Source organism: Anolis sagrei, chromosome 9 (genome assembly GCF_037176765.1).
Source record: "Anolis sagrei isolate rAnoSag1 chromosome 9, rAnoSag1.mat, whole genome shotgun sequence".
Classification (NCBI taxonomy): Eukaryota; Metazoa; Chordata; class Lepidosauria; order Squamata; family Dactyloidae; genus Anolis; species Anolis sagrei.
In genome coordinates this window covers 1,894,363-2,182,720 of record NC_090029.1, presented here as the reverse complement: position 1 = coordinate 2,182,720, position 288,358 = coordinate 1,894,363, and the positions used below count along the sequence as shown (strand labels likewise).

Sequence of the window (288,358 nt, the reverse complement as noted above, 5' to 3'; positions counted from 1 at the left end):
CAACTCCCAAATGACAAAATCAAATTTTTTGAGTGAAGTACATACACTGGGTTGTTAAGTGTCTTGTGTCCAAATTTGGTGTCAATTCTCCTGATTGAGTGTTGTCCCTAAGATACCTCATTAGGACATTGTGTATATGCAGGTATTCCAAAATCTGGGAGAAAAAAATCCCAATAGTGCAGGATTTCCAGTGTTGGTTGGGTTCAGTGCTGTCTGGATGCAGGTGAACTACAACTCCCAAGTTTCCAGGGCAATGACCCCCAAACTCCGCCTGTATTCACGTTTGGGTACCTTGGGTCTGTGTGCCAAGTTTGGTCCAGATTCGTCATTGGTGGGATTCAGAGTACTCTGAATGCAGGTTGAACTACAACTCCCACGCAAGTAGGTCGGTCTCCCCACAATACCTCCAGTATGCTCTGTTGGTCACCAGGATTCTGTGTGTCATGTTTGGTCCAGATCTGTCATTAGTGGGGTTCAGAGTACTCTGAATGCAGGGTGAACTACAACTCCCACGCAAGTAGGTCGGTCTCCCTACAAACACCTCCAGTATGCTCTGTTGGTCATGAAGGTTCTGTGTCCATGTTTGGTCCAGATCTGTATTTGGTGGGGTTCAGTGCTCTCTGGATGCAGGTGAACTACAATTCCCAGAGCAGACACCCCCAAACTCCGCCTGTATTCACGTTTGGGTATGTTGGGTCTGTGTGCCAAGTTTGGTCCAGATCCGTCATTGGTGGGTTTCTGAGTACTCTGAATGCAGGGTGAACTACAACTCCCACGCAAGTAGGTCGATCTCCCCACAAACACCTCCAGTATGTTCTGTTGATCCTCAGGGATCTGAGTGTCATGTTTGGTCCAGATCCATCACTAGTGGGGTTGAGAGTGCTCTGAATGCAGGGTGAACTACAACTCCCACGCAAGTAGGTCGGTGCCCCCACAAACACCTCCAGTATGTTGTGTTGATCCTCAGGGTTCTGTGTGTCATGTTTGGTCCAGATCTGTCATTGGTGGGTTTCTGAGTACTCCGAATGCAGGGTGAACTATAACTCCCACACATCATCATCATTATTATTATTATTATTATTATTATTATTATTAGATAATTTAGATATTGATTGTCGCCATTGGTTGTGCATCGCATCCCCTTTTGAATTTATGTCAGTATTCTGGTCCATTATTATTATTATTATTATTATTATTATTATTATTATTATTATTAGATAATGCAGATATTGATCATCGCCATTGATTGTGCATCCACTCCATTATTATTATTATTAATATTATTAGATTATGCAGATATTGATCGTCCCCATTGGTTGTGCATTGCATCCCATTTTGCTTATTATTAGATAATGTAGATATTGATCGTTTCCATTGGTTGTGCATCCGCTCCATTATTATTATTAATATTATTATTAGATAATGTAGATATTGATCGTCGGTATTGGTTGTGCATTGCATCCCATTTTGCTTATTATTAGATAATGTAGATATTGATCGTCGCCATTGGTTGTGCATCCGTTCCATTATTATTAGTATTATTATTAATATTATTATTAGATAATGCAGATATTGATCATTGCCATTGGTTGTGCATTGCATCCCATTTTGCTTATTATTAGATAATGTAGATATTGATCATCGCCATTGGTTGTGCATTGCATCCCATTTTGCTTATTATTAGATAATGTAGATATTGATCATCGCCATTGGTTGTGCATTGCATCCCATTTTGCTTATTATTAGATAATGTAGATATTGATCGTCGCCATTGGTTGTGCATCCGCTCCATTATTATTATTCTTAATATTATTATTAGATAACGCAGATATTGATCGTCGCCATTGGTTGTGCATCGCATCCCATTTTGCTTATCATTAGATAATGTAGATATTGATCGTCGCCATTGGTTGTGCATCGCATCCCATTTTGCTTATTATTAGATAATGTAGATATTGATCGTCGCCATTGGTTGTGCATTGCATCCCATTTTGCTTATTATTAGATAATGTAGATATTGATCGTCGCCATTGGTTGTGCATCGCATCCCATTTTGCTTATTATTAGATAATGTAGATATTGATTGTCGTCATTGGTTGCGCATCGCATCCCATTTTGCTTTGATGTCAGTATTCTACTCAATTATTATTATTATTAATATTATTATTAGATAATATAGATATTGATCGTCGCCATTGGTTGTGCATCCCATTTTGCTTTATGACCATGCTGTGGTGGCGCATGGTTATTGTTAGATGATGTTGTTCTTGGGTGGCGCACGTCTTTCTCGCTTCCCTTACCTGCGGGGTGACCTGGGCTGTCTTACCTGTGGGGCCTTCCTTTCTGCTTCCCAGGTGAGCCTTTCTCTCTGTGCCTGACCTTCTCTCCTCTGCCTCTCTTCTGCTTCCTCTGATGCGCTCCCGTGGCGTCCGTCCGCACGCAGACCAAGTCTATCAGCAACTGGAGCAAAAGCAGCGCCTGACTCACGAGCTCAAGCTGGCCCTTAATGAGGACTGAGTAGGAAGAACCCCTTTGCCATGCTTGCATCTCTCCGTCATGCATAAGACATGCGTGGTCCATGCGCAAGTGTGCTTCATACGAACACCATCACTATCATTCACTCCATCTATACAGCAGACTTAATGCGGTTCGATCCCACTTTAAACTATGGGAGCTGTAGCTTGCACACTTTGGCAGAAAGAGGAGGGCCCAGGATCCCTCTCAAACTGGATCCGGTGAAAGTGGTATCAAACTGGGCTAAGTCCACAATGCAGATACACCTTACATCCCTTGGGGAAGAGGCTTCCGTATCAGTTAAAAGTGGTATCAAACTGGGTTAAGTCCACATTGTAAACGCACCCCAAGTCCGTTAGGAAATATGCTTCCGAATCAGTTAAAAGTGGTATCAAACTGTGTTAAGTCCACAGTGTAGATGCACCCAAGTCCCTTGAGGAAGATGCTTCTGAATCACTTAAAAGTGGTATCAAACCGGATTAAGTCCACAATGTAAATGCACCCCAAGTCACTTAGAAAATATGCTTCCGTATCAATTAAAAGTGGTATCAAACTGGATTAAGTCCACAGTGTAGAGGCACCCCAAGTCCCTTGAGGAAGATGCTTCCGAATCACTTAAAAGTGGTATCAAACTGGATTAATTCCACATTGTAAACACACCCCAAGTCTCTTAGGAAAGATGCTTCTGTATCAGTTCAAAGTGGTATCAAACTGGGTTAAGTCCACAGTGTAGATGCACCCCAAGTCCCTTGGGGAAGATGCTCCTGAATCACTTAAAAGTGGTATCAAACCGGATTAAGTCCACAATGTAAACACACCCCAAGTGCCTTAGGAAATATGCTTCCGAATCAGTTAAAAGTGGTATCAAACTGGATTAATTCCACAATGTAAACGCACCCCAAGTCTCTTAGGAAAGATGCTTCTGTATCAGTTAAAAGTGGTATCAAACTGGGTTAAGTCCACAGTGTAGAGGCACCCCAAGTCCCTTGGGGAAGATGCTTCTAAAGTGGTATCAAACTAGGTTAAGTCTCTAATGTAGATGCACCCCAAGACCTTTGGGAAAGAGGCTTCCATAAGCAGTTAAAAGTGGTATCAACTGGATTAAGTCCACAGTGTAGATGCACCCATTGGGGGGCATTTGTAAAGGATTTCTTGCTGATTCCTGTTCGGAATCTGGCTTGCAATCTCTCTCCAATATCTCATAGAAATCTGATTTCAATCAACTTTGCGAAATAAAGGGACTTATTTATTGATAACTCCTGGATCCTATCAAAGGCATGTTTGTATGTTGCGTGGTTTCCGTGTCACGTGTTCATTGTGTGCATGTGGCGTTCTGGTTGATTGCAATGTTTGAAAACATAACATTGACATTTTTACATCATAATTCATGTTATTACATCATAACGTTAGATATTTATAATAATGGATTAATAATGGCAGGATTTGTTCGGGATTGTTATATTTTTTTATTATTATCATAAGCCTCAATGAGCAAAGTAATGGGTTGTTGTAGGTTTTTTTCAGACTATATGGCCATGTTCTAGAGGCATTCTCTCCTGACGTTTCGCCTGCATCTATGGCAAGCATCCTCAGAGGTAGTGAGGTCTGTTGGAAGTAGGAAAAAGGGTTTATATATCACACCATCTGCAAAGAACTCGACATCTAATCACCTCTCAACAAAAGATTGCCCCAGGCAATGCTAATCAAGGTGGTCAGTTGAAACCTTCACATCTAGCTCCAGCAGACAAGAGTCCTTTCTCCCACCCTGGTCATTCCACAGATATATATATATATTCACACCATCCGCCAAGAACTCGACATCTAATCACCTCTCAACAAAAGTTTGCTCCAGGCACTGTCAGGCCATTATATGCTAATCAAGGTGGTCAGTTGAAACCTTCACCCCTAGCTCCAGCAGACAAGAGTCCTTTGTCCCACCCTGGTCATTCCACAGATATATATATATATTCACACCATCCGCCAAGAACTCGACATCTAATCACCTCTCAACAAAAGTTTGCTCCAGGCACTGTCAGGCCATTATATGCTAATCAAGGTGGTCAGTTGAAACCTTCACCCCTAGCTCCAGCAGACAAGAGTCCTTTGTCCCACCCTGGTCATTCCACAGATATATATATATATTCACACCATCCGCCAAGAACTCGACATCTAATCACCTCTCAACAAAAGTTTGCTCCAGGCACTGTCAGGCCATTATATGCTAATCAAGGTGGTCAGTTGAAACCTTCACCCCTAGCTCCAGCAGACAAGAGTCCTTTGTCCCACCCTGGTCATTCCACAGATATATATATATATTCACACCATCCGCCAAGAACTCGACATCTAATCACCTCTCAACAAAAGTTTGCTCCAGGCACTGTCAGGCCATTATATGCTAATCAAGGTGGTCAGTTGAAACCTTCACACCTAGCTCCAGCAGACAAGAGTCCTTTGTCCCACCCTGGTCATTCCACAGATATATATATATATTCACACCATCCGCAAAGAACTCGACATCTAATCACCTCTCAACAAAAGATTGCCCCAGGTAATGCTAATCAAGATAGTCAGTTGAAACCTTCACACCTAGCTCCAGCAGACAAGAGTCCTTTGTCCCACCCTGGTCCTTCCACAGATATATAAACCCTTTTTCCTAGTTCCAACAGACCTCACTACCTCTGAGGATGCTTGCCATAGATGCAGGCGAAACGTCAGGAGAGAATGCCTCCAGACCATGGCCATATTAAAAAACTCAAAAATTACAACAGCACAACAACAGAGAGGAAACAAACAAGGACATCTAATCACCTCTCAACAAAAGATTGCTCCAGGCACTGCCAGGCAATCAAATGCTAATCAAGGTGGTCAGTTGAAACATTCCCACCTAGCTCCAGCAGACAAGAGTCCTTTGTCCCACCCTGGTCCTTCCACAGATATATAAACCCCTTTTCCCTAGTTCCAACAGACCTCACTACCTCTGAGGATGCTTGCCATAGATGCAGGCGAAACGTCAGGAGAGAATGCTAGAGGCACTGCCAGGCAATCAAATGCTAATCCAGGTGGTCAGTTGAGACATTCACACCTAGCTCCAGAAGACAAGACTCCTTTGCCCCACCCCGGTCATTCCACAGATATATAAACCCATTGTCCTAATTCCAACAGACCTCACTACCTCTGAGGATGCGTGCCATGGATGCAGGCGAAATGTCAGGAGAGAATGCCTCTAGAACATGGCCATATAGCCCGAAAAAACCTACAACAACCCAGTGATTCCGGCCATGAAAGCCTTCGACAATACATTAAAGGGACTTATTTAATGATAACTCCTAGATCCTATCAAAGGCATGTTTGTATGTTGCGTAGTTTCCGTGTAACGTGTTAATTGTGTGCATGTGGCGTTCTGGTCGATTGCAATTTTTTTTATCATAACATTGACATTTTTACATCATATTATTACATCATATTAATGTTACATATTTGTAATAACTGATTAATAACGGCAGGATTTGTTCGGGATTGTTATATTTTTTATTATCATCATCATCATCATAAGCCTCAATTAGCAAAATAGTGTTTGCTAGGCTTGGTTGATCAAGAAAAAAATTGTTTCTAAACTCGTTTCGTATCTCGGGGGCGCCCGCGTTTCTAATCTGAGAGGATTTCCAAAATTTCAAATTTCAAAATTTCGATATTTACAAAATTTCGTAAATATACGAATCGATTCGTTAATGGCGGATGCGATTGCGCAATACGCGAAAAAATCCTCCCAACGGGACGGGGGAACTTCTGAAGCTTCCCTCTCCCTCTGTGGTTGACGGTTGGCGTGATACAACTCACAAGTATATATATTATATTATATTATGTTATATATATATATATATATATATGGAGGTAAATTTCAGGCAAAAATTGGTATGATAAGAAACAAAGATGGCAGGGACCTAACAGAAGCTGAAGAGATCAAGAGAAGGTGGCGAGACTATACAGAAGATCTGTATAAGAAGGATAACAATATCGAGGATAGCTTTGACGGTGTGGTGAATGAATTAGAACCAGACATCCTGAGGAGTGAGGTTGAATGGGCCTTAAGAAGCATTGCTAACAAGGCAGCAGGAGATGATGGGATCATCAGACTTGCAACAAAGATCCGCCTAGTCAAAGCCATGGTATTCCCTGTAGTCACCTACGGATGTGAGAGCTGGACCTTCAAGAAGGCTGAGTGAAGGAAGAGAGATGCTTTTGAGCTGTGGTGTTGGAGGAAAGTTCTGAGAGTGCCTTGGACTGCGAGAAGATCCAACCAGTCCATCCTCCAGGAAATAAAGCCCGACTGCTCATTGGAGGGAAGGAGACGAGAGGGAAAGTGGAAGTCCTTTGAAGGCCACATCATGAGGAGACAGCAAAGCCTAGAGAAGGGAATGATGCTGGGGAAAGTGGAAGGGAAAAGGAAGAGGGGCCGACCAAGGGCAAGATGGATGGATGGCATCCTTGAAGTGACTGGACTGACCTTGAGGGAGCTGGGGGTGGTAACGGCCGACAGGGAGCTCTGGCGTAGGCTGGTCCATGAGGTCACGAAGAGTCGGAGACGACTAAACGAATGAACAACAACAACAATATTATGTTATATTATATTATATTATATTATTTTATCAAAAGACTGTCCCAAGCCCATAGCACGTCCAAAAGCAGAAGATTAAGTCAGAATGAGATGTCCACCCAAAAACAATCCCAAGTCAGAACGGAGTCCGCACTTACAGGAATCCAGTCTTTAAAACGCTTTAGAACGGCTTGTCTTAACCCAGCTAAACGTCTTCCTATTATTATTATTATTATTATTATTCTATATTATATTATATTATGTTATATTATATTATATTATATTATATTATATTATATTATATTTTTAAGAATGGATGGCCATCTGTCAGGGGTGCTTTAATATACAATTATATGAATATAATATAATAACATACAATTATAACAGATAATATAATATAATAATATACAATTATAATAATATAATATACAATAATAATCTATATATATAAAAATGGAAAGGGCGTTCAACGGGACAGCAAAACGTGAAAACCCCCTGACGAAAACTCGCCAAATTTGCCGTGCACATACCTCAACCCACAAGGTATGCACAACGCGAATCAAAATTCCAAACAACGTTTCAACAAACTCACAATTACAAAAACCAACTGAGCATGCGCAGTGCCCAGGGGAGGAAGTACACACGCAATGCACTCTGGGAACTGTAGTTCTAGAACGTTGCCTGCTCGCTGGGGGCCAAACGGAGAAAGGAAGGAAGGAAAGAAAGGAAGGAAGGGAAGGTGGGAAGTTGAGAAGGTATATGAAAGAAGAAAGGTAGGAAAGAAAGAATAAAGAGAGAGAAGGAGGATGGAAAAGAAGGGAGAAAGGAAGGAAATAGGAAAGGAAAGAAAGATAGAAAAAAGAAGAAGGGGAAGGGAAGGTGTCAAAAGGAAGGAAGGAAGGGGAATTTGGGAAGAGGAAGAGAGGAAAAAAAGCAAAGGAAGAAGAGAAAGGGAGGGAAGAAAAGAAAGAAAGAAAGAAAAGGAAGTCTGGAAGTCAAGAACGAAGGAAAGAAGGAAAGAGATAGAGAGGGAAGAAAGGAGAGAAAGAGGAAGGAAAATAAAAAGGGAGGAGGAAGGAAAGAGGAAGAGAAGGAAGGAGGAGAGAAGGAAGGAGGAGAGAAAGAGGAAGGAAAATAAAAAGGGAGGAGGAAGGAAAGAGGAAGAGAAGGAAGGAGGAGAGAAGGAAGGAGGAGAGAAAGAGGAAGGAAAATAAAAAGGGAGGAGGAAGGAAAGAGGAAGAGAAGGAAGGAGGAGAGAAGGAAGGAGGAGAGAAAGAGGAAGGAAAATAAAAAGGGAGGAGGAAGGAAAGAGGAAGAGAAGGAAGGAGGAGAGAAGGAAGGAGGAGAGAAAGAGGAAGGAAAATAAAAAGGGAGGAGGAAGGAAAGAGGAAGAGAAGGAAAGAGGAAGAGAAGGAAGGAGGAGAGAAAGAGGAAGGAAAATAAAAAGGGAGGAGGAAGGAAAGAGGAAGAGAAGGAAAGAGGAAGAGAAGGAAGGAGGAGAGAAAGAGGAAGGAAAATAAAAAGGGAGGAGGAAGGAAAGAGGAAGAGAAGGAAAGAGGAAGAGAAGGAAGGAGGAGAGAAAGAGGAAGGAAAATAAAAAGGGAGGAGGAAGGAAAGAGGAAGAGAAGGAAAGAGGAAGAGAAGGAAAGAGATAGAGAGGGAAGAAAGGAGAGAAAGAGGAAGGAAAATAAAAAGGGAGGAGGAAGGAAAGAGGAAGAGAAGGAAGGAGGAGAGAAGGAAGGAGGAGAGAAAGAGGAAGGAAAATAAAAAGGGAGGAGGAAGGAAAGAGGAAGAGAAGGAAGGAGGAGAGAAGGAAGGAGGAGAGAAAGAGGAAGGAAAATAAAAAGGGAGGAGGAAGGAAAGAGGAAGAGAAGGAAGGAGGAGAGAAGGAAGGAGGAGAGAAAGAGGAAGGAAAATAAAAAGGGAGGAGGAAGGAAAGAGGAAGAGAAGGAAGGAGGAGAGAAGGAAGGAGGAGAGAAAGAGGAAGGAAAATAAAAAGGGAGGAGGAAGGAAAGAGGAAGAGAAGGAAAGAGGAAGAGAAGGAAGGAGGAGAGAAAGAGGAAGGAAAATAAAAAGGGAGGAGGAAGGAAAGAGGAAGAGAAGGAAAGAGGAAGAGAAGGAAGGAGGAGAGAAAGAGGAAGGAAAATAAAAAGGGAGGAGGAAGGAAAGAGGAAGAGAAGGAAAGAGGAAGAGAAGGAAGGAGGAGAGAAAGAGGAAGGAAAATAAAAAGGGAGGAGGAAGGAAAGAGGAAGAGAAGGAAAGAGGAAGAGAAGGAAGGAGGAGAGAAAGAGGAAGGAAAATAAAAAGGGAGGAGGAAGGAAAGAGGAAGAGAAGGAAAGAGGAAGAGAAGGAAAGAGATAGAGAGGGAAGAAAGGAGAGAAAGAGGAAGGAAAATAAAAAGGGAGGAGGAAGGAAAGAGGAAGAGAAGGAAAGGAAGAGAAGGAAAGAGGAAGAGAAGGAAGGAGGAGAGAGGAAGGAAAATAAAAAGGGAGGAGGAAGGAAAGAGGAAGAGAAGGAAAGAGATAGAGAGGGAAGAAAGGAGATAAAGAGGAAGGAAAATAAAAAGGGAGGAGGAAGGAAAGAGGAAGAGAAGGAAGGAGGAGAGAAGGAAAGAAAAAGGGAAGGGAGGAAAGACGGAGAAAAGGAAGAAGAGTAAGAAGGAGAGAAAGAGGGAGGGAAGGAAAGAAAGAAAGAGAAGGAAGGATGGAAGCAAAAAGCTAAGGAAGGAAGTAAACAGGTAGAGAAGGAAGAAAGGAAAGAAGAAAACGGAATGAAGGAAGGAGTGAAAGAAGGAGAGAAAGAGGGAGAGAAGGTTGGCCACAGCAACCCGTGGCGGGTAAAGCTAGTTAATTATAATAATACATACGAAAATAATTACGAAAATTGGAAAAATTGTTTCGATTCTTAATTACTCCTCACAGTATTCCTGCATGGCTCGATATTGGATCGAAAGCTAATTTAAATACGAATTCATAACGAGTTTAGAAACGAACGAACACGATCGACCAAGCCTAGTGTTTGCTGTTTCCGTTTTGCTGTTTTGCTTGCCTTTTGCGCATCGATACACGGCTTTAAATGACCATATTTTGCATTTCTTTCTTGGTTCGCAAACGCAGAGAAAGTGGCGCACGCCAAAGAAGAGAACCTCAACATGCACCAGATGCTGGACCAAACTTTACTGGAGTTGAACAACATGTGAAAAGGAAACGAAACAACACAAAAACAAATTTGCATCCCGACTTCGCTCTCTCACTTTGCCACGGATCGGTTTGTTTTGACACCCGCTTGCCATGGGATATTTCCCCCTGAAAACAAGAAAAGTGTCGCATATTTTAAAATATTATTATTATTATTATTCTCTCCACTTTTGGCACAAAACGGGACACAAAAACGGGGCAAATATGGGAAAGTATAACATCTAGGTTGCGGGTTTTGTGCCGAATTTCCCAAATGCAAATGGATCTATCCCTGCAAATCTTGCACGACAGCAAAGATCAATTATTGGAAAGACAGGGAGGCATTGATTATTGATCACCTAAACTTTTTAAAAATTTGCATTAATTCAGTTGCGGATAGAAAAGGTCTTTAGGCACTGCACCCAGTGTGCCGATCACCACTGGGACCACCTTGACTGGTTTGTGCCAGAGTCTTTGCATCTGTATATGCAGAAATGATCAATCATTGGAATTGGTTATTGATTGGCAAAAAGAGATATTTGCATAGTCTATTAATTCAAATCCTTGTTGCAAATGGAGAGGACCTTTCATTTATATATGAAGCAAATATTGATCATTATTGGAAATTGGATATTCTTGTGTATGGAGCAAGGATCAATTATTGGAATTGGTTATTGATCGGTATTTGCACAGTCTATTAATTCAAATCCTTGTTGCAAATGGAGAGGACCGTTCATTTATATATGAAGCAAATATTGATCATTATTGGAAATTGGATATTCTTGGGTATAGAGCAAGGATCAATTATTGGAATTGGTTATTGATCGGCAAAAAGAGATATTTGCATAGTCTATTAATTCAAATCCTTGTTGCAAATGGAAAGGACCTTTCATTTATATATGAAGCAAATATTGATCATTATTGGAAATTGGATATTTTTGTGTTTGGAGCAAGGATCAATTATTGGAATTGGTTATTGATCGGTATTTGCACAGTCTATTAATTCAAATCCTTGTTGCAAATGGAGAGGACCTTTCATTTATATATGAAGCAAATATTGATCATTATTGGAAATTGGATATTCTTGTGTTTGGAGCAAGGATCAATTATTGGAATTGGTTATTGATCGGCAAAAAGAGATATTTGCATAGTCTATTAATTCAAATCCTTGTTGCAAATGGAGAGGACCTTTCATTTATATATGAAGCAAATATTGATCATTATTGGAAATTGGATATTCTTGTGTTTGGAGCAAGGATCAATTATTGGAATTGGTTATTGATCGGTATTTGCACAGTCTATTAATTCAAATCCTTGTTGCAAATGGAGAGGACCTTTCATTTATATATGAAGCAAATATTGATCATTATTGGAAATTGGATATTCTTGTGTTTGGAGCAAGGATCAATTATTGGAATTGGTTATTGATCAGCCAAAAAAGAGATACTTGCATGGTCTATTATGTTGCTGATAGAGAGGACTTTTCACCAAGATATGAAGCAAAGATCAATAATTATTGGAATTAGATAGCCTTTTCACTTGGATATAGGAAGCAAGGCTCAAATATTGGAAAACCAGGGAGGAATTGGTTATTGATCGGCAAAAAAGACATATTTAAATCCATGTTGAGGATGGAGATGACTTCACTGATATATATGAAGCAAAGATCAATAATTATTGGAATTGGGTAGCTTTTTCACTTGTATAGGAAGCAAAGATCAATTATTAGAAAGCCAGGGAGGAATTGAGTATTGATCAGTATGCCTTGTGAATATGGAAGATCTATTAATTGAAATCCATGTTGCAGATGGAGAGGACTTTTCACCTATCTATGAAGCAATGATCAATTATTGGAATTGGTTATTGATCGGCTCCCCAAAATATATATTTTTTGCAAATAAGGAAGATAATTATATGGTCTGTTAATTCAAATCCATGTTACAAATGGAAAGGACTTTTCACCTATCTATGAAGCAATGATCAATTATTGGAATTGGTTATTGATCGGCTCCCCAAAAAAATATATATTTTGCAAATAAGGAAGATAATTATATGGTCTATTAATTCAAATCCATGTTACAAATGGAAAAGACTTTTCACCTATCTATAAAGCAATGATCAATTATTGGAATTGGTTATTGATCGGCTCCCAAAAATATATATATTTTGCAAATAAGGAAGATAATTATATGGTCTATTAATTCAAATCCATGTTTCAAATGGGAAGGACTTTTCACCTATCTATGAAGCAATGATCAATAATTATTGGAATTGGCTATAGATCATCAATATATAATATTTGCATGGTCTATTACATCAAATGCAGATGGAGATGATCATTTGCTCATATATGAAGCAGAGATCAATAATTATTGGAATTGCATATACCTTTCACTTGTATATGAAGCAATGAACAATTATTGCAAGTGTATTGATTGGTTCTATATATGTTGCATGGTCTATTAATTGAAATCCATGTTGAGGATAGAGAGGACTTTTCACCTATATATGAAACAAAGATCAATAAGTATTGGAATTATTGTAAACGAAGCAGAGATCAATACTTGGAAAACCAGGGAGGAATTGATCATTATTGATTGCCAAAACAACACCAAAAAAGATATTTGCATTGGTTATTAATGTTGCAAATGGAGAGGACTTTTCACTTGTACATGAAGCAAAGATTGATGATTGGAATTGGTTATTGATCGCAAAAAAGAAGAGATATTTGCATGGTGTGTTAACGAATTCTCATTGCAGACATAGAGGATGAAGCTAAGATCGGTTATTGAAAATCCAAGAATTATTGATCGGCATATACTGCAAATAATAAAATGTATGTGTATGTGTGTTCACTCCCACGATTCAATCCGTTGGTCCTGTTCAATATTTTGAATTTTTGGGATTATTATTTCTCCCCAATACAACGAGCCACAATGCACCCCACGTTTTAAATATATATATTTCCTGAATATTCTGATTCCACGGATGGATCCCTTCTGTTTTGCCCGAAGCGGAAAGGGAACCCCCTTCGATTTGGAGATTTGACACTTGTTTTGTTCGCCACACTTTTATTATTATTGTTGTTGATGTTGTTGTTTTTGCTCTTGTCGTCTGGAGAATCGTTCTCTGTATGTAAACGTTGTATACTTGATAACGGAATTAAAAAAAACACGCACTCAAGGACATTTTTATATAAAAAAACAAGTTGCGGTGTCTTTTATTTGGATCGTTTTCCGGATCTGATCCTTCTGGTCATCCTGCTCCTAAATAAAAGTAATACTAATAACAGAGTAAAATAGTAAATAACATTGACTCAAGTATAAGCCGAGGGGAGATTTTTCAGCCTAAAAACGGGCTGAAAAACTAGGCTTATACTCGAGTATATACGGTGAGAGTATATACAGTGAGAGACGGTCTGGATGAGGGCGAACAAATTGAAATTGAATCCAGACAAGACAGAGGTCCTCCTGGTCAGTCGCAAGGCCGAACAGGGCATAGGGTTACAGACTGTGTTGGACGGGATTACACTCCCCCTGAAGACGGCCCTAGGTAATTTTCAATGGTAAGCAAACAGTATTTTGCCCCCCCCCCCCCCCAAATCATTGATATATATATTTCTGTTTGTCGTGGGAGTTCTGTGCGCCATATTTGGTTCAATTCCATCATTGGTGGAGTTCAGAATGCTCTTTGATTGTAGGTGAACTATACATCCCAGTAACCACACTTGTCGCATTTGCACCCTTGCCTGGCCCGCTTTGGGTCCGGAGGCATGCCTGAAGACCCCGGCATGTGCACCAAAAGTCACCTCTTCTCCTGACTTTCTCCTCAGCCATTGGGACCGAGAGAGAGAGAGAGAGAGAGAGAGGTGGAGATGCCCATCTTTCCTGAAGGTAGGCGCAAAAACAAAGGAGGGAGCGGAGGTGGGAGATACCTCCAGCCGGAGGGGCTCTCTCTCTCTCTCTCTCTCCTCCTGACTTTCTCCTCAGCCATTGGGAACAAGAGTGAGAGAGAGAGAGGTGGAGATGCCCACCTTTCCTGAAGGTAGGTGCAAAAACAAAAGAGGGAGCAGAGGTGGGAGACACCTCCAGCTGGAGGGGCTCTCTCTCTCTCTCTCTTCTCCTGACTTTCTCCTCAGCCATTGGGACCGAGAGAGAGAGAGAGAGAGAGAGAGGTGGAGAGGCCCACCTTTCCTGAAGGTAGGCGCAAAAACAAAGGAGGGAGCGGAGGTGGGAGATACCTCCAGCCGGAGGGGCTCTCTCTCTCTCTCTCTCTCCTCCTGACTTTCTCCTCAGCCATTGGGAACAAGAGTGAGAGAGAGAGAGGTGGAGATGCCCACCTTTCCTGAAGGTAGGTGCAAAAACAAAAGAGGGAGCAGAGGTGGGAGATACTTCCGGCTGGAGGCTCTCTCTCTCTCTCTCTCTTGGTCCCAATGGCTGAAGAGAAAGTCAGGAGAAAAGGCGACTTTTGGTGCGCACGCCGGGGTCTTCAGACATGCCTCCGGACCCGAAGCAGGCCAGGCGTGGCCGTTCCGCCCCTCGGCCCACCCGCAGATTGGGGAGAGGAGAGGAGGCGGGTGGAGCGCCGGGGGATCGGGAAAGGGAGCCGGTCATGGGGAAGGGATCAAACGCGGAGAACGATTGAGTGCCGGCTCTGCTCGTGCACCCAGTGGCCGGGTGGAGCAGGAACGAGAGGGGCGAGGCGAGGCTCAAGGGCCCGGCCCCTTTGGGAAGAGGATCGCCCGGCAGCGAGGCAAGAAAGCCGAGGCTCCCCCCGGACTGCTAGGGCTGTTGTGAGCCGAGGGGGCGCTCCTCAAGTGGCGGCCGAGGGGCATTTACAGAGACGCCTCTGCGCCCCTGGCAAAGAAAAGTGTTCTGCGACTGCTTACTTCGCGTAATGGATGAGCCGCCCCTGCGTACGGCTGTACCAGGAGCTCCAACATTATTTTCTTTCTGTTATCTGTTTGCAGTCATAGGGCAGGCCACCTGCCTATCATAATTAAGCTTTGGTTCCGCCCCTTGTTCAGGGCTCTGGGAGGGAAAGGAGCCATTTTTGGGCAGTCTCACATAAGGAAGCTAAAGTATAGGACGTAGATCAGCTCGTCCCCTAGAAAAGCTTCTTTTCTCAAGAGCATCCGGGGAAACAGAAATTCCGGGGGAAAGGTCCCAAGGCTCTGGCTGAGAGCTCACAGCCTCTCAGCCTTACAGCAATCAGAGGGAAAACAGCCCTGAAGTTTTCAAAGAGTTCTCTGAGGGAAAACAGCATTACAGATCCACTGAACTCCAGCTGAAATATCTACAAGCCTCGGTTGGTAGGTCTACTCGATGCCCAGACGCATTTGGAATCGGTAGTAGGACCCACACCGATGAGGCCTAGATAGTAAACAGCCTGGGAGAGGTTAAAAAGGGTTTTTTCCTACAGAGAAAGTACAGTTAATCAAAGTCAGGTACCAGTTCCTTGAGGACTAGACTAAGAAAGCCTTGAAGTGTTGTTTGAACCACTGAAGATTGGTTGTTTGTTCCATAATCTCTCTCCTGCTGATGTGTTCCATACTGGGCATGCATACTCAGCAGCAGAGTAGCACAGCGCAAGGGCAGATGTCTTCACTGTGTCTGGTTGTGCTCCCCAGGTTGTGCCAGTCAGCTTTTGTATGATATTGTTTCTAGCACCCACTTTTTGCTTGATGTTCAGGCAGTGCTTCTTGTAGGTCAGAGCACGGTCCAGAGTGACTCCTCCCAGGTATTTGGGTGCGCTGCAATGCTCCAGTGGGATTCCTTCCTTCCCAGGTAATAATCCTCACAGCTTGGGATACTTGTTTGTTCTTGAGGTGAAAGGCGCATGTCTGTGTTTTAGATGGGTTGGGGATCAGCTGGTTTTCCCTGTAGTAGGCAGTAAGAGCACCTAGAGCTTCGGAGAGCTTCTGTTCAACCATCTCAAAGCTCCCTGCTTGAGCGGTGATGGCACGATCATCAGCATAGATGAAGCTCTGTGTCCCTTCTGGCAGTGGCTGGTCATTTGTGTAGATGTTGAACATGGATGGAGCAAGGATGCTCCCCTGAGGCAGGCCGTTCTTCTGTTTCCGCCATCTGCTTCTCTGGCCCTGGAACTCAACAAAGAAGCTCCTGTTTTGTAGCAGGTTTCCTATGAGGCGGGTGAGGTGGTCGTCCTTTGTGATACTATACATTTTTCTCAGGAGGTGGGGGTGGTGGTTCACAGTCTCATAGGCTGCTGACAGGTCTATGAAGACAGCTCCTGTGATCTGCTGCCTTTCAAAGCCATCTTCTATGGGCTGAGTCAGGTTCAGCACTTGCAATGTGCAGCTTCTGACTTTCCTGAAGGAATCAGACAGGGGTCTATTTTTTCCCCATAATTCTATGCAAAATAAGTCTCTCCAGAACTTTGTAGAGGTGGCACAACATGGAGATTATTGGTCTATAGCTTTTTGGGTCATGACGGTCTTTGCCTGGCTTCAAGATGGCGATGACTCTTGCTTTCCTCCAGATTTTGGGGATCTGACAGGATGCAGTGCAGTTGTTCATCAGCTCCAGCAGCCAGTGCCTTGCTTTTGGGCCAAAGTTCTTGATTTGTTCCATCCGTAGATCATCCAGGCCAGCTGCTTTGCCATTCTTACATGTATTGAGAGCCACGTCCAATTCAGGCCTAATTCGAAAGGTCAGTGACCTTGGGTTCCTTTTCTCATTCATTAACTCCATTCAGTTCGATGCGATCGGCTCTCGATTGCTTTTGCCGAACCCGGAAGAAGCGCGGCTCGCTGAGCTCGACGTTCTCTCGCAGCGGGACGTCTCCTAGCAACGCGGGGCCTAGTCGTAGGTCCGGAGCCTTGGCCTAGAGTAGCGGCGCGATGCTGCGGCGCCTGGCCTCGGCGGGGCTACGCAATGGAGCCTCCTTCGGTCGGAGAGGAAGGGGAAAAGGCTTCCCGCGGTGGGGGCTGGGCCTAGGCTTGGGATTGGCGGCTGCGGTGGTTTCCTCCGCAGCCGGGAAGGACGAGATGGAGGCGGACGGGGAGGCGCAGGAAAGGCCGAGGCGGGGAGCGGCCTACATCCGAGCCCAGGCCACCAGCAGGGACCTCCTGCAACGAGTGAAGGTAAGGGAAAAGCAGGGCAACTGAGCATGCGCAGAGCAGCTTCTCTAGTCTCTCCCCAGCAGGATTGTATGTCAATAGAGAGAGTCACATCTACACAAATATATACACACACAAAATGCATATAGACAGACTGGGCCACAGCAACACGTGGCAGGGGATGGCTAGTCTGTAGAAATACATTGCAATGCATGTGCAAAACCACACACACATATATATACATGTAGACACACATATGTACACATATACACAAATATATACACACACAAAATGCATATAGACAGACTGGGCCACAGCAACACGTGGCAGGGGATGGCTAGTCTGTAGAAATACATTGCAATGCATGTGCAAAACACACACACACACATATATACATGTAGACACACATATGTACACATATACACAAATATATACACACACAAAATACATATAGACAGACTGGGCCACAGCAACACGTGGCAGGGGATGGCTAGTCTGTAGAAATACATTGTAATGCATGTGCAAAACCACACACACACACACATACATGTAGACACACATATGTACACATATACCCAAATATATACACACACAAAATGCATATAGACAGACTGGGCCACAGCAACACGTGGCAGGGGATGGCTAGTCTGTAGAAATACATTGCAATGCATGTGCAAAACCACACACACATACACACATATATACATGTAGACACACATATGTACACATATACACAAATATATACACACACAAAATGCATATAGACAGACTGGGCCACAGCAACACGTGGCAGGGGATGGCTAGTCTGTATAAATACATTACAATGCATATGCAAAACCACACACACATATATACATGTAGACACATATGTACACATATACACAGACTGGGCCACAGCAACACGTGGCAGGGGATGGCTCGTCTATATAAATACATTACAATGCATGTGCAAAACGACATATATACACACTAACACATATATGTACACATATACACACACAAAATACATATACACAGACTGGGCCACAGCAACACGTGGCAGGGGATGGCTCGTCTATATAAATACATTACAATGCATGTGCAAAACGACATATATACACACTAACACATATATGTACACATATACACACACAAAATACATATACACAGACTGGGCCACAGCAACACGTGGCAGGGGATGGCTCGTCTATATAATTACATTACAATGCATGTGCAAAACGACATATATACACACTAACACATATATGTACACATATACACACACAAAATACATATAGACAGACTGGGCCACAGCAACACGTGGCAGGGGATGGCTCGGCTATATAAATACATTGCAATGCATGTGCAAAACCACATATATACACGCAAACACACATATGTACACATATACACACACAAAATACATATACACAGACTGGGCCACAGCAACACGTGGCAGGGGATGGCTCGTCTATATAAATACATTGCAATGCATGTGCAAAACCACATATATACACGCAAACACACATATGTACACATATACACACACAAAATACATATAGACAGACTGGGCCACAGCAACAAGTGGCAGGGGATGGCTCGTCTATATAAATACATTGCAATGCATGTGCAAAACCACATATATACACGCAAACACACATATGTACACATATACACACACAAAATACATATACACAGACTGGGCCACAGCAACGTGTGGCAGGGAATGGCTCGTCTATATAAATACATTATAATGCATGTGTAAAACCACATATATACACGCAAACACACATATGTACACATATACACACACAAAATACATATACACAGACTGGGCCACAGCAACACGTGGCAGGGGATGGCTTGTCTATATAAATACAATGCATGTTGAAAACCACATATATACATGCGTGCACATATATGTACACATATACACACACAAAATACATATACACAGACTGGGCCACAGCAACACGTGGCAGGGGGTGGTTCGTCTATATAAATACATTACACTGCATGTGCAAAATGACATATATACACGCTAACACATATATGTACACATATACACACACAAAATACATATACACAGGCTGGGCCACAGCAACACGTGGCAGGGGATGGCTAGTCTATATAAATACATTACAATGCATGTGCAAAACCACATATATACACACACACACATATATGTACACCTATACACACACAAAACACAAATACAGAGATTGGACCACAGCAACGCATGACAGGGGACAGCTAATAATAATAATAATAATAATAATAATAGACTTCTAGAGTTCCAAGAGACCCACAAGGGTCATCTAGTTCAACACCTTGGACTCCTGTGGAGGTGAGTTCCACTGCTGAACAGCTCTCCTTGCGGTCAGGAAGTTCTTCCGAATGTTCAAGTGAGATCTCTTTTCCTGTATTTTGACTTTTTCTCTCCACAGGACGAAGTGGGGGCCCCTGGCATCGTGGTGGGAGTCTCTGTCGATGGGAAGGAAGTCTGGTCCGAAGGTGAGCGAGTGGCGTGTTCCTGCCCATGATTATTATTTGAAACATGAGACGATTACACAGCAAACAAGATCACTCGGCTGGCTTTTGTATTTCATCACACGTCGGGCGCAGATCCAAGCAAAGTGGTCTTTTGCCGCTGTCGGGGTGATTTTGTCAGCGCCGATTGTTTTTAAGTGCAGGCCAAGGTCTTTAGGCACTGCACCCAGTGTGCCGATCACCACTGGGACCCCCTTGACTGGTTTGTGCAGCTCAATCTTGAAATCCTTGTATTGTGTTGGATTTTCCAGTTGTTTCTCTTCAATCTTGCTGTCGCCTGGGATTGCAACATGGACGATCCATACCTGGATTGTTGTAGGTTATTTTGGGCTATATGGCCATGTTCTAGAGGCATTCTCTTCTGACGTTTCGCCTGCATCTATGGCAAGCATCCTCAGAGGGAGTGAGGTCTGTTGGAACTAGGAAAAGGGGTTTATATATCTGTGGAAGGACCAGGGTGGGACAAAGAACTCTTGTCTGCTGGAGCTAGGTGTGAATGTTTCAACTGACCACCTTGATTAGCATTGGATGGCCTGGCAGTGCCTGGGGCAATCTTTTGTTGAGAGGTGATGAGATGTCCTTGTTTGTTTCCTCTCTGTTGTCATGCTGTTGAAATTTTAGAGTTTTTTAATACTGAGTCCCCTTCGCCGTAAGAAGGGAGGAATATAAATGTTTTAAATAAATGAATAATAAATACACATAATAATAATAATAATAATACATTCTAATACTAATAATAGATACATTGTGCCCGCTTTGTGCTGGTCAGTGACCATAATAAAGTATTGTATTGCCCCTTTGAGTCTCGCAGAGAGAAAAAGCAGGGTATAAATAAACATAATAATAATAATAATAATAATAATAATAATAATAGTAATAATAATACATTCTAATACCAATAATAGATACTTTGTGCCCGTTTTGTGCTGGTCAGTGACCATAATAAAGTATTGTATTGCCTCTTTGAGTCTCGCAGAGAGAAAAAGCGGGGTATAAATAAACATAATAATAATAATAATAATACAGTCTAATACTAATAATAGATACATTGTGCCCGCTTTGTGCTGGTCAATGACCATAATAAAATATTGTATTGCCTCTTTGAGACTCGCAGAGAGAAAAAGCAGGGTATAAATAAACATAATAGTAATAATAATAATAATAATAATAATAATAATACATTATAATACTAATAATAGATACTTTGAGCCCGCTTTGTGTTGGTCAGTGACCATAATAAAGTATCGTATTGCCTCTTTGAGTCTCGAAGAGAGAAAAAGCGGGGTATAAATAAACATAATAATAATAGTAATAATAATAGTAATAATAATAATAATAATACATTCTAATACTAATAATAGATACATTGTGCCCGCTTTGTGCTGGTCAGTGACCATAATAAAGTATTGTATTGTCTCTTTGAGTCTCGCAGAGAGAAAAAGCAGGGTATAAATAAACATAATAATAATAATAATAATAATAATAATAATAATACATTCTAATACTAATAATAGACACATTGTGCCCATTTTATGCTGGTCAGTGACCATAATAAAGTATTGTATTGTCTCTTTGAGTCTCGCAGAGAGAAAAAGCGGGGTATAAATAAACATAATAATAATAATAATAATAATAATAATACCTTCTAATACTAATAATAGATACATTGTGCCCCTTTGTGCTGGTCAGTGACCATAATAAAGTATTGTATTGCCCCTTTGAGTTTTGCAGAGAGAAAAAGCAGGGTATAAATAAACATAATAGTAATAATAATAATAATAATACATTCTAATACTAATAATAGATACATTGTGCCCGCTTTGTGCTGGTCAGTGACCATAATAAAGTATTGTATTGCCTCTTTGAGTCTCGCAGAGAGAAAAAGCGGGGTATAAATAAACATAATAGTAATAATAATAATAATAATATATTCTAATACTGATAATAGATACTTTGAGCCCGCTTTGTGCTGGTCAGTGACCATAATAAAGTATTGTATTGCCTCTTTGAGTCTCGCAGAGAGAAAAAGCGGGGTATAAATAAACATAATAATAATAATAATAATATATTCTAATACTGATAATAGATACTTTGAGCCCGCTTTGTGCTGGTCACTGACCATAATAAAGTATTGTATTGCCTCTTTGAGTTTTGCAGAGAGAAAAAGCGGGGTATAAATAAACATAATAATAAACATAATAATAATAATAATAATAAACATAATAATAATAATAATAATAATAATAATAATAATATATTCTAATACTAATAATAGATACATTGAGCCCGCTTTGTGCTGGTCAGTGACCATAATAAAGTATTGTATTGCCTCTTTGAGTCTCGCAGAGAGAAAAAGCGGGATATAAATAAACATAATAGTAATAATAATAATAATACATTCTAATACTAATAATAGATACATTGTGCCCGCTTTGTGCTGGTCAGTGACCATAATAAAGTATTGTATTGTCTCTTTGAGTCTCGCAGAGAGAAAAAGCGGGGTATAAATAAACATAATAGTAATAATAATAATAATAATAATAATAATAATACATTCTAATACTAATAATAGATACTTTGAGCCCGCTTTGTGCTGGTCAATGACCATAATAAAGTATTGTATTGCCTCTTTGAGTTTTGCAGAGAGAAAAAGCGGGGTATAAATAAACATAATAGTAATAATAATAATAAGAATAATAATACATTCTAATACTAATAATAAATACATTGTGCCCGCGTTGTGCTGGTCAGTGACCATAATAAAGTATTGTATTGCCTCTTTGAGTCTCGCAGAGAGAAAAAGCAGGGTATAAATAAACATAATAATAATAATAATAATAATAATAATAATAATACATTCTAATACTAATAATAGATACTTTGAGCCCGCTTTGTGCTGGTCAGTGACCATTATAAAGTATTGTATTGCCTCACCTCGTGGTGCCCGAGCGCAGTCTGTTCAGTGCCTTCCAAGTCGCCCCGTCTTCTGTGTGCCCAGGGGGGAGTCTCTCATCTGGTATCACCCACGGATTGAGGTGCTGGGTTTGAGCCTGCCACTTTTGAACTCTCGCTTGCTGAGATCTTAGAAAACTATTTCTGTACATCTTAGAAAACTATTTCTAGATTTAAGTCGCGGATGTGCTGGCTGATACCCAAACAGGGGGTGAGCTGGAGATGTCTCTGCCTTGGTCCTTTCGCTATTGGCTACCACTTCCCAGCGGATGTCAGGTGGTGCAATACCAGCTAAGCAGTGTCATTTCTCCCGTGGTGTAGGGCGCAGACACCCGTGATAATGCGGCATGTCTCATTAAGAGCCACATCCACTGTTTTAGCGTGGTGAGATGTGTTCCACACTGGGCATGCATACTCAGCAGCAGAGTAGCATAGCGCAAGGGCAGATGTCTTCACTGTGTCTGGTTGTGATCCCCAGGTTGTGCCAGTCTGCTTTCATATGATATTGTTTCTAGCACCCACTTTTTGCTTGATGTTCAGGCAGTGCTTCTTGTAGGTCAGGGCACGGTCCAGAGTGACTCCTCCCAGGTATTTGGGTGCGCTGCAATGCTCCAGTGGGATCCCTTCCCAGGTCATCATCCTCAGAGCTCGGGATGCTTGTCTGTTCTTAAGGTGAAAGGCACATGTCTGTGTTTTAGATGGATTAGGGATCAGCTGGTTTTCCCTGTAATAGGCAGTAAGAGCACCTAGAGCTTCGGAGAGCTTCTGTTCAACCATCTCAAAGCTCCCTGCTTGATCGGTGATGGCACGATCATCAGCATAGATGACACTCTCTGTCCCTTCTGGCAGTGGCTGGTCATTTGTGTAGATGTTGAACATGGATGGAGCAAGCACGCTCCCCTGAGGCAGGCCGTTCTTCTGTTTCCGCCATCTGCTTCTCTGGCCCTGGAACTCAACTAAAAAGCTCCTGTTTTGTAGCAGGTTTCCTATGAGGCGGGTGAGGTGGTCGTCCTGTGTGATATTATACATATGATATATGATTAGGGATCAGCTGGTTTTCCCTGTAATAGGCAGTAAGAGCACCTAGAGCTTCGGAGAGCTTCTGTTCTACCATCTCAAAGCTCCCTGCTTGAGCGGTGATGGCACGATCATCAGCATAGATGAAACTCTCTGTCCCTTCTGGCAGTGGCTGGTCATTTGTGTAGATGTTGAGCATGGATGGAGCAAGCACACTCCCCTGAGGCAGGCCGTTCTTCTGCTTCCGCCATCTGCTTCTCTGGCCCTGGAACTCAACAAAGAAGCTCCTGTTTTGTAGCAGGTTTCCTATGAGGCGGGTGAGGTGGTCGTCCTGTGTGATATTATATATATGATATATGGTTAGGGATCAGCTGCTTTTCCCTGTAGTAGGCGGTAAGAGCACCTAGAATTTCGGAGAGCTTCTGTTCAACCATCTCAAAGCTCCCTGCTTGAGCGGTGATGGCACGATCATCAGCATAGATGAATCTCTGTCCCTTCTGGCAGTGGCTGGTCATTATCTTTCCTTGATGAGGACTATAGACTTGGGTGTGATGTGCTTTCGGTCCAACCAGTTGTATATCTGCCTGCCCTGAAAGCCAATGAAAGCCACCCCTTTGCTCCCCTTCAAGGCATGGGTTTTGCCGACGTAGAGAACCGGGTGCCCTGCCGGCCAGAGACCGTCCTGCGCATTGCGAGCATCAGTAAACCCTTGGCGATGGTGGCTGCCGCGAAGCTGTGGGAGGAAGGGAAGCTGGACTTGGACGCCCCCGTGCAGAAGTACGTCCCGGAATTCCCGGAAAAGGAGTACGAAGGAGAGAAGGTATTATTTTCTCAGCGAGGGCCCATTCTCGAGCATCAGGTATAGCAGTCATGGGCCAACGTCGGCCCCCCAGGTGATTTATTTATTTATTTGCCGTATATACTCGAGTATAAGCCGACCCAAATATAAGCCGAGGCACCTAATTTTACCACAAATAACTGGGAAAACATATTGACTCTGGTATAAGCCGAAGGTGGGAAATGCAGCAGCTACTGGTAAAACTCAAAATAAAAATAGATCCCAATAGAATTACATTAATTGAGGCATCAGCGGGTTAAATGTTTTTGAATATTTACATAAAACTGTAATTTAAGATTTATTTATCGTGTCAGGCAACCGAACAGATGTATTACATTTTTTAACAGAAGAAACAAACATACAAAAACACAGAGTTTGCAAGCTTGGTAGTGGATTAAATGTCCTTTGACCAGTCTCTGTCCCCTTGGAGTGCCTCTGGTGTTGCCGCAAGGAGGTCCTCCCTTGTGCATCATGTGGCAGGGCTCAGGGTGCATTGCAGCAGGTGGTCAGTGGTTTGCTCTTCTCCACACTCACATGTGGTGGACTCCACTTGGAGGCCCCATTTCTTGAGGTTGGCTCTGCATCTCGTGGTGCCAGAGTGCAGTCTGTTCAGCGCTTCCAAGTCTTCTGTGTGCCCAGGAGGGGGTCTCTCATTGGGTATCAGCCATTGATTGAGGCTCTGGGTTTGAGCCTGCCACTTTTGGACTCTCGCTTGCTGAGGTGTTCCAGCGAGTGTCTCTGTAGATCACGGGTCCTCAAACTTTTTAAACCGGGGGCCAGTTCACTGTCCCTCAGACCGTTGGAGGGCCGGACTATATATATATATATATATATATATATATATATATATATATATATTTAAAAATCAATTAAAAAAATTCCTATGCACATTGCAGATACCTTATTTTGCTGTGTGGAAGGGCCCTCAGAGGGGGTTCTTTCTAGCCCTCTTGAGGCAGTAATTCCAAGAGCAGAGAATGGGAAATCTTCCTATTTCTAGTCTGAACAAAATCTGGCTACCAGTATTAAAAAAAACTCTAAAATTATAACTGTAAATAAAGAACAAGACTCAAACACAGGGGAACTCCAGACAAGAAACAATCAGGGCCAGCTAATCACCTCTCAACAAAGGATTCTCCCTAAAAACTGTCAGGCTATGAAATGGTCATCAAGGTGGCCAATTGAAACATTCATACATACCTCCAACAGACAAGAGTCCTTTCTCCCACCCTGGATCTTCCACAATTTTCCTAGTTAAAGGTTTTCCTCTGACATGAAGTCCAGTCGTGTCTGACTCTCGGGTGTGGTGCTCATCTGCATTTCTAAGTCGAAGAGCCGGCATTGTCCATAGACACCTCCAAAGTCATGTGGCCACCATGACTGCATATAGCGCCGGGACAGCCTCCTTGGTTGGCTCACGCTGCCCATCGGGCCCAATGGGCAGCGTGAGCCTGCCAAGGGAGGAGCAGCTACCAGGGAGGAGCAGCTCTGCTTTACGCACGAGTAGGCCACGCAAAGCACCTGCCCTTGGCTGGCTCACGCTGCCCATAGGGCCTGACGGATAGCGTGAGCCAGCCAAGAGAGGGGCACTGTGTGGAGGGGAGCGCTCCTCCTCCACGGACCGGATAAGTGCTCTTGGTGGGCCGGAAGTGGCCCGCGGGCCATAGTTTGGGGACCCCTGCTGTAGATCTTAGAAAACTATGTCTTGATTTAAGTCGTGGACGTGCTGGCTGATACCCAAACAGGGGATGAGCTGGAGATGTCTCTGCCTTGGTCCTTTCACTATTGGCTGCTCCTTCCCAGCAAATGTCAGGTGGTGCAATACCGGCTAAGCAGTGTAATTTCTCCGGTGGTGTGGGGCGCAGACACCCCGTGATAATGCGGCATGTCTCATTCAGAGCCACATCCACTGTTTTAGCGTGGTGAGATGTGTTCCACACTAGGCATGCATACTCAGTAGCAGAGTAGCATAACGCAAGGGCAGATGTCTTCACTGTGTCTGGTTGTGATCCCCAGGTTGTGCCAGTCAGCTTTCGTATGATATTGTTTCTAGCACCCACTTTTTGCTTGATGTTCAGGCAGTGCTTCTTGTAGGTCAGAGCACGGTCCAGAGGGGCAACTCCCAGGTATTTGGGTGCGCTGCAATGCTCCTGTGGGATTCCTTCCCAGGTTATCCTCAGAGCTTCTGATGCTTGTCTGTTCTTGAGGTGAAAGGCGCATGTCTGTGTTTTAGATGGATTAGGGATCAGCTGGTTTCCTCTGTAATAGGCAGTAAGAGCACCTAGAGCTTCGGAGAGCTTCTGTTCTACCATCTCAAAGCTCCCTGCTTGAGCGGTGATGGCACGATCATCAGCATAGATGAATCTCTGTCCCTTCTGTCAGTGGCTGGTCATTTGTGTAGATGTTGAACATGGATGGAGCAACCACTCTCTCCTGAGGCAGGCCGTTCTTCTGTTTCCGCCATCTGCTTCTCTGGCCCTGGATCTCAACAAAAAAGCTCCTGTTTTGTAGCAGGTTTCCTCTGAGGCGGGTGAGGTGGTCGTCCTTTGTGATATTGTATATATGATATATGATTAGGGATCAGTTGGTTTTCCCTGTAATAGGCAGTAAGAGCACTTAGAGCTTTCGAGAGCTTCTGTTCTTCCATCTCAACGCTCCCTGCTTGAGCAGTGATGGCACGATCATCAGCATAGATGAAGCTCTCTGTCCCTTCTGGCAGTGGCTGGTCATTTGTGTAGATGTTGAACACGGATGGAGCGAGCACGCTCCCCTGAGGCAGGCCGTTCTTCTGTTTCCGCCATCTGCTTCTCTGGCCCTGGAACTCAACAAAAAAGCTCCTGTTTTGTAGCAGGTTTCCTCTGAGGCGGGTGAGGTGGTCGTCCTTTGTGATATTGTATATATGATATATGATTAGGGATCAGTTGGTTTTCCCTGTAATAGGCAGTAAGAGCACTTAGAGCTTTCGAGAGCTTCTGTTCTTCCATCTCATCGCTCCCTGCTTGAGCAGTGATGGCACGATCATCAGCATAGATGAAGCTCTCTGTCCCTTCTGGCAGTGGCTGGTCATTTGTGTAGATGTTGAACACGGATGGAGCGAGCACGCTCCCCTGAGGCAGGCCGTTCTTCTGTTTCCGCCATCTGCTTCTCTGGCCCTGGAACTCAACAAAAAAGCTCCTGTTTTGTAGCAGGTTTCCTCTGAGGCGGGTGAGGTGGTCGTCCTTTGTGATATTGTATATATGATATATGATTAGGGATCAGTTGGTTTTCCCTGTAATAGGCAGTAAGAGCACTTAGAGCTTTCGAGAGCTTCTGTTCTTCCATCTCAACGCTCCCTGCTTGAGCAGTGATGGCACGATCATCAGCATAGATGAAGCTCTCTGTCCCTTCTGGCAGTGGCTGGTCATTTGTGTAGATGTTGAACACGGATGGAGCGAGCACGCTCCCCTGAGGCAGGCCGTTCTTCTGTTTCCGCCATCTGCTTCTCTGGCCCTGGAACTCAACAAAAAAGCTCCTGTTTGGTAGCAGGTTTCCTATGAGGACATGAGAGAAGCCTCCTCGCAGGATTGCAAGACATCCGGGTGTCCCCTAGGCAACGTCTTCGTAGACGGCTGATTCTCTCGCCGCATAAGCGACCAGCATATATATAGATAATGTAATGCATTGTAATACTAATAGTAATATATTATAATATATTTATATTACATGTAATATTGCTAATAATATTACAATATAATAGTATAGTACAGGGGTCCCCAAACCTTTTGAACAGAGGACCGGGTCACAGTCCCGCAAACTGTTGGGGGCCCGGATTATAATTTGAAAAAAAACATGAATGAATTCCTATGCACACTGCACATATATTATTTGCAGTGCAAAAAACCCCCCAAAAAATCAAAAAACAAAGACCCACACTTCTATATAAATAAAAATGTAATGTTCGTTTGTGGGATAAACAGAACTCACAAACCACTGGACGAATTGACACCAATTTTAGACACAAGACACCTAACAACCCAATGTATGTCCTTCACTAAAAAAAAAAAATGATTTTGTCATTTGGGAGTTGTAGTTGCTGGGATTTATAGTTCACCTACAATCAAAGAGTATTCTGAACCCCACCAACGATGGAATTAAACCAAACTTGGCACACATTTTTCCCATGACCAACTGAAAATAGTAGAAGGGTTCGGTGGGCAGTGTCCTTTGATTTTGGAGTTGTAGTTCACCTACATTCAGAGATCATTGTGGACTCAAGCAATGATGGATCGGGATCAAACTTGGCACAAATACTCAATATGCCCAAATGTGAACACTGGTGGAGTTTGAGGGAAAATAGAATCTTGACATTTGGGAGTTTTAGTTGCTGGGATTTATAGTTCACCTACAATCAAAGAGCATTCTGAACCCCATCAACGGTGGAATTGAACCAAACTTGGCACACAGTTCTCCCATGACCAACTGAAAATACTGGAAGGGTTTAGTGGGCAGTGTCCTTTGGTTTTGGAGTTGTAGTTCACCTGCCTTCATCAATCACTGTGGACTCAATGATAGATCTGGACCAAACTTGGCACTGATATTCCATATGCCGAAATGTGAACACTTGTGGAGTAAGGGGGAAACAGAATCTTGACGTTTGAGAGTTGTAGTTGCTGGGATTTATAGTTCACCTACAATCAAAGAGCATTCTGAACCCCATCAACGGTGGAATTGAACCAAACTTGGCACACAGTTCTCCCATGACCAACGGAAAATACTGGAAGGGTTTGGTGGGCAGTGTCCTTTGGTTTTGGAGTTGTAGTTTACCTGCCTCCTTGGAGACCAGAGCAGCCGGAGCAGAGATTTCCAGCGTCCCCTGGCCACGCCCACCCGGCACCGCTGGCCACGCCCACCCGGTGCAGCTCCGGCCTTCGCAGGAACCATCTGCTCTGGCCGCTCTGGTCTCCAAGGAGGCAGGTAAACTACAAAAGGCTTTGGAGTTGTAGTTTACCTGCCTCCTTGGAGACCAGAGTGGCCGGAGCAGAGGGTTCCCGCGATGGGTGGAGCGGCGCCGGGTGGGCGTGGCCAGGCCACGCGGGCCGGAGAAATGCCCTCGGCGGGCCGCATACAACCCGCGGGCTGTAGTTTGGGGACCCCTGGTATAGTACAATATAGTAATATTTAATGCCAATATTGTACTATGCTAAGGGCGGCATAAAAATGTCGCTAATAAATATATAAATAGTTCTCTGAACCGTTGCCTTCTTTTTCAAACATCTAGGTCACTGTTACGACTCGGCTGCTGGCTTCCCATTTGAGCGGGATCCGCCACTACGAGAAGGACATTTCCAAAGTCAAGGAAGAGAAGGAAAAGGCCAACCGAGCGCTGAAGGCGGCGAAAGGCCCCACGAAGCCGGTCCAGAAGGAGAAAGAGGACAAAGCCGCCGAAAAGAAGGAAGGCAGTGACACCAAGAGCGGGAAGAAGAAAGGGGAGTTCGAACACGAGGAGTATTACCTGAAAGAGAGAATTGAGCACGTGATGGACTCCCTGAATATATTTAAGAACGACCCTTTGTTCTTCAAACCAGGTGAGTTGCCAGCCGTCTTGGCCCTGGCCCCTTAACGGCAGGCGGGTTGTCATAGAATCCTAGAATCCAAGAGTTGGAAGAGCCCTCCTGGGCTATCATCCAGTCCAACCCCATTCTGCCAAGAAGCAGGAACGTTGCATTCAAATCACCCCTGACAGATGGCCACCCAGCCTCTGTTTAAAAGCTTCCAAAGAAGGAGCCTCCACCACACTCCGGGGCAGAGAGTTCCACTGCTGAACGGCTCTCACAGTCAGGAAGTTCTTCCTCGTGTTCAGATGGAATCTCCTCTCTTGTAGTTTAAAGCCATTGTTCCATTGCGTCCTAGTCTCCAGGGAAGCAGAAAACAAGCTTGCTCCCTCCTCCTCCCTGTGGCTTCCTCTCACGTATTTACACATGGCCCTCATCATATCTCCTCTCAGCCTTCTCTTCTTCAGGCTAAACATGCCCAGCTCCTTAAGCCGCTCCTCATAGGGCTTGTTCTCCAGACCCCTGATCTGCTCCCTCCTCCCTGTGGCTTCCTCTCACATATCGATACATGGCTATCATATCCCTTCTCAGCCTTCTCTTCTTCAGGCTAAACATGCCCAGCTCCTTAAGCCGTTCCTCATAGGATCTTGTTCTCCAGACCCCTGATCTGCTCCCTCCTCCCTGTGGCTTCCTCTCACATATTTATCCATGGCCCTCATCATATCTCCTCTCAGCCTTCTCTTCTTCAGGCTAAACATGCCCAACTCCTTAAATCGCTCCTCATAAGGCTTGTTCTCCAGACCCCTGATCTGCTCCCTCCTCCTCCCTGTGGCTTCCTCTCACATATTTATACATGACCCTCATCATATCTCCTCTCAGCTTTCTCTTCTTCAGGCTAAACATGCCCAACTCCTTAAGCCGCTCTTCATAGGGCTTGTTCCCCAGACCCTTGATCTGCTCCCTCCTCCCTGTGGCTTCCTCTCACATATTTATACATGGCTCTCATCATATCTCCTCTCAGCCTTCTCTTCTTCAGGCTAAACATGTCCAACTCCTTAAGCTGCTCCTCATAGGGCTTGTTCTCCAGACCCTTGATCTGCTCCCTCCTCCCTGTGGCTTCCTCTCACATATTTATCCATGGCCCTCATCATATCTCCTCTCAGCCTTCTCATCTTCAGGCTAAACATGCCCAGCTCCTTAAGCCGCTCCTCATGGGGCTTGTTCTCCAGACCCTTGATCATTTGAGTCGCCCTCCTCTGGACACATTCCAGCTTAGAGTCAATATCTCTCTTGAATTGTGGTGCTCAGGAAATCACTGCATTGTGGCCAGGAAATGTCTAAAGTGAATGTCACAAAGATATAATGGGTTAACGAGAAAAGTTCAGAGAGAGTGGAAAGTGTTATTCTCCCAAAACAGCAGAGCATCCAAAAAATACAAACAGGATACTTAGCTGATCAGTTAGCTCACAGAAAGGTGTGTTGTGTGGCTGCAAAGGAATTTTGAGCTCAGCAGGCAAAAAGCAGTCCTCTCTGAATCGTTGTGAGTTCTCTGGGCTGTCTGGCCAAGTTCCAGAACCATTCAAGAGAGATCTTGACAAGCTGGAATGTGTCCAGAGGAGGGCGACTCAAATGATCAAGGGTCTGGAGAACAAGCCCTATGAGGAGCGGCTTAAGGAGCTGGGCATGTTTAGCCTGAAGAAGAGAAGGCTGAGAGGAGATATGATAGCCATGTATAAATGTGAGAAGGGAATATGTCATAGGGAGGGTGACTAAATGATCAAGGGTCTGGAGAACAAGCCCTATGAGGAGCGGCTTAAGGAGCTGGGCATGTTTAGCCTGAAGAAGAGAAGGCTGAGACATGATAGCCATGTATAAATGTGAGAAGGGAATATGTCATAGGGAGGGTGACTAAATGATCAAGGGTCTGGAGAACAAGCCCTATGAGGAGCGGCTTAAGGAGCTGGGCATGTTTAGCCTGAAGAAGAGAAGGCTGAGAGGAGACATGATAGCCATGTATAAATGTGAGAAGGGAATATGTCATAGGGAGGGTGACTAAATGATCAAGGGTCTGGAGAACAAGCCCTATGAGGAGCGGCTTAAGGAGCTGGGCATGTTTAGCCTAAAGAAGAGAAGGCTGAGAGGAGACATGATAGCCATGTATAAATGTGAGAAGGGAATATGTCATAGGGAGGGTGACTAAATGATCAAGGGTCTGGAGAACAAGCCCTATGAGGAGCGGCTTAAGGAGCTGGGCATGTTTAGCCTGAAGAAGAGAAGGCTGAGAGGAGATATGGTAGCCATGTATAAATATGTGAGAGGAAGCCACAGGGAGGAGGGAGCAGATCAAGGATCTGGAGAACAAGCCCTATGAGGAGTGGCTTGGGGAGCTGGGCACGTTTAGCCTGAAGAAGAGAAGGCTGAGAGGAGATATGGTAGCCATGTATAAATATGTGAGAGGAAGCCACAGGGAGGAGGGAGCAGATCAAGGATCTGGAGAACAAGCCCTATGAGGAGTGGCTTGGGGAGCTGGGCACGTTTAGCCTGAAGAAGAGAAGGCTGAGAGGAGATATGAGAGCCATGTATAAATATGTGAGAGGAAGCCACAGGGAGGAGGGAGCAAGCTTGTTTTCTGCTTCCCTGGAGACTAGGACGCAATGAATCACAGAATCAAAGAGTTGGGAGAGACCTCATTGGCCATCCAGTCCAACCCCATTCTGCCAAGAAGCAGGAATATTGCATTCAAATCACCCCTGACAGCTGGAATGTGTCCAGAGGAGGGCGACTCAAATGATCAAGGGTCTGGAGAACAAGCCCTATGAGGAGCGGCTTAAGGAGCTGGGCAAGTTTAGCCTGAAGAAGAGAAGGATGAGAGGAGTGATGAGGAGGGCCATATATAAATATGTGAGGAAGCCACAGGGAGGAGGGAGCAAGCTTCCTTTCTGCTTCCCTGGAGACTAGGACGCAAAGGAACAATGGCTTCAAACTACAAGAAAGGAGATTCCATCTGAACCTGAGGAAGAACTTCCTGACTGTGAGAGCTGTTCAGCAGTGGAACTCTCTGCCCCGGAGTGTGGTGGAGGCTCCTTCTTTGGAAGCTTTTAAGCATAGGCTGGATGGCCATCTGTCAGGGGTGATTTGAATGCAATATTCCTGCTTCTTGGCAGAATGGGGTTGGACTGTGTGAAGGAGACCGTTTTAATGCCACCGAATGCCACCAAATGTGAAGGTGCAAGTGGTAAAACACCCACTGCCACCTAATCTGTGAGGGAAGCCGGGCAACGATCAATATCCACCTAGGAGCTATTTTATAAAGGGACTGTTAATTACAGAAGGCTTTATTTATTTGATAGCGTAGCGTTTACTTTCCTGACTATTTCCTGACTATTTCCTGACTATTGCAGGCTGTTGAACTTAGGAGAAACTGTATCAGGCAAGGCTTGAGGAGAATAGTAACAAGTTTATTTTAACAGGAGTATAACATGTTTAACTGTTTCTTCAAAAGAGGCACAAATCTTGATGGTTACATTGGAAAGGTTTCATGAGTAATCTCAGGCACAGACTTCAAAACGTTTCACAGCAGGCACAGCAGGCTTAAACCCAGCCAAACCTTGATTCTTAATTCAGAATCAACAACCCCCTGTAGCTCTCTCACTACCGGGTCCTTCTCTGCAACAACTTTGGTCACCGATTGATTCCCTGAATCCCCACCCTGAGATTCAGTCTTTCCTGTAGCACACCGGCTACAGACACATTCCCTGAATCTCCACCCAGAGACTCAGTCCTCTCAGTAGCTCACCGGCTTACTGACTGACTTTTTAAAACAGCTGCCTCCTGAAGAGGCAGTTGGCTCCGCCCCTGTTGCTATGGCAACTCAGCTAACGCCAAGCCACCATCTCCCACAAAACATAATCTCCCATACTTACCATCCCTAAACCACTGTCCAAACTACACATAACCAAAGAAATAAAACTTACACATCGTCACAGACTGGATGGCCCAGGAGGTCTCTTCCAACTCTTTGATTCTATGATTCTATCTCTGAGGTTTCAGTCGCAGCGTGTCAGACTCTGTCCGCCTTCTTTCTCCCTTCCTTCAAGGCAGCCAGTTCTTGTATTCAACGCACGGATTCACCCTCCTGAGCGCCGTGGTGGAGCGTGCCTCGGGACAGAGGTTCACGGACTACATGCTGCAAATCTTCCGAGACCTGGACATGTCGGCAACGGGGCTGGACGAGAACGAGCCGCTCATCTACAACAGAGGGAGGTAAAGATACTCTCGCCTTGACTCCTGTCCCATTTATTTTTATTTATTTATTTCGGTTGCTTCTACCCCGCCCTTCTCACCCCGAAGGGGACTCAGGGCAGCTTACAAAGCAAGGCACAATTTGATGCCCGCATCACATAACAACAATAAGACAAAATAACATCAATTAACAGAAAACAGGAATTCTAGCAATACATCAGTTAACAGAAACAACAATTCTTGCAAGGCGAAAACAACCATAAAACCAGTAAAAGCAATAAAACCAATACAAACCATTTCTCCTCATTGACGGTCAGCGTTTCGCAATCTCATAGTCCAAATTCCAATTCCACAATTGTCCGTCCTGTCAGTCCTATCCATATAGTTGTCCATATCTAGTTGCCAGATTACCCGAAGGCCTGGTCCCACAACCATGTCTTCACCTTTCTCCTGAAGGAGAGGAGGGATGTTGATGCCCTAATTTCCCCCGGGGAGTGAGTTCCACAGGCGAGGGGCCACCACTGAGAAGGCCCTGCTCTTCGTCCCCACCAACCTCACTTGTGATAGCGGTGGGATCGAGAGCAGGGCCCCTCCAGATGATCTCAAATTCCGGGGTGGGATGTAGAGGGAGATACATTCGGACAGGTACGCTGGACCGGAACCGTAAAGGGTTTTGTAGGTCAAAACCAGCACCTTGAATTGTGCTTGGAACTGAACCAGCAGCCAGTGGAGCTGACGCAGCAGGGGGGTAGTGTGCTCCCTGTATATCGCTCCGGTGAGCAATCTGGCTGCCGCTCGCTGGACCAGTTGAAGTTTCCGAACAGTCTTCAAGGGCAACCCCACGTAGAGTGTGTTGCAGTAGTCTATTCGGGATGTAACAAGAGCGTGGACCACTGTGGCCAGATCAGACTTCCCAAGGTACGGGCGCAACTGGTGCACAAGTTTTAATTGTGCAAAAGCTCTCCCGGCCACCGCCGAGACCTGGGGTTCCAGGCTCAGCAATGAGTCCAGGATCACTCCCAAGCTGCGAACCTGCGTCTTCAGGGGGAGTGTGAGCCCGTCCAGCACAGGCTGTCACCCTATGCCCTGTTCGGCCTTACGACTGACCAGTAGGACCTCTGTCTTGTCTTGATTCAGTTTCAGTTTGTTAGCTCTTATCCAGTCCAACACAGCACCTAGACACCGATTCAGATCTAAGGCGCAACTTCATTTTCAAAACCCGGAAACAAAAAAAAAAAAGGATTTGCTGCCGAATGTCATGCGCAGCAACAAAAAGTGCGCTCTTTGTCATTTGGCCAAAAAAAAAGTGTGCATTATAGTTGCTACATGCTTAGGATTCCTTCTTTAAAAACAAAAGTGTTAATGTGCTGGTACGGCTGTACCAGGAGCTCCAACTTTATTTGTTTGTATTAAATGTTTGCTTGCAGTCCTAGGTCTCAGGGATTCCTTTGGTTGCAGTCATAGGGCAAGTCACCTGTCTATCATCGTTAAGTTTTGGTTCCGCCCCTTGCTCAGGGCAATTGGGAAGGGAAGGGAGCCATTTTTAGTTCGTCTTTAGTAAGGAAAGCTAATTTAGAGGACTTGTACAAGCTTCTCCTGTACAAAAGCTTCACCCCTTAAGACTTTCCGGGGGAGAACAGTCTTAAGAGCATCCAAAGATTTCCAGGGAAACAGCCCTAAAACTTTGAGGAATTTCAGAGGGTAAACAGTTTGGAAGGCCAAAGAACTCCAGCTGGAGAGTCTACTGGCCTTACTGGTAGGTCCACTCAGTGCTCAAGACGCAGTTCGACCCAGTAGCGGAGCCCAGTAAGGCTTTTAGGGTGTTTCTGAATAGTAAGGGTTGTGCTAAAGCAGAAATTCCATTATTATTCTTATTATTGTTGTTGTTGTTGTTGTTGTTCAGGCACGAGCCAACTTGGGCCCTCCCTCCAGGTGTTTTGTACTTCAACTCCCACAATTCCTAACAGCTTAGCCCAAGTTGGCTCAGGCCTATTCTTGTTGGACTTTTACAAAGTGGCTGAATTCTAGTTGTGTCTCCCTTGCAGGTACTACACCCACAACAAGAAGGGCCGCCTGGTCAACGCGCCCTTTGTGGACAACTCCTACAAGTGGGCCGGGGGCGGCTTCGTGTCCACAGTGGGCGACCTCCTCAAGTTTGGCAACGCCATGCTGTACAGCTACCAGCTCGGCTCCATCCCGAAGAGCCTCCCCGCGGGACAGCTGCCCGGCTACCTGAAGCCTGACACGGTGGCCATGCTGTGGTCGAGCCCCTGCACGGAGTCCGCCTGCCCCAAGGACGGCCGCTACGGCCTGGCCTGGTTCGTGTCCGAGGGGCGGCAGGAGTGCGGGTTCTGCCGACGCTCGCGGCACCACGCCTTCCACACCGGGGGAGCCGTGGGCGCCAGTAGCATCCTGCTCATTCTTCCTGAGGAAGAGCTCCCCGAGGCGAAGGAGGGTCTCCCGCTGAAGCCGCCCCGCGGTGTGGTGGTCTCCATCCTTTGCAACATGCAGTCGGTCTCCCTCGGGGGCATCGCTTTGAAGATCGCGACCGAGTTCGAAACGGACAAGCTGGCCCGGCTGACCGGACAAAGTGGCTCCCCGGACTAAGCAGGAGCAGCCCCCTGATCCCGCGGGAAAGAACAACATCCTACTCAGGGAAAGCCATGCCTCAAACAAGGAAGGGCTGTTTAAAAAATCTGAATTTGCCAAAAGCACTAGCGGTTAGGCTTGGTGGATCAAGAAAAAAATTGGTTCTAAACTCGTTTTGTATCTCGGGGGCGCCCACGTTTCTAATCTGAGAGGATTTCCGAAATTTCAAAATTTCGATATTTACGAAATTTGGTAAATATACGAATCAATTCGTTAATGGCGGACACGATTGCGCAATACGCAAAAAACACTTCCAAACGGGACGGGGGGAACTTCTGAAGCTTCCCTCTCCCTCTGTGGTTGACGGTTGGTGTGATACAACTCACAACCTTATATAATATAATATAATATAATATAATATAATATAATATAATATAATATAATATAATATAATATAATATATTGTATTGTATTGTATTGTATTGTATTGTATATATTATATTATATATTATATTATATTATATTATATTATATTATATTATATTATATTATCAAAAAACTGTCCCAAGCCCAGAGCACGTCCAAAAGCAGAAGATGAAGTCAGAATGAGATGTCCATCCAAAAACAATCCCAAGTCAGAATGGAGTCCGCACTTGCAGGAATCCAGTCTTTAAAACGCTTCAAAACGGCTTGTCTTAACCCAGCTAAACGTCTTCCTATTATTATTATTCTATATTATATTATATTATTATCATTAAGAATAGATGGCCATCTGTCAGGGGTGCTTTAATATACAATTAATATAATATAATAACATACAATTATAACATATACAATAATAATAATATAATATATAATAAGAATAGTTTTAATATTATATTATATTATTATTATTAAGAATAGATGGCCATCTGTCAGGGGTGCTTTAATATACAATTATATTAATATAATATAATAACATACAATTATAACATATAATATAATCATAATATAATATAATATAATATAATATAATAATATACTATTATAATAATATAATATACAATAATAGTATAATAATATAATACATACGAAGATAATTACGAAAATTTGGAAAAAAAAATCGATTCTTAATTACTCCTCACACTATTCCTGCATGGCTCGATATTGCATCGAAAGCTAATTTAAATACGAATTCATAACGAGTTTAGAAACTAACGAACACTATCAACCAAGCCTACTAGCGGTCATTACTCTGCCGCTTGAGCTGGTCTTAGATGCAAACCCAAATGCTTCCCTTCGTTTTCTCACTGGTGAGTTGAGCTAAAGATGAGCTCTTGCCTTCCTCGGAGGCCTGGCAAGGATATCTGGCACAATGCAAAACCTCTTCAGCTTGCAGCCCTCCAACTCCCAGAAAGCCTCTTTCTAGCTTATTCAGCAGCTAAGAATTTTTGGAGCCAAAGTCCAAAACACCAGCAGCAATGTTTTTGCAGTAAAGAGGGTTCCCTGAGCACAATTCAGTAGGGAAAAAAAATCCAAATTTGCCAAAAGCACCAGCGGTCGTTACTCTGCCACTTGAGCCGGTCCTAGACACAAGCCCAAATGCTTCCCTTTGTTTACTTTCTGGTGAGTTGAGCTATAGACAAAGAATTACCTTCCTTGGAGGTGTGGCGAGAGGATCCGGCACCATGCAAAACCTTTTCAGCCTGCAGCCTTTCAACTCCCAGACAACCCTTAACCTTATTCTTACCCATATTCTTCACATTCCCCTCTTCCCTGAATTCCACGGCTGACCCTTACTCTCAATAATATTCTTAACCTTATTCTTACCCATATTCTTAGCGTTTCCTTCTTATCCAAATTCTATGGCTGACCCTTACTCTCAATTATATTCTTAACCTTATCTTACCCATATTCTTGGTATTCCCCTCTGAGGCGAGGGAGAGAGACTATTTCCACTTTAATTCAGTTTCTTCTTTTATATTGGCAGGGACTTTCTGTGTGCTGTTAAACCTTTGTACGTTATATCGCAGGCAATGAAACACTCTTGTGTATAACAAAGTAACACAGTTTATTTATAACTTCTGGCTCCAACACTTGTGGTTACATTTGTGTTTTGTTGCAATCTTGAGGCTTACAGTCAGTATCATTTACTTGGTTAACTTTTCTGAATAAATTATCAATGTTTCACATTCACAAACATGTTACTTCCTTTCACACTCTTGGCTGAATTATAGTCTGAACTAAGGCAACACTAGCCTTATTTATGTTCCTTAAAACTCGAGCTCTATTTAACTAACTGCTTCTCTATATCAGAAGTCTTTAACACATCTTCATAACTGCTTATTTCTATCAGGCACTCGAAAACCAACTCTCCTCTTCACACACAGATTCCTAACTGTCATTTTCAAACTCCCTCACTCTAACTGCCTCTTTCAGAACCTTTGCGCCACCCTTTGGAATGTTCAGCTCTGCTCTCCCCAACTGTCATTTTGGCCTAGCAGCCTTTTCAAATCCTGGGCCTAAACTAATCTGCATATGACCAATCGGCTTCACATATGCAAATGAATCCTATCTCTGCTGTTGCTACCCTGTCTGTACTTATTTTTCCCTTATCTGCCATATGTAAACATAGAGCTATACACCAAAACTTTAACATAGAGTAGCAATTTCACTACAGCCTCTTACCCATATTCCACGTCTTGCCCTTACTCTCAGTGATATTCTTAACCTTATCTTACCCATATGGCACTGCTGACCCTTACTCTTAATGATATTCTTAACCTTATTCTTACCCATATTCTTAGTAGCTATGCCAGTAAGTCAGAGGGGCCGGGGCCAAAGAAGGCAGCGTCACGACCCCTCTGGGGGTTGCGACCCCCAGGTTGAGAACTGCTGTTTTACACAAATTTCATAGCTTACCCTAACTCTCAATTATATTCCTAACCTTATTCTTACCCATATTCTTAGCATTTCCCTCTTATCCAAATTCCACGACTGACCCTTACTCTCAATGATATTCTTAACCTTATTCGTACCCATATTCTTAGCGTTTCCCTCTTATCCAAATTCCACGGCTGACCCTTACTCTCAATTATATTCTTAACCTTATCTTACCCATATTCTTGGTATTCCCCTCTTACCCATATTCCACGTCTTGCCCTTACTCTCAGTGATATTCTTAACCTTATCTTACCTGTCAAGGTCAGACGCCAGCCAATTAAAGAAGTATAATTTATTTCTCAGACAAACACAAAACAGCCCAAAACAAAACCACAGGGCAAAAAACACTTAAGTCTTCAGTGTGAAATAGTTCAAAAAAGGCAAAAGAACCCACAAAACCCCAACCGAAATATAACCTGAATTATCCAGAGATATAATCCGGGTTAAACACAAAATGCTTAATTCAGCTCTAACTTGCTCAGACAAATAACAGAGGCGAAACAAACTGTAGAATGATGTTCACAGCCACTCTAATGAGAAGCAGTCTTTCAAGGGTTGCAAAATGTAACCTGAGCCTCAAACACTGTAGGAAACGCCACGCTGAACTCCGAGGCTGGAATGCAGGGAGGATGATAACGCCAACTCCAGAAACACAGCCGCAGACATGGAAGGGAGAGTAACGCCGATAGTTGAAGTCCAGTCCAGTCCAGACCGAAGGGAAACGAATAGCTGCAAGGTCAGATCCCGATCCAATGGAAGTCACAAGGAGCCAAAGCAATGGGGGCAATAAGGCAGCTAATGCAAATATCAAAACAGTGCAGTCCAGCAGAAACCCACACAGTTCCAGCCCCGTTTGCTGCTTAAACCCAGTCGCCCTCCTCTGGACACATTCCAGCTTGTCAATATCTCTTTTGAATTGTGGTGCCCAGAATTGGACACAATATTCCAGGTGTGGTCTAACCAAAGTGGAATAGAGCATGGGGAGCAGGACTTCCCTGGATCTAGACACTATGCTCCTCTTGATGCAGGCCAACATCCCATTGGCTTTTTTTGCTGCCACATCACATTGTTGGCTCATGCTTAACTTGTCCACGAGGACTCAAAGATCTTTTCCACACGTCCTGCTCTCGAGCGAGGCCTCATCGCCCCCATTCTGTCTCTTCGCATTTAGTTTTTCCTGCCTAAGTGGAGTCTCTTGCATTTGTCCCTCTTGAACTTCCTTTTGTTAGTTTTGGCCCATCATCCCTCTAATCTGTCAAGGTCATTTTGAATCCTGCTCCTGTCCTCTGGAGTCTTGGCTCTCCCTCCCAATTTGGTGTCGTCTGCAAACTTGATGATCCTGCCTTCTAGCCCTTCATCTAAGTCATTGATGAAGATCCTGATCAGGACCGGGCCCAGGATGGAACCTTGCTGATGGCCCTCCGCTCGTCCCTTCTTTCCAGGATGAAGAGGAAGAAGCCTTGGGGAGAATCACCCTCTGGGTTCGTCTGCTTAACCAATTCCAGATCCACCTCACCGTAGTTTTGCCTCGCCCACATTGGACTAGTTTCCTTGCCAGAAGGTCATGGGGGACCTTGTCCAAGAAGGCCTTCCTGAAATCCAGGTACGCTACATCCACGGCATTCCCCGCATCTACCCAGCTTGGAACTCTATCGAAAAAAGAGATCAGATGAGTCTGGCATGACTTGTTTTTGATAAATCCATGTTGACTATTAGCAATGATGACCGCATTGGTTTCTAAGTGTTTGCAGACCACTTCCTTAACCATCTTTTCCAGAATCTTGCCAGGTATCGAGGTGAGGCTGACCGGATATTGGTCATTGTTTTGGGTCCTACTTTTTTCCCTTCTTGAAGATTGGGACCACATTGGCCCTCCTCCAGTCTGCTGGAACTTCTCCCGTTCTCCAAGAACTCTCAAAGATGGTTGCCAGTGGTTCCGAGATGACTTCCGCTAGTTCCTTCTATACTCTTGGTGTAGTTGATCTGGCCCTGAAAGGGGACTTGAATTCATTTAGAGCAGCCAGGGATTCCTGGAAGACTTGTTTCCCAATTTGGGGTTGTGTGTCCTCTAATCCCTCATCCACTCCATCTTGCTGAGGTTGAAGATGACTTTCTTTTTGTGAGAAGACCGAGGCAAAGAAGGCATTAAGTAGTTCTGCCTTTTCCCTATCATCCCCTGTCAGCATTGCCTCATCTTCTCCTCGAAGAGGCCCTATCGCCTCCTTGTTTTTCCTTTTTCTACTGACATAAGAAAAGAAGCCCTTTTTATTGTTTTTAATGTCCCTGGCAAGCCTGAGCTCGTTTTGTGCTTTAGCCTCGCAGACCTTTACCCTACAGGTGTTGGCTATTTGTTTGAATTCTTCTTTGGTGACTTCTCCCTTTTTCCACTTCTTGTGCATGTCTCTTTTGTGTCTTAGCACAGTTAGAAGTTCTTTGGACATCCATTCTGGCTTCTTTGTACTTGTCCTATTTTTTCTCTTTGTTGGCACGGTTTGCAATTGTGCCTTGAGTATTTCACTCTTGAGAAACTCCTATCCATCTGTAACTCCCTTGTCTTTTATAAAAATGTATATATATATTCTCCTGAAAATGTCCTATGCTCGACATCAAGAGCATCCTGCTTTGGCCAAATAGAGATGGTTATTCCTGAATTTCTTTTTGTAATTAATTGGCCTTTTTGTATGCCTTAACTGATACCTAATAAATGACTGACGGATTGTTCAACTGTTCACTGTTGAGTTGCCTTTTAGTGGGATTGAATTTCTGTCGCACCTCAGAGTAGAACCACCTTGCTCACGACAACAAAGAACGCACCAGCAGTAGTCTTTATAGTTTTATTAAAAGAAAAGCTAAAAGGTTCAAAAAGCAAAAGTATATTTCAAAAGATCAATCCAAGGTGACACGGGCAAACAAGATCCATGAAAACATAGGCAAGGCAAGGTCCCATGAGAACATGACAAAGTCCTGAAACATGAGCATGAAAAGCTGCAAGATAAATCCAGAGTCTCTTGGTTGAAGCGGGAAGTTGCTCTGACACCGAGGTACATTCGAACAGTCTGTTTTGCACATCGCAAGTGCTGAACCTGACTCAGCACATGGAAGATGGCTTTGAAAGGCAGCAGATCACTGGCACTGTCTTCATAGACCTCTCAGCAGCCTATGAGACTGTGAACCACCACCTCTGCCTGAGAAAAATGTATAAGTTTCGGAGTTTCGGACTGAGGTGTTATCTCTACGCAGATGATGTCCAGATCTGTCACTCCTACTCACCTGTCACCAAGGAGGCTGTCCAGACCTTGAACCGGTGCTTGGCCGCTGTGTCAGACTGGATGAGAGCTAACAAATTGAAATTGAATCCAGACAAGACAGAGGTACTCCTGGTCAGTCGCAAGGCCGTATAGGGCATAGGGTTACAGCCTGTGTTAGACGGGGTCCCACTCCCCCTGAAGACGCAGGTTCGCAGCTTGGGAGTGATCCTGGACTCACCGTTGAGCCTGGAACCCCAGGTCTCAGCGGTGGCCGGGAGAGCTTTTGCACAATTAAAACTTGTGCACCAGTTGTGCCCATACCTTGGGAAGTCAGATCTGGCCACGGTGGTCCACGCTTTTGTTACATCCCGATTAGATTACTGCAACGCACTCTACGTGGGGTTGCCCTTGAAGACTGTTCGGAAACTTCAACTGGTCCAGCGAGTGGCAGCCAGGCTGCTCACTGGAGCGACATACAGGGAGCACACCACCCCCCTGCTGTGTCAGCTCCACTGGCTGCCAGTTCAGTTCCGAGCCCAATTCAAGGTGCTGGTTTTGACCTACAAAACCCTGTACGGTTCCGGTCCAGTGTATCTGTCCAAACGTATCTCCCTCTATGTCCCACCCTGGAGTCTGAGATCATCTGGGGAGACCCTGCTCTCAACTCCACCGCTTTCCCAAGTGAGGCTGGTGGGGACGAGGAGCAGGGCCTTCTCAGTGGTGGCCCCTCACCTGTGGAACTCACTCCCGGCGGATATCAGGACATCGACATCACTCCTGTCCTTCAGGAGGAGGATAAAGACATGGTTGTGGGACCAGGCCTTCGGGCAATCTGCCAACTAAGTAAGGACAGCCAGACAAATAGGACCGGCAGGACTGATAACTGTGGAATGAACTCTGAACTATGAGACAGAGAATATTGACCGGCAATAAGGAGTAATTGGTTTGTATCGGTTTGTATGAAATATTTTATGGGTTTTATTGGTTTTATTGGGTATGGATATGATGTACTGTTGTTGTTTGCTATTTTGCGCTATTGTGTTTTTATCATTGTTGTATGTTACAGGCATCGAATTGTGCCTTGGATATGTAAGCCGCCCTGAGTCCCCTTCGGAGTGAGAAGGGCGGGGTAAAAGTAAACCAAATAAATAAATAAATAAATAAATATAATATCACCAAGGACGACCACCTCACCCGCCTCATAGGAAACCTGCTACAAAACAGGAGCTTTTTTGTTGAGTTTCAGGGCCAGAGAAGCAGATGGCGGAAACAGAAGAACGGCCTGTCTCAGGGGAGCGTGCTTGCTCCATCCATGTTCAACATCTACACAAATGACCAGCCACTGCCAGAAGGGACAGAGAGCTTCATCTATGCCGATGATCGTGCCATCACCGCTCAAGCAGGGAGCTTTCAGATGGTAGAACAGAAGCTCTCCAAAGCTCTAGGTGCTCTTACTGCCTATTACAGGGAAAACCAGCCGATCCCTAACCATATATCATATATATAATATCACCAAGGACGACCACCTCACCCGCCTCATAGGAAAATTGCTACAAAACAGGAGCTTCTTTGTTGAGTTCCAGGGCCAGAGAAGCAGGTGGCGGAAACAGAAGAACGGCCTGCCTCCGGGGAGCGTGCTCGCTCCATCCATGTTCAACATTAATATATAATAATATAATGTATAATATTAAATAGAAAATAATAATATAATAACAATATAACGTACAATGTGTAATAGAAAATAATATAATAATATATAATAATATATAATATTGAGTAGAAAATAATAAATAATAGTAATATAAAATAATATATATGGTATGGTATCTGGACTGACCTTGAAGGAGCTGGGGGTGGTGACGGCCGACAGGGAGCTCTGGCGTGGGCTGGTCCATGAGGTCACAAAGAGTCGGAGACGACTGAACGAATGAACAACAAATGGTATCTAATAGAAAATAATAATATATAATAATATGTATAATATCAAATAGAACATAATAATATAATAACAATATAACGTACAATGTAATAGAAAATAATAATATAATAATATATAATGATATAATATATAATATTGAATAGAAAATACTATAATATAATGTATGATATTGAATAGAAAATAATAGTAATATAAAATAATATATAAGGTATGGTATCTAATAGAAAATAACATAATTATATATAATAATTATAATATCAAATAGAATATAATAATATAATAACAATATAACGTATAATGTGTAATAGATAATAATATAATGATATATAATGATATGTAATATTGAATAGAAAATAATATAATATATTATAATATAATATAATGAATAGAAAACAATAAATAATAGTAATATGAAATAATATATAAGGTATGGTATCTAAAAATAACATAATATATAATAATATGTATAATATCGAATAGAAAATAATATAATAACAATATAACATACAATGTATAATAGAAAATAATATAATATATAGTAATATATAATGATGTATAATATTGAATAGAAAATAATAATAGTAATATAAAATAATATATAAGGTATGATATCAAATAGAAAATAATATAAAAATATATAAGAGAATGTATACTATTGAATAGAAAATAATAATAACGATATATCATGCAATGTGTAATAGATAATATAATATATAATGATATAATGTATAATGTTGAATAGAAAATAATAATAGTAATATAAAATAATATATAGTATGATATCAAATAGAAAATAATATAAAATATATAATATAATGTATAACATCGAATAGAAAATAATAATATAATAACGATATATCATACAATGTGTAATAGAAAATAATATAATATATAATGATATAATGTATAATACTGAATAGAAAATAATAAGTAATAGTAATATAAAATAATATATGAGGTATGATATCAAATAGAAAATAATATAGTAATATAAATTAATATAATGTCATCAGCATACTGGAGTTCTATAACAAGGTTGTAAGTCTTCTGAATGCACACAGACGACGTTGTCATCAGTATACTGGAGTCCTATAATAAGGTTGTAAGTCTTCTGAATGTCATTAGCATACTGGAGTTGTATAACAAGGTTGTAAGTCTTCTGAATGTCATCAGCATACTGGAGTTGTGTAACAAGGTTGTAAGTCTTCTTCTGAATGCGCACAGACAACGTCATCAGCATACTGGAGTTCTATAACAAGGTTGTAAGTCTTCTGAATGTCATTAGCATACTGGAGTCCTATAACAAGGTTGTAAGTCTTCTGAATGCGCACAGATGACGTTGTCATCAGCACACTGGAGTTCTATAACAAGGTTGTAAGTCTTCTGAATGCGCACAGATGATGTTGTCATCAGCATACTGGAGTTCTATAACAAGGTTGTAAGTCTTCTGAATGCGCACAGATGACGTTGTCATCAGCATACTGGAGTTCTATAACAAGGTTGTAAGTCTTCTGAATGCGCACAGACAACGTTGTCATCAGCATACTAGAGTCCTATAACAAGGTTGTAAGTCTTCTTCACAATGTGCACAGATGATGTTGTGGAGTTCTATAACAAGGTTGTAAGTCTTCTGAATGTCATTAGCATACTGGAGTCCTATAACAAGGTTGTAAGTCTTCTGAATGCGCACAGATGACGTTGTCATCAGGACACTGGAGTCCTAAAACAAGGTTGTAAGTCTTCTGAATGCGCATAGATGACATTGTCATCAGCATACTGGAGTTCTATAACAAGGTTGTAAGTCTTCTTCTGAATGCGCACAGATGACGTTGTCATCAGCATACTGGAGTTCTATAACATGTTGTCCTAACCTTGGTTTTGGCTTTCAGCCTGCTGAGGTTAAACAGCTTGCCAGCTTCCCATCCACAAGGTGAGAAATCATAGCTGTGAAGATGGAGAATAGAGTTGGGGCAAGAACAATAATAATAAGAAGAATAGGTTCCCAATTCAGGGCACACTTCCGGTCTCTAGCTCAGGGGCAGAGCATTAGGGAGGTACAAGACTACAATTCCCAGGAGGCGTTGCGCGCGGGCGGAAGCGAGAGGGCGGGGATTGGCCCCTCCTGCTCCTCCTCTGATTGGCCCCTCCTCCTGCTCCTCGCCTTGGGCCTGTCTTCCGGTGCGGGCCTGCTCATTGGGGAGGAAGATGGCGAAGACGTACGACTACCTGTTCAAGCTGCTGCTGATCGGGGACTCGGGCGTGGGCAAGACCTGCCTCCTCTTCCGCTTCAGCGAGGACGCCTTCAACACCACCTTCATCTCCACCATCGGTGAGACAGACCAGGGAGAAGGGAGAAGGCAGGCCGGGAGGGAAGCCATCCGCCCGCTGAGGGGCCACACGCCCCGGGCAGGGAAATCACGCCAGGCAGGCCTCAGGGGGGAAGCTAGGCCGCGCCTTGGCACTCCTCACAGCATCCTCATCCTAATAATAGTAATAATAATATAGCAATAATCAATGTCTACTTGGGGAGAAGGAAAGCCAGGTGGGAGGAATAACACAGAGAAAAAATAATAATAAGTATAATAATAGTAATAATAATAATAAGGATAATAATAATAATAATATAGTAATAATCAATGTCTACTTGGGGGAGAATATAATAATTATAAATGGTGTGGAAATAATAATAATAAATGGGGTAGAAATAATGATAATAATAATTATAAATGAGGTGGAAATAATAATAATAATAATAGTAATAGTAATAATAATAATATAGTAATAATCAATGTCTACTTGGGATGAGAATATAATAATTATAAATGGGATGGAAATAATAATAATAATAAATGGGGTGGAAATAATAATAATTATAATAATTATAAATGAGGTAGAAATAATGATAATAAGGATAATAATAATATAGTAATAATCAATGTCTACTTGGGGTGAGAATATAATAATTATAAATGAGGTGGAAATAAACAATAATTTCATAATTATAAATGAGGTGGAAATGATAATAATAATAATGATAATAAATGGGGTAGAAATAATAATGATAATGATGATAATAGTAATAATAATAATAAAAGTAAATGTGGAAATAAATAATAATGATAATGAAGATAATAGTAATAACAATAATATTGTAATAATCAATGTCTACTTGGGGTGAGAATATAATAATTATAAATGAGGTGGAAATAAACAATAATAACATAATTATAAATGGAGTGGAAATAATAATAATGGGTTGGAAATAAATAATGATGATAATAGTAATAATAATATAATAATAATCAATGTCTACGTGGGGAGAAGAAAAGCCGGGTGAGAATATAATAATTATAAATGGGGTGGAAATAATAATAATAATAATAATAATGATAATGATAGTGATGATAATAGTAATAATAATATAGTAATAATCAATGTCTACTTGAGGTGACAATATAATAATTATAAATGAGGTGGAAATAAACAATAGTAACATAATTATAAATGGGGTGGAAATTAATGATAATGATGATAATAGTAATTAATAATAATAATAATAAAAGTAAACGTGGTGGAAATAAATAATAATGATAATGATGATGATAATAATAATAAAAATAAATGTGGTGGAAATAAATAATAATGACAATGATGATAATAGTAATAATAATAATATAGTAATAATCAATGTCTACTTGGGGTGAGAATATAATAATTATAAATGAGGTGGAAATCAACAATCATAACAATTATAAATGGGGTGGAAATGATAATAATAATAAAAGTAAATGTGGTGGAAATAAATAATAATGATAATGATGATAATAATAATAAAAATAAATGGGGTGGAAATAAATAATAATGGTAATGATGATAATAATAATATAGTAATAATAAATGTCTACTTGGGGGAGAATATAATAATTATAAATGGGGTGGAAATAAACAATAATAACATAATTATAAATGGGGTGGAAATGATAATAATAATAATAAAAGTAAATGTGGTGGAAATAAATAATAATGATAATGATGATAATAGTAATAATAATAATAATAATAATAATAATTGGGGTGGAAATAAATAATAATGGTAATGATGATAATAATAATATAGTAATAATAAATGTCTACTTGGGGGAGAATATAATAATTATAAATGAGGTGGAAATAAACAATAATAACATAATTATAAATGGGGTGGAAATGATAATAATAATAAAAGTAAATGTGGTGGAAATAAATAATAATGGGTTGGAAATAAATAATGATGATAATAGTAATAATAATATAATAATAATCAATGTCTACGTGGGGAGAAGAAAAGCCGGGTGAGAATATAATAATTATAAATGAGGTGGAAATAATCAATAATAACATAATTATAAATGGAGTGGAAATAATAATAATGGGTTGGAAATAAATAATAATGATAATGACGATAATAGTAATAATAATAATAATATAGTAATAATCAATGTCTACTTGGGGAGAAGAAAAGCCGGGTGAGAATATAATAATTATAAATGAGGGGAAATAAACAATAATAACATAATTATAAATGGGGTGGAAACAATAATGACAATGATAATAAATGGGGTGGAAATAAACAACAATAATAATGATGAATGGGCTGGAAATAAATCATAATAATGATAATAAATGGGGTGGAAATAAACAACAATAGTAATAATGAATGGGGTGGAAATAATAATAAATATCCTTGTGGAGGGAAAAAGTGGGGTAGACATAAAATATAATGATAATGGGATGGAAATAAACATAATAATAAATTGGGAGGGAATAAACAAACATAATAATGGCCATCTGTTGGGGATGCTTTAAACGCATTGTCCTGCTTCTTGGCAAGGGGGTTGGACTAGATGGCACACGAGGTCTCTTCCAACTCTAGGATTCTATGATAATAATAAAAATGGGGTGGAAATAATAATAATAATAGTGGTAGTAAAAATGTCTCCTTGTGGAGGGAAAAAGCAGGGAATAAATAAATAAATAATAATAATGCTAATAATAACAAATGGAGTGGAAATAAACATAATAATATTAATAATAATAAAAAGGGATGGAGATAAACATAATAATAATAATAGGGTGGGAATTAATACTAATAATGTCTCCTTAAGCGGGGTGGAAATAAATAAATAAATAATAATAATAATAATAATAGTGTAGAAATAAACATAACAACAACAAATTGCTCCTTGTGGAGGGGAAAAGCTTGGTGGAAGTAAACGTAATAATAATGATAATAATAAATGAGGAGGAAATAAACATAATGATGTTAATAACGTAATAGTAATAACCGTCACTGGGTCCTTGTGGAGAGGAAAAGCGGGGTAAAAATAAGCATAATAATAATAGGGTGGAAAATAAAGAATAACAACAATAATAAATATCTCCTTTTGGAGAGGAAAAGCAGGGTAGAAATAATAATAATAATAATAATAATAATAATACCTATTTCCCCCTCAGATTATATATAATATATATTGATATTATATATGTGTGTATGTGTTTATATTATCTCATAATTAACTATATTTATACACATACATTTACAAATATAATATGTAAATAATGTATATTGTATATCTGTTAGTATATATTATGCTATAATTAATACTATATATACGTACATACACTAATAATTATAATAATAATGCCTACTTCCCCCTCAGATTATATATAATATATATTAATACTATATATGTGTGTGTGTGTTTATATTATGTCATAGTTAACTATATTTATACACATACATTTACAAATATAATATGTAAATAATGTATATTGTATATCTGTTAGTATATATTATGCTATAATTAATACTATATATACGTACATACACTAATAATTATAATAATAATGCCTACTTCCCCCTCAGATTATATATAATATATATTAATACTATATATGTGTGTGTGTGTTTATATTATGTCATAGTTAACTATATTTATACACATACATTTACAAATATAATATGTAAATAATGTATATTGTATATCTATGTTAGTATATATTATGCTATAATTAATTCTATATATACGTACATACACAAATATATATTTCTCTCGTTCTATATATACATACATAAACAAATGTTTGACATTCTTACTGTTATTATTTGAATATATATATATATATAGAGAGAGAGAGAGAGAGAGAGAGCATCTTGAATAGGAAGGGCACTGAGATTGTGTTACTCTGAACACTTGTTTATTTGCTTATTAGAATGTATATATTCAGCCCTATTCACACCAGAACTCAGGATGTCTGTGTATTTGTTTGTATGCCTGACAGTTTTGTTTGCATTTTGAGGTAGACCCATTGAATCAATTCAGTATGTAAGAAAAAAAAAAGGGCCGATTTGCTGGCACAAATTAGGTTGAATTGGTTGAGAATCTGTGAGATATTCATTGGAAAACTATTGCAAAAAGTACTTTTATTTCTTTATTGTGTCATCAGCAACCATATCATTGTATTACATTTCTAACAGAACAACACAAACACACAGATTTTTTTTTTTAAAAAAAAGCCACAGATTTTGCAAACTTGGTAGTGGATTAAATGTCCTTTGACCAGTCTCTGTCCCCTTGGAGTGCCTCTGGTGTTGCCGCAAGAAGGTCCTCCATTGTGCATGTGGCAGGGCTCAGGTTGCATTGCAGCAGGTGGTCAGTGGTTTGCTCTTCTCCACACTCGCATGTCGTGGATTCCACTTTGTGACCCCATTTCTTGAGGTTGGCTCTGCATCTCGTGGTGCCATAGCACAGTCTGTTCAGCGCCTTCCAAGTCACCCAGTCTTCTGTGTGCGCGGGGGGGGGGGGGGGGGTCTCTCATTTGATATCAGCCATGGATTGAGGTGCTGGGTTTGGGCCTGCCACTTTTGGACTCCCGCTTGCTGAGGTGTTCCAGCAAGTGTCTCTGTAGATCTAAGAAAACTATGTCTTGATTTAAGTCGTTGACGTGCTGGCTGATACCCAAACAAGGGATGAGCTGGAGATGTCTCTGCCTTGGTCCTTTCACTATTGACTGCTACTTCTCGGTGGATGTCAGGTGGTGTGATACCGGCTAAGCAGTGTAATTTCTCCAGTGGTGTAGGGCGCAGACACCCCGTGATAATGCGGTATGTCTCATTAAGAGCCACATCCACTGTTTTAGCGTGGTGAGATGTGTTCCACACTGGGCATGTGTACTCAGCAGCAGAGTAGCATAGCGCAAGGGCAGATGTCTTCAATGTGCGTGGTTGTGATCCCCAGGTTGTGCCAGTCAGCTTTCGTATGATATTGTTTCTAGCGCCCACTTTTTGCTTGATGTTCAGGCAGTGCTTCTTGAAGGTCAGAGCACGGTCCAGAGTGACTCCCAGGTATTTGGGTGCGCACAAGGGCGGATGCCGTCACTGTGTCTGGTTGTGATCCCCAGGTTGTGCCAGTCATCTTTCGTATGATATTGTTTCTAGCACCCACTTTTTGCTTGATGTTCAGGCAGTGCTTCTTGTAGGTCAGAGCACGGTCCAGAGTGACTCCCAGGTATGTGGGTGTGCTGCAATGCTCTAGTGGGATTCCTTCCTTCCCAGGTAATAATCCTCAGAGCTCGGGATGCTTGTCTGTTCTTGAGACGAAAAGCACATGTCTATGTTTTAGATGGATTAAGGATCAGCTGGTTTTCCCTGTAGTAGGCAGTAAGAGCACCTAGAGCTTCGGAGAGCTTCTGTTCAACCATCTCAAAGCTCTCTGCTTGAGCGGTGATGGCACGATCATCAGCATAGATGAAGCTCTCTGTCCCTTCTGGCAGTGGCTGGTCATTTGTGTAGATGTTGAACATGGATGGGGCAAGCACGCTCCCCTGAGGCAGGCCGTTCTTCTGTTTCCGCCATCTGCTTCTCTGGCCCTGGAACTCAACAAAAAAGCTCCTGTTTTGTAGCAGATTTTCTATGAGGCGGGTGAGGTGGTCGTCCTTTGTGATATTCCTCAGAAGCAACCAGAAGCAAAAAGTGCTATAGGTGGACGTTTCCCAAACTAGGTTGAATTGGTTGAGATTCAATGATGAGAAACTAGTTGAATTTGTATGTAAGTCGGAACGCAGCCTGTTCAGTGCCTTCCAAGTCGCATAGTCTTCTGTGTGCCCAGGAGGGAGTCTCTCATTTGGTATCAGTCATGGGTTGAGGTTCTGGGTTTGAGCCTGCCACTTTTGGACTCTTGCTTGCTGAGGTGTTCTTGTGGGTGTCTCTGTAGAGCAGTGGTTCTCAACCTTATTTTTATTTATTTATTTCGAGGTTTTATATACCGACCCTCTCACCTTCAAAGAGGGATTCGGACCGGTTCACAACATGTGTTAACATACAAAGAATATACAATAACAACACAATGCCACTTCATTACACGATTAAAATATCAGCACCATACACATTAAAACATTATCATCACAGTTAAAAGAGCCATATCGTCCAACACCATCACAATCCCATTCATCATCCTCCTTTCATGTGGGCAAAGAATTAAATCAGTTGTCAAATGCCGCGTTCCACAACCAGGTCTTTGTTAGTTTCCTGAACGTCATGAGGGAGGGGGCAGTTCTGATCTCTAATGGCAGGGAGTTCCAAAGTCCAGGGGCCACCATCGAGAAGGCCCTGTCCCTCGTCCCCACCAGCCGTGCTTGTGCAGGCGGAGGGACCGAGAGCAGGGCCCCTCCAGACGATCTTAGTGGTCTTGATGGTTCGTAGGGGAGAATACGTTCGGAGAGGTAAACAGGGCCGGAGTCATAATGCCGCGACCCCTTAATACAGTGCCTCACGTTGTGGTGACCCCCAACCATAAAATTATTATTATTGCTACTTCCTAATTGTAATTGTGTTACTGTTATGAATCATAATGTAAATATCTGGTATGCAGGATGTGTTTTCATTCGCTGGACCAAATTTGGCACAAATACCCAACAACAGCGCTCCATGCCGTCATGTCAGCCACATGACCTTGGAGGTGTCTATGGACAACACCGGCTCTTTGGCCTAGAAATTGAGCACCAACTCCCAGAGTTCGACACAACTGGACTTAGTGTCAGGGGAAAATTTTTACCTTATGTTACCCAATATGCCCAAATTTGAATACTGGTGGGGTTGGAGGGAAAATTGATTGTGTCATTTGGGAGTTGTAGTTGCTGGGATTTATCGTTCACCTACAATTAAAGAGCATTTTGAACTCCACCAGTGATGGAATTGGACCAAACTTGGCACATAGAACTCCCACAACCAACGAAAAATACTGGAAGGGTTTGGTGAGCACTGACCATGAGTTTGGGAGTTGTAGTTCACTTGCATCTAGAGAGCATTGCAGACTCAAACAATGATGGATCTGGACCAAAATTGGCACGGATACTCAATATGCCCCAATGTGAACACTGGTGGAGTTTGGGGAAAATAGACCTTGACATTTGGAAGTTGTAGTTGCTGGGATTTATAGTTCACCTGCAACAAAGAGCCCTTGCCTGCTCCGCACCCCTGCCTGTCGGCGAGAGAGCGACGCAGGCGAGGGGCACCCAAGGAGCCACTCGCCCATCCCTCACCTCCTTCTGCCATCAGAAGGAGATGAGGGACAGGCGGATGGCTTTGCGCGCGGGAGTGCCAGCGGCTCAGGGGGTTGGCCGCCATTTTGGAGGGGGCGTGGCCAGCCAATGTGGCTTCGCGACCTCCAGAAAATGGCCAAACAACCCCCCGAGGGGTCGCAACCCCCAGGTTGAGAACCGCTGCTGTAAATCTCAGGAAGCTATTTCCTGATTTAAGGTGTTGGCGTGCTAGCTGATATCTGAACAGGGGATGGGCATTATTGGGTGCTACTTCCCAGCAGATTTTAGGTGGTGTAGCGCATCAACATTATTATTATTATTATTATTATTATTATTATTTCCAGCATTTTAACCCTGTCCTTCTCAACCCCTGAAGGGGGACTCAGGATGGCTTATACTTGGCATCAATTCGATGCTGCAGCATATAACAAACTAGCTGTCCCCTGCCACGCGTTGCTGTGGCCCGTTCTGTTGATCTGGAAAATAAAGTAATGAGAAAGTGTTAGTTTCTAATATATGTAATTTCTTTATACTTGTGAGTAAACAGTATTTCTTGCTGTTTCTTTGTCAGCGTTGATGAGGAGAGTGTCTGATTTGCCTACTCTGGAACATGCAACATATAATTGTCTATCTTCAGGGGTCCCTTTCAAATCTATACCTGTGTGCGTGTGAATCATATCTATCTATATCTATGGCAGGATGGCTCTTTGTCAGGATGGCTTTGGTTAGGTTTTCTTGCCCTGGTGAAGGGAATTGGACTGCATGGCCTTGAGTATTTTCCGTTGGTCATGGGGGTTCTGTGTGGGAAGTTTGGCCCCATTCTGTCGATGGTGGGGTTCAGAACACTCTGATTATAGGTGAACTATAAATCTCAGTAACTACAACTCCCAAATGACAAGGTCTATTTCTCCCAAACTCCATCTATGTTCATATTTGGGCATATGGAATATTTGTGCCAAGTTTGGTCCAGATCCATCATTGTTTGAGTCCATGGTAGTCTCTGGATGCAGGTGAACTACAACTCCCAAACTCAAGGTCAATGCTCACCAAACCCTTCTAGTGTTTTCTGTTGATCATGGACGTCTTGTATGCCCCAGTTGGTTCAATTCTATCATGCTATTTGATTGTAGGTGAACTATAAATCCCAGCAACTGCAACTCTCTCTCTCTCTCTCTCTCTCTCTCTCTCTCTCTCTCTCTCTTTATCTATCTATCTATCTATCTATGGCTGGATGGCTCTTTGTCAGGAGGACTCTGATTACGTTTTCTTGCCCTGATGAAGAGAGTTGGATTGGATGGCCTTAAGTATTTTCTGTTGGTCATGGGGGTTCTGTGTGGGAAGTCTGCCCCGATTCTGTTGTTCGTGGGGTTCAGAATGCTCTTTGATTGTAGGTGAACTGTGAATTCCAGTGACTACAACCCCCAAATGTCAAGGTCTATTTCCGGCCCCCTCCTCACCCTCGGAGGAGAAGCCGCTGCTGCGATCACCCTTGGACCCTAAAGAGGAGGAAGAGGAAGAGGAGGAAACATGCACAAGAAGTGGAAAAAGGGAGAAATCACCAAAGAAGAATTCAAAGAAATAGCCAACACCTGTGGGGAAAAGGTCCGCAAGGCTAAAGCACAAAATGATTAGGACAAGGAACAATGGCTTCAAACTACAAGAAAGGAGATTCCGTCTGAACATGAGGAAGAACTTCCTGACTGTGAGAGCCGTTCTGCAGTGGAACTCTCTGCCCCGGAGTGTGGTGGAGCCTCCTTCTTTGGAAGCTTTGAAACAGAGGCTGGATGGCCATCTGCCAGGGGTGATTTGAATGCAATATTCCTGCTTCTTGGCAGAATGGGGTTGGACTGGATGGCCCATGAGGTCTCTTCCAACTCTTTTATTTATTTATTTATTTATTTATTTCAGTTACTTCTACCCCGCCCTTCTCACCCCCGAGGGGGTACTCAAGGCGGCTTACAAACGAAGGCACAATTCGATGCCTATGTCAATTATACAAACATACATAAAACAATTTTAACAAATTAACAGATTAAAAACATCAATACATAATGTACTAGTAAACAATCTCATGCTCAGTGTTCAGAGTTCCGAATGTCCATTCCGTTCCATCAATTCCTGCTCATCATCGGGTCTTTCCTTTAGCTGCCAGAATGTCCAAAAGCTTGGTCCCATATCCAGGTCTTCAGTTTTTTTTCTGAATGACAAAAGGGAGGTCGCTGATCTAATCTCCACAGGTGAGGGGCCACCACCGAGAAGGCCCTGCTCCTCGTCCCCGCCAGTCTCACTTGAGATAGAGGCGGGGTTGAGAGCAGGGCCTCCCCAGAAGATCTTAAACTCCGAGATGGGACGTAGAGGGAGATCCGTTCGGACAAATACATTTGATTGTAGGATTCTGTGATTCTAGTGTCAAGTGTCATTGACTCAGTGTGCTTGTCTTGAAAACAAGAAATCTACTGGTGTGTTTTAGGGTCTGCTTGAGAAGCTTTAAGAAAGTTTTCAAGCAATGGGGCCAGATGTGGAAGTGACATTAGTCCTTTTCAGTTGTGCTGAATTAGAGCCGGCCCGTCCTGCGTAATATTCGTCTCCTGGATTCCGTGCGGGGATCTTTCCCAAGCCCTCTTTGGAAAGTCCTGGGTTGAATCAGGGCTCTTTTGCAGCCAAGACGCCCTTCTCTTGCAGCACTCACAACCAGGGCGAACAATTGATCAAGGAAAGGGTGTTCCTTGCTTTCACTCCAGAGCTGTCATCAGAACTGCTTACCAGCTGCATTTTTTTTTGAATGCTGAGTGTACAGAAATGGTCAGGAAATGAAAGAACCCACAAGAAAAACTGCTCAAGCTGGAGGCAACATTGTGCTCGACACACTCGTAAGCGGCAGCAACCCGGCTTGAGCAAGAGCCGAGTCTCATGTGCTCGGAAGCCCTGCTGTGGCTTCTTTCTGGTTTCCATTGCACTCCTTTCAACCCAAGGGTATAAATAGAGAGCTCAAGGTGCAGAGATCCTGCACAAGTTTGTGCACAATAATGTTTTCGGAACTTCGTTATTATAAGCCGTTCCCAGGTGCTGAACAAGAGAGGTTCTGTAGGTTTGTTCTTCAGTTGAATTTGTATGTCAGTCAGTGGCGCAGTGGGTTAAAGCACTGAGCTGCTGAGCTTGTTGATCGAAAGGCCGCAGGTTCGATTCCGGGGAGCGGCGTGAGCTTCCGCTGTCAGCCCTAGCTTCTGCCAACCTAGCAGTTCGAAAACATGCAAATGTGAGTAGATCAATAGGTACCGCTCCGGCAGGAAGGTAACTCTGCTCCATGCAGTCATGCCGGCCACATGACCTTGGAGGTGTCTACGGACAACGCTGGCTCTTCGGCTTAGAAATGGAGATGAGCACCACACCCCAGAGTCGGACATGACTGGACTTAATGTCAGGGGACTACCTTTACCAGAACAAGGACATTTTCTAAGTGTCACTCAAGATCAGGGGTCCTCAAACTAATTATTTATAATTAGTCTGTAGGTGACTGTGGAGCCCTATTCTTGATCTTCTCCCGCACTGAGGGTGTTGGTTTCCAGGTGGCTTTGACTTAGGCGATCCCGTGTTGGACGAGTAAGATGGTCTTCCATGATGGGTTTCCTTGTGGATTCGTAGGTGGCTGTGGAGCCCCATTCTTGACCCGCATCTTCTCGCACAGTGACGGCATTGGTTTCCAGGTGGAAGGCGGTCCCAGTCGGGGTTGGCTTGATGCGCCTTCCTCCTGGCACGTTTCTCTCTTTCACCCTCCACTCGTGCCTCCTCAAATTCTGCAGCACTGCTGGTCACAGCTGACCTCCAGCTAGAGCGCTCAAGAGCCAGGGCTTCGCAGTTCTCAGTGTCTATGTCAGAGATTTTAAGGTTGGCTTTGAGCTCATCTTTAAATCGCTTTTTCTGCCCACCAACATTCCGTTTTCCGTTCTTGAGTTCGGAGTAGAGTAACTGCTTTGAGAGACGGTGGTCGGGCATCCGGACAACGTGGCCGTTCCACGATGGCGAAGGACCATCGCTTCAGTGCTGGTGGTCTTTGCTTCTTCCAGCACGCTGACATTTGTGGTGAAATGTGTTTCACACTGGGCATGCGTACTCAGCAGCAGAGTAGCATAGCGCAAGGGCAGATGTCTTCACTGTGTCTGGTTGTGATCCCCAGGTTGTGCCAATCAGCTTTCGTATGATATTGTTTCTAACGCCCACTTTTTGCTTGATATTCAGGCAGGGCTTCTTGTAGGTCAGAGCACAGTCCAGGGTGACTCCCAGGTATTTGGGTGCGCTGCAATGCTCCAGTGGGATTCCTTCCCAGGTGATCCTCCGAGCTCGGGATGCTTGTCTGTTCTTGAGATGAAAAGCACATGTCTGTGTTTTAGATGGGTTGGGGATCAACTGGTTTTCCCTGTAATAGGCAGTAAGAGCACCTAGAGTGTCGGAGAGCTTCTGTTCAAACATCTCAAAACTCCCTGCTTGAGCGGTGATGGCACGATCATCAGCATAGATGAAACTCTCTGTCCCTTCTGGCAGTGGCTGGTCATTTGTGTAGATGTTGAACATGGATGGAGCAAGCACGCTCCCCTGAGGCAGGCCGTTCTTCTGTTTCCGCCATCTGCTTCTCTGGCCCTGGAACTCAACAAAAAAGCTCCTGTTTTGTAGCAGGTTTCCTATGAGAGCACCTAGAGCTTCGGAGAGCTTCTGTTCAACCATCTCAAAGCTCCCTGCTTGAGCGGTGATGGCACGATCATCAGCATGGATGAAGCTCTCTGTCCCTTCTGGCCGTGGCTGGTCATTTGTGTAGATGTTGAACATGGATGGAGCAAGCACGCTCCCCTGAGGCAGGCCGTTCTTCTGTTTCCGCCATCTGCTTCTCTGGCCCTGGAACTCAACAAAAAAGCTCCTGTTTTGTAGCAGGTTTCCTATGAGGTGGGTGCCTATAATAATATCTATACATCTATAATAATATAATAATAATAATAACAATGTAATATTTTTGAACTGGCTTATATGGCAGTGTGGTCTCAGGTAACCCACACATCCATACAACCTTTTGGCCTCGAGGAGACTGAGATGGGTCTATATTAGTTTGACACTTTGCCACTTCAGTTGTGTATTGATAGTATAGAAACCAGCTCTTCCTCTTTTCTTTCTTTGCCATTTCTCCACAATGGGCCACAGCAACGCGTGGCAGGGGGCAGCTAGTCTATATAAATAAAAATGTAATGTTCGTTTGTGGGATTAACATTTCAAAAACCACTGGATGAATTGCCGCCAAATTTGGCCACAAGACACATATTACCCCAAGGAGTGACCATCACTCAAACAAATGGATTTTGTCATTTGGGAGTTGTAGTTGCTGGGATTTATAGTTTCCTTGCCATCAAAGAGCATTTTGAACTCCACCAATGATGGAATTGAACTAAACATGGCACACAGGACTCCCATGAGCAACGGAAAACACTAGAAGAGTGTGGTGGGCATTGACCTTGAGTTTGGGAGTTGTAGTTCACCTACATCCAAAGATCACTGTGGACTCAAACAATGATGGATCTGGACCAAACTTGGCACGAATACTCAATAAGCCCAAATATGAACACAGATGGAGTTTGGGGGAAATAGACCTTGACATTTGGGAGTTGTAGTTGCTGGGATTTATAGTTTACATACAATCAAAGAGCATTCTAAACCACATCAATGATGGAATTGAACCAAACGTGGCACACAGGACTCCCATGACCAACAGAAAACACTAGAAGGGTGTGCTGGGCATTGACCCTTGAGTTTGGAAGTTGTAGTTCACCTATATCCAGAGAGCCCTGTGGACTCAAACAATTACCAAACTTGGCAGGTATATTCCATATGCCCAAATATGCACACAGATGGAGTTTGGGGGAAATAGACCTTGACATTTGGGAGTTGTAGTTGCTGGGATTTATAGTTCACCTGCAATCAAAGAGCATTCTGAACCCCACCAGCGATAACATTGAGCCAAACTTCCCACACAGAACACCCATGACCAACAGAAGATACTGTGTTTTTGGTGGTCTTTGGCAACCCCTCTAACACCACCTCCTGACCGCCCCCCAGGGGTCCTGACCCCCAGGTTGAGAAACGCTGCTCTAGGAGTATTATTTCTTCAATTTCTTGGCTGTGGGGTGTCTTTCTTTCAAAGTGAGCGACTCCTTGCATCTGTGAAGTGTGGGTTCAATTGCGTTTCTGGCTCCGGCGTGCTGCCGTCAGGGCTTTGCAGTTTCCTTGGGTGGAAATTATCAGCTAAACAGGAAGTGAAACTTGACCAGATTCCGCTCAGAATCAGCTCAAGCAACTTCTCTTGTGATTGCGTTACACTTCGGGAAGTTGGTCAAAGGTTAGTGCGAATTGTGCATGATGCGCCTCCTTGCCTCCCCACCCACAGGCCTAGAAAGGCACACTTTTTCCAACTGCGTCGTTGTATAGACTACTGCAACGCTCTCTACGTGGGGTTATAGAATCATAGAATCAAAGAGTTGGAAGAGACCTCATGGGCCATCTAGTCCAACCCCATTCTGCCAAGAAGCAGGAATATTGCATTCAAATCACACTACTCCTCTGTTGCGTCAACTCCACTGGCTGCCAGTTAGCTTCCGAGCACAATTCAAAGTGCTAATGTTGACCTATAAATCCCTAAACAGCTCCGGCCCAGTTTACCTGTCCGAACGGATTCTCCCCTACGAACCATCAAGATTGTTAAGATCTTCTGGAGGGGCTCTGCTGTTAGTCCCACCACCTTCGCAATCGCGTCTGGTGGGGATGAGGGCCTTCTCGGTGGTGGCCCCTCGGCTGTGGAACTCTCTACCGATGGAGATTAGATCTGCCCCTTTCCTCCTAACTTTCAGAAAGCTATTGAAATCCTGGCTCTGGGACATAGCATTCTCAGAATGATTGGCGAGTCAACAATAACCTAACAACTACTGACCACACTGGCGGATTGTGATGAATGTTATTGTTTATTGCTTATTGTGTATTTTCTGTTTTTGAGTTTATTTGAACTGTTTCGTATTGACTATTTGTTATCGCCTTTGTTTATTGATGTGCTGTGGGCTTGGCCTCATGTAAGCCACACCGAGTCCCTTGGGGAGATGGTAGCGGGGTACAAATAAAGTTTTATTATTATTCATATTATTATTAATAATAATAATGTGATTTTATCTTGATGATTTGACTTTATGCATTTATTCTGTTTGCATTTCAATGTATGTATGAATGACCACTGGCACTCACTAAAGAGGGCCTGAACAACTACTAAAAGGCACCAAATGGGCAGAGTGGACCCTGGTACACACTAAGGAGACCCTAAACAACTACTAAAAGGCACCAAATGGGCAAAATGACCACTGGCACTCACTAAAGAGGGCCTGAACAACTTCTAAAAGGCACCAAATGGGCAGAGTGGACCCTGGTACACACTAAGGAGACCCTAAACAACTACTAAAAGGCACCAAATGGGCAAAATGACCACTGGCACTCACTAAAGAGGGCCTGAACAACTTCTAAAAGGCACCAAATGGGCAAAATGACCACTGGCACTCACTAAAGAGGGCCTGAACAACTTCTAAAAGGCACCAAATGGGCAAAATGACCACTGGCACTCACTAAAGAGGGCCTGAACAACTACTAAAAGGCACCAAATGGGCAGAGTGGACCCTGGCACACACTAAGGAGATCCTAAACAACTTCAAAAAGGCACCAAATGGGCAAAGTGACCACTGGCACACATTAAAGAGGGCCTGAACAACTTCAGAAAGGCGCCAAATGGGAACAGTGGCCCCTGGCACACACTAAACAGGGGCTAAATAACATCAAAAAGGCACAAAATAGGAAATGTGACCCCTGGCGCACACTAAGAGGGCCTAAACAACTTCAAAAAGGCAAGAAATGAGCACAGCAGCCCCTGGCACACACTAAGGAGACCCTAAACGACTTCTAAAAGGCACCAAATGGGCAAAATGACCACTTTTGCACATTAAGGAGGGCATGAACAACTACTAAAAGGCACCAAATGGGCACAGTGGCCCCTGGCACACATTAAAGAGGGCCCGAACAACTTCTAAAAGGCACCAAATTGGGAAAATGACCACTTTTGCACACCAAAGAGGGCCTGAACAACTACTAAAAGGCACCAAATGGGCAGAGTGGACCCTGGTACACACTAAGGAGACCCTAAACAACTACTAAAAGGCACCAAATGGGCAAAATGACCACTGGCACTCACTAAAGAGGGCCTGAACAACTTCTAAAAGGCACCAAATGGGCACAGTGTCCCCTGGCACACACTAAGGAGACCCTAATCAACTTCAAAAAGGCTCCAAATGGGCAAAACGACCACTTTTGCACACTAAAGAGGGCATGAACAACTACTAAAAGGCACCAAATGGGCACAGTGGCCCCTGGCACACATTAAAGAGGGCCCGAACAACTTCTAAAAGGCACCAAATTGGGAAAATGACCACTTTTGCACACCAAAGAGGGCCTGAACAACTACTAAAAGGCACCAAATGGGCAGAGTGGACCCTGGTACACACTAAGGAGACCCTAAACAACTACTAAAAGGCACCAAATGGGCAAAATGACCACTGGCACTCACTAAAGAGGGCCTGAACAACTTCTAAAAGGCACCAAATGGGCACAGTGTCCCCTGGCACACACTAAGGAGACCCTAATCAACTTCAAAAAGGCTCCAAATGGGCAAAACGACCACTTTTGCACACTAAAGAGGGCATGAACAACTACTAAAAGGCACCAAATGGGCACAGTGGCCCCTGGCACACATTAAAGAGGGCCCGAACAACTTCTAAAAGGCACCAAATTGGGAAAATGACCACTTTTGCACACCAAAGAGGGCCTGAACAACTACTAAAAGGCACCAAATGGGCAGAGTGGACCTTGGCACACACTAAGGAGACCCTAAACAACTACTAAAAGGCACCAAATGGGCAAAATGACCACTGGCGTTTTGTGTATGGATTTTCTGTTGTTAGCCGACCTGAGTCCCTCTGCGGAGGTTGAGAAGACCGGGATATAAAAGTTCCAAATAAATAAATAAATGTGGCCTTCCCCATCAATGGCTACGTGACACATTTTTCTAGTGAAATGTGTTCAGCGTAACCAGAGAGAGTCTTTCTCTCTCCAGAGACTCCTCGCTTTCTTCTGCTGTGTGTATCGTGACCAGAGTTGTGTTGTGCGGCGCTCCCTTCTGGGCGGGGAGGAGCCCGAATCCGAGGCAGAAACTTGCTGACTCTGAAGCCAACTTTGTCATATTTACATTCTTCTCCAAGATGATATCAGCATCTGGCAGCCTGTCCACAAAGGCCGCTTGTGTGTCAAACGGCTGGAACAGATGGACTTCTTGCACGAGGCCCCTTCCACCGGATTACATTTTATGTGTGGCTCCATCTTGGTTGCACGAAATGTATTTGGAACGCTGACTTTTATAGCTGCTAGTTGTGAACAAGTTGCATAAACACATTTTTGCAAAACCTTAACTTGTTGCCTGATCAGCTCCTGTAATGGAACCGTATTCATTTTTCTTTTTAATGGCAAAGGTCGAAGGACATTTATTTATTTATTTATTTATTTATTTATTTATTTATTTATTTATTTATTCACGGCATTTATATGCTACCCTTCTCTCCCCAAAGGGGACTCGGAGCAGCTTACAAGTAAAAAGTAAATACAATATATTATATTATTACCATAGCACAGTCTATATGTATAAAAATGCTCTGTGCGTGTGTATGAAGACAGCTCCTGTGATCTGTTGCCTTTCAAAGCCATCTTCTATGTGCTGAGTCAGGTTCAGCACTTGCAATGTGCAGCTTTTGCCTTTCCTGAAGCCAGCTTGCTGTGGAATCAGACATGGGTCTATTTTTCAGTAATTCTATGCAAAATAAGTCTCTCCAGGACTTTGTAGAGGTGGCACAGCAGGGAGATTGGGCTGTAGCTTTTTGGGTCATTACAGCCTTTGCCTGGCTTCAAGACGGCAATGACTCTTGCTTTCCTCCAGATTTTGGGGATCTGACAGGATGCAGTGCAGTTGTTCATCAGCTCCAGCAGCCAGCGCCTTGCTTTTGGGCCAAAGTTCTTGATTTGTTCCATCCGTAGATCATCCAGGCCAGCTGCTTTGCCATTTTTACCTTTATTGAGAGCCACGTCCAATTCACCCTGATGTCCTGATACGACAAAATACTATAAAAAGTGTAAGCGTTGAAGCCGCTTTGCTTTTGTTTTGAATGGGTCGGTCCGTTGCCGAAGCGGCTTGGCTTCCTTGGGACCCGCTTTGACACCTTTTGTCTCTCCTCCTGACAGATGTCTCGTGGCTTCACCCCCTCTTTAATTGGCAGATGGAGCCCTCCTGAATTGTGTCAGTCCCCTTTGACCGACACCAAGACAACGGACTTGTTTCAACAGCAATTAACCCTCAACGGCTTCAGGCAGGAGGCAAAGTCTGGTCCGATAACAGGCTTTGAGGATGTTGTTTGGAGGGCAAGGAACGCAGCTGCCACACCTTGGTCTGCCCCCCCCCCCCCTTTTTTTGTTAGGGATAGGATCCCATAAGCAGGTCACAAGGGGGTTTCAGAGGGATTTCAAAGACCATCAGAAAGCATATATTTCTGATGGTCTTAGAAACCTCTTTGGCAGACAAAACACAAAAATTGGAAGTTTGGTAATTGATTAAATGTCTTTTGACCAGTATCTGACCCCTTGGAGTGCTTCTGGTGTTGCTGCAAGAAGGTCCTCCCTTGTGCATCATGTGGCAGGGCTCAGGGTGCATTGCAGCAGGTGGTCAGTGGTTTGCTCTTCTCCGCACTCGCATGTCGTGGATTCCACTTTGTGGCCCCATTTCTTGAGGTTGGCTCTGCATCTCGTGGTGCCCGAGCGCAGTCTGCTCAGCGCCTTCCAAGTCGCCCCGTCTTCTGTGTGCCCAGGGGGGAGTCTCTCATTTGGTATCAGTTCTGGGTTTGGGTCTGCCACTTTTGGACTCTCGCTTGCTGAGGCGTTCTAGCGAGTGTCTCTGTAGATCGTAGAAAACTATTTCTAGATTTAAGTCGTTGACGTGCTGACTGATACCCAAACAGGGGATGGGCTGGAGGTGTCTCTGCCTTGGTCCTTTCACTATTGGCTGCTACTTCCCGGCGGATGTCAGGTGGTGCAATACCGGCTAAGCAGTGTAATTTCTCCAGTGGTGTAGGGTGCAGGCACCCCGTGATAATGCGGCATGTCTCATTAAGAGCCACATCCACTGTTTGAGCGTGGTGAGATGTGTTCCACACTGGGCATGCATACTCAGCAGCAGAGTAGCATAGCGCAAGGGCAGATGTCTTCACTGTGTCTGGTTGTGAGCCCCAGGTTGTGCCAGTCAGCTTTCGTATGATATTGTTCCTAACGGATGTCAGGTGGTGCGATACCAGCTAAGCAGTGTAATTTCTCCAGTGGTGTAGGGCGTAGACACCCCGTGATAATGTGGCATGTCTCATTCAGAGCCACATCCACTGTTTTAGCGTGGTGAGATGTGTTCCACACTGTGCATGCATACTCAGCAGCAGAGTAGCACAGAGAGCAGTCTGTTCAGTGCTTGTAGATCTTCTTCTGAATGCGCACAGACGACGTTGTCATCAGCATACTGGAGTTCTATAACATGTTGTAACCTTGGTTTTGGCGCACATTGGTTTTCTCTATGTTCAATGACAGGCCGAGCTTCTCGTATGCTTCCGCAAAGGTGTTTAGAGTGGCTTATAGATCTTCTTCTGAATGCGCACAGACGACGTTGTCATCAGCATACTAGAGTTCTATGACAGATGTTGTAACCTTGGATTTGGTGCACTTTGGTTTTCTCGATGTTCAATGACAGGCCGAGCTTCTCGTATGCTTCTGCAAAGGTGTTTAGAGTGGCTTGTAGATCTTCTTCTGAATGCGCACAGACGACGTTGTCATCAGCATACTGGAGTTCTATAACAGATGTTGTTGTAACCTTGGTTTTGGCACACTTCGGTTTTCTCGATGTTCAATGACAGGCCGAGCTTCTCGTTTGCTTCTGCAAAGGTGTTTAGAGTGGCTTGTAGATCTTCTTCTGAATGCGCACAGACGACGTTGTCATCAGCATACTGGAGTTCTATAACAGATGTTGTTGTAACCTTGGTTTTGGCACACTTTGGTTTTCTCGATGTTCAATGACAGGCCGAGCTTCTCGCATGCTTCTGCAAATGTGTTTAGAGTGGCTTGTAGATCTTCTTCTGAATGCGCACAGATGACGTTGTCATCAGTATACTGGAGTTCTATAACATGTTGTTGTAACCTTGGTTTTGGCGCACTTTGGTTTTCTCGATGTTCAATGACAGGCCGAGCTTCTCGTATGCTTCTGCGAAGGTGTTTAGAGTGGCTTGTAGGTCTTCTTCTGAATGAGCGCAGACAATGTTGTCATCAGCATACTGGAGTTCTATAACATATGTTGTTGTAACCTTGGTTTTGGCACACTTTGGTTTTCTCAATGTTTTTTTGAGGGGGGGAGGGAAGGATGCCAGGCACAAAGCCCCCTCCCCATTGTGTCTGTTTTCTCGATGTTCAATGACAGGCCGAGCGTCTCGTATGCTTCTGCGAAGATGTTTAGAGTGGCTTGTAGATCTGCTTCTGAATGCGCACAGACGACGTTGTCATCAGCATACTGGAGTTCTATAACATGTTGTTGTAACCTTGGTTTTGGCGCATGTTGGTTTACTTGATGTTCAATGACAGGCCGGGCTTCTCGTATGCTTCTGCGAAGGTGTTTAGAGTGGCTTGTAGATCTGTTTCTGAATGTGCACAGACGACGTTGTCAACAGCATACTGGAGTTCTATTACAGATGTTCTTGTAACCTTGGTTTTGGCGCACTATGGTTTTCTCGATGTTCAATGACAGGCCGAGCGTCTCGTATGCTTCTGCGAAGATGTTTAGAGTGGCTTGTAGATCTTCTTCTGAATGCGCACTGACGACGTTGTCATCAGCATACTGGAGTTCTATAACATGTTGTTGTAACCTTGGTTTTGTCGCATGTTGGTTTACTTGATGTTCAATGACAGGCCGGGCTTCTTGTATGCTTCTGCGAAGATGTTTAGAGTGGCTTGTAGTGTGTGGTTCTGCCAGGCCCTCCTCCTTTGGGCTCCGAACCTTCTCCGCTGGGATGGAATTATTGGTTCGCCGTGTGAACTTCATCCGCTTGCATTCCACGCTGCTTATGCAATGGTCTCCTCTCAGTGGAATCCTTACACTTCATGGTCGTCGCATTGAGAAGTTATTTGCATGCATGAATTTCCCGGAACAATGCTCTGACTGTCGGGCACCCCTCGCTGTTGGCTGGTGACAATCGGATGATTGATAATAGCTCGAAGAAGAGCTGCAGGTTCGGCAAAGTCGCCGGGTTGGCAGTTCCCTTCTTCAAAGGGGTCCCTGTAGGACCAAAATAACTCCGGGGTTAATGTGGCCTTGTCGTTGTACATTAAGTATGCCAGTGCATAGGATACAGATCAGTCCACGCTCTCATTACATCCCGGATAGATTACTGCAACGCACTCTACATGGGGTTGCCTTTGAAGACTGTTCGAAAACGTCAATTAGTCCAGTGGGCGGCAGCCAGATTACTCACTGGAGCGTCATACAGGGAGCATACCACCCCTCTGTTATGTCAGCTCCACTGGCTTCCGATCCAATTCCAAGCACAATTCAAACTGCTGGTTTTGACCTACAAAACCCTGTACGGTTCTGTCCGAACGCATCTCCTTCTACGTCCTGCCTCGGAGTTTAAGATCTTCTGGGGAGTCCCTGCTCTCGGCCCCACCTCCATCACAAGTGAGATTGGTGGGGATGAGGAGCAGGGCCTTCTCGGTGGTGGCCCCTCACCTGTGGAACTCACTCCCTGGGGAAATCAGGTCATTGACATCCCTCCTCTCCTTTAGAAGGAAATTAAAAACCTGGATTTGGGACCAGGCCTTCGGGTAATCTGGCGGATAGATAAGGCACAAGCGACGACCAGAATTGTTGGATTGGACAATGTGGAACTTGAATTTACGGACTCTGAGATGATATACGTTGAGCACTCTTTGCTTCCATCCTTCTTTCTCCCTTTCCTTCTTTTTCTCCCTCTCTTTCTCTCCTTCCTTCCTTCCCCCATTCTGTGCATGTGTTTTGTGTGTGCATATATGTGTGTGTATATTTCAGTATATATGTGTTTGTGTACATATGGGGTTTTGCGCATGCGTTGTATTGTGTTTTGTTTTTGTTTTTTGGCTTTTTAAGCCTCTTCTGCTGTATTTTTCAGTTTTTTTTATGAGTGATGGTCACTTGTTGGCCTGGTAGGTGTATTGTATCCAAATTTCGTGTCAATTTGTCCAGTGGTTACTGAATTATGTTAATGCCACAAACGAACATTACATTTTTATTTATATAGATTATAATGTAAATATCTGATATGCAGGTTTCATTTCCATCCATTAGGCCACTTGGGGCTGCCCTTGAAAACGGCTCGGAAATTCCAACTGGTCCAACGAGCAGCAGCCAGGATGTTAACTGGGGCTCCTTACAGAGAGAGGTCAACCCTTCTGTTCAAGGAGCTCCACTGGCTGCCGTTTAACATGTAAACAAAGAGCATTCTGAACCCCACCAACAATGGAATTGAACCAAAGTTGGCACAGAGAACTACTCCCATGATCAACAGAAAATACTGGAAGGGTTTGGTGGGCATTGACCTTGAGTTTGGGAGTTGTAGTTCGCCAAACAATGATGGATCTGGACCAAACTTGGCACCAATACTCAGTATGCCCAAATGTGAACACTGATGGGGTTTGGGGTAAATCTGTGTAGTCTCTGTGTAGTCTGACATGGTGGTTGTTGGTGTGGTCCAGCATTTCAGTGTTCTCAAATAATATGCTGTGTCCAGGCTGGTTCATCACGTTCTCTGCTATTTAAGAACACAGAAATGCTGGACCACTCTCACAACCACCATGTCAGACTACGCAGAGAAGCCATTGAAATCCACAAGAAGCATGTGGACAATTTCAACAGAAAGGAGGAAACCATGAAAATGAACAAAATCTGGCTACCAGTATTAAAAAACTCAAAAATTACAACAGCAAAACAGCAGAGAGGAAACAACCAGGCACATCTTAACACCTCTCAACAAAAGATTTTCCCAGGCTCAGTCAGGCAATCAAACGCTAATTAAGGTGGTCAGTTGAAACATTCACACCTAGCTCCAGCAGACAAGAGTCCTTTGTCCCACCCTGGTCGTTCCACAGCTATATAAACCCTTTTTCTTAGTTCCAACAGACCTTACTACCTCTGAGGATGCTTGCCATAGATGCAGGCGAAACGTCAGGAGAGAATGCCTCTAGAACATGGCCATATAGCCTGAAAAAAACCCACAAGAACCTAATAATAATAATAATAATAATAATAATAATAATAGATGTAGTTATTGCTTTCAGAGGACCGGGTTGGAGAGAGATGGGCTGCAAAAGAAAGCCGCCTAGGTTCAGACCTCATTGATGCGCCCGTCTGCGCACAGGAATAGAGAACGTGCTGATGCTCCCATGTCCTGATCCATGGTAGGCTTCATGGCAACTGAGCCGGGTCTCATCCTTTGCCTGCAGCCAGGCTAATCCCACCCACGAACTACGCTGCAGATTGCATTGTGTGGGGTTTGAGGAATGTGCGGCCGGGAAACGCTCCGGCTGGATTCCTGGCCTGTGACACACTGTCGATGAAATGTCACCGGCAATGAAAGAGGCTGAGGAGATACAGCTGCACATCATGGTTTTTCCCCAAATTGTGAAAGCGCTCTTACAGAGCTCATTGCACCATCAGTCTGTGCATGGGTATAGTCTAAGCTCAGGAAAAATTTGGCCCGCCATGTCTTATGGACTTCAACTCCCGGCTGCTAGGAATCATTGAATCCTAGAATCCAAGAGTTGGGAGAGACCTCCTGGGTCATCCAGTCCAACCCCATTCTGCCAAGAAGAAGGAATATTGCATTCAAATCACCCCTGACAGATGGCCATCCAGCCTCTGCTTAATAATGATGATGATGATGATGATGATGATGATGATGATAATAGAATCCTAGAGTTGGAAGAGACCTCCTGGGCCATCATCCAGTCCAACCCCATTCGGCCAAGAAGCAGGAATATTGCATTCAAAGCACCCCTGACAGATGGCCACCCAGCCTCATAGAATCCAAGAGTTGGAAGAGACCTCCTGGGCCATCATCCAGTCCAACCCCATTCGGCCAAGAAGCAGGAATATTGCATTCAAAGCACCCCTGACAGATGGCCATCCAGCGTCTGCTTAATAATAATGATGATAATAATAATAATAATAATAATAACAATAGAATCCTAGAGTTCGAAGAGCCATCATCCAGTCCAACCCCATTCTGCCAAGAAGCAGGAATATTGCATTCAAATCACCCCCGACAGATGGCCATCCAGCCTCTGTTGAAAAGCTTCCAAGGAAGGAGCCTCCACCACACTCCCTCCAGGGCAGAGAGTTCCACTGCTGAACAGCTCTCGCAGTCAGGAAGTTATAGAATCATAGAATCCTAGAGTTGGAAGAGACCTCCTGGGCCATCATCCAGTCCAACCCCATTCTGCCAAGAAGCAGGAATATTGCATTCAAATCACTCCTGACAGATGGCCATCCAGCGTCTACTTAATAATGATAATGATAATGATAATAATAATAATAATAGAATCCAAGAGTTGGAAGAGACCTCCTGGGCCATCATCCAGTCCAACCCCATTCTGCCAAGAAGCAGGAATATTGCATTCAAATCACCCCTGACAGATGGCCATCCAGCTTCTGTTTAATAATGATAATAATAATAATAATAATAATAATAAAATCCTAGAGTGGGAAGAGACCTCCTGGGCCATCATCCATTCCAACTCCATTCTGCCAAGAAGCAGGAATATTGCATTCCAAGCACCCTTGACAGATGGCCATCCAGCCTCTGCTTAATAATAATAATAATAATAATAATAATAATAATAATAACAATAATAGAATCCTAGAGCTGGAAAAGACCTCCTGGGCCATCATCCAGTCCAACCCCATTCTGCCAAGAAGCAGGAATATTGCATTCAAATCACCCCTGACAGATGGCCATCCAGCCTCTGCTTAATAATAATAATAATAATAATAATAGTAATAATAATAATAATAATAATAATAACAATAATAGAATCCTAGAGCTGGAAGAGACCTCCTGGGCCATCATCCATTCCAACTCCATTCTGCCAAGAAGCAGGAATATTGCATTCAAAGCACCCTTGACAGATGGCCATCCAGCCTCTGCTTAATAATAATAATAATAATAATAGTAATAATAATAATAATAATAATAGAATCCTAGAGCTGGAAGAGACCTCCTGGGCTGGGCCATCATCCAGTCCAACCCCATTCTGCCAAGAAGCAGGAATATTGCATTCAAAGCACCCCTGACAGATGGCCATCCAGCCTCTGCTTAATAACAATAATGATAATAATAATAATAACAATAATAATAATAATAATAATAGAATGGGGTTGGACTGGATGGCCCACGAGGTCTCTTCCAACTCTTTCATTCTATGATTCTAGGTGGACAACTGGAACAGGTCCAGAGGCCGGCATTATGGTGCAAGAACCCATATGGACGCCAAGCTCACCCCAAATCTCAAAAAATGGGATTGCAACCTACTTGAAAGGCACTTCATTGCACCAGGGGTGTCCAGAGTCAGCAGACCAACAGTCTGGGGATTTTGGAGGTGCCAAGGGGCCACCAAACGATTTTTTAAAGTTATATAACAGTCCTGGGCCAACTTCGGCCTTCCCTCCAGGCATTTTGGACTGCAACTCTTACAATTCCTAACAGTCTGAGTTGAAATCCAAAACACCTGGAGGGCCCAAGTTTGCCCATGCCCGAGTTGAGTGGAACGAGAACCCTGTAGAAAGCACCTCTTTGTTCATGTTGCAAAGTCCGCTGGAGAATTTTTTTTTTTTTGAGCCATGTTTCTTTCTGATTCTGGTTCTTTTGTGGACATTAACCTTGAGTCGTATTCCAGGGAGTGGATCCAGCAGAAAAAAAATGATAAGAGCCTCATTAAGAGATGACATTGCAAAGGAAGGAGTGTGGCAGTGGCTATATTATTTATTTAGTTGTTTGATACACAACAAAGTCACTCTGTTGGCTTTTGTATTCGATCCCACGTCGGACTCTTCCCAAGTGTCTAGGACTGTGTGATGTATCGGTGAATAATGCATGCAGATCCAAGTAGGGTGGCATTTTGCAGCTGACAGGTGGTGATTTTGTCAGCGCCAATTTCTTTTTAAGTGCAGGCCAAGGTCTTTAGGCACTGCATCCGGTGTGCCGACCTATACTAGGACTATCTTTCCTGGCTTGCGCCAGAGTCTTTGCAGTTCGATCTTTAAATCTTCATATTGTGGAAGCTCTATTATTATTATTATTATTATTATTATTATTATTTTGTTGTGTCAGGAGCGACTTGAGAAACTGCAAGTCGCTTCTGGTGTGAGAGAATTGGCTGTCTGCAAGGATGTTGACCAGGGGACGCCCGGATGTTTTGATGTTTTATCATCCTTGTGGGAGGCTTCTCTTATGTCCCCACATGAGGAGCTGGAGCTGATAGAGGGAGCTCATCCACGCTGTCCCCGGATTCGAACCTGCGACCTGTCAGTTTTTCCCGCGATCTGGCCACCAAAAGCCAGTAGTCTTAAGTACGGATAAACGGTCACATCCCTAGTACGGAGATGGGTGACTACCACCGCCATACTCATGGGGAGCAGTCATGAGGCCAAACGGGAGGACATTGAAACAATAACCCTGGCTGCGAATTAAAAAGGAAAGGAACCTGCGGTGCTGGGCCGCAATCAACAAGTGAAAGTATGCATCCTTTAAATCAATGGTCACAAACCAAAGGTCTTTCTTCAACAAAGGCAGAATAGATGACAGAGACACTCAAAGAAATCTTAATTATAATTATGATGATGTTTATTGATACCCCATTTTATCTCTCCACAAGATTCAAAGAGACATTATTATTATTATTATTATTATTATTATTATTATTATTATTATTATTATTAGCCATCCCCTGCCACGCGTTGCTGTGGTCCAGTCTGTGTATATGTGTTTTCTATGTGTATATCTGTATATATTTAGTTATGCACATGCATTGTAATGCTTTTTTTATTTTATTTTTGTCTAAGTCCCTTCCTCTGTGTTTTTCTGTGTTTTTACAAGTGATGGTCACTCATTGGCCTCATATGTGTCTTGTGTCCAAATGTGGTGTTGATTCGTCCAGTGGTTTTGAGTTCTGTTAATCCCACAAACTAACATTACATTTTATTTATATAGATTATTATTATTATGTTTATTTATACCCCAATGATAATAATCAGAATAATGATGATATTCAACTGCAAAAACTGGTCCCAGTGGTGATTGGCACGCCGGGTGCAATGCCTAAAGACCTTGGCCTGCACTTAAAAACAAATTCACCACCTGTCAGCTGCAAAAGGCCACACTGCTCGGATCTGCACGCATTATTTGCGGATACAGCACACAGTCCTAGACACTTGGGGAGGGTCCCATGTGTGATCATTGGCCTGATGTGTATATTGTGTCCAAATTTGGTTTCGAGTCATCCATTGGTTTTTGAGTTATGTTAATCCCACAAACGAACATTACATTTTTATTTATATAGATTATTATTATTCTGTTTATTTATACCCCAGTGATAATAATCATAATAATGATGAATATCGAACTGCAAAGACTCGTCCCAGTGGTGATCGGCACACTGGGTGCAGTGCCTAAAGACCTTGGCCTGCACTTAAAAACAAATTCACCACCTGTCAGCTGCAAAAGGCCACACTGCTCGGATCTGCACGCATTATTTGCGGATACAGCACACAGTCCTAGACACTTGGGGAGGGTCCCATGTGTGATCATTGGCCTGATGTGTATATTGTGTCCAAATTTGGTTTCGAGTCATCCATTGGTTTTTGAGATATGTTAATCCCACAAACGAACATTACATTTTTATTTATATAGATTATTATTATTCTGTTTATTTATACCCCAGTGATAATAATCATAATAATGATGAATATCGAACTGCAAAGACTCGTCCCAGTGGTGATCGGCACACTGGGTGCAGTGCCTAAAGACCTTGGCCTGCACTTAAAAACAAATTCACCACCTGTCAGCTGCAAAAGGCCACACTGCTCTGATCTGCACGCATTATTTGCTGATACATCACACAATCCTAGATAATTAGGGAAGGTCCGACCTGTGATCAAATACAAAAGCCAGCGTAGTGATCTTGTCTGCTGTGTACCAATCTCGTATCAAATAATAATAATAATAATAATAATAATAATAATAATAACTGTATTATGTAAATCTAATGCGGACCCCAATTTTGGGAAGGCATTAGAGCAGTGGTAGTGGTTCTCAACCTTCCTAATGCCGCGACCCTTAGTACATGTTGTGGTGACCCCCAACCATAATATTATTTTCGTTGCTACTTCACAACTGTAATTTTGCTACTGTTAGGAATCATAATATTAATATCTGATATGCAGGATATATTTTCAGTCACTGGACCAAATTTGGCACAAATACCCAATACTCCGAAATTTGAATACTGGTGAGATTGGGGGCGATTGATTTTGTCATTTGGTAATGCTGGAGTTTCTGGGATTTATAGTTCACCTAAAATCAAAGAGCCTTCTGAACTCCACCAACGATGGAATTGAATCAGACATGGCACACAGAATTCCCATGATCAAGAGAAAATACTGGGAAGGTCTGGTGGACATTGACCTTGATTTTTTTGTAGTTGTAGTTCACCTACATCCAGAGAACACTGTGGACTCAAGCAATGATGGATCTGGATCAAACTTGTCACAAATACTCAATATGCCCAAATGTGAACACTGGTCGAGTTTGGAGAAAATAGACCTTGCCATTTGGGAGTTGTAATTGTTGGGATTTATAGTTCACCCACAATAAAATAGCATTCTGAACCCCACCGATAGAATTGGACCAAACTTTCCACACAGAACTATGTTTTCTGGTGGTCTTTGGCGACCCCTCTGACACCCCCTCGCGACCCCCATGGGGGTCCCGACCCCCAGGTTGAGAAACACTGCATTAGAGCATTAGATTGGGGTCAATATCGCATATTTGAAGGTCAAATGACCCTTCTTTCTGTGCCTGTCTGCAAGGGGAATCATAGAATCCAAGAGTTGGAAGAGACCTCCTGAGCCATCATCCAGTCCAACCCCATTCTGCCAAGAAGCAGGAATATTGCATTCAAAGCACCCCTGCCAGATGGCCATCCAGCCTCTGTTTCAAAGCTTCCAAAGAAAAAGCCTCCACCACACTCCGGGGCAGAGAGTTCCACTGCTGAACGGCTCTCACAGTCAGGAAGTTCTTCCTCATGTTCAGATGGAATCTCCTCTCTTGTAGTTTGAAGCCATGGTTCCGCGTCCTAGTCTCCAAGGAAGCAGAAAAAAAGCTTGCTCCCTCCTCCTCCCTGTGGCTTCCTCTCACAAATTTATACATGGCTATCATATCACCTCTCAGCCTTCATTTCTTCAGGCTAAACATGCTCAGCTCCTTAAGCCGCTCCTCATAGGGCTTGTTCTCCAGACCCTTGATCATTTTCGTCGCCCTCCTCTGGACACATTCCAGCTTGTCAATATCTCTCTTGAATTGTGCCCAGAATTGGACACAATATTCCAGATGTGGACCCCTATGACACCCCCTCATGACCTCCATGGGGGTCCCGACCCCCAGGTTGAGAAACACTGCATTAGAGCATTAGATTGGGGTCAATATCGCATTTTTGAAGGTCAAGGGACCCTTCTTTCTGTGCCTGTCTGCAAGGGGAGTATGGGTTCTGCTTGGGAGGAAGGTTTGGGGTTATTCATGCTCATGGCTTGCAGTGCATCAGCAGCATTTCTTTCTGCTTGGCTTCTTGGCCAAACTCCGGCTTTGGAGGCGCTTGCTTTGGTGTCTCCTGCAACCTGCTCGTCAGGAAGTGGAGGCTGGTGGGCGCAGCAGCAGCAGCAGCGCAACCACTTCCTGTTGCCGAAGTGAGGAAACAAAGGAAACATCAGAGGATGGCTCACTCACTCACGAGTGCTTGCAAGACTTTCCATTGTTCCCGGGGAAGGGAGGGAAACAAGAAACACCCAGCAACAACAACACAGCACATTCCCCAACTTTGGGCAGGAATGCAGCCCTGCATTGTTTGCCTTTTGTAGTACGTCTTACTCTGGTGCCTGAAAAACCTTCTTTTTTTAAAAAAAAAATGTGAAATGCAAATCTAAATAACGATAAGAATGTATTGTTGAAACTCTTTCATGGCTGAAATCACTGGGTTTTTGGGGGGGGGGGGGGTTTGTTGTGTCAGGAGCGACTTGAGAAACTGCAAGTCACTTCTGGTGTGAGAGAATTGGCCGTCTGCAGGAACGTTGCCCAGGGGACACCTGGATGTTTTGATGTTTTTATCATCCTTGTGGGAGGCTTCTCTCATGTCCCCTTTGCATGAGGAGCTGGAGCTGATAGAGGGAGCTCATCCGCCTCTCCCCGGATTCGAACCTGCGACCTGTTGGTCTTCAGTCCTGCCAGCACACTGCGCCACCGGGGGCTCCAGTATAATGTTATAGTACAATGTAATATATAATATTAATATTGTGCTATGGTAATCTATATAAATATTATATAGATTACCATATGTTATACCTATCTGACCGCAAGATACCTATCTGACCGCATCTCGGCCTATGAACCCACCCGGACTTTGAGATCGTCCGGGGAGGCCCTGCTCTCGATCCCGCCAGCCTCTCAAGCACGGTTGGCGGGGACGAGAGATAGGGCCTTCTCGGTGGTGGCTCCTCGGCTGTGGAACGCCCTTCCTGTAGGCGTTAGGCTCACACCATCTCTCATGACATTCCGTAGAAAGTTGAAGACCTGGATGTTTGTGCAGGCGTTTGAGTAACTCAGTGCAATTTTGGTAATTTGAACATAGGAACGGAACAATGGACGACGAATTTGGATCACGTTTGGATGATGAGGCGATCGGGGGATGGGATTTGTGATAACTGTGTATTGATGATTGTTTATTAGCTATTAATGGCACTGTGTAATTTAACTGTTTTGTATATTGACTATGGCTGTTTTATTGTCTTTGATGTTTGGAAACCGCTGTGAGTCGCCCTCGGGCTTGAGATACAGCGGTATACAAGAATAGTAAATAAATAAATAAATAAATAATCTAAATAAATATTGACTGGTTGCCCTGACACGACAAATAAATAAATCTATATAAATAAAAATGCAATGTCGGTTTGTGGGAGTAACCTAACTCTAAAACCACTGGATAAATTAACACCAAATTTTGGTGTTAATTTGGTGTTAACAGAATACACCTCTCAAGCCAATGAGTGACCATCACTCATAAAAACACCGAAAAACACAGCGGAAGAGACTATAAAAGCAAAAAAAATGCATTACAACGCATGCGCAAAACCACATATATACACAAACAAAACACATATACCCAGAAAGGAGGAAGAGAAGGAGGAAGAGAAAGAGGAAAAGAAAGGTAGAGAAGAAAGGAAGAAGAGAAGGAAATAAAAAAGTGAAAGAAGAAAGGAATAATGAATTCTCAGTATTGTGCCCTCCAAATGCACTTTACACTGATTTACGATTGTCGTACACTTCCACCAACGCCCCATCTCTCCTACCTTATTTATGCCTAGCATTATTTTTAACTTTAATTACATTTGGCCCAGCCATAGATTTTAATTGTTTGTTGTATTACTGTCATTGTATATTGCCTTTTTTGTTTATGAGTTTTATTTAATTGTTTTACTGTTGTTGTTATTCCTTGTATTGATGTATTTGGGCTCGGCCTCATGTAAGCCGCACCGAGTCCCTTGGGGAGATGGTAGCAGGGTACAAATAAAGTTATTATTATTATTAAAGAGAAGGGGAAGAAAGGAGAGAAGGAACAAAAGAGAGAAAGGAGGGAGGGAGGGAGAGGAGATTCCATCTGAACATTAGGAAGAACTTCCTGACTGTGAGAGCCGTTCAGCAGTGGAACTCTCTGCCCCGGAGTGTGGTGGAGGCTCCTTCTTTGGAAGCTTTGAAGCAGAGGCTGGATGGCCATCTGTCAGGGGTGATTTGAATGCAATATTCCTGCTTCTTAGCAGAATGGGGTTGGACTGGATGGCTCACGAGGTCTCTTCCAACTCTTTGATTCTATGATTCGAAGGAAGGAAGGAAGGAAGGAAGGAAGGAAGGAAGGAAGGAAGGAAGGAAGGCAGACAAGGAAGGATGGAACCAAAGAGCAAAGGAAGCGAGGAAAGTAATAGGGAGGGAGGGAAGGAAGGTGAGAAGAAGATAAAGAGGGAAGTAGAGAAGGAAGGAAGGAGAGAAAGAAAGAAAGAAAGGTAGAGAAGGAAGGAAGGAGAGTGACAGGCAAGGAAGGATGGAACCAAAGAGCAAAGGAAGCGAGGAAAGTAATAGGTAGGGAAGGAAGGATGGTGAGAAGAAGAGAAAAAGGGAAGGAGAGAAGGAAGGAAAGAAGGATAGAGAAGGAAGGAAGGAGGGAAGGAGAGAAGGAAAGAACGAAAGGTAGGGAAGGAAGGAGAGAAGGAGGGAGAGAAAGAGGGAAAGAAGGAAGGAAGGAGAAAAAGAAGAAAAGAAAGAAGGGTAGAGAAGGAAGGAAGGAGAGAATGAGGGAGAGAATGAAATAAAAAAGTGAAAGAGGGAAGGAAGGAGAGAAGGAACAAAAGAGAGAAAGGAGGGAGGGAGGGAGAGGAGATTCCATCTGAACATTAGGAAGAACTTCCTGACTGTGAGAGCCGTTCAGCAGTGGAACTCTCTGCCCTGGAGTGTGGTGGAGGCTCCTTCTTTGGAAGCTTTGAAGCAGAGGCTGGATGGCCATTTGTCAGGGGTGATTTGAATGCAATATTCCTGCTTCTTGGCAGAATGGGGTTGGACTGGATGGCTCACGAGGTCTCTTCCAACTCTTTGATTCTATGATTCGAAGGAAGGAAGGAAGGAAGGAAGGAAGGAAGGAAGGAAGGAAGGAAGGCAGACAAGGAAGGATGGAACCAAAGAGCAAAGGAAGCGAGGAAAGTAATAGGGAGGGAGGGAAGGAAGGTGAGAAGAAGATAAAGAGGGAAGTAGAGAAGGAAGGAAGGAGAGAAAGAAAGAAAGAAAGGTAGAGAAGGAAGGAAGGAGAGTGACAGGCAAGGAAGGATGGAACCAAAGAGCAAAGGAAGCGAGGAAAGTAATAGGTAGGGAAGGAAGGATGGTGAGAAGAAGAGAAAAAGGGAAGGAGAGAAGGAAGGAAAGAAGGATAGAGAAGGAAGGAAGGAGGGAAGGAGAGAAGGAAAGAACGAAAGGTAGGGAAGGAAGGAGAGAAGGAGGGAGAGAAAGAGGGAAAGAAGGAAGGAAGGAGAAAAAGAAGAAAAGAAAGAAGGGTAGAGAAGGAAGGAAGGAGAGAATGAGGGAGAGAATGAAATAAAAAAGTGAAAGAGGGAAGGAAGGAGAGAAGGAACAAAAGAGAGAAAGACGGAGGGAAGAAAGGAAGGAAAGAGACAAGGAAGGATGGAACCAAACAGCAAAGGAACCAAAAAGAGAAACGGGCAGAGAAGGGAGGAAGAAGAAGGGAAAGAAAGAAAGAAGGAGAGAAAGAGGGAGGGAAAGTTGGCCACAGCAATGCGTGGCGGGTACAGCTAGTAATATAATATATTGAGTCTATGAAGGAAGGAAGGAAGGAAGGAAGGAAGGAAGGAAGGAAGGAAGGAAGGAAGGAGAGAAGGGTGAGAAGGGTGGCCTATAAATGCTGCAAATAAATAAAAAAAATAAAAAAATTAAAATGTATAAAATATATAAAATAAAAAATATGAAATATAAAATATAATATAAAATAAAATATAATATAATATAAAATACAAAATAAAATATAATATAAAAAATAAAATAAATAAATAAATGGGTTCATATCCATAGAAGCCAATGAGTCTTGTTCCTGGTGTGACTCTTAAACTGGTGTGAATCCAAACCACTGTGTACTCCATCTCTTCCAGTGCGCCGAAGCATGCTGAATGCCATTGGGGACCCTTGCGGAGCGCTCGGCACCCCTGTCACCGAGCACCGAATCCTAACGAACGTTTCTCCTTGTTTCCTCCACAGGAATCGATTTCAAAATCCGAACAATAGAGCTAGACGGGAAGAAGATCAAGCTACAGATATGGTAAGTTCCTTGGAGGAGAATGTGCCACGCTCCGCAAAGACAGTGTCCTTGGCCGTGGCTTACGGCATCTCTCTCTTGGGATCTCTGCAACATTCTCTGGGAAGAATTAGCAACTGTTTGCAGGGCTATGCATTGCTTACAGATATTAGAAAAACAGTGGTTGCCGAGGCTGTACGAAAGGGACGGGAATGGGGTATTCATGCTTGAGAATGGCTTTGAAAGGCAGCAGATCACAGGAGCTGTCTTCATAGACCTCTCAGCGGCTTAGGATACTGTGAACCACCCCCTCCTCCTGAGAAAAATGTATAATCTCACAAAGGACGACCACCTCACCCGCCTCATAGGAAACCTGCTACAAAACAGGAGCTTTTTTGTTGAGTTCCAGGGCCAGAGAAGCAGATGGCGGAAACAGAAGAAGGGCCTGCCTCAGGGAAGCGTGCTCGCTCTATCCATGTTCAACATCGACACAAATGACCAGCCACTGCCAGAAGGGACAGAGAGTTTCATCTATGCTGATGATCGTGCCATCACCGCTCAAGCAGGGAGCTTTGAGATGGCAGTACAGAAGCTTTCCGAAGCTCTAGGTGCTTTTACTACCTATTACAGGGAAAAACAGCTGATCCCTAATCCATCTAAAACACAGACATGTGCCTTTCATCTCAAGAACAGAGAAGCATCCCGAGCTCTGAGGATCACCTGGGAAGGAATCCCACTGGAGCATTGCAATGCACCCAAATACCTGGGAGGAGTCACTCTGGACCGTGCTCTGACCTACAAGAAGCACTGCCTGGACATCAAGCAAAAAGTGGGTGCTAGAAATAATATCATACGAAAGCTGACTGGCACAACCTGGGGATCACAACCAGACACGTGAAGACATCTGCCCTTGCGCTGTGCTACTCTGCTGCTGAGGATGCATGCCCAGTGTGGAACACATCTCACCACACTAAAACAGTGGATGTGGCTCTGAATGAGACATGCCGCATTATCAGGGGGTGTCTGCGCCCTACACCACTGGAGCAATTACACTGCTTAGCCGGTATTGCGCCACCTGGCATCCGCCGGGAAGTGGCAGCCAATAGTGAAAGGACCAAGGCAGAGACATCTCCAGCTCATCCCCTGTTTGGGTCTCAGCCAGCATGTCAACGACTTAAATGAAGAAATAGTTTTCTAAGATCTACAGAGACACTCACTGGAACAACTCAGCAAGCGAGAGTCCAAAAGTGGCAGGCTTAAACCTAGGACCTCAACCAATGGCTGATACCAAAGGAGAGACTCCCCCCTGGGCACACAGAAGACTGGGCGACTTGGAAGCCGCTGAACAGACTGCGCTCTGGCACCATGAGATCCAGAGCCAACCTTCAGAAATGGGGCCACAAAGTGGAATCCACGACATGCGAGTGCGGAGAAGAGCAAACCACTGACCACCTGCTGCAATGCACCCTGAGCCCTGCCACATGCACCATGGAGGACCTTCTTGCAGCAACACCAGAGGCACTCCAAGGGGACAGAGACTGGTCAAAGGACATTTAATCCACTACCAAACTCACACATTTTGCATTTTCTCTGTTTGTTTGCTTTGTTCTGTTAGAAATGTAATATAATTGACTGGCTCCCCTGACACAAGAAATAATGCTTGAGAAGCGAAGCTCACCCTTTGAATTGTAAAGTTTTCTGTAGAGGCCTCTTGAGGGGCGGTGTGTCTAGATAAGGAGACGCCTTTCCCCGTCCAGAGAGCAGATGGGGCTTAGGCCTAAGGCTTATCAACTCTCAAAAGCCCTTTCCCTCCCCTTCTCGCCTTGTTTTGTGTCCAAAGGAGTCCACAATACGAAAGTCTTCTATTTGATGCTTACCCTGGCCAGAGGAGGCCCTAGGTAATTTTCAACTGTAAGCAAACAGTATTTTGCACAGACATCCCGTGATAATGCGGCATGTCTCATTAAGAGCCACATCCACTGTTTGAGCGTGGTGAGATGTGTTCCACACTGGGCATGCGTACTCAGCAGCAGAGTAGCATAGCGCAAGGGCAGATGTCTTCACTGTGTCTGGTTGTGATCCCCAGGTTGTGCCAGTCAGCTTTCGTATGATATTGTTTCTAGCACCCACTTTTTGCTTGATGTTCAGGCAGTGCTTCTTGTAGGCCAGAGCATGGTCCAGAGTGACTCCTCCCAGGGATTTGGGTGCGCTGCAATGCTCCAGTGGGATTCCTTCCCAGGTAATCCTCAGAGCTCGGGATGCTTGTCCGTTCTTAAGGTGAAAAGCACATGTCTGTGTTTTAGATGGATTAGGGATCAGCTGGTTTTCCCTGTAATAGGCAGTAAGAGCACCTAGAGCTTCGGAGAGCTTCTGTTCTACCATCTCGAAGCTCCCTGCTTGAGCGGTGATGGCACGATCATCAGCATAGATGAAGCTCTCTATCCCTTCTGGCAGTGGCTGGTCATTTGTGTAGATGTTGAACATGGATGGAGCAAGCACGCTCCCCTGAGGCAGGCCGTTCTTCTCTTTCCGCCATCTGCTTCTCTGGCCCTGGAACTCAACAAAGAAGCTCCTGTTTTGTAGCAGGTTTCCTATGAGGCGGGTGAGGTGGTCGTCCTTTGTGATATTATACATTTTTCTCAGGAGGAGGCGGGGGTGGTTCACAGTCTCATAGGCTGCTGACAGATCTATGAAGACAGCTCCCCCGTGTCTGTGTTTTAGGTGGGTTAGGGATCAGCTGGTTTTCCCTGTAGTAATAGGCAGGAAGGGCACCTAGAGCTTCGGAGAGCTTCTGTTCAACCATCTCAAAGCTCCCTGCTTGAGCGGTGATGGCACGATCATCAGCATAGATGAAGCTCTCTGTCCCTTCTGGCAGTGGCTGGTCATTTGTGTAGATGTTAAACATGGATAGAGCAAGCACGCTCCCCTGAGGCAGGCCATTCTTCTCTTTCTTCCATCTGCTTCTCTGGCCCTGGAACTCAACAAAGAAGCTCCTGTTTTGTAGCAGGTTTCCTATGAGGCGGGTGAGGTGGTCGTCCTTCTTGATATTATATATATGATATATGATTAGAGATCAGCTAATTTTCCCTGTAATAGGCAGTAAGAGCACCTAGAGCTTCGGAGAGCTTCTGTTCAACCATCTCAAAGCTCCCTGCTTGAGCGGTGATGGCACGATCATCAGCATAGATGAAGCTCTCTGTCCCGTCTGGCAGTGGCTGGTCATTTGTGTGGATGTTGAACATGGATGGAGCAAGCACGCTCCCCTGAGGCAGGCCGTTCTTCTGTTTCCGCCATCTGCTTCTCTGGCCCTGAAACTCAACAAAAAAGCTCCTGTTTTGTACCAGGTTTCCTATGAGGCGGGTGAGGTGGTCGTCCTGTGTGAGATTATACATTTTTCTCAGGAGGAGGCAATGGTGGTTCACAGGATCATAGTCTGCTGACAGGTCTATGAAGACAGCTCCTCTGATCTGCTGCCTTTCAAAGCCATCTTCTATGTGCTGAGTCAGGTTCAGCACTTGCCATGTGCAGCTTCTGCCTTTCCTGAAGCCAACTTGCTGTGGGATCAGACAGCGGTCTATTATTTCCGTAATTCTTTGCAAAATAAGTCTCTCCAGAACTTTGTAGAGGTGGTACAACAGGGAGATTGGTCTGTAGCTTTTTGGGTCATGACGGTCTTTGCCTGACTTCAAGACGGCGATGACTCTTGCTTTCCTCCAGATTTTGGGGATCTGACAGGATGCAGTGCCGTTGTTCATCAGCTCCAGCAGCCAGCGCCTTGCTTTTGGACCAAAGTTCTTGATTTGTTCCATTCTTCTGTTTCCACCATCTGCTTCTCTGGCCCTGGAACTCAACAAAAAAGCTCCTGTTTTGTAGCAGGTTTCCTATGAGACGGGTGAGGTGGTCGTCCTTTGTGATATTATACATTTTTCTCAGGAGGAGACAGCAGTGGTTCACAGTCTCATAGTCTGCTGACAGGTCTATGAAGACAGCTCCTGTGATCTGCTGCCTTTCAAAGCCATCTTCTCTGTGCTGAGTCAGGTTCAACACTTGTGATGTATGCCTATGAAACTCACGTATCTCCCCTTGTCTTCCAGGGACACTGCAGGCCAGGAAAGGTTTCGCACCATCACGACCGCCTACTACAGAGGAGCCATGGTAAGGGCTTGCGTTTCGGCTTGGCTTGGTTCCTGTCCTCAAGAAAGCATCCCATTTCAGAGTAGCAAGGATTGCCCCGTCCCACCAGTCAACCTTTGGTGGCAGGGCCATCTTTAATATGGCTGTTATTTATTTCTTTATAACCCTCTGGTGGCGCAGGGGGTTCAACCGCTGAGCTGTGGAACTTGCTGACCAAAGGGTTGGCGGTTTGAATCCGGACAGAAGGTTGAGCTCCTGCTGAAATGAGAAATGTGGTAGAGACAACAGGGATGGAAAGGAATGCCAAAGTACGAGAAATGAGGAGGAAAATATTGCCCAAATGGTATCTTACACCCTGCCAATATGCTGTTGGGCTTGGCCTCATGTAAGCTGTCCCGAGTCCCCATTGGGGAGATGGTGGCGGGGTAGAAATAAAAAATATTATTATTATTATTATTATTATTATTATTATTATTATTATTATGTATTTTACTGTGTTGTTATTGTGTTTTGGTTTTACTTTATTGTAATATATGCTGTTGGGCTTGGCCTCATGTAAGCTGCCCCGAGTCCCCATTGGGGAGATGGTGGTGGGGTAGAAATAAAAATTATTATTATTATTATTATTATTATTATTATTATTATTATTATGTATTTTACTGTGTTGTTATTGTGTTTTGGTTTTACTTTATTGTAATATATGCTGTTGGGCTTGGCCTCATGTAAGCTGCCCCGAGTCCCCATTGGGGAGATGGTGGTGGGGTAGAAATAAAAATTATTATTATTATTATTATTATTATTATTATGTATTTTACTGTGTTGTTATTGGGTTTTGGTTTTACTTTATTGTAATATGCTGTTGGGCTTGGCCTCATGTAAGCTGCCCCGAGTTCCCATTGGAGAGATGGTGGCGGGGTATTAAATATTAAATTAAATTATTATTATTATTATTATTATTATTATTATTATTATTAGGATACCATAAAGCTTTCCATGTGGAAACAGTTAGCAAACTTTGGGACTGTATTGTCGAAGGCTTTCATGGCTGGAATCCCTGGGTTGTATGTTTTTTGGGCTGTATGGCCATGTTCTAGAAGCATTCTCTCCTGACATTTCACCTGCATCTGTGTCAGGCATCCTCAGAGGTTTGTTGCAGGCGAAACGTCAGGAGAGATGCCTACCAGCATCTGTGGCAGGCATCCTTGCAGGCGAAACGTCAGGAGAGAATGCTTCTAAAACATGGCCATACAGCCCAAAAAACCTACAACAACCCAAACTTTGGGACTGTTTGCAGGGAAGGCATCACTCAATCCTTGCACTTGTCATTTCTCCTCCAGGGAATAATGCTGGTCTACGACATCACCAACGAAAAGTCTTTCGACAACATTAAGAACTGGATACGGAACATCGAAGAGGTAGGCCAGTGGTTCTCAACCTGGGGGTCTGAAGGTCTAATGCAGGCATGGGCAAACTTTGGCCCTCCCTCCAGGTGTTATGGACTTCATCGCATAATAGTCACACCCCACATTTTCTGAGATGGCAACGGTGGTATTTTTGTGTTCCTCGCATAAGAGTCGCAGAGCCACAGTTGATCATAAAATACTTCAACTCCCACAATACCTAACAGTTGGTCACAAAGCAAGTTAACTGAAGGGTTAGCTTTATTTCATCGCATAATAGTCGCACCCCACATTTTCTGAGATGGCAACGGTGGTATTTTTGTGTTCCTCGCATAAGAGTCGCAGAGCCACAGTTGATCACAAAGTACTTCAACTTTATTTATTTATTTATTTATTTTATTTATTTAATACGCTTGTATACCGCCGATATCTCAGCCAAAGCGGCGACTCATCGCGGTTTACAACAACAATAAAACAACAATATTCAATTAAAATATAAAACACAACATAAACATTTCACAGTATTGGGCCACCAATACAGACCAATTCATCTCTTAGTTTAGCCATGATCCTGATTCGTTGTCAGTAATTGCCGGTCCTAGGTCGGGAATTCCTTGCATCGAGTTAATCGAAAGCTTGCTCGAACATCCAAGTTTTCAGTTTTTTACGAAATACCATCAGTGAAGAGGCTGTTCTTATCTCTATAGGGAGGGCATTCCAAAGCCGAGGGGCCACCACAGAAAAGGCCCTATCTCTCGTTCCCGCCAACCTCACCTGTGAAGCAGGCGGGACTGAGAGAAGGGCCTCTCCTGAAGATCTTAGGGTCCTGGTGGGCTGATAGGTCGAGATACGTTCGGATAGATATGTTGGGCCAGAACCGTTTAGGGCTTTAAAGGCCAAAGCCAGCACTTTGAATTGGGTCCGGTAGCTAATCGGCAGCCAGTGGAGCTGGTACAGCAGAGGAGTTGTATGCTCCCTGCGCCCTGCTCCTGTTAGTACCATGGCTGCCGCCCGTTGGACTAGTTGGAGCTTCCGGGCCGTCTTCAAAGGCAACCCCACGTAGAGAGCGTTGCAGTAGTCGAGGCGGGATGTAACCAGAGCGTGGACTACCGTGGCCAAGTCAGACTTCCCAAGGTACGGTCGCAGTTGGCGCACGAGTCTTAACTGTGCGAATGCTCCCCTGGTCACCGCCGAAACCTGGGGATCCAGGCTCAGCGATGAATCCAGGATCACACCCAAACTGCGAACCTGTGTCTTCAGGGGGAGTGCGACCCCGTCTAACACAGGCTGTAACCCTATACCCTGTTCGGCCCTGCGACTAACCAGGAGTACCTCTGTCTTGTCTGGATTCAGTTTCAATTTGTTCGCCCCCATCCAGACCGTCACAGCGGCCAAGCACCGGTTCAGGACTTCGACAGCCTCCTTAGTAGCAGGTGGGAAGGAGTGACAGAGTTGGACATCATCTGCGTACAGATGACACCGCACCCCGAAACTCCGGATGATCTCGCCCAGCGGCTTCATGTAGATGTTAAACAACATGGGGGACAGTATTGAGCCCTGAGGAACCCCACAAGACAAAGGCTGTGGGGTAGAACAGGAGTCCCCCAGTAACACCATCTGAGACCGGCCCTCGAGGAATGACCGGAGCCACTGCAAAGCAGTACCTCCGAGTCCCATTCCCACGAGGCGTCCCAGAAGGATACCGTGGTCGACGGTATCGAAGGCCGCTGAGAGGTCGAGTAGCACCAACAAGGACACACTCCCCCTGTCGAGCTCCCGACGGAGATCATCCACTAAGGCGACCAAGGCTGTCTCAGTACCATGCCCCGGCCTAAAGCCAGACTGTGCCGGATCCAGATAATCCGTGTCTACCAAGAATGCCTGGAGTTGTGAGGCCACCACACGTTCCATGACTTTGCCCAAAAAGGGGAGATTGGAAACAGGCCGATAGTTAACCAATTGAGTGGGGTCCAGTGATGGTTTCTTCAACAGCGGTTTTATCACAGCTTGCTTTAAGCTGGCTGGAAATATGCCTTCCCGAAGGGAGGCATTAACCACCACCTTAACCCACTCGGCCAATCCCCCTCTGGCCTCCTTTAGAAGCCAGGATGGGCAGGGGTCTAGGATGCATGTGGTAGCTCTCATTCCTCCAAGCACCTTGTCCACATCCTCGGTTTGAACCAATTGAAATGAATCCATCAAAATTGGACAAGCAGATGCTCGTGTTACATCCTCAGAGACTGCCGTTAATATGGTATCCAGGCCAGAGCGGATCAAAGCGACTTTGTCTGCAAAGAACTGAGCAAAGGCTTCACAGCGAGCCGCCGAGTCATCAGGGCACCCATCCTGAATGGTGGGTTTTAACAGGCCTCTGACAACTCGGAACAGTTCAGCCGGACGGTTCTTTGCAGACGCAATAGTGGCCGCAAAGAAAGTTTTCTTTGCGGCTCTTATTGCCGCGGCGTATGACCTTAAAAAGGCCACAAACCGTGTTCGATTTGGCTCGCTCGGATCCGAACGCCACACGCCCTCTAGTTCCCTCTTCTTTCGCTTCAACGCTGCCAGCTCCTCAGTAAACCAAGGAGCTGGTTTAGTTCGGCTACTTGAGAGGGGACGTTCTGGAGCGATCGTGTCTATTGCTCTGGTCATCTCCCCATTCCAGAGAGCGACCAGGGCATCAACAGGATCGCCAACCGAGGTGGCGGGAAATTCCCCAAGAGCCATCAGGAATCCCTCCGGATCCATAAGCCTCCTGGGGCGGACCATTTTAATAGGTCCTCCACCTCTGCGGAGGTTAAGGGGTGCAGTAAGTCTAAAGCTGACCAGATGGTGGTCGGTCCATGGCAACGGAGTGATGGATAACTCCTCAACACCGCCGCCTTCCTCCCATCCCTGACAGAAAACTAGGTCCAATGTATGTCCAGCACAGTGGGTGGGGCCAGATATTTGTTGGGACAGCCCCATGGTTGCCATGGTAGACATGAAGTCCTGAGCCGCTCCCGTTAGGGCAGCCTCGGCATGGACATTGAAGTCCCCCAGCACAAGTAGCCGTTGGGACTCCAATGCCAGGTCCGAGACTACCCCTGCTAGCTCAGGTAGGGAGACTGTAGTGCAGCGAGGTGGACGGTACACTAGCAGAATCCCTAATCTGTCCCGGTCACCCACCCTCAGGTGGACGCATTCAAAATTTGTTGACTGCGGGATGGGGGTCCTGGTCAGAAGAATGGAATCTCTATAGACTACTGCCACCCCGCCTCCCCGCCCTCCGGATCTCGGTTGGTGCTGCACAGAGAACCCGGGTGGACAGAGCTGGGTCAAATTTACACCTCCCGCTTCATCCAGCCAGGTCTCTGTGATGCACGCCAGATCTGCCCGTTCATCCAGGATTAAATCCTGGATAAAAGTTGTTTTACCGTTGACAGATCTGGCGTTCAACAGCACCACCTTCAATCCGGAGGGACCGCCAACCTGGTTACACCAACTTACCGTATCAGGAGACCGATTTGGGATTACTAATGTTGTTCCACGTTCCCTAGGCCGAATTAAAGGTCTCCCTTTCCCGTATCTCCCCTTCCCCACCACGACTTCTATGGGGGCTCCTCGACTAACGGAAGCCTCTCCCTCCTCCATGACGCGTTCAACATCCATAATAGTAAGCCAAGAATCATTATAGACTGTTTGATAAAGTACAATTCCAGTTTGCCAAGGCTTTACCCTCCAATCGTCTCCTGCTCCTATTATGTTGTAATCAGGTCCCCCGGAGCTATTCCATTTTCTTTGTCCCACACGTGCAATTAGTAACCAAGTTAACAATTGCAAGAAGTTAAATAATAGCATGGATAACAGTTGATTATACAGTCAGGGGGTTTGGTTAAAGCTCTTAAAGTGCAATTGGGAATTATGTCAACAGTTAAAATGCATTGACTAACAATTAATCTCAAGGTGCCTAATGAGATGCGTCATGGAGGCCTGATTCGACGCTGATGTATCGAGTCAATTAAAGTGCTAGGTTGAGTAAAGTGTCCCCGAGATAGAAAGTTTAAAGTGCTAATAAGATAAGATAAAGTGCTAAGCTTATAAAGTTGCTAAAGTGCTCTGTGCAACCGTACTGAATTTAGTCCGTACAATTGAAAGGTGGTTGAGCAACCAAGTTAATTAGCAGCATCAAAGAGGTCAATACAATAACAATATTAGCACCACAATACCTAACAGTTGGTCACAAAGCAAGTTAACTGAATTGTTAGCTTTATTTCATCACATAATAGTCGCACCCCACATTTTCTGGGATGGCAACGGTGGTATTTTTGTGTTTCTCGCATAAGAGTCGCAGAGCCACAGTTGATCACAAAGTACTTCAACTCCCATAATACCTAACAGTTGGTCACAAAGCAATTTAACTGAAGGGTTAGCTTTATTTCATCGCATAATAGTCGCACCCCACATTTTCTGAGATGGCAACGGTGGTATTTTTGTGTTCCTCGCATAAGAGTCGCAGAGCCACAGTTGATCATAAAGTACTTCAACTCCCACAATACCTAACAGTTGGTCACAAAGCAATTTAACTGAAGGGTTAGCTTTATTTCATCGCATAATAGTCGCACCCCACATTTTCTGAGATGGCAACGGTGGTATTTTTGTGTTCCTCGCATAAGAGTCGCAGAGCCACAGTTGATCACAAAGTACTTCAACTCCCACAATACCTAACAGTTGGTCAGAAAGCAAGTTAACTGAAGGGTTAGCTTTATTTCATCGCATAATAGTCACACCCCACATTTTCTGGGATGGCAACGGTGGTATTTTTGTGTTCCTCGCATAAGAGTCGCAGAGCCATTTGGGACTTCTTCCCCCTTCCTTCCTTGGATCCTGTCCCTCCGTGTGTCCTTCCTTCCTTCCTCCTTGCGCTCTGGACCGAAGCCTCGTCCATTTCCTCCCCTCCTTGTTTCCCACCCGTTTGCTCGTTTCCTGTCCAGCACAGCCTGGGGTCAAAGGTCAGCTTGGAATCGGAGAAAGTTGGACGTCTTTTGGGGGAGATCTATTTGGTGATACGGTTCTCCTTCTTCACCTGGTGCGTCTGTCTTTCCTTCCAGCACGCGTCTTCGGACGTAGAAAGGATGATCCTCGGCAACAAATGCGACATGAACGAGAAGAGGCAAGTTTCGAAAGAAAAAGGGGAGAAGGTAAGCCTTGCCAGATAAAGAACGGATCACACGATGTGACACGGTGTTTGTTCCTGGGTCCTCCGTGTCGTTTCCTAATGGATTCCGTAATAAAAATATGGGAAGTTTGGCTCAGTTTTATCGCTGGTGAAGTTCAGAATGCTCTTTGATTGCAGGTGAACTATAAATCCCAGCAACTACAACTCCACCAGTGTTCACATTTGGGCATATTGAGGATTTGTGCCAAGTTTGATCCAGATCCATCATTGTTTTGTTGATGTTGTGCCCTTCCTCGAGCTGCACGGAAATAATTGTATATTTATATATATTTACATAACCAATTTCTTCTTGTTCTTGTTCCTTTTCCATTCTCTTCTTCTTTCTTCCTCGTCTACTTTTTTTTCTTCTTCCTCCTCCACCTGTCTTCTTCTTCCTCAACGTCTTTCTCTTCTTCCTTGGCTTGTTCCTCCTCCTTCCTTTTCCTTTTCTTCTCTTCTTCTTTCTCTTCCTTCTTCCTTTTCTTCTTCCTTCTTCCACCTTTTTCCTCCTCCTCTTCTTCCCCATCTTTTTTTCTTCTTCTTCCTCCTCCCTTCCTTCCTCTTCCTCAATTTCTTTCTTTCCTTTCTTGTCTTCTTTCTCCATCCTTTTCTTCTCTTCTTCCTCCTCTGCCCTTCCTTCTTCCTTCTTCCCCTTCTTCTTTTTCCTCCTCCTCTTCTTCCCTTTCCTCCTCTTCCTCTTCCTCTTCTTCTTTCTCCCTTCCTTGGTCTTCCTTCCTCTTCCTCAACTTCTTTCTTTTCTTCCTTGTCTTCTTCCTCCTCCTTCCTTTTCTTCTCTTCTCTTCTTCTTCTTCTTCTTCCTCTTTCTTCTTCCTTTTCTCCTTCCTTCTTCCCCTTCTTCTTTTCCTCCTCCTCTTCCTTCTTCTTCCCCTTTTTCTTCCTTTTCTTCTTCTTCCTCCTCCTCCCTCCCTCCCTTCCTCAACTTTTTTCTCTTGTCTTCTTCTTCTTCCTCCTTCCTTTTCCTTTTCTTCTCTTCTTCTTTCTCGTCCTTTTCTTCTTTTTCTACCTCTTCTTCTGCCCCCTCTTCCTCCTTACTTCCTTTCTTCCTCTTCCTCAACTTCTTTCTCTCCTTTCTTGTCTTCTTAGTCCATCCTTTTCCTTTTCTCCTCTTCCTTTTCTTCTTTCTCCATCCTTTTCCTTTTCTTCTTCTTCATAAAACACTTCTCAACCTAGCAGTGGGCAAGAGGATGAGCACTTCTTGTGTGATGATGATATGCAAACACTTCCCCAGAGACGAAAACAAGGTTGTTGTCCACCATACATCTTCTCGATTTTCGATTTCCACAGAAGTGGATTGTTCGTGACCGCATTTCCGTATACGAACCCACATGATCCCTTCGTTCATCTGGAGAGGCCCTGCTCACGCTCCCACCACCATCGCAAGCGCAACTGGTGGGGACGAGGGACAGGGCCTTCTTGGTGGTGGCCCCTCGACTCTGGAACTCCCTCCCCAAGGACATCAGGCATGCCCCAACGTTGGCAGTCTTTAGAAGGAACTTGAAAACGTGGATGTTCCAGTGTGCCTTTCCAGAATAAGGAATCCCAAGCAATAGGTCCCAAATGCACTTTACGAGAGATGTAGAATTGTCGGCACGCCCACCTATCCCTAAAATATCCATCCTATTTCTCTTGGACATGCCCAGCATTTTAAATTTTTAATCATTACATTTGGCCCTGCCACAGGTTTGAAATGTGTCGTGATATTATTGTTATTGTTTTGCCTTGTTATGAGTTATTTATTGTTGTGTTGTTGTTGTTGTGTTGTTGTTGTTGTGTTTTATTGATGAAGCCAGCCAAAGACCGTAATGACCCAAAAAGCTACATAGAATCCTAGAATCCAAGAGTTGGAAGAGACCTCCTGGGCCATCATCCAGTCCAACCCCATTCTGCCAAGAAGCAGGAATGTTGCATTCAAATCACCCCTGACAGATGGCCATCCAGCCTCTGACCAATCTCCCTGTTGTGCCAACTCTACAAAGTTCTGGAGAGACTTATTTTGCATAGAATTATGGAAAATATAGACCCTTGTCTGATTCCACAGCAAGCTGGCTTCAGGAAAGGCAAAAGCTGCACATCGCAATTGCTGAACCTGACTCAACACATAGAAGGTGGCTTTGAAGGCAGCAGATCACAGGAGCTGTCTTCATATTTATTTATTTACTTTACTTTACTTTACTTTACTTGTATACCGCAGTTTCTCAGCCCAACAGGCGACTCAACGCGGTTTACAACAAGGATAAGAATCAATCAATGATATACAATTTAAAACCACAAAAGCATAATATACAATATTGACACAACAATAGACAACACAATGCATCTCATAACTAGAGTCGTGAACCAATCCGTCGTCCAAATTTCCATTCCTGTAATCATCACATTCATTGCACTGTATAACCGAATGCCCGTTCAAACATCCAAGTTTTTAATCTTTTTCGGAACACCGTTAGCGAGGGGGCTGATCTTACCTCCATAGGAAGGGCGTTCCACAGCCGGGGGGCCACCACAGAAAAGGCCCTGTCTCTCGTCCCCGCCAGCCGCACCTGTGAAGCAGGCGGGATCGAGAGCAGGGCCTCCCCAGAAGATCTTAGGGACCTGGTGGGCTGATAGGCCGAGATACGTTCGGATAGGTAACTTCATAGACCTGTCAGCAGCCTATGAGACTGTGAACCACCACGGCCTCCTCCTGAGAAAAATGTATAATCTCACAAAGGACGACCACCTCACTCGCCTCATAGGAAACCTGCTACAAAACAGGAGCTTCTTTGTTGAGTCCCAGGGCCAGAGAAGCAGATGGCGGAAGCAGAAGAACGGCCTGCCTCAGGGGAGCGTGCTTGCTCCATCCATGTTCAACATCTACACAAATGACCAGCCACTGCCAGAAGGGACAGAGTTTCATCTATGCTGATAATCGTGCCATCACCGCTCAAGCAGGGAGCTTTGAGATGGTAGAACAGAAGCTCTCTGAAGCTCTAGGTGCCCTTACTGCCTATTACAGGGGAAACCAGCTGATCCCTAATCCATCTAAAACACAGACATGTGCCTTTAATCTCAAGAACAGAGAAGCATCCCGAGCTCTGAGGATGATTACCTGGGAAGGAATCCCAGGGGGGCATTGCAGCGCACCCAAATACCTGGGAGGAGTCACTCTGGACCGTGCTCTGACCTACAAGAAGCACTGCCTGAACATCAAGCAAAACGTGGGTGCTAGAAACAATATCATACGAAAGCTGACTGGCACAACCTGGGGATCACAACCAGACACAGTGAAGACATCTGCCCTTGCGCTGTGCTACTCTGCTGCTGAGTACGCATGCCCAGTGTGGAACACATCTCACCACGCTAAAACAGTGGATGTGGCTCTTAATGAGACATGCCGCATTATCACGGGGTGTCTGCGCCCTACACCACTGGAGAAATTACACTGCTTAGCCGGTATTGCACCTGACATCCGCCGGGAAGTAGCAGTCAATAGCGAAAGGACCAAGGCAGAGACATCTCCAGCTCATCCCTTGTTTGGGTATCAGCCAGCATGCCAACGACTTAAATCAAGACATAGTTTTCTTAGATCTATAGAAACACTCGCTGGAACACCTCAGCAAGCGAGAGTCCAAAAGTGGCAGGCTCAAACCCAGTACCTCAACCAATGGCTGATACCAAAGGAGAGACTCCCCCCTGGAGTCTCTCCTTTGGTATCAAGTCTTTCAAGTCGCCCCCCTGGAGTCTCTCCTTTGGTATCAAGCCTTCCAAGTCGCACCCAAGAAGACGGGGCGACTTGGAAGGCGCTGAACAGACTGCTCTCGGGCACCACGAGATGCAGAGCCAACCTTCAGAAATGGGGCCACAAAGTGGAATCCACAACATGCGAGTGCGGAGAAGAGCCAACCACTGACCACCTGCTGCAATGCACCCTGAGTCCTGCCACATGCACAAGGGAGAACCTTCTTGCGGCAACACCAGAGGCACTCCAAGGGGACAGAGACTGCTCAAAGGACATTTAATCAACTACCAAACTCACAAATTTTGCATTATGTCTGTTTGTTTGCTTTGTTCTGTTAGAAATGTAATATAATCGAGTGGTTGCACTGACACAACAAATAAAATAAATAAATATATGGATGTATTTGGGCTCGGCCTCTTGTAAGCCGCACCGAGTCCTGCAGGAGATGGTAGCGGGGTATAAATAAAGGTTTATTATTATTATTATTATTATTATTATTATTATTATTATTGTGTCCCTTTCTTGTGCTGAAGCCGATATCCAGAGAGATGGATGAATCCTCTTTGTGCTTTTTTAACCCCCAAACTCTTTGCCCTCTTGCAGTTAGCAATCGACTACGGCATCAAGTTCCTGGAGACCAGCGCAAAGTCGAGCATCAATGTGGAAGAGGTAGGCGCACCTGAGATCGTCAGTGGACTCTTTGCCGGAATGTAACGTGATAGTGACGGATGGCGTGCCTTCATCAATATGTTATAAGCGACATTCTCCTCGTATTCAAGTGTTGAATGGGTTCGGGAGTTCAGAGCTTGCCTTGGCTTAGCTCAGTGTTTCTCAACCTGGGGGTCGGGACCCCTGGGGAGGTCGCGAGAGGGTCTCCGAGGGGTCGCCAAAGACCATCCGAAAACACAGTATTTCCTCTTGGTCATCTGGGTAACGTGTGGAAACTTAGGTCCAATTCTATTGTTGGTGGGGTTCTGAATGCTCTTTGATTGTAGGTGAACTATAAATCCCAGCAACTACAACTCCCAAATGTCAAGGTCTATTTTCCCCAAATTCCACCAGTATTCACATTTGGGCATATTGAGTATTTTTTCCAAGTTTGGGCATATTGAGTATTCGTGTAAAGTTTGGTCCAGATCCATCATTGTTTGAGTCCACAGTGCTCTCTGGATGTAGGTGAACTACAACTCCAAAACTCAAGGTCAATGCCCGCCAAACCCTTCCAGTATTTTCTGTTAGTCATGGGAGTTCTGTGTGCCAAGTTTGTCGTAGGTGGAATTCACAATGCTCTTTGATTGTAGGTGAACTATAAATCCCAGTAACTACAACTCCCAAATGTGAAGGTCTATTTCCCCCAAACTCCATCTGTGTGCATATTTGGGCATATGGAATATTTGTGCCAAGTTTGGTCTAGATCCATCATTGTTTGAGTCCAGTGCTCTCTGGATGTAGGTGAACTACAACTCCCAAAGTCAAGGTCAATGCCCACCAAACCCTTCTAGTGTTTTTTGTGGGTCATGGGAGTTCTGTATGCCAAGATTGGTTCAATTCCATCGTTGGTGGAGTTCAAAATGCTCTTTGATTGCAGGTGAATTATAAATCCCAGCAACTACAACTCCCAAATGACAAAATCAATGTTTTTGAGTGAAGGACATACATTGGGTTGTTAGGTGTCTTGCGTCCAAATTTGGTGTCAATTTGTCCAGTGGTTTTTGAGTTCTGTTAATCCTACAAACGAACATTACATTTTTATTTATATAGACTAGCTGTACCCGCCACGCGTTGCTGTGGCCAACTTTCCCTCTTTCTCTCCTTTTTTTCCTCCTTCCTTCACTCCCTCTTTCCTTCCTTCCGCTCTTTCCTCCTCTTCTTCTTTCCTTCTCTATCTCTTTCCTTCCTTCATTTTCTTTCTCTTCTGCTGTCAATTTTCTTCCTTCTCTCTTTCCTACTTTCCTTCCCTCCCTCTTTCTCTACATGTTTTCCCCTTCCTTCGCTCCCTCTTTTCTTCCTTCTTTCCCTTTTTTCTTTCCTTCTCTAACTTTCCTTCCTTTCCCCTTTTTCTTTCCCTCCCTCTTTCTCTCCTTCCTTCCTTCCTTCCTTCCTTCCTTCCTTCCTTCTCTTCCTTCCATGCTGCCTTCTCCCTTTCCTTCTTTCTTTCCCTCCCTCCCTCTTTCTTTTCTTTCTTTCTTTTTTCCTCCCCTTCCCTCTCTCTTTCTTCCCTTTTTTCTGTATTGTCATTTAGCTTTTGGGGGCTTTTTAAGTCCCTTCTGCTGCGTTTTTCAGTATTTTTATGAGTGAAGGACATACCTTGGGTTGTTAAGTGTCTTGTGTCCAAATTTGGTGTCAATTCGTCCAATGGTTTTTGAGTTCTGTCAAACCCACAAACGAACATTACATTTTTATGTATATAGATAGGGTTTTTAGTGTTTACTTTCTTTAGCATTTCACAAGTTTATTTTCACGATTTTTTTTTTTGGCTTTTGTTGCTTGGATATAAATCAAATGAATACATAAAAGTGACCATTGTGCTCTCTCACCCGGTTGCCATTGTCTGATCCCTCTTTTCTCTTCTTTCAGGCGTTCTTCACTCTCGCACGGGACATTATGACAAAACTCAACAGAAAAATGGTTTGTCCTTCTCCTTCTTTGCAAACTTGCTCTGTTTGGCTTTTGGGCCGAGCCTTTGCCGCAGGACAAAATCCTGGGAGGTGGTGGTGGTGGGGTTTCTGTCTGTTATAATGAGCTTTCTCATAAGAATATCCCACTGGACACATTTAGTGCCCAAAGAGGTGCGTTTTGCATTTGTGGGTCACCTTGGAGGCATCCAAACACATAATAATATAATAATAATCATCATCATCATTATAATAACAACAGCAGCAACAGCAACAACACTTTATTTATACCCCGCTACCATCTCCCCAAGGGACTCAGTGCGGCTTACATGAGGTTTTTGGGTGCACCAGCAGGCTAGGTCTGGGGGGCGGGGAGGAGGGGTCGCAGTAGTCTTTCGGCAGTCCATCGCCGTGGTCAGATGTGCCGTTCCGCAATCTTCTGAGTTTGAGTGTGTTCACTTGAGAGTGGGAAACCGTGGTAGCTTGGGGATTCTGCTGGTGTACCGCCCACCCCGCGACTCAGCAGTTTCCCTGCCTGAGCTAGCAGATGTGGTCTCCAATTCGGCCCTGGTCTCCCAGCACTCAATTGTGCTGGGAGACTTTAACATTCATGCAGAGACCTCTTTAACAGTGGTAGCTTGGGGATTCTGCTTGTGTACTGCCCACCCCGCGACTCAGCAGTTTCCCTGCCTGAGCTACCAGATGTAGTCTCCAATTCGGCCCTGGTCTCCCAGCACTTGATTGTGCTGGGAGACCTTAACATCCATGCAGAGACCTCTTTAACCGTGATAGCTTGGGGATTCTGCTGGTGTAGCGCCCGCCCCGCAACTCGGCAGTTTCCCTGCCTGAGCTACCAGATGTGGTCTCCAATTCGGCCCTGGTCTCCCAGCACTTGATTGTGCTGGGAGACTTTAACATCCATGCAGAGACCTCTTTAACCGTGATAGCTTGGGGATTCTGCTGGTGTAGCGCCCGCCCCGCAACTCGGCAGTTTCCCTGCCTGAGCTACCAGATGTGGTCTCCAATTCGGCCCTGGTCTCCCAGCACTTGATTGTGCTGGGAGACTTTAACATCCATGCAGAGACCTCTTTAACCGTGATAGCTTGGGGATTCTGCTGGTGTAGCGCCCGCCCCGCAACTCGGCAGTTTCCCTGCCTGAGCTACCAGATGTGGTCTCCAATTCGGCCCTGGTCTCCCAGCACTTGATTGTGCTGGGAGACTTCAACATTCATGCAGAGACCTCTTTAACCGTGGTAGCTTGGGGATTCTGCTGGTGTACTGCCCACCCCGCGACTCAGCAGTTTCCCTGCCTGAGCTAGCAGATGTGGTCTCCAATTCGGCCCTGGTCTCCCAGCACTCAATTGTGCTGGGAGACTTTAACATCCATGCAGAGACCTCTTTAACCGTGGTAGCTTGGGGATTCTGCTGGTGTACCGCCCACCCCGCAACTCAGCAGTTTCCCTGCCTGAGCTACCAGATGTGGTCTCCAATTCGGCCCTGGTCTCCCAGCAAGCACTTGATTGTGCTGGGAGACTTTAACATCCATGCAGAGACCTCTTTAACCATGGTAGCTTGGGGATTCTGCTGGTGTACCGCCCACCCCGTAACTCAGCAGTTTCCCTGCCTGAGCTACCAGATGTGGTCTCCAATTCGGCCCTGGTCTCCCAGCACTTGATTGTGCTGAGAGACTTTAACATCCATGCAGAGACCTCTTTAACAGGATTTCATGGTCGCCATCAGGCTGGACATACACTCGACCTAGTTTTTGTTGCAGACAGTGGAACGGTCAGAGTGGAAGAGCAAAACATTCTTCCATTGTCATGGTCTAACAACACAGCTTCACGTGTTCTTGTTTGCAGTGGCATGTTGCTTTGGTTCTCTCTCTCTGACAAATGGCACCAAGATGGTTATGTGTAAAAGTCACACGTTGCATGGAAACACCACAAAAAGGCCACATCTCTTTTGCATGGATTTTGCCTTTGAGTAGGGTCAAGGTACGCAAAGTGTCAGGATCCCATGGGTTCAAAAAATAGTGTATTTCCTCAAGTTTGGTGCATCGTCAAAACTCATGCATACTTCCATTTTAAAAGCCCTAAAAACAAAAGAAAAAAAAGGATTTGCTGTCGAATGGAATGCACAAAAGCTGCGAAAAGAGCACTCTTTGTAATTTGGCCCCAAAAAGGTGCACATTGGGTTAGAATTCCTTTTTTGAAACACAAAAGTGTTAGAGCACCAATGGAAACGAAAAGCTTGGGGTGCATTGATGGTGTAGAATGAATCCACTTTCATTGCCTTGGTTCAATGCTATGGCGTCATGGGGGTTGTTGTTTGGGTGCCTCACATCCAGAGACGGCCCTAGATAATTTTCAACGGTAAGCAAACAATATTCCCCCCCCCCCCCCAAATCCCTTTTTTTTCGGATATAGTTTTGTTGCTAAATGTCCCACTTCCTTGTCTTAAATGAGACTCAGAAGCCACTCAGATAAGCCAGTTTGTGACCAGACAGGATCTTTGGCCCATTCTCCACCAAACTCTGCTGTTTTGGGCTTCTCCCCAAAGCCTTTGCTCCTTCATATCCATCTTTTCCTTCTCCTTTCTCGCTCTTTTTCTCCTTGTCTCCCCTTTTAGAACGACAACAGTCCGGCGGGCGCCAGCGGTCCGGTGAAAATCACAGAAAACAGATCAAAGAAGAGCAGCTTCTTTCGGTGCACGCTGCTTTGATGAACTCCTAATCCTATCATAGACTGCCGCATACCTAGAACGAAGGAACGAAAGAACGAACAAACAGAAAACCCACCCCACCCACCCTTTTCTGCTTCCCAGCGGCTGCTGCTGAGAGCTCTGTGGGAGACGTAGAGCGCGCTAAGGCCCAGGCCATGGATTTTAGTCGGGACGCGGCCGTGAAGCCTTCCTTCCTCTCGAAGCTGCGCAGTCGAGGGAGAGAAAGAGAGCGACGCACACCTTCTTCCTTCTTGTCCTCTTCCTTCACCATCCCCACTTGGTTTCACTGCCTGCTTCCAAAGCTGCTCAGTTGTCTTGTTTTGTCTCCTTTGCACACCTTCTGTTGCCTCCACAGTCTTAACACTGGGGTGTGTGTGTGTGTGTTGCACAGCTTTTTTTTCTCCTTGGGAGTTTGGTAACCGATCCACGGTTTGTGTTCTTTTTCAGCCGTAAAAGGATCAGGACGGATCTCTCTTTCTTGGGTCTCCTCGATGCTCCCGCCATTGTTGTTGTTGTTGTTGCCGCCACCACAACGGGGCCCAGAGGGATTCCAGCTGATGCGCACTTCCTATATTATTACAGCCACACCGTTCTCTTCTTACACACCGTTTAAGTTAGCCAGAACTTGAATGACCGAACGGGGCGCATTCTATACAACTGGGCTCAGTCTATAGTATATTTCAGTGAGATTGATATAGATCTGGGCTCATTCTATAGGTGAGGGTTATATAGAATTAGGCTCATTGTATAGGTGATATTTAAATGAGGTTTATATAGAACCGGGCTCAATCTGTAAGTGAGGTTTGTATAGAACTGGGCTCAGTCTGTAAGATATTTCAGTGAGATTGATATAGATCTGGGCTCATTCTATAGGTGAGGGTTATATAGAATTGGGCTCATTGTATAGGCGAGATTTAAGTGAGGTTTATATAGAACCAGGCTCAATCTGTGAGGTTTGTATAGAACTGGGCTCAGTCTGTGAGATATTTCAGTGGGATTGATATAGAACTGGGCTCATTCTATAGGTGAGGTTTATATAGAATTGGGCTCATTCTATAGGTGATATTTAAGTGAGGTTTATATAGAACCGGACTCAATCTGTAAGCAAAGTTGGTATAGAACTGGGCTCAGACTATAACATATTTCAGTGAGATTGATATAGAACTGGGCTCATTCTATAGGTGAGGGTTATATAGAATTGGGCTCATTCTATAGGTGAGGGTTATATAGAACTGGGCTCAGACTATAACATATTTCAGTGAGATTGATATAGAACTGGGCTCATTCTATAGGTGAGGGTTATATAGAATTGGGCTCATTCTATAGGTGAGGTTTATATAGAATTGGGCTCATTCTATAGGTGAGGTTTGAATAGAACTGGGCTCAGTCTAGAACATATTTCACTGAGATTGGTGCTCATTCTATAGGTGAGGTTTATATAGGCCTGGGCTCAGTCTATAACATATTTCAGTGAGATTGATATAGAACTGGGCTCATTCTATAGGTGAGGGTTATATAGAATTGTGCTCATTCTATAGGTGAGGGTTATATAGAACTGGGCTCAGTCTATAACATATTTCACTGAGATTGGTGCTAATTCTATAGGTGAGGTTTATATAGACCTGGGCTCAGTCTAACATATTTCAGTGAGATTGATATAGAACCGGGCTCATTCTATAGGTGAGGGTTATATAGAACTGGGCTCAGTCTATAACATATTTCAGTGAGATTGATATAGAACTGGGCTCATTCCATAGGTGAGGTTTATATAGAACTGGGCTCAGTCTATATTTCAGTGAAATTGAGTTCAAACTGGGCTCATTCTATAGGTGAGATTTAGGCGATGTTTATATTGAACTGGGCTCAGTCTATAGCATATTTCAGTGAAATTTCTATAGAACTGGGCTCATTCTATAGGTGAGGTTTATATAGAACTGGGCTCAGTCTATAACATATTTTAGTGGGATTGAGTTCAAACTAGGCTCATTCTATAGGTGAGATTTAAATGAGGTTAATATTGAACTGGGCTCAGTCTATAGCATATTTCAGTGAGATTTCTATAGAACTAGGCTTAACTTGGAAGTGAGATTTCTATAGAAGGTTGCTCATTCTATAAGTGGGGTCTATATAGGACCAGGCTCAATCTGTAGGTGAGATTGTTCGAGAATTGTGCTCAGTCTATAACTAAGATTTCAGTGAGATTGACCTAGAACTGGCCCCAGTCTATAAGTGAGGTTTATATAGAACTGGGTTCAACCTGTAAGTGAGGCTGATATAGAACTAGGCTCATCCTATATGCGAATTGTGCTCAGTCTGTGAGATTGATATCGAACTGGGTTCCTTCTATAAGCGAGGTTATCCATAGCGCAGCATAGGCCTCCTGTGTCAGCAAGTCGTATACGGAGCGGCCCAGTCTTGGGGGCTCGGTGTCGGCGACCTCCACGCTTCCCGTTAGTTTTGGTCAGGCTCAAAACGCTCTCCTCCATTGGCATCGAAACAACATTTTTCTTCCTGAAAGTGGAGCGTCGCTTTCCCCTTCCTTCCATCCCTGTCTCACCTATGACTTTTCCCTTTAATTCCTACCAAACCCTGAGTTGTTTGCTCGGAGTCTCAAATAACGGCCTCCTTGTCCGGGTGAATATCGATAGAGGAGGCTCGCTTTGGTCCCTGCAGATATGTGTGAGCTCGTTCTGCAGGCGAGGCCTTAGAGGGAGTGAATTCAGATCCGATCAGACTTGCGGAGAGAGAGCTGCCTTTCTTGCTCGTCTCCGATTCTCCATAAAAGGAGGGGTATTAAAACGGGTGCTTTAACTTGACTGATGTGCCAAACAACGGACTCTCTGCAAAAAAAAAAAAAACGTAAACCTTTAGGGACCACTTTATATCCACAACTAAGGGTCACTTAATGGGTGAAATATTGGTCTTGGCTGTGTCTCTCACATTGGAAATCAAAACAAAGTCGTTTGGGTCTCTTTTGGGTTGTTTCCCTCCAAGCTAGAGAAGGAAAAAAAGAGTATTGGAGAGCATTAAAGCGGCAAAATTCTTGACCCTAGGTTGAACTTCAATGTCCGAACACAAGTGCTTTCTTCTTCCGCCGATGAATGTCCCTCCTTCCGCTTTAATCACCTCCGACTTGGGATTGTATTCTTATGTTGTGCTTTCTCTCTTTGGTCCCTTCTACGCCTCTTTGGGGTTTTTTTTCTTTCTGTTTTTTTGTTTTGCTCTGTTTTTCTTCCATTTCCTGTGTGCGGAGGCTTCGTCTCTATGAACTTCTTCCCTCCCTTTGAGAGAGAAAGAGAGAAAAGCTCTGGCCGGAACGGGTCTCACAAAGCGCTTCGTGAAGCAGCAGCGGGAAATCGGGGCGGGATATTTACTCGTGGTTTTATTCAAAAGAGAGAAGAAACTTTGCTATTTTCTTACTTCTACCTGTGCTATAAAAAATAAATAAATAAAATTGTACATACTTTTTTTTTTTTTGAGTTAGGACCACAGGGGGGAAAAATCACTTTTTAAGGTTGCTGAAAGGATGCCACTCGCACACAACTAAGAGTTCATTTCATGTTTGTTAATGGGGTTTTTTCCACCCCGCGATTGTCTGTTCCTTGCTGAAATTTCATAAATATCTGTTTCCAAAAAGACGTGTTTGTTTTTAGCCCGCGGGATTAGCAGGATCCAACGTCAGATGTTTGGAGATTTGTTGGTTTTAGACCAGGCGCAGGCAAACTTGAGCCTTTCCGGGTGTTTTGGACTCCAATTCCCACAATTCCTAACAGCTTCAGGCCACTTCCTTTTCCTTTAATTTATATATTTTTTTCAATTCAATTTCTATTTTAAATGTTTCTTATGGAACGATAAATCTTTTTGGTGGTACACCTTTATTAGCCCTTTCTGACTTTCTAACTATTTCACTTCCACCAACTCTTAAAATAAAATAAAATAAAATTTTCATTGTTTTTATTAGTTTCTTTTGTTTTTACACTTGAACGTGGAATTTCTAGTTTTCCTTCTTTTGTCTGTACTATTTCTATTTCCGTATCAATTTCTTCATTCGAGATCTTACACTTTTAGTTTTTCTTGAGGCTCAACACGTAGAAATGGTAGAAATACTTTGTTTTGATGTGTATTTTCCCAATTCGGAGTACTATTTCTATTTCTGTATCAATTTCTTCATTTCTAGATCTTTCGCTTTTAGTTTCCCTTTCCTGAGGCTCAACACGTAGAAATGACAACAATTATACAGTAAAATAATAAGTGTATAATAATAGAGTAAAATGATAAATATAATAATAACAAATAGAATAAAATAATAAATGAAATAATAATAATAATAACAATAACAACATAGTAAAATAATAAATAACCTTGGTTTGTTGTAGGTTTTTTTGGGCTATATGGCCATGGTCTAGAGGCATTCTCTCCTGACGTTTCGCCTGCATCAATGGCAAGCATCCTCAGAGGGAGTGAGGTCTCTTGGAAGTAGGACAATGGGTTTATATATCTGTGGAATAATGACCAGGGTGGGACAAAGGAAAATGGGTTTATATATCTGTGGAAGGAGCAGGGTGGGACAAAGAACTCTTGTCTGCTGGAGCTAGGGGTGAATGTTTCAACTGACCACCTTGATTAGCATTTGATGGCCTGGCAGTTTTTTGGTGTGGTCGTTGTACTGTTGAAGGCTTTCATGGCCGGAATCACTGGGTTGTTGTACGTTTTTTCGGGCTACATGGCCATGTTCTAGAGGCATTCTCTCCTGACGTTTCGCCTGCATCTATGGCAAGCATCCTCAGAGGGAGTGAGGTCTGTTGGAACTAGGAAAATGGGTTTATATATCTGTGGAATAATGACCAGGGTGGGACAAAGGACTCTTCCCTGCTGGAGCTAGGGGTGAATGTTTCAACTGACCACCTAGATTAGCATATAATGGCCTGACAGTGCCTGGAGCAAACTTTTGTTGAGAGGTGATTAGATGTCGGGTTGTTGTAGGTTTTCCGGTCTATATGGCCATGGTCTAGAGGCATTCTCTCCTGACGTTTTGCCTGCATCTGTGGCAAGCATCTTCAGAGGTAGTGAGGTCTATTGGAACTAGGAAAATGGGTTTATATATCTGTGGAATGACCAGGGTGAGACAAAGGACTCTTGTCTGCTGGAGCTAGGGGTGAATGTTTCAACTGACCAACTTGATTAGCATTTGATGGCCTGGCAGTTTTTTGGTGTGGTCGTTGTATTGTCAAAGGCTTTCATGGCCGGAATCACTGGGTTGTTGTAGGTTTTTTCAGGCTATATGGCCATGTTCTAGAGGCATTCTCTCCTGACGTTTCGCCTGCATCTATGGCAAGCATCCTCAGAGGTAGTGAGGTCTGCTGGAAAGGTTTATATATATCTGTGGAATGACCAGGGTGGGACAAAGGACTCTTGCCTGCTGGAGCTAGGTGTGAATGTTTCAACTGACCACCTTAATTAGTGGGCTGTTGTAGGTTTTTTCGGGCTATATGGCCATGTTCTAGAGGCATTTTCTCCTGACGTTTCGCCTGCATCTATGGCAAGCATCTTCAGAGGTAGTGAGGTCTGTTGGAACTAGGAAAATATATATATTTATATATCTGTAGAAGGAGCAGGGTGGGACAAAGAACTCTTGTCTGCTGGAGCTAGGGGGTGAATGTTTCAACTGACCACCTTGATTAGCATTTGATGGCCTGGCAGTTTTTTGGTGTGGTCGTTGTACTGTTGAAGGCTTTCATGGCCGGAATCACTGGGTTGTTGTACGTTTTTTTGGGCTACATGGCCATGTTCTAGAGAAACTAGGAAAATGGGTTTATATATTTGTGGAATGAGCAGGGTGGGACAAAGGACTCTTGTCTGCTGGAGCTAGAGGTGAATGTTTCAACTGACCACCTTGATTAGCATTTGATAGCCTGGAAGTGCCTGTATTTTTCCAATTCCAATTCTGCTTTATTGTTTAGTTTAGCTTTATTGGTAATAACAATTCATCCTCATCCTAATCAAAATGGTATCGTTTCTGATACCCAACGAAACAAAATCTTCTCCAAGTTTACTCCCCAGGAATTACGACATTGGCATATCGTTTTGAGATTCTTACGCTTTGGTTTCTTGCCAGGCATTTTGTAAAATGGGAGGTTCATTTTCACCGGAGGCCCATACTCTGTTAATAACGTGGTTTGCAGTTACTACTGCCTCTTCTCCTCAACTAAATTGTGATTTAGGCTATATGGTAGGCATGTGCAATCCATGGTTCTAAAGTACTTACAAAATTAAAGTTCTGGTGGTGAAAACTAGGGAGCGCTGGTGCTTTAGCTTCTACTATATTGCTAAAGTTCTGGTGGTGAAAATTTCAGAACTCTAACAAAACGTTGAAAATTTCATTATAAACTAGCCGTCCCCTGCCATGCGCTGCTGTGGCCCACTTTGGTGGTCATGAGGGTTCTGTGTGGGAGGTTTGGCCCAATTCTATCGTTGGTGGGGTTCAGAATGTTCTGTGATTCTAGGTGAACTATAAATCCCAGGAACTGCAACTCCCAAATGTCAAGATTCTATTTTCCCCAAACTCCGCCAGTGTTCACATTTGGGCATATTGAGTATTCGTGTAGAGTTTGGTCCAGATCCATCATTGTTTGTCTCCACAGTGTTCTCTGGATGTAGGTGAACTACAACTCCCAAACTCAACATCAATGCCCACCAAACCCTTCTAGTGTTTTCTGTTGGTCATGGGAGTCCTGTGTGCCACATTTGGTTCAATTCCATCACTGGTTGAGTTCAGAATGCTCTTCGATTGTAGGTGAACTATAAATCCCAGCAACTACAACTCCCAAATGTCAAGATTCTATTTTCCCCAAACTCCGCCAGTGTTCAAATTTGGGCATATTGAGTATTTGTGTAGAGTTTGGTCCAGATCCATCATTGTTTGAGTCCACAGTGTTCTCTGGATGTAGGTGAACTACAACTCCCAAACTCAACATCAATGCCCACCAAACCCTTCTAGTGTTTTCTTTTGGTCATGGGAGTCCTGTGTGCCACATTTGGTTCAATTCCATCACTGGTTGAGTTCAGAATGCTCTTCGATTGTAGGTGAACTATAAATCCCAGCAACTACAACTCCCAAATGTCAAGATTCTATTTTCCCCAAACTCCGCCAGTGTTCAAATTTGGGCATATGGAATATTCATGTAGAGTTTAGTCCAGATCCATCATTGTTTGAGTCCACAGTGTTCTCTGGATGTAGGTGAACTACAACTCCCAAACTCAACCTCAATGCCCACCAAACCCTTCTAGTGTTTTCTTTTGGTCATGGGAGTCCTGTGTGCCACATTTGGTTCAATTCCATCAGTGGTTGAGTTCAGAATGCTCTTCGATTGTAGGTGAACTATAAATCCCAGCAACTACAACTCCCAAATGTCAAGATTCTATTTTCCCCAAACTCCGCCAGTGTTCAAATTTGGGCATATTGAGTATTTGTGTAGAGTTTGGTCCAGATCCATCATTGTTTGAGTCCACAGTGTTCTCTGGATGTAGGTGAACTACAACTCCCAAACTCAACATCAATGCCCACCAAACCCTTCTAGTGTTTTCTGTTGGTCATGGGAGTCCTGTGTGCCACATTTGGTTCAATTCCATCAGTGGTTGAGTTCAGAATGCTCTTCGATTGGAGGTGAACTATAAATCCCAGCAACTACAACTCCCAAATGTCAAGATTCTATTTTCCCCAATCTCCGCCAGTGTTCAAATTTGGGCATATGGAATATTCATGTAGAGTTTAGTCCAGATCCATCATTGTTTTGAGTCCACAGTGTTCTCTGGATGTAGGTGAACTACAACTCCCAAACTCAACCTCAATGCCCACCAAACCCTTCTAGTGTTTTCTGTTGGTCATGGGAGTCCTGTGTGCCACATTTGGTTCAATTCCATCACTGGTTGAGTTCAGAATGCTCTTCGATTGTAGGTGAACTATAAATCCCAGCAACTACAACTCCCAAATGTCAAGATTCTATTTTCCCCAAACTCCGCCAGTGTTCAAATTTGGGCATATGGAATATTCATGTAGAGTTTAGTCCAGATCCATCATTGTTTGAGTCCACAGTGTTCTCTGGATGTAGGTGAACTACAACTCCCAAACTCAACATCATTGCCCACCAAACCCTTCTAGTGTTTTCTGTTGGTCATGGGAGTCCTGTGTGCCACATTTGGTTCAATTCCATCACTGGTTGAGTTCAGAATGCTCTTCGATTGTAGGTGAACTATAAATCCCAGCAACTACAACTCCCAAATGTCAAGATTCTATTTTCCCCAAACTCCGCCAGTGTTCAAATTTGGGCATATGGAATATTCATGTAGAGTTTAGTCCAGATCCATCATTGTTTGAGTCCACAGTGTTCTCTGGATGTAGGTGAACTACAACTCCCAAACTCAACATCATTGCCCACCAAACCCTTCTAGTGTTTTATGTTGGTCATGGGAGTCCTGTGTGCCACATTTGGTTCAATTCCATCACTGGTTGAGTTCAGAATGCTCTTCGATTGTAGGTGAACTATAAATCCCAGCAACTACAACTCCCAAATGACACAATCATTTTTTTGAGTGAAGAACATACATTGAGTTGTTAGGTGTCTTGTGTCCAAATTTGGTGTCATTTCATCCAGTGGTTTTAGAGTACTGTTAATCCCACAAACGAACATGACATTTTTATTTATATAGATGACAGTTCCTAATAGGTTCTGTCATAAAAAATCACCAATAGTGCAATAATAATGAAATTTTGAAAGTTTTGTTAAAGAGTTCTGAAATTTTCACCGCCAGAACTTTAGCAACACTGTAGACGCAAAGCAACAGCACCCCCTAGTGTTCACAACCAGAACTTTAGTTTTGTAAGTTCTTTAGAACCATGGATTGAACATACTATATGGCCATGTTCTAGAGCAGTGGTTCTCAACCTGGGGTCCCCAGATATTTTTGGCCTTCAACTCCCAGAAAGCCTAACAGCTGGTTATTTATTTCTCGTGTCAGTGCAACCAGTCGATTGTATTACATTTCTAACAGAACAAAGCAAACAAACAGACAAAACACAAAATTTGTGCGTTTGGAAGTTGACTAAATGTCCTTTGACCAGTCTCTGTCCCCTTGGAGTGCCTCTGGTGTTGCTGCAAGAAGGTCCTCCATTGTGCATCATGTGGTAGGGCTCAGGTTGCATTGCAGCAGGTGGTCAGTGGTTTGCTCTTCTCCGCACTCACATGTCAAGGATTCCACTTTGGGGCCCCATTTCTTGAGGTTGCCTCTGCATCTCGTGGTGTCAGAGCGCAGTCTGTTCCGCGCCTTCCAAGTCGCCCCGTCTTCTGTGTGCCCAGGGGGGAGTCCCTCATTTGGTATCAGTTCTGGGTTTGGGCCTGCCACTTTTGGACTCTCGCTTGCTGAGGTGTTCCAGCGAGTGTCTCTGTAGATCTTAGAAAACTATTTCTTGATTTAAGTCGTTGACGTGCTGGCTGATACCCAAACAAGGGATGAGCTGGAGATGTCTCTGCCTTGGTCCTTTCACTATTGGCTGCCACCCCCTGCCAATTTTGGACTCTCGCTTGCTGATGTCTCTGTAGATCTTAGAAAACTATTTTTAGATTTCAGTCATTGACGTGCTGGCTGATACCCAAACAGGGGATGAGCTGGAGATGCCTCTGCCTTGGTCCTTTCACTATTGGCTGCTCCTTCCCGGCGGATGTCAGGTGGTGCGATACCGGCTAAGCAGAGTCATTTCTCCAGTGGTGTAGGGCGCAGGCACCCCGTGATAATGTGACATGTCTCTATTAAAGAGCCACATCCACTGTTTTAGCGTGGTGAGATGTGTTCCACACTGGGCATGCGTACTCAGCAGCAGAGTAGCAGAGCGCAAGGGCAGATGTCTTCACTGTGTCTGGTTGTGATCCCCAGGTTGTGCCAGTCAGCTTTCGCATGATATTGTTCCTAGCGGATGTCAGGTGGTGCCATACTGGCTAAGCAGTGTAATTTCTCCAGTGGTGTAGGGTGCAGACACCCCGTGATGATGCGGCATGTCTCATTCAGAGCCACATCCACTGTTTGAGCGTGGTGAGATGTGTTCCACACTGGGCATGTGTACTCAGCAGCAGAGTAGCACAGCACAAGGGCAGATGTCTTCACTGTGTCTGGTTGTGATCCCCAGGTTGTGCCAGTCAGCTTTCGTATGATATTGTTTCTAGCGCCCACTTTTTGCTTGATGTTCAGGCAGTGCTTCTTGTAGGTCAGAGCACGGTCCAGAGTGACTCCTCCCAGGTATTTGGGTGCGCTGCAATGCTTCCGTGGGATTCCTTCCTTCCCAGGTAATAATCCTCAGAGCTCGGGATGCTTGGCTGTTCTTGAGGTGAAAGGCGCATGTCTGTGTTTTAGATGGGTTAGGGATCAGCTGGTCTTCCCTGTAATAGGCAGTAAGGGCACCTAGAGCTTCGGAGGGCTTCTGTTCTGCCATCTCAAAGCTCCCTGCTTGAGCGGTGATGGCGCAATCATCAGCATAGATGAAGCTCTCTGTCCCTTCAGTTCCACTGCTGAACGGCTCTCACAGTCAGGAAGTTCTTCCTCATGTTCAGATGGAATCTCCTCTCTTGTAGTTTGAAGCCATTGTGTCAAACTCTTGATGTATGGCAAGAACACTTTTCCTCTGGGTGGATCTTTGTCTTGACTCTCGTGGCTTTTTCTCAGTCTTGCAGCTCTTCTGATGTCTAACTTCTGGCTACCAGTATTAAAAAAAACTCTAAAATTACAACAGGACAGCAACAGAGAGGAAACAAACAAGGACATCTAATCGCCTCTCAACAAAAGATTGCTCCAGGCACTACTAGGCCATTATATGCTAATCAAGGTGCTCAGTTGAAACAATCACACCTCGCTCCAACAGACAAGAGTCCTTTGTCTCACCCTGGTCATTCCACAGATATATAAACCCTTTTTTCCTACTTCCAACAGACCTCACTACCTCTGAGGATGCTAGCCATAGATGCAGGCGGAACATCAGGAGAGAATGCTTCGTGGCTTGTTCTCAGTCTTGGAGCTCTTATGTCTGACTTCTGGCTGCCAGTATTAAAAAACTCTCTTCTCAGCCTTCTCTTCTTCAGGCTAAACATGCCCAGCTCCTTAAGCCGCTCCTCATAGGGCTTGTTCTCCAGACCCTTGATCTGCTCCCCCCTCCCTGTGGCTTCCTCTCACATATTTATACATGGCCCTCCCTCATCATGTCTCACCTCAGCCTTCTCTTCTTCAGGCTAAACATGCCCAGCTCCTTAAGCCGTTCCTCATAGGGCTTGTTCTCCAGACCCTTGATCAGCTTCCTCCTCCCTGCGGCTTCCTCTCACATATTTATACATGGCTATCATGTCTCATCTCAGCCTTCTCTTGTTCAGGCTAAACATGCCCAACTCCTTAAGCCGCTCCTCATAGGGCTTGTTCTCCAGACCCTTGATCATTTGAGTCGCCCTCCTCTGGACACATTCCAGCTTGTCAACATCTCTCTTGAATTGTGGTGCCCAGAATTGCTAGAATTAATAATAATAATTAATAATTAATAATAATTAATAATAATACTTTATTTATATCCCGCCACCATGTCCCCAAGGGACTCGGAGCGGCCTACATGAGGCCAAGCTCAACAACACATCAATACAACAACAACAACAATAAAAACAACAAGCAATAAGCAAAATAACAATGCAATTAGTATAACACATTTTAATGTATTGTTGAAGGCTTTCATGGCCGGAATCACTGGGTTTTTGTAGGTTTTTTCGGGCTATATGGCTATGTTCTAGAGGCATTCTCTCCTGACGTTTCGCCTGCATCTATGGCAAGCATCCTCAGAGGTAGTGAGGTCTGTTGGAACTAGGAAAATGGGTTTATATATCTGTGGAATGACCAGGGTGGGACAAAGGACTCTTGTCTGCTGGAGCTAGGTGGGAATGTTTCAACTGACCTCCTTGTATTGTCAAAGGCATTCATGGCCGGAATCACTGGGTTGTTGTAGGTCTTTCGGGCTATATGGCCATGTTCTGGAGGCATTGTCTCCTGATGTTTCGCCTGCATCTATGGCAAGCATCCTCAGAGGTCGTGAGGTCTGTTGGAACTAGGAAAAGGGGTTTAGATATCTGTGGAATGACATCTAATTACCTCTCAACAAAAGATTGCTCCAGGCACTGTCAGGCCATCAAATGCTACCACCTGGTCAGTTGAAACATTCACACCTGGCTCCAACAGACAAGAGTCCTTTGTCCCACCCTGTTCATTCCACAGATATATAAACCCTTTTTCCTAGTTCCAACAGACCTCACTCCCTCTGAGGATGCTTGCCACAGATGCAGGCGAAACATCAGGAGAGAATGCCTCTAGAACATGGCCATATAGGAAACAAACAAGGGCATCTATTGACAAGCTGGAATGTGTCCAGAGGAGGGCAACTAAAATGATCAAGGGTCTGGAGAACAAGCTCTATGAGGAGCGGCTTAAGGAGGTGGGCATGTTTAGCCTGAAGAAGAGAAGGCTGAGAGGAGACATGATAGCCATGTATAAATATGTGAGAGGAAGCCACAGGGAGGAGGAGGGAGCAAGCTTGTTTTCTGCTTCCCTGGAGACTAGGACGCAATGGGACAACGGCTTCAAACTACAAGAGAGGAGATTCCATCTGAACATGAGGAAGAACTTCCTGGCTGTGAGAGCCGTTCAGCAGTGGAACTCTCTGCCCACAATGTGTGGTGGAGACTCCTTCCCACAATTCCTAGAAGCCAGTCAGGAAGCACATTTAACAGACAGGTTAACTGTATTTTAATCACATAATAGTCGCACCCCCATTTTTGGGGGGTGGTAACATTAGTATTGTTGTGTTCCTCGCATAAGAGTCACCCAGACATTTAGGCCTCATTCTTTCCAAATTAAAATTAGATTTGAAGGTCTAACACAGGTATGGGCCAACTTGGGCCCTCCAGGTGTTTTGGACTCCAACTCCCACAATTCCTAGAAGCCGGTCAGGAATCACATTTAACAGACAGGTTAACTGTATTTCATCACATAATAGTCGCAACCCCCATTTTTTGTGGTGGCCACATTGGTATTTTTGTGTTCCTCGCATAAGAGTCGCACAGCCATTTATTTTTTATTAACTGTATTTCCTCACATAATAGTCGCAACCCCGATTTTTTTGAGGTGGCAACATTGGTATTTTTGTGTTCCTTACATACGAGTCACACAGCCATTTAGGACTCTTTCTTTCCAATTTAAAATTAGATTTGAAGGTCTAACACAGGTATGGGCCAACTTGAGCCCTCCAGGTGTTTTGGTTTCCAATTCCCACTATTCCTAGCAGCAGGTCAGGAAGCACATTTTAATAGACAGGTTAACTGTATTTCATCACATAATAGTCACACCCCCCATTTTTGGGGTATTTTTGTGTTCCTCGCATAAGAGTCGCACAGCCATTTAGGACTCTTTCCTTCCAATTAAAAATTAAATTTGAAGGTCTAACACAGGTATGGGCCAACTTGGGCCCTCCAGGTGTTTTGGAGTCCAACTCCCACAATTCCTAGAAGCCGGTCAGGAAGCACATTTAACAGACAGGTTAATTGTATTTTATCACATAATAGTCGCACCCCCATTTTTTGGGTGGTAACATTGGTATTTTTTTGTTCCTCGCATAAGAGTCGCACAGCCATTTAGGACTCTTTCTTTCCAATTTAAAATTAGATTTGAAGGTCTAACACAGGTATGGGCCAACTTGAGCCCTCCAGGTGTTTTGGACTCCAACTCCCACAATTCCTAGAAGCCAGTTAGAAAGCACATTTAACAGACAGGTTAACTTTATTTCATCACATAATAGTCGCACCCCCGATTTTTGTGGTATTTTTGTGGAAGCACATTTAACTGGCAGGTTAACTGTATTTCATCACATAATAGTCGCACCCCGATTTTTTTGAGGTGGCAACATTGGTGTTTTTGTGTTCCTCGCATAAAAGTCGCACAGCCATTTAGGACTCTTTCCTTCCAATTTAAAATTAGATTTGAAGGTCTAACACAAATATGGGCCAACTTGAGCCCTCCAGGTGTTTTGGACTCCAACTCCCAAAATTCCTAGAAGCCGGTCAGGAAGCACATTTAACAGACAGGTTAAGTGTATTTCATCACATAATAGTCGCAGCCCCATTTTTTGTGGTGGCCACATTGGTATTTTTGTGTTCCTCGCATAAGAGTCGCACAGCCATTTATTTTTTATTAACTGTATTTCCTCACATAATAGTCGCAACCCCGATTTTTTTGAGGTGGCAACATTGGTATTTTTGTGTTCCTTACATACGAGTCACACAGCCATTTAGGACTCTTTCTTTCCAATTTAAAATTAGATTTGAAGGTCTAACACAGGTATGGGCCAACTTGAGCCCTCCAGGTGTTTTGGTTTCCAATTCCCACTATTCCTAGCAGCAGGTCAGGAAGCACATTTTAATAGACAGGTTAACTGTATTTCATCACATAATAGTCACACCCCCCATTTTTGGGGTATTTTTGTGTTCCTCGCATAAGAGTCGCACAGCCATTTAGGACTCTTTCCTTCCAATTAAAAATTAAATTTGAAGGTCTAACACAGGTATGGGCCAACTTGGGCCCTCCAGGTGTTTTGGAGTCCAACTCCCACAATTCCTAGAAGCCGGTCAGGAAGCACATTTAACAGACAGGTTAATTGTATTTTATCACATAATAGTCGCACCCCCATTTTTTGGGTGGTAACATTGGTATTTTTTTGTTCCTCGCATAAGAGTCGCACAGCCATTTAGGACTCTTTCTTTCCAATTTAAAATTAGATTTGAAGGTCTAACACAGGTATGGGCCAACTTGAGCCCTCCAGGTGTTTTGGACTCCAACTCCCACAATTCCTAGAAGCCAGTTAGAAAGCACATTTAACAGACAGGTTAACTTTATTTCATCACATAATAGTCGCACCCCCGATTTTTGTGGTATTTTTGTGGAAGCACATTTAACTGGCAGGTTAACTGTATTTCATCACATAATAGTCGCACCCCGATTTTTTTGAGGTGGCAACATTGGTGTTTTTGTGTTCCTCGCATAAAAGTCGCACAGCCATTTAGGACTCTTTCCTTCCAATTTAAAATTAGATTTGAAGGTCTAACACAAATATGGGCCAACTTGAGCCCTCCAGGTGTTTTGGACTCCAACTCCCAAAATTCCTAGAAGCCGGTCAGGAAGCACATTTAACAGACAGGTTAAGTGTATTTCATCACATAATAGTCGCAGCCCCATTTTTTTGGGTGGTAACATTGGTATTGCTGTGTTCTTCAAATAAGAGTCAAACAGCCATTTAGGACTCTTTCCTTCCAATTTAGCACACTTTGCAGGAGCAGACCTTGGCCATCCAAGGCAACGGCTTCTTCTCATCTGCCGGAGAAAAAGAAAGAGAATAGCGTTACAAGCTTGGTAGATGCAGGGAATGCTGTGGATGGAGGGAAAACCAGCTGATCCCTAACCATATACCATATATATAATTTCACACAGGACAACCACCTCACCCGCCTCATAGGAAACCTGCTACAGAACAGGAGCTTCTTTGTTGAGTTCCAGGGCCAGAGAAGCAGATGGCGGAAACAGAAGAACGGCCTGCCTCAGGGGAGCGTGCTTGCTCCATCCATGTTCAACATCTACACAAATGACCAGCCACGGCCAGAAGGGACAGAGAGCTTCATCTATGCTGATGATCGTGCCATCACCGCTCAAGCAGGGAGCTTTGAGATGGTAGAACAGAAGCTCTCCGAAGCTCAAGGTGCTCTTACTGCCTATTACAGGGAAAACCAGCTGATCCCTAATCATATATCATATATATAATATCACCAAAATCTGGAGGAAAGCAAGAGTCATCAACATCTTGAAGCCAGGCAAAGACTGTAATGACCCAAAAAGCTACAGACCAATCTCCGTGTTGTGCCACCTCTACAAAATCCTGGAGAGACTTATTTTGCATAGAATTACGGAAAAAAATAGACCCCCTGTCTGATTCCTTCAGGAAAGGCAAAAGCTGCACATCGCAAGTGCTGAACCTGACTCAGCACATAGAAGATGGCTTTGGAAGGCAGCAGATCACAGGAGCTGTCTTCATAGACCTGTCAGCAGCCTATGGGACTGTGAACCACCATTGCCTCCTCCTGAGAAAAATGTATAGTATCACAAAGGATGACCAGCTCACCTGCCTCATAGAATCATAGAATCATAGAGTTGGAAGAGACCTCATGGGCCATCCAGTCCAACCCCATTCTGCCAAGAAGCAGGAACATCGCATTCAAATAACCCCCGACAGATGGCCATCCAGCCTCTATTTAAAAGCTTCCAAAGAAGGAGCCTCCACCACACTCTGGGGCAGAGAGTTCCACTGCTGAACGGCTCTCACAGTCAGAAAGTTCTTCCTCATGTTCAGATGGAATCTCCTGTCTTGGAGTTTGAAGCCATTGCTCCATTGCGTCCTAGTCTCCAGGGAAGCAGAAAACAAGCTTGCTCCCTCCTCCTCCCTGTGGCTTCCTCTCACATATTTATACATGGCTATCATCATGCCTCCTCTCGGCCTTCTCTTCTTCAGCCTCATAGGAAACCTGCTACAAAACAGGAGCTTTTTTGTTGAGTTCCAGGGCCAGAGAAGCAGATGGCGGAAACAGAAGAACGGCCTGCCTCAGGGGAGCGTGCTTGCTCCATCCATGTTCAACATCTACACACATGACCAGCCACGGCCAGAAGGGACAGAGAGCTTCATCTATGCTGATGATCGTGCCATCACCGCTCAAGCAGGGAGCTTTGAGATGGTTGAACAGAAGCTTTGTGAAGCTCTAGGTGCTCTTACTGCCTATTACAGGGAAAACCAGCTGATCCCTAATCCATCTAAAACACAGACATGTGCCTTTCATCTCAAGAACAGACAAGCATCCCGAGCTCTGAGGATTATTACCTGGGAAGGAATCCCACGGGAGCATTGCAGCGCACCCAAATACCTGGGAGTCACTCTGGACCGTGCTCTGACCTACAAGAAGCACTGTCTGAACATCAAGCAAAAAGTGGGCGCTAGAAACAATATCATACGAAAGCTGACTGGCACAACCTGGGGATCACAACCAGACACAGCGAAGACATCCGCCCTTGCGCTTTGCTACTCCGCTGCTGAGTATGCATGCCCAGTGTGGAACACATCTCACCACGCTAAAACAGTGGATGTGGCTCTGAATGAGACATGCCGCATTATACTTAGATGAAGGGCTAGAAGGCATGATCATCAAGTTTGCAGACGACACCAAATGGGGAGGAAGAGCCAATAATCCAGAGGACAGGAATAGGACTCAAAGGGATCTTGACAGATTAGAGAGATGAAGGGCCAAAACTATCAAAATGAAGTTCAACAGGGACAAACATAAGATACTCCACTTAGGCAGGGAAAATGCAAAGAGACAGAATGGGGGACGATGAGGCCTGGCTCGAGAGCAGTACGTGTGAAAAAGATCTTGGAGTCCTCGTGGGGAGGAAGTTGAACATGAGCCAGGAATGTGATGTGGTGGCAAAAAAAAGCCAATGGGATTTTGGCCTGCATCAATAGGAGCCTACAGTCCAGGGTCCAGATTGAGGGAAGTCCTGATGCCACTCTCTTCTCCCTTGGTCAGACCTCTTCACCTGGAATCTCACTGTGTCCAATTCTGGGCAACACAGTTCAAAAGAGAGATTGACTCTAAGTTGGAAGAGGTTCAGAAGAAGAGGGCAACTCAAAGGATCAAACGTCTGGAGACCATGAATCATCCCTCTGAGGAGCGTCTTAGAGAAGAGAAGTTTGAGAGGAGACACGAGAGCCTTGTACACATATGCGAAAGGGTGTCATAACAAAGAGGGAGCAGGCTTCTTTCCTGCTGCCCTGAAAACTAGGACTCAATGGAGCCATGGGTTCAAATGACAGGAAAAGAGATTCCATTGAACATGAGGAAGAACTTCCTGATCATGAGAAGGGCTGTTCAGCAACGGAACTCTCTGCCTCGGCATCTGGTGGAAGTTTCTTTCTAAGAAGCTTTTAAATAGAGGCTGGATAGCCATCTGCCAGGGTAGCTTTCCTGGTGCTTTCCTACATGAAGTCAGAAGGGGGTTGGACTAGATGTCCCATGTGATCGCTTCCAACACTATGATTCTTTGACTCACCTTTGCAGTCCGGCTCATCCAGCTTCCTTCGTGGATTGGTCCCGGCTGCGGATGAGGCCCCCTCCTCACCCTCGGAGGAGAAGCCGCTGCTGGGATCACGCTTGGACCCTAAAGAGGAGGAAGACATGCACAAGAAGTGGAAAAAGGGAGAAATCACCAAAGAAGAATTCAGACAAATAGCCAACACCTGTAGGGAAAAGGTCCGCAAGGCTAAAGCACAAAACGATTAGGACAAGGAAGAATGGCTTCATACTACAAGAACGGAGACCCTATGCTGCTGCACCCAAGGCTGTGCTCATCCTTCTCACACAGGGCCGTCCCCAAGTTACAAACATGCAACGTGATGTTATAGCTGAGTGGTATTGTTTATGTTTTAAATGCTTTTAACCTCATTTAGATTTTTAACTACCATAAATGTTATTTAATTGTTGAATTGTTCAAGGCATTGAATTTTGCCTCTGCGGTAAGCCATCTTGAGTGCCCTTCGGGATGAAGCAGGGCGGGATATCAATATAGTAAACAAGTAAATAAACAAACTTGTAGAACAGGGCTGGACTGGATGGCCTTTGGGGATCCCTTCCAAATCTATGATGCCGTATCACAGTCTCCCACCTCCACAAAGAGCTTTAACCTACAGTGCTGAGGAGTCACCAAAAGCCCTCCCTCCAAGGACATTTTCCCCTTCCTTCCTCCCTTCCTTCTTTCCTTCCTCTCTCCCCCTCTCCGTCCCTTCTCTCACTTCCTTCTTTCCTCAACCTTATTTCTTTTTTTCCTCCCTTCCTTCCTCCCTTCTGTTTTTCCTCCTTCCCTCCTTTCCTTTTCTCCTTCCTGCCTTCCTTCCTTTCTTCCTCTCTTCTTCTCTCCCTTCCCCTCCTCCTCTCTCCCTCTCTTTCGTCCTTCCTTCTCCCTTTCCTTCCTTCTCCCCTTCCTTTCTCTTTCCCTTCCTTCCTTCGTTCCTTCCTTCGTTCCTTCCTTCCTCCCCCCCTTCCTTTCTTCTCTCCCTCCCATCCTTTTTCCCTTCTTTCTCTCCTTCCTTCCTCCCTTCTCCCCGTCCTTCCTCCTTCCCTTCCTCTCTTCCTCTCTCCCTTCCTCTCTTTCTTTCTTACTTCTCCCCTTCCTTCCTTCCTTCCTTCCTTCCTTCCTTCCTTCCTTCCTTCCTTCTTCTCTTCCTCCCTCCCTCCCTTCTCCCCTTCCTTTCTCCTTCCCTTCCTTCCTTCTTTCCTCCCTCCCTTCTTTCCTTCCCTCCCTCCCTTCCTTTTCCCCTTCCTTTTCCAATTCCTTCTTTCCTTCCTTCCTTCGGTCTTTTTTTCCTCCCTCCTTTCTGTCTTCCCTCCCTTCCTTTTCCCCTTCCTTCCTCCCTTCTGTCTTTCCTTCCCCCTCCTTTCTGACTTTCCTCCTTCCCTCCCTTCCTTTTCCCCTGCTTTCTCTCCTTCCTCTCTTGTCCCCTTCCTTCTTTCCTTCCTCTTTCCTTCCTCTCTTCCTCTCTCCCTTCCTCTTTCTTCCTTCCTTCTCCCCTTCCTTCCTTCCATCCTTCCTTCCTTCTTCTCTTCCTCCCTGCCTCCCTTTTTCCCTTCCTTTCCCCTTCCTTCCTTCCTTCCTTCCTTCCTCCCTCCCTCCCTCCCTTCTGTCTTTCCTTCCCCCCTTCCTTCCTGTCTTTCCTCCTTCCTTCCCTCCCTTTCTTTTCTCCTTCCTTCCCTCCTCTCTTCCTCTCACCCTTCCTCTGTTTCTTCCTTCCTCCTTCCCTCCCTTCTTTCCTTTGTGCTTCTCCCCTTCCCTCCGCCAATCACTTCCCCACCAAGATGAGCAGAGGAATTCCCTGAACCAAAGGGAATAACATGTCATGGCCAATTGGAAATTTCAGCACGGTCTGCATCGCTCGGAGCCAACATCTCATTTAAATGGTGTACATTGGTTCAGCGGGACTAATTCTGATCTGCGCCAAATCGACTCCGCATGCAAAGTACCCAAAAGCTTGGGAATTAAATCTAAAACAAGACCCTCAGACATTTCACAGAGGGAAAGACAAGACACGGAAGCGGATAGGGCGACAATTGATGCCACTAAAGTGCAAAGAGGCTGGATGGCCATCTGCTGGAAGTTGTGCTCCCACAGAAGTTGAGGAAGCAAGAAGCCATCTTGTTCCCTTCTGCTTCAGGATAGGCCTTGTCTTAGAGGGCACTAGAAATCTGAGTAAGTGTTTAAAATTAGCTGCTTTGAGTGTTGCTTTTTTTGAGAGGCAGGGCGAGGCTACATTTTTTTAGCCAGCAGTGCAGGCCAGCAAGTAGTGGCCCATTGCTCTTCTTCTTGTTTACCCTATATAAGCCAGGGTCTGAAATCAAAGGTCAGTTGTGCTCCCACAGAAGTTGAGGAAGCTAGAAGCCATCTTGTTCCCTTCTGCTTCAGGATAAGCCTTGTCTTAGAGGGCACTAGAAATCTGAGTAAGTGTTTAAAATTAGCTGCTTTGAGTGTTGCTTTGTTTGCTGCTTTGAGTTTTAGCTGGAATGTGTCCAGAGGAGGGCGACTAAAATGATCAAGGGTCTGGAGAACAAGCCCTATGAGGAGCGGCTTAAGGAGCTGGGCATGTTTAGCCTGAAGAAGAGAGGGCTGAGAGGAGATATGATTGCCATGTATAAATATGTGAGAGGAAGCCACAGGGAGGAGGAGGGAGCAAGTTTGTTTTCTGCTTCCTTGGAGACTAGGACGCAATGGAGCAATGGACTAGATTTCCCATGTGGTCGCTTCCAATAATATGATTCTTTGACTCACCTGCGCAGTCCGGCTCATCCAGCTTCCTTCGTGGATTGGTCCTGGCTGTGGATGAGGCCCCCTCCTCACCCTTGGAGGAGAAGCCGCTGCTGCGATCACCCTTGGACCCTAAATAGGAGGAAGGGGAAGAGGTGGAGACATGCACAAGAAGTGGAAAAAGGGAGAAATCACCAAAGAAGAATTCAAACAAATAGCCAACACCTGTAGGGAAAAGGTCCACAAGGCTAAAGCACATAACAATTAGGACAAGGAACAATGGCTCCAAACTACAAGAAAGGAGATTCCACCTGAACATGAGGAAGAACTTCCTGACTGTGAGAGCCTTTCAGCAGTGGAACTCTCTGCCCCGGAGTGTGGTGGAGGCTCCTTCTTTGGAAGCTTTTAAACAGAGGCTGGATGGCCATCTGTTGGGGGTGCTTTGAATGCATTTTTCCTGCTTCTTGGCAGAAAGGGTTTGGACTGCATAGCCCATCAGGTCTCTTCCAACTCTTTGATTCTGGGATTCTATGATTCTACTATAATTTTAAAGAGCCAGTATACAGAACATGCTTATTGTGCACAGTATCCTGTACTTAGATGATTGGCTCTTCAGTGCTGCCCTCTTTGTTAGGGAATTCTCCCAATGGGTTGTATATTTATGTCATGGCCTATGGCTAGTACAATAAACAATCCATTCACCAATATTGTATTATATATTATATTGTATTATTATTAGTATTATATTGTATTACACTATAATATTATTTTAAATGTTATATGTAAATACAATATATTATATTATTAGCATAGCACCTAGAAAGGCGGTATATATATACTGTAAACAATAAATAAATTATATATTACTACTGCACTATACCACTGTCTTCTTAGGCAATCCCTCGTAGTCCGAGGATGATGGTCCTCCAAGTTTGGCCTTCTGTTGGGGGTGCTTTGAATGGAATTTTCCTGCTTCTTGGCAGAAAGGATTTGGACTGGATGGCCCTTGAGGTCTCTTCTATCAGGTTTTACAATGTATTGTAATGTAATATAGCGGAGTCATGCACTGCTAATGGGCTTCTATTGGAAATGCTGAGTCATGCATTAATCGTATATAGGGAATCATTTGGGGAATGTGTTCTGGCCTAGTCCAGGTGATTGTGAATGATGAGTTGTTGGATCCTCTGTTCCATGTGAGTGATCTTGTCAGGTTTTACAATGTATTGTAATGTAATATAGCTGAGTCATGCACTGCTAATAGGCTTCTATTGGAAATGCTGAGTTTTGCATTAACTGTATATAGGGAATCATTTGGGGAATGTGTTCTGACCTAGTCCAGGTGATTGTGAATGATGAGTTGTTGGATCCTCTGTTCCATGTGAGTGATCTTGTCAGGTTTTACAATGTATTGTAATGTAATATAGCTGAGTCATGTACTGCTAATAGACTTCTATTGGAAATGCTGAGTTTTGCATTAACTGTATATAGGGAATCATTTGGGGAATGTGTTCTGGCCTAGTCCAGGTGATTGTGAATGATGAGTTGTTGGATCCTCTGTTCCGTGTGAGTGATCTTGTCAGGTTTTACAATGTATTGTAATGTAATATAGCTGAGTCATGCACTTCTAATAGGTTTCTATTGGAAATGCTGACTCATGCATTAACTGTATATAGGGCATCATTTGGGGAATGTGTTCTGGCCTAGTCCAGGTGATTGTGAATGATGTAATCCTGGGTCTGAGTTAAGTTAATGGGTTGGGAGCCAATCAGGGATTGCTATGTGTAATTGTATAGAATTGTATATAAGGAAGTCATGTAGAGTGTATTCTTTCTCTTCTTGTGCTGTGATGCTCTTTGCCAAAGGCTCTGTGTAATTGATTAAAAGAACCTGTCTGCTAAGACAAGATATCACTGTGTGCTGTGATAAGTTTGTAGTGTCATCTAGATGGGGGGGGGGGGGGGGGAATGGTAAAACTGACAATAACCGGGCATGTGCTCAAGTGTCTGTAAAAGAGTTCCAGAATGACTGCAGTCTGTGGGAGCAGTTGACTGAAAATACTGTGCAGGAAGAAGCTACTGGAAAGCGCTGAAGTTGTGCAACTGATCTGCTGCAGAATTGTGAGATAAAACACGACAACTTCCAACTCTATGATTCTGTGAACGGTCGGATGGTGCTTTCCTGCACAGAGATTTTGGACATTTCTGTGGCTTTGATTCAATCCAATTAAACGGGAGTTAACGAGAGTCTGTTCAGCATAGGGTTTAAAAAGCGAAAAGCGGTGTGATGACAGATTACGGCTTAATCGGACTTAAGGCTCTCAAACGTGGCCGGCAAAGCAGCCTTCAGGTCACCATCGTCCTCACCACCACCCTCCGCAGCAGCAAGAGATTTGCAAATCAGCTCTTGCAGCAACGAAACCGGAGGGAAACATTGGGTCGCTTAACTGTAAGCAAAGCAATGCAAATGGGCGAAGGGAAATTGGGCACCTAACCAAGGGCGGCTCGTCCATTATGCGAAGTAAGCGGTCGCAGAACACTTTTTTTTTTGCCAGGGGCGCAGAGGTGCCTCTGTAAATGCCCCTCGACCACCACTTGAGGAGCGCCCCCTCAGCTCACAACAGCCCTCGCAGTCCGGGGGGAGCCTCGGCTTTCTTGCCTCGCTGCCGGGCGATCCTCTTCCCAAAGGGGCCGGGCCCTTGAGCCTCGCCTCGCCCCTCTCGTTCCTGCTCCACTCGGCCACCGGTGCGCAAGCAGAGCCGGCGCTCAATCGTTCTAAGCGTTCGATCCCTTCCCCATGACCGGCTCCCTTTCCTGATCCCCCGGCGCTCCACCCGCCTCTTCTCCTCTCCCCAATCCGCGGGTGGGCCAAGGGGCGGAGCCACCGCGTCTGGCCCGCTTCGGGTCCGGAGGCGTGTCTGAAGACCCCAGCGTGCGCACCAAAAGTCGCCTCTTCTCTTGACTTTTTCTTCAGCCATTGGGACCGAGAGAGAGAGAGAGAGAGAGAGAGCCCCTCCAGCTGGAGGTATCTCCCACCTCCGCTCCCTCCTTTGCTTTTTCGCCTACCTTCAGGAAAGGTGGGCATCTCCACTTCTCTCCTTCTCTCTCTCTGGAGGCGTGTCTGAAGACCCCAGTGTGCGGACCAAAAGTCACCTCTTCTCCTGACTTTCTCTTCAGCCATTGGGACCGAGAGAGAGAGAGAGAGAGAGAGCCCCTCCGGCTGGAGGTATCTCCCACCTCCGCTCCCTCCTTTGTTTTTGCGCCTACCTTCAGGAAAGGCGGGCATCTCCACCTCTCTCTCTCTCTCTCTCTCTCTCGGTCCCAATGGCTGACGAGAAAGTCAGGAGAAGAGGCGACTTTTGGAGGGAGAGAGAGAGAGAGAGAGAGAGCCCCTCTGGCTGGAGGTATCTCCCACCTCCGCTCCCTCCTTTGTTTTTGTGCCTACCTTCAGGAAAGGTGGGCATCTCCACCTCTCTCTCTCTCTCTCTCTCTCTTGGTCCCAATGGCTGGGGAGAAAGTCAGGAGAAGAGGCGACTTTTGGAGGGAGAGAGAGAGAGAGAGAGAGAGCCCCTCTGGCTGGAGGTATCTCCCACCTCCGCTCCCTCCTTTGTTTTTGCGCCTACCTTCAGGAAAGGTGGGCATCTCCACCTCTTTCTCTCTCTCTCTCTCTTGGTCCCAATGGCTGAGGAGAAAGTCAGGAGAAGAGGCGACTTTTGGTGCACACGCCGGGGTCTTCAGACACGCCTCCGGACCCAAAGCAGGCCAGGCAAGGGAGCAAGTGCGGCAAGTGGAGTTACTGGGATGTATAGTTCACCTACAATCAAAGAGCATTCTGAACTCCACCAATGATGGAACTGAGCCAAATATGGCACACAGAACTCCCACGACGACCAGAAAATATATATCAATGATTAACCAATCATTGATATATATTTTCTGTTCGTCATGGGAGTTCTGTGTGCCATAAGGGATCAGGAAAGGGGGGGGGGGGCGCCAAAATACTGTTTGCTTACCGTTGAAAATTACCTAGAGCCGCCTCTGCCCGGATGTTCTTGAGAAAAGAAGCTTTTCTATGGGACGAGCTGGTCTACGTCCTATAGTTTAGCTTCCTTATGCGAGACTGCCCAAAAAAATGGCTCCTTTCCCTCCCAGAGCCCTGAACAAGGGGCGGAACCAAAACTTAATTATGATGGACAGGAGGCCTGCCCTATGACTGCAAACCGATAACAGAAAGAAAATAAAGTTGGAGCTCCTGGTACCAGCACACACAACACACACACAAATACTTGGCTGAAGTTACACTTAGAAAATGTCCCTGTACACAAACGTATATACGAATTCATCTTGAGAACAAAGCTACAGAACCTCTCTTGTTGGTATACCAGGAATGCCAAGTATACCAGGCACTCACTTGGCATTGCAGGGCTCTTCCTTTCCTCGTCCCGGCTGCTGTTGTGTCCCTCTCCGGCGGGGACCTGTGCCGGGCCATGGCCATTGGCTAGAGGCTTCCTCCGGCCCCAATGAACCTCCGCCATGAGAGCCGCCTGCATAGCCTCCGCCGCCTGACACAGAAGGAGACGGGAGTGAATGCACCATAATAATAATAGTAATAATAATTATTATTATTATTATTATTATTTATTTATTTATTTGTCGTGTCAGAACAACCAGTCTAACAGAACAAAGCAAACAAACAGAAAAATACACAACTTGTGAGTTTGGTAGCTGGTTAAATTATTATTATTATTATTACATTATTATTATTACATTATTATTATTATTATTAAATTATTATTATTATTATTACATTATTATTATTAAATTATTATTATTATTATATTATAATAATAATAATGCAATAATAATAATAATAATAATGTAATAATAATAATAATGTAATAATAATAATAATAATGTAATAATAATAATGTAATTATTATTATTATTATTATTATTATTATTACATTATTATTATTATTATTACTACATTATTATTATTATTATTATTACATTATTATTATTATTATTACATTATTATTATTATTATTATTACATTATTATTATTATTATTATTATTGCATTATTATTATTATTATTATTATATAATAATAATAATTTAATAATAATAATGTAATAATAATAATGTAATAATTTAATAATAATAATGTAATAATAATAATGTAATAATAATAATAATAATTTAATAATAATAATAATTTAATAATTTAATAATAATAATTTAATAATAATAATTTAATAATAATAATGTAATAATAATGTAATTATTATTATTTAATAATTTAATAATAATAATGTAATAATAATTTAATAATGTAATAATAATTTAATAATTTAATAATTTAATAATAATAATAACAATAATTTAATAATAATAATAATAATAATAATAATAATAATAATAATAATAATTGCAGAGAAACAACTGGAAAAGCTGAAATCGAACTGCAAAGACTCTGGCACAAACCAGTCAAGATGGTCCTAGTGGTGATTGGCACACTGGGTGCAGCGCCTAAAGACCTTGGCCTGCACTTAAACACAATCAGCGCTGACAAAATTACCACCTGCCAGCTGCAAAAGCATGTATTATCTGCCTAGACACAATTTAATAATAATAATAATAATAATAATAATATAATGATAATTTAATAATTTAATAATAATAATAATTTAATAATAATAATAATTGCAGAGAAACAACTGGAAAAGCTGACACGATATGAGGATTTAAAAATCGAACTGCAAAGACTCTGTCACAAGCCAGTCAAGGTGGTCCCAGTGGTGATCGGCACACTGGGTGCAGTGCCTAAAGACCTTGGCCTGCACTTAAACACAATCGGCGCTGACAAAATTACCATTTGCCATCTGCAGAAGGCCACTCTTTTTTGAAAGTTCAGGAGGGAGGGCGCTGATCTAATATCCCTAGGCAGGGGCCGCCACAGAGAAGGCCCTCTCTCTCCTCCTCGCCCAACGTGCTTGCGAAGCAGGTGGGATCGAGAGCAGGGCCTCCTCCAACGATCTCAAGTAAATAGTAAAGGTGGTCCCAATGGTGATCGGCACACTGGGTGCAGTGCCTCAAGACCTTGGCCTGCACTTAAACACAATTGGCGCTGACAAAATCACCATCTGCCAGCTGCAGAAGGCCACCTTACTGGGATCTGCACGCATTATTCGCCGATACGTCACACAGTCCTAGAGACTTGGGAAGTGTCCGACGTGTGATCCAATTCTACAGCCAGCAGAGTGTCAGCTGTGGACTCATCTTGTGTTTCCAATAATAACAACAACAACAACAACAACAACAACAACAACAACAATACATCACACAGTCCTAGACACTTGGGAAATGTCTGACGTGTGATCCAATTCAACAGCCAGCAGAGTGTCTGCTGTGGACTCATCTCGTTGTGTTTCCAATAATAATAGTAATAATAATAATAATAATAATAATAATAATAATAATAATAATTTAATAATAATAATTGCAGAGAAACAACTGGCAAAGCTGACACGATATGAGAATTTAAAAATCGAATTGCAAAGACTCTGGCAAAACCAGTCAAGGTGGTCCCAGTGGTGATCGGCACACTGGGTGCGGTGCCTCAAGACCTTGGCCTGCCAGCTGCAGAAGGCCACTCTTTTTCGAAAGGTCAGAAGGGAGGGGGCTGAGCTAGGACGTTAAGATCGTCTGGGGAGGCCCTGCTCTCGGTCCCGCCTGCATCACAAGTACGGTTGGTGGGGACAAGAGACAGGGCCTTCTCAGTGGTGGCCCCTAGGCTGTGGAACACCCTCCCTACAGAAATTAGATCGGCCCCCTCCCTATTCGAAATGCTGGACCACTCTCACAACCACCATGTCAGACTACACGGAGAAGCCATTGAAATCCACAACCATGTGGACAATTTCAACAGAAAGGAGGAAATCATGAAAATGAACAAGATCTGGCTACCAGTATTTAAAAAATCTAAAATTGCAACAGCAAAACAACAGAGAGGGGAAAAAATCAGGCACATCTAATCACCTCTCAACAAAAGATTCCCCCAGGCACTGCCAAGCCATCGAATGCTAATCAAGGTGGTCAGTTGAAACATTCACTCCTAGCTCCAGCAGACAAGAGTGCTCCTCTCACATATTTATACATGGCTCTCATCATATCTCCTCTCAGCCTTTTCTTCTTCAGGCTAAACACACCCAGCTCCTTAAGCCGCTCCTCATAGGGCTTGTTCTCCAGACTCATAATAATAATAATAATAATAATAATCCTTTATTTATACCCCGCTAACATCTCCCGAAGGACTCGTTGCAACTTACAAGAGGCTGAGGCCCAACACATCAATAAAACAACAGCATAACAAATACAACAATAAATAAACTCATAAAACAAGCAATAAGCATTAAAACAATAGTAGTAAACATTAGACAATAACACCCTGGTCATTCCACGGATATATAAACCCTTTTTCCTATTTCCAACAGACCTCACTACCACTGAGGATGCTTGCCATAGATGCAGGCAAAACGTCAGGAGAGAATGCCTCTAGAACATGGCCGTATAGCCCGAAAAAACCTACAACAACCCAGTGATTAAGGTGGTCAGTTGAAACATTCACACCTTGCTCCAGCAGACAAGAGTCCTTTGTCCCACCCTGGTCATTCCACAGATATATAAACCCTTTTTCCTACTTCCAACAGACCTCACTACCTCTGAGGATGCTTGCCATAGATGCAGGCAAAACGTCAGGAGAGAATGCCTCTAGAACATGGCCGTATAGCCCGAAAAAACCTACAACAACCCAGTGATTAAGGTGGTCAGTTGAAACATTCACACCTTGCTCCAGCAGACAAGAGTCCTTTGTCCCACCCTGGTCATTATTCCACAGATATATAAACCCTTTTTCCTAGTTTCCAACAGACCTCACTCCCTCTGAGAATGCCTGCCATAGATGCAGGCGAAACATCAGGAGAGAATGCCTCTAGAACATGGCCGTATAGCCCGAAAAAACCTACAACAACCCAGTGATTCCGGCCATGAAAGCCTTCGACAATACATCTAATCACCTCTCAACAAAAGTTTGCTCCAGGCACTGTCAGGCCTTCAAATGCTAATGAAGGTGGTCAGTTGAAACATTCACACTTAGCTCCAGCAGACAAGAGTCCTTTGTCCCACCCTGGTCATTATTCCACAGATATATAAACCCATTTTCCTACTTCCAACAGACCTCACTCCCTCTGAGGATGCTTGCCATAGATGCAGGCGAAACGTCAGGAGAAAATGCCTCTAGAACATGGCCATATAGCCCGGAAAAACCAACAACAAGGACATCTAATCACCTCTCAAGAAAAGTTTCCTCCAGGCACTGTCAGGCCATTATATGCTAATCAAGGTGGTCAGTTGAAACATTCACCCCTAGCTCCAGCAGACAAGAGTCCTTTGTCCCACCCTGGTCATTCCACAGATATATAAACCCTTTTTCCTAGTTCCAACAGACCTCACTACCTCTGAGGATGCTTGCCATAGATGCAGGCGAAACGTCAGGAGAGAATGCCTCTAGAACAATGGCTGTATAGCCCCAAAAACCTACAACAACCCAGTGATTCCGGCCATGAAAGCCTTCGACAATACATCTAATCACCTCTCAAGAAAAGTTTGCTCCAGGCACTGCCAGGCCATTATATGCTAATCAAGGTGGTCAGTTGAAACATTCACACCTAGCTCCAGCAGACAAGAGTCCTTTGTCCCACCCTGGTCATTCCACAGATGTATAAACCCATTTTCCTAACTTCCAACAGACCTCACTACCTCTGAGGATGCTTGCCATAGATGCAGGCGAAACGTCAGGAGAAAATGCCTCTAGAACATGGCCATACAGCCCGAAAAAACCTACAACAACCCAAATAAATAAAACCCTGATTGAGGTAGGAATAGAAAAAGTGTAATTGAGAGAAGCCCAAAAATTAATAAACACATACATATGTGGATCTATGATTTACCTCTATGGACTGGTCCCTCCAGCAGGAAATGAGCTTCAAGAGGGAAGGGTCTTCCAGGCGGTTGTCCAAGACCGGGAACACACCTGGAAGCAACAACAGGATCTTCATCAGCTCTGCTCATTCAAATGGCATTCAAAACAATAACAACAACAGTAATAATGAATATGTCTACCACTCTGGAGACTCACCTTCAGCAAGACCTTGGCAAGGGCTGGGGGGTCCGGGCGGGGGTCCGGGGCGGCCTTTGGAGCGCGACGAGGAGGGTCCCATTTTCTTCGGACTGCATTGACGAGATTTCAAAAGCGTGAATTGTACAAGAAGAAAGTTTTGAGGACGGGTTTGAAGTCGAACATGACACCCCCCCCCCCTATAAAAGATAGTAACTTATAGTTTTGCTAAGGACAAGGACACCAGTGGGTATATTTTCTGTATATATTTCTATATTTTCATACTAAGGAGGCTGTCCAGACCTTGAACCGGTGCTTGGCCGCTGTGACCGTCTGGATGAGAGCTAACAAATTGATGTTGAATCCAGACAAGACAGAGGTCCTCCTGGTCAGTCGTAAGGCCGAACAGGGCAGAGGGTTACAGCCTGTGTTGGACGGGGTCCCACTCCCCCTGAAGACTTGGAGGTGATCCTGGACTCATCGCTGAGTCTGGAACCTCAGGTCTCAGCGGTGGCCGGGAGAGCTTTCGCACAATTAAAACTTGTGCACCAGTTGCGCCCATACCTCGGGAAGTCTGATCTGGCCCACGCTCTTGTTACATCCCGGATAGACTACTGCAATGCACTCTACGTGGGGTTGCCCTTGAAGGCTGGGCCGAACAGGGTATTTTATTTATTTATTTATTTATTTATTTGCTGCATTTGTTGACCGCCGTTCTCAGCCCTAGGGCGACTCACGGCGGTGTACAACATATAAAAACACATTTACAATAAGCAATAATCCACTAATACACAATAATACACAATAAATTACACTAAATAATCCGCTCCGACTTATCACAGAATCATAACCAAGCTCGTAAACCATATTCCGTTCCAGTTGTCATTACCAGTAGATGTAGCACTCAGTTAAATGCCTTCTCAAATAGCCACGTCTTTAGGCCCTTACGGAAAGACATAAGGGAGGGCGCCTGTCGGATGTCAACAGGGAGGGTGTTCCACAGCCGGGGGGCCACCACCGAGAAGGCCCTCTCTCTCGTCCCCGCCAGGCGTGCCTGTGAGGCAGGCGGGATCGAGAGAAGGGCCTCCCCAGATGATCTCAAGGTCCTCGTGGGCTCATAGGCCAAGATGCGGTCCGAAAGGTATTTTGGGCCGGAACCGTTTAGGGCTTTGTAGGATAACACCAGCACCTTGAATTGGGCCCGGTAGCAGATCGGCAGCCAGTGGAGCTGGGACAACAAGGGCGTTGTATGCTCCTTGCGTCCCGCTCCTGTTAGTAACATGGCTGCCGCGCGCTGGACTAGCTGGAGCTTCCGGGCCGTCTTCAAGGGCAGCCCCACGTAGAGAGCGTTGCAGTAGTCAAGGCGGGATGTGACCAGAGCGTGTACCACTGTGGCCAAGTCAGACTTCCCAAGGTATGGGCGCAGCTGGCGCACGAGCCTGAGCTGTGCAAATGCTCCCCTGGTCACCGCTGAAACCTGGGGATCCAGGCTCAACGATGAATCCAGGGTCACACCCAAGCTGCGAACCTGCGCCTTCAAGGGGAGTGCGACCCCGTCCAGCACAGGCTGTAACCCTATACCCTGTTCGGCCTTGCGACTGACCAGGAGGACCTCTGTCTTGTCTGGATTTAATTTCAGTTTGTTCGCCATAGGGTTACAGCCTGTGTTGGATGGGGTCGCACTCCCCCTGAAGACGCAGGTTCGCAGCTTGGGTGTGATCCTGGACTCATCGCTGAGCCTGGAACCCCAGGTTTCGGCGGTGACCAGGGGAGCATTCGCACAGTTAAAACCCGTGCGCCAACTGCGCCCGTACCTTGGGAAGTCTGACTTGGCCACGGTAGTCCACGCTCTGGTTACATCCCGTTTAGACTACTGCAACGCTCTCTACGTGGGGTTGCCTTTGAAGACGGCCCGGAAGCTCCAATTAGTCCAACGCTCGGCAGCCATGATACTAACAGGAGCGGAGCGCAGGGAGCATACAACTCCTCTGCTGCACCAGCTCCACTGGCTGCCGATTTGCTACCGGGCTCAATTCAAAGTGCTGGCGTTGGCCTTTAAAGCCCTAAACGGTTCTGGCCCAACTTACCTATCCGAACGTATCTCGGCCTATCAGCCCGCCAGGACCCTAAGATCTTCTGGGGAGGCCTTGCTCTCTATCCCGCCTGCTTCACAGGTGCGGCTGGCGGGGACGAGAGACAGGGCCTTTTCTGTGGTGGCCCCGCGGCTATGGAACGCCCTCCCCATGGAGGTAAGATCAGCCGCCTCGCTGATGGTTTTCCGGAAAAGACTAAAAACCTGGATGTTCAAGCAGGCGTTCAGTTAACTCAGCGCAATAAGTGTAATGATTGAAGGACTGGCAATTTGGACGACGAAACTGGATCGCGATTTTAGTCAAGAGATGAATTGGATTGTTTATGGATATATGTATTGTGGATCGTGTTTTTATGCTTTAAAACTGTATGCTGTTGTTTGTTATAAGTTGTTGTAAACCGCGTTGAGTCGCCGGCTAGGCTGAGAAACGGCAGTATACCAAGTATAGCAAATAAATAAATAAGACTGTTCGGAAACTTCAATTGGTCCAGCGAGCGGCAGCCAGATTGCTCACTGGAGCGACATACAGGGAGCACACCACCCCTCTGTTATGTCAGCTCCGCTGGCTGCCGGTTCAGTTCCAAGCTCAATTCAAAGTGCTGGTTTTGACCTACAAAACCCTGTATGGTTCCGGTCCAGTGTACCTGTCCGAACGCATCTCCCTCTACGTCCCACCCTGGAGTTTGAGATCATCTGGGGAGGCCCTGCTCTCAACTCCACCGCTATCCCAAGTGAGGTTGGTGGGGACGAGGAGCAGGGCCTTCTCAGTGGTGGCCCCTCACCTGTGGAACTCGCTCCCAGTGGATATCAGGGCGTCGACATCACTCCTGTCCTTCAGGAGGAAGGTAAAGACGTGGTTGTGGGACCAATCTGCTAACTAGGTAAGGACAACCAGACAAATAGGACCGGCAGGACTGATAAATGTGGAAGGAAACTCTGAACTATGAGATAGCGAACATTGACCAGCAATAAGGAGTAATTGGTTTGAATTGGTTTGTATGAAATTTTTATTGGTTTTATTGGTTTTAGCGAGTATAGGTGTAATGCAGGCATGGGGAACCTTCGGCCCTCCAGGTGTGGTGGACTTCAACTCCCACAATTCCTTGAGGCCAAGGTAAGCCTTTGGGGCGAATGCCGAACCTCAAGGAATTGTGGGAGTTGAAGTCCACCACACCTGGAGGGCCGAAGGTTCCTGACCCCTGGTGTAATGTATTGCTGCTGATTGTTAATTTGCGTTATTTTGTTTTACTGCTGTTGTAGGCCATTTAGGACTCGCCAAGCCACATGGACATTTCCTGAGGTCCATAATCCATTCAAGAGTGCATTGTATTCCCTTGTCCCGCCTCCCTCCCTCCTGATTCGCTGGAGCACCTAGGCGTCAGAATGTTATGGGCATCGAATTGTGCCTTGGTTGTGTAAGCCGCCCCGAGTCCCCTTTGGGGTGAGAAGGGCAGGGTAAAAGTAAACCAAATAATAAATAAATAAATAAATAAATAAGCAATTGAAGAAACCCTTATACAAAAACATTCCTTGCATGGACTGTAACAAAGGATCGTGCCTCTGGCCTCGGAGGAATTTGACCACCAGGGAAATGATCGCTTGGCAAATCTTGATTATATTACAATAGGGCAAGGAGAAGCCTTCGGAAAGCTTCCCCCTCCTCACCTGTCACCCATTCAACTCTCTCACTGAAGACATCCACTTAAGTTTCCCCCCATTGTTCCTCTGTTTTGGTGTAAAAAGGAAAACCTGGATTATGTTGGTATCGCCAACATCAATGTTTATTTTAATCAATCACCAGACAATAGAAAGGCTTAGTTTGAAGGCCATTTAGGACTCGCCAAGCCGCATGGACATTTCCTGAGTTCCATAATCCATTCAAGAGTTCATTGTATTCCCTTGTCCCGCCTCCCTCCGTCCTAATTCACTGGAGCGCCAAGGCAGCAGAATAATAATAATAATAATAATAATAATAATAATAACACTTTATTTGTACCCTGCTACCATCTCCCCAAGGGACTCGGTGCGGCTTACATGAGGCCAATAATAATAATAATAATAATAATAATAATAATATAATAAAACTTTATTTGTACCCCGCTATCATCTCCCCACGTCTTCAATCTCCTCCTAAAGACTGCCAGAGTTGGGGCATGCCTGATGTCCTTAGGAAGTGAGTTCCAGAGTCGAGGGGCCACCACCGAAAAGGCCCTCTCTCTCGTCCCCACCAATCGCGCCTGTGATGCAGGTGGGATCGTGAGCAAGGCCACTCCAGATGATCGAAGGGATCGTGTGGGTTCGTATACAGAGATGCGGTCACGCAGGTAGGCGGGTCCCAAACCGTTCAGGGCTTTGTAGGTTAACAACCTGGCCGCCGCCCGTTGGACCCTCTGGAATTTCCGAGCCATTTTCAAGGGCAGCCCCACGTAGAGTGCATTACAGTAATCCAGTCTAGAGGTGACTAAGGCATGGTGTGATTCTTATGCAAGGAACACAAAAATACCAATCTTGCCTCTCAAAAAAATGGGGGTGGGGTTGCGACTATTACGTGATGAAATACAATTAACCTGTCCATTAATGTTCTTCCTGACTGGCTGTTAGGAATTCTGGAAGTTGATATCCAAATACCTGGAGAGCCAAAGTTGGCTCATGCCTGCATTAGACCTTCAAATCTAATTTTAAATTGAAAGGAATGAAGGAAGAAGAGAGGGAATCTGTCTCATATGGTTCTATGGCTCTTATGTGACGAACTCAAAAATACCAACTTTGCTACCCAAAAAATGGGGGTGCGACTATTATATGGTTCTATGGCTCTTATGTGACGAATACAAAAATACCAGCTTTGCTACCTAAAAAATGGGGGGTGCGGCTATTATATGGTTCTATGGCTCTTATGTGACGAACTCAAAAATACCAACTTTGCTACCCAAAAAATGGGGGTGCGACTATTATATGGTTCTATGGCTCTTATGTGACGAACACAAAAATACCAATTTTGCTACCCAAAAAATGGAGGCGCGACTATTATATGGTTCTATGGCTCTTATGTGACGAATACAAAAATAAGAATTTTGCTATCCAAAAAATGGGGGTGCGACTATTATATGGTTCTATGGCTCTTATGTGACGAATACAAAAATAAGAATTTTGCTACCCAAAAAATGGGGGTGCGACTATTATATGGTTCTATGGCTCTTATGTGATGAACACAAAAATACCAATTTTGCTACCCAAAAAATGGGGGGTGCGGCTATTATATGGTTCCATGGCTCTTATGTGACGAACACAAAAATACCAATTTTGCTACCCAAAAAATGGGGGGTGCGGCTATTATATGGTTCTATGGCTCTTATGTGACGAACACAAAAATACCAATTTTGCTACCTAAAAAATGGGGGGTGCGGCTATTATATGGTTCCATGGCTCTTATGTGACGAACACAAAAATACCAATTTTGCTACCCAAAAAATGGGGGGTGCGGCTATTATATGGTTCCATGGCTCTTATGTGACGAACACAAAAATACCAATTTTGCTACCCAAAAAATGGGAGTGCGACTATTATATGGTTCCATGGCTCTTATGTGACGAACACAAAAATACCAATTTTGCTACCCAAAAAATGGGAGTGCGACTATTATATGGTTCCATGGCTCTTATGTGACAAATACAAAAATACCAGCTTTGCTACCCAAAAAATGGGGGGTGCGGCTATTATATGGTTCCATGGCTCTTATGTGACGAACACAAAAATACCAGCTTTGCTACCCAAAAAATGGGGGGTGCGGCTATTATATGGTTCCATGGCTCTTATGTGACGAACACAAAAATACCAATTTTGCTACCCAAAAAATGGGGGGTGCGGCTATTATATGGTTCCATGGCTCTTATGTGACGAACACAAAAATACCAATTTTGCTACCCAAAAAATGGGGGGTGCGGCTATTATATGGTTCCATGGCTCTTATGTGACGAACACAAAAATACCAGCTTTGCTACCTAAAAAATGGGGGGTGCGGCTATTATATGGTTCTATGGCTCTTATGTGACGAACACAAAAATACCAATTTTGCTACCCAAAAAATGGGGGGTGCGGCTATTATATGGTTCTATGGCTCTTATGTGACGAATACAAAAATACCAATTTTGCTACCTAAAAAATGGGGGGTGCGGCTATTATATGGTTCTATGGCTCTTATGTGACGAACACAAAAATACCAATTTTGCTACCCAAAAAATGGGGGGTGCGGCTATTATATGGTTCCATGGCTCTTATGTGACGAATACAAAAATACCAATTTTGCTACCTAAAAAATGGGGGGTGCGGCTATTATATGGTTCTATGGCTCTTATGTGACGAACACAAAAATACCAATTTTGCTACCTAAAAAATGGGGGGTGCGGCTATTATATGGTTCCATGGCTCTTATGTGACGAACACAAAAATACCAATTTTGCTACCCAAAAAATGGGAGTGCGACTATTATATGGTTCCATGGCTCTTATGTGACGAACACAAAAATACCAATTTTGCTACCCAAAAAATGGGAGTGCGACTATTATATGGTTCTATGGCTCTTATGTGACGAACACAAAAATACCAGCTTTGCTACCCAAAAAATGGGGGGTGCGGCTATTATATGGTTCCATGGCTCTTATGTGACGAACACAAAAATACCAATTTTGCTACCCAAAAAATGGGGGGTGCGGCTATTATATGGTTCCATGGCTCTTATGTGACGAACACAAAAATACCAATTTTGCTACCCAAAAAATGGGGGGTGCGGCTATTATATGGTTCCATGGCTCTTATGTGACGAACACAAAAATACCAGCTTTGCTACCTAAAAAATGGGGGGTGCGGCTATTATATGGTTCTATGGCTCTTATGTGACGAACACAAAAATACCAATTTTGCTACCCAAAAAATGGGGGGTGCGGCTATTATATGGTTCTATGGCTCTTATGTGACGAATACAAAAATACCAATTTTGCTACCTAAAAAATGGGGGGTGCGGCTATTATATGGTTCTATGGCTCTTATGTGACGAACACAAAAATACCAATTTTGCTACCCAAAAAATGGGGGGTGCGGCTATTATATGGTTCCATGGCTCTTATGTGACGAATACAAAAATACCAATTTTGCTACCCAAAAAATGGGGGGTGCGGCTATTATATGGTTCTATGGCTCTTATGTGACGAACACAAAAATACCAATTTTGCTACCCAAAAAATGGGGGGTGCGGCTATTATATGGTTCCATGGCTCTTATGTGACGAATACAAAAATACCAATTTTGCTACCTAAAAAATGGGGGGTGCGGCTATTATATGGTTCTATGGCTCTTATGTGACGAACACAAAAATACCAATTTTGCTACCTAAAAAATGGGGGGTGCGACTATTATATGGTTCCATGGCTCTTATGTGACGAATACAAAAATACCAATTTTGCTACCTAAAAAATGGGGGGTGCGGCTATTATATGGTTCTATGGCTCTTATGTGACGAACACAAAAATACCAATTTTGCTACCTAAAAAATGGGGGGTGCGACTATTATATGGTTCCATGGCTCTTATGTGACGAATACAAAAATACCAATTTTGCTACCTAAAAAATGGGGGGTGCGGCTATTATATGGTTCCATGGCTCTTATGTGACGAACACAAAAATACCAATTTTGCTACCTAAAAAATGGGGGGTGCGGCTATTATATGGTTCCATGGCTCTTATGTGACGAACACAAAAATACCAATTTTGCTACCCAAAAAATGGGGGGTGCGGCTATTATATGGTTCTATGGCTCTTATGTGACGAACACAAAAATACCAATTTTGCTACCCAAAAAATGGGGGGTGCGGCTATTATATGGTTCCATGGCTCTTATGTGACGAACACAAAAATACCAATTTTGCTACCTAAAAAATGGGGGGTGCGGCTATTATATGGTTCTATGGCTCTTATGTGACGAATACAAAAATACCAATTTTGCTATTCAAAAAATGGGGGGTGCGGCTATTATATGGTTCTATGGCTCTTATGTGACGAACACAAAAATACCAGTTTTGCTACTCAAAAAATGGGGGGTGCGGCTATTATATGGTTCCATGGCTCTTATGTGACGAACACAAAAATACCAATTTTGCTACCCAAAAAATGGGGGGTGCGGCTATTATATGGTTCCATGGCTCTTATGTGACGAACACAAAAATACCAATTTTGCTACTCAAAAAATGGGGGGTGCGGCTATTATATGGTTCCATGGCTCTTATGTGACGAACACAAAAATACCAATTTTGCTACCCAAAAAATGGGGGGTGCGGCTATTATATGGTTCCATGGCTCTTATGTGACGAACACAAAAATACCAGTTTTGCTACTCAAAAAATGGGGGGTGCGGCTATTATATGGTTCTATGGCTCTTATGTGACGAACACAAAAATACCAATTTTGCTACCCAAAAAATGGGGGGTGCGGCTATTATATGGTTCCATGGCTCTTATGTGACGAACACAAAAATACCAATTTTGCTACCTAAAAAATGGGGGGTGCGACTATTATATGGTTCCATGGCTCTTATGTGACGAACACAAAAATACCAATTTTGCTAGCCAAAAAATGGGGGGTGCGGCTATTATATGGTTCTATGGCTCTTATGTGACGAACACAAAAATACCAATTTTGCTACCTAAAAAATGGGGGGTGCGGCTATTATATGGTTCCATGGCTCTTATGTGACGAACACAAAAATACCAATTTTGCTACCTAAAAAATGGGGGGTGCGGCTATTATATGGTTCTATGGCTCTTATGTGACGAACACAAAAATACCAATTTTGCTACCTAAAAAATGGGGGGTGCGGCTATTATATGGTTCTATGGCTCTTATGTGACGAACACAAAAATACCAATTTTGCTAGCCAAAAAATGGGGGGTGCGGCTATTATATGGTTCTATGGCTCTTATGTGACGAACACAAAAATACCAATTTTGCTACCCAAAAAATGGGGGGTGCGGCTATTATATGGTTCCATGGCTCTTATGTGACGAACACAAAAATACCAGCTTTGCTACCTAAAAAATGGGGGGTGCGGCTATTATATGGTTCCATGGCTCTTATGTGACGAACACAAAAATACCAATTTTGCTACCTAAAAAATGGGGGTGCGGCTATTATATGGTTCTATGGCTCTTATGTGACGAACACAAAAATACCAATTTTGCTACCTAAAAAATGGGGGGTGCGGCTATTATATGGTTCCATGGCTCTTATGTGACGAACACAAAAATACCAGCTTTGCTACCTAAAAAATGGGGGGTGCGGCTATTATATGGTTCCATGGCTCTTATGTGACGAACACAAAAATACTAATTTTGCTACCCAAAAAATGGGGGGTGCGGCTATTATATGGTTCCATGGCTCTTATGTGACGAACACAAAAATACCAGCTTTGCTACCTAAAAAATGGGGGGTGCGACTATTATATGGTTCTATGGCTCTTATGTGACGAACACAAAAATACTAATTTTGCTACCCAAAAAATGGGGGGTGCGGCTATTATATGGTTCCATGGCTCTTATGTGACGAACACAAAAATACTAATTTTGCTACCCAAAAAATGGGGGGTGCGGCTATTATATGGTTCCATGGCTCTTATGTGACGAACACAAAAATACCAGCTTTGCTACCTAAAAAATGGGGGGTGCGGCTATTATATGGTTCCATGGCTCTTATGTGACGAATACAAAAATACCAATTTTGCTACCTAAAAAATGGGGGGTGCGGCTATTATATGGTTCCATGGCTCTTATGTGACGAACACAAAAATACCAATTTTGCTACCCAAAAAATGGGGGGTGCGGCTATTATATGGTTCCATGGCTCTTATGTGACGAACACAAAAATACCAGCTTTGCTACCCAAAAAATGGGGGGTGCGGCTATTATATGGTTCCATGGCTCTTATGTGACGAACACAAAAATACCAGCTTTGCTACCTAAAAAATGGGGGGTGCGACTATTATATGGTTCTATGGCTCTTATGTGACGAACACAAAAATACCAGCTTTGCTACCTAAAAAATGGGGGGTGCAACTATTATATGGTTCCATGGCTCTTATGTGACGAACACAAAAATACCAGCTTTGCTACCCAAAAAATGGGGGGTGCGGCTATTATATGGTTCCATGGCTCTTATGTGACGAACACAAAAATACCAATTTTGCTACCCAAAAAATGGGGGGTGCGGCTATTATATGGTTCTATGGCTCTTATGTGACGAATACAAAAATACCAATTTTGCTACCTAAAAAATGGGGGGTGCGGCTATTATATGGTTCTATGGCTCTTATGTGACGAACACAAAAATACCAATTTTGCTACCCAAAAAATGGGGGGTGCGGCTATTATATGGTTCCATGGCTCTTATGTGACGAATACAAAAATACCAATTTTGCTACCCAAAAAATGGGGGGTGCGGCTATTATATGGTTCTATGGCTCTTATGTGACGAACACAAAAATACCAATTTTGCTACCCAAAAAATGGGGGGTGCGGCTATTATATGGTTCTATGGCTCTTATGTGACGAACACAAAAATACCAATTTTGCTACCCAAAAAATGGGGGGTGCGGCTATTATATGGTTCTATGGCTCTTATGTGACGAACACAAAAATACCAATTTTGCTACCCAAAAAATGGGGGGTGCGGCTATTATATGGTTCCATGGCTCTTATGTGACGAATACAAAAATACCAATTTTGCTACCTAAAAAATGGGGGGTGCGGCTATTATATGGTTCTATGGCTCTTATGTGACGAACACAAAAATACCAATTTTGCTACCTAAAAAATGGGGGGTGCGACTATTATATGGTTCTATGGCTCTTATGTGACGAATACAAAAATACCAATTTTGCTACCTAAAAAATGGGGGGTGCGGCTATTATATGGTTCCATGGCTCTTATGTGACGAATACAAAAATACCAATTTTGCTACCTAAAAAATGGGGGGTGCGGCTATTATATGGTTCCATGGCTCTTATGTGACGAACACAAAAATACCAATTTTGCTACCTAAAAAATGGGGGGTGCGGCTATTATATGGTTCCATGGCTCTTATGTGACGAATACAAAAATACCAATTTTGCTACCTAAAAAATGGGGGGTGCGGCTATTATATGGTTCTATGGCTCTTATGTGACGAACACAAAAATACCAATTTTGCTACCTAAAAAATGGGGGGTGCGACTATTATATGGTTCCATGGCTCTTATGTGACGAATACAAAAATACCAATTTTGCTACCTAAAAAATGGGGGGTGCGGCTATTATATGGTTCCATGGCTCTTATGTGACGAACACAAAAATACCAATTTTGCTACCTAAAAAATGGGGGGTGCGGCTATTATATGGTTCCATGGCTCTTATGTGACGAACACAAAAATACCAATTTTGCTACCCAAAAAATGGGGGGTGCGGCTATTATATGGTTCTATGGCTCTTATGTGACGAACACAAAAATACCAATTTTGCTACCCAAAAAATGGGGGGTGCGGCTATTATATGGTTCCATGGCTCTTATGTGACGAATACAAAAATACCAATTTTGCTATTCAAAAAATGGGGGGTGCGGCTATTATATGGTTCTATGGCTCTTATGTGACGAACACAAAAATACCAATTTTGCTACCCAAAAAATGGGGGGTGCGGCTATTATATGGTTCTATGGCTCTTATGTGACGAACACAAAAATACCAATTTTGCTATTCAAAAAATGGGGGGTGCGGCTATTATATGGTTCCATGGCTCTTATGTGACGAATACAAAAATACCAATTTTGCTACCCAAAAAATGGGGGGTGCGGCTATTATATGGTTCTATGGCTCTTATGTGACGAACACAAAAATACCAATTTTGCTACCCAAAAAATGGGGGGTGCGGCTATTATATGGTTCCATGGCTCTTATGTGACGAATACAAAAATACCAATTTTGCTATTCAAAAAATGGGGGGTGCGGCTATTATATGGTTCTATGGCTCTTATGTGACGAATACAAAAATACCAATTTTGCTACCCAAAAAATGGGGGGTGCGGCTATTATATGGTTCTATGGCTCTTATGTGACGAACACAAAAATACCAATTTTGCTACCTAAAAAATGGGGGGTGCGGCTATTATATGGTTCTATGGCTCTTATGTGACGAATACAAAAATACCAATTTTGCTATTCAAAAAATGGGGGGTGCGGCTATTATATGGTTCTATGGCTCTTATGTGACGAACACAAAAATACCAGTTTTGCTACTCAAAAAATGGGGGGTGCGGCTATTATATGGTTCCATGGCTCTTATGTGACGAACACAAAAATACCAATTTTGCTACCCAAAAAATGGGGGGTGCGGCTATTATATGGTTCCATGGCTCTTATGTGACGAATACAAAAATACCAGCTTTGCTACCTAAAAAATGGGGGGTGCGGCTATTATATGGTTCTATGGCTCTTATGTGACGAACACAAAAATACCAATTTTGCTACTCAAAAAATGGGGGGTGCGGCTATTATATGGTTCCATGGCTCTTATGTGACGAACACAAAAATACCAATTTTGCTACCCAAAAAATGGGGGGTGCGGCTATTATATGGTTCCATGGCTCTTATGTGACGAACACAAAAATACCAGTTTTGCTACTCAAAAAATGGGGGGTGCGGCTATTATATGGTTCTATGGCTCTTATGTGACGAACACAAAAATACCAATTTTGCTACCCAAAAAATGGGGGGTGCGGCTATTATATGGTTCCATGGCTCTTATGTGACGAACACAAAAATACCAATTTTGCTACCTAAAAAATGGGGGGTGCGACTATTATATGGTTCCATGGCTCTTATGTGACGAACACAAAAATACCAATTTTGCTAGCCAAAAAATGGGGGGTGCGGCTATTATATGGTTCTATGGCTCTTATGTGACGAACACAAAAATACCAATTTTGCTACCTAAAAAATGGGGGGTGCGGCTATTATATGGTTCCATGGCTCTTATGTGACGAACACAAAAATACCAATTTTGCTACCTAAAAAATGGGGGGTGCGGCTATTATATGGTTCTATGGCTCTTATGTGACGAACACAAAAATACCAATTTTGCTACCTAAAAAATGGGGGGTGCGGCTATTATATGGTTCTATGGCTCTTATGTGACGAACACAAAAATACCAGCTTTGCTACCTAAAAAATGGGGGGTGCGGCTATTATATGGTTCCATGGCTCTTATGTGACGAACACAAAAATACCAATTTTGCTACCTAAAAAATGGGGGTGCGGCTATTATATGGTTCTATGGCTCTTATGTGACGAACACAAAAATACCAATTTTGCTACCTAAAAAATGGGGGGTGCGGCTATTATATGGTTCCATGGCTCTTATGTGACGAACACAAAAATACCAGCTTTGCTACCTAAAAAATGGGGGGTGCGGCTATTATATGGTTCCATGGCTCTTATGTGACGAACACAAAAATACTAATTTTGCTACCCAAAAAATGGGGGGTGCGGCTATTATATGGTTCCATGGCTCTTATGTGACGAACACAAAAATACCAGCTTTGCTACCTAAAAAATGGGGGGTGCGACTATTATATGGTTCTATGGCTCTTATGTGACGAACACAAAAATACTAATTTTGCTACCCAAAAAATGGGGGGTGCGGCTATTATATGGTTCCATGGCTCTTATGTGACGAACACAAAAATACTAATTTTGCTACCCAAAAAATGGGGGGTGCGGCTATTATATGGTTCCATGGCTCTTATGTGACGAACACAAAAATACCAGCTTTGCTACCTAAAAAATGGGGGGTGCGACTATTATATGGTTCTATGGCTCTTATGTGACGAACACAAAAATACTAATTTTGCTACCCAAAAAATGGGGGGTGCGGCTATTATATGGTTCCATGGCTCTTATGTGACGAACACAAAAATACCAATTTTGCTACCCAAAAAATGGGGGGTGCGGCTATTATATGGTTCCATGGCTCTTATGTGACGAACACAAAAATACCAGCTTTGCTACCCAAAAAATGGGGGGTGCGGCTATTATATGGTTCCATGGCTCTTATGTGACGAACACAAAAATACCAGCTTTGCTACCTAAAAAATGGGGGGTGCGACTATTATATGGTTCTATGGCTCTTATGTGACGAACACAAAAATACCAGCTTTGCTACCTAAAAAATGGGGGGTGCGGCTATTATATGGTTCCATGGCTCTTATGTGACGAACACAAAAATACCAATTTTGCTACCTAAAAAATGGGGGGTGCGGCTATTATATGGTTCCATGGCTCTTATGTGACGAACACAAAAATACCAATTTTGCTACCTAAAAAATGGGGGGTGCGACTATTATATGGTTCCATGGCTCTTATGTGACGAACACAAAAATACCAGCTTTGCTACCTAAAAAATGGGGGGTGCGACTATTATATGGTTCCATGGCTCTTATGTGACGAACACAAAAATACCAGCTTTGCTACCCAAAAAATGGGGGGTGCGGCTATTATATGGTTCCATGGCTCTTATGTGACGAACACAAAAATACCAATTTTGCTACCTAAAAAATGGGGGGTGCGGCTATTATATGGTTCCATGGCTCTTATGTGACGAATACAAAAATACCAGCTTTGCTACCTAAAAAATGGGGGGTGCGACTATTATATGGTTCCATGGCTCTTATGTGACGAACACAAAAATACCAGCTTTGCTACCTAAAAAATGGGGGGTGCGGCTATTATATGGTTCCATGGCTCTTATGTGACGAACACAAAAATACCAATTTTGCTACCCAAAAAATGGGGGGTGCGGCTATTATATGGTTCTATGGCTCTTATGTGACGAATACAAAAATACCAATTTTGCTACCCAAAAAATGGGGGGTGCGGCTATTATATGGTTCTATGGCTCTTATGTGACGAACACAAAAATACCAGCTTTGCTACCTAAAAAATGGGGGGTGCGGCTATTATATGGTTCTATGGCTCTTATGTGACGAACACAAAAATACCAATTTTGCTACCCAAAAAATGGGGGGTGCGGCTATTATATGGTTCCATGGCTCTTATGTGACGAATACAAAAATACCAGCTTTGCTACCCAAAAAATGGGGGGTGCGGCTATTATATGGTTCCATGGCTCTTATGTGACGAATACAAAAATACCAATTTTGCTACCCAAAAAATGGGGGGTGCGGCTATTATATGGTTCCATGGCTCTTATGTGACGAATACAAAAATACCAGCTTTGCTACCCAAAAAATGGGGGGTGCGGCTATTATATGGTTCCATGGCTCTTATGTGACGAATACAAAAATACCAGCTTTGCTACCCAAAAAATGGGGGGTGCGGCTATTATATGGTTCCATGGCTCTTATGTGACGAACACAAAAATACCAATTTTGCTACCTAAAAAATGGGGGGTGCGGCTATTATATGGTTCCATGGCTCTTATGTGACGAATACAAAAATACCAATTTTGCTACCTAAAAAATGGGGGGTGCGGCTATTATATAGTTCTATGGCTCTTATGTGACGAACACAAAAATACCAATTTTGCTACCCAAAAAATGGGGGGTGCGGCTATTATATGGTTCCATGGCTCTTATGTGACGAACACAAAAATACCAATTTTGCTACCTAAAAAATGGGGGGTGCGGCTATTATATGGTTCTATGGCTCTTATGTGACGAACACAAAAATACCAATTTTGCTACCCAAAAAATGGGGGGTGCGGCTATTATATGGTTCCATGGCTCTTATGTGACGAATACAAAAATACCAATTTTGCTACCTAAAAAATGGGGGGTGCGGCTATTATATGGTTCTATGGCTCTTATGTGACGAACACAAAAATACCAATTTTGCTACCCAAAAAATGGGGGGTGCGGCTATTATATGGTTCCATGGCTCTTATGTGACGAACACAAAAATACCAATTTTGCTACCCAAAAAATGGGGGGTGCGGCTATTATATGGTTCCATGGCTCTTATGTGACGAATACAAAAATACCAGCTTTGCTACCCAAAAAATGGGGGGTGCGGCTATTATATGGTTCCATGGCTCTTATGTGACGAACACAAAAATACCAATTTTGCTACCCAAAAAATGGGGGGTGCGGCTATTATATGGTTCTATGGCTCTTATGTGACGAACACAAAAATACCAATTTTGCTACCTAAAAAATGGGGGGTGCGGCTATTATATAGTTCTATGGCTCTTATGTGACGAACACAAAAATACCAATTTTGCTACCTAAAAAATGGGGGGTGCGGCTATTATATGGTTCCATGGCTCTTATGTGACGAACACAAAAATACCAATTTTGCTACCTAAAAAATGGGGGGTGCGGCTATTATATAGTTCTATGGCTCTTATGTGACGAACACAAAAATACCAATTTTGCTACCCAAAAAATGGGGGGTGCGGCTATTATATGGTTCCATGGCTCTTATGTGACGAACACAAAAATACCAATTTTGCTACCTAAAAAATGGGGGGTGCGGCTATTATATGGTTCCATGGCTCTTATGTGACGAATACAAAAATACCAATTTTGCTACCTAAAAAATGGGGGGTGCGGCTATTATATGGTTCCATGGCTCTTATGTGACGAATACAAAAATACCAATTTTGCTACCCAAAAAATGGGGGGTGCGGCTATTATATGGTTCCATGGCTCTTATGTGACGAACACAAAAATACCAGCTTTGCTACCTAAAAAATGGGGGGTGCGGCTATTATATGGTTCCATGGCTCTTATGTGACGAACACAAAAATACCAGCTTTGCTACCCAAAAAATGGGGGGTGCGGCTATTATATGGTTCCATGGCTCTTATGTGACGAATACAAAAATACCAATTTTGCTACCTAAAAAATGGGGGGTGCGGCTATTATATGGTTCCATGGCTCTTATGTGACGAACACAAAAATACCAATTTTGCTACCCAAAAAATGGGGGGTGCGGCTATTATATGGTTCCATGGCTCTTATGTGACGAACACAAAAATACCAATTTTGCTACCCAAAAAATGGGGGGTGCGGCTATTATATGGTTCCATGGCTCTTATGTGACGAATACAAAAATACCAATTTTGCTACCCAAAAAATGGGGGGTGCGGCTATTATATGGTTCCATGGCTCTTATGTGACGAATACAAAAATACCAGCTTTGCTACCCAAAAAATGGGGGGTGCGGCTATTATATGGTTCTATGGCTCTTATGTGACGAACACAAAAATACCAATTTTGCTACCTAAAAAATGGGGGGTGCGGCTATTATATAGTTCTATGGCTCTTATGTGACGAACACAAAAATACCAATTTTGCTACCCAAAAAATGGGGGGTGCGGCTATTATATGGTTCTATGGCTCTTATGTGACGAACACAAAAATACCAATTTTGCTACCTAAAAAATGGGGGGTGCGGCTATTATATAGTTCTATGGCTCTTATGTGACGAACACAAAAATACCAATTTTGCTACCTAAAAAATGGGGGGTGCGGCTATTATATGGTTCCATGGCTCTTATGTGACGAACACAAAAATACCAATTTTGCTACCTAAAAAATGGGGGGTGCGGCTATTATATAGTTCTATGGCTCTTATGTGACGAACACAAAAATACCAATTTTGCTACCCAAAAAATGGGGGGTGCGGCTATTATATGGTTCCATGGCTCTTATGTGACGAACACAAAAATACCAGCTTTGCTACCCAAAAAATGGGGGGTGCGGCTATTATATGGTTCCATGGCTCTTATGTGACGAATACAAAAATACCAATTTTGCTACCCAAAAAATGGGGGGTGCGGCTATTATATGGTTCCATGGCTCTTATGTGACGAACACAAAAATACCAATTTTGCTACCTAAAAAATGGGGGGTGCGGCTATTATATGGTTCCATGGCTCTTATGTGACGAACACAAAAATACCAGCTTTGCTACCCAAAAAATGGGGGGTGCGGCTATTATATGGTTCCATGGCTCTTATGTGACGAACACAAAAATACCAATTTTGCTACCCAAAAAATGGGGGGTGCGGCTATTATATGGTTCCATGGCTCTTATGTGACGAATACAAAAATACCAATTTTGCTACCCAAAAAATGGGGGGTGCGGCTATTATATGGTTCCATGGCTCTTATGTGACGAATACAAAAATACCAGCTTTGCTACCCAAAAAATGGGGGGTGCGGCTATTATATGGTTCCATGGCTCTTATGTGACGAATACAAAAATACCAGCTTTGCTACCCAAAAAATGGGGGGTGCGGCTATTATATGGTTCCATGGCTCTTATGTGACGAACACAAAAATACCAATTTTGCTACCTAAAAAATGGGGGGTGCGGCTATTATATAGTTCTATGGCTCTTATGTGACGAACACAAAAATACCAATTTTGCTACCCAAAAAATGGGGGGTGCGGCTATTATATGGTTCTATGGCTCTTATGTGACGAACACAAAAATACCAATTTTGCTACCTAAAAAATGGGGGGTGCGGCTATTATATAGTTCTATGGCTCTTATGTGACGAACACAAAAATACCAATTTTGCTACCTAAAAAATGGGGGGTGCGGCTATTATATGGTTCCATGGCTCTTATGTGACGAACACAAAAATACCAATTTTGCTACCTAAAAAATGGGGGGTGCGGCTATTATATAGTTCTATGGCTCTTATGTGACGAACACAAAAATACCAATTTTGCTACCCAAAAAATGGGGGGTGCGGCTATTATATGGTTCCATGGCTCTTATGTGACGAACACAAAAATACCAATTTTGCTACCTAAAAAATGGGGGGTGCGGCTATTATATGGTTCCATGGCTCTTATGTGACGAATACAAAAATACCAATTTTGCTACCTAAAAAATGGGGGGTGCGGCTATTATATGGTTCCATGGCTCTTATGTGACGAATACAAAAATACCAATTTTGCTACCCAAAAAATGGGGGGTGCGGCTATTATATGGTTCTATGGCTCTTATGTGACGAACACAAAAATACCAGCTTTGCTACCTAAAAAATGGGGGGTGCGGCTATTATATGGTTCCATGGCTCTTATGTGACGAACACAAAAATACCAATTTTGCTACCTAAAAAATGGGGGTGCGGCTATTATATGGTTCTATGGCTCTTATGTGACGAACACAAAAATACCAATTTTGCTACCTAAAAAATGGGGGGTGCGGCTATTATATGGTTCCATGGCTCTTATGTGACGAACACAAAAATACCAGCTTTGCTACCTAAAAAATGGGGGGTGCGGCTATTATATGGTTCCATGGCTCTTATGTGACGAACACAAAAATACTAATTTTGCTACCCAAAAAATGGGGGGTGCGGCTATTATATGGTTCCATGGCTCTTATGTGACGAACACAAAAATACCAATTTTGCTACCCAAAAAATGGGGGGTGCGGCTATTATATGGTTCCATGGCTCTTATGTGACGAACACAAAAATACCAATTTTGCTACCTAAAAAATGGGGGGTGCGGCTATTATATGGTTCCATGGCTCTTATGTGACGAATACAAAAATACCAATTTTGCTACCCAAAAAATGGGGGGTGCGGCTATTATATGGTTCCATGGCTCTTATGTGACGAACACAAAAATACCAATTTTGCTACCCAAAAAATGGGGGGTGCGGCTATTATATGGTTCCATGGCTCTTATGTGACGAACACAAAAATACCAATTTTGCTACCTAAAAAATGGGGGGTGCGGCTATTATATGGTTCCATGGCTCTTATGTGACGAATACAAAAATACCAGCTTTGCTACCCAAAAAATGGGGGGTGCGGCTATTATATGGTTCCATGGCTCTTATGTGACGAACACAAAAATACCAATTTTGCTACCTAAAAAATGGGGGGTGCGGCTATTATATGGTTCCATGGCTCTTATGTGACGAACACAAAAATACTAATTTTGCTACCCAAAAAATGGGGGGTGCGGCTATTATATGGTTCCATGGCTCTTATGTGACGAACACAAAAATACCAATTTTGCTACCCAAAAAATGGGGGGTGCGGCTATTATATGGTTCCATGGCTCTTATGTGACGAACACAAAAATACCAATTTTGCTACCCAAAAAATGGGGGGTGCGGCTATTATATAGTTCTATGGCTCTTATGTGACGAACACAAAAATACCAATTTTGCTACCCAAAAAATGGGGGGTGCGGCTATTATATGGTTCCATGGCTCTTATGTGACGAACACAAAAATACCAATTTTGCTACCCAAAAAATGGGGGGTGCGGCTATTATATGGTTCCATGGCTCTTATGTGACGAACACAAAAATACCAATTTTGCTACCTAAAAAATGGGGGGTGCGGCTATTATATGGTTCCATGGCTCTTATGTGACGAATACAAAAATACCAGCTTTGCTACCCAAAAAATGGGGGGTGCGGCTATTATATGGTTCCATGGCTCTTATGTGACGAACACAAAAATACCAATTTTGCTACCCAAAAAATGGGGGGTGCGGCTATTATATGGTTCCATGGCTCTTATGTGACGAACACAAAAATACCAATTTTGCTACCTAAAAAATGGGGGGTGCGGCTATTATATGGTTCCATGGCTCTTATGTGACGAATACAAAAATACCAGCTTTGCTACCCAAAAAATGGGGGGTGCGGCTATTATATGGTTCCATGGCTCTTATGTGACGAACACAAAAATACCAATTTTGCTACCCAAAAAATGGGGGGTGCGGCTATTATATGGTTCCATGGCTCTTATGTGACGAATACAAAAATACCAATTTTGCTACCCAAAAAATGGGGGGTGCGGCTATTATATGGTTCCATGGCTCTTATGTGACGAATACAAAAATACCAGCTTTGCTACCCAAAAAATGGGGGGTGCGGCTATTATATGGTTCCATGGCTCTTATGTGACGAATACAAAAATACCAGCTTTGCTACCCAAAAAATGGGGGGTGCGGCTATTATATGGTTCTATGGCTCTTATGTGACGAACACAAAAATACCAATTTTGCTACCTAAAAAATGGGGGGTGCGGCTATTATATAGTTCTATGGCTCTTATGTGACGAACACAAAAATACCAATTTTGCTACCCAAAAAATGGGGGGTGCGGCTATTATATGGTTCTATGGCTCTTATGTGACGAACACAAAAATACCAATTTTGCTACCTAAAAAATGGGGGGTGCGGCTATTATATAGTTCTATGGCTCTTATGTGACGAACACAAAAATACCAATTTTGCTACCCAAAAAATGGGGGGTGCGGCTATTATATGGTTCCATGGCTCTTATGTGACGAACACAAAAATACCAATTTTGCTACCTAAAAAATGGGGGGTGCGGCTATTATATGGTTCCATGGCTCTTATGTGACGAACACAAAAATACCAGCTTTGCTACCCAAAAAATGGGGGGTGCGGCTATTATATGGTTCCATGGCTCTTATGTGACGAATACAAAAATACCAGCTTTGCTACCTAAAAAATGGGGGGTGCGGCTATTATATGGTTCCATGGCTCTTATGTGACGAACACAAAAATACCAATTTTGCTACCTAAAAAATGGGGGGTGCGGCTATTATATGGTTCCATGGCTCTTATGTGACGAATACAAAAATACCAGCTTTGCTACCCAAAAAATGGGGGGTGCGGCTATTATATGGTTCCATGGCTCTTATGTGACGAACACAAAAATACCAATTTTGCTACCCAAAAAATGGGGGGTGCGGCTATTATATGGTTCCATGGCTCTTATGTGACGAACACAAAAATACCAATTTTGCTACCTAAAAAATGGGGGGTGCGGCTATTATATGGTTCCATGGCTCTTATGTGACGAACACAAAAATACCAATTTTGCTACCTAAAAAATGGGGGGTGCGGCTATTATATGGTTCCATGGCTCTTATGTGACGAACACAAAAATACCAATTTTGCTACCCAAAAAATGGGGGGTGCGGCTATTATATGGTTCCATGGCTCTTATGTGACGAACACAAAAATACCAATTTTGCTACCTAAAAAATGGGGGGTGCGGCTATTATATGGTTCCATGGCTCTTATGTGACGAATACAAAAATACCAATTTTGCTACCCAAAAAATGGGGGGTGCGGCTATTATATGGTTCCATGGCTCTTATGTGACGAACACAAAAATACCAATTTTGCTACCCAAAAAATGGGGGGTGCGGCTATTATATGGTTCCATGGCTCTTATGTGACGAACACAAAAATACCAATTTTGCTACCTAAAAAATGGGGGGTGCGGCTATTATATGGTTCCATGGCTCTTATGTGACGAACACAAAAATACCAATTTTGCTACCCAAAAAATGGGGGGTGCGGCTATTATATGGTTCTATGGCTCTTATGTGACGAACACAAAAATACCAATTTTGCTACCTAAAAAATGGGGGGTGCGGCTATTATATAGTTCTATGGCTCTTATGTGACGAACACAAAAATACCAATTTTGCTACCCAAAAAATGGGGGGTGCGGCTATTATATGGTTCCATGGCTCTTATGTGACGAACACAAAAATACCAATTTTGCTACCTAAAAAATGGGGGGTGCGGCTATTATATAGTTCTATGGCTCTTATGTGACGAACACAAAAATACCAATTTTGCTACCCAAAAAATGGGGGGTGCGGCTATTATATGGTTCTATGGCTCTTATGTGACGAACACAAAAATACCAATTTTGCTACCTAAAAAATGGGGGGTGCGGCTATTATATAGTTCTATGGCTCTTATGTGACGAACACAAAAATACCAATTTTGCTACCCAAAAAATGGGGGGTGCGGCTATTATATGGTTCCATGGCTCTTATGTGACGAACACAAAAATACCAATTTTGCTACCTAAAAAATGGGGGGTGCGGCTATTATATGGTTCCATGGCTCTTATGTGACGAACACAAAAATACCAGCTTTGCTACCCAAAAAATGGGGGGTGCGGCTATTATATGGTTCCATGGCTCTTATGTGACGAATACAAAAATACCAGCTTTGCTACCTAAAAAATGGGGGGTGCGGCTATTATATGGTTCCATGGCTCTTATGTGACGAACACAAAAATACCAATTTTGCTACCTAAAAAATGGGGGGTGCGGCTATTATATGGTTCCATGGCTCTTATGTGACGAATACAAAAATACCAGCTTTGCTACCCAAAAAATGGGGGGTGCGGCTATTATATGGTTCCATGGCTCTTATGTGACGAACACAAAAATACCAATTTTGCTACCCAAAAAATGGGGGGTGCGGCTATTATATGGTTCCATGGCTCTTATGTGACGAACACAAAAATACCAATTTTGCTACCTAAAAAATGGGGGGTGCGGCTATTATATGGTTCCATGGCTCTTATGTGACGAACACAAAAATACCAATTTTGCTACCTAAAAAATGGGGGGTGCGGCTATTATATGGTTCCATGGCTCTTATGTGACGAACACAAAAATACCAATTTTGCTACCCAAAAAATGGGGGGTGCGGCTATTATATGGTTCCATGGCTCTTATGTGACGAACACAAAAATACCAATTTTGCTACCTAAAAAATGGGGGGTGCGGCTATTATATGGTTCCATGGCTCTTATGTGACGAATACAAAAATACCAATTTTGCTACCCAAAAAATGGGGGGTGCGGCTATTATATGGTTCCATGGCTCTTATGTGACGAACACAAAAATACCAATTTTGCTACCCAAAAAATGGGGGGTGCGGCTATTATATGGTTCCATGGCTCTTATGTGACGAACACAAAAATACCAATTTTGCTACCTAAAAAATGGGGGGTGCGGCTATTATATGGTTCCATGGCTCTTATGTGACGAACACAAAAATACCAATTTTGCTACCTAAAAAATGGGGGGTGCGGCTATTATATGGTTCCATGGCTCTTATGTGACGAACACAAAAATACCAATTTTGCTACCCAAAAAATGGGGGGTGCGGCTATTATATGGTTCCATGGCTCTTATGTGACGAACACAAAAATACCAATTTTGCTACCTAAAAAATGGGGGGTGCGGCTATTATATGGTTCCATGGCTCTTATGTGACGAATACAAAAATACCAGCTTTGCTACCCAAAAAATGGGGGGTGCGGCTATTATATGGTTCCATGGCTCTTATGTGACGAACACAAAAATACCAATTTTGCTACCCAAAAAATGGGGGGTGCGGCTATTATATGGTTCCATGGCTCTTATGTGACGAACACAAAAATACCAATTTTGCTACCTAAAAAATGGGGGGTGCGGCTATTATATGGTTCCATGGCTCTTATGTGACGAACACAAAAATACCAATTTTACTACCTAAAAAATGGGGGGTGCGGCTATTATATGGTTCCATGGCTCTTATGTGACGAACACAAAAATACCAATTTTGCTACCCAAAAAATGGGGGGTGCGGCTATTATATGGTTCCATGGCTCTTATGTGACGAACACAAAAATACCAATTTTGCTACCTAAAAAATGGGGGGTGCGGCTATTATATGGTTCCATGGCTCTTATGTGACGAATACAAAAATACCAATTTTGCTACCTAAAAAATGGGGGGTGCGGCTATTATATGGTTCCATGGCTCTTATGTGACGAACACAAAAATACCAGCTTTGCTACCTAAAAAATGGGGGGTGCGGCTATTATATGGTTCCATGGCTCTTATGTGACGAACACAAAAATACCAGCTTTGCTACCCAAAAAATGGGGGGTGCGGCTATTATATGGTTCCATGGCTCTTATGTGACGAACACAAAAATACCAATTTTGCTACCTAAAAAATGGGGGGTGCGGCTATTATATGGTTCCATGGCTCTTATGTGACGAATACAAAAATACCAGCTTTGCTACCCAAAAAATGGGGGGTGCGGCTATTATATGGTTCCATGGCTCTTATGTGACGAATACAAAAATACCAATTTTGCTACCTAAAAAATGGGGGGTGCGGCTATTATATGGTTCCATGGCTCTTATGTGACGAATACAAAAATACCAATTTTGCTACCCAAAAAATGGGGGGTGCGGCTATTATATGGTTCCATGGCTCTTATGTGACGAACACAAAAATACCAATTTTGCTACCTAAAAAATGGGGGGTGCGGCTATTATATAGTTCTATGGCTCTTATGTGACGAACACAAAAATACCAATTTTGCTACCCAAAAAATGGGGGGTGCGGCTATTATATGGTTCTATGGCTCTTATGTGACGAACACAAAAATACCAATTTTGCTACCTAAAAAATGGGGGGTGCGGCTATTATATAGTTCTATGGCTCTTATGTGACGAACACAAAAATACCAATTTTGCTACCTAAAAAATGGGGGGTGCGGCTATTATATGGTTCCATGGCTCTTATGTGACGAACACAAAAATACCAATTTTGCTACCCAAAAAATGGGGGGTGCGGCTATTATATGGTTCCATGGCTCTTATGTGACGAATACAAAAATACCAATTTTGCTACCTAAAAAATGGGGGGTGCGGCTATTATATGGTTCTATGGCTCTTATGTGACGAACACAAAAATACCAATTTTGCTACCTAAAAAATGGGGGGTGCGGCTATTATATGGTTCCATGGCTCTTATGTGACGAATACAAAAATACCAGCTTTGCTACCTAAAAAATGGGGGGTGCGGCTATTATATGGTTCCATGGCTCTTATGTGACGAATACAAAAATACCAGCTTTGCTACCTAAAAAATGGGGGGTGCGGCTATTATATGGTTCCATGGCTCTTATGTGACGAATACAAAAATACCAGCTTTGCTACCTAAAAAATGGGGGGTGCGGCTATTATATGGTTCCATGGCTCTTATGTGACGAATACAAAAATACCAATTTTGCTACCTAAAAAATGGGGGGTGCGGCTATTATATGGTTCCATGGCTCTTATGTGACGAATACAAAAATACCAGCTTTGCTACCTAAAAAATGGGGGGTGCGGCTATTATATGGTTCTATGGCTCTTATGTGACGAACACAAAAATACCAGCTTTGCTACCTAAAAAATGGGGGGTGCGGCTATTATATGGTTCCATGGCTCTTATGTGACGAATACAAAAATACCAATTTTGCTACCCAAAAAATGGGGGGTGCGGCTATTATATGGTTCCATGGCTCTTATGTGACGAATACAAAAATACCAGCTTTGCTACCTAAAAAATGGGGGGTGCGGCTATTATATGGTTCCATGGCTCTTATGTGACGAACACAAAAATACCAATTTTGCTACCCAAAAAATGGGGGGTGCGGCTATTATATGGTTCCATGGCTCTTATGTGACGAATACAAAAATACCAGCTTTGCTACCTAAAAAATGGGGGGTGCGGCTATTATATGGTTCCATGGCTCTTATGTGACGAACACAAAAATACCAGCTTTGCTACCTAAAAAATGGGGGGTGCGGCTATTATATGGTTCCATGGCTCTTATGTGACGAACACAAAAATACCAATTTTGCTACCTAAAAAATGGGGGGTGCGGCTATTATATGGTTCCATGGCTCTTATGTGACGAATACAAAAATACCAATTTTGCTACCTAAAAAATGGGGGGTGCGGCTATTATATGGTTCCATGGCTCTTATGTGACGAATACAAAAATACCAATTTTGCTACCTAAAAAATGGGGGGTGCGGCTATTATATGGTTCCATGGCTCTTATGTGACGAACACAAAAATACCAGCTTTGCTACCTAAAAAATGGGGGGTGCGGCTATTATATGGTTCCATGGCTCTTATGTGACGAATACAAAAATACCAATTTTGCTACCTAAAAAATGGGGGGTGCGGCTATTATATGGTTCCATGGCTCTTATGTGACGAATACAAAAATACCAATTTTGCTACCTAAAAAATGGGGGGTGCGGCTATTATATGGTTCCATGGCTCTTATGTGACGAACACAAAAATACCAATTTTGCTACCTAAAAAATGGGGGGTGCGGCTATTATATGGTTCCATGGCTCTTATGTGACGAATACAAAAATACCAATTTTGCTACCTAAAAAATGGGGGGTGCGGCTATTATATGGTTCCATGGCTCTTATGTGACGAACACAAAAATACCAGCTTTGCTACCTAAAAAATGGGGGGTGCGGCTATTATATGGTTCCATGGCTCTTATGTGACGAATACAAAAATACCAATTTTGCTACCTAAAAAATGGGGGGTGCGGCTATTATATGGTTCCATGGCTCTTATGTGACGAATACAAAAATACCAATTTTGCTACCTAAAAAATGGGGGGTGCGGCTATTATATGGTTCCATGGCTCTTATGTGACGAATACAAAAATACCAATTTTGCTACCTAAAAAATGGGGGGTGCGGCTATTATATGGTTCCATGGCTCTTATGTGACGAACACAAAAATACCAGCTTTGCTACCTAAAAAATGGGGGGTGCGGCTATTATATGGTTCCATGGCTCTTATGTGACGAATACAAAAATACCAATTTTGCTACCTAAAAAATGGGGGGTGCGGCTATTATATGGTTCCATGGCTCTTATGTGACGAACACAAAAATACCAGCTTTGCTACCCAAAAAATGGGGGGTGCGGCTATTATATGGTTCTATGGCTCTTATGTGACGAACACAAAAATACCAGCTTTGCTACCTAAAAAATGGGGGGTGCGGCTATTATATGGTTCCATGGCTCTTATGTGACGAACACAAAAATACCAGCTTTGCTACCTAAAAAATGGGGGGTGCGGCTATTATATGGTTCCATGGCTCTTATGTGACGAATACAAAAATACCAGCTTTGCTACCTAAAAAATGGGGGGTGCGGCTATTATATGGTTCCATGGCTCTTATGTGACGAACACAAAAATACCAATTTTGCTACCTAAAAAATGGGGGGTGCGGCTATTATATGGTTCCATGGCTCTTATGTGACGAATACAAAAATACCAATTTTGCTACCTAAAAAATGGGGGGTGCGGCTATTATATGGTTCCATGGCTCTTATGTGACGAACACAAAAATACCAGCTTTGCTACCCAAAAAATGGGGGGTGCGGCTATTATATGGTTCTATGGCTCTTATGTGACGAACACAAAAATACCAGCTTTGCTACTCAAAAAATGGGGGGTGCGGCTATTATATGGTTCCATGGCTCTTATGTGACGAACACAAAAATACCAGCTTTGCTACCTAAAAAATGGGGGGTGCGGCTATTATATGGTTCCATGGCTCTTATGTGACGAATACAAAAATACCAGCTTTGCTACCTAAAAAATGGGGGGTGCGGCTATTATATGGTTCCATGGCTCTTATGTGACGAACACAAAAATACCAGCTTTGCTACCTAAAAAATGGGGGGTGCGGCTATTATATGGTTCCATGGCTCTTATGTGACGAACACAAAAATACCAGCTTTGCTACCTAAAAAATGGGGGGTGCGGCTATTATATGGTTCCATGGCTCTTATGTGACGAACACAAAAATACCAGCTTTGCTACCTAAAAAATGGGGGGTGCGGCTATTATATGGTTCCATGGCTCTTATGTGACGAACACAAAAATACCAGCTTTGCTACCTAAAAAATGGGGGGTGCGGCTATTATATGGTTCCATGGCTCTTATGTGACGAACACAAAAATACCAGCTTTGCTACCTAAAAAATGGGGGGTGCGGCTATTATATGGTTCCATGGCTCTTATGTGACGAATACAAAAATACCAATTTTGCTACCTAAAAAATGGGGGGTGCGGCTATTATATGGTTCCATGGCTCTTATGTGACGAACACAAAAATACCAGCTTTGCTACCTAAAAAATGGGGGGTGCGGCTATTATATGGTTCTATGGCTCTTATGTGACGAATACAAAAATACCAATTTTGCTACCTAAAAAATGGGGGGTGCGGCTATTATATGGTTCCATGGCTCTTATGTGACGAATACAAAAATACCAGCTTTGCTACCTAAAAAATGGGGGGTGCGGCTATTATATGGTTCTATGGCTCTTATGTGACGAACACAAAAATACCAGCTTTGCTACCTAAAAAATGGGGGGTGCGGCTATTATATGGTTCCATGGCTCTTATGTGACGAATACAAAAATACCAATTTTGCTACCCAAAAAATGGGGGGTGCGGCTATTATATGGTTCCATGGCTCTTATGTGACGAATACAAAAATACCAGCTTTGCTACCTAAAAAATGGGGGGTGCGGCTATTATATGGTTCCATGGCTCTTATGTGACGAACACAAAAATACCAATTTTGCTACCCAAAAAATGGGGGGTGCGGCTATTATATGGTTCCATGGCTCTTATGTGACGAATACAAAAATACCAGCTTTGCTACCTAAAAAATGGGGGGTGCGGCTATTATATGGTTCCATGGCTCTTATGTGACGAACACAAAAATACCAATTTTGCTACCCAAAAAATGGGGGGTGCGGCTATTATATGGTTCCATGGCTCTTATGTGACGAACACAAAAATACCAATTTTGCTACCAAAAAATGGGGGGTGCGGCTATTATATGGTTCCATGGCTCTTATGTGACGAACACAAAAATACCAGCTTTGCTACCTAAAAAATGGGGGGTGCGGCTATTATATGGTTCCATGGCTCTTATGTGACGAACACAAAAATACCAGCTTTGCTACCTAAAAAATGGGGGGTGCGGCTATTATATGGTTCCATGGCTCTTATGTGACGAACACAAAAATACCAGCTTTGCTACCTAAAAAATGGGGGGTGCGGCTATTATATGGTTCCATGGCTCTTATGTGACGAATACAAAAATACCAATTTTGCTACCTAAAAAATGGGGGGTGCGGCTATTATATGGTTCCATGGCTCTTATGTGACGAACACAAAAATACCAGCTTTGCTACCTAAAAAATGGGGGGTGCGGCTATTATATGGTTCCATGGCTCTTATGTGACGAATACAAAAATACCAATTTTGCTACCTAAAAAATGGGGGGTGCGGCTATTATATGGTTCTATGGCTCTTATGTGACGAATACAAAAATACCAATTTTGCTACCTAAAAAATGGGGGGTGCGGCTATTATATGGTTCCATGGCTCTTATGTGACGAATACAAAAATACCAATTTTGCTACCTAAAAAATGGGGGGTGCGGCTATTATATGGTTCCATGGCTCTTATGTGACGAATACAAAAATACCAATTTTGCTACCTAAAAAATGGGGGGTGCGGCTATTATATGGTTCCATGGCTCTTATGTGACGAACACAAAAATACCAATTTTGCTACCTAAAAAATGGGGGGTGCGGCTATTATATGGTTCCATGGCTCTTATGTGACGAATACAAAAATACCAATTTTGCTACCTAAAAAATGGGGGGTGCGGCTATTATATGGTTCCATGGCTCTTATGTGACGAATACAAAAATACCAATTTTGCTACCTAAAAAATGGGGGGTGCGGCTATTATATGGTTCCATGGCTCTTATGTGACGAATACAAAAATACCAATTTTGCTACCTAAAAAATGGGGGGTGCGGCTATTATATGGTTCCATGGCTCTTATGTGACGAACACAAAAATACCAGCTTTGCTACCTAAAAAATGGGGGGTGCGGCTATTATATGGTTCCATGGCTCTTATGTGACGAATACAAAAATACCAATTTTGCTACCTAAAAAATGGGGGGTGCGGCTATTATATGGTTCCATGGCTCTTATGTGACGAACACAAAAATACCAGCTTTGCTACCCAAAAAATGGGGGGTGCGGCTATTATATGGTTCTATGGCTCTTATGTGACGAACACAAAAATACCAGCTTTGCTACCCAAAAAATGGGGGGTGCGGCTATTATATGGTTCCATGGCTCTTATGTGACGAACACAAAAATACCAGCTTTGCTACCTAAAAAATGGGGGGTGCGGCTATTATATGGTTCTATGGCTCTTATGTGACGAACACAAAAATACCAGCTTTGCTACTCAAAAAATGGGGGGTGCGGCTATTATATGGTTCCATGGCTCTTATGTGACGAACACAAAAATACCAGCTTTGCTACCTAAAAAATGGGGGGTGCGGCTATTATATGGTTCCATGGCTCTTATGTGACGAATACAAAAATACCAGCTTTGCTACCTAAAAAATGGGGGGTGCGGCTATTATATGGTTCCATGGCTCTTATGTGACGAACACAAAAATACCAGCTTTGCTACCTAAAAAATGGGGGGTGCGGCTATTATATGGTTCCATGGCTCTTATGTGACGAACACAAAAATACCAGCTTTGCTACCTAAAAAATGGGGGGTGCGGCTATTATATGGTTCCATGGCTCTTATGTGACGAACACAAAAATACCAGCTTTGCTACCTAAAAAATGGGGGGTGCGGCTATTATATGGTTCCATGGCTCTTATGTGACGAATACAAAAATACCAATTTTGCTACCTAAAAAATGGGGGGTGCGGCTATTATATGGTTCCATGGCTCTTATGTGACAAACACAAAAATACCAATTTTGCTACCTAAAAAATGGGGGGTGCGGCTATTATATGGTTCCATGGCTCTTATGTGACGAACACAAAAATACCAGCTTTGCTACCTAAAAAATGGGGGGTGCGGCTATTATATGGTTCCATGGCTCTTATGTGACGAATACAAAAATACCAGCTTTGCTACCTAAAAAATGGGGGGTGCGGCTATTATATGGTTCCATGGCTCTTATGTGACGAATACAAAAATACCAGCTTTGCTACCTAAAAAATGGGGGGTGCGGCTATTATATGGTTCCATGGCTCTTATGTGACGAATACAAAAATACCAGCTTTGCTACCTAAAAAATGGGGGGTGCGGCTATTATATGGTTCCATGGCTCTTATGTGACGAATACAAAAATACCAATTTTGCTACCTAAAAAATGGGGGGTGCGGCTATTATATGGTTCCATGGCTCTTATGTGACGAATACAAAAATACCAATTTTGCTACCTAAAAAATGGGGGGTGCGGCTATTATATGGTTCCATGGCTCTTATGTGACGAACACAAAAATACCAGCTTTGCTACCTAAAAAATGGGGGGTGCGGCTATTATATGGTTCCATGGCTCTTATGTGACGAATACAAAAATACCAATTTTGCTACCTAAAAAATGGGGGGTGCGGCTATTATATGGTTCCATGGCTCTTATGTGACGAACACAAAAATACCAGCTTTGCTACCCAAAAAATGGGGGGTGCGGCTATTATATGGTTCTATGGCTCTTATGTGACGAACACAAAAATACCAGCTTTGCTACCTAAAAAATGGGGGGTGCGGCTATTATATGGTTCTATGGCTCTTATGTGACGAACACAAAAATACCAGCTTTGCTACCTAAAAAATGGGGGGTGCGGCTATTATATGGTTCTATGGCTCTTATGTGACGAACACAAAAATACCAGCTTTGCTACCTAAAAAATGGGGGGTGCGGCTATTATATGGTTCCATGGCTCTTATGTGACGAACACAAAAATACCAGCTTTGCTACCTAAAAAATGGGGGGTGCGGCTATTATATGGTTCCATGGCTCTTATGTGACAAACACAAAAATACCAATTTTGCTACCTAAAAAATGGGGGGTGCGGCTATTATATGGTTCCATGGCTCTTATGTGACGAACACAAAAATACCAGCTTTGCTACCTAAAAAATGGGGGGTGCGGCTATTATATGGTTCCATGGCTCTTATGTGACGAATACAAAAATACCAATTTTGCTACCTAAAAAATGGGGGGTGCGGCTATTATATGGTTCCATGGCTCTTATGTGACGAACACAAAAATACCAGCTTTGCTACCCAAAAAATGGGGGGTGCGGCTATTATATGGTTCTATGGCTCTTATGTGACGAACACAAAAATACCAGCTTTGCTACCTAAAAAATGGGGGGTGCGGCTATTATATGGTTCTATGGCTCTTATGTGACGAACACAAAAATACCAGCTTTGCTACTCAAAAAATGGGGGGTGCGGCTATTATATGGTTCCATGGCTCTTATGTGACGAACACAAAAATACCAGCTTTGCTACCTAAAAAATGGGGGGTGCGGCTATTATATGGTTCCATGGCTCTTATGTGACGAATACAAAAATACCAGCTTTGCTACCTAAAAAATGGGGGGTGCGGCTATTATATGGTTCCATGGCTCTTATGTGACGAACACAAAAATACCAGCTTTGCTACCTAAAAAATGGGGGGGTGCGGCTATTATAATGGGTTCCATGGCTCTTATGTGACGAATACAAAATACAGCTTTGCTACCTAAAAAATGGGGGGTGCGGCTATTATTATGGTTCCATGGCTCTTATGTGACGAACACAAAATACCAGATTTGCTACCTAAAAAATGGGGGGTGCGGCTATTATATGGTTCCATGGCTCTTATGTGACGAACACAAAAATACCAGCTTTGCTACCTAAAAAATGGGGGGTGCGGCTATTATATGGTTCCATGGCTCTTATGTGACGAATACAAAAATACCAGCTTTGCTACCTAAAAAATGGGGGGTGCGGCTATTATATGGTTCCATGGCTCTTATGTGACGAACACAAAAATACCAGCTTTGCTACCTAAAAAATGGGGGGTGCGGCTATTATATGGTTCCATGGCTCTTATGTGACGAATACAAAAATACCAGCTTTGCTACCTAAAAAATGGGGGGTGCGGCTATTATATGGTTCATGGCTCTTATGTGACGAATACAAAAATACCAGCTTTGCTACCTAAAAAATGGGGGGTGCGGCTATTATATGGTTCCATGGCTCTTATGTGACGAATACAAAAATACCAGCTTTGCTACCTAAAAAATGGGGGGTGCGGCTATTATATGGTTCCATGGCTCTTATGTGACGAACACAAAAATACCAGCTTTGCTACCTAAAAAATGGGGGGTGCGGCTATTATATGGTTCCATGGCTCTTATGTGACGAATACAAAAATACCAGCTTTGCTACCTAAAAAATGGGGGGTGCGGCTATTATATGGTTCCATGGCTCTTATGTGACGAATACAAAAATACCAGCTTTGCTACCTAAAAAATGGGGGGTGCGGCTATTATATGGTTCCATGGCTCTTATGTGACGAACACAAAAATACCAGCTTTGCTACCTAAAAAATGGGGGGTGCGGCTATTATATGGTTCCATGGCTCTTATGTGACGAATACAAAAATACCAGCTTTGCTACCTAAAAAATGGGGGGTGCGGCTATTATATGGTTCTATGGCTCTTATGTGACGAATACAAAAATACCAGCTTTGCTACCTAAAAAATGGGGGGTGCGGCTATTATATGGTTCCATGGCTCTTATGTGACGAACACAAAAATACCAGCTTTGCTACCTAAAAAATGGGGGGTGCGGCTATTATATGGTTCCATGGCTCTTATGTGACGAATACAAAAATACCAGCTTTGCTACCTAAAAAATGGGGGGTGCGGCTATTATATGGTTCCATGGCTCTTATGTGACGAATACAAAAATACCAATTTTGCTACCTAAAAAATGGGGGGTGCGGCTATTATATGGTTCCATGGCTCTTATGTGACGAACACAAAAATACCAGCTTTGCTACCTAAAAAATGGGGGGTGCGGCTATTATATGGTTCCATGGCTCTTATGTGACGAATACAAAAATACCAGCTTTGCTACCTAAAAAATGGGGGGTGCGGCTATTATATGGTTCCATGGCTCTTATGTGACGAACACAAAAATACCAGCTTTGCTACCTAAAAAATGGGGGGTGCGGCTATTATATGGTTCCATGGCTCTTATGTGACGAATACAAAAATACCAATTTTGCTACCTAAAAAATGGGGGGTGCGGCTATTATATGGTTCCATGGCTCTTATGTGACGAATACAAAAATACCAGCTTTGCTACCTAAAAAATGGGGGGTGCGGCTATTATATGGTTCCATGGCTCTTATGTGACGAATACAAAAATACCAATTTTGCTACCTAAAAAATGGGGGGTGCGGCTATTATATGGTTCCATGGCTCTTATGTGACGAATACAAAAATACCAGCTTTGCTACCTAAAAAATGGGGGGTGCGGCTATTATATGGTTCCATGGCTCTTATGTGACGAATACAAAAATACCAGCTTTGCTACCTAAAAAATGGGGGGTGCGGCTATTATATGGTTCTATGGCTCTTATGTGACGAATACAAAAATACCAGCTTTGCTACCTAAAAAATGGGGGGTGCGGCTATTATATGGTTCTATGGCTCTTATGTGACGAATACAAAAATACCAGCTTTGCTACCTAAAAAATGGGGGGTGCGGCTATTATATGGTTCCATGGCTCTTATGTGACGAACACAAAAATACCAGCTTTGCTACCTAAAAAATGGGGGGTGCGGCTATTATATGGTTCCATGGCTCTTATGTGACGAACACAAAAATACCAGCTTTGCTACCTAAAAAATGGGGGGTGCGGCTATTATATGGTTCCATGGCTCTTATGTGACGAATACAAAAATACCAATTTTGCTACCTAAAAAATGGGGGGTGCGGCTATTATATGGTTCCATGGCTCTTATGTGACGAATACAAAAATACCAATTTTGCTACCTAAAAAATGGGGGGTGCGGCTATTATATGGTTCCATGGCTCTTATGTGACGAATACAAAAATACCAGCTTTGCTACCTAAAAAATGGGGGGTGCGGCTATTATATGGTTCTATGGCTCTTATGTGACGAATACAAAAATACCAGCTTTGCTACCCAAAAAATGGGGGGTGCGGCTATTATATGGTTCTATGGCTCTTATGTGACGAACACAAAAATACCAGCTTTGCTACCCAAAAAATGGGGGGTGCGGCTATTATATGGTTCTATGGCTCTTATGTGACGAACACAAAAATACCAGCTTTGCTACCTAAAAAATGGGGGGTGCGGCTATTATATGGTTCCATGGCTCTTATGTGACGAACACAAAAATACCAGCTTTGCTACCTAAAAAATGGGGGGTGCGGCTATTATATGGTTCCATGGCTCTTATGTGACGAACACAAAAATACCAGCTTTGCTACCTAAAAAATGGGGGGTGCGGCTATTATATGGTTCCATGGCTCTTATGTGACGAATACAAAAATACCAGCTTTGCTACCTAAAAAATGGGGGGTGCGGCTATTATATGGTTCCATGGCTCTTATGTGACGAATACAAAAATACCAGCTTTGCTACCTAAAAAATGGGGGGTGCGGCTATTATATGGTTCTATGGCTCTTATGTGACGAACACAAAAATACCAGCTTTGCTACCTAAAAAATGGGGGGTGCGGCTATTATATGGTTCCATGGCTCTTATGTGACGAATACAAAAATACCAGCTTTGCTACCTAAAAAATGGGGGGTGCGGCTATTATATGGTTCTATGGCTCTTATGTGACGAATACAAAAATACCAGCTTTGCTACCTAAAAAATGGGGGGTGCGGCTATTATATGGTTCTATGGCTCTTATGTGACGAATACAAAAATACCAGCTTTGCTACCTAAAAAATGGGGGGTGCGACTATTATATGGTTCCATGGCTCTTATGTGACGAACACAAAAATACCAGCTTTGCTACCTAAAAAATGGGGGGTGCGGCTATTATATGGTTCCATGGCTCTTATGTGACGAATACAAAAATACCAGCTTTGCTACCTAAAAAATGGGGGGTGCGGCTATTATATGGTTCTATGGCTCTTATGTGACGAATACAAAAATACCAGCTTTGCTACCTAAAAAATGGGGGGTGCGACTATTATATGGTTCCATGGCTCTTATGTGACGAACACAAAAATACCAGCTTTGCTACCTAAAAAATGGGGGGTGCGGCTATTATATGGTTCCATGGCTCTTATGTGACGAATACAAAAATACCAGCTTTGCTACCTAAAAAATGGGGGGTGCGGCTATTATATGGTTCCATGGCTCTTATGTGACGAATACAAAAATACCAGCTTTGCTACCTAAAAAATGGGGGGTGCGGCTATTATATGGTTCCATGGCTCTTATGTGACGAATACAAAAATACCAGCTTTGCTACCTAAAAAATGGGGGGTGCGGCTATTATATGGTTCCATGGCTCTTATGTGACGAACACAAAAATACCAGCTTTGCTACCTAAAAAATGGGGGGTGCGGCTATTATATGGTTCTATGGCTCTTATGTGACGAATACAAAAATACCAGCTTTGCTACCCAAAAAATGGGGGGTGCAGCTATTATATGGTTCTATGGCTCTTATGTGACGAATACAAAAATACCAATTTTGCTACCTAAAAAATGGGGGGTGCGGCTATTATATGGTTCTATGGCTCTTATGTGACGAACACAAAAATACCAGCTTTGCTACCCAAAAAATGGGGGGTGCAGCTATTATATGGTTCTATGGCTCTTATGTGACGAACACAAAAATACCAATTTTGCTACCCAAAAAATGGGGGGTGCGGCTATTATATGGTTCCATGGCTCTTATGTGACGAATACAAAAATACCAATTTTGCTACCCAAAAAATGGGGGGTGCAGCTATTATATGGTTCTATGGCTCTTATGTGACGAATACAAAAATACCAATTTTGCTACCTAAAAAATGGGGGGTGCGGCTATTATATGGTTCTATGGCTCTTATGTGACGAATACAAAAATACCAATTTTGCTACCCAAAAAATGGGGGGTGCAGCTATTATATGGTTCTATGGCTCTTATGTGACGAACACAAAAATACCAATTTTGCTACCCAAAAAATGGGGGGTGCGGCTATTATATGGTTCCATGGCTCTTATGTGACGAACACAAAAATACCAGCTTTGCTACCCAAAAAATGGGGGGTGCGGCTATTATATGGTTCCATGGCTCTTATGTGACGAATACAAAAATACCAATTTTGCTACCCAAAAAATGGGGGGTGCGGCTATTATATGGTTCTATGGCTCTTATGTGACGAATACAAAAATACCAATTTTGCTACCCAAAAAATGGGGGGTGCGGCTATTATATGGTTCTATGGCTCTTATGTGACGAACACAAAAATACCAATTTTGCTACCCAAAAAATGGGGTGTGCGGCTATTATATGGTTCTATGGCTCTTATGTGACGAACACAAAAATACCAATTTTGCTACCTAAAAAATGGGGTGTGCGGCTATTATATGGTTCCATGGCTCTTATGTGACGAACACAAAAATACCAATTTTGCTATTCAAAAAATGGGGGGTGCGGCTATTATATGGTTCCATGGCTCTTATGTGACGAACACAAAAATACCAGCTTTGCTACCTAAAAAATGGGGGGTGCGGCTATTATATGGTTCTATGGCTCTTATGTGACGAACACAAAAATACCAGCTTTGCTACCTAAAAAATGGGGGGTGCGGCTATTATATGGTTCCATGGCTCTTATGTGACGAACACAAAAATACCAATTTTGCTACCCAAAAAATGGGGGGTGCGGCTATTATATGGTTCTATGGCTCTTATGTGACGAACACAAAAATACCAATTTTGCTACCCAAAAAATGGGGGGTGCGGCTATTATATGCTTCAATGGCTCTTATGTGACGAACACAAAAATACCAATTTTGCTACCTAAAAAATGGGGGGTGCGGCTATTATATGGTTCTATGGCTCTTATGTGACGAACACAAAAATACCAATTTTGCTACCTAAAAAATGGGGGGTGCGGCTATTATATGCTTCAATGGCTCTTATGTGACGAACACAAAAATACCAATTTTGCTACCTAAAAAATGGGGGGTGCGGCTATTATATGGTTCCATGGCTCTTATGTGACGAACACAAAAATACCAATTTTGCTACCTAAAAAATGGGGGGTGCGGCTATTATATGGTTCCATGGCTCTTATGTGACGAACACAAAAATACCAGCTTTGCTACCCAAAAAATGGGGGGTGCGGCTATTATATGGTTCTATGGCTCTTATGTGACGAACACAAAAATACCAATTTTGCTACCTAAAAAATGGGGGGTGCGGCTATTATATGGTTCCATGGCTCTTATGTGACGAACACAAAAATACCAGCTTTGCTACCTAAAAAATGGGGGGTGCGGCTATTATATGGTTCTATGGCTCTTATGTGACGAACACAAAAATACCAGCTTTGCTACCTAAAAAATGGGGGGTGCGGCTATTATATGGTTCCATGGCTCTTATGTGACGAACACAAAAATACCAGCTTTGCTACCCAAAAAATGGGGGGTGCGGCTATTATATGGTTCCATGGCTCTTATGTGACGAACACAAAAATACCAGCTTTGCTACCTAAAAAATGGGGGGTGCGGCTATTATATGGTTCTATGGCTCTTATGTGACGAATACAAAAATACCAGTTTTGCTACCTAAAAAATGGGGGGTGCGGCTATTATATGGTTCCATGGCTCTTATGTGACGAACACAAAAATACCAGCTTTGCTACCTAAAAAATGGGGGGTGCGGCTATTATATGGTTCTATGGCTCTTATGTGACGAATACAAAAATACCAGTTTTGCTACCTAAAAAATGGGGGGTGCGGCTATTATATGGTTCCATGGCTCTTATGTGACGAACACAAAAATACCAGCTTTGCTACCTAAAAAATGGGGGGTGCGGCTATTATATGGTTCCATGGCTCTTATGTGACGAACACAAAAATACCAGCTTTGCTACCTAAAAAATGGGGGGTGCGGCTATTATATGGTTCTATGGCTCTTATGTGACGAATACAAAAATACCAGTTTTGCTACCTAAAAAATGGGGGGTGCGGCTATTATATGGTTCCATGGCTCTTATGTGACGAACACAAAAATACCAGCTTTGCTACCCAAAAAATGGGGGGTGCGGCTATTATATGGTTCTATGGCTCTTATGTGACGAACACAAAAATAACAATTTTACTATTCAAAAAATGGGGGGTGCGGCTATTATATGGTTCCATGGCTCTTATGTGACGAACACAAAAATAACAATTTTACTATTCAAAAAATGGGGGGTGCGGCTATTATATGGTTCCATGGCTCTTATGTGACGAACACAAAAATACCAATTTTGCTACCCAAAAAATGGGGGGTGCGGCTATTATATGGTTCTATGGCTCTTATGTGACGAACACAAAAATACCAGTTTTGCTACCTAAAAAATGGGGGGTGCGGCTATTATATGGTTCCATGGCTCTTATGTGACGAACACAAAAATACCAGCTTTGCTACCTAAAAAATGGGGGGTGCGGCTATTATATGGTTCCATGGCTCTTATGTGACGAACACAAAAATACCAATTTTGCTACCCAAAAAATGGGGGGTGCGGCTATTATATGGTTCCATGGCTCTTATGTGACGAACACAAAAATACCAATTTTGCTACCCAAAAAATGGGGGGTGCGGCTATTATATGGTTCTATGGCTCTTATGTGACGAACACAAAAATACCAATTTTGCTACCCAAAAAATGGGGGGTGCGGCTATTATATGCTTCAATGGCTCTTATGTGACGAACACAAAAATACCAATTTTGCTACCTAAAAAATGGGGGGTGCGGCTATTATATGGTTCCATGGCTCTTATGTGACGAACACAAAAATACCAATTTTGCTACCTAAAAAATGGGGGGTGCGGCTATTATATGGTTCTATGGCTCTTATGTGACGAACACAAAAATACCAATTTTGCTACCTAAAAAATGGGGGGTGCGGCTATTATATGCTTCAATGGCTCTTATGTGACGAACACAAAAATACCAATTTTGCTACCTAAAAAATGGGGGGTGCGGCTATTATATGGTTCCATGGCTCTTATGTGACGAACACAAAAATACCAATTTTGCTACCTAAAAAATGGGGGGTGCGGCTATTATATGGTTCCATGGCTCTTATGTGACGAACACAAAAATACCAATTTTGCTACCCAAAAAATGGGGGGTGCGGCTATTATATGGTTCTATGGCTCTTATGTGACGAACACAAAAATACCAATTTTGCTACCTAAAAAATGGGGGGTGCGGCTATTATATGCTTCAATGGCTCTTATGTGACGAACACAAAAATACCAATTTTGCTACCTAAAAAATGGGGGGTGCGGCTATTATATGCTTCAATGGCTCTTATGTGACGAACACAAAAATACCAATTTTGCTACCTAAAAAATGGGGGGTGCGGCTATTATATGGTTCTATGGCTCTTATGTGACGAACACAAAAATACCAGCTTTGCTACCTAAAAAATGGGGGGTGCGGCTATTATATGGTTCCATGGCTCTTATGTGACGAACACAAAAATACCAGTTTTGCTACCTAAAAAATGGGGGGTGCGGCTATTATATGGTTCCATGGCTCTTATGTGACGAACACAAAAATACCAGCTTTGCTACCTAAAAAATGGGGGGTGCGGCTATTATATGGTTCCATGGCTCTTATGTGACGAACACAAAAATACCAGCTTTGCTACCTAAAAAATGGGGGGTGCGGCTATTATATGGTTCTATGGCTCTTATGTGACGAATACAAAAATACCAGTTTTGCTACCTAAAAAATGGGGGGTGCGGCTATTATATGGTTCCATGGCTCTTATGTGACGAACACAAAAATACCAGCTTTGCTACCCAAAAAATGGGGGGTGCGGCTATTATATGGTTCTATGGCTCTTATGTGACGAACACAAAAATAACAATTTTACTATTCAAAAAATGGGGGGTGCGGCTATTATATGGTTCCATGGCTCTTATGTGACGAACACAAAAATAACAATTTTACTATTCAAAAAATGGGGGGTGCGGCTATTATATGGTTCCATGGCTCTTATGTGACGAACACAAAAATACCAGCTTTGCTACCTAAAAAATGGGGGGTGCGGCTATTATATGGTTCTATGGCTCTTATGTGACGAACACAAAAATACCAATTTTGCTACCCAAAAAATGGGGGGTGCGGCTATTATATGGTTCTATGGCTCTTATGTGACGAACACAAAAATACCAGTTTTGCTACCTAAAAAATGGGGGGTGCGGCTATTATATGGTTCTATGGCTCTTATGTGACGAATACAAAAATACCAGTTTTGCTACCTAAAAAATGGGGGGTGCGGCTATTATATGGTTCCATGGCTCTTATGTGACGAACACAAAAATACCAGCTTTGCTACCTAAAAAATGGGGGGTGCGGCTATTATATGGTTCCATGGCTCTTATGTGACGAACACAAAAATACCAATTTTGCTACCCAAAAAATGGGGGGTGCGGCTATTATATGGTTCTATGGCTCTTATGTGACGAACACAAAAATACCAATTTTGCTACCCAAAAAATGGGGGGTGCGGCTATTATATGCTTCAATGGCTCTTATGTGACGAACACAAAAATACCAATTTTGCTACCTAAAAAATGGGGGGTGCGGCTATTATATGGTTCCATGGCTCTTATGTGACGAACACAAAAATACCAATTTTGCTACCTAAAAAATGGGGGGTGCGGCTATTATATGGTTCTATGGCTCTTATGTGACGAACACAAAAATACCAATTTTGCTACCTAAAAAATGGGGGGTGCGGCTATTATATGCTTCAATGGCTCTTATGTGACGAACACAAAAATACCAATTTTGCTACCTAAAAAATGGGGGGTGCGGCTATTATATGGTTCCATGGCTCTTATGTGACGAACACAAAAATACCAATTTTGCTACCTAAAAAATGGGGGGTGCGGCTATTATATGGTTCCATGGCTCTTATGTGACGAACACAAAAATACCAATTTTGCTACCTAAAAAATGGGGGGTGCGGCTATTATATGGTTCCATGGCTCTTATGTGACGAACACAAAAATACCAATTTTGCTACCTAAAAAATGGGGGGTGCGGCTATTATATGGTTCCATGGCTCTTATGTGACGAACACAAAAATACCAATTTTGCTACCTAAAAAATGGGGGGTGCGGCTATTATATGCTTCAATGGCTCTTATGTGACGAACACAAAAATACCAATTTTGCTACCTAAAAAATGGGGGGTGCGGCTATTATATGGTTCCATGGCTCTTATGTGACGAACACAAAAATACCAATTTTGCTACCTAAAAAATGGGGGGTGCGGCTATTATATGGTTCCATGGCTCTTATGTGACGAACACAAAAATACCAATTTTGCTACCTAAAAAATGGGGGGTGCGGCTATTATATGGTTCCATGGCTCTTATGTGACGAACACAAAAATACCAATTTTGCTACCCAAAAAATGGGGGGTGCGGCTATTATATGGTTCTATGGCTCTTATGTGACGAACACAAAAATACCAATTTTGCTACCTAAAAAATGGGGGGTGCGGCTATTATATGGTTCCATGGCTCTTATGTGACGAATACAAAAATACCAGCTTTGCTACCTAAAAAATGGGGGGTGCGGCTATTATATGCTTCCATGGCTCTTATGTGACGAACACAAAAATACCAGCTTTGCTACCTAAAAAATGGGGGGTGCGGCTATTATATGGTTCCATGGCTCTTATGTGACGAACACAAAAATACCAGCTTTGCTACCCAAAAAATGGGGGGTGCGGCTATTATATGGTTCTATGGCTCTTATGTGACGAACACAAAAATAACAATTTTACTATTCAAAAAATGGGGGGTGCGGCTATTATATGGTTCCATGGCTCTTATGTGACGAACACAAAAATACCAGCTTTGCTACCCAAAAAATGGGGGGTGCGGCTATTATATGGTTCCATGGCTCTTATGTGACGAACACAAAAATACCAGCTTTGCTACCCAAAAAATGGGGGGTGCGGCTATTATATGGTTCCATGGCTCTTATGTGACGAACACAAAAATACCAATTTTACTATTCAAAAAATGGGGGGTGCGGCTATTATATGGTTCCATGGCTCTTATGTGACGAACACAAAAATAACAATTTTACTATTCAAAAAATGGGGGGTGCGGCTATTATATGGTTCCATGGCTCTTATGTGACGAACACAAAAATACCAGCTTTGCTACCCAAAAAATGGGGGGTGCGGCTATTATATGGTTCCATGGCTCTTATGTGACGAACACAAAAATACCAGCTTTGCTACCCAAAAAATGGGGGGTGCGGCTATTATATGGTTCCATGGCTCTTATGTGACGAACACAAAAATAACAATTTTACTATTCAAAAAATGGGGGGTGCGGCTATTATATGGTTCCATGGCTCTTATGTGACGAACACAAAAATACCAGCTTTGCTACCCAAAAAATGGGGGGTGCGGCTATTATATGGTTCCATGGCTCTTATGTGACGAACACAAAAATAACAATTTTACTATTCAAAAAATGGGGGGTGCGGCTATTATATGGTTCTATGGCTCTTATGTGACGAACACAAAAATACCAGCTTTGCTACCCAAAAAATGGGGGGTGCGGCTATTATATGGTTCCATGGCTCTTATGTGACGAACACAAAAATACCAGCTTTGCTACCCAAAAAATGCGGGGTGCGGCTATTATATGGTTCCATGGCTCTTATGTGACGAACACAAAAATACCAATTTTACTATTCAAAAAATGGGGGGTGCGGCTATTATATGGTTCTATGGCTCTTATGTGACGAACACAAAAATACCAATTTTACTATTCAAAAAATGGGGGGTGCGGCTATTATATGGTTCTATGGCTCTTATGTGACGAACACAAAAATAACAATTTTGCTACCCAAAAAATGGGGGGTGTGGCTATTATATGGTTCCATGGCTCTTATGTGACGAATACAAAAATACCAGCTTTGCTACCTAAAAAATGGGGGGTGCGGCTATTATATGGTTCCATGGCTCTTATGTGACGAACACAAAAATACCAGCTTTGCTACCCAAAAAATGGGGGGTGCGGCTATTATATGGTTCCATGGCTCTTATGTGACGAACACAAAAATACCAGCTTTGCTACCCAAAAAATGCGGGGTGCGGCTATTATATGGTTCCATGGCTCTTATGTGACGAACACAAAAATACCAATTTTACTATTCAAAAAATGGGGGGTGCGGCTATTATATGGTTCTATGGCTCTTATGTGACGAACACAAAAATAACAATTTTGCTACCCAAAAAATGGGGGGTGTGGCTATTATATGGTTCCATGGCTCTTATGTGACGAATACAAAAATACCAGCTTTGCTACCCAAAAAATGGGGGGTGCGGCTATTATATGGTTCCATGGCTCTTATGTGACGAATACAAAAATACCAGCTTTGCTACCCAAAAAATGGGGGGTGCGGCTATTATATGGTTCTATGGCTCTTATGTGACGAATACAAAAATACCAGCTTTGCTACCCAAAAAATGGGGGGTGCGGCTATTATATGGTTCCATGGCTCTTATGTGACGAACACAAAAATACCAGCTTTGCTACCTAAAAAATGGGGGGTGCGGCTATTATATGGTTCCATGGCTCTTATGTGACGAACACAAAAATACCAGCTTTGCTACCTAAAAAATGGGGGGTGCGGCTATTATATGGTTCTATGGCTCTTATGTGACGAACACAAAAATACCAGCTTTGCTACCTAAAAAATGGGGGGTGCGGCTATTATATGGTTCCATGGCTCTTATGTGACGAACACAAAAATACCAGCTTTGCTACCTAAAAAATGGGGGGTGCGGCTATTATATGGTTCCATGGCTCTTATGTGACGAACACAAAAATACCAGCTTTGCTACCTAAAAAATGGGGGGTGCGGCTATTATATGGTTCTATGGCTCTTATGTGACGAATACAAAAATACCAGCTTTGCTACCCAAAAAATGGGGGGTGCGGCTATTATATGGTTCTATGGCTCTTATGTGACGAATACAAAAATACCAATTTTGCTACCCAAAAAATGGGGGGTGCGGCTATTATATGGTTCCATGGCTCTTATGTGACGAACACAAAAATACCAATTTTGCTACCTAAAAAATGGGGGGTGCGGCTATTATATGGTTCTATGGCTCTTATGTGACGAATACAAAAATACCAATTTTGCTACCCAAAAAATGGGGGGTGCGGCTATTATATGGTTCCATGGCTCTTATGTGACGAACACAAAAATACCAATTTTGCTACCTAAAAAATGGGGGGTGCGGCTATTATATGGTTCCATGGCTCTTATGTGACGAATACAAAAATACCAATTTTGCTACCCAAAAAATGGGGGGTGCGGCTATTATATGGTTCCATGGCTCTTATGTGACGAACACAAAAATACCAATTTTGCTACCTAAAAAATGGGGGGTGCGGCTATTATATGGTTCTATGGCTCTTATGTGACGAATACAAAAATACCAATTTTGCTACCCAAAAAATGGGGGGTGCGGCTATTATATGGTTCCATGGCTCTTATGTGACGAACACAAAAATACCAATTTTGCTACCTAAAAAATGGGGGGTGCGGCTATTATATGGTTCTATGGCTCTTATGTGACGAATACAAAAATACCAATTTTGCTACCCAAAAAATGGGGGGTGCGGCTATTATATGGTTCCATGGCTCTTATGTGACGAACACAAAAATACCAATTTTGCTACCTAAAAAATGGGGGGTGCGGCTATTATATGGTTCCATGGCTCTTATGTGACGAACACAAAAATACCAATTTTGCTACCCAAAAAATGGGGGGTGCGGCTATTATATGGTTCCATGGCTCTTATGTGACGAACACAAAAATACCAGCTTTGCTACCCAAAAAATGGGGGGTGCGGCTATTATATGGTTCCATGGCTCTTATGTGACGAATACAAAAATACCAGCTTTGCTACCCAAAAAATGGGGGGTGCGGCTATTATATGGTTCCATGGCTCTTATGTGACGAACACAAAAATACCAGCTTTGCTACCCAAAAAATGGGGGGTGCGGCTATTATATGGTTCCATGGCTCTTATGTGACGAATACAAAAATACCAGCTTTGCTACCCAAAAAATGGGGGGTGCGGCTATTATATGGTTCCATGGCTCTTATGTGACGAACACAAAAATACCAGCTTTGCTACCTAAAAAATGGGGGGTGCGGCTATTATATGGTTCCATGGCTCTTATGTGACGAACACAAAAATACCAGCTTTGCTACCTAAAAAATGGGGGGTGCGGCTATTATATGGTTCTATGGCTCTTATGTGACGAACACAAAAATACCAGCTTTGCTACCTAAAAAATGGGGGGTGCGGCTATTATATGGTTCCATGGCTCTTATGTGACGAACACAAAAATACCAATTTTGCTACCTAAAAAATGGGGGGTGCGGCTATTATATGGTTCCATGGCTCTTATGTGACGAACACAAAAATACCAGCTTTGCTACCCAAAAAATGGGGGGTGCGGCTATTATATGGTTCTATGGCTCTTATGTGACGAACACAAAAATACCAATTTTGCTACCTAAAAAATGGGGGGTGCGGCTATTATATGGTTCTATGGCTCTTATGTGACGAACACAAAAATACCAGCTTTGCTACCTAAAAAATGGGGGGTGCGGCTATTATATGGTTCTATGGCTCTTATGTGACGAACACAAAAATACCAGTTTTGCTACCTAAAAAATGGGGGGTGCGGCTATTATATGGTTCCATGGCTCTTATGTGACGAATACAAAAATACCAGCTTTGCTACCCAAAAAATGGGGGGTGCGGCTATTATATGGTTCCATGGCTCTTATGTGACGAATACAAAAATACCAATTTTGCTACCCAAAAAATGGGGGGTGCGGCTATTATATGGTTCCATGGCTCTTATGTGACGAACACAAAAATACCAATTTTGCTACCCAAAAAATGGGGGGTGCGGCTATTATATGGTTCTATGGCTCTTATGTGACGAACACAAAAATACCAATTTTGCTACCCAAAAAATGGGGGGTGCGGCTATTATATGGTTCCATGGCTCTTATGTGACGAATACAAAAATACCAATTTTGCTACCTAAAAAATGGGGGGTGCGGCTATTATATGGTTCCATGGCTCTTATGTGACGAACACAAAAATACCAATTTTGCTACCCAAAAAATGGGGGGTGCGGCTATTATATGGTTCCATGGCTCTTATGTGACGAATACAAAAATACCAATTTTGCTACCTAAAAAATGGGGGGTGCGGCTATTATATGGTTCCATGGCTCTTATGTGACGAACACAAAAATACCAATTTTGCTACCCAAAAAATGGGGGGTGCGGCTATTATATGGTTCCATGGCTCTTATGTGACGAATACAAAAATACCAATTTTGCTACCTAAAAAATGGGGGGTGCGGCTATTATATGGTTCCATGGCTCTTATGTGACGAATACAAAAATACCAATTTTGCTACCTAAAAAATGGGGGGTGCGGCTATTATATGGTTCTATGGCTCTTATGTGACGAACACAAAAATACCAATTTTGCTACCCAAAAAATGGGGGGTGCGGCTATTATATGGTTCCATGGCTCTTATGTGACGAACACAAAAATACCAATTTTGCTACCCAAAAAATGGGGGGTGCGGCTATTATATGGTTCCATGGCTCTTATGTGACGAATACAAAAATACCAATTTTGCTACCTAAAAAATGGGGGGTGCGGCTATTATATGGTTCCATGGCTCTTATGTGACGAATACAAAAATACCAATTTTGCTACCTAAAAAATGGGGGGTGCGGCTATTATATGGTTCTATGGCTCTTATGTGACGAACACAAAAATACCAATTTTGCTACCCAAAAAATGGGGGGTGCGGCTATTATATGGTTCCATGGCTCTTATGTGACGAACACAAAAATACCAATTTTGCTACCCAAAAAATGGGGGGTGCGACTATTATATGGTTCTATGGCTCTTATGTGACGAACACAAAAATACCAATTTTGCTACCCAAAAAATGGGGGGTGCGGCTATTATATGGTTCTATGGCTCTTATGTGACGAACACAAAAATACCAATTTTGCTACCTAAAAAATGGGGGGTGCGGCTATTATATGGTTCTATGGCTCTTATGTGACGAACACAAAAATACCAATTTTGCTACCTAAAAAATGGGGGGTGCAGCTATTATATGGTTCCATGGCTCTTATGTGACGAACACAAAAATACCAATTTTGCTACCTAAAAAATGGGGGGTGCGGCTATTATATGGTTCCATGGCTCTTATGTGACGAACACAAAAATACCAATTTTGCTACCCAAAAAATGGGGGGTGCAGCTATTATATGGTTCCATGGCTCTTATGTGACGAACACAAAAATACCAATTTTGCTACCTAAAAAATGGGGGGTGCGGCTATTATATGGTTCCATGGCTCTTATGTGACGAACACAAAAATACCAGCTTTGCTACCCAAAAAATGGGGGGTGCGGCTATTATATGGTTCTATGGCTCTTATGTGACGAACACAAAAATACCAGCTTTGCTACCCAAAAAATGGGGGGTGCGGCTATTATATGGTTCTATGGCTCTTATGTGACGAATACAAAAATACCAGCTTTGCTACCCAAAAAATGGGGGGTGCAGCTATTATATGGTTCTATGGCTCTTATGTGACGAATACAAAAATACCAGCTTTGCTACCCAAAAAATGGGGGGTGCGGCTATTATATGGTTCCATGGCTCTTATGTGACGAACACAAAAATACCAATTTTGCTACCCAAAAAATGGGGGGTGCGGCTATTATATGGTTCTATGGCTCTTATGTGACGAATACAAAAATACCAGCTTTGCTACCCAAAAAATGGGGGGTGCAGCTATTATATGGTTCTATGGCTCTTATGTGACGAATACAAAAATACCAGCTTTGCTACCCAAAAAATGGGGGGTGCAGCTATTATATGGTTCTATGGCTCTTATGTGACGAACACAAAAATACCAATTTTGCTACCCAAAAAATGGGGGGTGCGGCTATTATATGGTTCTATGGCTCTTATGTGACGAATACAAAAATACCAGCTTTGCTACCCAAAAAATGGGGGGTGCGACTATTATATGGTTCTATGGCTCTTATGTGACGAACACAAAAATACCAATTTTGCTACCCAAAAAATGGGGGGTGCGGCTATTATATGGTTCTATGGCTCTTATGTGACGAACACAAAAATACCAATTTTGCTACCTAAAAAATGGGGGGTGCGGCTATTATATGGTTCTATGGCTCTTATGTGACGAATACAAAAATACCAATTTTGCTACCCAAAAAATGGGGGGTGCAGCTATTATATGGTTCTATGGCTCTTATGTGACGAATACAAAAATACCAGCTTTGCTACCCAAAAAATGGGGGGTGCAGCTATTATATGGTTCTATGGCTCTTATGTGACGAACACAAAAATACCAATTTTGCTACCCAAAAAATGGGGGGTGCGGCTATTATATGGTTCTATGGCTCTTATGTGACGAATACAAAAATACCAGCTTTGCTACCCAAAAAATGGGGGGTGCGACTATTATATGGTTCTATGGCTCTTATGTGACGAACACAAAAATACCAATTTTGCTACCCAAAAAATGGGGGGTGCGGCTATTATATGGTTCTATGGCTCTTATGTGACGAACACAAAAATACCAATTTTGCTACCTAAAAAATGGGGGGTGCGGCTATTATATGGTTCTATGGCTCTTATGTGACGAACACAAAAATACCAATTTTGCTACCTAAAAAATGGGGGGTGCAGCTATTATATGGTTCCATGGCTCTTATGTGACGAACACAAAAATACCAATTTTGCTACCTAAAAAATGGGGGGTGCGGCTATTATATGGTTCCATGGCTCTTATGTGACGAACACAAAAATACCAATTTTGCTACCCAAAAAATGGGGGGTGCAGCTATTATATGGTTCCATGGCTCTTATGTGACGAACACAAAAATACCAATTTTGCTACCTAAAAAATGGGGGGTGCGGCTATTATATGGTTCCATGGCTCTTATGTGACGAACACAAAAATACCAGCTTTGCTACCCAAAAAATGGGGGGTGCGGCTATTATATGGTTCTATGGCTCTTATGTGACGAATACAAAAATACCAGCTTTGCTACCCAAAAAATGGGGGGTGCAGCTATTATATGGTTCTATGGCTCTTATGTGACGAATACAAAAATACCAGCTTTGCTACCCAAAAAATGGGGGGTGCAGCTATTATATGGTTCTATGGCTCTTATGTGACGAATACAAAAATACCAGCTTTGCTACCCAAAAAATGGGGGGTGCGGCTATTATATGGTTCCATGGCTCTTATGTGACGAATACAAAAATACCAGCTTTGCTACCCAAAAAATGGGGGGTGCGGCTATTATATGGTTCTATGGCTCTTATGTGACGAACACAAAAATACCAATTTTGCTACCCAAAAAATGGGGGTGTGACTATTATATGGTTCCATGGCTCTTATGTGACGAACACAAAAATACCAGCTTTGCTACCCAAAAAATGGGGGGTGCGGCTATTATATGGTTCCATGGCTCTTATGTGACGAACACAAAAATACCAATTTTGCTACCCAAAAAATGGGGGGTGCGGCTATTATATGGTTCTATGGCTCTTATGTGACGAACACAAAAATACCAATTTTGCTACCCAAAAAATGGGGGGTGCGACTATTATATGGTTCCATGGCTCTTATGTGACGAACACAAAAATACCAATTTTGCTACCCAAAAAATGGGGGGTGCGGCTATTATATGGTTCTATGGCTCTTATGTGACGAACACAAAAATACCAGCTTTGCTACCCAAAAAATGGGGGGTGCGGCTATTATATGGTTCTATGGCTCTTATGTGACGAACACAAAAATACCAATTTTGCTACCCAAAAAATGGGGGCTGCGGCTATTATATGGTTCTATGGCTCTTATGTGACGAACACAAAAATACCAATTTTGCTACCCAAAAAATGGGGGGTGCGGCTATTATATGGTTCTATGGCTCTTATGTGACGAACACAAAAATACCAATTTTGCTACCCAAAAAATGGGGGGTGCGGCTATTATATGGTTCTATGGCTCTTATGTGACGAACACAAAAATACCAATTTTGCTACCCAAAAAATGGGGGGTGCGGCTATTATATGGTTCTATGGCTCTTATGTGACGAACACAAAAATACCAATTTTGCTACCCAAAAAATGGGGGCTGCGGCTATTATATGGTTCTATGGCTCTTATGTGACGAACACAAAAATACCAATTTTGCTACCCAAAAAATGGGGGGTGCGGCTATTATATGGTTCCATGGCTCTTATGTGACGAATACAAAAATACCAATTTTGCTACCCAAAAAATGGGGGCTGCGGCTATTATATGGTTCTATGGCTCTTATGTGACGAACACAAAAATACCAGCTTTGCTATTCAAAAAATGGGGGGTGCGGCTATTATATGGTTCTATGGCTCTTATGTGACGAATACAAAAATACCAATTTTGCTACCCAAAAAATGGGGGCTGCGGCTATTATATGGTTCTATGGCTCTTATGTGACGAACACAAAAATACCAATTTTGCTACCCAAAAAATGGGGGGTGCGGCTATTATATGGTTCCATGGCTCTTATGTGACGAATACAAAAATACCAATTTTGCTACCCAAAAAATGGGGGCTGCGGCTATTATATGGTTCTATGGCTCTTATGTGACGAACACAAAAATACCAGCTTTGCTACCCAAAAAATGGGGGGTGCGGCTATTATATGGTTCTATGGCTCTTATGTGACGAACACAAAAATACCAATTTTGCTACCCAAAAAATGGGGGTGTGACTATTATATGGTTCTATGGCTCTTATGTGACGAACACAAAAATACCAGCTTTGCTATTCAAAAAATGGGGGCTGCGGCTATTATATGGTTCTATGGCTCTTATGTGACGAATACAAAAATACCAATTTTGCTACCCAAAAAATGGGGGCTGCGGCTATTATATGGTTCTATGGCTCTTATGTGACGAACACAAAAATACCAATTTTGCTACCCAAAAAATGGGGGGTGCGGCTATTATATGGTTCCATGGCTCTTATGTGACGAATACAAAAATACCAATTTTGCTACCTAAAAAATGGGGGCTGCGGCTATTATATGGTTCTATGGCTCTTATGTGACGAACACAAAAATACCAGCTTTGCTACCCAAAAAATGGGGGGTGCGGCTATTATATGGTTCTATGGCTCTTATGTGACGAACACAAAAATACCAGCTTTGCTACCCAAAAAATGGGGGCTGCGGCTATTATATGGTTCTATGGCTCTTATGTGACGAACACAAAAATACCAGCTTTGCTACCCAAAAAATGGGGGGTGCGGCTATTATATGGTTCTATGGCTCTTATGTGACGAACACAAAAATACCAATTTTGCTACCCAAAAAATGGGGGTGTGACTATTATATGGTTCTATGGCTCTTATGTGACGAATACAAAAATACCAATTTTGCTACCCAAAAAATGGGGGCTGCGGCTATTATATGGTTCTATGGCTCTTATGTGACGAACACAAAAATACCAATTTTGCTACCCAAAAAATGGGGGGTGCGGCTATTATATGGTTCCATGGCTCTTATGTGACGAATACAAAAATACCAATTTTGCTACCCAAAAAATGGGGGCTGCGGCTATTATATGGTTCTATGGCTCTTATGTGACGAATACAAAAATACCAATTTTGCTACCCAAAAAATGGGGGCTGCGGCTATTATATGGTTCTATGGCTCTTATGTGACGAACACAAAAATACCAATTTTGCTACCTAAAAAATGGGGGGTGCGGCTATTATATGGTTCCATGGCTCTTATGTGACGAACACAAAAATACCAATTTTGCTACCCAAAAAATGGGGGGTGCGGCTATTATATGGTTCCATGGCTCTTATGTGACGAACACAAAAATACCAATTTTGCTACCCCAAAAATGGGGGGTGCGGCTATTATATGGTTCCATGGCTCTTATGTGACGAACACAAAAATACCAGCTTTGCTACCCAAAAAATGGGGGTGCGACTATTATATGGTTCCATGGCTCTTATGTGACGAACACAAAAATACCAATTTTGCTATTCAAAAAATGGGGGGTGCGGCTATTATATGGTTCTATGGCTCTTATGTGACGAACACAAAAATACCAATTTTGCTACCCAAAAAATGGGGGGTGCGGCTATTATATGGTTCCATGGCTCTTATGTGACGAACACAAAAATACCAGCTTTGCTACCCAAAAAATGGGGGGTGCGGCTATTATATGGTTCCATGGCTCTTATGTGACGAATACAAAAATACCAATTTTGCTACCCAAAAAATGGGGGGTGCGGCTATTATATGGTTCCATGGCTCTTATGTGACGAACACAAAAATACCAATTTTGCTACCTAAAAAATGGGGGGTGCGGCTATTATATGGTTCTATGGCTCTTATGTGACGAACACAAAAATACCAATTTTGCTACCTAAAAAATGGGGGGTGCGGCTATTATATGGTTCCATGGCTCTTATGTGACGAACACAAAAATACCAATTTTGCTACCTAAAAAATGGGGGGTGCGGCTATTATATGGTTCTATGGCTCTTATGTGACGAACACAAAAATACCAATTTTGCTACCTAAAAAATGGGGGGTGCGGCTATTATATGGTTCTATGGCTCTTATGTGACGAACACAAAAATACCAATTTTGCTACCTAAAAAATGGGGGGTGCGGCTATTATATGGTTCTATGGCTCTTATGTGACGAACACAAAAATACCAATTTTGCTACCTAAAAAATGGGGGGTGCGGCTATTATATGGTTCTATGGCTCTTATGTGACGAACACAAAAATACCAATTTTGCTACCCAAAAAATGGGGGGTGCGGCTATTATATGGTTCTATGGCTCTTATGTGACGAACACAAAAATACCAATTTTGCTACCCAAAAAATGGGGGGTGCGGCTATTATATGGTTCCATGGCTCTTATGTGACGAATACAAAAATACCAATTTTGCTACCCAAAAAATGGGGGGTGCGGCTATTATATGGTTCCATGGCTCTTATGTGACGAACACAAAAATACCAATTTTGCTACCTAAAAAATGGGGGGTGCGGCTATTATATGGTTCCATGGCTCTTATGTGACGAACACAAAAATACCAGCTTTGCTACCCAAAAAATGGGGGGTGCGGCTATTATATGGTTCTATGGCTCTTATGTGACGAACACAAAAATACCAATTTTGCTACCCAAAAAATGGGGGGTGCGGCTATTATATGGTTCCATGGCTCTTATGTGACGAACACAAAAATACCAATTTTGCTACCCAAAAAATGGGGGGTGCGGCTATTATATGGTTCTATGGCTCTTATGTGACGAACACAAAAATACCAGCTTTGCTACCTAAAAAATGGGGGGTGCGGCTATTATATGGTTCCATGGCTCTTATGTGACGAACACAAAAATACCAATTTTGCTACCCAAAAAATGGGGGGTGCGGCTATTATATGGTTCCATGGCTCTTATGTGACGAACACAAAAATACCAGCTTTGCTACCTAAAAAATGGGGGGTGCGGCTATTATATGGTTCCATGGCTCTTATGTGACGAATACAAAAATACCAATTTTGCTACCCAAAAAATGGGGGGTGCGGCTATTATATGGTTCCATGGCTCTTATGTGACGAACACAAAAATACCAATTTTGCTACCTAAAAAATGGGGGGTGCGGCTATTATATGGTTCCATGGCTCTTATGTGACGAACACAAAAATACCAGCTTTGCTACCTAAAAAATGTGGGGTGCGGCTATTATATGGTTTTATGGCTCTTATGTGACGAATACAAAAATACCAATTTTGCTACCCAAAAAATGGGGGGTGCGGCTATTATATGGTTCTATGGCTCTTATGTGACGAACACAAAAATACCAATTTTGCTACCTAAAAAATGGGGGGTGCGGCTATTATATGGTTCTATGGCTCTTATGTGACGAACAGAAAAATACCAATTTTGCTACCCAAAAAATGGGGGGTGCGGCTATTATATGGTTCTATGGCTCTTATGTGACGAACACAAAAATACCAATTTTGCTACCCAAAAAATGGGGGGTGCGGCTATTATATGGTTCCATGGCTCTTATGTGACGAACACAAAAATACCAATTTTGCTACCCAAAAAATGGGGGGTGCGGCTATTATATGGTTCCATGGCTCTTATGTGACGAACACAAAAATACCAATTTTGCTACCCAAAAAATGGGGGGTGCGGCTATTATATGGTTCCATGGCTCTTATGTGACGAACACAAAAATACCAATTTTGCTACCCAAAAAATGGGGGGTGCGGCTATTATATGGTTCCATGGCTCTTATGTGACGAACACAAAAATACCAATTTTGCTACCCAAAAAATGGGGGGTGCGGCTATTATATGGTTCCATGGCTCTTATGTGACGAACACAAAAATACCAATTTTGCTACCCAAAAAATGGGGGGTGCGGCTATTATATGGTTCCATGGCTCTTATGTGACGAACACAAAAATACCAATTTTGCTATTCAAAAAATGGGGGGTGCGGCTATTATATGGTTCCATGGCTCTTATGTGACGAACACAAAAATACCAATTTTGCTACCTAAAAAATGGGGGGTGCGGCTATTATATGGTTCTATGGCTCTTATGTGACGAATACAAAAATACCAATTTTGCTACCTAAAAAATGGGGGGTGCGGCTATTATATGGTTCTATGGCTCTTATGTGACGAATACAAAAATACCAATTTTGCTACCTAAAAAATGGGGGGTGCGGCTATTATATGGTTCCATGGCTCTTATGTGACGAACACAAAAATACCAATTTTGCTACCCAAAAAATGGGGGGTGCGGCTATTATATGGTTCCATGGCTCTTATGTGACGAATACAAAAATACCAATTTTGCTACCTAAAAAATGGGGGGTGCGGCTATTATATGGTTCTATGGCTCTTATGTGACGAACACAAAAATACCAATTTTGCTACCCAAAAAATGGGGGGTGCGGCTATTATATGGTTCCATGGCTCTTATGTGACGAATACAAAAATACCAATTTTGCTACCCAAAAAATTGGGTGGTGCGGCTATTATATGGTTCTATGGCTCTTATGTGACGAACACAAAAATACCAGCTTTGCTACCCAAAAAATGGGGGGTGCGGCTATTATATGGTTCCATGGCTCTTATGTGACGAACACAAAAATACCAATTTTGCTATCCAAAAAATGGGGGGTGCGGCTATTATATGGTTCTATGGCTCTTATGTGACGAACACAAAAATACCAGCTTTGCTACCCAAAAAATGGGGGGTGCGGCTATTATATGGTTCCATGGCTCTTATGTGACGAACACAAAAATACCAATTTTGCTACCTAAAAAATGGGGGGTGCGGCTATTATATGGTTCCATGGCTCTTATGTGACGAACACAAAAATACCAATTTTGCTACCTAAAAAATGGGGGGTGCGGCTATTATATGGTTCTATGGCTCTTATGTGACGAATACAAAAATACCAATTTTGCTACCCAAAAAATGGGGGGTGCGGCTATTATATGGTTCTATGGCTCTTATGTGACGAACACAAAAATACCAATTTTGCTACCCAAAAAATGGGGGGTGCGGCTATTATATGGTTCTATGGCTCTTATGTGACGAATACAAAAATACCAATTTTGCTACCCAAAAAATGGGGGGTGCGGCTATTATATGGTTCCATGGCTCTTATGTGACGAACACAAAAATACCAATTTTGCTACCTAAAAAATGGGGGGTGCGGCTATTATATGGTTCCATGGCTCTTATGTGACGAACACAAAAATACCAATTTTGCTACCCAAAAAATGGGGGGTGCGGCTATTATATGGTTCCATGGCTCTTATGTGACGAACACAAAAATACCAATTTTGCTACCCAAAAAATGGGGGGTGCGGCTATTATATGGTTCCATGGCTCTTATGTGACGAACACAAAAATACCAATTTTGCTACCTAAAAAATGGGGGGTGCGGCTATTATATGGTTCTATGGCTCTTATGTGACGAATACAAAAATACCAATTTTGCTACCTAAAAAATGGGGGGTGCGGCTATTATATGGTTCCATGGCTCTTATGTGACGAATACAAAAATACCAATTTTGCTATCCAAAAAATGGGGGGTGCGGCTATTATATGGTTCCATGGCTCTTATGTGACGAACACAAAAATACCAATTTTGCTACCTAAAAAATGGGGGGTGCGGCTATTATATGGTTCTATGGCTCTTATGTGACGAATACAAAAATACCAATTTTGCTACCTAAAAAATGGGGGGTGCGGCTATTATATGGTTCCATGGCTCTTATGTGACGAATACAAAAATACCAATTTTGCTACCTAAAAAATGGGGGGTGCGGCTATTATATGGTTTTATGGCTCTTATGTGACGAATACAAAAATACCAATTTTGCTACCCAAAAAATGGGGGGTGCGGCTATTATATGGTTCTATGGCTCTTATGTGACGAACACAAAAATACCAATTTTGCTACCTAAAAAATGGGGGGTGCGGCTATTATATGGTTCTATGGCTCTTATGTGACGAACAGAAAAATACCAATTTTGCTACCCAAAAAATGGGGGGTGCGGCTATTATATGGTTCTATGGCTCTTATGTGACGAACACAAAAATACCAATTTTGCTACCCAAAAAATGGGGGGTGCGGCTATTATATGGTTCCATGGCTCTTATGTGACGAACACAAAAATACCAATTTTGCTATCCAAAAAATGGGGGGTGCGGCTATTATATGGTTCCATGGCTCTTATGTGACGAACACAAAAATACCAATTTTGCTACCTAAAAAATGGGGGGTGCGGCTATTATATGGTTCTATGGCTCTTATGTGACGAATACAAAAATACCAATTTTGCTACCTAAAAAATGGGGGGTGCGGCTATTATATGGTTCCATGGCTCTTATGTGACGAATACAAAAATACCAATTTTGCTACCTAAAAAATGTGGGGTGCGGCTATTATATGGTTTTATGGCTCTTATGTGACGAATACAAAAATACCAATTTTGCTACCCAAAAAATGGGGGGTGCGGCTATTATATGGTTCTATGGCTCTTATGTGACGAACACAAAAATACCAATTTTGCTACCTAAAAAATGGGGGGTGCGGCTATTATATGGTTCTATGGCTCTTATGTGACGAACAGAAAAATACCAATTTTGCTACCCAAAAAATGGGGGGTGCGGCTATTATATGGTTCTATGGCTCTTATGTGACGAACACAAAAATACCAATTTTGCTACCCAAAAAATGGGGGGTGCGGCTATTATATGGTTCCATGGCTCTTATGTGACGAACACAAAAATACCAATTTTGCTACCCAAAAAATGGGGGGTGCGGCTATTATATGGTTCCATGGCTCTTATGTGACGAACACAAAAATACCAATTTTGCTACCCAAAAAATGGGGGGTGCGGCTATTATATGGTTCTATGGCTCTTATGTGACGAACACAAAAATACCAATTTTGCTACCCAAAAAATGGGGGGTGCGGCTATTATATGGTTCTATGGCTCTTATGTGACGAACACAAAAATACCAATTTTGCTATCCAAAAAATGGGGGGTGCGGCTATTATATGGTTCCATGGCTCTTATGTGACGAACACAAAAATACCAATTTTGCTACCTAAAAAATGGGGGGTGCGGCTATTATATGGTTCCATGGCTCTTATGTGACGAATACAAAAATACCAATTTTGCTACCTAAAAAATGTGGGGTGCGGCTATTATATGGTTTTATGGCTCTTATGTGACGAATACAAAAATACCAATTTTGCTACCCAAAAAATGGGGGGTGCGGCTATTATATGGTTCTATGGCTCTTATGTGACGAACACAAAAATACCAATTTTGCTACCTAAAAAATGGGGGGTGCGGCTATTATATGGTTCTATGGCTCTTATGTGACGAACAGAAAAATACCAATTTTGCTACCCAAAAAATGGGGGGTGCGGCTATTATATGGTTCTATGGCTCTTATGTGACGAACACAAAAATACCAATTTTGCTACCCAAAAAATGGGGGGTGCGGCTATTATATGGTTCCATGGCTCTTATGTGACGAACACAAAAATACCAATTTTGCTACCCAAAAAATGGGGGGTGCGGCTATTATATGGTTCCATGGCTCTTATGTGACGAACACAAAAATACCAATTTTGCTACCCAAAAAATGGGGGGTGCGGCTATTATATGGTTCCATGGCTCTTATGTGACGAACACAAAAATACCAATTTTGCTACCCAAAAAATGGGGGGTGCGGCTATTATATGGTTCCATGGCTCTTATGTGACGAACACAAAAATACCAATTTTGCTACCCAAAAAATGGGGGGTGCGGCTATTATATGGTTCCATGGCTCTTATGTGACGAACACAAAAATACCAATTTTGCTACCCAAAAAATGGGGGGTGCGGCTATTATATGGTTCCATGGCTCTTATGTGACGAATACAAAAATACCAATTTTGCTATTCAAAAAATGGGGGGTGCGGCTATTATATGGTTCCATGGCTCTTATGTGACGAACACAAAAATACCAATTTTGCTACCTAAAAAATGGGGGGTGCGGCTATTATATGGTTCTATGGCTCTTATGTGACGAATACAAAAATACCAATTTTGCTACCTAAAAAATGGGGGGTGCGGCTATTATATGGTTCTATGGCTCTTATGTGACGAATACAAAAATACCAATTTTGCTACCTAAAAAATGGGGGGTGCGGCTATTATATGGTTCCATGGCTCTTATGTGACGAACACAAAAATACCAATTTTGCTACCCAAAAAATGGGGGGTGCGGCTATTATATGGTTCCATGGCTCTTATGTGACGAATACAAAAATACCAATTTTGCTACCTAAAAAATGGGGGGTGCGGCTATTATATGGTTCTATGGCTCTTATGTGACGAACACAAAAATACCAATTTTGCTACCCAAAAAATGGGGGGTGCGGCTATTATATGGTTCCATGGCTCTTATGTGACGAATACAAAAATACCAATTTTGCTACCCAAAAAATTGGGTGGTGCGGCTATTATATGGTTCTATGGCTCTTATGTGACGAACACAAAAATACCAGCTTTGCTACCCAAAAAATGGGGGGTGCGGCTATTATATGGTTCCATGGCTCTTATGTGACGAACACAAAAATACCAATTTTGCTATCCAAAAAATGGGGGGTGCGGCTATTATATGGTTCTATGGCTCTTATGTGACGAACACAAAAATACCAGCTTTGCTACCCAAAAAATGGGGGGTGCGGCTATTATATGGTTCCATGGCTCTTATGTGACGAACACAAAAATACCAATTTTGCTACCTAAAAAATGGGGGGTGCGGCTATTATATGGTTCCATGGCTCTTATGTGACGAACACAAAAATACCAATTTTGCTACCTAAAAAATGGGGGGTGCGGCTATTATATGGTTCTATGGCTCTTATGTGACGAATACAAAAATACCAATTTTGCTACCCAAAAAATGGGGGGTGCGGCTATTATATGGTTCTATGGCTCTTATGTGACGAACACAAAAATACCAATTTTGCTACCCAAAAAATGGGGGGTGCGGCTATTATATGGTTCTATGGCTCTTATGTGACGAATACAAAAATACCAATTTTGCTACCCAAAAAATGGGGGGTGCGGCTATTATATGGTTCCATGGCTCTTATGTGACGAACACAAAAATACCAATTTTGCTACCTAAAAAATGGGGGGTGCGGCTATTATATGGTTCCATGGCTCTTATGTGACGAACACAAAAATACCAATTTTGCTACCCAAAAAATGGGGGGTGCGGCTATTATATGGTTCCATGGCTCTTATGTGACGAACACAAAAATACCAATTTTGCTACCCAAAAAATGGGGGGTGCGGCTATTATATGGTTCCATGGCTCTTATGTGACGAACACAAAAATACCAATTTTGCTACCTAAAAAATGGGGGGTGCGGCTATTATATGGTTCTATGGCTCTTATGTGACGAATACAAAAATACCAATTTTGCTACCTAAAAAATGGGGGGTGCGGCTATTATATGGTTCCATGGCTCTTATGTGACGAATACAAAAATACCAATTTTGCTATCCAAAAAATGGGGGGTGCGGCTATTATATGGTTCCATGGCTCTTATGTGACGAACACAAAAATACCAATTTTGCTACCTAAAAAATGGGGGGTGCGGCTATTATATGGTTCTATGGCTCTTATGTGACGAATACAAAAATACCAATTTTGCTACCTAAAAAATGGGGGGTGCGGCTATTATATGGTTCCATGGCTCTTATGTGACGAATACAAAAATACCAATTTTGCTACCTAAAAAATGGGGGGTGCGGCTATTATATGGTTCTATGGCTCTTATGTGACGAATACAAAAATACCAATTTTGCTACCTAAAAAATGGGGGGTGCGGCTATTATATGGTTCCATGGCTCTTATGTGACGAACACAAAAATACCAATTTTGCTACCCAAAAAATGGGGGGTGCGGCTATTATATGGTTCCATGGCTCTTATGTGACGAACACAAAAATACCAATTTTGCTACCCAAAAAATGGGGGGTGCGGCTATTATATGGTTCCATGGCTCTTATGTGACGAACACAAAAATACCAATTTTGCTACCTAAAAAATGGGGGGTGCGGCTATTATATGGTTCTATGGCTCTTATGTGACGAATACAAAAATACCAATTTTGCTACCTAAAAAATGGGGGGTGCGGCTATTATATGGTTCCATGGCTCTTATGTGACGAATACAAAAATACCAATTTTGCTATCCAAAAAATGGGGGGTGCGGCTATTATATGGTTCCATGGCTCTTATGTGACGAACACAAAAATACCAATTTTGCTACCTAAAAAATGGGGGGTGCGGCTATTATATGGTTCTATGGCTCTTATGTGACGAATACAAAAATACCAATTTTGCTACCTAAAAAATGGGGGGTGCGGCTATTATATGGTTCCATGGCTCTTATGTGACGAATACAAAAATACCAATTTTGCTATCCAAAAAATGGGGGGTGCGGCTATTATATGGTTCCATGGCTCTTATGTGACGAACACAAAAATACCAATTTTGCTACCTAAAAAATGGGGGGTGCGGCTATTATATGGTTCTATGGCTCTTATGTGACGAATACAAAAATACCAATTTTGCTATCCAAAAAATGGGGGGTGCGGCTATTATATGGTTCCATGGCTCTTATGTGACGAACACAAAAATACCAATTTTGCTATCCAAAAAATGGGGGGTGCGGCTATTATATGGTTCCATGGCTCTTATGTGACGAACACAAAAATACCAATTTTGCTATCCAAAAAATGGGGGGTGCGGCTATTATATGGTTCCATGGCTCTTATGTGACGAATACAAAAATACCAATTTTGCTATCCAAAAAATGGGGGGTGCGGCTATTATATGGTTCCATGGCTCTTATGTGACGAACACAAAAATACCAATTTTGCTATCCAAAAAATGGGGGGTGCGGCTATTATATGGTTCTATGGCTCTTATGTGACGAACACAAAAATACCAGCTTTGCTACCCAAAAAATGGGGGGTGCGGCTATTATATGGTTCCATGGCTCTTATGTGACGAACACAAAAATACCAGCTTTGCTACCTAAAAAATGGGGGGTGCGGCTATTATATGGTTCCATGGCTCTTATGTGACGAACACAAAAATACCAATTTTGCTACCCAAAAAATGGGGGGTGCGGCTATTATATGGTTCCATGGCTCTTATGTGACGAACACAAAAATACCAATTTTGCTACCCAAAAAATGGGGGGTGCGGCTATTATATGGTTCTATGGCTCTTATGTGACGAACACAAAAATACCAATTTTGCTACCTAAAAAATGGGGGGTGCGGCTATTATATGGTTCCATGGCTCTTATGTGACGAACACAAAAATACCAATTTTGCTACCTAAAAAATGGGGGGTGCGGCTATTATATGGTTCTATGGCTCTTATGTGACGAACACAAAAATACCAATTTTGCTACCCAAAAAATGGGGGGTGCGGCTATTATATGGTTCCATGGCTCTTATGTGACGAACACAAAAATACCAATTTTGCTACCCAAAAAATGGGGGGTGCGGCTATTATATGGTTCCATGGCTCTTATGTGACGAACACAAAAATACCAGCTTTGCTACCTAAAAAATGGGGGGTGCGGCTATTATATGGTTCCATGGCTCTTATGTGACGAACACAAAAATACCAATTTTGCTACCCAAAAAATGGGGGGTGCGGCTATTATATGGTTCCATGGCTCTTATGTGACGAACACAAAAATACCAATTTTGCTACCTAAAAAATGGGGGGTGCGGCTATTATATGGTTCCATGGCTCTTATGTGACGAACACAAAAATACCAATTTTGCTACCTAAAAAATGGGGGGTGCGGCTATTATATGGTTCCATGGCTCTTATGTGACGAACACAAAAATACCAATTTTGCTACCTAAAAAATGGGGGGTGCGGCTATTATATGGTTCTATGGCTCTTATGTGACGAATACAAAAATACCAATTTTGCTACCCAAAAAATGGGGGGTGCGGCTATTATATGGTTCCATGGCTCTTATGTGACGAACACAAAAATACCAATTTTGCTACCTAAAAAATGGGGGGTGCGGCTATTATATGGTTCCATGGCTCTTATGTGACGAACACAAAAATACCAATTTTGCTACCCAAAAAATGGGGGGTGCGGCTATTATATGGTTCCATGGCTCTTATGTGACGAACACAAAAATACCAATTTTGCTACCCAAAAAATGGGGGGTGCGGCTATTATATGGTTCCATGGCTCTTATGTGACGAACACAAAAATACCAATTTTGCTACCCAAAAAATGGGGGGTGCGGCTATTATATGGTTCCATGGCTCTTATGTGACGAACACAAAAATACCAATTTTGCTACCTAAAAAATGGGGGGTGCGGCTATTATATGGTTCCATGGCTCTTATGTGACGAACACAAAAATACCAATTTTGCTACCCAAAAAATGGGGGGTGCGGCTATTATATGGTTCCATGGCTCTTATGTGACGAACACAAAAATACCAGCTTTGCTACCCAAAAAATGGGGGGTGCGGCTATTATATGGTTCCATGGCTCTTATGTGACGAACACAAAAATACCAATTTTGCTACCTAAAAAATGGGGGGTGCGGCTATTATATGGTTCCATGGCTCTTATGTGACGAATACAAAAATACCAATTTTGCTACCCAAAAAATGGGGGGTGCGGCTATTATATGGTTCTATGGCTCTTATGTGACGAACACAAAAATACCAGCTTTGCTACCCAAAAAATGGGGGGTGCGGCTATTATATGGTTCCATGGCTCTTATGTGACGAACACAAAAATACCAATTTTGCTACCTAAAAAATGGGGGGTGCGGCTATTATATGGTTCCATGGCTCTTATGTGACGAACACAAAAATACCAATTTTGCTACCCAAAAAATGGGGGGTGCGGCTATTATATGGTTCCATGGCTCTTATGTGACGAACACAAAAATACCAATTTTGCTACCCAAAAAATGGGGGGTGCGGCTATTATATGGTTCCATGGCTCTTATGTGACGAACACAAAAATACCAATTTTGCTATTCAAAAAATGGGGGGTGCGGCTATTATATGGTTCCATGGCTCTTATGTGACGAACACAAAAATACCAATTTTGCTACCCAAAAAATGGGGGGTGCGGCTATTATATGGTTCCATGGCTCTTATGTGACGAACACAAAAATACCAATTTTGCTACCCAAAAAATGGGGGGTGCGGCTATTATATGGTTCCATGGCTCTTATGTGACGAACACAAAAATACCAATTTTGCTACCCAAAAAATGGGGGGTGCGGCTATTATATGGTTCCATGGCTCTTATGTGACGAACACAAAAATACCAGCTTTGCTACCTAAAAAATGGGGGGTGCGGCTATTATATGGTTCCATGGCTCTTATGTGACGAACACAAAAATACCAATTTTGCTACCCAAAAAATGGGGGGTGCGGCTATTATATGGTTCCATGGCTCTTATGTGACGAACACAAAAATACCAATTTTGCTACCCAAAAAATGGGGGGTGCGGCTATTATATGGTTCCATGGCTCTTATGTGACGAACACAAAAATACCAATTTTGCTACCCAAAAAATGGGGGGTGCGGCTATTATATGGTTCCATGGCTCTTATGTGACGAACACAAAAATACCAATTTTGCTACCCAAAAAATGGGGGGTGCGGCTATTATATGGTTCCATGGCTCTTATGTGACGAATACAAAAATACCAATTTTGCTATCCAAAAAATGGGGGGTGCGGCTATTATATGGTTCCATGGCTCTTATGTGACGAACACAAAAATACCAATTTTGCTACCCAAAAAATGGGGGGTGCGGCTATTATATGGTTCCATGGCTCTTATGTGACGAACACAAAAATACCAATTTTGCTACCCAAAAAATGGGGGGTGCGGCTATTATATGGTTCCATGGCTCTTATGTGACGAACACAAAAATACCAATTTTGCTACCCAAAAAATGGGGGGTGCGGCTATTATATGGTTCCATGGCTCTTATGTGACGAACACAAAAATACCAATTTTGCTACCCAAAAAATGGGGGGTGCGGCTATTATATGGTTCCATGGCTCTTATGTGACGAACACAAAAATACCAATTTTGCTACCCAAAAAATGGGGGGTGCGGCTATTATATGGTTCCATGGCTCTTATGTGACGAACACAAAAATACCAATTTTGCTACCCAAAAAATGGGGGGTGCGGCTATTATATGGTTCCATGGCTCTTATGTGACGAACACAAAAATACCAATTTTGCTACCCAAAAAATGGGGGGTGCGGCTATTATATGGTTCCATGGCTCTTATGTGACGAACACAAAAATACCAATTTTGCTACCCAAAAAATGGGGGGTGCGGCTATTATATGGTTCCATGGCTCTTATGTGACGAACACAAAAATACCAATTTTGCTACCTAAAAAATGGGGGGTGCGGCTATTATATGGTTCCATGGCTCTTATGTGACGAACACAAAAATACCAGCTTTGCTACCTAAAAAATGGGGGGTGCGGCTATTATATGGTTCCATGGCTCTTATGTGACGAACACAAAAATACCAATTTTGCTACCCAAAAAATGGGGGGTGCGGCTATTATATGGTTCCATGGCTCTTATGTGACGAACACAAAAATACCAATTTTGCTACCTAAAAAATGGGGGGTGCGGCTATTATATGGTTCCATGGCTCTTATGTGACGAACACAAAAATACCAGCTTTGCTACCTAAAAAATGGGGGGTGCGGCTATTATATGGTTCCATGGCTCTTATGTGACGAACACAAAAATACCAATTTTGCTACCCAAAAAATGGGGGGTGCGGCTATTATATGGTTCCATGGCTCTTATGTGACGAACACAAAAATACCAATTTTGCTACCCAAAAAATGGGGGGTGCGGCTATTATATGGTTCCATGGCTCTTATGTGACGAACACAAAAATACCAATTTTGCTACCCAAAAAATGGGGGGTGCGGCTATTATATGGTTCCATGGCTCTTATGTGACGAACACAAAAATACCAATTTTGCTACCCAAAAAATGGGGGGTGCGGCTATTATATGGTTCCATGGCTCTTATGTGACGAACACAAAAATACCAATTTTGCTACCTAAAAAATGGGGGGTGCGGCTATTATATGGTTCCATGGCTCTTATGTGACGAATACAAAAATACCAATTTTGCTATCCAAAAAATGGGGGGTGCGGCTATTATATGGTTCCATGGCTCTTATGTGACGAACACAAAAATACCAATTTTGCTACCCAAAAAATGGGGGGTGCGGCTATTATATGGTTCCATGGCTCTTATGTGACGAACACAAAAATACCAATTTTGCTACCCAAAAAATGGGGGGTGCGGCTATTATATGGTTCCATGGCTCTTATGTGACGAACACAAAAATACCAATTTTGCTACCCAAAAAATGGGGGGTGCGGCTATTATATGGTTCCATGGCTCTTATGTGACGAACACAAAAATACCAATTTTGCTACCTAAAAAATGGGGGGTGCGGCTATTATATGGTTCCATGGCTCTTATGTGACGAACACAAAAATACCAGCTTTGCTACCCAAAAAATGGGGGGTGCGGCTATTATATGGTTCCATGGCTCTTATGTGACGAACACAAAAATACCAATTTTGCTACCTAAAAAATGGGGGGTGCGGCTATTATATGGTTCCATGGCTCTTATGTGACGAACACAAAAATACCAGCTTTGCTACCCAAAAAATGGGGGGTGCGGCTATTATATGGTTCCATGGCTCTTATGTGACGAACACAAAAATACCAATTTTGCTACCTAAAAAATGGGGGGTGCGGCTATTATATGGTTCCATGGCTCTTATGTGACGAACACAAAAATACCAATTTTGCTACCTAAAAAATGGGGGGTGCGGCTATTATATGGTTCCATGGCTCTTATGTGACGAACACAAAAATACCAATTTTGCTACCTAAAAAATGGGGGGTGCGGCTATTATATGGTTCCATGGCTCTTATGTGACGAACACAAAAATACCAATTTTGCTACCCAAAAAATGGGGGGTGCGGCTATTATATGGTTCCATGGCTCTTATGTGACGAACACAAAAATACCAGCTTTGCTACCCAAAAAATGGGGGGTGCGGCTATTATATGGTTCCATGGCTCTTATGTGACGAACACAAAAATACCAATTTTGCTACCTAAAAAATGGGGGGTGCGGCTATTATATGGTTCCATGGCTCTTATGTGACGAACACAAAAATACCAATTTTGCTACCCAAAAAATGGGGGGTGCGGCTATTATATGGTTCCATGGCTCTTATGTGACGAACACAAAAATACCAATTTTGCTACCCAAAAAATGGGGGGTGCGGCTATTATATGGTTCCATGGCTCTTATGTGACGAACACAAAAATACCAATTTTGCTATTCAAAAAATGGGGGGTGCGGCTATTATATGGTTCCATGGCTCTTATGTGACGAACACAAAAATACCAATTTTGCTACCTAAAAAATGGGGGGTGCGGCTATTATATGGTTCTATGGCTCTTATGTGACGAACACAAAAATACCAATTTTGCTACCTAAAAAATGGGGGGTGCGGCTATTATATGGTTCCATGGCTCTTATGTGACGAACACAAAAATACCAATTTTGCTACCCAAAAAATGGGGGGTGCGGCTATTATATGGTTCCATGGCTCTTATGTGACGAACACAAAAATACCAGCTTTGCTACCCAAAAAATGGGGGGTGCGGCTATTATATGGTTCCATGGCTCTTATGTGACGAACACAAAAATACCAATTTTGCTACCTAAAAAATGGGGGGTGCGGCTATTATATGGTTCCATGGCTCTTATGTGACGAACACAAAAATACCAATTTTGCTACCCAAAAAATGGGGGGTGCGGCTATTATATGGTTCCATGGCTCTTATGTGACGAACACAAAAATACCAATTTTGCTACCCAAAAAATGGGGGGTGCGGCTATTATATGGTTCCATGGCTCTTATGTGACGAACACAAAAATACCAATTTTGCTATTCAAAAAATGGGGGGTGCGGCTATTATATGGTTCCATGGCTCTTATGTGACGAACACAAAAATACCAATTTTGCTACCTAAAAAATGGGGGGTGCGGCTATTATATGGTTCTATGGCTCTTATGTGACGAACACAAAAATACCAATTTTGCTACCCAAAAAATGGGGGGTGCGGCTATTATATGGTTCCATGGCTCTTATGTGACGAACACAAAAATACCAGCTTTGCTACCCAAAAAATGGGGGGTGCGGCTATTATATGGTTCTATGGCTCTTATGTGACGAACACAAAAATACCAGCTTTGCTACCCAAAAAATGGGGGGTGCGGCTATTATATGGTTCCATGGCTCTTATGTGACGAATACAAAAATACCAGCTTTGCTACCCAAAAAATGGGGGGTGCGGCTATTATATGGTTCTATGGCTCTTATGTGACGAACACAAAAATACCAATTTTGCTACCTAAAAAATGGGGGGTGCGGCTATTATATGGTTCCATGGCTCTTATGTGACGAACACAAAAATACCAATTTTGCTACCCAAAAAATGGGGGGTGCGGCTATTATATGGTTCCATGGCTCTTATGTGACGAACACAAAAATACCAATTTTGCTACCCAAAAAATGGGGGGTGCGGCTATTATATGGTTCCATGGCTCTTATGTGACGAACACAAAAATACCAATTTTGCTACCCAAAAAATGGGGGGTGCGGCTATTATATGGTTCCATGGCTCTTATGTGACGAACACAAAAATACCAATTTTGCTACCTAAAAAATGGGGGGTGCGGCTATTATATGGTTCCATGGCTCTTATGTGACGAACACAAAAATACCAGCTTTGCTACCCAAAAAATGGGGGGTGCGGCTATTATATGGTTCCATGGCTCTTATGTGACGAATACAAAAATACCAGCTTTGCTACCCAAAAAATGGGGGGTGCGGCTATTATATGGTTCTATGGCTCTTATGTGACGAACACAAAAATACCAATTTTGCTACCTAAAAAATGGGGGGTGCGGCTATTATATGGTTCCATGGCTCTTATGTGACGAATACAAAAATACCAATTTTGCTACCCAAAAAATGGGGGGTGCGGCTATTATATGGTTCCATGGCTCTTATGTGACGAACACAAAAATACCAGCTTTGCTACCCAAAAAATGGGGGGTGCGACTATTATATGGTTCTATGGCTCTTATGTGACGAACACAAAAATACCAATTTTGCTACCCAAAAAATGGGGGGTGCGGCTATTATATGGTTCTATGGCTCTTATGTGACGAATACAAAAATACCAATTTTGCTACCCAAAAAATGGGGGGTGCGGCTATTATATGGTTCCATGGCTCTTATGTGACGAACACAAAAATACCAATTTTGCTACCCAAAAAATGGGGGGTGCGGCTATTATATGGTTCTATGGCTCTTATGTGACGAATACAAAAATACCAATTTTGCTACCCAAAAAATGGGGGGTGCGGCTATTATATGGTTCCATGGCTCTTATGTGACGAACACAAAAATACCAATTTTGCTACCCAAAAAATGGGGGGTGCGGCTATTATATGGTTCCATGGCTCTTATGTGACGAACACAAAAATACCAATTTTGCTACCCAAAAAATGGGGGGTGCGGCTATTATATGGTTCTATGGCTCTTATGTGACGAATACAAAAATACCAATTTTGCTACCTAAAAAATGGGGGGTGCGGCTATTATATGGTTCCATGGCTCTTATGTGACGAATACAAAAATACCAATTTTGCTACCTAAAAAATGGGGGGTGCGGCTATTATATGGTTCCATGGCTCTTATGTGACGAATACAAAAATACCAATTTTGCTACCCAAAAAATGGGGGTGCGACTATTATATGGTTCTATGGCTCTTATGTGACGAACACAAAAATACCAATTTTGCTACCTAAAAAATGGGGGGTGCGGCTATTATATGGTTCCATGGCTCTTATCTGACGAATACAAAAATATCAATTTTGCTACCCAAAAAATGGGGGGTGCGGCTATTATATGGTTCCATGGCTCTTATGTGACGAACACAAAAATACCAGCTTTGCTACCTAAAAAATGGGGGGTGCGGCTATTATATGGTTCCATGGCTCTTATCTGACGAACACAAAAATACCAATTTTGCTACCTAAAAAATGGGGGGTGCGGCTATTATATGGTTCCATGGCTCTTATGTGACGAACACAAAAATACCAATTTTGCTACCTAAAAAATGGGGGGTGCGGCTATTATATGGTTCCATGGCTCTTATGTGACGAACACAAAAATACCAATTTTGCTACCCAAAAAATGGGGGGTGCGGCTATTATATGGTTCCATGGCTCTTATGTGACGAACACAAAAATACCAATTTTGCTACCCAAAAAATGGGGGGTGCGGCTATTATATGGTTCTATGGCTCTTATGTGACGAACACAAAAATACCAGCTTTGCTACCCAAAAAATGGGGGGTGCGGCTATTATATGGTTCCATGGCTCTTATGTGACGAACACAAAAATACCAATTTTGCTACCCAAAAAATGGGGGGTGCGGCTATTATATGGTTCCATGGCTCTTATGTGACGAACACAAAAATACCAATTTTGCTACCCAAAAAATGGGGGGTGCGGCTATTATATGGTTCTATGGCTCTTATGTGACGAACACAAAAATACCAGCTTTGCTACCCAAAAAATGGGGGGTGCGGCTATTATATGGTTCTATGGCTCTTATGTGACGAACACAAAAATACCAATTTTGCTACCCAAAAAATGGGGGGTGCGGCTATTATATGGTTGTATGGCTCTTATGTGACGAACACAAAAATACCAGCTTTGCTACCCAAAAAATGGGGGGTGCGGCTATTATATGGTTCTATGGCTCTTATGTGACGAACACAAAAATACCAATTTTGCTACCCAAAAAATGGGGGGTGCGGCTATTATATGGTTCCATGGCTCTTATGTGACGAACACAAAAATACCAATTTTGCTACCCAAAAAATGGGGGGTGCGGCTATTATATGGTTCTATGGCTCTTATGTGACGAACACAAAAATACCAACTTTGCTACCCAAAAAATGGGGGGTGCGGCTATTATATGGTTCCATGGCTCTTATGTGACGAACACAAAAATACCAACTTTGCTACCCAAAAAATGGGGGGTGCGGCTATTATATGGTTCTATGGCTCTTATGTGACGAACACAAAAATACCAATTTTGCTACCCAAAAAACGGGGGTGCGACTATTATATGGTTCTATGGCTCTTATGTGACGAACACAAAAATACCAATTTTGCTATCCAAAAAATGGGGGGTGCGGCTATTATATGGTTCTATGGCTCTTATGTGACGAACACAAAAATACCAATTTTGCTACCCAAAAAATGGGGGGTGCGGCTATTATATGGTTCCATGGCTCTTATGTGACGAACACAAAAATACCAATTTTGCTACCCAAAAAACGGGGGTGCGACTATTATATGGTTCTATGGCTCTTATGTGACGAACACAAAAATACCAATTTTGCTACCCAAAAAATGGGGGGTGCGGCTATTATATGGTTCCATGGCTCTTATGTGACGAACACAAAAATACCAATTTTGCTATTCAAAAAATGGGGGGTGCGGCTATTATATGGTTCTATGGCTCTTATGTGACGAACACAAAAATACCAATTTTGCTACCCAAAAAACGGGGGTGCGACTATTATATGGTTCTATGGCTCTTATGTGACGAACACAAAAATACCAATTTTGCTACCCAAAAAATGGGGGGTGCGGCTATTATATGGTTCTATGGCTCTTATGTGACGAACACAAAAATACCAATTTTGCTACCCAAAAAATGGGGGGTGCGGCTATTATATGGTTCCATGGCTCTTATGTGACGAACACAAAAATACCAATTTTGCTATTCAAAAAATGGGGGGTGCGGCTATTATATGGTTCCATGGCTCTTATGTGACGAACACAAAAATACCAATTTTGCTACCCAAAAAACGGGGGGTGCGGCTATTATATGGTTCCATGGCTCTTATGTGACGAACACAAAAATACCAATTTTGCTACCCAAAAAATGGGGGGTGCGGCTATTATATGGTTCCATGGCTCTTATGTGACGAACACAAAAATACCAATTTTGCTACCCAAAAAACGGGGGGTGCGGCTATTATATGGTTCCATGGCTCTTATGTGACGAACACAAAAATACCAATTTTGCTACCCAAAAAATGGGGGGTGCGGCTATTATATGGTTCCATGGCTCTTATGTGACGAATACAAAAATACCAATTTTGCTACCCAAAAAATGGGGGGTGCGGCTATTATATGGTTCCATGGCTCTTATGTGACGAACACAAAAATACCAGCTTTGCTACCCAAAAAATGGGGGGTGCGGCTATTATATGGTTCCATGGCTCTTATGTGACGAACACAAAAATACCAACTTTGCTACCCAAAAAATGGGGGGTGCGGCTATTATATGGTTCTATGGCTCTTATGTGACGAACACAAAAATACCAATTTTGCTACCCAAAAAATGGGGGGTGCGGCTATTATATGGTTCCATGGCTCTTATGTGACGAACACAAAAATACCAATTTTGCTACCCAAAAAACGGGGGTGCGACTATTATATGGTTCTATGGCTCTTATGTGACGAACACAAAAATACCAATTTTGCTACCCAAAAAATGGGGGGTGCGGCTATTATATGGTTCCATGGCTCTTATGTGACGAACACAAAAATACCAGCTTTGCTACCCAAAAAATGGGGGGTGCGGCTATTATATGGTTCCATGGCTCTTATGTGACGAACACAAAAATACCAATTTTGCTATTCAAAAAATGGGGGGTGCGGCTATTATATGGTTCCATGGCTCTTATGTGACGAACACAAAAATACCAATTTTGCTACCCAAAAAATGGGGGGTGCGGCTATTATATGGTTCCATGGCTCTTATGTGACGAACACAAAAATACCAGCTTTGCTACCCAAAAAATGGGGGGTGCGGCTATTATATGGTTCTATGGCTCTTATGTGACGAACACAAAAATACCAATTTTGCTACCCAAAAAATGGGGGGTGCGGCTATTATATGGTTCCATGGCTCTTATGTGACGAACACAAAAATACCAATTTTGCTATTCAAAAAATGGGGGGTGCGGCTATTATATGGTTCCATGGCTCTTATGTGACGAACACAAAAATACCAATTTTGCTACCTAAAAAATGGGGGGTGCGGCTATTATATGGTTCTATGGCTCTTATGTGACGAATACAAAAATACCAATTTTGCTACCTAAAAAATGGGGGGTGCGGCTATTATATGGTTCTATGGCTCTTATGTGACGAATACAAAAATACCAATTTTGCTACCTAAAAAATGGGGGGTGCGGCTATTATATGGTTCCATGGCTCTTATGTGACGAATACAAAAATACCAATTTTGCTACCTAAAAAATGGGGGGTGCGGCTATTATATGGTTCTATGGCTCTTATGTGACGAACACAAAAATACCAATTTTGCTACCTAAAAAATGGGGGGTGCGGCTATTATATGGTTCCATGGCTCTTATGTGACGAACACAAAAATACCAATTTTGCTACCTAAAAAATGGGGGGTGCGGCTATTATATGGTTCTATGGCTCTTATGTGACGAACACAAAAATACCAATTTTGCTACCTAAAAAATGGGGGGTGCGGCTATTATATGGTTCTATGGCTCTTATGTGACGAACACAAAAATACCAATTTTGCTACCTAAAAAATGGGGGGTGCGGCTATTATATGGTTCTATGGCTCTTATGTGACGAATACAAAAATACCAATTTTGCTACCTAAAAAATGGGGGGTGCGGCTATTATATGGTTCTATGGCTCTTATGTGACGAATACAAAAATACCAATTTTGCTACCTAAAAAATGGGGGGTGCGGCTATTATATGGTTCTATGGCTCTTATGTGACGAATACAAAAATACCAATTTTGCTACCTAAAAAATGGGGGGTGCGGCTATTATATGGTTCCATGGCTCTTATGTGACGAATACAAAAATACCAATTTTGCTACCTAAAAAATGGGGGGTGCGGCTATTATATGGTTCTATGGCTCTTATGTGACGAACACAAAAATACCAATTTTGCTACCTAAAAAATGGGGGGTGCGGCTATTATATGGTTCTATGGCTCTTATGTGACGAATACAAAAATACCAATTTTGCTACCTAAAAAATGGGGGGTGCGGCTATTATATGGTTCTATGGCTCTTATGTGACGAATACAAAAATACCAATTTTGCTACCTAAAAAATGGGGGGTGCGGCTATTATATGGTTCTATGGCTCTTATGTGACGAATACAAAAATACCAATTTTGCTACCTAAAAAATGGGGGGTGCGGCTATTATATGGTTCCATGGCTCTTATGTGACGAATACAAAAATACCAATTTTGCTACCTAAAAAATGGGGGGTGCGGCTATTATATGGTTCTATGGCTCTTATGTGACGAACACAAAAATACCAATTTTGCTACCTAAAAAATGGGGGGTGCGGCTATTATATGGTTCTATGGCTCTTATGTGACGAATACAAAAATACCAATTTTGCTACCTAAAAAATGGGGGGTGCGGCTATTATATGGTTCTATGGCTCTTATGTGACGAATACAAAAATACCAATTTTGCTACCTAAAAAATGGGGGGTGCGGCTATTATATGGTTCTATGGCTCTTATGTGACGAATACAAAAATACCAATTTTGCTACCTAAAAAATGGGGGGTGCGGCTATTATATGGTTCTATGGCTCTTATGTGACGAATACAAAAATACCAATTTTGCTACCTAAAAAATGGGGGGTGCGGCTATTATATGGTTCTATGGCTCTTATGTGACTAACACAAAAATACCAATTTTGCTACCCAAAAAATGGGGGGTGCGACTATTATATGGTTCCATGGCTCTTATGTGACTAACACAAAAATACCAATTTTGCTACCCAAAAAATGGGGGGTGCGGCTATTATATGGTTCTATGGCTCTTATGTGACGAACACAAAAATACCAGCTTTGCTACCTAAAAAATGGGGGGTGCGGCTATTATATGGTTCCATGGCTCTTATGTGACGAACACAAAAATACCAGCTTTGCTACCCAAAAAATGGGGGGTGCGGCTATTATATGGTTCTATGGCTCTTATGTGACGAACACAAAAATACCAATTTTGTTACCCAAAAAATGGGGGGTGCGGCTATTATATGGTTCTATGGCTCTTATGTGACGAACACAAAAATACCAGCTTTGCTACCCAAAAAATGGGGGGTGCGGCTATTATATGGTTCTATGGCTCTTATGTGACGAACACAAAAATACCACTTTTGCTACCCAAAAAATGGGGGGTGCGGCTATTATATGGTTCTATGGCTCTTATGTGACGAACACAAAAATACCAATTTTGCTACCCAAAAAATGGGGGGTGCGGCTATTATATGGTTCTATGGCTCTTATGTGACGAACACAAAAATACCAATTTTGTTACCCAAAAAATGGGGGGTGCGGCTATTATATGGTTCCATGGCTCTTATGTGACGAACACAAAAATACCAATTTTGCTACCTAAAAAATGGGGGGTGCGGCTATTATATGGTTCTATGGCTCTTATGTGACGAACACAAAAATACCAATTTTGCTACCCAAAAAATGGGGGGTGCGGCTATTATATGGTTCTATGGCTCTTATGTGACGAACACAAAAATACCAATTTTGTTACCCAAAAAATGGGGGGTGCGGCTATTATATGGTTCCATGGCTCTTATGTGACGAACACAAAAATACCAATTTTGCTACCTAAAAAATGGGGGGTGCGGCTATTATATGGTTCCATGGCTCTTATGTGACGAACACAAAAATACCAATTTTGCTACCTAAAAAATGGGGGGTGCGGCTATTATATGGTTCCATGGCTCTTATGTGACGAACACAAAAATACCAATTTTGCTATTCAAAAAATGGGGGGTGCGGCTATTATATGGTTCCATGGCTCTTATGTGACGAACACAAAAATACCAATTTTGCTACCTAAAAAATGGGGGGTGCGGCTATTATATGGTTCCATGGCTCTTATGTGACGAACACAAAAATACCAATTTTGCTACCTAAAAAATGGGGGGTGCGGCTATTATATGGTTCCATGGCTCTTATGTGACGAACACAAAAATACCAATTTTGCTACCTAAAAAATGGGGGGTGCGGCTATTATATGGTTCCATGGCTCTTATGTGACGAACACAAAAATACCAATTTTGCTATTCAAAAAATGGGGGGTGCGGCTATTATATGGTTCCATGGCTCTTATGTGACGAACACAAAAATACCAATTTTGCTACCTAAAAAATGGGGGGTGCGGCTATTATATGGTTCCATGGCTCTTATGTGACGAACACAAAAATACCAATTTTGCTACCCAAAAAATGGGGGGTGCGGCTATTATATGGTTCCATGGCTCTTATGTGACGAACACAAAAATACCAATTTTGCTACCCAAAAAATGGGGGGTGCGGCTATTATATGGTTCCATGGCTCTTATGTGACGAACACAAAAATACCAATTTTGCTACCTAAAAAATGGGGGGTGCGGCTATTATATGGTTCCATGGCTCTTATGTGACGAACACAAAAATACCAATTTTGCTACCCAAAAAATGGGGGGTGCGGCTATTATATGGTTCCATGGCTCTTATGTGACGAACACAAAAATACCAATTTTGCTACCCAAAAAATGGGGGGTGCGGCTATTATATGGTTCCATGGCTCTTATGTGACGAACACAAAAATACCAATTTTGCTACCTAAAAAATGGGGGGTGCGGCTATTATATGGTTCCATGGCTCTTATGTGACGAACACAAAAATACCAATTTTGCTATTCAAAAAATGGGGGGTGCGGCTATTATATGGTTCCATGGCTCTTATGTGACGAACAGAAAAATACCAATTTTGCTACCTAAAAAATGGGGGGTGCGGCTATTATATGGTTCCATGGCTCTTATGTGACGAACACAAAAATACCAATTTTGCTACCCAAAAAATGGGGGGTGCGGCTATTATATGGTTCCATGGCTCTTATGTGACGAACACAAAAATACCAATTTTGCTACCTAAAAAATGGGGGGTGCGGCTATTATATGGTTCCATGGCTCTTATGTGACGAACACAAAAATACCAATTTTGCTATTCAAAAAATGGGGGGTGCGGCTATTATATGGTTCCATGGCTCTTATGTGACGAACACAAAAATACCAATTTTGCTACCTAAAAAATGGGGGGTGCGGCTATTATATGGTTCCATGGCTCTTATGTGACGAACACAAAAATACCAATTTTGCTACCCAAAAAATGGGGGGTGCGGCTATTATATGGTTCCATGGCTCTTATGTGACGAACACAAAAATACCAATTTTGCTACCCAAAAAATGGGGGGTGCGGCTATTATATGGTTCCATGGCTCTTATGTGACGAACACAAAAATACCAATTTTGCTACCTAAAAAATGGGGGGTGCGGCTATTATATGGTTCCATGGCTCTTATGTGACGAACACAAAAATACCAATTTTGCTACCCAAAAAATGGGGGGTGCGGCTATTATATGGTTCCATGGCTCTTATGTGACGAACACAAAAATACCAATTTTGCTACCCAAAAAATGGGGGGTGCGGCTATTATATGGTTCCATGGCTCTTATGTGACGAACACAAAAATACCAATTTTGCTACCTAAAAAATGGGGGGTGCGGCTATTATATGGTTCCATGGCTCTTATGTGACGAACACAAAAATACCAATTTTGCTATTCAAAAAATGGGGGGTGCGGCTATTATATGGTTCCATGGCTCTTATGTGACGAACACAAAAATACCAATTTTGCTACCTAAAAAATGGGGGGTGCGGCTATTATATGGTTCCATGGCTCTTATGTGACGAACACAAAAATACCAATTTTGCTACCCAAAAAATGGGGGGTGCGGCTATTATATGGTTCCATGGCTCTTATGTGACGAACACAAAAATACCAATTTTGCTACCCAAAAAATGGGGGGTGCGGCTATTATATGGTTCCATGGCTCTTATGTGACGAATACAAAAATACCAATTTTGCTACCCAAAAAATGGGGGGTGCGGCTATTATATGGTTCTATGGCTCTTATGTGACGAACACAAAAATACCAGCTTTGCTACCCAAAAAATGGGGGGTGCGGCTATTATATGGTTCCATGGCTCTTATGTGACGAATACAAAAATACCAATTTTGCTATCCAAAAAATGGGGGTGCGACTATTATATGGTTCTATGGCTCTTATGTGACGAACACCAAAATACCAATTTTTTCTACCCAAAAAATGGGGGTGCGACTATTATATGGTTCTATGGCTCTTATGTGACGAATACAAAAATACCAGCTTTGCTACCCAAAAAATGGGGGGTGCGGCTATTATATGGTTCTACGGCTCTTATGTGACTAATACAAAAATACCAATTTTGCTACCCAAAAAATGGGGGTGCGACTATGGTTCTATGGCTCTTATGTGACAAATACAAAAATACCAATTTTTCTACCCAAAAAATGGGGGTGCGACTATTATATGGTTCTATGGCTCTTATGTGACGAATACAAAAATACCAGCTTTGCTACGCAAAAAATGGGGGTGCGACTATTATATGGTTCTATGGCTCTTATGTGACGAATACAAAAAATACCAATTTTGCTACCCAAAAAATGGGGGGTGCGACTATTATATGGTTCTATGGCTCTTATGTGACGAATACAAAAATACCAGCTTTGCTACGCAAAAAATGGGGGGTGCGACTATTATATGGTTCTATGGCTCTTATGTGACGAATACAAAAATACCAGCTTTGCTACCCAAAAAATGGGGGGTGCGACTATTATATGGTTCTATGGCTCTTATGTGACGAATACAAAAAATACCAATTTTGCTACCCAAAAAATGGGGGTGCGACTATTATAGGGTTCTATGGCTCTTATGTGACGAACAGAAAAATACCAATTTTGCTACCCAAAAAATGGGGGTGCGACTATTATATGGTTCTATGGCTCTTATGATGGAGCCCCCGGTGGCGCAGTGGGTTAAAGCACTGAGTTGCTGAGCTTGTTGATCGAAAGGTCGCAGGTTCGATTCCGGGGAGCGGCGTGAGCTTCCGCTGTCAGCCCTAGCTTCTGCCAACCTAGCAGTTCGAAAACATGCAAATGTGAGTAGATCAATAGGTACTGCTCCGGTGGGAAGGTAACGGCGCTCCATGCAGTCATGCCGGCCACATGACCTTGGAGGTGTCTACGAACAACGCTGGCTCTTCGGCTTAGAAATGGAGATGAGCACCACACCCCAGAGTCAGACATGACTGGACTTAATGTCAGGGGACTACCTTTACCTTTACCTATGGCTCTTATGTGACGAATACAAAAATACCAATTTTGCTACCCAAAAAATGGGGGTGCGACTATTATATGGTTCTATGGCTCTTATGTGACGAATACAAAAATACCAATTTTGCTACCCAAAAAATGGGGGTGCGACTATTATATGGTTCTATGGCTCTTATGTGACGAATACAAAAATACCAGCTTTGCTACCCAAAAAATGGGGGTGCGACTATTATATGGTTCTATGGCGCTTATGTGACGAATACAAAAATACCAATTTTGCTACCCAAAAAATGGGGGTGCGACTATTATATGGTTCTATGGCTCTTATGTGACGAATACAAAAATACCAGCTTTGCTACCCAAAAAATGGGGGTGCGATTATTATATGGTTCTATGGCTCTTATGTGACGAATACAAAAATACCAGCTTTGCTACCCAAAAAATGGGGGTGCGACTATTATATGGTTCTATGGCTCTTATGTGACGAATACAAAAATACCAATTTTGCTACCCAAAAAATGGGGGTGCGACTATTATATGGTTCTATGGCTCTTATGTGACGAACACAAAAAATACCAATTTTGCTACCCAAAAAATGGGGGTGCGACTATTATATGGTTCTATGGCTCTTATGTGACGAATACAAAAATACCAATTTTGCTACCCAAAAAATGGGGGTGCGACTATTATATGGTTCTATGGCTCTTATGTGACGAACACAAAAATACCGATTTTGCTACCCAAAAAACGGGGGTGCGACTATTATATGGTTCTATGGCTCTTATGTGACGAATACAAAAATACCAGCTTTGCTACCCAAAAAATGGGGTGCGATTATTATATGGTTCTATGGCTCTTATGTGACGAATACAAAAATACCAGCTTTGCTACCCAAAAAATGGGGGTGCGACTATTATATGGTTCTATGGCTCTTATGTGACGAACACAAAAATGCCAATTTTGCTACCCAAAAAATGGGGGTGCGACTATTATATGGTTCCATGGCTCTTATGTGACGAATACAAAAATACCCATTTTTGTATTCCAATACCAATACCAAAAAATGGGGGTGCGACTATTATGTGATGAAATACAGTTAACCATATCTGGAGAAAGTGTTTACCTCGTGCTTTCAGGAGGCGTCTGCAGCCGTCTCTTGACCAGGCACATCCGGCTTATCAAGGAATCCAGGGCCAGGCACCCCTCGCGGTCACAGGTTTGGGCGATGCTCCTGTACTTCTCGCACAGGTCTGGCACACGGCCAGAGAAGAGGTTCCCGGCTTGTGCCCTCCACCGCAGAGGAGTGTCCAGGGCTAGGTGGCCTCCCCTGGAGAGCCGGCCGAGGGACAGCGGGTAGAGTGCCCTCCGAAGACCTATTTCCTGTAAGGAGGGGCCCTCTGGCGACCCCTCGACTCCCCAAGGGAGTAGACAGGACAACAGCAACCGGGCCACCTCTGCGCTGGACACTGGCCCCACTGGCCCTGTCCCTGGGGCCAGTCTCTTGGCCTTCCTCGTGGCACTCTTGCTCTTCTTGGGGCTCCCAACATGGCCCCTGCTGTGTCCCACCACAACTGTGCTCTCTGCCCCTGTGGCCCCCAAAGGAAGGAGGGGCCCCGAGGCCCGGATCCTGCGTATCCGCAGCGTTGTCCTCCTCTTCCTCACTGAGGTCTTGGCCCTTATCAAGTGCCCGCCGTTGCTGCCACGTTGGGAGGGCCGCTGGCAGTGCAGTGGTGGGGAATGCAACCCCTCCAACACTTTCTCCAGATCGAAGAGCAGGAGGTGGAAGCCCACCGGGGCCCCTCTGGTAGCCCTCACTGGAAGGACGGTCATTGGCCTTTGGCAAGGATGACCTGAGGCCAGCTGGAAGGGAGAAAGCAAAGCCAAAGAGGGATCATTCAAGGCAATAACAAATGGGATTCAATGCAATTACAAATAGAATAGAGTAGCTGTTGCACTCCAAAACAGGAATAACCCTCTGTGTGCTGGTACGGCTGTACCAGGAGCTCCAATTTTGTTTGCTTTGTATTAATGTTTGCTTGCAGTCCAAGGTTTCAGGGACTCTGCAGATAGGTGGCTTCCTTTGGTTGCAGTCATAGGGCAAGTCACCTGTCCATCATCGTTAAGTTTTGGTCCCGCCCCTTGCTCAGGGCAATTGGGAAGGGAAGGAAGCCATTTTTAGTTAGTACAAAAGCTTCAACTGTGCTGGTACAGCTGTACCAGGAGCTCCAATTTTGTTTGCTTTGCATTACATGTTTGTTTGCTATCCCAGGCTTGGGATTCTGCAATAGTTTGCAATCATAGGGCAAGCCACCTGTCAATTATCGTTAGGTTCCCTGGTCCCGCCCTTTTTTGAGTTTTGGAGGGAATAGGAGCCTTTTTGAGTCCGTTCTCACAGAGAAGCCTTTCACACAGGACATAAAACGAAGTAGCTCCTGTAGAAAGCTTCGTCTTCTACGGCTTAGCCGGGGAGATATACAGCCTACAGCCTGACTGGAGTTATACAGCCTTACAGCGCCTTTGCTGAGGGACTTCAGCCAGCCATCACAGCAACCTGAACTCCTTCTTTTTCCCTGGAAGTCTACAAAGCTCTGCTTGGCAAGGGTCACTCGCGGAAGCCAGACGCAGTTGGTACCAGGTGCAGGGGCTCCACGCCAACAGAGGCAAAGACAGACTGCCCAGATTAGAAGTTAAGGATTTCCCCATTAGTTAATTACAGTTAAGAAGATAGTGCCTGTTCCCAGTGAACAAGATTGCAAGAGCCTATAGACTGTTAAGAAAGCTTTAAAGTACCTGTTTGTTTTCATCAATAAAGAACTTTGTTGGACTTACTTTAAGCCTCTACAGAACTTTGTTTTGGGGAGGTCCAAGGGCCTTTAATCTGAGGCAACCCCAGCGTCCCGTTGGGCACACAGAATTTATGTCCTGTCTACAGTCTGATGCACAGGCACAGCGTGCGACAGCACATCAACCCTTAAGACTTTCCGGGAAAAAACAGTCTTAAGAGCATCCAAGACCTTCCGGGGAAAAACAGTCCTAAGTGTCTCCAAAGATTTCCAGGAAAACAGCCTTAAAGAACAAAGAACTCCAGCTGGAGAATATCTAAGCCTTTACTGGTAGGTCCACTCAGTGCTTCGAGATGCAGTTCGACCCGGTAGCGGAGCCCACATCAGTAAGGGTTAGATTACAGTCAGCCTGGGAGAAGTTAAAAAGGGGATTTTCCATTTAAAGTAAAGAAGAAGTTATTGAAGACAGTTGCCTGTCCTTCGTGGGCAAGATTAGGAAGTCACCAGACCTTAATGACCCAAAAAGCTACAGACTAATATCCCTGTTGTGCCACGTTTACAAAGTTCTGGAGAGACTTATTTTGCATAGAATTACGGAAAAAATAGACCCCTGTCTGATCCCACAGCAAGCTGGCTTCAGAAAAGGCAAAAGCTGCACATCGCAAGTGCTGAACCTGACTCAGCACATGGAAGATGGCTTTGAAAGGCAGCAGATCACAGGAGCTGTCTTCATGGGCCTCTCGGCAGCTTATGAGACTGTGAACAACCGCCTTCTCCTCCTGAGAAAAATGTATAATATCACAAAGGACTACCACCTCACCCGCCTCAGAGGAAACTTGCTAAAAAACAGGAGCTTTTTGGTTGAGTTCCAGGGCCAGAGAAGCAGATGGCGGAAACAGAAGAACGGCCTGCCTCAGGGGAGCGTGCTTGCTCCATCCATGTTCAACATCTACACAAATGACCAGCCACGGCCAGAAGGGACAGAGAGCTTCATCTATGCTGATGATCGTGCCATCACCGCTCAAGCAGGGAGCTTTGAGACGGTAGAACAGAAGCTCTCCGAAGCTCTAGGTGCTCTTACTGCCTATTGCAGGGAAAACCAGCTGATCCCCAACCCATCTATAACACAGACATGTGCCTTTCATCTCAAGAACAGACAAGCCTCCCGAGCTCTGAGGATTATTACCTGGGAAGGAATCCCACTGGAGCATTGCTGCGCACCCAAATACCTGGGAGGAGTCACTCTGGACCGTGCTCTGACCTACAAGAAGCACTGCCTGAACATCAAGCAAAAAGTGGGTGCTAGAAACAATATCATACGAAAGCTGACTGGCACAACCTGGGGATCACAACCAGACACAGTGAAGACATCTGCCCTTGCGCTGTGCTACTCTGCTGTATGCATGCCCAGTGTGGAACACATCTCACCACACTAAAACAGTGGATGTGGCTCTCAATGAGACATGCCGAATTATCACGGGGTGCCTGCGCCCTACACCACTGGAGAAAGTACACAGCTTAGCCGGTATCGCACCATCTGACATCTGCCGGGAAGGAGCAGCCAATAGTGAAAGGACCAAGGCAGAGACATCTCCAGCTCATCCCCTGTTTGGGCATCAGCCAGCATGTCAATGACTTAAATCAAGACATAGTTTTCTAAGATCTACAGAGACACTCGCTGGAACACCTCAGCAAGCGAGAGTCCAAAAGTGGCAGGCTCAAACCCAGCACCTCAACCAATGGCTGATCCCAAATGAGAGACTCCCCCCTGGGCACACAGAAGACTGGGCGACTTGGAAGTCACTGAAAAGACTGCGCTCTGGCACCACGAGATGCAGAGCCAACCTTCAGAAATGGGGCTACAAAGTAGAATCCTCGACATGCGAGTGTGGAGAAGAGCAAACCACTGACCACCTGCTGCAATGCAGCCTGAGCCCGGCCACATGATGCACCATGGAGGACCTTCTTGCAGCAACACCGGAAGCACTCCAAGGGGCCAGAGACTGCTCAAAGGACATTTAACCAACTACCAAACTCACTAGTTGTGTATTTTTCTGTTTGTTTGCTTTGTTCTGTTAGAAATGTAATATAATGGACTGGTTGCTCTGACACGACAAATAAATACCAGTTGCATAAAGCTTGGAAGCATTTGTTTAGCTTTATTGAAGACAAGAGAAGTTTCTGTTTGATTGTTCATTAATAAAGAACTTTGTTATACTTCACAAGCCATCTAAAGACTATTTGTGGTGGAAAACCTCTGAGAACTTCTCCTTGGGCCCCCTGGCTTCCCACTGGGCAAAGGGTGCACTTCCTGTTCTAAAGGAAATTATTTTCAGGCCCTGCGTGCGACCGAACACTCTGACTTCAAAACACTACATGTTGAGTAGGAAAACAATCCTTTTTTATTGAAGATAAGCAAAAGCAGCTAGTGGACTAATACTTTTTGAAATCTTCTGATTTTCTTACAAGCATTTATTTCTTCTGGCTATTTACTAAGCTTCAATAAAAGAAGATTTGTTTCTTCACTCTTCGTGTGGTGTGTTTTAAGTCAGAGGGCTTCTTCTGGACCTGGAGTGCAACACTTCCCACCGACCTCCCCTTTGACCGTTCACGGTGATCCGACCTCTGCACCCAACAGATGCAGGTTCTGACAGAGCTCAAGCCAATCGAGATAAACATGGAGCCTTTCACCTCCCAGCAGGCTCTGCAAAAGCAGCGGAGGAGTGTAAGGCAACAAAGGAGTCAACCACTCATTGCCTTGATTGAAACTTTGGGGCTGGAAGGTGAGCCCCTCGTGAAATGGCAGGGAGAAGGTTTCAGGAAAAGAGACAAAGAGAGGTCCGGGGGGTCTCAAAACCACGGATTTTATTTCCAGCTGGGACCCTGGAGTGGACTATGTCCAAAAGCATCCAGAGCAATGATATAGGTGCGGACTATGCCTTTTATAGACTCCAAATGCAAGCAAACAAAGAACATGCGTCTACATACATCAGTGGTTCTCAACCTTCCTAATGCCGCGACCCCTTAGTACAGTTCGTCATGTTGTGGTGACCCCCAACCATACAATTATTTTCGTTGCTACTTCATATCTGCAATTTTGCTACTGTTACGAATCGTAATGTAAATATCTGATATGCTGGATGTATTTTCATTCACTGGACCAAATTTGGCACAAATACCAAATACGCCCAAATTTAAATACTGGTGGGGTTGAGGGCAAATTGATTTTGTCATCTGGGAATTGTAGTTCCTGGGATTTATAGTTCACCTACAATCAAGAGCATTCTGAACTCCACCAACGACAGAATTGAACCACACTTGGCCCACAGAACTCCCATGACCAACAGAAAATACTGGAAGGTTTTGGTGGGCATTGACCTTGAGTTTTGGAGTTGTAGTTCACCTACAGCCACTCAAACAATGACGAATCTGAACCAAACCCCGCACAATCACTCAATATGCCCACCTGCAAACACTGGTGGAGTTTGGGAAAAATAGGCCTTGTCATTTGGGAGTGGTTGTTGCTGGGATTTATAGTTCAACTACAATCAAAGAGCCCCTTGAACCCAAACAGTGATAGAGTTGGGCCAAACTTCCCACACAGAGCCCCCATGACCAATAAAACATACTGGAGGGATTTGGGAGGAATTGACAGTGATTTAGGGGAGATGTAGTTCACCTACCTCCATAGAGCACTGTGTTCCAAAGACCATCAGAAATATGTGTTTTCTGATGGTCTTTGGTGACCCCTCTGACACCCCCTTGTGACCCCCTCAGGGGTCCCGACCCCCAGGTTGAGAAACACTGACATACATTGACCTCATTCACTACGTCACCTTAGCCAATAGTTCTATTTTCCAACATGCAAAAGGCATGTTTCTGTGTATTTCTAGGAGCAGCATCCAGCTTACCTTCATCAATCAAGGGGCCTAACTTTGACCTGTCAGGGGGGAGAGGGGGGCTCCTTTTAGAGCCTAGTTGTACCAGTCTGTTGCCACTAGGACAGGCTTATCTCTCTCTCTTGGAACGTATAGATGACATGCCCCCCTCTTCAGCCCCCCTCTTGCTGTGCCTGGACAGCAGCTTGCTTGTCCTGTTAGCATCCTTTCTCTACAGAGAGAACTTGATTTTTCTATCCATTTCAGCGCTTGTAAAGTACATACAATTTATACATAAATAAATATCTATTTATCTAATATCTAATATCTATAAACAAAAATGTTGGATATCAGCAACTTAGATAGACTTACTTTTCTACTATTGAAAAACAAGGAAACGGGAAGAAAAGAAACAGACTGGAAAGACGTCACCGAATACTTAAGGGAAAAGAAAAAAGAGACATTGATTTAGAGCAGTGGTTCTCAACCTTTCTAATGCCGTGACCCCTAAATAAAGTTTCTCATGTTGTGGTGACCCCCAACCATATTTTCATTGCTACTTCATAACGGTAATTTTGCTACTCTTATGAAGCATAACGGAAATATCTGATATGCAGTATGTATTTTCATTGTTATAAATTGGACATAGTTAAAGCATAGTGACTGATCACAAAACAGTATGGACAATGGATGATGGGATTTGAAGTACCTTCAATTCACCTCTGAGTTCCACAGACCACTGAGACCCCCACAAATTATAGACCTGGAACAAACTTAGCACAAAGAGCCCCAATGACCAACAGAAAATACTGGAGGGGGCTGGGAGGAATTGATAATGATTTACGGGAGATGTAGTTCACCTACATATGGAGAGCGCTGTGAACACAAACGACTGTACATCTGGACCCAACTTGGCACAAATACTCAATATGCCCAAATTAGAACACTTCGTGACCCCCCGAAAATGGCCCAATGACCCCCCTGGGGGTCACGACCCCCAGGTTGAGAACCGCTGATTTAGAGGGAAAAGGAGAAATGAAGATGAAATCCAAAAGAAGAGAGGAAAGAAAGAAAGAATAGAAGGAAAATAAAGATTTTCTTTATTTTTTCTCAGGATAAGAATTAACAGAAGATCTTCGGAAGACGCCAGGATGTCGGGAAACTCCTATTTTTGTTTTTATAATTTTTTTCTCCTTTCTTCTCCCTTACTCCCCTACCCTTTCCAAGAGCGGACCTATCCCTTTTACTTTATTAGCTTTCTTTTTTTGTATTTTTTTCTTTCTTTTTCTTCCTTTTTTACCTATATGCTTTTTTTAAATGAAAAACTTCAATAAAGATTATTTTTAAAAAAATTATACATAAATAAATATCTATTTTTCCCATATCTCCTCGACACTCAGCCCGCTGACCTCCCGCACAGGACCCACTCACCCAGAGGTCGGAAGAAGGCTCTTCTTGCAGAGGGAAGCCGGATTTGCAAGAGCCGGAAAAGGAGAAGGACGGGGAGGCCAGGCCCTGACCTCCTTCAATGGCCTGAAGCAAAGGCTCGGCAGCCGCTGTGATGGACTCTTCACAGGAAGCCAGGATGGCCTTGGCCCTCTCTCCACTTTCGTGGCGCTCCAGGGCTCCTGGGGCAAAAGGGAAAGCAAGAAATCACAAGAGCGGCCCGCAAAAGGAGACGGACAAAAGGGTCCCAGGAGAAAAGGGGAAACGGAAGCAAAGGCACCTGCTCATGAGTCAGAGAGGAGTTTAGAAAACCCTTTAGTGCAGTGGTTCTCAACCTGGGGTCCCCAGATGTTTTTGGTCTTCAACTCCCAGAAATCCTAATGAAAGGGTTAGGCCTGGCCTGTTTCTAATATCGTTTCGTTTTTAGGGTGCCTCAGCGTTTTGTATTTAAAAATATATCCTAAATTTTCCATTAAAAAAAGTTTGGTATTTACGAAATTTCGTTAATATTTACAAAACGTTTTGTAAAGATGGCGCCCGCGGTTGCGCATGCGCAAAGCATCAACGAAATTTTTTAAATTTAATTTTTAATTAAAATTTAATTATTAATTTTTTTAATAATAAAAAAAATATTTGGCAGAAAATGCTTGCCAAAAAGAGCCACAGGGCAACCAGACTGAGCCTCCCCGCTGCTCCCAGCTTCGTCCCACCCTCCTGAGTCCTGCGGGCTCTCTCTCTCTCTCTTTCTCTCTCCACCAAGAGGAGGGAAAGGAGGAGAAAGAAAAGAGGAAGGGAAAGGAGGGAAGGCAGGCACTCACTCTGGCGGGCCCTCAAGCGCTGCCGCCGAGTCGGGCCCAGCTCCTCCGAAGCTAAGGTTTCAGTGCGGAATTGGGAGAAGGGGGTCCCCAAAGGCCATCTAGTCCAGCCCTCTGGTAAGGTTTGAATGCGGAATTGGAGGAAGGGGCTCCCCAAAGGCCATCTAGTCCAGCCCCCTCCTAAGGTTTCAATGCGGAATTGGGAGAAGGGGCTCCCCAAAGGCCATACATTCCAGCCCTCTGCTAAAGTTTCAATGTGGAATTGGGAGAAGGGGCTCCCCAAAGGCCATCTAGTCCCGCCCTCTGCTATGGTCTCAATGCGAAATTGGGAGAAGGGCTCCCCAAAGGCCATCTAGCCCAGCCCTCCGCTAAGGTTTCAGTGCGGAATTGGGAGAACGAAGCACACCCACCGCAAAGGTGAGGAAGGAGGGACGGGGCCGCCTTCCCGCTGAGGGTCGCTCGCCCTCTCGCTCGCCCTCTCGCTCGCCCTCTCGCTCGCTTGCTCAGCCGGCGCCTTCCCCGCCCTCTCCTCCTCCTCCTCCTCCTCTTTCAGGAGGAGGAGGAGAGCTCCCAGCAAGCATCTTACGTATTTCCAAAATGGACGGAAATACAAAAATATTTGGCGCATGCTGTTTCGATTTTGAAAATACACTTCCGGGTTTGGAAAAAAGTTTGATATCGCTTCGTATATGGGAAATTAACGGGGGGAAAAACGATATACAAAATTAACGAACGAAACCGCCCAGCCCTAGAAAGGGTCTTTGAGTGAAATTTGCAAATGCTAAGCAACGGGCTTTGAATGAAATTAACAGCAAAAGAGAAACTTGCAGTTATTTACATACCCTTTCTCTGTAGAAAAGGAGCAACGGGGAAGAAAATGTTTTTAAGAAACAAGATGTGACAAGTAGAGGTCGGAAGTTGTGTTGTGGTTAAGTTCAAAGGTTGTGATTAAGCGCAGAGTCTGCAAGTACAAGAAGGTACTTTCAATCAAAATGTCAAGCTTGCAAATTCTGTGTTTTGTCTGTTTGTTTGTTTTTGTTAAAAATGTAATACAAATGTCTGGTTGCGGATGATACGATAAATAAACGTATAATAGCATAGGAAATAACTGGAAACAGGGCCATTTAACAGGATCGATCCAACTTAAACTTAAGGATATATATAGTAATGTAATATAGGAATTCAAAATCAGGCCATAATTCAGGTCCTGATATAAGTCATTTATCATAGGAATCGTCAGTCGAAGGCACAATGAAACATCCGCATCTTTAATTCCTTACGGAATGTGGATAGGGAGGGTGCCAGCCTAATCTCCTCGGAGAGGGAGTTCCAGAGATGAGGGGCCACCACCGAGAATGCCCTTTCTCTCATCCCCACCAACCATGCCTGAGACAGGGGCGGGAACAAGAGAAGAGCATCCCCAGAAGATCTTAAGGATCGTTCGGGCTCGTAGGGGAGGATGTGGTCTCGAAGATAGGCATGCCCTGAACAATTTAACACCTTGAATTGGGACCGGAAACGTATTGGCAGCTACTGGAGCTGTTTAAACAAGGGGGTTGACTGCTTCCTGTAACTTGCTCCAGTTAACAATCTGGCCGCCGACCTTTGCACCAGCTGTAGTTTCCGAACTGTCTTCAAGGGCAGCCCTACGCAGAGTGCATTACAGTAGTCTAATCTTGAGGTAACCAAGGCATGGACCATCATGGGCAGGTCAGACTTCTCGAGGTACGGTCGCAGCGGGCGTACAAGTCTTAACTGTAGTTTCCGAACTGTCTTCAAGGGCAGCCCAGCGTAGAGTGCATTACAGTAGTCTAATCTTGAGGTAACCAAGGCATGGACCATCATGGGCAGATCAGACTTCTCGAGGTACGGTCGCAGCGGGCGCACAAGTCTTAACTGTAGTTTCCGAACCATCTTCAAGTGCAGCCCTATGTAGAATGCATTACAGTAGTCTAATCTTGAGGTAACCAAGGCATGGACCACCATGGGCAGATCAGACTTCTAGAGGTACGGTCGCAGCAGGCGCATAAGTCTTAACTGTAGTTTCCAAACTGTCTTCAAGGGCAGCCCTACGCAGAGTGCATTACAGTAGTCTAATCTTGAGGTAACCAAGGCATGGCCAGATCAGCCTTCATGAGGTACGGTCACAGTTGGCGCACGAGTCTTAATTGTGTGAAAGCCCTCCCAGAAGCCCGCCGACGCCTGAGCGATGAGCAATGAGCGATGAGTCCAAGAGGACTCCCAAACTGCGAACCTATGGTTTCAGGGGGAGTGCGACTCCGTCCAGCACAGGTTGCCACCCTATACCCCGATCCGGTTTACGATCGACCAGGAGGACCTCAGTCTTGTCGGGATTGATCTTCAGCTTGTTCCTCCTCATCCAGATAGACACAGCGGCCAGGCACTCGTCCAGAACTCGAGAGGCCTCCTTGGAGTTGGGTGGAAAAGAGTAGTAGAGTTGTGTGTCATCTGCGTAGAGGTGGCACCCAACTCCAAAACTCCGGATGTCCTCTCCCAGCGGTTTCATGTAGATGTTAAAAAGCATGGGAGACAAAATAGAGCCTTGCGGGACCCCACAGGTCAAAGGCCAGGGGTCCGAGCAGGCATCACCCAGCTTCACCATCTGGGATCGACCCTCCAGGAAGGACCGGAGCCACGACAAAACCATGCCCCCGAGACCCATCCCAGAGAGTCGACCCAGAAGGATACCATGATCGATGGTATCGAAAGCCACTGAGATGTCCAAGAGAACCAACAGAGTCACACTCCCCCTGTCCAGCTCTCTACGGAGGTCATCCACCAAGGCCACCAAGGCTGTCTCGGTACCGTGACCAGGCCTGAAGCCAGACTGTGACTGGTCCATCTGGGATCAACCCTCCAGGAAGGACCGGAGCCACAACAAAACTGTGCCTCCAAGGCCCATCCTGGAGAGACGTCCCAGAAGGAGACCATGATTAATGGTATCGAAAGCCGCTGAGATGTCCAAGAGAACCAGCAAGGTCACACTCCCCCTGTCCAGCTCTCTACGGAGGTCATCCACCAAGGCGACCAAGGCTGTCTTGGTACCATGACCAGGCCTGAAGCCAGACTGTGACTGGTCCATCTGGGATCAACCCTCCACGAAGGATCGGAGCCACAACAAAACTGTGCCTCCAAGGCCCATCCTGGAGAGACGTCCCAGAAGGATACCATGATCGATGGTATCGAAAGCCGCTGAGATGTCCAAGAGAACCAACAGAGTCACACTCCTCCTGTCCAGCTCTCTACGGAGGTCATCCACCAAGGCGACCAAGGCTGTCTCGGTGCCGTGACCAGGCTTGGAAGCAGACTGTGACCGATCCAGGTAGTTGACACATCTAAATGTGGGGATCAGTCTTGGAAACGCTGGGACTTGACCCACCCTCCCCCTCCAAGGAAGAGCCTGCCAAGGGAGGTAGAGTGGCCCTTCTGGTCACCTGTCTCGATGTCCCAGACGTAGATGGAGCCGTCCTCACATCCGATGACCAGGAGGCTCTGGGCCGGGTGCCACCGAAGGATCTTCACGGGGGAGAGGTGCTTGCTGGCCTGCAAGAGGCACCTCCGCTCCTGGAGGAGCAGCAGTGCCACGGAGCGCTCCCCACAGACGCAAGCCACCAGCCGGTGCCCCTGGAACTACAGAGAAGGTTTTATTGAGGCTCAAAATGAGGCCCCACTCCCCGTGGCCTCCGCCTCAATGCCCCACTTACTCTGTAGTTTTCCGAGGAGAGGAGCAGATCTGTGACCGGGCCTGACTCGTGCAGCACGAAGCAGTGGAGCCACTCTCCGGTGAACATGTCCCACCAGACGACGCGGGAGTCCCGGCTCCCGGAAAGCAGCCAGCTGGGGTCGAAGCGGGTCGAGCAGCCGTGTGGGTACAGTAGGGCGGTCACCCCGGTGCTGTGGCCGCAGAGTGTCCGGCGTGGAGGGGCTTCTGGAAGAGAGGGAGGGAGGGAAGAAGAGAGGAGATGTGCTGTGGTGGCTTCCTACAAATGGAGCAGAATTCAAAACGATCTTGACAGATTAGAGAGATGGGCCAAAACTAACAAAATGAAGTTCAACAGTGACAAATGCAAGATACTCCACTTTGGCAGAAAAAAATGAAATGCAAAGATACAGAATGGGGGACGATGCCTGGCTCGAGAGCAGTACGTGTGAAAAAGATCTTGGAGTCCTCGTGGACAACAAGTTAAACATGAACCAGGAATGTGATGTGGCGGCAAAAAAAGCCAATGGGATTTTGGCCTGCATCAATAGGAGCATAGTGTCTAGATCTAGGGAAGTCATGCTTCCCATGCTCTATTCTGCTTTGGTTAGACCACACCTGGAATATTGTGTCCAATTCTGGGCATCACAATTCAAGAGAGATATTGACAAGCTGGAATGTGTCCAGAGGAGGGCGACTGAAATGATCAAGGGTCTGGAGAACAAGCCCTATGAGGAGCGGCTTAAGGAGCTGGGCATGTTTAGCCTGAAGAAGAGAAGGCTGAGAGGGGATATGATAGCCATGGATCAATATGTGAGAGGAAGCCACAGGGAGGAGGAGGGAGCAAGCTTGTTTTCTGCTTCCCTGGAGACTAGGACGCAATGGAAGAATGGCTTCAAACTACAAGAGAGGAGATTCCATCTGAACATGAGAAAGAACTTCCTGACTGTGAGAGCCGTTCAGCAGTGGAACTCTCTGCCCCGGAGTGTGGTGGAGGCTCCTTCTTTGGAAGCTTTTAAACAGAGGCTGGATGGCCATCTGTCAGGGGTGATTTGAATGCAATATTCCTGCTTCTTGGCAGAATGGGGTTGGACTAGATGGCCCAGGAGGTCTCTTCCAACTCTTTGATTCTAGGATTCTATGATTCTATGAAAGCCAGAAACAATGGGTGTTCAAACTAGGTCCTCTGTGGAGGTGGAGGACGATGGGGAAGATTGTCGTTGTCTAACACAGTGGTTCTCAACCTTTCTAATGCCGTGACCCCTAAATAAAGTTCCTCATGTTTTGGTGACCCCCAACTATATTTTCGTTGCTACTTCATAAATAATTTTGCTCCTCTTATGAATTCTAATGCAAATATCGAATATGTATTTTCATTGTTACAAATTGAACATAATTAAAGCACAGCAAAAATATGTTTCGGGGATTATGGACAGTAGATTATGGGATTTGCAGTACCTTCAACCAATTCAGCTCTGTGTATTGTCGAAGGCTTTCATGGCTGGAATCACTAGGTTCTTGTGGGTTTTTTCGGTCTATAGAGCCATGTTCTAGAGGCATTTCTCCTGACGTTTCGCCTGCATCTATGGCAAGCATCCATAGCTCTGAGGATGCTTGCCATAGATGCAGGCGAAACGTCAGGAGAGAATGCCTCTAGAACATGGCTCTATAGCCCGAAAAAACCCACAAGAACCTAATTCAGCTCTGACTTCCACAGACCACTAATATCCCCCACGAATTACAGACCTGGATCAAACTTGGTACACAGAACTCCCATGACCAACAGAAAATACTGGAGAGGCTTGGGGAATATAGACCTTGGCATTTTGGAGCTGCTGGGATATATAGTTTCTCTGTCATCCAAGACCACTCTGAACTCATGCAACCATGGAATTGACTCAAACTTGGCACAGAGAACTCCCATAATGAACAGAAAACAGAGGCTCGGGGAAGTCTCCATGGATGGCCAGGCATTGAGGGGGTTCGGCAGCCATTTTGGAGGGGGCGAGGCCAGTAAAGGCAGCTTCGCGACCCCTCGAAAATGGCCAAATGACCCCCTTTTGGGTCGCGACCCCCAGGTTGAGAAACGCTGGTCTAACATCGGAATCAGGATGTTGCAACTCAGAGTAGGCTTCGCCTTGCTTCCAAACACCACCACACAAAAGATGTAATTTTACAGTTTATTGAGGAAAAAATCCAAGTCAAAACAAAGAATAAGCATTGCAAAGTTCCAAAGATTAAGGTTAAATGCAGAATATAGTTCCAAAGATCTTCAGGTAAAAGCAAGAGACATAATCCTATTGGCAAAGGTCAAACCAGAGTCTCAGGTACAAGCAAGGAAGTATATGCCCCTAGAATCACCATGCAAGAAATCCCAAGCGTACTGCTTTCCAGGCTAAGGTTATTCCATGAAGCTTTCAGGGTAGTAAACTACGTTGAACTGACACACAGAATTTCCAGGAGACCTAAATACCTTCCCCACATCAAAACATTAGGCTCTCAGCATCATAAAAGCATTGCGATGACCTCTCACCGAGCTAGCCTCCCGTCTGCTTGCCAGATGCGAACTGCGGCTGACCCGGAGATCAAGGCGAGCTTCTCGGGTCAAATCCTTATCTATACTTTTGGTATCATCGTGGGAAGGCACCTGGCCGCTATTTCCTTCATTAAAATTCCTTTCTGGTGGAAACAGCTGTGTTGACACTCCACTGTCTGTGAGTGCCTCGGAAGCAGGCTCAGAGATTTGAGGCACAGACAAAGAGCCAGGAAGCTGAAACCCAACAGGAATCTGAATCCCATCATCCTCATCATCAGAAACTAGCTCAGCCACAACACTGTTGCATCCCAGATCAGAAAATGAGACCATAAGATTAAATCCACCACACTGGACTGTGGGAAAAAATAATCCTTTTTATTGATGAAAAATGGTTACAAAAGAAAGGTAAATGCAAAGTCAAAATGCCACAGTAGGAACACAGCAGTGAGGAAAATCTCTGAACTTGAGCAAAATTCCAAAAACCACAATACAAAAACCAGGAACCTGTTAGCATCTCACTAACCGTACTTGGAAACTAGAAGCCTCTGGGAATGCAGGCCATGGAACACAGGAAATCTGCCAAAGTACTGCCTCAGTCTCAAACGATGCTTGATCTAGCTAGACAGCCGGGGAGAGGCCCCTTAAGCTAAAGAAACTATTTCTTGAAACGCCTCCAGACTTTGAAGCCTCCCTTTCCCGTAATCTATTTGACCTTCGTAGAAACTGCGATTCGCTCCTGTTTTTCCAAATCTGTTCTCTTCGGCCCTCATTAACAAACCCAGGTGTAAGTCCCTCTGGAGAGCTATCACTGCTTGATTCCAAAACATTCTCATCAAGAAGTTCAGTTTCACTTTCCCCGCCACTGGCCTCATAATCAACCGTTTCAACACCATCAGGGAAAGATACATGTTCAGAGGCCTGTTCAGTTGCATCAGGAAATACAATTAGAATCAAGCTGAGGTTCTGGTTCGCATGGAGGCTGAACCCCAACACACCCAAGAGCAAGTTTAGAGTAGCAACCTGAGTGACATTCTGGAACTCATTGGTGTAGAGCAGGACCCTCCAAGGATCGGGGAAACAGAGTTAGGGCAAGATGAGGACCTTCAGGAGAAGCTGACGATCCTGCCTGGCTCCAGCTAAGAGTGGATGCCATCCAGCTGAGAAGTTCTACTCAGTTTGCCCAGAAAAGGACCAATAGGTGCAAGGACCTTACTGAGCAGCATCAATAGCTGGTGGCTGTAACAGCTCTTTGCTAGGAGCAACGTCTTGGTGACTTCAGGAATGGACTTTGACTACAGTGTTTGGACTTTGATTTAGTGTATATCTTGGACAGTGGTGAGATTTATTTATTTATTTATTTGCTGCATTTGTTGACCGCCGTTCTCAGCCCTAGGGCGACTCACGGCGGTGTACAACATATAAAAGACAATTTACAATAAAGCAATAACGAAAAATCAACATATCACTACACAATAATATAATTACACTAAAATAATCCGCTCCGTCTTATCGTAGAATCATAACCAATCTCGTAATCCATATTCCGTTCCAGTTGTCATTACCAGTTAATGTAGCACTCAGTTAAATGCCTTCTCAAATAGCCATGTCTTTAGGCTCTTACGGAAAGACATAAGGGAGGGCGCCTGTCTGATGTCAACAGGGAGGGTGTTCCACAGCCGGGGGGCCACCACCGAGAAGGCCCTCTCTCTCGTCCCCGCCAGACGTGCCTGTGAAGCAGGCGGGATCGAGAGAAGGGCCTCCCCAGACGATCTCAAGGCCCTCGTGGGCTCATAGGCCGAGATGCGGTCAGAAAGGTATTTTGGGCCGGAACCGTTTAGGGCTTTGTAGGATAACACCAGCACCTTAAATTGGGCCCGGTAGCAGATCGGCAGCCAGTGGAGCTGGGACAACAAGGGCATTTTATGCTCCCTGCGTCCCGCTCCTGTTAGTAACATGGCTGCCGCGCGCTGGACTAGCTGAAGCTTCCGGGACGTCTTCAAGGGCAGCCCCACGTAGAGAGCGTTGCAGTAGTCAAGGCGGGATGTGACCAGAGATCATCAGACATCGAACCTTTTGGAACGGACTTTTAACTTTTCTCCTGCTTGACCCTCTTTGCGTATTTCTTGCTGTGTTATGTTTCCGATCTGCGTTTGACTATGAGATTGAAGAGTGGCTGGCAGAGCTCTGACAGTTCAGCAAAGAAGTACTTGCCATGTCTGGAGAGGACTATAGTACCAGAGGCTCCCAATTGGAGTCAGTCCTCAGATGCCACTCACCTTTTGGGGGAAGAGGCTCCTCCAGAAGCGAGGCCTTGGCCGCGGCCAGAGCTGGGAGCACCATGACCCCTCCGTCCTCGCAGCCCCAGACCAATGTGTCCAGGCTGGGGATGTACAGGGAGGAGGACACAGCTGGGGGCGGGCCCCTCTCACCCCCGTTGGCCCCCCACAGGCGGCCCCAAAAGCCTCCGTCCGCGAGAGGGTGGTGAGTGAGGAAGTCTTCCCGCAGGTCGCAAGAGGCCGCTCTGGGGATCTCTGTAGGAAAAGACAGAGGATGATATAGATCCTTCCATTAACAGGCCCAACTTGGACTCCTGACCTCCATGACCTCAGCAAAGGTTTAGCCACCCTGACCTTTCGGGGAGCCGTCCAGCGTAGAAACGGGGACGTCAGGGACGTGCCACAGCGCCACTCTCCCGGAAGCGTCTCCAGAGCACAGAATCTTATAAAAGGGCTCCTTCCTCTGGTTCATGAAGCCCATGACGCAAGAGGAACTCTGTTGTGGAGAAAGGGAGGTGTACAGGAGTTGCTTATAAATTGTATGATTTTAACTGTATTTCTGTTTAGATTGGCTGCAGTAATGCTGGAGCGGCCTAAGTCAGAGGAGTCCTCCATGTGCGTTGCCATGGAGACCGATACAGGAGAGAGGGAAGTGGGAGGAGCTTAGAGGGGAGAGTTTGAAAAAACGACAGTTAAAAATCAGTTAGGGGTTTAGGTTTAGAGGAGTGAGCAGTCCGGGTTTAGGTTCAGGGGAGTGAGGAGTTAGGAGTTGGGAGAGAAGGAAAGGAAAGGTGGCGGAGTGACTTGTGAAGCAAAGCTTTGAGGCTTTGAAAAGCTGGGTTTGGCTATTGGAAGTTTCTCAGGCTAGTGCAGCCGAATGGTGAAACAGAGCTGGTATTCTTTTAGTCTAAGGAGAGGCTAAAGAATACTTAGTATTTGATCTAGGGAGGATCAACTAAGGGAAACATCCCTGTATGGAAACTTTGTCTGAAACAAGTGCTCTACGTCAGAAAGATACTGTGTTACTTGAAGGAATGAACTGTTAAAGTTACAAGTATTATTCCAAGTGCTACAAGGAAAAGTTACGTCTTGCAATCACACGCTGTGTACTTAATAAAATTGTTAACTTTTATTTGAAGATTGCCTCAACTCCGTCTATTCTGGTTCAAAGTGCAATTTCTCACCATATTACAACTTACCTCACGTGGTGGCAGAAACACAGAGAAAAGTAACCAAATAAATCTACATTCTTCTCTCCAGTCACGCAACAGTATATACAGTGTAATTACTCCTAAGTTATTACTTTCTTAATAAAAGAGGAGGTGCAATTGAACAGCCTCCCTTCTAACTTGGTGGTAAATTTGGTTCCTAATCGGCAACCTCCATTTCAAATCAGCTAGTTCTTTTTAAAATAGGGAACTGGGGTAAAATCTCCTGAATACTGGTTCCTTTCAAATTGGTGGCAACAATAAATCATCCCTCCGCTCCCCTGCTTCCTTCCAGGAGGTTCTTAGAAACCACGTCAATTCTTACTTGAATCATAGAATAATAGAGTTGGAAGAGATCACATGGGCTATCTAGTCCAACCCTGTGCCATGCAAGAAAAGCACAATCAAAGCGCCCTCGTTGTTGTCATGTATCATGTTCTGCAGTTGTTGTGGTTGTTGGAGGTAGGCCTAGCGGTTGGTGATGGAAGGGTTAATGTAAGTCTTAGTTCTAAAGGGTTGAGTAATGTGTAAGTAAGAGTTCATGGCTGAAAGCAATTAAGGGTGGAGGTATGCAAGAGACGGGTTGCAGCTGGGTGTTTCTGGATATAACTGATCTTCGGTAGAAAAATATTTGTTTTATCTTGGTGGTAGATGCTGCTGGTTTTCCCCCAGCAGTATCTCCTGAACTTTTGGAATCCTGGAACCTTGAATCCTTGGACTGGCTTTTGACTATGGTATAGACCAGGGTTCCTCAAACTAAGGCCCGCGGGCCGGATATGGCCCTCCAAGGTCATTTACCCGGCCCTCGCTCAGGGTCAACCTAAGTCTGAAATGACTTGAAAGCACATAACAACAACAACAATCCTATCTCATTAGCCAAAACCAGGCCCACACTTCCCATTGAAATACTAATAAGTTTATATTTATTAAAATTGTTCTTCATTTTAATTATTTTATTGTTTTTAAGTGGTTTTTGTACTACAAACAAGATATGTGCAGTATACATGTTTTTTTCAAAATATAATCCGGCCCTCCAACTAAGTGCTATCTTTGTGTTTTATGTTTTGAACTATTAAAACAGCCAGAAATTAAGTGCTGTTTTAATTAAATTGTTTTATACAAACTGGGGTTTTGTTTGGTTCATCTCTGCCTCTTTAATGGCAGAGCTCTGGCATCGTGACAATTGTGGACGAAATAAAAGAACCTTAGTTAAACATTAAAAAGCATTCATGACATGTTACCTTGTGATCCTCCCCGTCAGTGGAACAGAGCAGGAGCGGGCGTAGGGTCTCCTTAAGGACTCCTCCTCCTCCCCCGCCAGACAGCTGTTGGACACTCCGTGAAAGGCCACTGTGGAATTGGAGAAGGGGAAAGGCATCAAAGGACAAGGCAAGAAGATAGGTCCCCATAGTAGGACACCCAACCAGCTTCCCGGCCAGACCTGTTCAGCAGCTGGTAGATGAAACCACGCCCATCCTCCATCCAGATGATCAGGCGGTAAGCAGCCAGGACCTCTCCACCTGCAAAGGCGCCTTCTGGAGGGCTGGGCTCTGTCCACAGCAAGGAGAAGTCACAGTAGTCGTACACCTGGGGGCACGGAAAGGAGGAAGGAAGTACATATGATATCAGAATGAGGGAGGAAGTGGGGCAGCTTTGATCATGTTTGCAAATTTAAAAAAGGAACATTAGTTTCAGATGGGAAAAGAAAGAGGGGCTGGAATAATACAAAATACTGGATAACATCTGAACCAAAGGCCAAAGACTTATGGGGGAAAAATCAACATAAAGAAACTAAAGAACCTCAAACTAACGGGACACATGGTGGATTGAAGACACCCACCTCAAGAGAAAGAAATAGTGATGAGGAGAGGAGTGATGAGGAGTCACCAAGTGGACTGGATGACACAATAAAAAAGAAGAAGAAAGAGACTGAGGAAAAAGTCTCCGAAGGTCTATACCACTCAGACTCAACAAAGGCAAACTCAGAGACTGAAAAAGAAATTGGAAGAACCTATGACTCAGAGAATTAAGATAATTTCCCACAATGTCAATGGACTAAATTCCCCTAATAAAAGAAAAAAATGGCATCACTTAAAAAAACATAAGTACGAGATCATTTCTTTACAAGAGACTCACATCTCACAAAAAGCCGAGTTGCCATAGCAACGGGGGCAGAGCCAACTGCCACTTGGCAGCGCAGCTTTTTGAAATTGTCAGTCTGTAGCCGGAGAGTTACAGGAGAGGATTGATCTGTGAATCAGCAGTCTGTAACCAGAGAGTTACAGGAGAGGATTCTCCAGTGAGAGGATCAAGGAATTGATCTGTAGTTGTGAACTAAAGAGGTAGTTGATCCTGTGTGGAAGCAGAAATCCAACAGGAATCCTGTAGTGATTGAACCACAGGGAGGACTGATTCTTTGATTAAGAATCAAGATTTGGCTTGGAGCCAATACAGTTAATGTCAAGTGGTTTATTTGTATTACCAGAACGGTTGTTAAAGAAAGAAACATTTGCCTAAAGAAACCTTTTGAAATCTGTTTAGTGCCTAGAGTCACTCAAGAACCTCTATAAATGTAACAGCTAAGTTTGTGCCTCTAGAGTGAAGTAATATTGAATCTATTCTACTCCTGTTATATTCCAATAAACTTGTTACTGTTTTTCTCAAGCCTTGCCTCAGATACAATTTCTTCTAAGTCAGACAGCCCTGCACAAGAAGAAGAAGGACCAAATTAGGGTTATTAAATAGGCTTGGTTGATCAAGAAAAAAATTGGTTCTAAACTCGTTTCGTATCTAGGGGGTGCCCACGTTTCTAATCTGAGAGGATTTCTGAAATTTCAAATTTCAATATTTATGAAATTTCGTAAATATACGAATCGATTCGTTAATGGTGGAAAAAACCTCCCAACGGGACGGGGGAAACTTCTGAAGCTTCCCTCTCCCTCTGTGGTTGACTGTTGGTGGGATAAAACTAACAACTATATATTATATTATATTATATTATATTATATTATATTATCAAAAAACTGTCCCAAGCCCAGAGCACGTCCAAAAGCAGAAGATGAAGTCAGAATGAGATGTCCATCCAAAAAGAATCCGGAGTCAGAACGGAGTCCGCACTTACAGGAATCCAGTCTTTAAAACGCTTTAAAACGGCTTGTCTTAACCCAGCTCAACGTCTTCCTATTATTATTATTCTATATTATATTATATTATTATTATTAAGAATGGATGGCCATCTGTCAGGGGTGCTTTAATATACAATTATATTAATATAATATGATAACATGCAATTATAACATATAATAATATAATATAATATAATATAATAATATACAATTATAATAATATAATATACAATTATTTAATTATTTATTTATTTACTGCACTTGTAGACCGCCGTTCTCAGCCCTAGGGCGACTCACGGCGGTGTACAACATATAAAAACAGGTACAATTTGCAACATAAGCAACATCACAAACAACAATAAACAACAACACTATCAATAATACAGTTACACTAAATCATTCGCGACGTCTCATCATTGAATCACAACCCAAATCTCGTTATCCATGTTCCGTTCCAATCGTCATTGCCAATTGTTGCAGCACTTAGTCAAACGCCTTCTCAAACAACCACGTCTTTAGTCTCTTGCGGAATGTCATAAGGGAGGGCGCCTGTCTGATGTCTGCGGGGAGAGTGTTCCACAGCCGGGGGGCCACCACCGAGAAGGCCCTGTCCCTCGTCCCCGCCAGGCGTGCCTGTGAGGCAGGCGGGATCGAGAGAAGGGCCTCCCCGGACGATCTCAAAGTCCTCGTGGGCTCATAGGCCGAGATGCGGTCAGACAGGTATTTTGGGCCGGAACCGTTTAGGGCTTTGTAGGCCAACACCAGCACCTTGAATTGGGCCCGGTAGCAGATCGGCAGCCAGTGGAGCTGGTACAACAAGGGTGTTGTATGCTCCCTGCGTCCCGCTCCTGTTAGTAACATGGCTGCCGCGCGCTGGACTAGCTGGAGCTTCCGGGCCGTCTTCAAGGGCAGCCCCACGTAGAGGGCGTTGCAGTAGTCAAGGCGGGATGTGACCAGAGCGTGTACCACCGTGGCTAAGTCAGACTTCACAAGGTACGGGCGCAGCTGGCGCACGAGCCTGAGCTGTGCAAATGCTCCCCTGGTCACCGCTGAGACCTGTGGATCCAGGCTCAGTGATGAATCCAGGATCACACCCAAGCTGTGAACCTGCGTCTTCAGGGGGAGTGCGGCCCCATCCAACACAGGCTGTAACCCTCTGCCCTGTTCGGCCTTGCGACTGACCAGGAGGACCTCTGTCTTGTCTGGATTCAATTTCAATTTGTTCGCCCTCATCCAGACCGTTACAGCGGCCAGGCACCGGTTCAGGAAAATAATATAATATAATAATACATACGAAAATAATTACAAAAATTGGAAAAATTGTTTTGATTCTTAATTATTCCTCATACTATTCCTGCATGGCTCGATATTGGATCGAAAGCTAATTTAAATACGAATTCATAACGAGTTTAGAAACTAACGAACACAATCAACCAAGCCTATTATTGAACGTAAGCTACGCTATCAAATAAGTAAACCCTCCTTAATTAGTGGTCCCTTGGCATCCAGCTCCTAAGTTGATATTGATAATTGTCCGACTTCCTCACAGATGGTCCCTGGGACCTCTTCCAATTCTAGGATTCTGATCATTGACCTTTGTGGTTCTTCTGGTTCAAGGGATTCTCTCAGGAAATGCTGGAAAGGGCTTCCAGAGGCTGCAGCCCCTCTAGACTGGAGCAACCCCCTCCCCGCTAAGTCCCGCTGGCCATTACCTTCCAGCAGGAGGAGAAGACAGCCAAGAGCAGCCGCCCGGTGAAGGGGCAGAAACGGATGGCGCGGCAGGGAAACTGGCCGAGAGCCCTGGACTCCCTCTCAATGACCCTCTGGCCTTCCTGCAGATGGGGAAGAAAGAGTGTTGCAAGTCAACCTCACACTGGGTTGTTGTAGGTTTTTTCAGGCTATATGGCCATGTTCTAGAGGCATTTTCTCCTGACGTTTCACCTGCATCTATGGCAACCATCCTCAGAGGTAGTGAGGTCTGTTGGAACTAGGAAAAAGGGTTTATAGTATATCTGTGGATTGACCAGGGTGGGACAAAGGACTCTTGTCTGTTGGAGCTAGGTGTGAATATTTCAACTGACCAACTCGATTAGCATTTGATGGCCTGGCAGTGCCTCGGGCAATCTTTTGTTGAGAGGTGATTAGATGTCCTTGTTTGTTTCCTCTCTGTTGTTTTGCTGTTGTAATTTTAGAGTTTTTTTAATACTGGTAGCCAGATGTTGTTTATTTTCAAGGTTTCCTCCTTTCTGTTGAGGATGCTTGCCATAGATGCAGGCGAAACGTCAGGAGAGAATGCCTCTAGAACATGGCCATATAGCCCCAAAAAACCTACAACAACCCAGTGATTCCAGCCATGAAAGTCTTCGACAATACATTCAACCTCACACTGCCCAGGTGAACTACAACTCCAAAACCAAACGACACTGCCCACCAAACCCTTGCAGTATTTTCTGCTGGTCATGGGAGAACTGTGTGCCAAGTTTGGTTCAATTCCAACATTGGTGGGGTTCGGAATGTTCCTTGATTGTAGGTGAACTATAAATCCCAGCAACTACAACTCCCAAATGACAAAATCATTTTTTTTAGTGAAGGACATACATTGGATTGTTAGGTGCATGCTGTCCAAATCTGGTGTCAATTCGTCCAGTGGTTTTTGAGTTCTGTTAACCCCACAAACGAACATTACATTTTTATTTATATAGATATATATTAGCCATCCCCTGCCACACGTTGCTGTCTGCGTACATGTGTTTTGTGTGTGTATATATGTGTTTATGTGTGTGTATATATTTGTATTTGCGTGTGTGTGGGGGGGGGGGTGTATATATGTATGTGTATATCTGTACATTTGTGTGTTTATATGTGTACATGAATATTGCGTATATGTATGTGTGCATGCATATATCTATATGTGTGTATATGTATATTTGTGTGCATGTGTATATGTATATGTATGTGTGTATATGTGTATATTTGTGTGTTTGTGCATATATATATATACGTATGTGTGTGTGTATGAATGTGTGCATGTGTATATGTATATGAGTGTATGTGTATCTGTATATATGATTAGGGCTGGGCGGTTTCATTTCGTTAATTCGTAATTCGTTAAAAAATTCGTTAATTTTTCAATTACAAAACGATAACGAACCAGTCTGGAGCAATTTTTTTAAAAAACAAATTTTTAAATCGTTTCGTAAATGTTTTGCATTTCGTTATTGTATTCGTTTCGTTATCGTTTTGAGGTCGTTTCGTTATTATTTCCGCATGTCTGGGGCAAGTTTTATAGTTGTTTTTGGTTTTCTAAGGGTTTTTATAGTTGTTTTTGGTTTAATTAAGCTTCAGAAGTTCCCCCTGTCCCATTTGGAGGTTTTTTAGCATATTGCGCGGTCGCGTCCGCCATTAACGAATCAATTCGTTATTGTTTCGGAAATCGATTCGTTATTGTTTTGAAATTTTTTTCACATTTACGAAATTTCGTAAATAACGAACTTTTTTAAAGGAAAATTTTGTAATTATTTTAAATAACGAAACGCAAAAATCCCCAAAAAACGAATCGATTTTAGAAACAAATTTTTCCGTTGTTACCCAGGCCTATATATGATGTATTTTGGGAGTTTTTAAGTCTATTTTGCTGGGGTTTGTGTGTGTGTGTTTAGGGGTGATGGACACTCGTTGCACTGTTAGGTGTATTGTCTCCAAATTTCGTGTCAATTTGTCCAGTGGTTTTTGAGTTCTGTCAATCCCACAAACGAACATTACATTTTTATTTATATAGATTTCCTGCTTTTCTCCCAGATTGGGACTCAAAGCGGCGAACAACATGCAAACAAAAACATGACATAGCATAAAACATAATCATCAAAGCACAACACAACTGGTAAAAATGATAAAACATTTGACACATGTAATAAATAACTAGCAAAGACACATTGCTACCCCATCTAATATCAATTCCTTAGGCCATGGTCAAAAATCCACTTCACCTTTCTGGTTGCTGTGAGCTGACTCCTCAATTAAGTATTCTGTTTATATTTTTGATGTGCTGCTATTTTTGGGAGAATTCCCTAACAAAGAGGGCAGCACTGAAGAGCCAATCATCTAAGTACAGGATAAGTAGTTGAGCAGTCAGCTCACAGCAAGCAGAGCAGTATGTGTGAAAAAGATCTTGGAGTCCTCATGGACAACAAGTTAAACATGAGCCAAAAATGTGATGTGGCGGCAAAAGAAGCCAATGGGATTTTGGCTTGCATCAATAGGAGCATAGTGTCTAGATCTAGGGAAGTAATGCTCCCCATGCTCTATTCCGCTTTGGTTAGACCACACCTGGAATATTGTGTTCAATTCTGAGCACCACAATTCAAGAGAGATATTGACAAGCTGAAATGTGTCCAGAGGAGGGCGACTAAAATGATCAAGGGTCTGGAGAACAAGCCCTATGAGGAGTGGCTTAAGGAGCTGGGCATGTTTAGCCTGAAGAAGAGAAGGCTGAGAGGAGATATGATAGCCATGTATAAATATGTGAGAGGAAGCCACAGGGAGGAGGAGGGAGCAAGCTTGTTTTCTGCTTCCTTGGAGACTAGGACGCAATGGAACAATGGCTTCAAACTACAAGAGAGGAGATTCCATCTGAACATGAGGAAGAACTTCCTGACTGTGAGAGCCGTTCAGCAGTGGAACTCTCTGCCCCGGAGTGTGGTGGAGGCTCCTTCTTTGGAAGCTTTTAAACAGTGGCTGGATGGCCATCTGTCAGGGGTGATTTAAATGCAATATTTCTGCTTCTTGGCAGAATGGGGTTGGACTGGATGGCCCATGAGGTCTCTTCCAACTCTTTGATTCTATGATTCTATTCTCAATTAAGTATTCTTTTTATATTTTTTGATGCGCTGCTATTTTTGGGAGAATTCCCTAACAAAGAGGGCAGCACTGAAGAGCCAATCATCGAAGAACAGGATACTTAGTTGAGCAGTCAGCTCACAGCAAGTAGAAAGGTGAAGTGTAGCGACCTTTGGCCATTTCCCCTCTTTAACCTTTGGTGACCCCTCACGACCCCTGACCTGGATCTTGCTGATCGAGGAGGAGAGATCCCAGACACTCAGGGTTCCTGCGGCTGAGACAGCAATCAGGGAATCCTCTGCCAGGAGAAACAAAAAGGGGAGATGGGACTGAGCCGTTGGAGTGGGATTCGAGGTGCCACTCGGACCGGGAAAGGGCCAGTGGGAGCAGAGGGCCGCCTCCGTTATTACCCTGTATCCTGGGGGAATGGGCCAGGCACATGCAGCTGACCCAGTCGGGAGCCTGGGAAGCGGTTAAGGCGTGCAGCACATCCAGTGTCCCGGCGTCCAGGACCAGAATGCCATCGTAGTGACCACAGCATAGGAGCCAGCCCTCACCAGGCATACGGAAGGAGCTGTGGTAATACTGGGCCAATCCAATCCGTCGTTATCCATAACCAAGGGGGACCATTTAAAGGAACAAGAAGAATGTGGGGAAAAAGAAAGAAGAAATTAAGTCCAGACAATGAGAATAAGTTGGCAACAATATAGCAAATTAATCACAACAATGTGTTGCTGTGAGTTTTCCAGTGTATTATATATATTGTGATATACCTTAATAATATAGTACAATACAAATATTTATAATAATATACTAATTGTATATATTAAATATTACATGTAATATTACTGATAATATTGCAGTACAGTGGTATTTGCCTCCGGAAAATCCTGCAAATATCTTGGGAAGACAGGCTGACAAATGTCAGCGTGCTGGAAGAAGCAAAGACCACCAGCATTGAAGCAATGGTTCTTCGCCATCAACTCCGCTGGACCAGCCACATTGTCCTGATGCCCAACCACCGTCTCCCAAAACAGTTGCTCTACTCCGAACCCAAGAACAGAAAACTGAATGTTGGTGGACAGGAAAAGAGATTGAAAGATGGGCTCAAAGCCAACCTTAAAAACTCTGGCATAGACACTGAGAACTGGGAAGCCCTGGCCCTTGACCGCTCCAGCTGGAGGTCAGCTGTGACAAGCAGTGCTGCAGAATTTGAGGAGGCACGAGTGGAGGGTGAAAGAGAGAAATGTGCCAAGAGGAAAGTGCATCAAGCCAACCCCGACCGAGACCGCCTTCCACCTGGAAACCAATGCCCTCACTGTGGGAGAAGACAGAGGTCAAGAATAGGGCTCCACAGCCACCTACGAACCCACCCTCAGGACACTGAAGTTGGAGGACCATTATCCTCAGACTACGAGGGATCGCCTAGGAAGACAGTGGTATAGTGCAGTAGTAATATATAATTTATTTATTATTTACAGTATTTATATACCGCCTTTCTAGGTGCTATGCTAATAATATAATATATTGTATTTACATATAACATTTAAAATAATATTATAGTGTAATACAATACAATACTAATAATAATACAATATAATATATAATACAATATTGGTGAATGGATTGTTTATTGTACTAGCCATAGGCCATGACATAAATATACAACCCATTGGGAGAATTCCCTAACAAAGAGGGCAGCACTGAAGAGCCAATCATCTAAGTACAGGATACTGTGCACAATAAGCACTTTCCAATATAAATATTAAAACATGTTCTGTATACTGGCTCTTTAAAATTATAGTAGTAGCGACATGATAATAATTACAAATGTCTGATTTGTATCATCCCAAAATATCTCCATTTCCATTTCTAGATTCTGCTGTGGACTTTACTACTGGCTCGGATTTTTTGGGCTGCGACTGCAAATGTGGCAACCTTTAATGTTATATTTTTGGAATAATCTGCTAACAAGTCACATTGACATATAATACAATATTATAATATAATAATAATAATAATAATAATAATAATAATAATAATTGTATATGATATATTACATGTAATATTACTAATAAGGGGAAGGAACCCCACGGGAGCATTGCAACGCACCCAGATACCTGGGAGTCACTCTGGACCGTGCTCTGACCTACAAGAAGCACTGCCTGAACATCAAACAAAAAGTGGGTGCTAGAAACAATATCATACGAAAGCTGACTGGCACAACCTGGGGATCACAACCAGACACAGTGAAGGCATCTGCCCTTGCACTATGATACTCTTCTGCTGAGTACACATGCCCAGTGTGGAACACATCTCACCACGCTAAAACAGTGGATGTGGCTCTTAATGAGACATGCCGCATTATTATGGGGTGCCTGCGCCCTACACCACTGGAGAAATTACACTGCTTAGCCGGTATTGCACCACCTGACATCCGCAGGGAAGTAGCAGCCAATAGTGAAAGGACCAAGGCAGAGACATCTCCAGCTCATCCCTTGTCTGGGCATCAGCCAGCACGCCAACGACTTAAATCAAGAAATAGTTTTCTAAGATCTACAGAGACACTCGCTGGAACACCTCAGCAAGCGAGAGTCCAAAGGTGGCAGGCTCAAACCCAGAACCTGATTCCAAATGAGAGACTCCCTCCTGGGCACACAGAAGACGGGGCGACTTGGAAAGCGCTGAACAGACTGCGCTCTGGCCCTACGAGATGCAGAGCCAACCTTCAGAAATGGGGCCACAAACTGGAATCCACAACATGCGAGTGCGGAGAAGAGCAAACCACTGACCATTTGCTGCAATGCACTCTGAGCCCTGCCACATGATGCTCAAGGGAGCACCTTCTTGCGGCAACACCAGAGGCACTCCAAGGGGACAGATACTGCTCAAAGGAGATTTAATCAACTACCAAGTTTGCAAAATTTGTGGGGTTTTTTTATCTGTTTGTTTGTTTTGTTCTGTTAGAAATGTAATACAGTGGTATGGTTGCTAATGACACGATAAAATAAATGAATGAATGAATAAATAAATAAAGGTATAATCATATAATATAATATCCAGGCAGTCTCCAAGTTACTGTAGGTTGGCACTTACACAGATGGCCGAGTGCCGGAAGGGGAGTCGGGCCTCCTCCACACATTCCCCACAGGAAACGTCCCAAACGCACATTTCCCTGCCGGAAAGGAAGCCAAGGGTTATTATTATGACTCTTCCAGCCCAAGCCATGCCAGAGAGGAGCCAAAGCTAGAAAGGAGGACCAGCAGGGAAAAATCAAGTTGAAATGCACTGCCTCTGAGTCTCTCTTTGGAAGTTTTGAAGCAGAGGGTGGATGGTCATCTGTTAGGAGGGTTTAGATTGTGCCTGGCAGAAGGGGGTCAGACTAGATGGCCTCTGAGGGTCTGTTCCAACTCTAGGAGTCCATAGTTCTCTTTCTCCATGAACCTGCTATTGTCTATGACAGCGTTTCTCAAACTTTGGGTCAAGACCCCTGGGGGGGGGGTCATGAGGGTGTGTCAGAGGGGTCGCCAAAGACCACAAGAAAACACAGTATTTTCTGTTGGTCATGGGAATTCTGTGTGGGAAGTTTGGTCCAATTCTATCCTTGGTGGGGTACAGAATCCTCTTTGATTGTAGGTGAACTATAAATCCCGTCAACTACAAGGTCTATCTCTCATAAACTCCACTAATGTTCACATTTGGGCATATTGAGTATTCGTGTAGAGTTTGGTCCAGATCCATCATTGTTTGAGTCCACAGTGCTCTCTGGATGTAGGTGAACTACAACTCCCAAACTCAAGGTCAATGCCCACAAACCCTTCCAGTATTTTCTGTTGGTCATGGGAATTCTGTGTGGGAAGTTTGGTCCAATTCTATCCTTGGTGGGGTTCAGAATCCTTTTTGATTGTAAGTGAACTATAAATCCTGTCAGCTACAAGGTCTATTTCCCATAAACTCCACCAATGTTCACATTTGGGCATATTGAGTATCTGTGCCAAGTTTGGTCCAGATCCATCATTGTTTGAGTCCACAGTGCTCTCTGGATGTAGGTGAACTACAACTTCCAAACTCAAGGTCAATGCTCACCAAACCCTTCCAGTATTTTCTGTTGGTCATGGGAATTCTGTGTGGGAAGTTTGGTCCAATTCTATCCTTGGTGGGGTTCAGAATCCTTTTTGATTGTAAGTGAACTATAAATCCTGTCAACTACAAGGTCTATTTCCCATAAACTCCACCAATGTTCACATTTGGGCATATTGAGTATCTGTGCCAAGTTTGGTCCAGATCCATCATTGTTTGAGTCCACAGTGCTCTCTGGATGTAGGTGAACTACAACTTCCAAACTCAAGGTCAATGCTCACCAAACCCTTCCAGTATTTTCTGTTGGTCATGGGAATTCTGTGTGGGAAGTTTGGTCCAATTCTATCCTTGGTGGGGTTCAGAATCCTCTTTGATTGTAAGTGAACTATAAATCCCAGCAACTACAACTCCCAAATGACAAAATCAATCCCTCCCAACCCCACCAGTATTCAACTTTGGGACAAATTTGGTCCAGTGAATGGAAATACATCCTGCATATCCGATATTTACATGGCGATTCATAACAGGAGCACAATGACAGTTCTGAAGTAGCAACGAAATTAATGTTATTGTTGGGGGTCACCACAACAGAAGGAACTGTATTAAGGGGTCGCAGCATTAGGAAGGTTGGGAAACACTGGTCTATGAGGTTGGATGGCCATCTGCTGGGAAGGTTTTGATTGTGTGTTGCCTACCTCGGAAAAGGAGGTTGGATTAGATTGGCTTTGGGGGGGGGGGGGTCCCTTCCAATTCTCTGAGTCTATATCCCCCTTTCTCCATGAACTTGCTAATGTCATTAATGGGTTAGAGTTGCCTCAGTCGGGTCAACGTTGTTACTTTATCATGTTTTCAAGTGTTCTTAGTTTCGTGTACCAAGTTTTTGCCAAGATTAAGATTGGTCTATGTGGTTTTCCTGCTGTCTTGTTTCATGGATCTAGCTATCCTGAGCAGAACGGGGCTGGACTAGATGTCCTCAAGGGGCTTTGGGGGTGGGGTGGGGGGTCCCTTCCAATTCTAGGAGTCTATATCCCCCTTTCTTCATGAACTTGCTAATGTCATTCATGGGTTAGAGTTGCCTCAGTCGGGTCAACGTTGTTATTTTATCACGGTCTTGTTTTCAAGTGTTCTTAGTTTCATGTACCAAGTTTTTGCTAAGATTAAGATTGGTCTTTGTGATTTTCCTGCTGTCTTGTTTCATGGATCTAGCTATCCTGAGCAGAACGGGGCTGGACTAGATGTCCTCAAGGGGCTTTGGGAGTGGGGTGGGGGGGTCCCTTCCAATTCTAGGAGTCTGTATCCCCCTTTCTCCATGAACTTGCTAATGTCATTCATGGGTTAGAGTTGCCTCAATCGGGTCAACGTTGTTATTTTATCATGTTTTCAAGTGTTCTTAGTTTCATATACCAAGTTTTTGCCAAGATTAAGATTTGTCTATGTGATTTTCCTGCTGTCTCGTTTCATGGATCTAGCTATCCTGAGCAGAATGGGGCTGGACTAGATGTCCTCAAGGGGCTTTGGGGGTGGAGTGGGGGGTCCCTTCCAATTCTTGGAGTCTATATCCCCCTTTCTCCATGAACTTGCTAATGTCATTCATGGGTTAGAGTTGCCTCAGTCGGGTCAACGTTGTCATTTTATCACGGTCTTGTTTTCAAGTGTTCTTAGTTTCGTGTACCAAGTTTTTGCCAAGATTAAGATTTGTCTATGTGATTTTCCTGCTGTCTCGTTTCATGGATCTAGCTATCTTGAACAGAACGGGGCTGGACTAGATGTCCTCAAGACCCCACTCTCTAGAGCTGCCAGGCCACTCACCCGTCCTCGGCGGCGGTGACCACGAAGGGCTGCTTCTCGAAGTCCCTGGCCTTGGCCAAGCAGGTCACGGGAGCCGCGTGGCCGAAGAGTAGTTGTTTGGAAGAGACCTGGAAAAAGAGGAAGACGAAGGGGAGTGGGCTTCTGGGTAACAGATTTCCAACCATTCTAGTTTCAGTCCTTCCCAAACTGCTAGTATTGTGCGGACATTCGAATCTCCGTATGACCCTACACTCAGAAAACACAGGATTTTTTAGGTTGGTTTGTTCCCAGGTTATACAGGTTGGTTCCTGATTGGCTGTATCCTAAAAACATGGCTGTTGTATGTCAACCTGTTGAGCCTATGATTGTGTCTGATGTTCATGTTCATGACGGGAATGATGTTCATGTAGATGTTCATGATGGAAATGGGCATGATAAGGGTTTGCTACGGCCTGAGTTCAGTGCAGAAGAGAGGCTTGAGCTGTCTCAGGAAGATACCCAAGGCCACATTCTTGAGAGAGGCCCTTTGCCGTTTTTCTCAGACCAAGTGTCTGAACATAATTTGTCAGCTGCAGGAGTTAATGAAGGAGAAGCTAATGAAAGCTTGGATAGAAAGCTAGGTTTTTTTTTGTTGTTCTCGTTCACTTCTGCACCTGACAAATCATCTTCAGACATTTGCTCTGAGAAAGACTGAAGGGCTTCACCCAGGAATGTGGCCTTGTGAATCTTCCAGAAACAACTCGAGCTGAAGGGATTCACCCAGGAATGCGGCCTTGTGAATCTTCCAGAGACAGCTCGGGCTGAAGGTCTTCACTCAGGAATGCGGCCTTGTGAATCTTCCAGAGACAGCTCAGGCTGAAGGTCTTCACTCAGGAATGTAGCCTTGTGAATCCTACAGAGACAGCTCAGGCTGAAGGTCTTCACTCAGGAATGCGGCCTTGTGAATCTTCCAGAGACAGCTCGGGCTGACGGTTTTCACCCAGGAATGTGGCCTTCTGAATCTTCCAGAGACAGCTCGGGCTGAAGGTTTTCACCCAGGAATGTGGCCTTCTGAATCTTCCAGAGACAGCTCGGGCTGAAGGTTTTCACCCAGGAATGTGGCCTTCTGAATCTTCCAGAGACAGTTCGGGCTGAAGGTTTTCACCCAGGAATGCGGCCTTGTCAATCTTCCAGAAACAACTCTGGTTGAAGGTCTTCACCCAGGAATGTGGCCTTGTGAATCTTCCAGAGACAGCTCGGGCTGAAGGTCTTCACTCAGGAATGTGGCCTTGTGAATCTTCCAGAGACAGCTTGGGCTGAAGGTCTTCACCCAGGAATGTGGCCTTGTGAATCTTCCAGAGACAGCTCGGGCTGAAGGTTTTCACCCAGGAATGTGGCCTTCTGAATCTTCCAGAGACAGCTCGGGCTGAAGGTTTTCACCCAGGAATGTGGCCTTCTGAATCTTCCAGAGACAGCTCGGGCTGAAGGTTTTCACCCAGGAATGCGGCCTTGTGAATCTTCCAGAAACAACTCTGGTTGAAGGTCTTCACCCAGGAATGTGGCCTTGTGAATCTTCCAGAGACAGCTCGGGCTGAAGGTTTTCACCCAGGAATGTGGCCTTGTGAATCTTCCAGAGACAGCTCGGGCTGAAGGTTTTTACCCAGGAATGTGGCCTTCTGAATCTTCCAGAGACAGCTCGGGCTGAAGGGATTCATCCAGGAATGTGGCCTTGTGAATCTTCCAGAGACAGCTCGGGCTGAAGGTCTTCAGCCAGGAATGTGGCCTTGTGAATCTTCCAGAGACAGCTCGGGCTGAAGGTCTTCAGCCAGGAATGTGGCCTTGTGAATCTTCCAGAGACAGCTCGGGCTGAAGGGATTCATCCAGGAATGTAGCCTTGTGAATCTTCCAGAGACAGCTCGGGCTGAAGGTCTTCAGCCAGGAATGTGGCCTTGTGAATCTTCCAGAGACAGCTCGGGCTGAAGGATTCACCCAGGAATGTGGCCTTCTGAATCTTCCAGAGACAGCTCGGGCTGAAGGATTCACCCAGGAATGTGGCCTTCTGAATCTTCCAGAGACAGCTCGGGCTGAAGGATTCACCCAGGAATGTGGCCTTCTGAATCTTCCAGAGACAGCTTGGGCTGAAAGGATTCATCCAGGAATGTGGCCTTGTGAATCTTCCAGAGACAGAACTCAGTCCTGGAGGCTTAGTGGCAGAGGCTCCTTCTGTGGAAGCTTTGAAACAGAGGCTGGATGGCCATCTGTCAGGGATGCTTTGAATGCAATATTCCTGCTTCTTGGCAGAATGGGGTTGGACTGGATGGCCCAGGAGGTCTCTTCCAACTCTTTGATTCTAGGATTCTACGATTCATTCGTTCAGTCGTTTCCGACTCTTTGTGACCTCATGGACCAGCCCACGCCAGAGCTCCGTGTCGGCCGTCACCACCCCCAGCTCCTTCAAGGTCAATCCAGTCACTTCAAGATGGATGCCATCCATCCATCTTGCCCTTGGTCGGCTCCTCTTCCTTTTTCCTTCCATTTTCCCCAGCATCATTGTCTTCTCTAAGCTTTCCTTTCTTCTCATGATGTGGCCAAAGTACTTCATCTTAGGAAACAGAGGCAAAGTCTTCAGAGACTGAGACGATCAATTCAGTTACAGCAAAAGAGAGATAACAAACCTTTATCTGGTGGGAAGGTCAAGAAAATTGCTTTGCTTTCAGTTTTTGGGATCTGAAAAATCTGTATAATGATTCATGAGTTTGAGTTGCCTCAGTCGGGTCAACGTTGTTATTTTACCACGGTCTTGTTTTCAAGTGTTCTTAGTTTCAGGTACCAAGTTTTTGCCAAGATTAAGATTTGTCTGTGAGATTTTCCTGCTGTCTTGTTTCATGGATTCGAGTGCCTAGTTTCATAATTTTTCTGTATTCATGGGTCTTGTTTTCCTTTGAAGTTGATGGACTATTTCTTATATTGGATCTTGACTGTTTTTGCTATATTTTTACTGCTTTGATTACATATAATCTTCAATAAACTGCTTGTTGATTTTCCCAAGCTGGTGTGGTATAAAGGTTAGAGGTGTTCCTGTTCCAGTGTACAACAATGGCAACAGTTGACTAGAGGGTGGAAACTTTACTCTGGCAAGAGAAACTCCATCCTCCACAAGTTTAATCATCATAATCATCATCACTTTATTTCTTAATTAGTCGCTCCCCACCAAAGTGCTCCGAGCGACTTACAATTTAAAATAGCTTATACACAATATAAAACATTCAATATAAAAACATTCAACATAAAAACATTCAGCAGTGACTATGGCAAAATTTGATCTGGTTACTCAAATGCACAACCAAACAGTCAAGTCTTGAGTGCCTTTACAAAAGTGCGCAACTCTGACATTACTCTAATATATGGAGGCAATGAGTTCCACAGAATTGGAGCAGAGGTAGAAAAAGCTCTATGCTTTGTCGCTTCCAAATGTGCCTCCCTAGGACCCAGGATGTATAGGAGATTTTCCTGGGTGGATCAAGGTGACCACTGATGGGGAAAAGGAATGAGGCGGTCCCTAAGATATAAACGTCCTTTTTTTTTTTTAAATGATTTTTATTAAGTATTTTGTAAAACAAAACAACGAAAGAGGGGGAACAATGAAAAGGAGATAGAAAAGTAGGAAAAGAAAAGGAAAAAAAACACACAAAAACAAAACAAAAAAGAAGACTAAACTAACCTAAACTATTCTAAAATGACTTCCACTCCAACATCAGGATCTTTTCCGTCAACTTCTTTTACTCTTGTATATTCTTATCCTCTAATATTTTTCTAAATTTCTTTTCATAGTCATAAAAAGAAGTCCAATCTGTTCTCTTTAGCGGTTTCCCGGTATTTCTTCTCATTAAAAATGTCAGTTCATCCATGTCTCTAATTTCTTTAACTTTCTCCAACCATTCTTCAGCAGTAGGTATCTGTTCATTTTTCCAAAATTTGGCATAAGTAATTCTTGCCGCAGTAGTAAAGTACGTGAGTAGTTTATCTTCATTTTCCTCCACTTTAAGATCAGAGTCCGTAAATCCTAGTAAATAATATTCAGGTTTCTTTTTAATCTTCTCTTCAATATCTTTTGTATTTCTTCATGTATAGATGCCCAGAACTTAATTGTTTCTTTACACGTCCACCACATGTGGAAAAATGTGCCCGTTTGTTCTCCACATTTCCAACACTTATCTGAAACATTTGGATACATATGGCTTAGTTTATTCGGAGTCAAATACCATCTATAAAACATTTTATACCAGTTTTCCTTCAAGTCCATGGCATAAGTATATTTCAACTTTTTATTCCACATTTGTTCCCATTCTCTAAATTGAATGGGCCTTCTTAAATTTTCGGCCCATTTAATCATACAATTTTTAACTTGCTACTTTTCCGTTTGCCATTGGATCAATTTATTATAAAGAATTGTGACTACCTTCTTCTCAATTTTTAAAACTTTGTCCCATGTGTTTTCTTCCCAGTCAAATCCAATTTTTTGATCTTGTTTGAAATGCTCTTTAATTTGGAGATAATGTAACCAGGTTATATTTCCAAACATGTTCTTGAGTTGTTCAAACGATTTAATCTTCATTTCCCCTTTCAACAAAATGTCCTTGTATCTTGGCCAAATCCTCCATCCTAAGAGTCTTCTTTGGTGGGCCTCCATCGCCGAGACCCAAAGAGGTGTAGCTTTATAAAAGAGGGCTTTGTATCTTAACCATGTCCTCAATAGGGAGGCTCGCACGAAATGATTCCCAAAGTTTTTTTCCTTAGATTCTCTATTATACCACACATAAGCGTGCCAACCTACCCTCAAATCATGGCCCTCTAAGTTTAAGCACTAAGATATAAAGGTCCTTAACCATTTTGAGCTCTAAATGTCAGGATCGGTATCTTGTCAGAGATCTGATGTTCTCTTGGTAGCCAATGCAGTTGTTGCAGAATCGGTGTAATATGGGATCTTAGAGATGATCCCGCTAGCAGCCTGGCTGCCGCATTTTGGACCATTCGAATCTTCTGGGTCGTTGACTTAGGAAGGCCGGCATATAAGGCGTTGCAATAGTCCAACCTCGTGGTGACTGTTGCATGGATTACCGTTGCCAATGCTTCTACCGAAAGGCCGGATGCCCATTTCCTTGCCTGGCGAAGATGGAAAAAGGCCTGCTTCCTTCTGGCCGTGATCTGGACCTCCATCGTCAGCGATGAGTCCAACACAACCCCTTTAAGGCTTTGAACAGTGGCAGGCGGAACCAGAGCTTCTCCATCGAAATCAGGCAGAGACTGGGTTAATTCTGGCGGTTGGCCGGGCCAGAGGATCTCCGTTTTTGCAGGATTGACTTTTAGTCTGCTTGCTCGTAGCCAACTCATCACTGCTTCCAAACACAGCTTAAAATTCTCAGGAATCGCAGTAGTTGTTCCAGGTTCGAGACGCAAGCGTAGCTGGGTATCATCTGCATACGGGTAGCACTCTAGGCCAAAGCTCCGCACCAGTTCAGCAAGTGGCTGGACGTAGATGTTAAAGAACAGGGACGAGAGGATGGCACTCTGGGGAACTCCCTCCACAGCCAAGGCAGGAGCTCTCCGAGCTTTGGCCTCACCACTCCACCCTCTGTCTCCGGTCCCGGAGGAACGAATTGAACCATTTAAGGGCTCAACTTCGTACACCAGACAGAGCCAATCGATGAATCAGCAAGTCATGGTCCACGGTGTCGAATGCAGCTGTGAGGTCCAAGAGTACCAATAGCGCTGATCCGCCTCGGTCTAACTGACAGAGTTTGGAGGGGAAGAAGAAGGAGGGGGAGGAGGTAAGATTGGGGCGGGGCGGGGGAGGGAGGGGGCGTGGTGTTGCATGTGTGTGTGTTGCAGGCGGGGGAGGGAGGGGGCATGGTGTTGCGTGTGAGTGTTGTGGCGTGATCGTGCTGGGCGGGGTGGGGGAGGGAGGTGCAGAGGGTGCATTGGCCATTCGGCCATGTCAACGCGCCGGGGACTTTGCGCCATTGCGCATGCTCAGTTGTTTTGTCCATTTGTGAGTGTGTTGTTATGTTGTTTAGTATTTTGAATCAATTTCGGCATACCTTGTGGGTTGAGGTATGTGCATGGGAATTTTGTTAAATTTTCGTCGGGGTTTTTTTGAGTTTTGCTGTCCCGTTGGACGCCCCTTACAGATTTATATATATAGATGGACCTTATTTTGCCTTGAAGCTCATGGACTAATCTTTGTTTTGGAACTTTACTGTTTTGCTCATTTTACTGCTTTGCCGACTTGTATCCTTCACTAAACTGCTTGCTGATTTTGCCAAGCTGGTGTGGTGTTTAAGGTCAGAGGTGTTCCTTCTCTGGTGTGCGACACCCACCTTGAGGTCTGGGGAGAGGTCCCAGAGGCCCAGCTGCCCCTCCTGGCTGCCCGTGACCAAGGTGCGCTGGTCTTCGGCCACCAGGATCGCCGTGATGCTGTGCGTGGGGGGCTCCTGGCCCCACAGGGTCACCACCTGCAGTGGGGGCGTCATGCTCGGGACCCTGCAAAGGAGACACAGGCAGGGAGGAAAGGAGCAGAGACTAGGCATTAGTGTATTCGTTGGAAAAGAGCACAACACAATCTAAGCACCTCCAGCAGATGGCCATCCAACCTTATAAACATTGATAGGTTAATGGAGTGAGAGGGCTCGAGACTCCTAGGGTTGGAAGGGACCCCGAAAGGCCATTGAGTCCAATCTCCTTCTTCCAGGCAGGAGAAGCACAATCTAATAAGTATCGCCATCCAACCTCATAGACATTAATGAGTTAATAGAGAGAGAGGTGGCACAATGGGTTAAACCACTGAGTTGCTGAGCTCGTTGACCGAAAGGTCGCCGCTTCAAATCCGGGAGCAGGGTGAGCTCCCACTGTTAGTCCCAGCTTCTGCCAACCTAGCAGTACATAGACTTGTCAGTGGCTTATGATACTGTGAACCACTGCCTCCTCCTGAGAAAAATGTAGAATATCACAAAGGACGACCACCTCACCCGCCTCATAGGAAACCTGCTACAAAACAGGAGCTTTTTTGTTGAGTTCCAGGACCAGAGAAGCAGATGGCGGAAACAGAAGAACGGCCTGCCTCAGGGGAGCGTGCTTGCCCCATCCATGTTCAACATCTACACAAATGACCAGCCACTGCCAGAAGGGAGAGAGAACGTCATCTATGCTGATGATCGTGCCATCACCGCTCAAGCAGGGAGATTTGAGATGGTTGAACAGATGCTCTCCGAAGCTCTAGGTGCCCTTACTGCCTCTTACAGGGAAAACCAGCTATTCCCTAATCATATATCATATATATAATATCACAAAGGACGACCACCTCACCCGCCTCATAGGAAACCTGCTACAAAACAGGAGCTTTTTTGATGAGTTCAGGGCCAGAAAAGCAGATGGCGGAAACAGAAGAACGGCCTGCCTCAGGGGAGCGTGCTTGCTCCATCCATGTTCAACATCTACACAATGACCAGCCACTGCCAGAAGGGACAGAGAGCTTCATCTATGCTGATGATCATGCCATCACCATTCAAGCTGGGAGCTTTGAGATGGTTGAACAGAAGCTCTCCGAAGCTCTAGGTGCCTTTAGTGCCTATTACAGGGAAAACCAGCTGATCCCCAACCCATCTAAAACACAGACATGTGCCTTTCATCTCAAGAACAGACAAGCATCCCGACCTCTGAGGATGATTACCTGGGAAGGAATCCCATGGGAGCATTGCAGCGCACCCAAATACCCGGGACTCACTCTGGACCATGCTCTGACCTACAAGAAGCACTGCCTGAACATCAAGCAAAAAGTGGGTGCTAGAAACAATATCATACGAAAGCTGACTGGCACAACCTGGGTATCACAACCAGACACAATGAAGACATCTGCCCTTGCGCTATGCTACTCTGCTGCTGAGTACGCATGCCCAGTGTGGAACACATCTCACCACACTCAAACAGGGGATGTGGCTCTTAATGAGACATGCCGCATTATCACGGGGTGTCTGCGCCCTACACCACTGGAGAAATTACACTGCTTAGCCGGTATCGCACCACCTGACATCCGTCGGGAAGTAGCAGCCAATAGTGAAAGGACCAAGGCAGAGACATCTCCAGCTCATCCCCTGTTTGGGTATCAGCCAGCACGTCAACGACTTAAATCAAGAAATAGTTTTCTAAGATCTACAGAGACACTCGCTGAAACACCCTAGCAAGCGAGAGTCCAAAAGCGGCAGGCTCAGACGCAGAACTGATACCAAATGAAAGACTCCCCTCTGGGCACACAGACTTGGAAGGCGCTGAACAGACTGCGCTCTGGCACCACGAGATGCAGAGCCAACCTCAAGAAATGGGGCAACAAAGTGGAATCCATGACATGCGGGTGCGGAGAAGAGCAAACCACTGACCACCTGCTGCAATGCAACCTGCACAATTGCGGCAACACCAGAGGCACTCCAAGGGGCCAGGTACTGTTCAAATGGCATTTAATCAACTACCAAGTTTGCAAACGTTGTGTTTTCTAATCTGTGTGTTTGTTTTGTTTTGTTAGAAATGTAATACAATGGTCTGGTTGCTGATGACACAATAAATAAATTGCAGAATGGAAGGCTGGGAGGGACTGGGAGAGACTGGGAGAGACTGGGAGGGCTTCCCCTTGCCGTAACCTTGGGCCTCTCCTTCCGGAGCGGCTCTTGTTGTGGGTCAGGCTTGGCTTCCTTTGGCTTGGGCTGATGTTGACAATCAACACAAGGAGGCGAAGAGGGGGAGGAACGCCTTCGAGAGCCTTCCTTCTCCACCAAACCCACTTTGATTGAGTTTGTGTCAAAAGCATTGCATCCACAAACAAGCATGTGGACAATTTCAACAGAAAGGAAGAGACCATGAAAATGAACAAAATCTGGCTGCCAGTATTAAAAAACTCAAAAATTATAACAGCTAAACAACAGAGAGGAAAAAACCAGGCACAGATTAACACCTCCCAGCAACAGATTTTCCCAGGCTCAGGCAGGCCTTCAAATGCTAATGAAGGTGATCAGCTAAACATTCACACCTAGCTCCAGCAGGCAAGAGTCCTTTGTCCCACCCTGGTCCTTCCACGGATATATAAACCCATTGTCCTAATTCCAACAGACCTCACAACCTCTGAGGATGCTTGCCATAGATGCAGGAGAAACGTCAGGAGAAAATGCCTCGAGAACATGGCCCTATAGCCCGAAAAAACCCACAAGAACCTAGTGATTCCAGCCATGAAAGCCTTCGACAATACATTGAACAAGTAGAAAGCTCACAAAAGAGAGAAAACACACAGTAGCGAAATAATTTTAGACCAAAATTCTAGGATTCTATGGTTCTAAAGGGAGACTTTCATTGAACAGTCTTGGAAGGAAGGAAGGATGATAAGAAAGAAGGAAGGAAATAATGAACAAACGAATAAAAGAAGAAGAAAAAAAGGAAAGAATGAAGATAGGAAGGAAAGAAAGAAGGAAATAATGAACAAATGAAAAGAAGGAATATAGGAAGGAAAGAATGAATGAACGAATGAAGGAAGGGGGGGGGAGGGAGGAAGGAAAGAAGAAATGAATGAAAGAAGGAAGATAGGAAGGAAAGAAAGAAGGAAGGAAATAACAAATGAATGAAAGAAGGAAGATAGAAAGGAAAGAAAGAAGGAAGGAAATAATGAACAAATGAAAGAAGGAAAATGGGAAGGAAAGAATGAAGGAAGGAAGGAAGGAAGGAAAGAAGGGAGGAAGGAAGGGAGAAAGGAAAGAAGGAATGAACAAATGAAGCAAGGGAGGGAGGAAATAACGAACGAATGAAAGAAGAAAAAAGGAAAGAAGGAAGATAGGAAGGAAAGAAAGAAGGAAGGAAGGAAATAATGAACAAATGAAAGAAGGAAGGAAGGAAGGAAAGAAGGAATGAACAAATGAAGGAAGGAAGGGAGGGAGGGAGGAAGCAAATAACGAATGAAAGAAGAAAAAAGGAAAGAAGGAAGATAGGATGAAAAGAAGGAATGAACAAATGAAGGAAGGAAGGAAGGAAGGAATGACTGAGAGAGCTGTTCAGCAGTGGAACTCTCTCTCTGCCCCGAAGGGAGTGAGGGTGTAGGCTGCTTCTTTGGAGGCTCTTAAACAGAGGCTGGATGGCCATCTGTCAGGGGTGCTTTCAATGTGATTTTCGCGCTTTTTGGCAGAATGTGGCTGGACTGAATGGCCCATGAGGTCTCTTTCAACTCTAGAATTCTATGATTGTAACAAGTGAAGGGAGGGAGGGAGGGAAAAAGGAAGGAAGGAAGGAATGAACAAACGAATGAAGGAAGGAAAGAAGGAAGGAAAGAAAGAAAGAAGAAAGGAACAAACAAACAAACAGAAGAAGGAATAAACAAACAAATGAAGGAAGGAAGGAAGGAAAGAAAGAAAGAAGGAAGGGAAGAAAGAATGAATAAATGAAGGAAGGAAGGAAGGAAGGAAAAAAGGAAGAAGGAATGAACATGAAAGAATGAAGGAAGGAAAGACGGAAGGAAGGAAGGATAGAAGGAAAGAAGGAAAGAAAGGAGGAAGGAAAAAAGGAAGGAAAGAAAGAAGGAAGGAAAGAAGGAATAAAAGAATGAATGAAGGAAGGAACAAATGAAGGAAGGAAAGAATGAATTAAAGAACTAAGGAAGGAAGGGAGGGAGGGAGGGAGGGAGGAAAGATGGAAGGAAGGAAGGAAGGAAGGAAAGAAGGAATAAAAGAAGGAAGGAAGGAAGGAGGGAAGGAAGGAAAGAAGGAATAAAGGAAGGAAAAAAGGAGTAAAAGAATGAAGGAAGGATGGAACAAATGAAGGAAGGAAAGAACGAACCAACGAAGAAAGGAAGGAAGGAGGGAGGGAGGGAAGGAAGGAAAGAAGGAAGAAAGGGAGGGAAAAAAGGAGTAAAAGAAGGAAGGATGGAACAAATGAAGGAAGGAAAGAACGAACGAAGGAAGGAAGGAAGGAAGGAAGGAAAGAAGGAAAAGGAGTCAAGAGAGGGAGCAGGACCCTCTATTTTTCTGGGTTGAAAGAAGGGACCCCCCCCCCCCATTCACTCACCTGGCCAGAGAGAGAGAGGTGGGCTCTTCCTCCTCCTCCTCCCCCTTCTTCCCCTCCTCCTGTCTCTCTGCCTTCTTTCTTTCCTTCCTTTGGAGGTCCAGCCCTTTCTGGGTGGGTCTGGAGCGGAGGGAACCGGCCCCAAGCGGGCAAAGGGAAGGGCAGAGGGAAGCAAGGCGGAGGGGGCACCCCGAGGGCATCCAGTCGGGCCCACTTCTGCCAGAGATGCAGGGAGGAGGAGACACACACACACAGAGGCAGAGGATGAGAAGGAGAATGTCCCTTCAGGGGAGAGAACTGCCCCTCCCCCTCAAGGGCTACCTCAAGGCCCCGCCCTCACCTGCCTCAAGCCCCGCCCACCACACCTTAGTTCCACCTGGAATGACATTTCTGACCTGTGGACAGCAGCTGCCGTTCCTCGAGCGGCCACCAGAGGGCGCCGTGGCACCACTTTTTGTCATATAATCCAGATTTATCCAAGCAGATAATTGTTATCCACATGATCTATTTTGAACCGGATTATTGTTGCTATTATTATTATTATTATTATTATTATTATTATTATTATTATTATTATTATTATTGCTACTGCTATAGAATGTTAACATTATAACATTACTATATAATATATAATATATTATATATACTCATTATTTCCTTTCTTTCCTTCCTATCTTCTTTCCTTTTTTCTTCTTTCATTCGTTCGTTATTTGCTTCCTCCCTCCCTTTTCATTGCTTCTTTCCTTCCTCCCTTCCTCCCTTCCTCCCTTCTTTCCTTCTTTCCTTCCTTCCTTCCTTCTTTCCTTCCTATCTTCTTTCTTTCATTTGTTCATTATTTCCTTCTTTCTTTCCTTCCTATCTTCCTTCTTTCCTTTTTTCTTCTTTCATTCGTTCCTTATTTGCTTCCTCCCTCCCTCCCTTTTCATTGCTTCTTTCCTTCCTTCCTCCATTCATTCATTATTTCCTTCCTTCTTTCTTTCCTTCCTATCTTCCTTCTTTCCTTTTTTTCTTCTTTTATTCATTTGTTATTTGCTTCCTCCCTCCCTCCCTTTTCATTGCTTCTTTCCTTCCTCCCTCTCTCCTTTCCTTCCTTCATTCATTCAATCATTCTTTCCTTCCTATCTTCTTTCATTTGTTCATTATTTCCTTCCTTCTTTCTTTCCTTCCTATCTTCCTTCTTTCCTTTTTTCTTCTTCTTTCATTCTTTCGTTATTTGCTTCCTCCCTCCCTCCCTTTTTATTGCTTCTTTCCTTCCTCCCTTCTTTCCTTCCTTCCTTCCTTCCTTCATTCTTTCCTTCCTATCTTCCTTCTTCCATTTGTTCATTATTTCCTTCCTTCTTTCTTCATTCTGCTCCCTGGATTCGAACCTGCGACCAAGTTTAGCAGCTCAGCGGTTTAACCCACTGCGCCACCGGTGGCTCCATTATATGAATATACAGGTATATTATTAGCATACCACAATATTAATATTATATATGACGATCTTGTTTATAACACTATACTGCAATATTGTTAGTAATATTTTGTTAAAAATGTAATACAAATGTCTGGTTTCTCTGGACACGGTAAATACAACACATATAATATACTACTAGCATATTATTCTGCTAACATTATATAACATATATAATGAACAAATGAAAGAAGGAAGATAGGAAGGAAGGAAAGAAAGAAGGAAGGAAATAATGAACAAATGAAAGAAGGAAGATAGGAAGGAAGGAAGGAAGGAAGGAAGGAAAGAAGGAAGGAAATAATCAACAAATGAAAGAAGGAAGATAGAAAGGAAGGAAAGAAAGAAAGAAAGAAAGAAGGAAATAATCAACAAATGAAAGAAGGAAGATAGGAAGGAAGGAAAGAAAGAAGGAAGGAAATAATCAACAAATGAAAGAAGGAAGATAGGAAGGAAGGAAGGAAGGAAGGAAATAATCAACAAATGAAAGAAGGAAGATAGAAAGGAAGGAAAGAAAGAAAGAAGGAAGGAAGGAAATAATCAACAAATGAAAGAAGGAAGATAGGAAGGAAGGAAAGAAAGAAAGAAAGAAAGAAGGAAATAATCAACAAATGAAAGAAGGAAGATAGGAAGGAAGGAAAGAAAGAAAGAAGGAAATAATGAACAAATGAAAGTAGGAAGATAGGAAGGAAAGAAAGAAGGAAGGAAATAATGAACAAATGAAAGAAGGAAGATAGGAAGGAAGGAAAGAAAGAAGGAAGGAAATAATGAACAAATGAAAGAAGGAAGATAGGAAGGAAGGAAGGAAATAATCAATAAATGAAAGAAGGAAGATAGGAAGGAAGGAAGGAAGGAAGGAAATAATCAACAAATGAAAGAAGGAAGATAGGAAGGAAGGAAGGAAGAAAGAAAGAAGGAAATAATCAACAAATGAAAGAAGGAAGATAGGAAGGAAGGAAGGAAAGAAAGAAAGAAAGAAGGAAGGAAGGAAATAATCAACAAATGAAAGAAGGAAGATAGGAAGGAAGGAAGGAAAGAAAGAGAGAAGGAAATAATCAACAAATGAAAGAAGGAAGATAGGAAGGAAAGAAAGAAGGAAGGAAATAATGAACAAATGAAAGAAGGAAGATAGGAAGGAAGGAAAGAAAGAAGGAAGGAAATAATCAAGGAATGAAAGAAGGAAGATAGGAAGGAAGGAAAGAAAGAAAGAAAGAAAGAAGGAAGGAAGGAAATAATCAACAAATGAAAGAAGGAAGATAGGAAGGAAGGAAAGAAAGAAAGAAGGAAATAATGAACAAATGAAAGTAGGAAGATAGGAAGGAAAGAAAGAAGGAAGGAAATAATGAACAAATGAAAGAAGGAAGATAGGAAGGAAGGAAAGAAAGAAGGAAATAATCAAGGAATGAAAGAAGGAAGATAGGAAGGAAAGAATGAATGAAGGAAGGAAGGAAGGAAGGAAAGAAGGAAGGGAGGGAGGGAGGAAGGAAAGAAGGAATGAACAATGGAAGGGAGGGAGGGAGGAAGAAAGGAAGGAAGCAAATAACGAACGAATGAAAGAAGAAAAAAGGAAAGAAGAAAGATAAGAAGGAAAGAAAGAAGGAAGGAAATAATGAACAAATGAAAGATGATGGGAAGGAAAGAATGAATGAAGGAAGGGAGGGAGGAAGGGAGGAATGAACAAATGAAGGAAGGGAGGAAGGAAATAACCAACGAATGAAAGAAGAAGAAAAAGGAAAGAAGGAAGATAGGAAGGGAGGGAGGAAGGAAGGAAGGAAGAAAGGAATAACTGTGAGAGCTGTTCAGCAGTGAAACTAGTACAATATATGATATTACTCATAATGTTGCAGTTTACATGCTGTGGAGGAGGCATGAGGGAACTTGGGCCAGCCAGGTGTTTTGGACTTCAACTCCCAGCATTCCTGGCAGCCTCAGGCCCTTTCAGGGAATGCTGGGAGTTGAAGTCCAAAACACCTGGCTGGCCCACATTTGCCTTAAGGTAAGATAAGACTCAGAAGGGGCGGAGCTTCGGCGAGAGGGCGGAGCCAAGACGTGCTCCGCTGCGCCCTCTGCCGGCCGCTTCCCGCGAAAGAAGGAGGCAGGCGGGCGTCAGAGCGGCAGAGGAGCCGGGCGCGGTCCGAGGCAGAAGAAAGACCCTCCGGGGCTTCCGTCCTGCCACAGAGACGACGGAGAGGAAGGGCAAGAGAGGTGAGTGAGGCGCGCTTGCCTGGCCTTTCCTTGCAGAGAAGCCCCCAAGGGAGCGAGGGCGCCCTCTAGCGGAAGGGCGCGCGGGGGCAGTCCTTGGCGGCCTTGGGGGCGGGGCCTGGGCGGAAAGGGGAGGAGCCAATCTCTAGAGCCTAGGGTTTCTGACTACGGGGGCCCAGGAGGGACAAAGGGGTTCAAAGGGCGCCCCATTCTTGCCCTCTTCCACCTTCCCAGCAAGGGGGAGGCCCTTTAGGCATGTCATTTGATTATTATTATTATTATCATCATAATTTGGTTACATTGCTAGAAGCAGGTTGGCACAGCGGATAAAACCGCAGAGCTGACCGTAAGGTTGGCGGTTTGAATCCAAGGAACAGGGTGAGCTCCTGCTATTAGGCCCAGCTCCTGCCAACCATATAGTTCAAAACCGCTGAGCTGCTCAACTTGCTGACCAAAAGGTTGGCATTTCAACCACTAAGCTGCTGAACTTGCTGACCAAAACATTGGCGATTCAACCACTGAGCTGCTGAAAGAACGGCAATTCAGCCACTGAGCTGCTGAACTTGCTGACCAAAACATTGGCGGTTCAACCACTGAGCTGCTGAAAGAACGGCAATTCAGCCACTGAGCTGCTGAACTTGCTGACCGAAACATTGGCGGTTCAACCACTGAGCTGCTGAACTTGCTGACCAAAACATTGGCAGTTCAACCACTGAGCTGCTCAACTTGCTGACCGAAACATTGGTGGTTCAACCACTGAGGTGCTGAACTTGCTGACCAAAAGGTTGGCGGTTCAATCACCGAGCTGCTGAACTGGCTGACCGAAAGGTTGGCGGTTCAACCACTGAGCTGCTGAACTTGCTGACCGAAAGGTTGGCGGTTCAATCACCGAGCTGCTGAACTGGCTGACCGAAAGGTAGGCGGTTCAATCACCGAGCTGCTGAACTGGCTGACCGAAAGGTTGGCGGTTCAATCACCGATCTGCTGAACTTGCTGACCAAAACATTGGCGGTTCAATCACTGAGCTGCTGAACTTGCTGACCAAAACGTTGGCGGTTCAATCACTGAGCTGCTGAACTGGCTGACCGAAAGGTTGGCGGTTCAATCACCGAGCTGCTGAACTTGCTGACCAAAACATTGGCGGTTCAACCACTGAGCTGCTGAACTTGCTGACCAAAACGTTGGCGGTTCAATCACTGAGCTGCTGAACTTGCTGACCGAAAGGTAGGCGGTTCAATCACCGAGCTGCTGAACTGGCTGACCGAAAGGTTGGCAGTTCAATCACCGAGCTGCTGAACTTGCTGACCAAAAGGTTGGCGGTTCAACCACTGAGCTGCTGAACTTGCTGACCAAAAGGTTGGAGGTTCAACCTCTGAGCTGCTGAACTTGCTGACCGAAAGGTCCGCGATTCAACCACTGAGCTCCTGAACTTGCTGACCAAACGGCAGGCGGTTCAACCACTGAGCTGCTCAACTTGCTGACCAAAAGGTTAGAGGTTCAACCACTGAGCTGCTGAACTTGCTGACCAAAAGGTTGGCGGTTCAACCACTGAGCTGCTCAACTTGCTGACCAAAAGGTTAGAGGTTCAACCACTGAGCTGCTGAACTTGCTGACCAAAAGGTTGGCGGTTCAACCACTGAGCTGCTCAACTTGCTGACCAAAAGGTTGGCGGTTCAACCATTGAGCAGCTGAACTTGCTGACCGAAAGGTTGGCGATTCAACCACTGAGCTGCTGAACTTGCTGACCAAAAGGTTGGAGGTTCAACCACTGAGCTGCTGAACTGGCTGACCGAAAGATTGGCAGTTCAATCACCGAGCTGCTGAACTTGCTGACCAAAACATTGGCGGTTCAACCACTGAGCTGCTGAACTTGCCGACCGAAACATTGGCGGTTGAACCACTGAGCTGCTGAACTTGCTGACCAAAAGGTTGGCAGTCCAACCACTGAGCTGCTGAAGTTGCTGACCGAAAGGTTGGCGGTTCAACCACTGAGCTGCTGAACTTGCTGACTCAAGGCTGAAGTTCAACCACTGAGCTACTAAACTTGCTGACCAAAATGTTGGCGATTTAACACAGAGCTGTTGAACTTGCTGACCAAAATGTTGGTGATTCAACCACAGAGCTGCTGAACTTGCTGACCAAAAGGTTGGCGATTCAACCACTGAGCTGCTGAACTTGCTGACCGAAAGGTTGGAGGTTCAACCACTGAGCTGCTAAACTTGCTGACCAAAAGGTTGCCGATTTAACTCCTGAGCTGCTGAACTTGTTGACCAAAAGGTTGGCAGTTCAGGTCCAGGGAACGGGGTGAGCTCCTGCTATTAAGCCCAGCTCTTGCCAACCTAACAGTTTGAAAGTGGTTAAACCGCTGAGCTGCTCAACTTGCTGACCGAAAGGTTGGCGGTTTGAATCCATGGAATGGGGTGAGCTCCCGCTGTTAGACCCAGCTCTCGCTAACCTAACAGTTCGAAAGTGGTTAAACCGCTGAGCTGCTGAACTTGCTGACCGAAAGGTTTGCAGTTCAGCCACTGAGCTGCTGAACTTGCTGACTGAAAGGATGCAGGTTTGAATCCATGGAACGGGGTGAGCTCCCGCTATTAGGCTCAGCTCCTGCCAAGCTAACAGTTTCTATAAAATACATATTAAAATATAGTGATAATAATAGTTTTTATTTCTTTCCCGCTTCTTGTGGCTTGGGGTCACACAGCATAATTAAACACATAAACATTGTAAAATTTCTTTAAATACAGATATTAAAGTATATTTCTATTATATATATATATATATATATATATATATGATAATAATAACAATAATACTATATTGCCATTATTATTATTATTATTATTATTATTATTAATAATAATAGAAACACAACAAGATGAGACAAGATTACTCTGCTGGCTGTTGTACTTATTATTATTATTATTATTATTATTATTACTGTATTGACTCTAAGCTAATTTCGAGAGCATTGACCCAAGGCAACTAAAGTGGGTCTATTCTGTAAGATAGATGTGAGCTCAGTCAAATAGACGTGTTTCTTCATGTGTGAACGTGCTGTTCTGTGTTTTAGATATTGTGAAAACCGTACCTTCCTTATTTTTATTTGATTTTTCCCCTATTATTTTGCAAAAATGTGTGTTTATTTGCGTGGATCTGCCTTAGATGAGTCTTCTAGTTTTTTATTGTGTTCTGCTAGGAATTTTAGAAGGGAAGCATTACAAAAATCTGCTGCTTTTGTATTTTATTTTCTATTCTTTTCCTCATATTTGTGTTTTTTCATGTGGATCTGCCTCAAATGAGTGTGCAAGGGCCCTCCTACACTGCCATATAATCCAGAAGGTAGGCATCAAGGCAGATAATCCACATAATAATAATAATAATAATAATAATAATAATATCATTCGCCGATACATCACACAGTCCTAGACACTTGGGAAGTGTCCGACGTGTGATCCAATGCAACAGCCAGCAGAGTGTCTGCTGTGGACTCATCTTGTGTTGTTTCTAATAATAATAATAATAATAATAATAATAATAATGAATTAAAAGGGTTTAAAAATCGAACTACAAAGACTGTGGCGCAAACCAGTCAAGGTGGTCCCAATGGTGATCGGCACACTGGGTGCAGTACCTAAAGACCTTGGCCTGCACTTAAACACAATCGGCGCTGACAAAATTACCAGCTGCCAGCTGCAAAAGGCCACTCTTTTTCGAAAGGTCAGGAGGGAGTGGGCTGATCTAATATTCCTAGGCAGGGAGTTCCAATGCTGAGGGGCCGCCACAGAGAAGGCCCTGTCTCTCGTCCTTGCCCAACGTGCTTGCGAAGCAGGTGGGATCGAGAGCAGGGCCTCCTCCGACGATCTCAAGTAAATAGTAAAGATGGTCACAATGGTGATCGGCACACTGGGTGCAGTGCCTGAAGACCTTGGCCTGCACTTAAACACAATCGGCGCTGACAAAATTATCATCTGCCAGCTGCAGAAGGCCACCCTGCTTAGATCTGCACACATCATTCGCCAATACATCACACAGTCTTAGACACTTGGGAAGGGCCCGACGTGTGATCCAATACAACAGCCAGCAGAGTATCGGCTGTGGACTCATCTTGTTGTGTTTCTAATAATAATAATAATAATAATAATAATAATAATAATAATAACAACAACAACGAATTAAAAGGATTTAAAGATTGAACTGCAAAGACTCTGGCACAAACCAGTCAAGGTGGTCCCAGTGGTGATCAGCACACCGGGTGCAGTGCCTCAAGACCTTGGCCTGCACTTAAACACAATCGGCACTGACAAGATCTGCAGAAGGCCACCTTACTGGGATCTGCACGCATTATTCGCCGATACATCACACAGTCCTAGACGCTTGGGAAGTATCCGACGTGTGATCCAATTCAACAGCCAGCAGAGTATATATATATGTATAAATACATGAGAGGAAGTCACAGGGAGGAGGGAGCAAGCTTGTTTTCTGCTTCCTTGGAGACTCGGACACAATGGAATAATGGCTTCAAACTACAAGAGAGGAGATTTCATCTGAACACGAGGAAGAGATCCCTGACTGTGAGAGCCGTTCAGCAGTGGAACTCTCTGCCCCGGAGTGTGGTGGAGGCTCCTTCTTTGGAAGCTTTTAAACAGAGGCTGGATGGCCATCTGTCAGGGGTGATTTGAATGCAATATTCCTGCTTCTTGGCAGAATGGGGTTGGACTGGATGGCCCAGGAAGTCTCTCCCAACTCTTGGATTCTAGGATTTTAAGAACTTCCTGACTGTGAGAGCCGTTCAGCAGTGGAACTCTCTGCCACGGAGTGTGGTGGAGGCTCCTTCTTTGGACGCTTTGAAGTCGAGGCTGGCCGGCCATCTGTCAGGAGTGCTTTGAATGCAATATTCCTGCTTCTTGGCAGAATGGGGTTGGACTGGATGGCCCATGACTGTGAGAGCTGTTCAGCAGTGGAACTCTCTGCCACGGAGTGTGGTGGAGGCTCCTTCTTTGGAAGCTTTTAAACAGAGGCCGGCCGGCCATCTGTCAGGGGTGCTTTGAATGCAATATTCCTGCTTCTTGGCAGAATGGGGTTGGACTGGATGGCCCATGACTGTGAGAGCTATTCAGCAGTGGAACTCTCTGCCACGGAGTGTGGTGGAGGCTCCTCCTTTGGAAGCTTTTAAACAGAGGCTGTATGGCCATCTGTCAGGGATGCTTTGAATGCAATATTCCTGCTTCTTGGCAGAATGGGGTTGGACTGGATGATAGCCCAGGAGGTCTCTCCCAACTCTTGGATTCTAGGATTCTATAACTTTCTGACTGTGAGAGCTGTTCAGCAGTGGAACTCTCTGCCACGGAGTGTGGTGGAGGCTCCTTATTTGGACGCTTTGAAGCCGAGGCTGGCCGGCCATCTGTCAGGGGTGCTTTGAATGCAATATTCCTGCTTCTTGGCAGAATGGGGTTGGACTGGGTGGCCCATGACTGTGAGAGCTGTTCAGCAGTGGAACTCTCTGGCCCGGAGTGTGGTGGAGGCTCCTTCTTTGGACGCTTTGAAGCCGAGGCTGGCTGGCCATCTGTCAGGGGTGCTTTGAATGCAATATTCCTGCTTCTTGGCAGAATGGGGTTGGACTGGATGGCCCATGACTGTGAGAGCTGTTCAGCAGTGGAACTCTCTGCCACGGAGTGTGGTGGAGGCTCCTCCTTTGGAAGCTTTTAAACAGAGGCTGTATGGCCATCTGTCAGGGATGCTTTGAATGCAATATTCCTGCTTCTTGGCAGAATGGGGTTGGACTGGATGATGGCCCAGGAGGTCTCTCCCAACTCTTGGATTCTAGGATTCTATAACTTCCTGACTGTGAGAGCCGTTCAGCAGTGGAACTCTCTGCCACGGAGTGTGGTGGAGGCTCCTTCTTTGGAGGCTTTGAAACCGAGGCTGGATGGCCATCTGTCAGGGATGCTTTGAATGCAATATTCCTGCTTCTTGGCAGAATGGGGTTGGACTGGATGATGGCCCAGGAGGTCTCTCCCAACTCTAGGATTCTAGGATTCTACTGTTTACGGACTTTTTGAAACCTTCTGATTTTTTTACAAGCATTTATTTCTTCTGGCTATTTACTAAGCTTGATTCTAAGATTGAGAACCACTGCCTTAGACAATACGTGAAACATGGTCGGTCCCGATCCAGATCCCGTGGCTCGAGACGGTTTGCACATGGTTTGTGCATTTTAGTCTGTAGAAAACAATCGGACCAGTGACAGGTTTTGTGGCGGAAATATAGAATGGGGTGGGATTGGGGGGGGGGGGGACACACACGACTTTGAATGCAAATTAGCCTTGGAAAGGAATCGGGGTGTCACTTTAAGCAGGGTGGGCCCCCTCCCTCCCTTTCCCTATGAGAAGGAGCCGAAACCCTTGGCTGTCCCAGAGCCGCTCTGGCAAGCAGTGCCTGCAATGAGATCTTGCGTAACGGAGCCTGGCTGGCTTGATGCGCGGCAGCAGTGCGTTTCTTGCTACGGGGAAGGAAGCCTGCCGCCGCTTTGTTGCACTCCGTGGGGCCGAAGCAGAGGGTGGAGCGGCCGGAGGGCCCCCTTGGCTCCTGTGTGTGTGTGTGTGTATTGGGTGGGGGGGCTTTGCAGAGAGAAAGAGAGGGGACGGCATCCCTCCGAGGGATGTGGCCGCAGCAGCATCATTGTACGCGCAGGACGCCTGCCCGCTTGTTCCCTGCCTGTCGCTCCCTGGAGCCTTGCCTCTTGCGCCGCCTTCCATCCTCTGGCCGGATTTCATGCGCTTCACCCACCAGGACGGCTGAGCAAAAGGCTGGTGTCTCTTCGCATGGAGTGGGAATTGGATTATGTGTGTTGCTTGATCACCGGGATTTATTTCCTGAATCGCACAACTATGCATATCGAGTTGTGACCATGGGGTTACCATAGGGTCCTTCTTCTCCTATTTTAGCTCTTTGGGGTTGCTTTCGAAACCTAAACACCAGCGTCGTTTTCGGGAGTGTGGCGTGACCCTTTGCTTTGTTTTCCAGGTTCTGATGGGAAGCCGAACCGGGATCCGTCCCCTCCGAGGGTCCGCTTTCTAGTCTCCGGGGTCAATGTGTGGGGCCGCCCCACCGCCTGAGGATGTTGGTGCCGGAACGAGGCGGATAGAGACGGCTCCCTTCCCGGCAGGAAACGGCTAAGCGAAGCGGCCCTCCATGGTTTCTGCGCTCTTCCAGAGTCTGCTCTCTTCCTTCCTATATAAGATTTACAAAGGAATGTTTACAAAGAAAGTGGGGAACAGTACAAAGAGCAAAAAGGAGCAGCCAGAGGTCCCTCAGCCGGGGCAGATCAAGAGCCCCACTTTCTCCAAAACCTTAAAGAGCACCGTCCGGAGGATCGCCAAGTGCTCCTCCGCCCGGAACCTCTCCACCGAAGAGGAATCGGGCAGCCAGGAGTTCTCCCTCTCGCCCACCTTCAGCTACCGGGTGGCCATCGCCAACGGCCTGCAGAGGAGCCTCTTCGCCACCCACAAGAATGAGGACCTCCCCCCGGACCCCTCCTCCAACGAGAGCTCCTTTTCCGACTCGCTGAGCGAAGCCAAGAGCGGCAGCCGGGAGCATTCGTCGCACACGATGCCCGTGCGGCGCAACCGGAAGAGCCTGAGCAGCCTGGCCCCCTCGGACGGCAGCTCCGACGGGGAGCGCACCCTCCACAGCCTGAAGCTGGGCGCGCTGAGGAAGCTGCGGAAATGGAAGAAGAGCCAGGAGTGCGTCTCCTCCGACTCGGAGCTCAGCGCCTGGAAGAAGGCCTGGGGCCTGCGGAGCAAGTCCCTCGACCGGACCGCCCGCCCGCCCAAGGCCAGCCCCACGGAGCCCAGCTTCAGCTCCACGGGGTGCATCAGCCAGACCCACGACGTGATGGAGATGATCTTCAAGGAGCTTCAGGGCATCAGCCAGATCGAGACGGAGCTCTCGGAGCTGCGGGGACACGTCAACGCCCTCAAGCAGTCCATCGACGAGATCTCCAGCAGCGTGGAGGTGGTCCAGAGCGAGATCGAGCAGCTGCGGACGGGGTTCGTGCAGTCGCGGCGGGAGACCCGGGACATCCACGACTACATCAAGCAGATCGGGCAGGCGGGCGGCAAGGCCAGCCTCCGGTTCCTGAATGTCCCGGAAGAGAAGTGCGAGAACGTGGAGCGTGTAGTGCACCGAGTTTTGTCGGAGAAGATGGGCTTCTCGGAGACGCAGAACTCGGTGAAGGTGGAGTTCGCCCACCGGGTGGGACCGCAGAGGGACTGCCCCAATGCCAAGCCCCGGCCCATCCTCGCCTACTTTGAGACCGCGCAGCAGAGGGACCTGGTCCTGAAGAAGTCCTACAAGCTCAAAGGGACCGGCATCGGAGTCTCGACGGACCTCCTCTCTTCTCACGAGGCGAGAGAGAAGAAGGAGAGGAGCCTGCCTTCCTCTCAGACGTACGAGAGCATGGATATGAAGCCGCCGGCTGCGGAGGGGAGAGCCAAGAAGCACGCCTGGGAGTCCCCCGACAGCAGCAGCGACAGAGAACTGGAGCCCGATATCAACCGGAACAGTTACGCAAAGATATCCAAGTCGGCCCCACAGATGAAGAGAAGCCCCACAAAGGCGAGGGAAGTGTCGCTCCAGGTAGTCGCAGAGAGCGCCAGGTTCCCGACTCACGTCGGCCACAACGAAGCATCGCCCGCTAGAGAGGACTTGCCCAAGGCGCCCCTGGGCACCAGCTACGCCACCATGACCCCCCTCTGGCAGTCTCAGAGCGACTTTGGCACCCTCAAGCTCAGTCGCTCCGAGTCGGACTTCTCCAAACTCTGCCAGTCCTACTCGGAAGACTTTTCGGAGAACCCGTACTTCAGCCGGACCAATGGCAGCTCGCTCTTGTCTTCCTCCGACCGAGAGCTCTGGCAGCGAACGCATGACGACAGCTCCATCTGGCACCTCAGTTCCCAGGAGCAGGCCTTTGGCCAAGAGGAACGCTTCTACAGAGCCGAGGACGACGCCGACAATGCCGAAGCCATGGACAGCGGCGTCAGCAACGGCCTGGTGTGTGCCTCTGGGGACCGGAGCCATTACAGCAACTCCCAGGTCTCCTTGGAGGAGGGAGACCTCTCTCCCTGGACGGAGTGGAACCAACTGGAGCAAGACACAGACCTGGGCTTGGACTCCTCCACTCAAGATGCCTTCACCTACGACCTCAGCAGCTCTTCCGACCAGCAGCTAGACTACGGCCAGATCTCCGAGGCCCAATACGATGATGTGGAAGGCAACGACTTTGCCCTGGACAGCCATTCTCCTTCCGGTCAAGAGCTTAGCAGTGAGGCGCAGGACCCGTGGCCCCTCCAGTACAGCGACTACCCGGAGAGCAACGCCAACACTCTGTACCAGAACCAGAACCGGCCGCCCATCATGTACCGCAGCCAAAGCGAACTACCGAGTGACAACAACTCCCTCGAGGAGGCGCCCCCTAAATCTTGGCACAGCCGGCTGAGCATCGACCTGTCTGATAAGACGTTCAGCTTCCCTAAATTCGGGAACACCTTGCAGCGGGCACGGTCCGCGCTGGAGGTGGTCTGGACCAAGAGCACGCAGAGCCTCAGCGGCGGCGAGGAGACCAGCTCCTCTTTCATGGGGCGCTTCCGGACTTTGTCCCAGTCGACGGCCAACGAGTCAAGCACCACCCTGGATTCGGATGTTTACACCGAGCCCTACTACTACAAGGCCGAGGAGGAGGAGGAGGAGGAAGCGGCGTACAGCGAGCCCGTTGCCGAGAACGAGACGGACTACGTGGAGGTCATGGAGCAAGTGCTGGCCAAGCTGGAGAACCGGACGGGACCCCAAGAAGTGGAGGATGAGCCGGTACCGGAGCAGACGCCTGAGGAAACGCCCGAGGAAACGCCCTACGAGAGCCCCCACGAGAGCCTCCAGGACGGCACTCCTGAGGAGCCCTTCCCCCATGAAGTGGTCATTGAGGAGGAAGAGGAGGAGGAGGAGGTGGTGGTAGTGGAGGTCCTGGAGTATGTGGCCCATTCCACCCTCGAGGTGGAAGTGGAAGAAGTCCATGAGGATGAGAACCGGAATCTCCCCGAAGTCCCCGTTCCGGCCCCGGTGAAGAAGAAAGTGCGACCATCTTTTAGAGACGCCGCTCTGAGGGCCTACAAGAAACAGATGAGTGAGCTGGAGGAGAAGATCCTGGCTGGAGGTATGGCATTTGCAATACATTATCAATTTGCAGTAATAAGGGGGGAGGGATGCAATGCAATAATTAATAACTGGGGCGATTAATAAAAAGGTCAACTCCCCTGTTTCAGGAGCTTCACTGGCTGCCGTTTGCCTTGAGATCCCAATTCAAGGTGCAGGTTATCACCTACAAAACCCTAAATGGTTTGGGACCCACCTACCTCCATGAACCAGCCCAAGCTCTTAGATCCTCGGGGGAGGCTCTCCTTTCACCCTTACCATTATCACAGGCTTGTCTTGTAAGCACAAGGGACAGAGCCTTCTCCTCTGTGGCCCCCCCGACTCAGGAACTCATTGCCCAGTGAGATTAGGAAGGCTTCCACCTTAGAAATTTTCAAGAGGGATCTCAAAACGTGGCTTTTCCGATGCGCTTTTGGAGAGCAGCCATATTATCATACACAGTTGCTCCCCCTTATTATTATTATTATTATTATTATTATTATTATATTTATTTGACTGCCGCCCCGAGACCCCATTGGGGAGATGGTGGCGGGGTATTAAATAAAGATGTTTATTATTATTATTATTATTATTATTATGTATTTTACTGTGTTGTTATTGTGTTTTGGTTTTCCTTTATTGTAATATGCTGTTAGGCTTGGCCTCACGTAAGCTGCCCCGAGTCCCCATTGGGGAGATGGTGGCGGGGTATTAAATAGAGATTACTATTATTATTATTATTATTATGTATTTTACTGTGTTGTTATTGTGTTTTGGTTTTACTTTATTGTAATATGCTGTTGGGCTTGGCCTCATGTAAGCCGCCCCGAGTCCCCGTTGGGGAGATAGTGGCGGGGTATTAAATAATAATAATAATAATTATTATTATTATTATTATTATTATTATTTATTTTATGGTGTTGTTATTGTGGTTTTGATTTTACTTTATTGTAATATGCAGTTGGGCTTGGCCTCATGTAAGCCGCCCCGAGTCCCCATTGGGGAGATGGTGGCGGGGTATTAAATAAAGATTATTATTATTATTATTATTATTATTATTATGTATTTGACTGTGTTGTTATTGTGTTTTGGTTTTACTTTATTGTAATATGCTGTTAGGCTTGGCCTCGCGTAAGCTGCCCCGAGTCCCCATTGGGGAGATGGTGGCGGGGTATTAAATAAAGATTATTATTATTATTATTATTATTATTATTATTATGTATTTGACTGTGTTGTTATTGTGTTATGGTTTTACTTTATTGTAATATGCTGTTGGGCTTGGCCTCATGTAAGCCGCCCCGAGTCCCCATTGGGGAGATGGTGGCGGGATATTAAATAAATATTATTATTATTATTATTATTATGTATTTGACTGTGTTGTTATTGTGTTTTGGTTTTACTTTATTGTAATATGCTGTTGGGCTTGGCCTCACGTAAGCTGCCCATTGGGGAGATGGTGGATTTGGACTGAGTTGTGATGCTAATACAGTTGGGTTATCTACTGGGGCTCTTTTAATGTGTATGTTCTTATCGGCTGATGGTTTATTGTCGAAGGCTTTAATGGCCGGAATCACTGGGATGTTGTAGTTTTTTTCGGGCTATATGGCCATGTTCTAGAGCAGCATTTCTCAACCTGGAGGTCGCGGCCCCTGGAGGGGTCAAGAGGGAGTGTTAGGGGGTCGCCAAAGACCATCAGAAAAACAGTATTTTCTGTTGGACATGGGGATTCTGTGTGGAAGTTTGGCCCAATTCTATCATTGGTGAGGTTCAGAATGCTCTTTGATTGTAAGTGAACTATAAATCCCAGCAACGACAACTCCCAAATGTCAATGTCTATTTTCCCCAAATTTCACCAGTGTTCACATTTGGGCATATGGAGTATCTGTGCCAAGTTTGGTCCGGATCCATCATTGTTTGAGCCCACAGTGCTCTCTGGATGTAGGTGAACTACAACTCCAAAACCAAAGGACACTGCCCACCAAACCCTTCCAGTTTTTTCTATTCATCATGGGAGAACTAAGTTTGGTTCAATTCAATTGTTGGTGGAGTTCAGAATGCTCTTTGATTATAGGTGAACTATAAATCCCAGCAACGACAACTCCCAAATGTCAAGGTCTATTTTCCCCAAATTTCACCAGTGTTCAAATTTGGGCATATGGAGTATCTGTGCCAAGTTTGGTCCAGATCCATCATTATTTGAGTCCACAGTGCTCTCTGGATGTAGGCGAACTACAACTCCAAAACTCAAGGTCAATGCCCACCAAACCTTTCTAGTATTTTCAGTTGGTCATGGGAGTTCTGTGTGCCAAGTTTGGTCCAATTCCGTTATTGCTGGAGTTCACAATGCTCTTTGGTTGGAGGTGAACTATAAAACCGAGCAACTACAACTCTCAAATGACAAAATCAGCTACAACTCCCAAATGCCAAATTTGATCCAGTGAATGAAAATTTGGGCATATTGAGTACTGGTGTAGAGTTCGGTCCAGATCCGTCATTGTTTGAGTCCTCAGTGCTCCCTGGATGTAGGTGAACTACAACTCCAAAACCAAAGGACACTGCCCACCAAACCCTTCCAGTTTTTTCTATTGATCATGGGTGAACTAAGTTTGGTTCAATTCAATGGTTGGTGGAGTTCAGAATGCTCTTTGATTGTAGGTGAACTATAAATCCCAGCAAATATAACTCCCAAATCTAATCACCTCTCAACAAAAGATTGCCCCAGGCACTGCCAGGCCATCCAATGCTAATCAAGGTGGTGAGTTTAAACATTCACACCTAGCTCCAGCAGACAAGAGTCCTTTGTCCCACTCTGGTCATAATTCCAGAGATATACAAACCCATTTTCTGAATTCCAACAGACCTCACTACCTCTGAGAATGCATGCCATAGATGCAGGCAAAATGTCAGGAGAAAATGCCTCTAGAAGATGGCCATATAGCCCGAAAAAACCTATTACAACAGCTAAACAACAGAGAGGAAACAAACAAGGACATCTAATCACCTCTCAACAAAAGATTGCCCCAGGCAATGCTAATCAAGGTGGTCAGTTGAAACATACACACCTCGCTCCATCAGACAAGAGTTCTTTGCCCCACCCCAGTCATTCCACAGATATATAAACCCATTGTCCTATTTCCAACAGACCTCGCTACCTCTAAGGATGCTTGCCATAGATGCAGGCGAAACGTCAGGAGAAAATGCCTCTAGAACATGGCCATATAGCCCGAAAAAAAACCTACAACAACCCGGCTAATGGTTTCGTTGGACTTGCGTTATGCTGATCCGATATTTTAATACCATTGTGTTTGTGTGGTCTTGTTTGATCTTCATGGCTATTGTAAACTGCTTAAAGAGGATCACGTATGATGGAGGGAGGTCTAAAATCCGCTAAGTTGCAGATAACAGCCTGGCGACTCTTAGGATCCGTGTAGTTTTCGGTTCTCACGCCGAGCCCTAAAGGGTTGTGCGCCAGCTCCCCGCTCGGAAGCATGTGGAGAGCCTACGTTTGTGTTTTCGGTTTTATCGTATTGTAAATTGTTGTTTGGGCTTGGCCGCTCTGAGTCCCCATTGGGAGATGGTGGCAGGGTAGAAATAAAGTTTATTATTATTATTATCATCATCATCATCATTATTATTATGTATTTGACTGTGCTGTTACTGTGTTTTGGTTTTACTTTATTCTAATAGGCTGTTGGGCTTGGCCCCATGTAAGCCGCCCCGAGTCCCCATTGGGGAGATGGTGGCGGGGTATTAAATAAAGATTATTATTATTATTATTATTATTATTATTATGTATTTCACTTTGTTTGCTCTTCTCCACACTCGCATGTCAAGGATTCCACTTTGTGGCCCCATTTCTTGATGTTGGCTCTGCATCTCATGGGGCCAGAGCGCAGTCTGTTCTGCGCCTTCCAAGTCGCCCAGTCTTCTGTGTGCCCAGGGGGGAGTCTCTCATCTGGTATCACCCACGGATTGAGGTGCTGGGTTTGGGCCTGCCACTTTTGGATTCTCGCTTGCTGGGGTGTTCCAGCGAGTGTCTCTGTAGATCTTAGAAAACTATTTCTTGATTTAAGTCATTGACGTGCTGGCTGATACCCAAACAGGGGATGAGCTGGAGATGTCTCTGCCTTGGTCCTTTCACTATTGGCTGCTCCTTCCCGGCGGATGTCAGGTGGTGTGATACCGGCTAAGCAGTGTAATTTCTCCAGTGGTGTAGGGCGCAGACACCCCGTGATAATGCGGCATGTCTCATTAACAGCCACATCCACTGTTTTAGCGTGGTGAGATGCGTTCCACACTGGGCATGCATACTCAGCAGCAGAGTAGCATAGCACAAGGGCAGATGTCTTTACTGTGTCTGGTTGTGATCCCCAGGTTGTGCCAGTCAGCTTTCTTATGAAATTGTTTCTAGCACCCACTTTTTGCTTGATGTTCAGGCAGTGCTTCTTGTAGGTCAGAGCACGGTCCAGAGTGACTCCTCCCAGGTATTTGGGTGCGCTGCAATGCTTCAGCGGGATTCCTTCCCAGGTAATGATCTTCAGAGCTCGGGATGCTTGTCTGTTCTTAAGGTGAAAGGCACATGTCTGTGTTTTAGATGGATTCGGGATTAGCTGGTTTTCCCTGTAATAGGCAGTAAGGGCACCTAGAGCTTTGGAGAGCTTCTGTTCTACCATCTCAAAGCTCCCTGCTTAAGCAGTGATGGCACGATCATCAGCATAGATGAAGCTCTCTGTCCCTTCTGGCAGTGGCTGGTCATTTGTGTAGATGTTGAACACGGATGGAGCAAGCATGCTCCCCTGAGGCAGGCCGTTCTTCTGTTTCCGCCATCTGCTTCTCTGGCTCTGGAACTCAACAAAGAAGCTCCTGTTTTGTAGCAGGTTTCCTATGAGGCGGGTGAGGTGGTCGTCCTTTGTGATACTATACATTTTTCTCAGGAGGAGGCAATGGTGGTTCACAGTCTCATAGGCTGCGGACAGGTCTAGGAAGACAGCTCCTGTGATCTCCTGCCTTTCAAAGCCATCTTCTATGTGCTGAGTCAGGTTCAGCACTTGCGATGTGCAGCTTCTGCCTTTCCTGAAGCCAGCCTGCTGTGGGATCAGACATGGGTCTATTTCTTTCCGTAATTCTATGCAAAATAAGTCTCTCCAGTACTTTGTAGAGATGGCACAACAGATGTGCAGCTTTTGCCTTTCCTGAAGCTGTGTTTTAGGTTGCGGGGGGCCAATGCCTCATGGGCCTCGGGGCTCTCTCTCCGCCAGCTGGAGCCCCCCGCGGGGTCCTTGTCCGGGAAATGGCCAGAGGGTGGCATTTGCAGCTGTGTTTCAGGTTGTGGGGGGCCAATGCCTCGTCGACCTCGTGGCTCCCTCTCCTCCAGCCGGAGCTCCGGAGTCCTTGTCCGAAAAATGGCCAGAGGGTGGCATTTTCAGCAGAATCCGCACTGGCTGTTTCCCTCTGATTCTCAGGACAGAACCGGAGAGTAAACGACACCATTGCTGGGCTCCCTTCCTTCCTCTCTTCCCTCCTTCCTTTTCCTGCTCTCAGCGGAAATCCACGGGAATCTATGCGCCAGATGGACAATTGCGAAGGCTGGCTCCCAGGGTGGCTTTCAGCATTGCATTGTTTGTTCTGCTCCATTTGGAGCACACTCCTCCCTTGTCGAGAGACTTTGGGCAGAGGAGGCAAGGCAGACCAATGGGGCGGGGATACGTTGCGGTTCCGGGTGTATTTGGGGGTCCGCCACTCCGCAGGCACCCCTCGGACTTTTCAGATTCCGCTTCTTTCACAATCCGGAGCGCTACTCCCCCCCGGTTTTGATCCGGCCGTCCGATAATAGCCATATAATGACATTAAGGCATTAAAATCTGTTTTTATCCTGGGACCAATGTTCCAAGCTTTCGCGGAGTGGGGATTTGTAGCCTGAGTGCCTGAAAGGGGTGCAGTGGGTCTTCCCTCGTCTTCCTTTCCTTCTCTGGATCAGGCCAATGCTCTCGTCCCTGCAGCTGAGGCTCAAGCTGAACGGAAAGCTGAAAGAGGAAGGGAGAGAGGCTAGAGCAGGCATGGGCAAACTTGCACCGGGATTGTGGCGCCCTGGCTGAGTGTCAGCTGCATTAAGATCACTCTGACCAAAAGGTCATGAGTTCGAAGCCAGCCCGGGTTAGAGTGGGTTTCCAACCAATTGTGTGTAGCCTGTTGTCGACCTTTGCAACCCGAAAGACAGTTGCATTGTTAGAGACCCTAAATTGGGTCTTTTTAGGTCCACGTCGCGGGAGCACGGAAGGAAGGAGACAGTCCCAATGAAAGATCAAAAAACAAGGTTTTATTTTAGTTTCTTCATGAAGAAGATGGACAGTCGGGCAGCACACGCAGATGCTACCTTTCAAATGAACAGAAAATACTGTGTTTTCTGATGGTCTTTGGTCACACCTCTGACACCCTCTCACGACCCACTAGGGGTTTTTACCCCCAGGTTGAGAAACACTGCTCTACAGCAGGCATGGGCAAACTTCGGCCCTCCCTCCAGGTGTTTTGGACTTCAACTCCCACCATTCCTAACAGCCTCAGGCCCTTTCCTTTCCCCGCTCTGCCACTTAAGCTGAGTGCTGGGCCCATAACCAACATTTTCTAGGTCTACACTAGGCATGGGCAAATTTGATGCTCCGGGTGTTTTGGACTGAGTGTTGGGCCCATAACCAACGTTAGGCTGTGTTGCCTCTGCGGAGTGCAAGGAAGCTTCTTCAGCAAGCATGGGCAAACTTCGGCCTTCCTCCAGGTGTTTTTGGACTTGGACTTCAATTCCCACAATTCCTAACAGCCTCAAGCTCTTTCCTTCTCCCCCTCAAACGCTTATGTGGCTGTAGGGGAAAAGAAAGGGACCTGAGGCTGTTAGGAATCGTGGGAGTTGAAGTCCGAAACACCTGAAGGACCCAAATTTGCCCTTACCTGGGATAGAGAGAAAGGAAGGAAGATAGAGGTAAAGATAGAGGGAAGGAAGGAGCCCCTCTGGGCCAGGACTTTTTGAAATCGTTCCACCTGCCACCCTGAGACAGTTTTATGAATGTATATAAAACAGGTATAAAATTTGACATTTACTGATCGTAAACCAGCGTTCGCAAGGCTTTCTAAACAGGCCGGCTTTCCTTTTGGTGGAGTACAGCCGAAGCATTGTCTGCAGAGTCTGTTGTAAACACTGGGCGTTGTTGCTCAAAGAGTGGCCTTCGGAAAGCTTTCCTCGGCCAATTTTTTCCGGGCCCACCACGGAGCGATGGCGGTCTGGTCCAAGCCTCAAATGACCCCACAGAGGGGTCATTTGAGGCCCCCTTGACAACCCTGCCGGGGCTGGCTAAGGAGCGGTCCCATAGAATCTTAGAATCAAAGAGTTGGAAGAGACCTCGTGGGCCATCCAGTCCACCCCCATTCTGCCAAGAAGCAGGAATATTGCATTCAAATCACCCCTGACAGATGGCCATCCAGCCTCTGCTTCAAAGCTTCCAAAGAAAGAGCCTCCACCACACTCCGGAGCAGAGAGTTCCACTGCTGAACGGCTCTCACAGTCAGGAACTTATAGAATCATAGAATCACAGAGTTGGGAGAGACCTTGTGGACCATCCAGTCCAATCCCATTCTGCCAAGAAGCAGGAATATTGCTTTCAAATCACCCCTGACAGATGGCCATCCAGCCTCTGTTTAAAAGCCTCCAAAGAAGGAGCCTCCACCACACTCCGGGGCAGAGAGTTCCACTGCTGAACGGCTCTCACAGTCAGGAAGTTCTTCCTCATGTTCAGGTGGAATCTCCTCTCTTGTAGTTTGAAGCCATTGTTCCCTTGCGTCCTAGTCTCCAGGGAAGCAGAAAGGAAGCTTGCTCCCTCCTTCTAGTTCCAACAGACCTTGCTACCTCTGAGGATGCTTGCAATAGATGCAGGCGAAACGTCAGGAGAGAATGCCCCTAGAACATGGCCATATAGTAAAAAAAAGAAACCTACAACAACCCGGTCTTTTTGGGCTTTGTCTCCCCGGCCTCAGAGGCACGAGAGCAGCCAGGCGAGCGGTCGGAAAGCCTTTCCGTGAACAGAACAGCCTCCCTTTCCTCTCCGGGGGATTGGTTGCCGAGGAAATGTCAGCCCAGCCGTTGAGCCCCGGGAAATGGCGCAGCAGCAGCAGCATCTGCCTGGCATCTGAGTGGCACTGGGTGGAGGAGGCCAGTGGGGCACTTGACCCCATTGGCCGGGTCCGCCCCCTCCCCAGTCCCTTATATGTGATTTATACTAATTGTATTGTATTACTGTTTATTTGCTCCCATTGGAAGGGAGGGAGAGCTCAGGCTACAGCTCCCCCAGCCAGTGGCGCTGAGGTAGGATGAGGCTGAGCGGAAAGGTGCCTGTGATGCTGTGTGTGTATGGGTTCATTTGTCTGGGATCCCATATGATGATAATTGGCTGTTAGCAGCCTTTGCTCCCCCTTCTTTCCCTCTCTCTTTCTCTCTCTCTCTTTCCGTGTTGTGCCCCATTAGCTGGTCACGGGCAGCGTCACGCTAATTACGGAAGAGCCGCCTTGTGTGGGTGCTCTAATTTGGCAGCCTGTGCCCTCAATTAAGGCGTGTAATTTGTAGCTGAATGGTTCCCTTGCCTTGTACCGGAAGGAAGGAAGCAGTGTGGGTACTGCCGGAGGGGCACGTGCCTCCTTTCTCAATGGGGGCCCCTTGGGGATGCGAGACGAGGCCCTGAGCCGTGTGATGCATCCCTGCGCAATCCTCATTGAACCCTCTCGGCGAAACCCGCCACAGTGAGCGCTTTCCTTCACTTGGCCCGGAGGAGGGGGATCGTGGTGGCACGGCATCCCTTTGATTCGTGCCGACAGTCTTTCCCCAAAAGGAACACCCGCTCATTGTGAAGGGCATGGGGTTTCCAAGGAGCTGGAGGGAGACGCCGCTGGGCCCCTTGGCAAGGATCAGGGCGCAGAATGCAGGGCAGCGGGGTCCCTTTCCTTCCCTTCCTGACATGCCAATCAGATTTATTTATTGATCGTGTCAGGAGCGAACCAAAACAGTTGTATTGAAAAGGTCTTTGAGTGAAATTTGCAAATGCTAAGCAAGGGGCTTTCAATGAGAAATATACCCTTCCTCTGTAGAAAAAGAGCAACAGGGAAGAAAATGTTTTTAAGAAACAAGATGTGACATGCAGAGGTCGGAAGTTGTGTTGTGGTTAAGTTCAAAGGTTGTGGTTAAGCGCAGAGTCTGCAGGTACAAGAAGGTACAAACAAACAAACAAAACACAAAGTTTGCAGACTTGGTATTCTCTTAAGTCGGAAGTTGTGTTGTGGTTAAGTTCAAAGGTTGTGGTCAAGCGCAGAGTCTGCAGGTACAAGAAGGTTCAAACAAACAAACAAAACACAAAGTTTGCAGACTTAGTATTCTATTAAATGTCCTTTGACCAGTCTCTGGCCCCTTGGAGTGCCTCTGGTGTCGCTGCTAAAAGGTCCTCCATTGTGCATGTCGCAGGGCTCAGGTTGCACTGCAGCAGGTGGTCTGTAGTTTGCTCTTCTCCGCACTCGCATGTCGTGGATTCCACTTTGTGGCCCTATTTCTTGAGGTTGGCTCTGCATCTTGTGTTACCAGAGCGCAGTCTGGCAGAGACCTCCTGGGCCATCCAGTCCAACCCCCTGCCGAGAAGCAAGAATATTGCATTGAAAGCAAACAGACAAAACACAGAATTTGCAAGCTTGGTAGTTGATTAAATGTCCTTTGACAAGTAGCTGGCCACTTGGAGTGCCTCTGGTGTTACTATAAGAAGGTCCTCCATTGTGTATGTGGCAGGGCTCAGGGTGCATTGCAGCAGGTTGTCAGTGGTTGGCTCTTCTCCACACTCGCATGTCGTGGACTCCACTTTGTGGCCCCATTTCTTGAGGTTGGCTCTGCATCTTGTGGTGCCAGAGCGCAGTCTGTTCAGTGCCTTCCAATTAGCCCCGTCTTCTGTGTGCCCAGGGGGGAGTCCCTCATTTGTATCAGCCATTGGTTGAGGTTCTGGGTTTGAACCTGCCACTTTTGGACTCTTGCTTGCTGGGGTGTTCCAGCGAGTGTCTCTGTAGATCTTAGAAAATTATTTCTTGATTTAAGTTGTTGACGTGCTGGCTGATACCCAAACAAGGGATGGGCTGGAGATGTCTCTGCCTTGGTCCTTTCACTATTGGCTGCTACTTCCCGGCGGATGTCAGGTGGTGCAATACCGGCTAAGCAGTGTAATTTCTCCAGTGGTGTAGGGCACAGACACCCCGTGATAATGCGGCATGTCTCATTAAGAGCCACATCCACTGTTTGAGCGTGGTGAGATGTGTTCCACACTGGGCATGCGTACTCAGTAGCAGAGTAGCACAGCGCAAGGGCAGATGTCTTCACTGTGTCTGGTTGTGATCCCCAGGTTGTGTGAGTCAGCTTTCATATGATATTGTTTCTAGCACCCACTTTGTGCTTGATGTTCAGGCAGTGCTTCTTGTAGGTCGGACCACGGTCCAGAGTGACTCCCAGGTATGTGGGTGCGCTGCAATGCTCCAGTGGGATTCCTTCCTTCCCAGGTAATAATCCTCAGAGCTCAGGATTCTTGTCTGTTCTTGAAATGAAAAGCACATGTCTGTGTTTTAGATGGTTTAGAGATCAGTTAGTTTTCCCTGTAATAGGGAGTAAGGGCACCTAGAGCTTCGGAGAGCTTCTGTTCTACCATCTCAAAGCACCCTGCTTGAGCGGTAATGGCACGATCGTCAGCATAGATGAAACTCTCTGTCCCTTCTGGCAGTGGCTGGTCATTTGTGTAAATGTTGAACATGGATGGAGCAAGCACGCTCCCCTGAGGCAGGCCGTTCTTCTGTGTCCGCCATCTGCTTCTCTGGCCCTGGAACTCAACAAAGAAGCTCCTGTTTTGTAGCAGGTTTCCTATGAGGCGGGTGAGGTGGTTGTCCTTTGTGATCTATACATTTTTCTCAGGAGGAGGCAGCGGTGGTTCACAGTCTCATAGGCTGCTGACAGGTCTATGAAGACAGCTCCTGGGATCTGCTGCCTTTCAAAGCCATCTTCTATGTGCTGAGTCAGGTTCAGCACTTGCGATGTGCAGCTTTTGCCGTGCTGTGGGATCAGACAGGGGTCTATTTTTTCTGTAATTCTATGCAAAATTAGTCTCTCCAGAACTTTGTAAAGATGGCACAACAGGGAGATTTTGTCTGTAGCTTTTTGGGTCATTACGGCCTTTGCCTGTCATATGTAAAGGTAGGTAAGTCCAGTCATGTCTGACTCTGGGGTGTGGCGCTAAGCTGAAGAGCCGGCGTTGTCCATAGACACCTCCAAGGTCATGTGGCCGGCATGACTGCATGGAGCGCCGTTACCTTCCCGCCGGAGCGGTACCTATTGATCTACTCACATTTGCATGTTTTCGAAATGCTAGGTTTGCATAATATCATAGTATTATTAAAATAATAATAAATAACCCAATAATCCAGGTATTGCTGTCCTTCCTACCGTCCTGTTGAGAGATCTCTTGGCCCCTTTTTCCTGCCTTTTCCTACCCGTATTAGTCCCAGGAGACTTACCAGGGTAGGGAGGGAGATGGGGTGGACACCGGTCTTCCTGCTTGCCCTCTTGGCGCTGCTTCCTTCCGCCCCTTCTGCCCCAGAACTGAGTGATGCGCAACCTTTTGAGCTTGGGGTGTCAAAATTTTCCAAAAACCTGAGCATAGCTTGGGTGGAGTGTGACGTTGAGAAAAACAACAACAACATAATTTTGCAATATTTATAGTTTAAATACGAAAAATGTATAATCCATGCTGAGTGATGGAGTGAACAGGGCTCAAACGTGCAGATATTAAATTTGTAGAGCCTTGGAATTAGATTGGCTCTTATAAGGTGTATTTCTCTGCATCAAAAATAGCCATGCGTGTCAGTGCTGATACGCGTGTCATAGGTTCACCATCACGGAGCTAGGGTGTGCCCATGTCCCTGGCGACTCTCGGAACTAATGCTCTTTATTCCTCCTCTCCCCGATTCTCTTTCAGACAGCAGTTCTGTGGATGAAAAGGTTCTGACCTCACCTGTTTCCTTGGAAGGGGGGCAGGGTGGGGGTGTGGGGCGATGGCGGCGGTGGTGTCTTCTGTGGGCCTGTGTCTGTCACCCAGTTTGACCCGTTCATCCGGTTGTGAGACGCGCATGTTCCCTGCCCCTCTGGCTTTCCATGCTTCTGTGCCCTCAATGTCCCCCGTCCCATTGATATGCAGGACTCCCCTTCCCCCTCCACACTTCCGTGGTTGTCCTCTGGCATCCGTGGCCTTGCTCTCAGGGCTCTGTGTTTGACTCTCGGCGGGTCCCCAGTTTGGCAAACGATCCGGCCGCTCCCCCCGTCCCCCCGCTTGCACTCCAGGGTTTAAAGGGGAACCCCTCTCCTTCTGCCCGTCCTTCCGTCCTTCCTTCGTCCGCCCGCCCCGCTGTCCGCAGGGGCTACGGCCAGCCGGGAAGTCGGAAAGGGGCGCCCCTTTGAACGCTGAACGCGGCTCTTCCATTGTTGGTGTTGTTGATGTGGATGTGGTTGCTGTTTGCCCCCCTCCGGCCACCGAGGAGGCCCCGTTGTCGTCGTGGTTGTGGCTTTGGCGTGGAGCGGGCCCCGCTTAGCTTCTCCATCCAGGTGTGTCCTGTCCGGTGTCTCCTCCTCCTCGGCCCCTCCGCCCACTGACCCTGCTTCTCCTCTTCCTTCTCCGCTCAAGGCCCGCATCGTTTCTGGTGGACCCCTGGAAGCCTCCAAGCTCGCCATCCAGGCTTTTGCCGGGTGAGTAGAATCATCGTTTATATAAATAAAAATGTCATGTTCGTTTGTGGGATTAACAGAACTCAAAAACCGGAGGAATGGAGGGATTATCGTGTCAGGAGCGAACCAAAACAGTTGTATTGAAAGGGTCTTTGAGTGAAATTTGCAAATGCTAAGCAAGGGGCTTTGAATGAAATTAACAGCAAAAGAGAAATATACCCTTCCTCTGTAGAAAAAATGCAAAACGGAAGAAAATGTTTTTAAGAAACAAGATGTGACATGTAGAGGTTGGAAGTTGTGTTGTGGTTAAGTTCAAAGGTTGTAGTTAAGCGCAGAGTCTGCAGGTACAAGAAGGTACAAACAAACAAAACACAAAGTTTGCAGACTTGGCATTCTATTAAATGTCCTTTGACCACTTGGAGTTCCTCTGGTGTTGCTGCAAGAAGGTCCTCCATTGTGCATCATGTGGCAGGGCTCAGGGTGCATTGCAGCAGGTGGTCAGTGGTTTGCTCTTCTCCGCACTCGCATGTCGTGGAGTCCACTTTGTGGCCCCATTTCTTAAGATTGGCTCTGCATCTCGTGGGGCCAGAGCACAGTCTGTTCAGCGCCTTCCAAGTCGCCCAGTCTTCTGTGTGCCCGGGGGAGTCTCTCATTAGGTATCAGCCATTGATTGAGGTGCTGGGTTTGAGCCTGCCACTTTTGGACTCTCGCTTGCTGAGGTGTTCCAGCGAGTGTCTCTGTAGATCCTAGAAAACTATTTCTTGATTTAAGTCGTTGACGTGCTGGCTGATACCCAAACAGGGGATGTAGCAGCCTTGGCCCTTTCACTATTGGCTGCTACTTCCCGGCGGATGTCAGGTGGTGCAATACCAGCTAAGCAGTGTAATGTCTCCAGTGGTGTAGGGCGCAGGCACCCCGTGATAATGCGGCATGTCTCATTAAGAGCCACATCTACTGTTTGAGCGTGGTGAGATGTGTTCCACATTGGGCATGTGTACTCAGCAGCAGAGTAGCATAGCGCAAGGGCAGATGTCTTCACTGTGTCTGGTTGTGATCCCCAGGTTGTACCAGTCAGCTTTCGTATGGTATTGTTTCTAGCGCCCACTTTTTGCTTGATGTTCAGGCAGTGCTTCTTGTAGGTCAGAGCACGGTCCAGAGTGACTCCCAGGTATTTGGGTGCGCTGCAATGCTCCCGTGGGATTCCTTCCCAGGTAATAATCCTCAGAGCTCGGGATGCTTGTCTGTTCTTGAGATGAAAAGCACATGTCTGTGTTTTAGATGGATTAGGGATCAGTTGGTTTCCCCTGTAATAGGCAATAAGAGCACCTAGAGCTTCAGAGAGCTTCTGTTCAACCATTTCAAAGCTCCGTGCTTGAGCGGTGATGGCACGATCATCAGCATAGATGAATCTCTCTATCCCTTCTGGCAGTGGCTGGTCATTTGTGTAGATGTTGAACATGGATGGGGCAAGCACGCTCCCCTGAGGCAGGCCGTTCTTCTGTTTCCGCATCTGCTTCTCTGGCCCTGGAACTCAACAAAGAAGCTCCTGTTTTGTAGCAGGTTTCCTACGAGGCGGGTGAGGTGGTCGTCTTTTGTGATATTATACATTTTTCTCAGGAGGGGGCCGTGGTTCATGGTATCATAAGCCACTGACAGGTCTATGAAGACAGCTCCTGTGATCTGCTGCTTTCCAAAGCCATCTTCTATGTGTTGAGTCAGGTTCAGCTCTTGCGATGTGCAGCTTTTGCCTTTCCTGAGGCTAGCTTGTTGTGGGATCAGACATGGGTCTAATTTTTTTCCCATAATTCTATGCAAAATAAGTCTCTCCAGGACTTTGTAGAAGTGGCACAACAGGGAGATTGGTCTGTAGCTTTTTGGGTCATTACGGTCTTTTGAGGGCTTCGTTTGTGCGATCAACAGAACTCAAAAACCGGAGGAATGGAGGGATTGGGTGGTCAGTCCAGAAACAACAACCCAGAGATCTTGGAGAAGCCCTGAGGACAGAAAGGGGCCTTGGAGGAGTGGAGGGTTTGGGGCCCATCGGCCCTGACTTGGATCAGGCCAACAGGAACCTCTTTGTCAGCTGCATTGCCAAGTTGCGTGAATAATTCCAGCTTTAGCATGCTCATTAAAAATGCAATTGGGGCTTTGGAGATGCAGAGTATGAAGCAAACAGGGCTTCCCCTTTCCTCCTCAGCAAGAATCCGTGAGCTCTTTGTGTCCGGGCAGCCTTTCTGCTTGGGTATTTATTTATTTATCGTGTCATCAGCAACCATTGTATTACAATTCTAACAGAGCAAAACAAACACACAGATTAAAAAGAAAAAGGAAAAAAAACACAGAGATTTTGCAAATTTGGTATTTGGTTAAATGTCCTTTGACCAGTATCTGGTTAAGTTCAAAGGTTGTAGTTAAGCGCAGAGTCTGCAGGTACAAGAAGGTACAAACAAACAAACAAACGAAACACAACGTTTGCAGACTTGGCATTCTATTAAATGTCCTTTGACCACTTGGAGTGCCTCTGGTGTTGCTGCAAGAAGGTCCTCCCTTGTGCATCATGTGGCAGGGCTCAGGGTGCATTGCAGCAGGTGGTCAGTGGTTGGCTCTTCTCCCACACAGAACTCCCATTACCAACAGAAAATACTGTCTGTGATGGTCTTTGGCGACCCCTCTGACACCCCCTCGTGACCCCTTCAGGGGTCGCGACCCCCAGGTTGAGAACCACTGATGTACAGGAATCTGTAACCCATCAGCCTCCTCGTCATCCTGCAGAAAGTCAGGCTCAGAAGGCCCAAACAGTTCAGTTTCAGACTCAGACTCAGACTGAGCCACAACAGAAAGGTGCCCGTGCAGCTGCTAGGAATGGCTGTTTCAGGGCCTCCTCCACAGCAGAGGAGGAGCAAAGCTGATTTCACCAGAGAGGAGCAAAATGCTTTGGGTGCAACACCTTGGTTGCCATCCATCTCACCCTCCTTTCCTCTCACCTTCAGCCCAAACAGCGCTCTGTACGGGATCGACAGCATGCCGGACCTGCGGCGCAAGAAGTCCTTCCCCATTGTCCGGGACGTGGTGAGTGCCACGGGTTTCAGGATTTGGATTGGAGGGCTCCCAGGCTTTGATCTGAAGGGAGACCAAGCCCTGATCCTCCCTCTTCCCTTTGTTGTTTATGTTTTGATTTTATTGCTGTAATGTGTTGTCCAGACTTGACACCATGTAAGCTGCTCCGAGTCCCCATCAGGGAGATGGTGGCGGGGTATAAATATAGTTTATTATTATTATGTGCTTCAGCCCCTTCCCAAATGCAACCCTTTCCCAAATCTGGAGGGAATGGGTGCAGTGGCCTCGGCATGGATGACTTTGAGCGTAGGGAAGGGTCCGTGGGGCAGGGGGAGGTGGTCGGTAGATCCTTCCGATGTTGCAGTCGTTCTTTGGACTCCTGCCCACTAATGTTTCTTCCTCTCCTTCCTTTCTCTCCCTGCATCGCTGGATCTCCCAGGCCATGGTAAGTGCATCTCTGTTGCCCGGCGGATTTATTTATCTATCATGTCAGGGGCAACCATACCATTGTATTACTAAATTTGCAAACTTGGTAGTTCATTAAATGTCCTTTGACCAGTATCTGGCCACTTGGAGTGCCTCTGGTGTTGCTGCAAGAAGGTCCTCCATTGTGCATGTGGCAGGGCTCAGGTTGCGTTGGAGGAGGTGGTCTTCACTGTGTCTGGTTGTGATCCTCAGGTTGTGCCAGTCAGCTTTTGTATGGTATTGTTTCTAGCACCCACTTTTTGCTTGATGTTCAGGCAGTGCTTCTTGTAGGTCAGAGCACGGTCATGAGTGACTTCTCCCAGGTATTTGGGTGCGCTGCAATGCTCCCGTGGGATTCCTTCCCAGGTGATCCTCAGAGCTCAGGATGCTTGTCTGTTCTTGAGATGAAAAGCACATGTCTGTGTTTTAGATGGATTAGGTATCAGCTTGTTTTCCCTGTAATAGGCAGTAAGAGCACCTAGAGCTTTGGGGAGCTTCTGTTCAACCATCTCAAAGCTCCCTTTTGAGCGGTGATGGCACAATCATCAGCATAGATGAAGCTCTCTGTCCCTTCTGGCAGTGGCTGGTCATTTGTGTAGATGTTGAACATGGATGGAGCAAGCACGCTCCCCTGAGGCAGGCCGTTCTTCTGTTTCCGCCATCTGCTTCTCTGGCCCTGAACTCAACAAAGAAGCTCCTGTTTTGTAGCAGGTTTCCTATGAGGCGGGTGAGGTTGTTGTCCTGTGTGATATTATATATATGATTAGGGATCAGCTGTTTTTCCCTGTAATAGGCAGTTAGAGCACCTAGAGCTTCGGAGAGCTTCTGTTCAACCATCTCAAAGCTCCCTGCTTGAGCGGTGATGGCACGATCATCAGCATAGATGAAGCTCTCTGTCCCTTCTGGCAGTGACTGGTCATGTGTGTAGATGTGGAACATGGATGGAGCAAGCACGCTCCCCTGAGGCAGGCCGTTGTTCTCTTTCCGCCATCTGCTTCTCTGGCCCTGGAACTCAACCAAAAAGCTCCTGTTTTGTAGCAGGTTTCCTATGAGGCGGGTGAGGTGGTCATCCTTTGTGATATTATATATATATGATATATGTTTCGGGATCAGCTGGTTTTCCCTATAATAGGCCATAAGAACACCTAGAGCTTCGGAGAGCTTCTGTTCAGCCATCTCAAAGCTCCCTGCTTGAGCAGTGATGACACAATCATCAGCATAGATGAAGCTCTCTGTCCCTTCTGGTAGTGGCTGGTCATTTGTGTAGATGTTGAACATGGATGGAGGAAGCACGCTCCCCTGAGGCAGGCCGTTCTTCTGTTTCCGCCATCTGCTTCTCTGGCCCTGGAACTCAACAAAGAAGCTCCTGTTTTGTAGCAGGTTTCCTATGAGGCGGGTGAGGTGGTCGTCCTTTGTGAGATTATACGTTTTTCTCAGGAGGAGGCGGTGGTGGTTCACAGTCTCATAAGCCGCTGACAGATCTATGAAGACAGCCATCTTTTTCTCTGGCCCTGAAACTCAACAAAAAAGCTCCTGTTTTGTAGCAGGTTTCCTATGAGGCGGGTGAGGTGGTCGTCCTTTGTGATACTATACATTTTTCTCAGGAGGAGGCAATGGTGGTTCACAGTCTCATAAGCCACTGACAGGTCTATGAAGACAGCTCCTGTGATCTGCTGCCTTTCAAAGCCATCGTCTATGTGCTAAGTCAGGTTCAGCACTTGCGATGTGCAGCTTCTGCCTTTCCTGAAGGAATCAGACAGGGGTCTATTTTTTTCCGTAATTCTATGCAAAATAAGTCCAGAGCTTTGTAGAGGAGGCACAACAGTGAGATTGGTCTGTAGCTTTTTGGGTCATGGCAGTCTTTGCCTGGCTTCAAGATGGCGATGACTCTTGCTTTCCTCCAGATTTTGGGGATCTGACAGGATGCAGTGCAGTTTTAGATGGGTTTGGGATCAGCTGGTTTTCCCTGTAATAGGCGGTAAGAGCACCTAGAACTTCAGAGAGCTTCTGTTCAACCATCTCAAAGCTCCCTGCTTGAGCGGTAATGGCATGATGATGTCGTATGTTGTGTGTCGTATGTATGCCTGGCGGATGATGTTGTATGTTGTTGTTTATGTTTCGGAAGGCGAATTCGATGCCTCCTTTTCCTCGCACAACGAGGGGGACTTCAAGGCCAGAGGGAGTTGCCAGGGATGCCCGCAGGCAGTCCGCATCCAAGTGGGCAAATGGGTTGATGGTGGGCACCATTGCCCAAAGGGAGGTCGCCAGTGCTGGGAACGTACGAGTGGATAGACACACAGGCAGAGGGACGCGGGACCCTTCTCACCCTAATAGGGATCCCTGCCCCGCCTTGCTGAGGAATCCCCCCGCCCGCTCGCAATGTGGATCCCTCTCTGAAGGGCTTCCCTGAAGTGTGTTAAGGAAGATGCATTTGCCGGGTGGAACAAGG

General features: G+C 44.1%; 5 protein-coding genes and 1 long non-coding RNA gene across 19 annotated transcripts in view; 5 read left to right on the top strand and 1 right to left on the bottom strand.

Annotated features, from left to right (window-relative positions):
• Positions 1-10,509, top strand: part of TPM1 (tropomyosin 1) — a 72,636-nt gene extending 62,127 nt beyond the window's left edge. For 6 of the 12 annotated variants that reach the window (XM_067471224.1, XM_067471222.1, XM_067471223.1 and 3 more), the window contains 2 exons: positions 2,444-2,517; positions 10,225-10,314. In XM_067471224.1, the coding sequence (XP_067327325.1) occupies positions 2,444-2,517 (74 nt within the window). In that variant the 3' untranslated portion in view covers positions 10,225-10,314. Of the gene's footprint in view, positions 1-2,443; positions 2,518-10,224 lie in introns of all 12 variants that reach the window. The other 6 variants (XM_067471220.1, XM_067471228.1, XM_067471216.1 and 3 more) reach the window with 4 other exon arrangements.
• A 23-nt stretch (positions 10,510-10,532) lies between these two features.
• On the top strand, positions 10,533-13,491 carry LOC137097599 (uncharacterized). Its single transcript, XR_010910291.1, has 2 exons — positions 10,533-10,689; positions 10,756-13,491. It is a non-coding gene; the product is annotated as an uncharacterized lncRNA (long non-coding RNA).
• A 3,252-nt stretch (positions 13,492-16,743) lies between these two features.
• LACTB (lactamase beta) lies at positions 16,744-37,448 on the top strand. The gene is made up of 6 exons (XM_067471212.1): positions 16,744-17,389; positions 19,792-19,858; positions 24,493-24,683; positions 29,959-30,265; positions 34,330-34,495; positions 36,520-37,448. The coding sequence occupies exons 1-6, from the start codon at positions 17,147-17,149 to the stop codon at positions 37,079-37,081; spliced, it is 1,536 nt and encodes a 511-aa protein (XP_067327313.1). The 5' UTR covers positions 16,744-17,146; the 3' UTR covers positions 37,082-37,448.
• Positions 37,449-47,330: 9,882 nt separating this feature from the next.
• Positions 47,331-104,841, top strand: RAB8B (RAB8B, member RAS oncogene family). 3 transcript variants are annotated; one of them, XR_010910289.1, is made up of 9 exons: positions 47,331-47,501; positions 81,049-81,109; positions 85,180-85,240; positions 86,557-86,634; positions 91,707-91,796; positions 96,156-96,221; positions 98,130-98,180; positions 100,796-101,806; positions 101,964-104,841. XR_010910289.1 is itself a non-coding variant. In XM_067471211.1 (8 exons), the coding sequence occupies exons 1-8, from the start codon at positions 47,378-47,380 to the stop codon at positions 100,886-100,888; spliced, it is 624 nt and encodes a 207-aa protein (XP_067327312.1). In that variant the 5' UTR covers positions 47,331-47,377; the 3' UTR covers positions 100,889-104,841. The 3 variants fall into 3 exon arrangements, 1 of the variants encoding a protein (XP_067327312.1); XR_010910290.1 differs by having other exon boundaries at positions 100,796-102,717; positions 102,806-104,841; XM_067471211.1 differs by having other exon boundaries at positions 100,796-104,841.
• Positions 104,842-115,826: 10,985 nt separating this feature from the next.
• Positions 115,827-251,225, bottom strand: WDR72 (WD repeat domain 72). The gene is made up of 19 exons (XM_067471210.1): positions 251,068-251,225; positions 244,733-244,839; positions 241,940-242,018; positions 239,254-239,428; positions 239,065-239,141; positions 235,720-235,839; positions 232,324-232,469; positions 232,124-232,232; positions 230,029-230,170; positions 229,675-229,929; positions 224,867-225,090; positions 224,597-224,792; positions 220,312-220,508; positions 213,343-214,079; positions 131,037-131,128; positions 130,849-130,931; positions 126,251-126,401; positions 121,868-121,975; positions 115,827-116,323 (listed from the first exon to the last, which is right to left on the bottom strand). The coding sequence occupies exons 1-19, from the start codon at positions 251,218-251,220 to the stop codon at positions 116,268-116,270; spliced, it is 3,207 nt and encodes a 1,068-aa protein (XP_067327311.1). The 5' UTR covers positions 251,221-251,225; the 3' UTR covers positions 115,827-116,267.
• An 8,077-nt stretch (positions 251,226-259,302) lies between these two features.
• UNC13C (unc-13 homolog C) overlaps positions 259,303-288,358 on the top strand; it is a 134,452-nt gene continuing 105,396 nt past the window's right edge. Inside the window, exons 1-6 of the mRNA XM_067471209.1 lie at positions 259,303-259,430; positions 266,454-269,637; positions 281,645-281,667; positions 282,347-282,408; positions 285,378-285,456; positions 285,884-285,889. Of these exons, the coding sequence (XP_067327310.1) occupies positions 266,622-269,637; positions 281,645-281,667; positions 282,347-282,408; positions 285,378-285,456; positions 285,884-285,889 (3,186 nt within the window). The 5' untranslated portion in view covers positions 259,303-259,430; positions 266,454-266,621. The remainder of the gene's footprint in view (positions 259,431-266,453; positions 269,638-281,644; positions 281,668-282,346; positions 282,409-285,377; positions 285,457-285,883; positions 285,890-288,358) is intronic.

What these genes read in the sequence shown, in the direction of transcription:
- LACTB (XM_067471212.1), top strand. Translation starts at nt 17,147, where the DNA reads ATGCTGCGGCGCCTGGCCTCGGCGGGGCTACGCAATGGAGCCTCCTTC. An exon ending in ACCTCCTGCAACGAGTGAAG is followed by an intron (nt 17,390 to 19,791) that starts GTAAGGGAAAAG and finishes TTCTCTCCACAG; the next exon opens with GACGAAGTGGGGGCCCCTGG. An exon ending in CTCATCTACAACAGAGGGAG is followed by an intron (nt 34,496 to 36,519) that starts GTAAAGATACTC and finishes TCTCCCTTGCAG; the next exon opens with GTACTACACCCACAACAAGA.
- RAB8B (XM_067471211.1), top strand. Translation starts at nt 47,378, where the DNA reads ATGGCGAAGACGTACGACTACCTGTTCAAGCTGCTGCTGATCGGGGAC. An exon ending in CACCTTCATCTCCACCATCG is followed by an intron (nt 47,502 to 81,048) that starts GTGAGACAGACC and finishes TTTCCTCCACAG; the next exon opens with GAATCGATTTCAAAATCCGA. An exon ending in CAAAACTCAACAGAAAAATG is followed by an intron (nt 98,181 to 100,795) that starts GTTTGTCCTTCT and finishes CTCCCCTTTTAG; the next exon opens with AACGACAACAGTCCGGCGGG.
- WDR72 (XM_067471210.1), bottom strand. Translation starts at nt 251,220, where the DNA reads ATGACGCCCCCACTGCAGGTGGTGACCCTGTGGGGCCAGGAGCCCCCC. An exon ending in CCATTCCCCCAGGATACAGG is followed by an intron (nt 239,142 to 239,253) that starts GTAATAACGGAG and finishes TTCTCCTGGCAG; the next exon opens with AGGATTCCCTGATTGCTGTC. An exon ending in TCTTCTCCTCCTGCTGGAAG is followed by an intron (nt 232,470 to 235,719) that starts GTAATGGCCAGC and finishes CCGTGCCCCCAG; the next exon opens with GTGTACGACTACTGTGACTT.